At 40.4% G+C, this 234,467-nt stretch overlaps 15 protein-coding genes across 21 annotated transcripts in view; 11 read left to right on the forward strand and 4 right to left on the reverse strand.

Moving 5' to 3' along the window:
• Positions 1-9,562: 9,562 nt before the first annotated feature.
• slc2a9l2 (solute carrier family 2 member 9, like 2) lies at positions 9,563-73,255 on the reverse strand. Of its 2 annotated transcripts, none has more exons than XM_026349990.1 (13): positions 73,092-73,255; positions 69,495-69,548; positions 66,294-66,395; positions 62,410-62,570; positions 60,161-60,285; positions 59,043-59,188; positions 52,526-52,658; positions 47,760-47,947; positions 46,441-46,551; positions 40,211-40,312; positions 39,783-39,858; positions 22,811-22,938; positions 9,563-10,055 (listed from the first exon to the last, which is right to left on the reverse strand). In XM_026349990.1, the coding sequence occupies exons 2-13, from the start codon at positions 69,528-69,530 to the stop codon at positions 9,822-9,824; spliced, it is 1,542 nt and encodes a 513-aa protein (XP_026205775.1). In that variant the 5' UTR covers positions 69,531-69,548; positions 73,092-73,255; the 3' UTR covers positions 9,563-9,821. The 2 variants fall into 2 exon arrangements, with proteins under 2 accessions (XP_026205775.1, XP_026205774.1); XM_026349989.1 differs by lacking the exon at positions 73,092-73,255 and adding an exon at positions 70,581-70,610.
• A 1,074-nt stretch (positions 73,256-74,329) lies between these two features.
• On the reverse strand, positions 74,330-82,258 carry wdr1 (WD repeat domain 1). Its single transcript, XM_026348886.1, has 15 exons — positions 82,123-82,258; positions 81,206-81,327; positions 80,626-80,716; positions 80,387-80,534; positions 79,904-80,084; positions 78,923-79,000; positions 78,741-78,821; positions 78,115-78,348; positions 77,767-77,854; positions 77,158-77,314; positions 76,669-76,756; positions 76,414-76,524; positions 76,023-76,196; positions 75,755-75,899; positions 74,330-75,605 (listed from the first exon to the last, which is right to left on the reverse strand). Exons 1-15 carry the CDS (start codon positions 82,136-82,138, stop codon positions 75,499-75,501), a joined length of 1,821 nt encoding a protein of 606 aa, XP_026204671.1. The 5' UTR covers positions 82,139-82,258; the 3' UTR covers positions 74,330-75,498.
• A 1,599-nt stretch (positions 82,259-83,857) lies between these two features.
• On the forward strand, positions 83,858-91,507 carry idh3b (isocitrate dehydrogenase (NAD(+)) 3 non-catalytic subunit beta). 2 transcript variants are annotated; one of them, XM_026349071.1, is made up of 11 exons: positions 83,858-83,938; positions 85,038-85,211; positions 85,574-85,694; positions 85,849-85,909; positions 86,006-86,138; positions 87,156-87,289; positions 87,400-87,502; positions 87,675-87,821; positions 88,007-88,101; positions 88,290-88,350; positions 91,016-91,507. In XM_026349071.1, exons 1-11 carry the CDS (start codon positions 83,885-83,887, stop codon positions 91,091-91,093), a joined length of 1,161 nt encoding a protein of 386 aa, XP_026204856.1. In that variant the 5' UTR covers positions 83,858-83,884; the 3' UTR covers positions 91,094-91,507. The 2 variants fall into 2 exon arrangements, with proteins under 2 accessions (XP_026204856.1, XP_026204855.1); XM_026349070.1 differs by lacking the exon at positions 91,016-91,507 and adding an exon at positions 89,234-90,445.
• An 885-nt stretch (positions 91,508-92,392) lies between these two features.
• ptpra (protein tyrosine phosphatase receptor type A) lies at positions 92,393-116,133 on the forward strand. The gene is made up of 22 exons (XM_026348171.1): positions 92,393-92,871; positions 102,056-102,102; positions 102,379-102,460; positions 102,585-102,974; positions 106,394-106,493; positions 106,761-106,834; positions 107,278-107,414; positions 108,206-108,296; positions 108,504-108,580; positions 108,679-108,715; positions 108,837-108,934; positions 109,353-109,472; positions 109,571-109,737; positions 109,819-109,954; positions 110,044-110,193; positions 110,315-110,408; positions 110,528-110,604; positions 110,741-110,875; positions 111,144-111,269; positions 111,418-111,569; positions 111,965-112,100; positions 112,694-116,133. Exons 2-22 carry the CDS (start codon positions 102,082-102,084, stop codon positions 112,766-112,768), a joined length of 2,475 nt encoding a protein of 824 aa, XP_026203956.1. The 5' UTR covers positions 92,393-92,871; positions 102,056-102,081; the 3' UTR covers positions 112,769-116,133.
• Positions 116,134-117,681: 1,548 nt separating this feature from the next.
• Positions 117,682-118,892, forward strand: gnrh2 (gonadotropin-releasing hormone 2). The gene is made up of 4 exons (XM_026348872.1): positions 117,682-117,803; positions 118,355-118,500; positions 118,630-118,713; positions 118,844-118,892. The coding sequence occupies exons 2-4, from the start codon at positions 118,366-118,368 to the stop codon at positions 118,880-118,882; spliced, it is 258 nt and encodes an 85-aa protein (XP_026204657.1). The 5' UTR covers positions 117,682-117,803; positions 118,355-118,365; the 3' UTR covers positions 118,883-118,892.
• Positions 118,893-119,578: 686 nt separating this feature from the next.
• Positions 119,579-126,032, forward strand: zmat1 (zinc finger matrin-type 1). Its single transcript, XM_026350099.2, has 7 exons — positions 119,579-119,719; positions 122,477-122,583; positions 122,686-122,769; positions 123,079-123,214; positions 123,336-123,629; positions 124,226-124,316; positions 124,586-126,032. Exons 1-7 carry the CDS (start codon positions 119,581-119,583, stop codon positions 125,526-125,528), a joined length of 1,794 nt encoding a protein of 597 aa, XP_026205884.1. The 5' UTR covers positions 119,579-119,580; the 3' UTR covers positions 125,529-126,032.
• A 3,680-nt stretch (positions 126,033-129,712) lies between these two features.
• cd8b (cd8 beta) lies at positions 129,713-133,598 on the forward strand. The gene is made up of 6 exons (XM_026346965.1): positions 129,713-129,853; positions 131,033-131,380; positions 132,155-132,238; positions 132,406-132,495; positions 132,698-132,731; positions 132,875-133,598. Exons 1-6 carry the CDS (start codon positions 129,796-129,798, stop codon positions 132,885-132,887), a joined length of 627 nt encoding a protein of 208 aa, XP_026202750.1. The 5' UTR covers positions 129,713-129,795; the 3' UTR covers positions 132,888-133,598.
• Positions 133,599-138,251: 4,653 nt separating this feature from the next.
• Positions 138,252-141,337, forward strand: cd8a (CD8a molecule). Its single transcript, XM_026349214.1, is given in 7 exon segments — positions 138,252-138,564; positions 138,692-138,738; positions 138,741-139,014; positions 139,095-139,196; positions 139,357-139,464; positions 139,637-139,676; positions 140,335-141,337. Coding segments are annotated over 7 exon segments (672 nt in total). The 5' UTR covers positions 138,252-138,515; the 3' UTR covers positions 140,387-141,337.
• On the reverse strand, positions 141,087-165,895 carry cast (calpastatin). Of its 2 annotated transcripts, XM_026349212.1 has the most exons (31): positions 165,715-165,894; positions 153,337-153,405; positions 151,991-152,167; positions 151,589-151,672; positions 151,106-151,219; positions 150,409-150,549; positions 149,987-150,031; positions 149,806-149,901; positions 149,611-149,691; positions 149,360-149,398; positions 148,524-148,598; positions 148,356-148,421; positions 148,155-148,268; positions 147,900-147,962; positions 147,711-147,815; positions 146,288-146,404; positions 146,100-146,189; positions 145,873-145,980; positions 145,624-145,680; positions 145,344-145,448; positions 145,006-145,122; positions 144,822-144,896; positions 144,626-144,733; positions 144,419-144,523; positions 144,219-144,311; positions 143,886-143,930; positions 143,659-143,796; positions 143,221-143,301; positions 142,945-142,974; positions 142,555-142,661; positions 141,087-142,437 (listed from the first exon to the last, which is right to left on the reverse strand). In XM_026349212.1, exons 1-30 carry the CDS (start codon positions 165,787-165,789, stop codon positions 142,563-142,565), a joined length of 2,712 nt encoding a protein of 903 aa, XP_026204997.1. In that variant the 5' UTR covers positions 165,790-165,894; the 3' UTR covers positions 141,087-142,437; positions 142,555-142,562. The 2 variants fall into 2 exon arrangements, with proteins under 2 accessions (XP_026204997.1, XP_026204998.1); XM_026349213.1 differs by lacking the exons at positions 145,344-145,448; positions 145,624-145,680; positions 145,873-145,980; positions 146,100-146,189; positions 146,288-146,404 and having other exon boundaries at positions 165,715-165,895.
• An 8,944-nt stretch (positions 165,896-174,839) lies between these two features.
• pcsk1 (proprotein convertase subtilisin/kexin type 1) lies at positions 174,840-188,269 on the forward strand. The gene is made up of 14 exons (XM_026346937.1): positions 174,840-175,181; positions 176,251-176,355; positions 176,464-176,586; positions 179,487-179,633; positions 180,652-180,728; positions 181,323-181,411; positions 181,944-182,116; positions 182,313-182,525; positions 182,665-182,765; positions 182,888-183,121; positions 184,186-184,343; positions 184,433-184,566; positions 184,659-184,820; positions 185,943-188,269. The coding sequence occupies exons 1-14, from the start codon at positions 174,993-174,995 to the stop codon at positions 186,360-186,362; spliced, it is 2,325 nt and encodes a 774-aa protein (XP_026202722.1). The 5' UTR covers positions 174,840-174,992; the 3' UTR covers positions 186,363-188,269.
• Positions 188,270-189,099: 830 nt separating this feature from the next.
• Positions 189,100-192,353, forward strand: LOC113153453 (globoside alpha-1,3-N-acetylgalactosaminyltransferase 1-like). 2 transcript variants are annotated; one of them, XM_026347090.1, is made up of 5 exons: positions 189,100-189,140; positions 189,378-189,535; positions 189,666-189,710; positions 190,382-190,444; positions 190,735-192,353. In XM_026347090.1, exons 3-5 carry the CDS (start codon positions 189,677-189,679, stop codon positions 191,670-191,672), a joined length of 1,035 nt encoding a protein of 344 aa, XP_026202875.1. In that variant the 5' UTR covers positions 189,100-189,140; positions 189,378-189,535; positions 189,666-189,676; the 3' UTR covers positions 191,673-192,353. The 2 variants fall into 2 exon arrangements, with proteins under 2 accessions (XP_026202875.1, XP_026202874.1); XM_026347089.1 differs by having other exon boundaries at positions 189,378-189,710.
• Positions 192,354-195,812: 3,459 nt separating this feature from the next.
• Positions 195,813-212,082, forward strand: ell2 (elongation factor for RNA polymerase II 2). Its single transcript, XM_026347598.1, has 12 exons — positions 195,813-196,044; positions 199,047-199,094; positions 200,155-200,279; positions 200,389-200,552; positions 201,946-202,205; positions 202,664-202,788; positions 203,188-203,260; positions 203,346-204,015; positions 208,149-208,221; positions 208,490-208,661; positions 209,204-209,248; positions 209,390-212,082. The coding sequence occupies exons 1-12, from the start codon at positions 195,871-195,873 to the stop codon at positions 209,504-209,506; spliced, it is 2,046 nt and encodes a 681-aa protein (XP_026203383.1). The 5' UTR covers positions 195,813-195,870; the 3' UTR covers positions 209,507-212,082.
• Positions 212,083-212,953: 871 nt separating this feature from the next.
• On the forward strand, positions 212,954-216,409 carry glrx (glutaredoxin (thioltransferase)). Its single transcript, XM_026347610.1, has 3 exons — positions 212,954-213,232; positions 213,865-213,994; positions 216,126-216,409. The coding sequence occupies exons 1-2, from the start codon at positions 213,026-213,028 to the stop codon at positions 213,976-213,978; spliced, it is 321 nt and encodes a 106-aa protein (XP_026203395.1). The 5' UTR covers positions 212,954-213,025; the 3' UTR covers positions 213,979-213,994; positions 216,126-216,409.
• rhobtb3 (Rho related BTB domain containing 3) lies at positions 216,126-233,299 on the reverse strand. Of its 2 annotated transcripts, XM_026347600.1 has the most exons (13): positions 233,162-233,299; positions 232,660-232,891; positions 231,609-231,801; positions 229,892-230,049; positions 229,629-229,737; positions 226,436-226,631; positions 226,096-226,292; positions 222,078-222,187; positions 220,641-220,746; positions 219,780-219,953; positions 217,331-217,497; positions 216,900-216,996; positions 216,126-216,251 (listed from the first exon to the last, which is right to left on the reverse strand). In XM_026347600.1, coding segments are annotated over exons 1-13 (1,860 nt in total). In that variant the 5' UTR covers positions 233,164-233,299; the 3' UTR covers positions 216,126-216,132. The 2 variants fall into 2 exon arrangements, with proteins under 2 accessions (XP_026203385.1, XP_026203384.1); XM_026347599.1 differs by lacking the exons at positions 216,126-216,251; positions 217,331-217,497 and having other exon boundaries at positions 216,596-216,996.
• The window catches only part of nudt2 (nudix (nucleoside diphosphate linked moiety X)-type motif 2), a 14,902-nt gene continuing 13,341 nt past the window's right edge, over positions 232,907-234,467 (forward strand). Inside the window, exon 1 of one of the 2 annotated variants that reach the window (XM_026347607.1) lies at positions 232,907-233,077. The gene's annotated coding sequence lies outside the window, so the exon portion shown is untranslated. Of the gene's footprint in view, positions 233,078-233,545; positions 233,613-234,467 lie in introns of those variants that run through there. The other variant, XM_026347608.1, reaches the window with a different exon arrangement.

Below are 234,467 nucleotides of genomic sequence, written 5' to 3' on the forward strand. Positions count from 1 at the left end.
TGTTTTGCTTATACTATACTAAGCAATTAATACCAAATAAATTGCTGAGGGAATAATAGTGATAAAGCATTGAAAGAATTCAGAGGGGATTGTGACTTAACATCAGTCAGTCTGTTTGTGGACCTCAGAGGAAAGATGCACTGCAGTTCAACATTTAACTGTTGGTTTGCTGCTATCAGCAGTTGTGCAGATGCTCTATTGGCACATTGTCATTAAAACATTTCATTAAAAAGAGATGGACAGTCTCTCCCATTAGGCCACAAACAGACTGGCATGCATTTGCCTGATTCTGAGTCAGTGCAGAATTATGGTTTGTGTAACAACATTACTAACAGCAATTAAAAATGGTTCATATACACATTCTTTCTTTATAAACACAATTTTCTTATCACATAGATTGAAAAATTGCATTTAAGATGTTTATCATCAGAAAGATACTGATACTAACAGTGTCTCAAAGCTAAACGGGAATTGGATTAAGGTTTTGTTTTGCATACAAGGCTTATTTATATTATTTAGTGATTGTGAGATCTGGTGGAAAATTAATCATATTTTCTATTGTCAAATGAATGGGATTATTTTTTAAATAGGAGAACATACTGTGGGCACAATCACACTGCAAAACCTTATCAGATAACAAGATCAGTGCATAAATCAGGCCATACATAAATGTGTCACAACAGTGCTTTTGTGCAAATCATTAACAAGTTTCTGCTCTGGTCCGGGGTGATATGAGGTAAGACCAGGAAAAATGGGAGCAGTGGGCACCCCAAAAAGAAGCTCTGAAGTTATGGAACTCACGTTTTTTGACTTTTTACAAAAAGATGATTTCCCAACTGCTCGAGAGAAACCAGACAGTCTGAGTATGTTCCCGTGGAGACAGAGGAAAGATGAGGATGTCATCCAAATACACAACAACAACAAGCTTGTTCAGCAGATCCAGAAGAATGTAATTTACCAGTGTTTGGAAAACAGCAGGAGCCTTAGTTAGTCCAAAGGCACGACCAAATGTTCGTAATACTCAGTGGGCATATTAAACACCGTCTTGATGTTTGGCACAGTCGTGTTGGCACTGAGGATGCAGTGAGACTACTGGAATTGTTGTCTGTTTTAAGTCCATGTAGTCAGAGGGAGACTTGAACAGGTCTGGAAAATCAAAACTCCACTTGGATATGTGATCATAGTGTATCTGCCTGCAGATCACAAGGCAGTGGGGGCTCCTCCTCAGAAATTACATCAAAGGTTCACTCCACATGTGCATTGTGTTGATATGAGGAGCTGGGGAAGAGACAATGAAAGGTAATGACTTTGAGGTAGTTGCCTTACATGCCCAGATATTTATGGATCCCTGGTCTTGTTGAAATTATATATCCTGTAACCAGGGTTGATAGCTGGTGCTCATGAGCCTTAAGAAGTCTGCAGTTACAGGAGAGTTACAACAAATACAATAGTAGGATGAGAATAAATAAACAAATAAATTAACGCGACAAACACTCATCTAACGTCTGCAAAGCATTTAGGTCATTTAGATCATTGTTTCGATTGTTTGGAGCATAACCTAAAGATTATATGATTCAGTCTAACTCATTAACCTTTCCAGTCACAGCAGGCAGCCCCTTTTGAGCAAAATCTATCTGATAAATCCAATGTACACCACCTGCTGAGCAACAAATAGTGACATGGTGAACACATGGAGCATTCAATAACTAGAGCCAGATATTTCCCACTGCTACAGTGGAGAAATTAGAGTGGATATAACATCTACACTAGCCAGCTGGACAGAAACACTCCAAATAATTGCTACTGATGCTCCGCTACTGAAGGTATACTGTAAATATTTTTGCTAATATGATTAGCAAAATAAGCTCTGTAGCAAATGAACTTTATGGCATACACCCCTTAGATTCAATATAATAAAGAGAATACAGATAATCTTTTTAATCAATGTTTATTTTTATAGTGCGGAATAAGAGCTGTAATTTATATTTGTCCTTGATTTGCAGAATAAACTCCTGGTGTATGACTCTCGGTGTGGTTTATCGGTGTAAAGCAGGTGTTGTTGGTTTCAATAATGACAAGAATGAGTGCCCTTTTCTGTCCTCTATACCAATAACATGTGGGCTAGTTTGTTTTGAGAGGCAACACCAAGGTCAAGAAGAGTCACCGGCCCCTATCCATGTTAGAAATGAACTCCTCCACAGATCATCAGTGTTTACATAACCACGCTCGCTCAAACATTGAATCAGTTCTTCCAGTTCTTTTCTAAGTGAGTTCCATGACAGTTCCTTCAATGTCTGTTGCTTTGGAACAACACAGACATGGAAAAAGATGATCCAGTTACAGGTCCATTTCAGAGATGACATGATAGTAAACATCAAGTTTCCTCCCAAGCACCAGACAAATACAGTGTTTTAGGATACCTGGCCTAACTAAATATTGTTCATCAGACATCAGCATCAGTTTGATCTCAGCATGACAAAAAACAAATCGTTTTCATGATTACAAAATATGTTACTATCACAGGAAAAGAGAAAAATACTCTAAATACAGATATTAACCTTCCTACTTCTGCAGCTTTCCTTACACTTGCACCATCAATGTGAAATTTCCTGAGCTCTCCAAATGCCAAAGGTGTTCCCACAAGTTGGAAGTCACATTAGTTTATTGTAAACACAAAGTTATAGTGACTGTCAAACACAGCCACAGTAATTTTCTGCCCATAACAAATGTCATTCCCATCGTCCTCAGCAGTACTTAGTGCTAGTTAGCAAATGTTAACATGTTACGTTGCAGAATGATGGTATGCTGCATTTATACAGATAATATCAGCATGTTATAACACTGACTTGAGCTTTACGACTGTTCTGATCAGTATAAATAAAAATGCAATTCAGTTCATGAGAGCAGACCATATAAAGTGCACACAGTATAAAGAGTATTTATCATCAGACCACATATATGTTCACAGTAGACAACATTAAAACTGACGATGTTGTCTTTCTGTTACACTAATGCAGGGATTTCTCCAGTGACTTTGGTTACATGATTTATAAATACTTCCATTTAACATTCCTGCTGAATCAGTCGAACATTATGTGCTATGTGACGGGATTATTTATGCGATTAATAGCTCAGAGTAACTTTGACAACGCTTTAAAGTATCCACCTGCCTTTTCCTGTGCAGAATGATTGTTTCATTTCACCACTGTCAGAAGCACTACAAAAAAAGTAATTGAGACAACAGCTTGTGAGTGCAAGAGTGTTTTCTGGAGGAGGCTGCTGTCTGTTTGTTTACATGTTGTCTTTATTGTGGAATGTCTCCCATTTTCTTGACAAATTTGTTTGTGACAGTATATTTAAAGAGGTCTCTTGTGTTTTATTAGTGATGTTAAGGCATGAATGGATCGAGGAACAGATAAAACAGATATAAAAATATAGTATAATTGCTGTATCTATGGGGCATGTAGGTTTCCAGTCTGACTATCAGATATATACCTGTCAACATTGGACAATTCTGTAAAATGTCAAGTTATGTTCAGTGATAGTGTTTATCAACGCCTACATTTTTGCCAAACTGTCACTTTCTATATCAAATTGGTACATTGCAACTACAAAAAGGATACGTTCAAGGAAAGATCGAGGTTTGGGGTTGGGCAAATAAAGCATTGAAAGTTTGACATCTGGCTTATTAGCAGACTAGTGGTGTCTGCCACTAGCTGAATGTTCATCAGCAGGACTTGCTTGTTGGCATTACAATACCCCTCCCCCTCTTCCTAATACCACAGTGATGAGAGACGCTGTTTCGCAGCCTGATTCAGTTGCCTTTCCCATACTACACAAGGTCAATCTCACATGAACTGAAGCAGTAGATTCTGTCTTGCTGCCCTGGGTTGTTGTTGGGTCTACAATGGCGGTCTGTTGCCATGGACATGTATACTATCATTACTTTGTGTTCGCATCAAGGTAAGGAGTGGAGGCATCCCGCCTTCAGAGCCTCTTTAAGCCTGCAGAATTCATTAGAGTCCAAAGTCTATGTGAATCAAATCGATGATAACCTTGACTCTGTGATTGTAGGTGGGGCCTCTCATCCTTGTCAACTTGCCGTACCAGAACGTGCTGACTTGCGATGCTGCATCTGTATATAGTGTAGGGAAAAAAGACATAGTAAGTCAATTAGACCTATCAGCCACTACATTACTTGGCGGGTGTGCAGGGCACACTGACTGGTCTGCAGATACACAGCCCACCACACCAATGACTAGCGAGCAACAAATACATTTCAGTCACTTCATTTTCAATCGAGAAGCTGTGTCTTAGCAGTTGAGTGGACTTCATAACCATTTTAAAGAATGCTGAAGAAATTTGAATAGACGCCACTGAAAAGTTCCACCTCTGACAGGACGGCAGCACATAGCCAATTATTCTTCACCTTCCTCAGAATAAATACCGACATGTTGCAGCTTTCATCTGTGGTTACTTTAAAATGAGACCCTGCTGAAAACGACTGTTTACTGTACAGTACATTCACATTTGTATTTTTATGTCAGTGTTGTTCCAGACGAGCCACCACTGTGTGTTTCACACAATGCTGCTTTAAATGAGAAACATTTGTACCAAAGGGCAAGGTTTAAGGATTTAATTGGGCTGATGGATGGTAAGTCATTTATTCTCACTGTATCATACTGAGGCACATTACACCATGCACTGAAACGTGATTGCAGGGCATAAGAATTAACAGAACAGTATCAGAGCCATCACTCCACTGAAATAAGGATGTTTTAATCCAAAAGCAGATAAGTTCATTGTTGTATTAATCAGATGACAGATGCTGAGTATTTTTGTATGATTTACACAGACAAATCAAGATTTGTTCCTCTTGCTATCAAAGTGTTCTAAAATACATAGACATGTACACAGACGCATAGACACACCCATTGCTCACGTTGCTTTCTCCTAAACTAGCATATCTTTCTAAAGCACAGTGCCGTGCCAAAGGTGCAAAGGTGCACTGATTGGCTCCTCCTCTACATAATAACTTCTTCACTTCTGTGGTTACAGGAAATTATCAACTAAATAGTCTTTCAGTGGAGCAGTGGTTATAGTTCTGTCATAAATCATTTGTTTATAGTTTTATAGATTATCTAAACCCTTGGTTCAGTGCAGACCTTGATTTTTAAGCAATGGCTCAGTTTTTTTTTTTTTCACGTTGGAAAAAAATAATATCAGGGAGCTGTCAGACCCCTCGGTGTGGTAGGGTGGATGGATTGTATACAATTAGGCTCTGACTTCCAACACAGATGACCTACATTCTTTACTGTCCCTGAACACCTTACACACAATTCATCGGGGCTGCAGCTCACAGCAGCTTGTGCTAAACTTCTACTTTAGTAATGTGAAGCCCACACACTCAAAAGGCAGGTTTTAGATTGGAATTAGATTACAGATCATATTTTTATAAAATTTGCAGGTGTCAATTTGTAGTGTAATGTCTACAACAGGGTGGCTGTGTAACAATTTCCATTTAGACTAGTTGATTGTAATCAGCCAAGGAGTGCAAATCAGTGAAGCAAGGCCATCTTCTCCCTCTCCTCAGCACCTATTTTAGTGCTTTTGAATGCTCACTTGCACTTACACACACAACCAAGCTCCCAGACACATTTACTGTCTCAATATTTACCACAGGGTGTCTAAAGTTCTCAAGCGCACTTGTAAACTAGCACCAGTAAGATTGAATAAGAGAACAGCTGCTTCAGGGGCAGAGAAGGCTTTTAATGGAGCTGCCAGTTGAAGGGACCTTTAGCCGAATCACTATTTTATTAAGTGAACATGTCAACAAAAGCCTTGAAGGTTAAGCCACCACAACAAGGCTGAAATTCTTACAGAATCAAGAACCACCCCCAAACTCTCTTGCTGGGTGACAGCGTTCAGGTCATCAGTTCTCTGGTCTGTTTGCAACAGAGAACGAAAAGATAAATGTACCACAGAGACTGTAAACTGCCTTAAGATGCAGATGTGGGAGGCTGGGATGCAATAGGTCAATGTTACTTTGCTTCCAGATTTGTGACCATGAACTGAAAAGCCAGCAAAAGACTGTTTAGTTTAGCAGAAAACATGCTAGTGTCCCGATTATTGAGGAATCAAATGTGTAGTATGTGCATGTAAACATCCAGTGTTGGTTGCCTGCATGAGATTTTACCCCAGGTTTAAAAACTAGAATATGATAATTGCAATATCCAGATTCACCGTGTAACTGCTCAGACAGAAAGAGACTATTATCAAAAATGATGTCAAATGACATAATGATGATATACATTTAAATTTAGTTGTTTGGTAGACGTTTTTATCCAAAGCGACTTACAAGTTAGGAAATGTTTAAGCCAAGGAGATTTCATGGGGTAAAAAAGATTTCGTTTAAAATAAAGTTTTAGGGCAGATAAATATTTAAGTACAATGAAAGCTTCAGAAGGGTTCTGTTTTGAGCAAGGTTTTGAAAGTTGAGAGTGAGGCAGCTGAGCCTCAGAGGTGGGTAGGTTGGGCAGGTTGTTCCACCACGATGGTTCCACGAAGGTGAAAAGTTTCACCTGGGATCTTTTAAGGCGAGGTGAGGGGATCACAAGATATTGATCGTTTGCAGAGCGCAGTGGATGAGAGGGATAGTAGACCAGGATGAGGGAGTTCAGGTAAATCAGTGTTGTTGAGATTTAGAAGCCCAAGTGAGGTCTGACACTGGTAATACAGAGGATAAACTGATTATTGCTTATTGCTTTTGTTTCCATTACGGGTGATGAGACGGAAAGGCCTAATCCACCAGAGAGTGGTGGATTCAGCAGGCGGAGAGAAAGCAAAGTGGGTTAATCCTCCGCTGCTGAAGCTGCTGCAGGAACAACGGGGACTGGCAGTGATACTGAGGAGTTAAATACATGGCTGCACACACAGAATGTGTGTAATGTTCATTCATACAGGGAAATTAATGGCCAGTTCATTGCATGTTCTGAGTATAAATTATACACTGAGTATGATTAAAACCTAGATAGTAATCACACCTGGGATATCAGTTTGCATATAAATGTGCTTAATCAGTGAATCATGCAGATGATCATGAAAGATAAACTGATCTTAGCAGGCTTTTGCTTTTAAATAAATTTTGTGTAAACAACATGCAGTTTTGACAGACAGGCTGACTTTTGCCTTTTGAACAGAGCCAATACACCTGTTTGGGTGTAGTTCAAGTGCTGAGGTAGACTACAGTGGCAAGAAAAAGTAGATAATCCTGTTAAATTTGGGTTTTTTTGCATTAATTTGTCATAAAACTTTATCAAGAGTATTAACTAATATAATGTGCCTAAAATAATAACACAAAATTTTTTATCTTTTATGTCTTTATTGAGAGCAATAATAAAAACATCCTGGTGCTCATAGAAAAATTATGTGAACCCTTTGATTGACCTCAAAAAAGCTAACTGGAGTCAGGTGTGAAGATCAGATCACATTTTATGACAGATTGACGTAGAAACCACACATTTTTTAAAAGGTTCACATACTTTTTGTTGCCACTGTATATCAAGGAAAAAAGAAGCATGTACAAAATTGTGCATCCATCACTGAAGTGTTTCTTCAGCTCCAATGGCCTACTTTAGGGTCAGGCAGATTTCCTTCAGTGTATCTTCCGTCTGAAATGAAACTAACAAAACATTTGTTTAAAATAAATGTGACGAAATAGAATCTGTTTTATCTTGTGATTTTCATCATTCATTTTAAGTTGTTAACAGCTAAAAGCTGTGAGGTGTCACATAAGATACACACTGTACCCAGAAAGTATTCACAGCACTTCACTTTTTTCACATTTTGTTATGTTACAGCCTTATTCCAAAATAGATTAAATTCAGTAGTTTATATTCTCCCTTTACATGTAACCAGAATAATTACCAAGGGAATGTTAAAGGACAAAGTATAATTCATCAGTCACTGCATTACTATACATCTTGTTGAACTTACCCTTTCCATCTACAGTTTGTACAATTAGCAGTCATCTGCATCAGCTCTCTGTCAATTATCCACTAACTAACACTGCTGAGAATGTAACAGGCTAGAACAGAGCTGTGAAAACTTCCTATTATTGTTTTCACTTCCCTGCTTGTCTGCCTGGTGGATATGATCAGGAATTAAACTCAAAACGATGATGCAATGAAATTCCCCCTCCTCTTTTCTACAGTACAATTTGAATACTTGTACACCCTTTAACACATGCCTTTGTATCCCCGCCTGTGTGAGCGTATATGAGAGGGATGAGTGTTAGTCCCCCAGGCAGTGGACTTTGAAATGTTGAGTACACCCTGCTGTGGAGAAAAATGTGACTGCTATCCAATGCTACGCTTGTCTGTCTCTCTTCAGATCATCAGGTTGGATGTAGTATTGGGTTTTTCCAGATTTGGAGAAGCTCCCAAAAACTGTCCCTGTCAGCTTTACTATGCTCTTGGGATTCTCTCTGTTGTCTATATTAGGACACTTTCCAAGATATCCACAGAAGGCATAATAATCCTGTAAACTAAGAGCCTGCTTTGGTACAATGAGAAAGAAAAAATCTGACTGAGAGGAAGAGACGCAACTGCTGCTACAGCCTGGTTCACGCAGTACATATAATCATCTGCTTGACCAGCTGGTCCAGCACAACTCAGTTTCGTCCTAAAACACAGGAAATGTAGTTATTTAAAGCTGCATATAGTAAAGATTCTCATCGTAACAATGGATCAAATAACTATGTGTAATGTGACACTTGTCCCGATGAACCCACAGGTAATCATTTCTGATAATCACTCACCTTGGCAGTTCATCTAAACATAAACAAAACAGTAACTGGTAAATCAGATGGCAATATTTCTTATAATTATACTACTAATAATAATAATTCTTATACAAACATTCATCTGACTTTTGTTCTAACTAGTAACTAACTAATAAATGGTGGAGGAAATTCTTTTTGAGGACTCCTTAAACACATTCACCATAGAGTGATCTTATCAGAGAGCCATCGGTGCCATTGTACTTTGAGATACTGTGCTGGCATCATCCTTAAGCTATGCTGGTTGGAGCTTGTTTGTAATTTTACAGTTTTGATTCATCTACTCATCATCTGCAGATGCAGCTTCATCCTGTTTGAGCAAAGAGATTAGGTAAACTGTCTGAATACTATCTGCTAACAGACAGACAGTCAGCAAGTATCTGGTGGAGTCAGTGATGCATTGTTAGGAGAGAAGCTTCAGTAAGATTGGTAAATTCAGATCACACACACTGCCAATCAATTTCAATGTCATATTTAAATTAATCTTTAACCTCTCGGGCATATGGCAATATTTTTCTTGCAGCCCATATCACAGCTGAAAGGAGAGGCAATATTAGATTTAGTTTAGTCTGTTGGACACAAACACAACTCAGAAACACAACTTTAAAAAGTGTTAAATAGGCTAACGCTTTATTATGAAAAGTCATCACATCTCCCAAAAATGTATTTTATGAATGCCCCCATCCAGGGACGTTATTTCTTTTGCAATTGAATAATCTACAGTTTTGGCATTTTATGACTTTTTTTATTCTGTGTATGGATTCATTAAGTAAACATATGAACATTTGGTTCGCTTCATTGAGACGTAAACATACAAAGGCTGTAAACTGAAATACTGTTATCGTATCCCTTAATATTCCAGTCACACAAAACAGGCACAAAATTCTAAAATTACTGTTATTAAAATAAATATTTACGACAAAGAAATACTTTTTAACCCTGTTTCTCCAAAATTAGAGTAGTGCAGCAGTGCAGCATCCGTTTACAAAGAACTCTCAATCTTTGCATCTTCAACTTTTCCATTCGTATCAGACGACAGCACCAGCTCCATTTCTTGTGCAGGGGAGGGGAGGGGGATTTTGTTGATCTTGGCAAAGCTCTGACTGATGTCCATAAATGTTTTATTTTTGGTTTCAGGGAGTACAAAATAAAGGTAGATAGCTCCCAAGGTGCAGACCACCACAAACACCAGGAAGGCAAAGGACTGCAGTGCCTCCTACACAAAAAGAAAACAGGTTAGTTAGACATATGCTTTTAAAAATTTTTAAATTAAAGTTGATTAACTTTTAGCTTAAATGTAATTATGACTGATTGAAGATGATTTTGTTTTCTTATTTTAGCATTTAAACCATTTTTTAATTAGTTCTGCACCCTTCACAGACCAAAATCCTGGCATTTCACAGTCAAGTCTAAACTCTTGCCAAGAGATATGGCATCTGTTTTGTCGTCTGTGCGAAGATGGTGTGATGTCATCGCTTCTCAAAAGCTGGGTGAGGTGTGTGTGTGTGTGTGTGTGCAAATCAGAGTTTTGGATTTTGTCAACAATATTTGTGGATGTTTGCACGTTTTTATGTATTGAAATAGGTCAGAGTACCCAGCTATCAAAGCTAACTTAGTCCAGTGTGTTATGCCAATAATAGAGATTAGCAACAGATTTAAAAAAACACAGACTGATTACCAAGAGGGAGATTTAGACATGGAGTGTGTGTGTGTGTGTGTGTGGGTGTGTCTGAAACAGAGAGTCTGAGAGAGATTTCCGTGGGGAAGAGAAACTTGACTGACCCTCACCAGTGTGTCACCAGCTATAATCCCTTGCTTATGAGTGGACAGAACTCAAATGCAGCGCTGTGTACCTTGTATTAGAAATACAGCATCCAAACAACCGTGACCTCAATGAGGAACGACTTACTGCTTTGATTTCAGCGGTTATATCACTACTGCTGTTAGTCTCTGACACTGTTTCCCTCTGTTGAGTGTATTTCATAATAGCACAAAAAAAAAAAACACACAAACAGAGCATCGTGCAAAGGGCTTGACCCAGTTTTTCCATTCTGCCTCTGTGACGTAACGCTCATCTGCAAAGTTAGCAAGTTTCTCGGAAAACGCTGCTTTTCTCTCTCTATTGTCAAAGACGATGAATCCTAGTGCAACTAGGGTTATTATTGTTTGGTACAACAAAAGTAAACACAAAAATGAAATAAAAGAATTATGCCAGAAGAAAACGTAAAATTAAAACAAAACAAAACAACAACATTTAAATAAAAGAAGAAAACACAACAAATCATTCATTCTGTACATCGTTCAAAGCAAGACAACTATTATATTGTGTTACACTGGCCGACAAATTGTACAAATTATGGATGACAGGACCCCAGCAAATGACAAGACAGGATACAAAACAAAATCAGGAGCAAAGTCAATGCAACAGGATGTTTTCCTTTTTGTAGGACAGTCTGTTACAGAACTTTACAAGACAGGTGAGAGGTGCACCGGTCAACACATGGCGGCGAACAACAGGACTGGACGGACAGTAAGGAGAGCGACAGATGGGTTAGAATAACTGGACGCTGCAGTCTGTGTAAATCAGAAAACAAAAGGATTGGCCGGTGCAGGACAGTACGGACAGAACAGAAAGGGATAGGACAGCACAAAACAGTGCAAGACAGAAACGGACAGAACGGGACCAAGTGGTTTAGTGATGTGCAAAATGGTGGAGGATGGAACAAAGCGCACAGCAGGACCGGACAGGACAAGACAGTAAAGGGAAGGAGGAACAGTACAGAATGATGACTGTGCAGAGCGTCCTGGTCCAGTGACTCCAGTTGCTACATAATATATTGCCAGGTCACTGGTTTCTGGGACGGCAATGAGTCATCATCTGTAGTTGGGTATGTGAGCTGTGGACTGTGGTGGCGAGGGATTATTTGCATGTGTTTGACCTTTCATGGATTGCGTTGAATCTTCCCAAGGGGAGGCACATTCAAGGGCAGAGAGGCTGAGCTGTATGCACACTGAAAATGTCTATAAATGGGCTATTCAGAGCGTCTATGATTTACTATAAATATTAATATACCCCCGATGGGAAGACAAACAGTATTTCAGTTCCCAATTCATTAGCAACACAAACAGATGCGAAACCAGCTCACAGTATGTTCGTGAATGTGTGAATCACTCGTTTTTGCAAATCTTTATAGTGAGAGTACATCAAGTCTATGCCACGTCCGTCAAATTTAATGTTTCCAGAGAAACTAAAAAAGGTCATTAAATCACTAAATGGCTGCCAATATGTCTCCACATCAATCACTTCTTTCATAACCCACAACGGAGATTTTGGAAAAACTGCTGCATGCGCATGAACTGTACACCATCCCACAGGATTCAACAATTATTTCCTCGTTAATTTCATAAGAATATGCAAGTTTTGTTAATTAATTCAGACGACTTGAACTTGACCTGAAATGATAAAACATGAAACATGAGCAGATGAACTGCTGATACTGTAGCACACTTCAACTCCTACAAAGACACTTTTTTTGTGGTTTATACATGTCAAATTAAGTCATGGTTGCTTTTTGCACAATAATACTCTCAAGATGTCTGGTACAAAGTATGTTCACTACAGTAGCCTGCAGGTAAACTGAGTCAAGTTTCTAGACCAATGTTCAACTCAATTATGAGCAACAAACTGAATTTAATAACTCCATTTAATAACCCCTCGGGAGTTTGCAAAATCAGTATCAGCAATGGCACATTTGTCATTTAAATCTGCTTGTTCAAACTTCCATTTTGAAAAAATAGCCCATGTTGACTTAAGAAATCCTCAAAGCTTTAAAACCATGATCCAGTTGACAGCTCCTCAGCAGCAACTTCACTGAGATTCATGAATGCAGAGATCTTCTTTTTTATAGAAGTCAAACGATCCTGCAGATTCCAGTTATGTGGTTTTCACTAGTTCTTCATAATGGTAATTTGTAGTAGTATAGCTCTACAATGTGCCGCTGCTCATTACCATGCTCAGTATCTGTCTGGGTTATAGAGAGAAGGGGAGCTCCTTTGCACCATTTTAGTACTGTTGAACATTACGGTGGAATTTGCACTTGATTGCCACTGTTCTCCACTTTTGTTCTACTCCTTGTTTAAGCTCGTAAAACTTCCAGGAGTCGTGACTTGAAAACTGCAGTAAGTTTCCTATGCTGGTGTTCTTATTGTAATTCATGCACTACACACAACAATACACTCTATCCATTATTTCCAGCCTTTTTCTCCCAGACGGGCATTTGTGTCTAGAGAATGAAACAAAGAGGCAAGATAAAAAATAAGAAATGGAGAGCTAAGTAAGAAATCTCTGCAGAAATTTTAAATAAGGCTCTCAGAGTGGCAACTTGCAAATGGGTAGCAGACACTGTGTCAACTGAGCTCATGGTGCTTTATACAATATGCAGCACATCACAATGTGTCTCAGCTGAGGTTAGTTGCTGCACTGCTGCTAAATAACAATTGAAATGTGAGAAATGATGCACTGAAAACTGCAACAGTGCTTCATTCATGAATAATCAAATTACTCTAATGAAATTAACTGAATTAAAACCAATGACCTCATTGATTGTTACGGTTCTTATGGAGCTTTTACATGCTTTAATTTCAACAGTTATGTGAATGGATAATTTGCTTTTTCAAAACTGTGGCCAAGTATTTAATATTTAAATAGACAAACTGCTGCTCCTTTAATTGGAGACTGTGAAGCACGACAGCACAACAATACTCAGCAGTCCAGTAGGTAGAATTCAGATTTTGGCTTGTTAGTATCCGAACCTCTTTACGAGGAGCCTTTTAACATGTGTTGTTGGAAAATCAATGAAATGACCACACAGAGACTAAAAACATCCAGATGGACACACAACAGCAGTATAAGTGTCTAAGGAAGGCGTAAGTTTTATTCTGTAAATGCTGTAAAGGCCCCTGAAGGCCTTTTTATGGTGCTGGGCTATATAAAAATTGGACAGATTGACTTCACCTCAAAGGCCCAAATGACCACAAAGTGATGCACAACAACCAGAGAGAAACAAACCAACTACAAGGAAGAAAACTATAAAAGGTGATGTAGGAAGACCACAAAGAGACACAGAATGACTATAATGAGACACTACAAAACACTAGAAAAGGCACAAAATGACCACATCACCCCAGAACGATGGTAATTATCCACAAAGAGATGTTATATGACACCAAACTAATATAAAAAGCTGCACTTGTTGGAATGGATAATACAAAAAGAATATTCCAGCTTTTAATATTGCCATACATTTACTTCACTGAATAAACACAGTGTGGATTATGGCTTCAAATATAAGTCTTGGCAGTTTTTACTCATTTCCCAAATGTGCTCCTCTTCACCTTTCAAGGCAGGACTACAGAAGCGACACCTCAGCGGGGTCAGCGGTGGCCTGTCATGAAGGTAAGAGGATGTGACAGTGCAGCACTGTGTTTTGTGAACAGGGGTCAGAGCTGGTTTCAGGTGCCAGTCACTAACCAATGAGTCACTGCTGTGATCTGGATGTAAACGGGCCCAGCACAGCCCCAGCCAACAAAACCAACAACAGCAATATTTGTGGCACCGGCTGACTAAAAATAACTCTCTGACTCTTTCTGTCTCTCACATTTGTCTGTGTCTTCCTCGCTTTGGTCAGCCAAACCTCCTGTGCTATTCTCTTTGCCACTCCAAACTTACACAGGCCTCCTGGGGTATGGCTATCTCTTTGCTGTAAATCTGTTATCTGTCTAATTATGTATTCTGCACCGCTTCCCTTCCCACTGAGTGACATCTATTGCTGCCAATCTCATACATCCATCAAATTGAAGGATTCTTCTGTTTTATCATCACATCTCCTCTTTTCATTGCACAGCCAGGCATGTGTGCTCACACACTGATCAGGAACAACATTTATATCATGTGGTGGTTTTAAGGTGCCAAAGCTACAAAACAACAGTCATAGTGCCCGTGCTGACCCCCGTCCACCATGATATTTACTCTGCCATAGGGTTTTAATGTTGCATATGTGTGTATACAGTGGCTTCTGAACGTTTTCACACCCTTTACAACAAATACAACAATTACCATTGTTGGACTAGTCAAAGGTTTCACACCCTCGTGCGAAAGTCGGAAGGTTAAATCAATTTGCAAACATTTCTAAAATCCTGTTTTCCCTTGTCATTATATGTTAATGATCAGGTGCGAAATATGTGCAAACACTGAAGGGGTCTGAATAATTTTATAGTGACAGGCTATAAGCTGGTTCCGGTCAGACATTAGTAAATGGGATGACAGCACAGAGAGACAGTGCTGTGGTGTGTAATTAGTATCCTGTGGCTGTGCTGACACTCTACAGATGATACTCCACATGTACATTTCCCTGACAACCCCCTGTGATGGTTACAACTAACGACCACTAATAAAGTTTATGGTGTTATACTTGATATACCGAGAGACGCGTTTGTGTAAAGGTAATGAAAATGTATTCTACAAAAATGAATTCTGCAACAGAAACTATATCTTAAATGGTGTGAGGCTTAATTAGAAACAAAAGGGAAAGTAAACAATATGAGAATTAATGAATGTCATTGTATTTAAACACAATTTTACTTTCTTTTAAGTCTGATGTTAGTGTGCATATGTATAGATTTTAAATTCATCTTTGTTGTCTTAGCCATACTAGTGGTTGGTATTGTCATGTGGTCTGCTGGATTTTAACTTAAATATCTGTCATAGAATTAATGATATTAAACATTCCTGTTTCCCAGAGCACATCCACACACACACACACCCTCACACACACACACACCAAACACCTACTAACTTTGCTAACCCCGTGACAGTTACTCTAACAGCACCATGAGTTCATATTGATGATTCAATATGAGTCAAACACCTTGTGACATTTTCTACAGATCAAAGGTCTGTAGCGGATTTCAACTTGCAATAACGTAATGATCCCCTGTAGTGTAATCTAGCTCCATCATCAGGCCAATATGTCAGTTTGTCTAGTACTTAGTTTCACAACCAAATACTGTACTTTACCTGTAAAACTAAGGAACCAGGATCAGCTGTGAACACGTACCATAGTTACTGTGAACGAGTTAGCCATTACTTCAAGGTATTGTTGTATTGTACTCGAGTACGGCATCACAGAGCTGCAATGGTTGTACACTCTCAGTCTTGTTTGGATTAACACATAGAATCTCTGTTTAGGTTTATCTTTATTTAACTGTGTAAATGTAAGATAGTGCTTTCCTTAGATTTATAGACACTGGCTATTTACATTATTTACGATTCATTAGACTTATTGCAAGATTTATTTCACATGAATTTCTTTTCAAGTTCAGAACTGCATTTAACAGCTAATTCTTGTCTGGCCCCTACTAGTGAAAGCTCTTTTCTTTTGTCATTAACAACTCTAACTTTGTTTTATCTGATGCCATTAATGGGGTTTTAGTATTTTTATTCTGCACAGCAAATAGCGGTAGAAGTGTGCCTTGATGTGTGTACTTGTGTGCATGAACACAAATGAAACCTACTGTTGTGTCCACACCACAAAGCCATGTAAGTGTTCTGTAACACAAAGTAATGTAGTTTGTGTTCACCGTGTAGTTCCAGCACATTAAGTTTAATGTTTAACACAGCTGAGTAATATGTCAATAAATCTGCAAATCCTTGCTCCTGTTCTTGGAATTCAACAAGGTTATGCCTGAGACATCCCATACTAATGTCATCTCTGCTTATTCTCAGCAGACTGTGACTAGAACTGAATCCTGCTTGCAAAACTCTTAATGAAAGCCTGAATCCTGCACTGTACTGACTAGAGGTCTGACTTATTCCTGAGTTACACTGCTGTGGAAAAGAAAATCAATGCACATCTAAAAATGCAGATAATGCACCCAAACTGCTGACATGTTAGTGCCAGTGGTAATAATCATTGAAGTGACAATACAGGCAATAGATTTATGAAATGATGCATATCTAAATGAATCTAACTCAACAGTCTGTCTACAAGCCTGTGTGGCTGACTAGGTAAGCTCAGCACTAACTCACCCACGTGTATCTATAAATCTTCATCTTCTGTCAGCTCGGTACAAAAATGACACAGTTATTTATCAAGTCCAGGCATTCTGTGCACGTGTAGGTGTATTCCTATTAACTGCTCAGAGCAGCAGAGCTCTGATTATTAACTTGGATGTTTTGCACTCACTTCAAATCCGCCACCATCTTGGGAGGGTACTCCTGGACAAATGGCTGTTTGACAAAGCAATCTACTCCAATTATGTTCTCCAGATTGAAATTATAATAGGCTATGTAGTAAGGCATGCTTTAGCTTGAAGTGAATTATTAATGTACCTCGCAGGATGTTTCATAGTAATTCTTAGATGCTTCCCATCCTCTGTCTTTACATTTGTTGAATGCAAAACTCTTGTTATGCCAAACACTTTGAAATGACTACATAAGAACAAAATCTCTTTTTAATAAAATATCTCAGAAAGTTGAAAGCCTTGTCGTTTCATAGCTTTAAGTTCTATTAACCATAAGCTATGGTTTCTTTGCAGCTGAAAAAAAAGTCATTGCTTTAGCAAGAGAGAGGCCGGAATGATCTGATGAATGGGTTTAGAAACCCGTAGATTTAAAAGGAAATGAACTGCATTGGCATAAAATACATAATTAGATCCAAATGCCATTTGAATTTAATTAAAGACAAGTGGGACAATATGACCTAGGAGAACGTTTTGCTTCCATAAAAAGCAAAGCAGAACCACTGTATGTCCTCAATGCAGAGGCCTGTAATAAGGTGAACAATAGGACTCTATTCTGTGATACAAGAAAATAGATATTAAACAGAGAAGAATCTTTCATATCCACTATCGGGTACAGTATGCACAATCATTCCTATTATTATATTATTATATATATTATTACACTCATTAATTACAGTCATGATGATATTTTTTTATGCTATTTAAATTCTTTAATAGAAAAATACTGCAGAATTTGCTGATCTAGCAGAAATCGTTGAAATGCTCTGACTGGATGGAAAGGAGCGGCTCACTTAAAAATGGACCACTAGACCACTGCCAGGGTGACTCCACAGGGGGCGTCGACTGCACCTCTCCTCATTAAGATACGTTTTGGATCAAACATTTGATAAAAGGTATATACTGTAAGTGTAGCTTTCAGATCATTTTATCATCTTATCATCTATTCAAAGTAATGATAATGTTCCTCCCTTTCTGCTGAAAGCCATTTATCTGTATTGAGACAATAAAAAGACAAAAGACAAACAGACAGTGAAGGAATTGTCAGGGAACATGTTAATATTTATGGTAGCTTCAATTTGTAAAGGAGGTCAAAAGAAGAGCACAGGAACTTGACATGTATTCAGTGAATCACAGAGAGCATGACACGGACACAAAAAGAAGACAGAAGCTGCACAGGGCTGGTGCACAGACCAGATCCCTGACCATTACATTGATTTCTCCTCCCTCCAGTTCTCTGACAACCTCAATGATTTGCTATAGTAGTGTTCAGTTTTATTAGAGATAGATCGGGTGTATACTATAAGTCAACTAACGCATAAAAATGTCACATAGCAAATAGAGCGATGATTCATCATCAGTCACAGCTCTCTGTTTGTAGGTACGGGATGTGATCTGTACGAATCTTGGTCAGGATGAATGTAAAGATGCAGAGATGAAACCGATCTGTGAATCACGATTAACAGGGCTGTAAGGATGATGAATGTAGTCATTTAGGGCGTTTGTTCAGAGTACTACAAAACATCAAAGAGAGCCAGGACAGCGAGTACAAGACAGAGCTGTGTATAGTACATAATCTATATTGTGTTTGCATTTATGGTACACTTTGTGTAGCAGCTTAATTAAAACTGTCAGTATCAAGCGAATGCACATAATCAGGCTCTCCTCGTGTCTACTCATTCACACTGCAGATTGCTGGTAGTAATTAGCTCACTTTTAATTTGCTCAAAGTCCAGGGCAAATTGGTCCGGGGTCGTCTAATGGATTCATATTAAGTCACTAAAAAAGGTGTTTTAGCTTCTCTCACAAAACAGCACTCAGTGACTTTGGTCCTACATTACACCTGGCAAAGACAGTAGTGGTGCAGACAAAGTACATGTGCAATGAAACATGCCCCGCTCAGAGGAAATAACACTGAGTGTTAGAGTTCAGTCTTGCTCAAGGACACTTTGGCAAGTGGTGTGGAGGAGCTGGCGATTGAATTGCTGACCCTGCGGATGGTGGACAACCCACTCTCCCTCACCCTTTGGCTCACAGCCAACCCACAACCCTTGGATTGTTTGCAAGAGTACACATACTTGGCCACTACAGTTAATTATAATTTTGATACTGAAATATAGCATTAAGGGCTTGAAATGTAGAAAACACACTGGATACAGGATGTACAGTAGTAGCTAACAAATCTCTCCGTTCCTGTGCTCTTGCTTACAGACACAGTATTTAACGAGACAACTGAACGCATTACGATGCTGAATGGTTCTAGTTATCCCAGACTCCTTAAGGACAGGTAAGATTCTTTGATTGTGTTTTGTTCCATAGAAAAATACCAAGTTTAGAGTAGCAGATTGTTTTAAAGTGACTTTCACTTATTTTCTGTGGCCTCACACATCAGAAAGTTATGCATTGCAGTTTAAAGTAAACAAGGTCCTTGTGTTACAGCTCAGAATATGATTATAATAATAGAAAGGAGAGAAAAAAAGAAAAAGAAAACACAGACGAGATCCTGATTATGCTGCAGAGTCCCTCTAATTTAAAAAGCAAACAGTCACACTGTGGTGCTGCAATACAAGATTGAGATTGTGATCCAGATTGCAGATTTGCAGAGTTGTTTTCATTTTTTCATCTGACTATTATGCATATAAATTCAACAATAATACATATAAATTCCCCAGATTTCAGATGAAACTCAAATCCAAAAATAATGAGTACTAACAATAGGTTACATCACCCCCATAGCTGATATAATCCACCCTGACAAGCTGGCACACAGGTTAAGAGTGTGGAGCGGTGCACATCTCCTGTCAGTGCACACAACCCGAGTCCCAGGAGCCAGGAACGCGGAGGACAGACCTGTCCAGAGAGAATCCTGTAAACCCACAGGCTGTCAGCCGGGTTTGGCTCAGATATACAGTAATATGTGCAGGTCACTGTAGATAACTCCTCGCCACAAATGAACACTCAGTACCCTCAGTAGTTTCCCCCAGCACAACCAGAGTGACAGTGCAGTTTATGATTGTATGGGACAGCTCCTGTTTTAGAGACTGTGCACAAGCCTGTTGCAAGTTTGTAAATGAGGCACACAGAGGAATTTCTCAGTCAGAAAGATAAAGCCTGTGGGCCTGGACCGAGAAAGAGAGAGGTTAAATCTGGATGCTGCCACTCTACCCCCCAGCATGATGGAAACAATTCAACGTATTCTGTTTGCCGTACAAGCTGGTTCATATTTATAACTAACAGCAGGAACATTTTGCACCGATGTGTTGTTTTTCCTGCCTTCATTGAGAGACAAAGTAATGTCTTGTCCACCATGAAAGACTACCTTACAGTTGTTCTGGTCCGCCATGTGAGTTTTTATCAGTGCAGACAGTGGCCCTGCACTAGGTTCTTATCCTCTGCCGTGCTTCACAGAGACAGATCTGAGAGCTGACCTTGTTGTCGGAAACCCCTCAGTTAGCATCCTTTTGAGCATATACAGAACGTTTGCTGTTGACAGTCTTGCTACTGGCGTGTCCTTGGCTAACAAACTGCAGTCCATCTCCTTCTACCCGTGTGTCCTGGAGCCGTTCAAAGTGTGCCTGCGAGCAAACCCTGCTTTAGTGCCTGAGGTGATGAGTTCTTCCTATCTTCCTAGTCTCTCTGGTGTGCTTGCTTTCCTCTCAATGATCATGTTCTGGCTCGGGCAAAGGTAAACCCATATCTTGTGACTATACTCCCTCTAGTCTGTGAAGAGATATTGGTTTTGCTAGGTGTAAAAGAATGAATGTCCTCATGGACCACCAGTCCTAATCTACTCGGGCACAGTCATAGCACAGGCCTTGTTGAAGGGGGTGTCAGTTCAGGACATTTGTCTCCTGAGAGCAGATTACTTGGGGTACTTAATCTCTTTAGAGGTTGTCTGGCTGGATGGTCAGTTAACTTGAGAGAGCAGAAATTCAGGAGCTCGCTATCTCTTACAGACATTGAATTAACTTGAAAATTGACCTAAATTCAGCAGCAGTCCCGGTCACTTATTGACAACTTGGCTACTTTTTCTTAAGCTTGGCAGAGTAGAATATAACACAAATATATACTGTTAGCAAGGAAACAACTGACTGCAAAAAAAAGGGAGACTTCGAAAGTATGAACAGCAATAAACCAGCAGCTGATCTGGATTGTACAACAAAGGGAAAGTCCAGAAAGTCTCTTTCTGGCAGGGTTAGGGTTAGGGTTAGGGTTATACAAACCTTTACACCACATGTAAAATTTTACTCTGCCTCCCCTCCTGTCTCCTAATGTGTGTTATTTTAGGTTCAGTTTCTCCCACAGCAACATACAACCTGAAGAACCAATGTTTCTAACTATTTCCAAGGCACAATGTATGGTGTTATTAAATGTAGATTGTGGGGAAACTGAGTATACTTATGTGAAACTTGACAATTGAAGCTCATGCAAAAGTGCATAGCCAAGAAGGTTTTGCAATTTAACATAAAATAATACACTAAACTCAACTTGAACATGAAAAAAAGCACAGCTGAAACAAACTGATCAATGTACGTAAAAAGACTGCATAAGGTAAAAAAAACACCAAAGTTAAAACTAACAACCTTGAAAGAAAAACAAATTGTGAGGCCTAAGAGAGAGAGGGACAGGCACAGAGGAAAGAAACAGATGAGGTGAAGCGATAATATGAAGCCAGAAGCTGACTGACAGATTTCAGGAAACCATTACAATTTCAGACAATAATAGTCTCTTCTGTCTGAAAGGTTTTGCTTATTACTTCATTCTTAAAAAAACATGTTTATGGAGGTCATTTGTTTTCCCATATGAAACACTTTTCCTGACAAACAGGTATTATTTACTGTTATCAACATTTTAGCAATTTAATACCATTATAAGACCATAAAGGGAGACTGTAACAAAGCTAGAGTTACAGAATTGTAGATGCTGTTTTTGTGAGGGCTGCATCTAATCGAGCTATAAACAACACAACCGGGCACTGGATCCTTATTTAAACAATAATGAATATAATTCATGTTTTTGCAGACGTGTTCTATTGTTTCATTAGCAATCAATAACTACAGCTTTCGTCAAGTTTTTTCAAGTGCTCCTGCGTCTAATGCTATATATTCAGCATTCCTGTCATGTCTCACATTTCACCCCTAACATCTTGTTTCCGACAGCTGAGCAAGTGAGAAAAAGTTGCAAGTCAGAAGCACAACTGCAGCAGGCAATGTCCAAACTGAATGCCTATGAAGACAGATGGATTGTCGCACTAACAAGGGAAATAAAAGCAATGGATTTGTAAATCTAGTTTAGTAATAAGAGGGACGCCACCAGTAGCTTGGTTGTTATTCCCCACTGCTCTGCCAACAGAGGTGGTGCTCACTCTGGCTTACAATAAAAAAGTATTCTGCACCAAAGGTACGATTACCAGAGCAGCGTGAAGAAAGCTGCCTTGCAAAAGTGAGTATAATGTGTGCTTTAGATACAAATTCACTCATGCTGGAAAGTTTCAGACCCCTAAGTTTACAATGCATCCAGAAACTATTCACAGTGATTACCTTTTTAGTAGTAGGCCATACCAAACCACAGACTTAATCTAGAATCCACTCAAATCCAGGAGGGTGAGAAGCTTTCTAGAGTTATCTCTGTCAGTACATCTTAATAAAATGTGTATATAATGATGTAACTCACTTGAATGAATGGGAACAACAGGCCTACAGCAAAGTTGGACAGCCAGTTAACAACGCCAGCAATCATGAAGGCAGCAGGTCGGTAGGACTGCTCAAACAGCTCCCCGGTCAGGATAAAGGGGATGCCACCTGACAGGGAAGAGAAAAAAAAAGCAGAGAATTAGTTACAAGAAGAACCTGCACAAATAAACCAATGACTTTGCTCTCCTCACTTTATGAAATACAGTAGGTTTAAGTAACAGAATTACTTGTTTACTTGTTTAGTTCATATTCATCTCATGAGCACAAAAAATGTATTTAGATACATTGCATCCGCTTCATGTTTAAGTTGAAGGTTAAGTTGATTTTGCAACAACAAAATAATTAAGCAATTGACAATACTGTAGAAACAGTGAAGCGACATAAAACTCCCGAGATCAAAAAGATGTGGGTTGAAGCAGCTGTACAGTTTATTGCGCCTACACGTTTTACGTTCTACAATTTGCATGCTGTGAACTTGTTTAATTCTCTGGAAGAAACATTTTTGTCTGTTGAGATGAGAAAAAAACAGAGCTTGTGTACAGTACTGACAGCTTTGTTATGCAAAGACGAAGAAGAAAAATCAAGATACATTCTTGTTGTTGTGTCACCTAATTACACAACGACACTCATTTGACTGCGTGCAAAAAGAAATGCAGTATTACAGTATTTCTCCTAAACACCATGTGGATAGGATTCACACATTTCTCGCCCCCCTCAATTATGAATGCAAGAGGAATGCCACTGCTGAAAATGTAATGGATGGTGACATTTGCAACCATATTTCATCAGAGCAGAACCCTTCAGGCAGAGATTATGCAAGAAAAAGCTGTTAATGTGATCCAGTCACCTTCCACAGCTGTGAGTTGTGGGGACAGATGAAGGTGGCAAAAACATTCAGGCCTCTATTGGTGTGGGCCGACCATAGGGCCACAATATACTAATATACAACATCTGGATATTGCGCAACAGTGTAAAAATTATCATTTCTGATTATTGTTGTGTGAATCTGTGTGTTGTATTTTAAAGTTTGAATGCACACATGAACAATGTACATATTTAGGATTATTTACTTCCCAAAATCCTTTTTTGTTACTGAGAGAATATCTGCACTAAGGAGAATAGGTGTGAAAATATTAAACTGTATTACTCTACATTCCTGAAAAGTTCATTCAAAGTGAACTACAAGATCAAAGTCAGTTAATCTCTTCATTTTCTTCTCTTTGATTTGCGCACAACAAAAATCCAGTGAGGAGTAGTACAGCCAGTGCCCGGTCGGTCCCGTCCGCCTCCTGCTCCTGACGATCAATCTAATTGTTTCTCTATGACACATTTTTCTGATTCTGTTGTCAGATGCACGAAAGAGCATAAAACAGATTCGATTGTGTCGCACAAACAGCTACCTGCTCACCAATGTGATTACAATTCCTGTGATGCTACAATGAGCCTATCTGTCAAGTCACAATTTAATGCTTGTCTGGCCGATGTGTAATTGACTGTGTTGATGTGCAACATAAAGGGATCACAGAGAATGTTAATCTAACATTTCACAGTGTCTGAGCAGCTGTACAGTAGTATTTTGGAGAAGTGCAGTTTTCATTCAACACTGAATCTGTATTTAGTAGCATTTTCTGGGTAATAACATCTAATATAACTTTTCTATTTACACCTGATATTTACAAGTATTCAGTCCACCCCTGCTATGATTGGATGTCTACTGTAAATATAAATAATATAGACTTGATAGCTCCTGCTATGTCTTTTTTTTCCGGACTTGCTTTGTGTTGGTGGGTTTGAGTTACTTATCCCACATTAATATGACCTCGTGTAAAACTAAAACTTGAGGCCTGGATTTTCAGACCCACTGTATCCACTGGAGAGAGAGTTTTTGAGAATGTTCTGGTACTTGGATTTTTAAATTTTAGCTGGCTTAGCGTGCAGATACTACTTTATAGCCTGACATTTGGGATTCAACCAAAGTATAATATGCCAGCAGATAATTTAAAAAAGACATACCTCAGTTAACTGAACATAAGAGCTCCTGATGTACAAGTAGTAGTACAAATACTACTATGCTGTTTTGTGACCTCTGTGAGAAAAATAAATTGAATTCCCTTCCATATGAGCGCTCATACAAACGTTTGTATATCCTGTTTCTCTGGACTGTTAATGTAATATATTACTAATGCAAGCAAGCAAACAGAAAAAATGAATTGATTTCTTTCCTGTATGCAGTCCCAACAACTCTGATTTTATTTCTTTCATAAAAGGACTAATGTGTAGCACACTGTAGGTGAGGCAGCTGACCAACCCAGGGGCCTTTTGGGTGCTTTATTTCTTTTTACTGTATCTATTGTTAAAGGTGTTTGCCTTGTTAATGTTAGATTTAGATAACCCAGCTAGAATAACAGTGTTTCCCTTGTCGTTATATCTGTGTACAAGAGGAAGAAAGCTAAAGAGAAACTGCTTTTGTGTCAGAGCACTAATGGTACAAGTAATGTGCACAATCTACATTTCTGACTTGATTGTTTTTCTTTCAGGAAACACAATAAATCTGAGTTCTGCTGGCCCCACTCTCTGTGTTAGCTGCACATTGTATATTTCACACGTTCGCGATCTGTAACGTTGTGAGGGTATTTCCAGCCTCCCCACTTAACTGGGTTGAGTGGGTAATTGAGTGCACTTGTTGCCACAGCATGTTCCACGTCAAGCCAAATGTATTTCTGTAGCCATCACAGTTCCAGTCTCAGAAGACTGTGGCGAGCCTCGGGACTGTGCACTAATTAGGCTACGTATGTTGTTTTCCTAGCATATGTTTGTGCAGGGCCTCAGAGGAGATATTATGTGTTGAATCATGTGTCGTGAAAGTATGCGAGCTTCCCTCTCAGCTAAATACTACAGTGTATGTTCCAGCAGAGAGTAAATGTTTTTTTTTTTATAACACTTTTATAACCCATTACACCACTACACACTAAATCCTCTTTGTTGTAGTGCACTACTGTACAAACCACTCATCATGAAGACCAAAATAAATGAGGTTGTGTTTTAAGTATGTGGCCTATTTCTACTGAAGATAAAGTTCTTCCGACACACTTATACACATGGGAACACTGAAAGTGCATGTATTTCTTCTTATAGCGGAATGTAAGATTTACATTAGAATTAATTTCTGCATTATCTGCACTATCTTTGAACCGATGCCCAATGTAGATATAAAAATCCTGTAAGTCTGACTTGCAAACATGGAAGTATTTCAACATCCACACCACTAACATGTGCTATAGTGGTAAAACAGTTATCCCACATTTTGCAAACTGCAGTAGTTTCAGTTGTTTTCATTAAAGTCATCAAATATAATAATCAATAAACAGAAGTATAAATGTTAGAATAACAACTGTTAGATTAAGGGCTATTTGCTTGTTTTAAGCCACAAACTGTAATGACAGGATTAATGTGCTACTGTAGTAATTCATATTTATAATTATCATCATTACTACTGAAGACAAATTTTAAAACTCAGTTATAAAAGATCTAAATCACTTTAAGCGTGACATAGTCATAATATCAGTGAATGGTTTCTAGTTTGGATTTGTGCAAGTGCACTGGCTTCTGTTTCAGCTTGACCTCCAGAGACACATCACATTTTTCGAAGGGTCGGTCACAGTCTACCGTGGTCATGAAGCCTTGATGTGTTCTGCCTCAGGCAAAGAGCCGCAGATGACAGGACAGCGGTGAGAAGGCAGAACCAGAGGCCACAGCTTTTTAAACTCCCTGTTGGTTCAGATTGTTTTAACCAGCTCATCTGAAGACCTTGCCAACACTCACATGTGGCTATAGCAAGGTTAGGAACATACACCATGTTTTTTAATTAAAAAAAGGAAATCCTTTTTTTCCTTATTGGATTTTGATTCATCTGGCACATTATTCTAACAGCAGTAAATTATTCACACAAATTTTCGTAGCTCTAGAAGATTGTCTATCCACGCCTTTGCCCTTGTAACAACCCATGTGGTTTGCTCCACTGATTACAGATGTATGCTTGTGATATAATCTAACAACAGCTCGCACACTATAAATAAATACTAATTATATAATAGGATAATCATGCCACACTAGCAGAATACTGCTCTCCCACGCAGACACATGAAACAGATACACACATGCAGCAGAGTGAGTGGATTAACAAATGCTTGGACGCTGGGGACAACTACTGGATTCAGGTCATGGCATTCAAATGAAACTGCCCTTCAGGCCGATGGGGTCGGTCACAGCAGCATAGGCCAAGAAAATAAAACGTAGATATCAGGCAGGGTTTAATGTGATTTCTCCCCCAACTTTTGTCTCATTTAAATGAGTAATGTGAATCTTCACCAGCATGTGTATTGAACTGTTTAGAAAAGAGCTGTGTTGCTAACCTCAGACTTAAGGAAATAATCTATTCCCCTTTAAAGCAAACAGGTTTTGGCACATGCATGAATAGCACTGGCTTCCGTGTGTCTTGAGATTTTTCCGCTTTTACAATTTAAATTCTCCAAAAGCTACAGCAAGAATTAATTATAGGCTTCCTGTAGCCTGGGAATGTTTTCCTGGGGAATGAATATCTTGTGTTTGGAAATATATTAATGACTCGATTCTGCAACTGATATGGAGGATTGTGATATATAGCACGTTGCCATAGACACGCTGTCCATCAGCCCTTCACATACACCAAGCAATCAGAGCTAAATGAACACATAACAGCAGCAGCCCAGGAGGATTTCATTTTAAAAATCCTTTAAAATACATTTATCCCATCGTTGAACTATGTGTTGAGTGTAGGTTTTGAATGACTTACCATAATACTGAAACGTTTAAGCCGTGCTAGAGACGTGGCTCTATAGTGCAATCACAGACAAGGAAATCACACAATCAGTCAGTTCACTATTACGGTCCAGACAGAAGTATTTCTATTATTAACTATTCAGTGGATTGTAATGGAATTTAGTACAGACTCACGGTGTCAAAGATGCTCAAGGTGAATACTAATGCATGTGGCGATTCACTGACTTCTTCTCTAGTGACACAAGTAGGTTGAAATTTTTTCTCTTAGTAAAATATCTTGACAGTTACCGGATGATTTCACCATGAAATTGGGGAGGAGGGATGGGGGTTTAGACAGAAGGTGGCTCAGTGATGGAGAAGGCTTATCATAACCTGGCAGATACAAAAACTGGTGTAGCCATCACTACGGCTACACAGCACCACCTGACAAACTCTAGCTGCTGGAGCCAATTCACCCTCTTTTCTCCGAGGCTCATCTGACACTCACAAGGCATGATGGGACTTGTGGCGGAAAGCTGCAGGGAGTTAAGCTCAAATTCTGCCCACACCAGAAAAGCAGTGAAGAAAAAGACAGAGTCATCTCCACGTCCAGCCCATTTGCTCTTTCATCTTGGACCACAGATAGAAACCAGAGGAGAGAGTTGTTGCCATGTTGTCATCACAACGCGTTATGATTAATGAGTGGTTAATTCTGAAACTAATGGTTACTTAGGATGTGGGATGATCAGCCTCAGAGATTATGTCAGTAACAATAATGATAGTGGAATTAATTGTGCCATATTTAAAATCCGGACACATTAAGACCAGGTTTGCCTGTGGATGGGAACAGAAGGTCTGTGGAGACATTTTGAAGGGCTTATGATGACCACATGTGACACTTTTAGCCACAAAGGAATGACTGTCCCACCTCAGAGGTGTCATACATTATAACTGACTGTAGAAGGCCAAGGTTACACAGCAGAGGGGGAATGATTTAGTAGCTCCTTCATTCTTGAATGTCACTTTGTGTGAAACTTTTCCTGCTACTCAGAACTTAGATGCAGTTAAAGTTAATTTGCAGAAGAGGGTTGAAAAATCCAAAGTGTAATTTCTGCTGTAATAGAGGTTGTGACAGTATGTAGCCTTGGAGAGAGATCTGAAAAGCACTTAACTCCATCAGCTCGTGTTGATGGATTGAAATACAGGACTTCAACAATGATGGTGGCGCTACGCTTTGACAACAGAAAACTTGAACTTGAACTGATGCCTCGGTGGCTTACTGAGAGGCTGAGATGCCATACAGATTCATAACAAAAATTTTAAAACAAAATGGATGTGAAAGAAGCCAAATGGTACTCACCAAACACTCAGTAACATGATTTTGCACAAGCACAATTTAGCTTGCTAGAAATACTCCAAAATCATGATTTTGCACAAGCACAATTTAGCTTGCTAGAAATACTCCAAAATCATTTGCTAGCACATCTGAAAAGGCTGCCGTCCAGCTCCACGTGAGTAATTTTGCCACTATCAATAATGTCTTTAGTGCCCGGTGATCTCAAGGCCTCACTCTGGTGAATACAGCGGCCCCATTAAGATGTTCAATATGTGAGCACGCTAAAAGATCACAGTATTCTGAATAGAAGAAAACTCTGTCTCAGCTGGTGCTGTATTTCCTGGGAAGAATTCAGGGGTGAGTCCTAAATTAAATGTTTCAGGACTCCATGGAGAATAAATCCCCCCCTGTGGAGCGAAGGCTCTTGGCTCTTGGCAGAAGATCGATGTAACACTTGTGAAGAAAACATTGTTTCCTGCTTTTTAGTAAACACTTCTCAAGGGTCTGTGTAGATGAATGAAGTGTTATGTACAGTAAGTCATTGTTGCCGGAGACAGGAGTTATCAGCCTCACGATGTCGAGCAATTTGTTGGGCAGACTAGACAAAGAATGACAATCAGAGCTCTGCTGCTGTGGAAACCTGATCTCTATGTGGGTCACAGTCAAACCAGGGACAACTGAGACTCAGAGGAAATTATGGAGAGATTTTAGTTTGATAAATGTGCCACGGTGTACATTGAAATGAGTGATTGATGTACAGTAAATTACTATATCAGTATGGCAAGATAGAAATACTAAGTGGTAGAAAGTTCACACCTGTGTAAGATAAACAAGGTGTTAACTAAATGAGATGATGAAACACAAACATATGGCACAAACAAATAAAAAGAGACTTCCGATCTCGCTCAGTCCATCAGCCTTTAGTTCTACCTTCATTTCTTCTGCTCATCTAATTAAATCTAGCTCTAATACTGGCTGCAACACATCATTAAGTTTCACCTTGCCTTGACTTCACTCCACTCACATCGCATCTTTTCCCGTATGTCTTACTCATGGCTCCTCAAAAGCGGCAGATGCCACTCTTGTCAGGAAATGTTCACATCTCACCTCTGGTATCTCACATTACCTGCTAACTCTCACGGCAGAATGTCTTGCTGTCCTGTATATGTTTCCACTTCCCCAAGTGAAAGGTAATTCATCTTGTTCAGTGGTCCTCTGACTGCCCACTGTGCCCTGTCTGTCAACACTTTGCAACCACTGCTCTATGTTTCTTCCAGCTATGACAATGTCTCTTCCTAGGAGAATTGAATGAGTACACTATTCAGCGAAGATGAGCCCGCAGAGTCTGCCTGTCCATGCTGGCACTTGTTAAAAAAGGGGAAGTCTAATTTGCTTTATAATGCTGTGTTTACTGTGAATTACTACATATGATGGATTTATCAGCATAACACAACAATCCATATTCATCACCTTAATATTCAAACTCAGTTGCAGCACAATTGCTTTACAATTTAATTAGCATGTGTAGTTAATAGTAATTGCAGTATTGGAAAACATTTGTTACAGCTACAACACTGTTTTTTTTTTTGTTTTGTTTGTTTGTTTTTTGTTTGTTTTTTTTGCAATACAGCAGCTGTGACTTCATTTACTGCCTCTCAAAGCTCCAATAACATGCATATTAAAAATCTCTCCACCTTCATTATTGGAAAAATAAATTCAACACAGGATCTTTGATGCTTGGCCAAATGTGGCACTCATGTCATTTTTTGTGTTGTTCAATCTCAAATGAGAAAGTTAAGGAAAAACAAAAAGACAAGTACGCCACATAGAAAATGATATATTTTAAAACATTACTGAAAAATATTCTGGATCAACTGACTCCTGTTAATGTGTAAGAGATGCTAAAATACCACAAATCCCAATGCAACAGTCCAGCAAGAGTTAACTGTTATTGTAGCGTGGCACTGCAGTAATGGTGTAACTGTCTATAATTTAATATGCCTCATCCACTTGAGTTTGAACAATAATTACGTTGTGTCGTCAAGGTAGTTCTGTAGTTGTGACACTGGACAAGAACTGTAGTGACCATATACTGAAAAATTTACCTGGATGTCTAAGCTGCTGCTTGTATTATTTAATTCACAGAAACAATTAGCCCAGAGCCAATTAAGGTTTTAGTATTAGTGCACAAGTATTTAATTTGAATTCTGTGAGGAGTAAAATGAGTAAAAAGTCAGGGGAGCATTTGCATCCCACATCCTGCACAGTGTGGGCCAATCCATTTTCCTTTATGGTCGCACATTCGTACAATGAAGGGATCAGTGTACTATGACAGGGAACAACAATTATTTTACCATTATCACTAAACAATGTGTATCTATAGTGACTGCCTCAATTGCTTTTTCATATTCAACCAGGCACCTTCTCACCATAGTGCACAAAAGAATTTAATTAGCATGTTTTCTCACAAATAAATGTTAAAACGCCAGGTGGGCTTATTTGTTTGCTACTGAAGTGAGTGTCAGTTCGGATCCATAACTGAAAAGATGTCAGTGTAAATGTGGGAAAGACATTTGTGTATACTCACATTGATTTGGCAAGAAATTAACATGTGTTGTGAGCAAGGTGAAAAAGCAAAAATTAATAGAAGGTTGTGGTTGGTAAAAAAGGTTCATTTTTAAGAAGGTCAAAATGAAAATGCACATATTCTCACAGTTTGTGAGAATTATACATAATAAATAATAATAACTAAATTATCTCACAGAACGTTAAGAAATATATTAATATAGTTAGGGCTCTGTGGTAAAATTATAAAAGGAGGAGATTGTTGACAAGTTCATTTCTAACAGCCTGTTATGTATGTAAATATATCCTCTCTTCATACCTCTCCTAATGCAGTTTGGATACACGCTCATGTGTCGTATGAAAAGGTCTATGGCAGCCATGCATAACAATTTAGGGTAGGTTAAAAGAGATCAGCATATTTTAAGTACTCTTCAAAGCTAAAAGCCAGATTCACCTCTATCCAGCAGCAGGCTGCTATTTAAATTAAATTAGCATTATTCATCACTACCTTCTTCATTTGGCTGTAGGTGTGGCCCTCATGTTCACCCCCAGCCAATCAAATCTCTACCTAATGAATAATGCAAATTCTCACGCTACATCTTTAGCTCAAGTGATAACTGCTGCTGGAGACGTCTATAGCCTAATGTAGCAGTCTGCAAAGCTCAGTTTGATCAAGAATGAGTGCAGTGATTGCACAGAAGATGATCTGTACTCCTGTTCACTGTTTTCACCTCGCATCACAGCCTTGCTGGACCGGGAACCTAGAGGGCAAAAGAAGACTTTTGTCTGCTACTGTACTATCCTTGATTATAGACATAGATACAGGCCTCATCAGGGCAATCTCATTTCCTCTCCAGCTTCTAGAAAAGTGTTTGCATGGTTTGAATAATGTTGGCAAAAAGCTGTTTTTCTGTATGTTATAATATATATATTTTTTTATATTTTATGTTAACCTCTTCACACTGTCCAAAATATACTGTATCTTGTCACTACTCCTCAAGAATGCTGACTTCAGTGCCCCAGAAATTAATGGACCAACATCAGGTAGGTTGCTAATGATACCTAATCAGCATCCTTTAGCTCATTACTCTCATTAGTCATTAGCTTACCTGTTAGTTATGTTTCATTTTCAGCTCAGTGGGCAAAGGAGAGCAGTCAAAGGTTTGGTACATCCATTTCTTTTAAATACAGAATCAATTCATAATCAGACTGTGACACCATATTTCAACACTTCCCCTGCCTCCTGGACTTTGGAGACCAGTACAATAGTCACAATTTTCTGTCTCCTCTTTGGTCTGTGTACCAACACTCAGATCACAGGACCACACAGGTAGACGTAGAAACATGTTAAATAGGTATTTTTCATTTATACTAGAGGCTGTTATTGTAGGCTTCGCTCAAAAGGTTTGCTCCTGAATGTCACCGAGAACTCATAAAACAGCTGGATGAAAAGGTGTCTGCAGCAACAATTCACTGCAGTATGTGGGAGGTGGCGCAGGTCAGACACTGCAGGAGCTGTAGCAGAGAAACCCTGACTACAAATGTAATTTGATACTTAAATCTAAGATGTACCTTTTCCTCCTTTAGTTCTACTGTAATTTTTAATATTTCTTTTTTTATGTTGTAAGCATCAAGGCAAAAGTAAACTTAAGTATATTTGTTATTTTAATTTGGGACAGATTAAAAACATCAATCCTGATTAAACAAGCATCCGAGACCTTCTGATAACTGAGCTCCACAGGTTGGTATTTTATGTTTTTTAATGCACGTTCTTTGTTTTTTATTCACACTGTTGCCACCACTGTCAGTTCTTTAAAAGCACTTTATTAGCATCTTCTTTTTCAGAGATCAATGCTGTCATCAGCTCTAAGTGGAAAAGGTTCATGGTGACACGTTCTTTTTTTAGCTGTAAGAGCTTCCATTGATCCCTCAACCTTGTTCACACGCTGGGGAAGAGAAGGGCTCTATTTTTAGATCACAAACTTCATCTGGGCTTACTGAAGGAAAGGCATGAAGAAAGTGAGACAAGGAGAGGAGAAACGATGAGTTTGTACCACAGACAAAGTAATGTGAGGGAGCACACCAGCTTTTCCTATGTGCTGGGCTTATTTTACGCCCCGGCTTCTTCAATTTAGAAAACAAAATCCAACAAACCAAAATAACAACAGACTTATGTGTTAGGTTTGAAGAGGCAACATGAGTGTGAAACATCTATTTTCATCCTCAGCCACAGTCTCTCACAAGTGACAAGTGAGGCACCAGGATTAATTAATATAATTTTTCAACTGTGAAATGAGCACACACCAATAACCCATTAGGATCAGATACGAAAGTACGATACAATCGGCGCCGTGGTGTTTGCCTCATTCTGCCAGACTGTTCTCAACAATAGACATAAAAACACTGTGTGTGCAACACACTGTGTAGAATGGATCTGATAAAATCTAGGTTACAATATCAATTTGAGGCATGTCCCACTATGTGATAAATGTGTCATGTATTGCAGCCCTCCAGTGTAAATAAAAATCAGTGTATGAGAGCAGATCATCAGCTTGTGTCATCGCTCTGCATGACTTTGTGTCTTTAACAGCAAAGCGGTAACTAAGATTTTGTCGTAGTGGCAACAATTCTATGTATCCGCAGCCTGATTTTTGGTTAATCTCATTTCATCCGTCATCTTGATTTATGTAGAGTATGTGTTATTTTCCCTCCCAAAACTTTATTTAAACATGACTCTGTAATACTACATTCTGCTTCATCCCATGCCTTGTCAAATGTTTATAGTGGAAAAACCCTTTGACAGTATTAGGTAGGTGTTGCATTGCAGTGGCTTTGTGCAGATGTCCATGGTGTGTAATTCCAAATCAGTGACCTTTGACCTTTGTGAGCACAGCCTCCTGGAAGATGGATGAAAATTACTTGTTCTTCTTCCTAGAACTGTTCAATATCGAATATTCAGTGGCTACATATCAATACAAGACAATAAGGTTTGCTGGGTGAAATGTCAGCATGCATATGCAACTACTAGGTTTACTGCCAGCAACAGAAGCATTATAGCCACTGTAACATTACCGGTGTCACTGGTAACACATGAAACCAATGCACCTGCTTGCATTGTTTGAACATAGGGCTTTTCTAAAACCCAGATTCACTTCCACCCAGAGGAAAGGGCTACTTGTGTTCAAACAGCACAATAGCACATCGGTGCATGTATTGCTTCTGTTGCTTCTTCTGCTGTAACACAGAGGAAAAGGTGTTGATGTTGTTACTGACGGAACAGAAGCAACAGCCCTTTAAGTCCTACAGAAAATTATTTCCACCACAGTCTGTACTTTTAAACAGGTTAATATTTATTAACTTGGTATTGTGAATGAGATCTTTTATAAATCCAAAGCTCTAATTGTTAAAAAGTCAATCCATCCGTTTTCTAAACTACTGGAGCTGATCCTAGATGTCAGTAGGAAAAAATGGTGTACACCCTGGGGAGGTCACCAGTTTATTTCAGCACTGACATAAAGACAGACCACCTCCACAGCAAATAGGCAATTTAGAGTCACCATTTAACCTAACTGCGTGTCTTTGGACTGTGGGAGGAAACCAGAGTGCCTACAGAAAAGCCCCAACTGGCCTGGGTTAAATAGTGCTACAAAGGTTGCTGCTTGCTGTGCTGTCCTGTTATTATGTATTCAAGTTTGTTCGAAATGCCGTTTGTCATTGCATTGTCAATGAAGCATGTAGAAACAGAACCATAGTATAATGCTGTGGTATCTGGTCTTGCGTGTTACATTTGGTCTTGTTAGTAGATGGGAACCCGTGGTACAAGGCATATGAAACAGCTCAGAGTTGTTTTTCTCTGGTTTGATGAGACACACAAAATCTGACACACTTAACAGCAAAGTCAGAAAGAAAATCAACAGTTTTCCATCAAATGAGACAGTGTCAGCCTGCCAGAAGAAGAAAAACATGAAATTCTTTGAAAAGATTTCAAATCCTTCTTCTTCTTCTTCTTCTTCTTCTGCTTCTTCGTCTTGTCATAGCCCAACAAATAATTCGCTTCAAAAACCCATTCATTCCCATTTACAGCCGCCAACAGTAAACGTACCCATTTAACAATAAGGTACAGTATGTCTGCACAATGGGTGCCTCACTATAGCTCTGGTGTTTAGCAGATGGATGGATTTGCAGTATTGCGTGCCAATCTGACTGAAATAATCTGAATCAAATCTTAATACCAATTAAAAGTGATATGTGTGGTACATGCTCAAATCAAGACATATAGGAGTAGACACAGGTCAAATGATAAAAAGATGTGAGAAAAATGTACCATATAAATATGGATAAAAGTGCTTTCTTCTTCCTGAACATATTAAAAGTTTGTTTGTCTTTTGACTGAAGAGGATAATACAAAGACTCAAAAGACTATTGTACTGTATTACTGTACACAGATCATCTCAAATGGCCTGAACAAAATTAATTGGATTGCAGTTATGTTTCAGGGTTGTTTTCAATCTTAAAACCATTTATTCAGCCAATTTAAATGGAGACATGTCCTCAGCGTGCCATTCAATATTACTGTGTGTACCACAATGAATCAATCACAATGAATGAATGAAGTAGCATCAAGGTAAAAGCAAAAAGATCATCTCTACACAGCTCGATGTTTAGGTTTTATGAGAACATAGCCAACCTGGGAAAATGGAGCCCAGTTTGAATGGTGGAAAAAACAAGTACACTTTCACCAACCAAGCAGATCTCCAAGATCGATGTAAAGCAGTGTGCTGTCACACCATACGATGCTTTCTCAATTCAAGTGGGATGAAGATCACTATAAGAGGACCCAGGAAGAAGCGGCGTTTGAAAGGAAACAGTACTGTTTACTGATTCTGGGAGATGAATGACACAAAATAACATCGGCTTTATGATGTTAGAAGAAAAAAATGATGCTGTCAAAAAAGAAGAAAAAAAACACCTTCCTGATTGTGAAACGTGGAGACTCTGTTAGGTTATGAGCCTTGCCCGCTGTGTTAGTACAGGGAAAAAGGTTTGGGAAAAAAATGCACTGCTCAGCTCTGATCCTGTCACAGTTCATGACTCCTCCAGGGACAATGACCCAAATCAAGGTGGATTGGAAAGTTCTGAAGTGGGTGCTTTGAGTCCTGGTGTTAACCCACCTGAACATCTACAGGAAGAGCTGAAAAAGGTGTGAGAAGGCCCCCATCAAACCTGAGAGAACTATTTACTCAAGCTATTATATTCCTTCAGTACTAGTTACTAGTTACTAGTCAGCTAGTTTACTCTGAACCAACATTGTGACTGCATTATGATAGAGGGAAATGTCAGTGCAGTGAGTTTTCTTTGTTTTGTAAAACATTGGACTCTGGACTTGTTAATGATTTGATTTTTTTTTTTTACAAACACAGATTTATCTTAATTTTGGACTGCGGAGGAACAGTGCATAGACGTATGCTGCTGTTTTATAAAGTTTACTTCCAATATCATTTCACCTAAACTGTATCTCAGCTAGCAAGCAGTCCAGTTAATAACAAACTGCAGCCTGTAATTCAAAACATCTGTCAAGGTGAAATTGTTGCTGCAAAACCAATTTATCAAGAGTTATGGATTTCAGTAAACATTTCACCAGACCCCAGTTTTACGAGTTGTCTATTTTTCATGTGTCCTTACATCTTGTATTTTGCTGCACATTTATCTGAATGCATTTGCTGCCTTGCTTCACCATAATAACAGCTCTACCATCTCAGTGCTTTGCTCACATTTTCCAGGTTTGGAATCATTTATCATCGAGTGACAGGTGTGACCCCCTGCAAAAATTACCCTCAGTGCTCGCCCACTTTTTTTTTATTCCATGTTATTTAATACATATTATATGTGACGTATTATGAAGTATAATGATGTAGCCACAGCTAAATCAGTGATAGTGCAGTATGACCACTGAGTGCAGAAATATTTTTTACAGGTACAGGTTTTTGCATTGAAAAAAAAAAAACATAAACCCTCTGGTATCAAACCTAAGCACAGAGTGGTGCATTTTTCTTTTGCTGTAGTGGATTTAAATAAAAAACAAGCTTTCATGTGTAAGGCCTCTTACAGCTGCAAAAGGTGCAAAGGGGTACAACTCACAGTAAATACTATTTTTCAGCATTGAGATTTTAATCTAACCTATTTCACGCTAGCATGTAATCATGCTAGCATGGTCTTTACATTTACATTTAGTCATTTGGGAGATGCTTTTATCCAAAGTGACTTACAAGTGAGATTGCCTGGGAATTTTTGAGGTGAGGGGACCACAAGACATTGTATGCTGGCAGTGCAGTGGATGGGAGAGATTGTAGACCAGGATGAGAGAGTTCGGGTAGGCAGGTGCTGTTGAGTTGATCACATTTGAGGGTCAGGGCTTTGAACCTGATGCAGGCAGCTACAGGAAGCAAGAGATCTGAAGAATGGTGTAACGTGATTAAAAGCGAGATGTGCTGCTGCATTTTGAAACATCTTCAGAATTTGAGACATTAGCTGAGACATTGCAGAAGTCGAGATGAGATATGGCCAGAGCCTGCACAATGAGTTGTGTTGCATAGTCCGAAAGGTAGGGTCTGATCTTGATGGAAAAATGGGGAGGACCAGGAACAGAGCCCTGCGGCACACCAGGAGAGAGGCAGTGAGAGTTAGAAACTTGCCCAAGCCCGCAGGGATTCCACAACCTTGAGGAATGCTTTTTCTGTGACCACTCTTAAAACCAGACTGTTTGACATCAAGAAGTTCGTTCCTTGAAACAAAGTCAGTCATTTGATTGAAGACTGCTCGTTCAAGGGTCTTAGCCAGGAATGGAAGAAGAGAGACAAGTCTGTAATTCTCAACGAGGGAGGGGTCAAGAGTCGATTTCTTAAGGAGTGGGGTAATCTGGGCCTGCTTAAATGAGGTAGGAAAGGTACCTGTTGTGAAAGATGTGTTAATTATTTGTGTGATGGTCAGGATTAGTGTGGGCGCAGTTGTTTGAAGGATAGTGGAGGGGATGGAATCTCTAGAACAGGTGGTAGGATGGTTTGAGAAGAGGGGAGTCAATGCATCGTCCTCGGTCAGAGTGGCAAACAAGGTGAGTCTTGCTGTTAGATAAGGTTAGTAGGATGTCTCTACTATTCTCTCAAAGGAGAGGCCTGAGAAAGAAATTAAAACTGATGTCAAATCAGCTTTATGTCCTGTAGACATTTCTTTCTGGAATATTGCTCTTTGGGAAACTAATAAAGACCCACTGCCTTGATCTAACACCTAACATGCTTTCATAAATCACAAGCATTCATGGTCATTATTAGTGTCACACAAAAAGCACTTATCAGTTTGGTGATTATAAAAAAAAATGCTTAACTCACTAAGAGAGTTTGTTAGTTTCTCACCTTCCTAATCTTAATGTGGAGAGGTAAAATACAGTCAAAGGCTTCTGTGATTCAGCTCAACGACATTGCAGAGTTATTGCTTTCTTAAATTTTTAAACAAGGTTTAGCCCAGTGACCAATATGCTTCAGACATACTGCTATTTATATTTGTGTCACTTTGAAAAGAATTGAGAAAGAAGAGGAAATGTCTAGCCGCTAGTTTTTGTTGACTAAAGTAAAGTGTGTGTTTTGTGTGAGAACATTTCACCTTTCTCTCTTCGTAGTTTTGTTAAAGAGCATTTGTTTTAGGTACAAGAAATGCACTCTAGCATCCTGTAATGTTCTGTACACATCAGAGCAGAGTGTCCATTTTTCTAGCCTTCCAACTATTTTCATCTCCTCCTGATACAGTGAGGTACTTAGAGAGATGAATGTTCCCTGGAGATGTGTCTGTGTGTGGTGGGATTGCTGTTTGTGATGACAGCGACAGCCTCTCCTTGATACTCAAAGTCAAGCTCCAACCAGGAGAACCAGGTGTACATTCACTGTCTGCTGTTCATTTGCAGTATGCCATATACAGTATGTTGTACGGCTCCTATTTAGGACTGTATGCTAATACTGTATGTGACAGTACCTTTAACCTATAATTACTGACTATTAAATTACTACTACTATTACTAACTGAGCATTTATATTGTTTAAGTGGTCTGAGAATTTACTGTACTTTAAAAGCTTAAACTGAAGTAGAGCACAAAAGTAAATTTGTGAAACAATAGAGATAAATAGATAATAGATATTAGAGATGATCAAGAAAGAGAGAGAAGAAAAAGGAGAACATGTAAAGAAGTATTGTAGGGCAGTAGTTTTACCTGGCCCAGAGCAAAAGGATGCAATCACCACCAGTATGCATACGTAACTAAGATATGGCATCCACGTCGTTCTGTCCTGGAAAAAGAAAGAGAGAGAGATGAGAATTCACAGATTGTAATTATTTTGTCTAAGTTACAATTCAGTCCTGAGCAAGAAAATATAATGTAAGTTATGAAGTCAATGTAATCAATATATTTGTATGATAGCACAAAATGCATCATAATATGAATGGACTAAATATTTTTTTTATGTGTAGCTGGTGCAGAAATTGTATTTGGTACAGGTGATATGTTAGTAGCTAATTTTCTCTGAATGAAAATCCACATTATATAATTAGACTGCAATGCAGACCCCCCTTGTGGACCGTGACGTCTCTTCACTTAACATGTTTCTAGAATGAGGTCAGTGGTGTAAGTGACGGTGTTACCTGTAAATTGAGGCACAATGTGAGTAGGCTGAAGAATACGGCCATGGCAGAGAAACCAAATATGAGGAGGGGTCTCCTTCCAATTCGTTCTATCACCAAGCCCTGGGAAAAGCACAGAAAGAAAAAAACATGTAATTTAAGCCATGACTGTGGCACGGCTCTCTGGAGGATAGTGTCACTCTGTCAGCCAATTGGTTGGTGCCGTACTTTGGTTCACAGAGAAATCTCTACTGAATGGACTGGGATGCAATTCACTTCAGATGCTAAAGGTCTCCAGTTGATGAGAAGCATACTGACTTTGGTGATGATGTGTTGGCCAGTCAAAGGTGTGCATATTCCCAGTTATGAAAAAAATGCTGTGTTGTGTGTTGATCTGTAAAATTCTACCTTCATTAAATATAGTGTTTAAATATAAATGCTTTTCATCATTTACTAGTTTGACCAGCCATTTTGCAGTAGTTTCATGTCACAAATGACACATGAAGAATACTGCAGTATACTATTGTGACAGCGTTATAATAGTAATATTATTTTACCTGACATCTCATGACACAGAAATAAAATAACTGATTTAAAAGCAAATTTGCTTAAAGAAGAGACCAAATTTCTAATTTATTTGTGTAATGCTTCAAGTCACCAGTAATCTCTACTGAAAATGTTTCTATGTCTAATACACAATACTGTATAAAGCTCACCAGATGCTTTTTATGTTGGTTAATGGATGCAGTACAAAACATGAGATGGAGGTCTGTCTTATTCAGCGCCACCTTCAAGTCTAGATTGAGCCCCAAGGTCCAGCTACAGACTCCATCAATGCCTCAGAGCAGTAACGTATTCATGGCACAGTGCTCACAGTCGCCAGTCCAGTGGGATTTCATAAAATTGTGGAAAAGGTCAGTGGTCTTTGTGCAGTAGGTATTTCAGTACCGTGGAGCTGCTGTGTGGAGCCCAGTGGAAAATATAGCATGAGATGTTTTTCCTAGGTAGGTTTATTGCTGGTAAGGTTTGGACATCTCCACAAAAAAAACTTAGCCAACATAGATTTCTCCACAGTTACAAAGAATGTTTATAATAACCCCATGTAACATAGCAAACTGTGTATTATGTAAATAATTACAACTATGTATGTAAATGATTAATGTTCGTGCAATCAGAGGGTACAAAAGACGGAGTCAGACCACATCCAATTCCTTGCTTGTCTTGTGCAAACTTGGCCAATAAAGCTGATTCTGATTCTGATGTTTTTCCTATTATGAACTGTCTGCTTTATATTTGTTGTGCTCCCAAATTCACCGTGTGTGGGGGTTAGAGAGACAGAGTTTGAATCTCAACACATCCTAAGGTCCCTAAAGGTACAGGACTTTTCTTTCCTGTACACCAACCAGCAGCAATACCACAGCTCATTGAGGTCTCTGAAGGTGTAAGAGGTGTTGAGTCAACGAGCCTTTGTGTGTCTGAGCTTGTGTGATAACGAGCTGGAACAGAAGTGAAGTGTCTGTTGAGTGTGTGTCTATATTATTACCACAGTTTGAATATGTGCTTTAAACACTCATTGAAAATACTGTGCAACTCAAATAAATGGCTTATCTGTGCTTCAGCTAATGGTAATGTCCAGCTATTAAGGACAAACATAAATGTGTTTCCATGGCCTGTTCATTTTGTGCTGATAAATACGGTCAGAACAATAATGCAACATGATGAAAATGTGAAAATGCCCAATACACTATTTCTTGACACTCAACACAGGTCAGACTGGTGAGTTCAACACCTCATGGATGGCACGACTAAAGTGGCTGGTCATTATTCAGCACATCAAGAAGCAGGTGAGCCATTAAAGACAACTGGCCACAGCTTAAGGCTCCACTGACCCCTTCACAATCCATCAGCAGTGGCTTTGGATGAAGTCATCTGAATATTACATGAATCATGTAAAGGCACAGTGACAATGACTCTGCTATTAAAGTAGAGACAGAAGTTTAAAATAGTAAATTTGACCTTTTATCTTAACATGTCAATTGACCGTAGAGACGTGAAGAGAGGAAGGCACTGACATGAAAACAACTTTAGCATCCACCGTGAATGGAGACACATCGTACAGCATGTGGCTGCTGGAGCACCAGGAAGCAGCAGAGTCACTGTGTATTCTGTTGCTGTTTCCACTGTCAGTCAAACAATCTTCCTGTAAACAATAAAATTTGTTTGTGACCTTACTCGGTTCACAGGTGTCCATGCTGCTGAAATGTATTGTAGTTCAATTAAAAGTCTGGACTGACTCATCCAACCATCCCCCATATTTTCTACAGCCATTTATTTCATTCACTGTTGCTGCAGGCTGTGCCAGTATGCATTACCAAGGTCCCATTAAAGATTAAACAGTGGGGTGGCTAACTGTTAAGTTCATCTGTACAAGGCTTTACTTCTTTAATTTACTTAACTTGAAATTTAGTTCTATTAAAATATATGGGCAGCTCCTTCTACCAGCTTGTCTTACAATGGTAGAGTCAATCCCACAGAAGAGCTACTGAAGCACAAGTTGCTGAGAATAATCGACGTGTCAGGACACACAGTGCCATGCTATTAAGAGCCAAAAGTGTTTATAAAGCCACCACTAATGTACCAGCACGTGCTTTTTGATCTGTTCATACCAATGAAATCGGAGATGCATTGTCACCTGCCAAAGTTGCGCTAGATTTAAATCAATATTAAACACCTAAAGGCAGGGAAAAGGTGCTGAACTAAGCTTTTAAGGCTGTGTAGCCACAGATCGGTCAGACTGCCCTTGCTGACCAATGTCCATTGTGAAAGGCACCTTCAATTGGCATTTGATCTTTAGAAGGTGGGCTGCTATGATGATCACATGAACAGCTGTGTGCATTGTTTGACTAAAGAAAAGGTGACCCCAGATTCACTTTGGGGAAAAGACAGGACACCTGACGCGGTGCTAATGTTTTTGCTGGGAAAACTTGGGTCCTACATTCTTGTGGATTTTTCTTTCACTACCAATCTTATCACTGTTGCAGTCCATACACACCCCCTTATAGCAATGAAATTCCCCAATGGCAGTGGCCTCTTCAAGAGAATAACACAGCCTACAGTCGAAAAACGAATGAATGGTGTCAGGAACATGACAAAGAGTTCAGTGTGTTGCCTTGACCTCCACATTCCCCAGATTTTAATCTTGTCAAGCACCTGTGGGATAATCAATAAGTCAAATCAACAGCTTTCCTTGCCTTAAAAACTAGTACGGATTAGCCCTAATGTTCTTACAGCAAAACAGGAGAGGCAGGGCTACACCACTACCAGTGTCCAAGGAACTGATGTCCTTGAATGGGAGGTGCAAAATTGCCACAAGCAACTAAAATTCCTCTAACAAGCTGACAACAGAAAGTGATAAAATATGGCATAACACATTTGGCTGCTCTGGTTCAAGGACAATCGTTGCAGTTCAACGACGTGGCACACATTGAATTAAAGCATAAAACTTCGACCAGATAAGTGTAAAGATTTTCTTGGCTTTACGGTTTGTTTATGTGAGTCCAGTTTTGTTATGATCATGGTGCATTTAATTTCTGATTTATTATAATGTGTTCTAATTTTCACACCTTAGTCCATAAGGGACAGGTTTCTTCTTCTGTCTTGTCTGCAATTACAGAGCAAATCTTAATTTCCCTACAGAGCAATGACAGGAAAAATGGTCTTCTGATTTCACCCAGTGCCAGGATACTCCCAAAACTCATTAACACTAAACCACAGAATGCAAAAAGACAACTAATGTTTCCTCACAGGTTTTCAGTGTTTATAGTAAAGGTCAGATTTTGCAGGAGCCCCCCTCCTGTATAGCTCTAGTCGAATAAAGTTATAGCCAGTGGGGCCTGCAGTGCATTTAATTTGTCATATTAAGAAGCATTTATCATATAATTTAGTGCTTAAACATCACGTTTGAAACTGAAAAAGATGCATTTGAAATACCAGGCGTGCCACAAGCTAAATAAATATTTCCCTGTGCATATCTGACGGATTCATTTTAATAACAATTTAATATTACATCTTAAAAAAAGAAAATTATTCAGGCTGCCTTAAAAAGTCAGACGCTAAATAATAAGCTATCTCCCTCTAAGGTCAGTCTGTATTGCAATGTGAGTGTGACAGACAGATGGTCACAGCTTAAGGCGTCACAAACCATCCGGAGTGGATTAGGATGAAGACATAAAACACGTAAACGCACAGCGACAATGACTCTGCAATTGTTGTGTTGGTGGTATAGAGGCAATAAAGAAGCAGAAAATATATTTGCTTCTTTGGTGCCATAGGCTGCCACTTTACTCCACTTGAGGTGCCTGTGTGTGTGTGTGTGTGTGTGTGTGTGTGTCTGTCTGTCTGTCTGCTTGATTTTCAGATTGTCTGAAAGATGAAAAACAAATTGAAAGAAACTAGCACATGGTCTGTTCTTTGTATTCTGTTGCAATTTGTTTTACTTTAAATTGCAATAAGCCTAAATGCTACAGAGTGTGATAACACAGCCGGGTGTGTGAAATTGAATATCCACTCCATGGTTCTAGTGTGCTAGCCGGCCTTGATGACAAGTCTGCTGCAGCGAAAGGGCGATGACACTGTGGGGCACTAGAAAAGGGGGCAAGAGGTCAGTGGAGATACACTGCATCTTTTTTCCTTCTCCTCTGCCCGTGACAATTTATTTGTTAGACACAACTGATGTGTTTAATTTTGCTAATTTCCTACATGTGTATGTGTGTACGTTTCAGTTAATGGTTAATTACTACCAGCAAGAAAGAGGTGTGGTATTCAAGAGGTTTTATGAGGTGAATTTGGCTGCAGCTGATGGGTAGACGCTAGAGTGCTGAAGGGAAAGCCTATCTGCTGGTGTTTGAAGTCAGTCACCTGGCAGCTAAGTTACTCAGTGGTGTCTTCTCACTCCCACAGATCAAAGATCAGCTTAATGTTCTCAAGCTGAAAGAAATCACAGAAATAGATGCTACAAACACGGCACAGGCACGGCAATTAAAAGAGGAGAGATTAGAGAGTGTATTTCCCACTACGCTTTCTACTGTGTTCCTAGTTGAAAAGAAACACCTAATGCACAGGTTCAGCTTGACACATGGATGTGTTATTAAACTGTTAAACTATTGGTGCTTTTTGGCCAGAAAGGAGAGTTTAGCCTTTTAATTAATTGTCAATGCGTCTAACAAATACAGGTCATTAGAAGTGAAATGAACAACAAACTAAATGTTCACCTGGCTGCTCCTTGACTAATGCAACTACTGCTTATTTCCCTTTAAGTTGTCTGTATTATGCAAAATCCACTTTTTGTTCATTTTGGTACATTTCACTCTGTGGTGCATGTGGAAGTGCACCCAATCGTTTTTCTTTTACATTTTCTGGTATTACAGAAACCCGTTCTTGAATTGTCCATTCAAATTTCACACTTGAAATGAAATGAAATGACGAGTCTCAGGGAACTCTTGCGGTCCAACATTGTTTTTCCTGGCTGCAGCAGACTCACTCCGAAAAACAGCAAAACAGCAGCAGCAGAGCACAAAGCATGAACACTGCTCACCTTCTGGATATATGGACAAACTCAGAAGTCTCTTTTTTTAGTGATAATGTTGTGCTGAACTCACTGTACACTACCTGCCCAGCATCACAGATAGCAGGTAGACAACGTTAGAGACGATATGGTGAACAAAATGTGGCAGTTAAAGAGACAGATCATTATTTTCTCTGAATGGCTAGTGGATACCAAAAGGCAATTATAAGTATAAGTATATATTTGTTAGACTGCCTGAAAGATGATTAAAAAATAAATGCTAATGTTGTTCTGGATGTGTATGTAGGCACTATAACCATGTTTTGTGCATATGATGTTTTCTTTTTTTTCTTTTGTCAGTCTCAAATACATCTTTTAGACTGAGTGAATATACAAGTTGTAGCAATGTTGAGGATCTTTTGAAGTTGTAAAGCCTCTTTTTAATGATAATTTGTAGCACTGTAAATAGTCCATTACAAATCTAAATAATAGAGCTACCAGTTTTATGGAGTTACTGTACTATAACAAGGCCAAAAGGAAAAACAAAATCTGGCCTTGAAAGAAAACAGTTCAAATACCATAAAGATGCATTTAATGTCAAAAATACATGAAATCTGCATTTATAGATATACGCATTTGCCTAGAACCAGACATGTTTGAGTTTGAGATTTAAAGAAGCAATACTTACCGAGACAATGGCAGCCAAAGTCTCTATAATCCCGGTGCTGAGTGTGATGTAGGGGAGAATGTTATCAGGAAACCCCGCTTCCCGAAGGATCCCATTAGTGTAGTACCAGATCTGTGAGAAAATACATTTACGTTTTATTTCATTTCAAATTTCTGCCCATTTCATTGGTCTTAGACACTAATCTGCATGAAAACCACACAATTTCACGAAGAGCAGGTTCCATTAGAGAGAAGCTAATGTTGTTAGCTAAGGGTGTATTTATGTCAGCTGTTTACTTTGGACACAGCAGGGGGTAACGCTGCGTCTAAACGAGGGGCAGAGCCTTGTTTTTAATATTCAGGTCTACTTTCTTCCATGTTACACACATGACTCCAGTGATTGTGCTTTGGGCTCTGAGCTCTGCTGAAACACGGATGACTTACACAGTAGAACTGTGCCTGAACACATCCTGAATTAGGATCCAGTTCCAGTAAATACGAGGATTTCATGAAGCTGAATCGGTCGTTCTGAACTTTTACAAACCATGAGCCATACATAATCAAACTGACATCAAAGTGAATTGTGTTAAATGTTTAGATTTACTACTTTAAAAAACAGATGTTTGGTTGCTACTCTGAATTTTTGGTCATTTTTCTCTGCATACTTTCCTCTAACCCGTGTCCTGCACTCTTATTACCACTGGACAACTTTGACAGATAACCATAACAATACAAAACGTGTACACAACTGTCAGAAATTACAGGTTCTGACAGCCTGAAGCACTGACACTGTGGCACTGACTGCAGGAATATTTCTCAGCTGCCAAGTCTACATCAGCAGAGTTTTAAAGCAGCATAATAAGCTGCTGAAAAATCACAACATGTGTAACTCTCAGACAGAAATGCTGGAACTATCTGACTGCTCCTCTCTCATTGCGATGGGTGAGCATATACTATGTGACAATCACAATAAAGGCCTCCAGAGTGATCTAAATGACATTCCTGTCTTCTACACATGAAAATGTATGTAAATGAATTCATATCGATCACAATTTTAAAAGCTTTATCATCTATCAGTCTTCTAAATGCTAAACTGGGCTCAAATAGTAGTTAGTATTTATTATCCTGAATAGAAAGTAGAAATGCTTTTGACCATTCTGTGATTGTATTCTTCAAAAACCTTGAAACCTTTTTCAATAGTAATAGCATAACCGGGTAATTTAAGCTTGTTAAGGTGTTTTTTGTGGAATTGAAATAATGTCAAGTTGTTCTTTACTTGCGCAGCATTACCAGGTTAATCATCATATGTGCTTTTTTTATCTGAAAACAACTGCAGCTTACAGCGTTGAGGCCACAGAGCTGATAGCAGGCCATGGTGATGATGATGGTGATGAGCTGCCAGCGAACAGCTGGGTTCCTCAGCAGCTGTAACACAGAGACAGTGTGTAGGTTTTCCTGAGCCCGTGCCTCTGCGTGGACCTCTTCCAGCTCCTGGGACACATCTGTCTTCCCCAAAAACCTCTGGAAGGCTGACACACAAAAACACATGTGAACACAGTGTTGAATAAATCCACACATAAAAAGGATAAATGAACAGAAAAAACAACAATCACGCTGAGATTAAAGAACTTGAGGGTTGAAAAGAACTGGCTTTGACAAAGTTTAATTGTTTAAACACTCGGTGTGACTGATTGTCCTCTTCATGTTGTGCTATTGTGCATAATGAACCCCCATACCATCATAGATGCTGGCTTGTGCATCGTTCACCAATAACAATGTAAATGTCCTGTTTCTTCTTTGCATAGGGAACTTGAAACCAGCTGAAATGTAAATTGTCTGACCACAGAATAAGTTCTACTATTTCCACCCGTGCCCTTGGGCAGAGAGAATTCAGTGAGTTATGTGAGCGTGATGGACTGAAAGGAATTGGAGGGTGTAAGTCATTTCTTTTCTCACTTTAATCCTTCCTGCTGTAAAGGTAAATCCCTGGTGTTATGAGAGCAGGTACAGGTTGAGGACATGACCCCAAACCAGATAATGCTACACACCAAAAGGGACTGAAAGCAAGTCCTTCCAGTGTGGGAGTGCCATCCTACTCCTACATTGGAATGACCTCATAGAGCAGGAAGCACATAAAGACATGAGGACATCCAGGGTGGTATAGTGCAGTCTTTTAAATCATAAAGATTGCATGTGTATGCATATGTTGGGGCATGCACAACTGTCCAGTATGCATACGGGCTGTCACTATGCAGGGAAGAAAAGGAAAGTCCCCCCCCACACACACACACACGATTCAGCCACGAATCAGGGGTGGCGCTGGACTCTCTACAAGTTTTAGCTGAGAGGGGGATGTTGTCCAAACCCATCTCAATCCTGGAAAATCCCTCTTTCTGGAGACTGATCAACATTAAGAGTTCCACTGAATGTCACAGGAGGTCCTGTTTACCTGTGGCCATCGATCCTTACAATTGTTGTCATATATCTGTTGATCTATTTTCACACATCTTTCACATTCTGTATATACACTGAGTTTTCTGTATTGGTGTTATTCTGTACTTGTGTCGGTTTGGATCCTTTCTTGTTGTGGTTTCTTTTCTTTCTGTCTGAGTTGAGTTGAAAGCAATTTGTAACAAGCCAAACCAGTTTCCCTCTGGGATTAATAAAGTTTTTCGAGTCTTGAATCTTGAAGCGTTGATTTGCACGTGTGCTGGAGCACGAAGCTGCATTCGCAAACATAGAGTGCCATTTACAACTTAAAAAAAAAAAACTTTAAATGCTTTGCAACTTTAAAAAAAAAACAGCAGGACAAGGGAGATTATTCACAACACCATTCGCTTAAGATACACAGGTAATCTGGTTACACATGCATGCAGCCACCACCATGCTTCATCATAGTGATGGTAGTAGCCATCTTCTGAGCAGCGCCTGGTGTTTCTCTGTCATTCTTCGAATCTTGCCCAAAGGGTTAAGTCTTTGTCTCATGAGACCAGAGCATCTCTTTTTTTTCTTCTTCTTCAAATGCTGTTTGCCAAATTCAAAGCGATCCGTCATCTGCCTTCTAATCAAAGTGACTTTCATCTAGCTTGGCTTTTATCTTTGGTTGTAACTGTCACTTTAAAGACATGTAATCTTGAGAGTCAAGAGGTTTTCAATCAAAACAATTCATGTGTGAAATTATTAAGGTTTGCGCTCTGAAATCTCAGCGAATTTAAATCCTTCGCACAACCAACATTTAAAAATTTCAGAGACTTTACTGTATATGAGTAACTACAGTGGGATCTTGTTAAATTTTAAGATGCTGTGACACACGAAGAAGCAAAGGGAACGCTCAAACTGCATGTGTTAAAGAAGCATGTAGAAACAATGTGATCTTAGATGAGACTTTGATCAGAAATACTCCAAATACGGGGTGCTTTTACATGTACTGATAATGATGTCCATTCATTAGAGATAGGCACTCTCTGAAGGTTTGGTTGTGGCTGTTCTTTGTAAAATGTAATTTCCTTTTTTGTTTCTTCTGAACTCAGAGTTGTATAACAGTTTACCAAGTCCCTCAGCTTCTGAGCTTTAGATGAAGAAGGACAACTTCCTTCTGCATGGGTTTAACAAACATCTGGCTCCAAAGAGTCCCCACTAGTTCCTCTGAACTAAAAGAAATGTTGTTTTTGTGATTCAAATAATGGTGTCATCTTGGCAAAGTTATTACAAGTTTGCTTTATTTGCCAAAGCAAAAACAAATCAGCTTAAGATTAAGGACAACAGCTTTCTTACTTGCAGCTGCGCTCAGTTCCTGCTCTGAAAACTCTGTTGGACTTGACATTGTCAGGTTTGGATTAGGAGCGTTTCTTGCTATTCTAAGTTGATTCTGTTTTTTGGCAAACCCAAATTTCTTCCTGCTTTGAGACTTGTCATGGCCACACATACTGCAGCAAACCGCCTGTGTTTACTCAGAAGGTGGTGAAGTCTCTGTTTCTAGCTGAAACACAGATACACCGACCTCCTGGAGTATGTTCTTGATCTAAGTAACTGCTGTGAATGTTTTTTCTTCACCTGATGATTCTGTTATCCCCCACAGTTGTTTTCTGTCATCTTACAGGCTTTCTGATATTCCTACATTTTACCAGTGAATTTCTTTTTTTCAAGAATTTACCAATTAGTTTCAAAGCACATCTTGATTGTTTCACGTAAAACTCTTTGTAATGACAGTAAAAAAATAAAATAAAAATTGTATCACTGTCCAAATACCGTCAACTGTATAGGATGCTTGAAAGTAGTTCACTGAGGTGTAAACAGATGTTACTGTAAATGTCAGATAATATTATGAGGCACGTTGTTTTGCATGTTAGGAAGGTGTTCTCCACAGTTTGTCAGTGCTGTTTAATAATGAATGATGACTTTGTTCCATGTGCAGTGCAGTTAATGTTCACGCTTTGTTGTCATAATTAGAATTCACGGACGGCGCTTGTACCTCTCTTGATGGAGCGCTTTTATTTTTAGCTCATTTTCTCATCGTGTTTATAGCAGCTCGAGTCCTATAAATAATTCCAACCTTGAGTCTGTTCAGCAAATTGGAATCAAGAAGTTTGTTTTTCTTTCATTTTAAGTGGCACTAAAAACAAGAAAGAAGGGCCATACTAGGAATCCTTAATCATCAATTAATATTAACAATTTAAAACCATATGTGAACATATTTACTTTTATTGTTATTGTGAATTCTGAATATATTTAACTGCTGTTGCTACATGGTGTCAGTATGGTTAAAAGTGTCCTCCTGTCGTATTGTTTATGTGAGACTAGTGACAATGACTGGCTGTGAAAAACTACTTCAGGAGGAGATGAGTGAAACGACATCCTGCCCAAATTCCCCTCACACCATCTCTACAACTGCTATCCAACATTTTGCTGGCATGAATCTGAACAGTGCTGCTGATCCATGTTGTTGGCTCATGGTACAGCCCTGTGGTTGGGGGAATTGTTGTCAACGCACACAAATCTTGAGGGGTGGCCCTGTAGTGTGCTATTATCATCATCCAGTGTCAGACAGAAACAGCATGTTCTCTTGCACCCTGTCTGTTCTTGTTGTATATCTGCAGGGGTCCTGCCTTCCATTTAAAGGTTACAGAGGGTAAAGACGAAATACGTTTTTATGCTAAAAGCTGTCAGCGTGATCACAAAACTGCTCTCAGTCAATGAATACAAAGCATAAATTTACTTTTTTACCATGCTGAGAATAAAACTCTTTATTTTTTTTTAAATAAAGTCCGACCTTCGCGGCACACCACTCATAAGACATCACTTATCATAACACTTAATAACACACACTTACGTGTTTTTAAAATCTAACAATATATTGGCGAGCCCATTATAAAGAAAACCAATGGTTCTTTGCTGACACTGAGTGGAGCCCACTGTTCTCCTGTAGTGAAAATACAATATGCTGCCCCCGTGGGGACAATGCCACTGCTGCGAACCCCACCACCGTGGCATGAACATTCATTTCATGTCACCCCACTGACACAGACAGCACCAGCATGATTTTAAATAAGAGCAGTGTTCCATATTTTCTAGCAGCAGGGAGAGACAATTGGATATTCCTTCATGTGTAAAACTGTGTGATAATTATGTTGTGCCACAGCATCATGATGACCAACTTATTCTGGTAACCGAGCATCTTTTCACCATGATATTTTTCTTTTACCATTTTACTGTGTTTCTATTTACATCACTGATTGTTCCATGATGTTTATAGTAGGCATTTGACATTTTATGTTACACAATAATAGAATCAAGCTTTGCTTTCTGTTACACAAAACACTTGATGCACCGCAGCCTCTAGAATCCATTTGCCTGTGTTTGTCGTGTGATTCAGTTGTGTTTTTATTGATGCAAAGCACATTAGCTGTTGGCTAAGGGTTTCCTTTTAGGAAGTAAAACACTGAACAATCATTCATACATACATAACATGTTAGTAATATAACCCAACTCAAACTATGCAAAGGTTCAACCAGCTCCTAAAAGCTGCTTGGAAAATGTTGCAGCATTTATAAAGAGTTGTGGTTAAGTGTGAGTTTTTGCGGCGTGTGTTTCTGTTGTGTATGTGATACCTCTCTCTGCTCCAGCCTCATCCCTCCTCTCCATCAGCAAGTAGCGAGGACTCTCTGGGAGGAAGGGCAGCACACACATCTGCAACACTGCCGGCAGCGCCAGGAAGGTAAACAGGTAGTTCCACCTGGACTCCTGCAGTTCAAAACATCAACAACAGAACTACATCAAAGCTGCAGACATAGGCGGGTTAGACCGTGCACTAAGACGCTAGACAGAAGAGATGGATGTTACTGTGTTGTAGATCATATGAAGTGGAGACATGGATTCTTTCATTTAAACTTTCTGAATTTAAATTGTATTTAATAACAAGCACATGGTTTTAAGAGACACATGTCTTCATGTATTAGAAATGTCTCATGGTCGGCCAGATGCCTTCCTGTATGTCTGCGTGACCTTTCTCTGGGTACTGCTCCTTCCTCCTAAAGCTCAAAGACATGCATGTTAGGCTAACTGGCGATATTAAATTGTCCATAGATGTGAATGTTAGTGTGAATGGTTGTCTGTCTCTATGTGTCAGCCCTGCATAGCCTGATGACCTGTCCATGGTGTAACCTGCCCCTCGTCCCAATGACAGCCGGGGAATGTGGGAAAAGGGAAATGCATCAATGTAAATAAGAGTTCATAGACTATCAGACTTAAAGAGACAATTTAAGCATAAAATAAGCAACATTCACGTGCCCATTTTATTATGCCACAAGTTCCAGGAAATCATAATCTGCAGTATATGATGTTTTTAAACTTTCTTCTGAAGCCAGTTATATTGACTGCTGACAATAAAAAACTAGATTAGAGATAGAGATAAAACCCCAGACAGTCAACAAAAGGAAACCAACTGTGATCCATCTGGCAATTTGATAGATGATGAAAGTATACTCCCGTCCAAAAGTATTGGAACAGTGAGACCAGTTCCTTTTCTTTTGTTGTAGACTGAAAACATTTTACTATTAGTTAAATTTAAAGTGATTAAAGTGAATAGGACTTAATACTTAGTTGAAAATCCTTTGCTTGGATGTTTCAAGATAAAGAAAATACATTATGTATTTAAGGCCCTTGAGAGATTTTTTGTATGAAAGAAATATCTACACTGCTAACAGTGTGAATTTGTATCTAATGATTTGGACTCATTTATGTAAATAGGATAAACATTTTTTATCTTTATTTCTGACATGAGGTGGCTGATGTTGACTGCACTTCCATACTGGTTATTTTTAATCTAATAGGTGTGACTTTGCCTTAAGGAATACATATGACTTGACAATTGAAGCTGAAGAATGATAATTTGTGGGTGCAGAAACACGCTGGGTGTGCCAGGACCAGTCTCCCTGACCCATCATCTCTGGTGATAAAACAAATCACAGCTCAGAAAGCTCAGCTATGACCTGGAGTAAACTAAACAAAGCAGACAGATGGTTGATGGTTGTATTCCATTGGTTTGTTTTGTTTTGTTCAATTCAGTTATCTCATGTGAGAATGCTGAGGCTGTAGGGTAAAAATTATCGTCCTGTAGCTGAACAAAAGAAAATAATTAAACACATTTCACACACAGATTTCATGAAGGACTTTGCGAACCCCTCTCTCTGGCTTTCGGACAGAGACTCTGGTAGTATAAGGTGGACCACATCGCTGATATATCTGCTGTTTGTAGTATTTCTTTACTTGGCGAGACCATTTTCCAAGTAAAAAGTGAATCCGCTCTATAGTAATCTGTGCTAAGGCAGTAACAGATGATTGCAAATCTTTATTTCCACAGTAAGTGCAGCGATTTAATTGGCTGTCACTCAGTGCTGGTTGAGATAAACTAATGCATGAAGGATTACATGGTGTATTACCGAAAGAAACATTAGGATTTCCTGCGAGAACAATTAAGCAAAACATTTATATCAGTTCAGTAATGCATGTGGCATCCCAAATCCTGAAAGTACAACAATGGCACTCGCACGGAGTGTGTTTTGCTGAGTTGGGTGAAGGAGATTCTTCCCCTTTTAGCGTCTAGTGTGTCCCATTAGCCCACCCTATTACCTGAGGGATAAAATTGTTATTGTGTGGGCTATTGTGTCTAGATGTAGGATAAACACAGCACACTTTCTGTATTAAATTCTCCCAAAATGAAAATCTTTGTTGGCAAAAACATCACGTCACCAGTAACTCAGCCATAGGTGGAGATCTGCCAGGATCAGAAGAAAAGCCCACCATAGCTCTGCCTGTAGCTGTTTGTAATGACTGTCACCTCGCCTATAAGCCTGTTTTCCCGATACTCTGTCACAAGGGCAACCTGACAAACTGACAGGTAGACCTTGCAGTGTGCTGTCCCAGTCTTAAATTGTTGAAGCAATGCCTCTTCCTCCGCCTTCTATCGATCACGTTAAACACTTAAATCAATTACCGAAATATATTTGACCTCCTCTCAACTTTCTCTTTCTTCTGTACAGTGCATAATCTTCTCAGAGTTGTAGTAGGATAAAAGTTTGTTTGTGCAGCAGCAGAGTCAGACTTCTATAAGTCTCTTTTCATGATATCGTGTGTCTGATCAGTGACACTGATGAAATACTGCACAGCTTGTCAATACTGGCTGTTTACACTGCCACCTCGAAACTGTGAAATACTTCAAATATAAAGAGAATACAGCTCTTAACTCGCAGCAAACAGCATGACGTTAGCTTTGTTTACGCTATTGTTAACTGTGTGACGGGGCGTCGCTGCTTTTTAGAGATAACTTTCATAACGACAACAGCCATTTTTTAAATGAATTGTATTTTCAACAATCCACGTACAGATACTAAAATCAACAATGAACTGTTGAATTATTTGCACACAACGTCTGTCAGTCAATATCCTGGATTTTCTCATTGATCTGTGAACAAAAACAATTAATGATCATTTTCTTTGACTGTTAGTGTAGTTGTAAGTTGAAAATTGTGAACTCTGAACATGGACTAGTTCATTTTAATCTGTGTGAACTGAGAACCCCTTATATCCAGGTATTTATAAAGTACAAAAGCCTGTTCTTGCGTTGGTTGTTTCTTATGTACTGTATATATGTGCAGTACAGCTAAACTGCAAAGAGCTCAAATCATACGCTCCAGGCAGATATCATAGTAATTTAGAACAGCACGCCACTCTGGTTGTTTCTGTAATGTGGCCCAGTGACAACTGTACTACAGTGATCATTCCCACATATTATTGTTTTGCACATTCAGTCGGCCTTCTGAAGCATTAGACAGATAATGATTGATTGATACATAATACAGATAAGGACCTATTAAGGCCACTGAATCTAACCTTGCTGGTGCAGGCCGCGTTTGAGGCATGCTGATGAATTCGGTGTCACTGAGGATTTCAGTGACAGACTGCCTAAAAGCAAGTTCCTGCTGTAATGCTGGAATAAACTTGTCTCCCCAGTGGGCGAAGGTCAGCGGCTGAGCATGAAGGTTAGAGCAATTATCATTTGTCAAAGCTTATCACCATTTTGCACCCAACAAGTGACATCTTAGAGAAGCCTCCATTTACAGAAGCCTCCACTGAGAGGAAACCTGTTCGAGGCTCATAACCAAAGGCCAGCAAAGACCACAGCGGCATAATCATCCGATATGTCACATGTATCTCTAAAGCTCTTGTCAAATACTAAGGAAACAGGCACGCCTGAAGGATGTCACAGGAGTGATATGAATACATAACAGGAAGACAAAGAAGTGCATATGATATTTATGAAAGTGTCCTGCAGTTTGAAATGATGGATGGAACAAACCGATACTTAGAAATCAAAAATGACTGTCTGCTTTGCTAGATGCTGAGATACCACATCCTTGTGTAAATGTAGGTGAAAAGTGACGTTGGGAAAAAAAAAAAACGGTCAAATTCTCTGCAACTGCAAGACCGAGGGGATTCACAGTTCAAATGCAAACAGTATTGATGTCATCCTTCACTTCACACAGAGAAAAGTGAAAAAATTAAGTGAAGTCTAAATACAATGTGGTTAGATTTTTTTTTTTACTTTTAATTAAATATTCAGTTATTAAAGTAAAGTGGCTGAGAAAGGGGGCAGCCATCCATTCATTATTCCTAATCAGTTTTCCTTTAAAAGGGTTGCGGTAGTTCTGGATTCATCCACCTGTAGTCCATTCATTCACTGGACTACAGTGTACAGTACATGTGCTTGCTGCTCCAGAGTCATCATTGTTGAAATGAAAGTAAATGTTTGTTGCACTTACGAGCATATTACGTGTTACTGCACTAAGCGTAAGTTCCACACAAATCAGGACATGGATGCAGTCTAGCTGTTTGAGGCTTTGATGATATGCAAACACTTACACAGGCAAGTCCAGATGCTGTACAGTCCCTCTAGTCTCACAAAAGCTGTGGATCACATTTATCTGAATCTCCCCATACACACACACACACACACACACACACAGAAGAACTGAACTAGTCCATATGGAAGGTTTTTTTTTCTTACTTCACTACGCTCAAGTTTATGACAAAACATTAATAGGTGTTTCAGTCAGCAGTAATCTGTTTCACGAATCAGAAGCTACTATATACCACCTTTTTCCAGATTTAGCTTAAGATATAAGCATCCTAAAGGATAAGGTAAGTAAACTAAACTTCTTAGAGGACTTTCATTTGCAGCAGTTAGGCAGATACTGTTATATTGTCGTTATTGTATTGTTAGTTTAACATTAATTACATTACATAAAACTTGATCGTTAAAATTATAACTTAACAACAACGACGTTGTACTCCTTTAAAAAGCAGAAAAGTACTTAACTTCACACCACAACACAGTCCAATTTAAATGAAGTGTTCTCTAATAAAATGTATGAGTTAGTAATACACACAACTTTAAAAGAGCAGAATCAAAAAGTCAGCTTTAAATAAAAATCATATTTGTGCCACAGATTCTCACACGTTCTCAAACAGACACAACTGCCAAAAGGTGTCATTGCATGCTTTAATTTTGGTAAAGCAATTTCATCTTTTAAATGTTGTTTCAAAAAGTAAGCAGTGAGCTAAAATCAACCAAAACGTGCCAAAAGTGGAGAAAGCTATCATATGATTGGCTTTCTCTTCACATTACACAACAGAATTTGGCTTTTAAAACAAATGTGCCTCGGGCCAATGTCTGTTTTCAGCTGTAAAAGATAAACTGAAAATCTAGCACATGAATAATCAATTGTACAAATGATAACTGAATCGTTGCCATGAAAGTGCCTCAGCGGTAGGCTGAGTAAACATGGTTAAACTTGTGTGCAGTGGGAATTAAGGTGAGGAGCGGGAAAGTGGATAACATTTCCTCCGGAGTAAACAAAGTGTGAATGTGAATGTGAATTCCTGGTGATATCTTATTGAAACAAAGGGAAAGCCAGAACCACATACTGTGCAAAAGATGTGATTGAATTACTCGAGTGGCTGAGGAAGACATGTTGTTCTCAGCTGGCCTGCACTTACCCATAAAAAAAAAAAAAGAGATGGGAAGTCATTATACGCGAGAGGAGAGGTCTGTCTTTCTTCCTGAATGTCAAGTTGAAATGAAATTAGCTGTTGGATTGTAGCAATAGAGTTGAAAAATCCATCCAGGAGACTTCATCAGCGCTACTGACTAGTGGAAAGTCCTTGACATGAGAGTTACTGAGGTCGATAAGTTCATGTGGCAGATCTGACGCTCGCCACGGTCACAAGAATTGAAAAGGTGGGAAACCAAAGTGCTGTCAGAATCGGTACTGTGGGTACCTGAGAAGAGATTAAAGACGCCACAGATGTCCTGGGCTGTGCTGGAGAATTGCATGCATTGTCCTAAAACTGTGTCCAGACTCTGGTAGATGGACAAAAGATTGCGGATTGATGAGAAATGCCGCGGCCTGCCCCAGCAGTCTGGAAATATAATGGTCTCCTCCAAATGTTTGAAGGATTATAGGGTAATGGGCCTCTGGGCACAGACATGTAAAAGGCACCTACGATTTCTCTGCTACATGAGAGAGAGCCAGATTGAAGAGACACAAAAGAAGTAGTAACAACTAGGTTTGCTGTTATTTGCAGTGAGTGCAGTGCTTCTTTTTGCAGCTATGTGAGGGGACCGGGCCAACACATTGCCAGGATGTACTGTAAGTGTGTGGCCATATCAATGACTGAGTGACAACTTTTAAAGTGCTTCACTCAGCTCAGATGTTATCAGTCCATTACGTGGTCTGGTTGTTATCGGGGGAGATAACAGGGCCCTACTTTCCTAATTCCCTAGTCAGCTCCATAGCTCATTATCCTGAGCTGGACCATTGTTGTTACGGATAGAAACTCAATAGAGGAGTGTAGACGATGTACACACAATAACAACATGTTTAGTTTAGGCACTAAAACTACAGTACATGGTGACACTGGTTTGGGTTAAACTACTAGAAACAACCATCAGTTTGAAATGGGAAATGTTAAACGCTTCCCGACCAGTGGTTAAATACCTGAAGCAAAGCACAACCCCAAAGCAACCTTTGACTCCAGTGAAGTCAATAGTGTTCCTGAACCACTGACCTGACCCAGCAGCTCAGGCAGTCCCAGCACTTGTCCTGTGAACACTCCTAAGCAGATGAGGATGGAGTTGAACTGGCCGATGAAGCCTCTAATATGTTTTGGGGAGATCTCGCCCAGGTACATGGGGAGGGCACTGAGAGCTATACCTGTCAGGAAAAATGACACCACATTAGTTACTTTGCAGATTAGAAATGCAGTAGTTAAAAACGTAGAAAACCACCAATCGCAGCACCTACACTGTCAGAAGTCAACCTTCAGCAACACTTGAAAATACTGAACTGTCTTGAACTGTGGGGTGTTGCCATGGATACTTAAATAGACGCCTTGCGGTGATTGAAACAAGTCAATGTCTAGGGATTAAAAACAGTGAAGAAATAATTGTGCTCTGCAGTGCAAATGTACAGTGATCAGTGCATTCAGGTTTGACAAGTAAACTATCCCTGACCTCCGCCACTCTGAGCTGCGGCATCTGTTATTGCAACTTTCCCTTTTGCAATTTTCGTCTACAAAGCAAATAACATCGTCTTTACCCTCTGCATTAGACGTTCAGCTGTGAATGTCTTTCCTCAGCATTTTTAAAAAGTTGCATGTGCAACACAGGTAAATGTGTGTTCAGTCACTTTAAGGCTTCTAAATCGTTGATTGAGTTGATTGTGATCAAAGTCTAGATTGGTAAACCTGATAACCGTTTCATTTTAAACATGACTAAACACATTTGGCTTTATAGGCATGTTTTGATAACTTAATAATAAAAGTAGTATTGCAGCAGCATTGCAGTACAATAGGGGAAATTCATTTTTACACTGGGCGCAAAGAGGCAAGAGGTCTGTGTAGGGTAGAATGATGTGGAGCTATCATGTGAAAGTTGTGCATGTCAAGTTTTGTTTTATTTTACTTTACACTAAAATTCAACATGACACAGGTGTAATGCTAAATCCAGCCAACAATGAGTAAATAATTAAGGCAAGAACAAAAAGGGGTTTATTTTTCATTTAACAGCTTATGGGCATATCTGTGGGACTGGATGTGAGGGGGGCTACAGTCCTGCAGGGTAGGTTTTTGCTCCACAGTGACTTTTGAACACTGTTTTGAAAGCGGCGAGTAAAATAAACTCTTACCAGAATCCACCCCGATCACGAGCCGGCCGATGATGAGCATCTCAAATGATTTCGCCCTCTCACCCAGGGTGAGCAGCAGAGCAGCTATTAGAGCAAAGATGTTGTTCACCAGCAAGGTTCCCTTTCTAAATTCAAAGTGGAGAATATGGTTGGAAAGCGCTATAAGAGTAGAGAACGTCAGACAGATGGACACACAAATCTTACACAGATCAGCTGTAAAGCTTTTAAACTTCAATTGAATTTTCAAAATGAGTAGCTTATCCGGCTTCACCAAGGTGTTCTGGATTAAAACTAGTGGCAACAATGGACTAAAAGGCCTTCATAAAAAAAAGGTTATTATTTATTCATGGCTTCAAGATAAGTGAATGTGACTGAGCGGGTGAATATTTTGAAGAATGGTACACATTCAAAGAGCAGATAAATCAATAACTATTTTCTAAAGGAGGCCACTCATGGCCAGTCAAGCTTCGCATGGGCTTTATCTGAGGAAAACCAATTAAAGGACGATCAATTCAAAATATTTTTATGTATTTAGTCCCTAGGGTCTGCAGCGTTATGTCAACTAAATCACAGTGCATTGTCACCCTCAGCACAGTGCCTGCCTGTTGCTGGATGTGCTCAAACAGTGTAAATATGCACTGGGAAATGGGGACAAAAGTCGCGATAACCAGGTTCATAGAAGTCAGGACTTTTCACCTGAGCACACGAAGAGCTGCACTCACTCACAGTCTGGTTAACGGTAAATCAACCAATCATCAGTACAGTTGCTCTGCTGGCCGTTTTTCTTCTTACATCAGTCTTTAGTAGCTTTTATCAAGCGACTTAACGTCATACAGACAATGGTAGCAGGCAGCTGAGAGGTCTTGCCTAAACCCTACTTAGCCCAGCGGGATTGACCCAGTCCCCAGGCGGTGAGTTACACTCACTAACCAGCGCTATTTTTCCGACTACTGAAATGACTGACAACTTTACCGAACTGTTGCCGCATTTACGTGTTCTTCACACATGAAAGCCTACTCCTACGCAGTTCAGATTATCTCAAGATCAGCCTGGCTCTGCTCTGAACTAAAGGCTTCTTCACTCAGCCTCGTCTAAAGCAGCATTTAAAAACGTAATTTACAGCAGTATTAGCAGAGTCTCCATTGTTCGCTCTGTTAGAGTTCTAATCCTACTTCAGTGGAGGAAAATGACCATCCATGTTGGCAATGTTTGAACTAGTCTGACTTATTATAGATTGATTGTTATTATTCAATCACTTCATCATAAAACAATAATACTAAGTGGAAATATTCAGGACTTGATTAAAAAGCTTCTCTGGCAAACTAAGTGAACTACTTGGGCACTCTTCAGACTCTTCCAAGTGTTATTATATGCTTATGCAGTACATATTCATCGCTTCTCTCTGACATCTGAATTTCAACCTTGTGTAAAGCAAGCTGCTGGCTCACAGATGTCTAGTGGACAACATGGAAGGAGAATGAATAATGCGCTACTGCTTAATCAACACAGTGAGGACGCCACCTGAGAAATCCAAGGTGAATGTTAGGGCATCTTCATTTTCTCCAATGATTCTGAATAAAAGATTCATAAGTGACATCCTCATGACTTGTGGATAATGGATTATTTTGACCGCACATTATTTCAGAGCAGCAAAGTTTTGTGAAAACAAACAAACAACAAGTGAAACAATAAAGCTGGACTGAAACTTGAGAAAGTCATCACACTGAACTATTTGTCAAATAAGTGCCACTCAGTCTGAAGCAAATTACATTTTCTGCATCAAGCAAGATGAAGCTCTGTGAGCACATACAAAGCATATGAGATCCTGCTAAAGAGAGAGCGAGAGAGAGAGAGAGAGAGAGAGAGTGAAGAGAGAAGTGCCAACATCATACAGCACCATTGTCTCCTGAGCTGTTAAAGAGGGTATTTCCAGCCATGCAATGAAAATGTTCTGTCTGTATTTTGTGTCATATGTAGCTCAATCCTGTCATGTGATATAAGTTAAAAATTACTCAGTTATGTTTACTACCCTACGGGGTCAACACTAAACAGGCGTGAGCAATCTGCTTTTAGCGTTTCTGTCCAAACTTGCTGATGTCAGCGTTTTTATCCTAAATAAAGACCCAACTAAATTTGACACCTTGCTCCGCATAAGAGCGCCTGAAGAACGTTTTTTGTTTAACGTGATGTACCGAGCGCTGCATCCGGCGATACACACTATTTTTAAAACAACATCTGAATCAACTCACCTTCCGAGTACTTTGATGATTAAGGAGACGGACAGTGCTCCGAGAACTCCTCCAATAGCAAATATGGACACTGTGATGGACCAGAGGAGGGTGGCTGTCTCTGCTCCAATAGGCTCCCCATATCTCTCAATCCATGTCTTATTGTTGAACTCTTTAATGTACTGTGACAGGTGAAAGACATGAGAGACACACCTTCATTTATATTTATCATATTACATTTTCCATTGTATGCATTATTCTTACTTGTGTTCATTAAGAATATGCATATGTATCAAGTAAAAGCCCACGTTTTAAACTGATCACAAGGCATGTACACTCCAAAAAATAACTCACACACTTTAATATTTCGTTGGGCCGCCTTTAGCTTTAATTACAGCATGCATTCGCTGTGGCATCGTTTCGATTAGCTTCCGCTATGTCACAACATTTATTCTCGTCCAGAGTTGCGTTCATCTTTCTCCAAGATCTTGTTTTGATGATGGGAGAGTCAGACTGTCTGAAAGCCTTCTCCAGCACATCCCAAAGATTCTCAATGGGGTTAGGGTCTGGACTCTGTGGTGGCCAATCCATGTGTAAAAATAATATGCAATAATAATTAAACACATCTTTTAATGTTTGAATGTACTAATGTACACTCGATATTCTGAAAATGTGCCTTACTGAATCAAAAACGGTCATTTGTGAAGTTACAGATTTGATTACACACACTCACAATTCTTAAATGGGATCTTGAATTCCCGGAGAGCATAGTGAGCGACTGCATTAAGAACGAGAATAGACTAGAGTACATTCCACAATGAGCGAATGAATACCGGTGTTTGAATTTATTGTTGGGTATCTCAAAGCTATCACGGCTGGTGTAAAGAGCAGCAGGAGGAAGGACTCAAATACACACTGACTGGTGGGCAGGTGCAGAAAAGCGATTTCTATTCAAATGGTGATAACCGGGTGCCACAGGACGGCACACACAGAAATCCACAGCATAGACTGAATTTAAGGTCCGACAACAGAAACATAATGATTGGCCAAGAAGCTGGTGGAAATGGCTGCTTCAGGTTCTGAATGGGAACGTGGAATATTGACTGAAAGACTGAAGACTGAAAGGCCAAAATGAACAGGGCCAAGACAGGGACTGCGAGAAAAATCCCTCTCTAGCTTTGACTGTAGTATCCTTTTTGTGGATTAATGTGTCAGTTACGTTTGATGCCACTTCAACACTGAAAAGATGATAGCTCATTGCTTTATTGGGGAAAAAAAAGAAAAGGGACCACACACCAGGTTACAGTGGTTTCTACAGCGTTTTCATCACCCTTCTTCCTGTTTTCACTACATTTCAGTCAGAAAACTCACAAGAAGCAGATTAATAATTACTAATAATCTGACCTCATCACTTCCTAAAAATATGCATACCCTAAGTCCTGTTGAAAAAAATTTAACTACATATTATTAATATGTTCAAATAATTCAAGCTAAGTGTCACTGACTGCCCTCTGCTGGACAATACTGAAATACAATAGTGTTTTTGATTTTTTAATCTTTCGTAATTTAAATGCCGTTTTATGATAGTAGTTAAGATGTGCTGCTTCTTTTTTGATGAATTGATGGATGGACTAACAGATATATTAACCGTAAAAAGGCCACTTTCACACAAAGTGTGAATTTTAGATGGACTTGAAATTTAATTATTTTGGTCCCATTTTTTCTTTCTACTCATATCTTGATAAAATAAAAAAAAGGCTTTTAAACAGCAGTTTTTGCTTTCTGGGGATACATAGTCCAGAAGGAGGTGGTAACTAAAATAACCAACAGCAATTATTTTTTGTCTTCTTTTTAAGTTTTGGATGAATTAGTAAAACTTTATGTAGTATTAATTAATAACTCCATAATGTAACACAAGCACATGAATGAATCATCATGAACCTTTTTTGATGTTTTCTTTTCATCCTGCTGCATTCACAGTGACACTTTCTCTCCATAGAGTCACTTAATAATAAATAAATAATAAATATGGATTGTTCGGTCCAGGAGAAATCTAGTTAAATCAGATTTTCTATTACCCTGTCTGGATTCTAGGAGTCTACTCGACTTTTTAAGACAAGCTTGGTGTGGGAGGTAGACCTGTTGTGCTTTGGCAGAAGAGTTTATGTATTTATTGTGGTGTTTATAGATTGTTATCAAAGAGCTGAGTAAACCATTTGATTAATGCAGGAGGGATAGTCTCTGTTTAATGTTCCTTGGTGTTGTGTTAGTTTTTATTGAAATATGCTCTGGCAGATTAGTAAACCTGTCATTCATTTACAACTAGGGCGCATGAGTATAAGCTGCAACAGGCTCCATGGTGAATTTTACATTCTGGTGTAGTTGGCAAATATAAATGAGAAAAGCAGCTTGTTGATTTATTTCGGAACAAATTTGTAATAGCAGCAGAATCAATAGTGGTGCCAGGAGCCAGCTCAACGTTAATGATCAGCTTGTGTTGCTGGTGAGCAGAAAGTATAAAGCATGAGGATTTAGGTATATCTGCAGAGCAGAGCAAGCAAGACTTACTGAATTCTTGTCACCAATTAGTGATGCCTGGTTTACTCAATTAATTAAGTAGAAAAAAATGAACTGTTCTGTCACGATGCCAGTGAAGGAATGGCGAAGAGGTGGCAGACGGCATCAAAACTATGTTTTTTATCAATGATGCTTGTTTTATTTTTTACAATTTCTGGTTCCGGTTAAGCAGGTGATGCCTGAAATGTGACATCTGAGCATTCAGATCTCAACAATAAAACCTTTTTAGGAAGAAGCACAGTACAGTGACTTCTTCCTTTGATCGCCACTTGACACTGTGACCTTCCTGTTATTCTCATTCCCCTCTTACTCCTGTGCCTCATATTAGGGTTACAAACGTGGAGGAGCTGTCTGAGATACATACCAAATAGTAATGACCCCATTTCGAGTCTGCACAGGGACTGTTCCTTCTGCTATGCTTAAAAAAAATACTAGGACAAAAGTCAAAACCTGGTTTTATCTCTGGAAATACCCTTGTATACCTACTATGTTTATGGAAAATAAATGGAATCCGTGATGTATTTAGATTAAAACTACCAACTACTGTACAGTGTGAAGTTCACATAGAAACAGTGACATGAGCCCCTACTGTACTTCAGTCTCACACAGGGAAACCTGAAGTCTCCTCTCTGAGTTTCTATCATCCCTTCCTGTAATTGCGTTGGCTGCAGAAATGAGGGTTATAATGTTTGAATACTAATTAAATGACCTGTCAGGCATCTAATTAACTTTAAACAAACACGGGGCCAGATTAAAAAGCAATCTGATCCCTGTATAATGGTGTTTCTCAGTCAGGAGTGTCAGAAGAGTCCACTGGGTCGATACATAAAAGCTGCTGAAAATTGCAGTTTTAGTTTCACCAGTCAAAGGGGCTTTGCAGACTGTGATAATGTCTAAAATCCAGTTAACGCAACGTGCGCAATGTGGTGTCTTTGTGCTGATGTCTTTCTTTTACTGCGTGAAAAGTAAATCACTTCATAATTTAATTCCCTAAACAGAAAGCCAAAGATGGGATCACAGTAAAAACAGGAGTGGACCAAACACTCGAGTGTGAAGTGATGCGATCACAAACACCCTTCTGTGTTCGTTTGCATGTGGAATCACAGTCATTTCTGGACAACAAGGTATAATATTCAGCTGCAGAATGTGAGCTTGATATCTGTAACTGGGGAGTTGGTAATTTAGCTGAATTTTTGCATGTTTTATAATAGTTTACATTGTGAACAGAGTTTCTATACTCCAAGTGTAACTTGGATTTAAGTCGAAACAAATGCTTACTGATTTCCATTATTTCAAAAATCACTGTAGAATATGTCAGTTTAACTCACCAGAGCAGGAGCGTTGACCACAGAGAGGTTGTAGCCATAAAGAAAAGATGATCCCAGAGAACCGAAGAAGGCGGCGCTCAACAGACAGCCTGTGATTGGTAGCTAACGAGAGAGCACACACACACTAGTCATACCGACGTAGACACATTAGAGGCCTTGTCAGTAGCAGTCACATTGCTCTTTTTCAACATTAAGGTCAAACTAAAACCAAAGGGAATTCAGGAGAAGACATTTCACATAGCTCCCAGTATCTAGGCCAGGAAATTGTCCTTCAGCCATCACACGTGGTGCTGTGAGCGGGAGTTTGGCATGGGATGAGAACACTGGTGTAAAAATGATAAATGTATCTGTTACAGAAGGTGTTTAAATGGAGCACGAACACCATAACACCATACAGTAAATGTGCAGCATACTGTAGGTGTCATGATTTAGAACGAGTGAAGGAAATTCACTAGACTAAGGTCTGTTATTACAGTCAAAGATGACTGTGAATGAAGCAGTGTGGAGTTATTTTAATGGAATTCCTTCATCCTCTTGTGAGAGTGTGATTTTCACTGCAGTTCTTTTCCATTTGCTTTTTATATATGTTGAGGATTTGAAGTTATATGATAATGGTTAAGAGAAGATAAGTATTGCTGGTGACTAATATCCAAATTCTGTGGAGATTTTTGCCACGTTGTTGTATCTTCCCCAGATATGATCCAGCACACAGGGACAAGACACAGCACAGCAGGGGAGAGGGTAGGTTGATAATGAAAGGTGAGACAAAAGGAGGGTGAGTTGGGGCTAAGGAGAGGATTATGGGATAAAATTAAGAATTAGAGCAATATACAATATTGAGCACAGTATGTTACCTACAAAAAGATACAGTTCCTTTACAGTCTGTCTGTCTCCCCTTATTAAAATGTGCAATCTGATATTGCAGCTACCAGCGACGTGTGATTACATTTCAGAGACAAAGGACTAAATTAAGCACTTGTCTAGGAGCAGACTGGGGATGGCCTATAAAATCGGATTTGATCTATTAAATTAGTTTATGAAAAGTCCAAGTAAAAGGAATCACATGAAGGAACTGAGTTCTGGAGGTAACATTAACAAGGCCAGAGCCGGATGTGAAGCAGTAGAAACACTGCTGCTGAGAGCAGAGTGTCTATATTTACAGTCAGTCAAATTGAAAGCAATGCAAACGACGTTTCCTTCCATTTCAAATGTTATAGATCTCTGACAATGTTTTGGTTTCAGGATGTACTTTCAATACGTGTCCCTTTGGAGCTCTCCATCAGTTGAGGTTTTTCCTAGAAAAGGTGTACGCAACAGCATCTCCCCTGCTACACATGCTTTGCGGGATAATAGAGTCAAAAATGTTGGCCTGAAGTTTGATCTTCCAGAGTTTAAAAGGACATGATGTCAGGGTCAGGGCGTTAGAGCATTGCCACGAGTCAAAGGTGCACAATGGGTTGGGATGGATGGAAAAACTGCAAACACTGATAAACTGAGCACACAGGTTGGCTAACTGAGTGCAACTAATCTGAACAAACAGCTGCAGAGGTTGAACATAACACAATTATCATCAGCTAGTCAGAGTGAGTTACTTGCAACAACACTCTTCCTCACTGTAATGTCCTTTAATCCCCTGCAGGAATTTCACCTGTAAACTTTCCAATAGAGAAATGTTGAGACTAAAGTCAACATTTTCATTTTTGGTTTGATTATTGATTCATGACTCACATGCACACTTTTATAAACAGTACAAAGAGATATTGAAATACATTTTCTGTAGTTATTTCCATTAGTTTATTAATTTATGCACTCAGCCTGTGTAACTCATGCTCAGTTTAGCAGTCATCTCGCAATTCCTGCACATGGTTGAGAAATCTCGGTGCATGAATTTCCACATGGTTTCCTTCTACCATGTGGCCCTTGGGGGGGGCTCAGTACCAGAAAAGTGATTAAGGGAAGGAAAAAGTCATGTACTTGACTTGGAAACTGCAGGAAAAGACTTATTATACATAAGTATATAGTAATATATACATATTTACTGAAGCACACAGTGCTAAATGGATAGGACACACGGTTTATCATATTTCACAGGTGTCATATCATTATGTGAGATTTAAAACATGAAACGCTGTGTGGGACAGTTTTCATTCCAGTTAGATGTGCTCATTCAAATTCAGATAGGATGCAGAGTATTCCTGTTAAATCTTGAGATGAGATGGCGTATTTGAGACCCTGCTGCTTCTGAACCTCGATTAGAGAGTGAAAGTATGTCTCCCTACACCTGAATGAATCTCTGCAAGACATTTCATGATTTATTGAATTAATGAAAAATGTTTTATCTTTATTTGAGATACAGAATTTGCTAAACTTATATCTGGAAAAGATTCAGATAACAAAGAAAGTCAAAGCACTTGGTGCCACCTACACCCACAACAATGCTTTGATGTTGTTGCTGAGTCATTTTAATTGTGAGGCAAATAAAAAAGAGGCAGTCACTAAACAGGCATATGGACCGTATGGACATTTCTCTGCTGGGACCTTGTTCAGTTGGCACAGCCAAGACCTGCAGTTCAGGATCATATTTTTTGGAAGATTAGAAACCAGCTGCTTGCGTGATATCTTTGAAGAGCGATTTATTGTTTAGTGTAGGAGGCTGTCAATAAAACTGGCATTGCCTGGAGGGGATGGATCAAAGCCCGGGATCAAAACACCAGCGTTTGCATAGAGACCAGTGATGTTAGAATAGTATTACCAGAGTACACATTTTCAGGAAACGCTGCTATTTATACATATTTATAGACGCTAATAAAAGTGTGGTGTAAAAGTGGCTTTCTACTGTGATTTTCTGTGTGCAGTGTGTAAATAATTAGTAATTATATTAATATATATTTCAGAGTTGTATCTGTATTTTCCAATGTGGTCACCTATGAAAAACCAAGTCATACACTTTAAATATATCATTTTAACATTCAAACCAGATTTGCCAACGATCAGGATCCAAGCTTTACGAGGCAACAGCTGGATGTTTCAGCACAGAAACATGTGTAAACTACAAAGGTCATGCATGTTTACTCAAGTGCTGTATTCTAACAAATATAGCCTTGACAGTACCTATGGTCAATATGTCAAAGCAGTCATGATTTGGTAGCTTTGAATTCTTAAAGATAAATGCAAGATTTCAGCAAAATGAATGACACTAACCTTTCTAGCCTGGTTGTACATCTGTGGTTTTTCCATCTTAAAAGTATCAGCAACCTTAAATAAGAAACACATATAAGACATGTAGCTTATACAGAATACAGAGAGAAAAGGCAAGACATGTTTCACAACAGGAAGGGGGAAGTGGAAAGTATCATAAAAACTACAGTGTAAAAACTGTTAAAAAGGAAATGACTCTATGCGCCAACACTACAGACACAGGAACACACAGGATTATAAATCCGAACTTGGTCACATGTTAAGGATTCAGCCACAGGAAGTACTAGTCAGAGACCGGCACTATATGTGGAAAAAAGACAATACCCTCGTTTTGGGTTTCTGGTCATGTGTAATGAAACAGCAAATGAAAAGTATCATCCTGCCACCCAGTGGTGATACGAACACGGGATATGAAAATGGTCATCTCTAAATTAGTGGTGATACAAACACCGAATATGAAAATGGTCATCTCTAAATTAGTGTAAATGTATAGAATAGATCAGGGTTACGCAGCCTCAGTCCTGCTGGTCTTCCAACTAGCTCTGCTCTTCCTGTTGTTCTTTATCAAAAACAGACTAAGCTGTGTTGGGTTTCAAGGGATTCTCACAGTGTCTCTCAGTGTCTGTTTATGCTTATTATTAATTTCTTCCGCCACATGTAACAACATTCAGACAGTGTGCAGGATGTAAATGCATAATGCCCGGTTAGATTACTAGAACTAACAAACAGCAGCGTTATAAATAGCTGTGGAGTGATTTCACAGCTATATATATTTTTGACAGATCAAAACATTGTAGCCTAACCTTCACTTATTACTACTACAATATTCATCAATAAATCAAATCAATTTCTGATCAGTAACTCACATCAATAGTTTACTGTGTGATTGATGCTAAAGTTGTACTAACATACCATCAATGCATTAATAACAGTAAAGCTAAAGGAGAATTTCAGCCACTAAACTCTAAAAGCTAAGAAATAGTTTGGTACAACACCAGTACAACATGAGGATAAAGGTAAAATTAAATGCTTCCATTTCCACATTTTTTACCAGACTAAGTAAGAAGTGTCACTGTGGGGCATGCTTACCCAGGTACAGGCTGTGTATCCAGTGCACACAGGAAATTACTGAGCAAAGCCCAAAGCTATCATAACAGTGATAAGCACTCTTATAACAATCATTAATTTCGATGAGTCCCTCCCCTCTGTTATGTCATCACAACAACACAGTGGGGTCAGCAGCACGGCAGGGCAGAGAAAACTGAATGACGTGTATAATTTGATGGCACTAAAATCAAATGAGCAAAAACAAGGCTGTGACAAGAGGCACCTGAGCCGACTACTGGTCAGCCATGAGCATGTTTTATCTCGTACTTATCCTCACGGAGCCCATTGGTAGGTTTAATATCACAGGACACATAATCTTCTTCACTATCCAGTATATGGTTCACAGCCTAATCTGATTTAAACTGTGAGATTCTCTTATCTCTTACCACAAGCTGATAAGTCGCCACAGAGTATCTAAAACCAACATACTGTAAAACATACAACATGACAGGTGAGGGTAATTTAACATCTGCACTAAAGATTTGCATTTTTGATGAGCTCCAGTGGTTTCATTTCATGACTTGCTGCACTTGCGATGCACAGGTGTACATCAGGAGTAGCAGTTAGATATCCAACACTGGATCACAACTCGGATGACTCAGAGGTTAAAACAGGATTGAATTTCCATGTATCATGCAAACTACGGCCGGACAGACTATGTTTTGTTGTGATCATATTTGAATCTGTCTTTCTGCATGGCCGCAACCGCGGCTTCATGGGTCAAGAAAGCTGTGAAAACACGATTGAATGTACGCATGGAAACCCAAGGTAAATTTGTCTATTCATAACTTTATTCAAACGAGATCATCACATCTCCATTCATCAACAAAACGGACAAAACTAGAGAAAGACGGCATTATTTGTTGCACTGAATGGACAGTACAATGAAAACTTGTACTGGTTGTACGGACTGATTCCAGGAGCATCACCATTTGTCCTCAAATTTAACTTTCCAAACCAAATAGAAGCTTTTATATCAGTTCAGTTCTCCACAGTTTGAATCACACAGTGCAATATTCGCTTTTGTGGATTTAAAATCAACTTTGTATCGGCTGACATTCACCATTAACAGAGATGTTATAAACACTGAAATAGTAACATTCCTATTTGTCTAATGGAATTAGGATTAGTCATTGTGTCCACTATAATATCCTGTGAATCTCTGCTTCAGATCATCTGGCGTACGTCATAGCTCTATTGTTGGCCCTCTCCTTCACAAAATTAAGCAGTGAAAAGTACTCTCTTCTATATTTAGACTTATAATGCTTATACTGACCTATAAAGCACTAAATGGTCTCGTGCCCATTGGTACTGCATTTTAAATACATTTGACTTGGCTTTCGATTTGTTATGCTTAAAGAGTGGATACTACTCTAGAGACAAGCCTAGAATAAAGCATTTATTTGCCTTCAAAGTGAACTATGACCCTAGTCCTACATTTACCAGGGCACTGCATGATAATCAATATGTAATAGGTAGCAAAAACAAATGTAAATAAAGGTTTGGTGACACTGAGCCCTCCTCTCTTTTGATCTGGCATGTAAAGACTGCTGTCAGCATCACACTGAGGAGAAATTGTAAATCTCCTACCATAATTAACAATGGAGAATGCCCATCCAGCTTATTCATGCTTTACTGCGCTGCAACATGCATTGCCCCTCGTGTAATCACAAGAAACACCCTCCTCATCAAGGCAAATGGCCAAAGTCCAGAAAAGACGTCCCCGGATCAGATGGTCTCAGCGTAACAACAGAACTGTGCTCAACTCTAGCAGCTGCTGAGGATACCATGCCGGAGTTATCCAACAGAAACATGTGTGAAGTTAATATCCTGACAAATGAAGTGACAACGCCATTCTAGACGGGAAAAAAAAAGCTTTCTGCTGCTGGTGGAGCCATTGCAGACACGCTGCAGCTTGTTACATAAAACAAGCACAAGAGTTTGGACCTCAGTATTCCCTCAAGAAGCCCTTTCTCTCATCAATGACTCCTTTATTCTCCCTTGACTGCACATTAATTAAGCTGTTCATACTACTGCCTTGCAGCTAGCTACATTACAAACATGTGAGCCATGTTTTTGCCTTGTGAAAAAAGCACGAATAAGTACCCAGGGTTTAAAAACAATGGCCAAGAATATGACACAGCTTCTGGTTGAGATGTGCAACAAGTGGCTGGAAAACCGAGCAGCTCAAGTCTGGAATGCGGTTTGCTTTCTCGTGGAAGGAGAAGTATCTGGGTCAGAACTGTGCTGCCACAAGAAAAAGATACAGCCAAGTAATGAACCTCGGGCTTGTAAGCCGAACACCCCCTTTGAAACGCTTTTCTCCACCCTGCAGTCTAGGTAACAGAGGCATCAGGTTTCTCAGTGAGTGACTTGACCCTTTAGTGGGAACAGACTCCACAGGCAGACTGTTTCACACAACTGAAAGTAGTTTTTACAATCCCTCCAAGCATATACCACTGTCAACTGCAATGAATGTTAAGTACTACTGACCTTGTGTTATGTTTCCTTGTGTGCTGTGACAAATAGACAGTTAAAGCTCCAATATTAACTTTTCCAACATTACTAAGTACGTTCCAGAGCTCATGTCCAAGTCTTGCTTAGTCTCAGAGATCACTTTGTTTTATCGTTGTGGTCAACCATTCTTCAAACTGATGTCAACAGCTGTGTTAAACATTGACTCTGGCAGTGGCTGAGTTTCACTTACAGCTGCCACAGACAACTATTTGTACTGCTGCAACTCTCGAGAGCGAATGAATGATGATGACAGAATCTTTGTTTCTGCAAAAATGAGTATAGAAAGAAAACTCACCAACCAGCTCTTAGACTTCTCAGCATCCAAAGATTTTTTTGCAGACTCTACAACCAAAGTAACTGCAGGCAGATAATTAAAGACACCACCATCACGAGAACTAGCTAACTTAATTTACTGAAGCTCCACATGAACAGAGAGTGGTTGGAGGCACGGTGCAGGGTGCTGCTAATACAACCTAAAAAAAATAAAAATTTACATTCAGCATTTTGTCAGCAAAAGGTACATAATAAACTTCAGTTGGAAAAATAAGATATTAAATGATATGATACACCTGATTGTACGCTGACCTACTGTATCAGCTTTTACCTCACAATTTTGCTGCATCACCATTTAATTTTTGTCTATGTACATATACACAGATGTCAGTTGAAGAATTTTTGAGTCAAATCTAATATATAAAAGGGAAAATGCTATCCTAACTCTCTAATGTGTGTTTAATATTGCACTTACCTTTGATCTTTTGTTGGAGGTTGCTTTGAGAAACCTTCCTAAGCTATTATCCATCCCTACACAAAGTGGTGTGTTTCAGTCACATTGTTCAACCCTCTACTGCTCCTAACAGAAACTTTATAGAGTGAACCTTTATCAGTTTGTTTACTCTCTCTAGAAGCAAACTGTGCATGAACATTTTGGGAGAAATATGACCCCTTTGACCCTTTGGTTCAGTTATGTTATTCTGCAACCTCTTCCTCAGAGCAGCAAGAGTAGAAAGAAATCCAAAGAAGAAAACACTTCTGACCGGTTTGAAAATGTTTTGAGTAACTAAAGTAAAAAAAAATATTTTTTTACTGATTTTACTTCATTCTCCTATTTCTGCAGGAGACGTCAGAAGGTTCGTTCGACTGTTGGCCATTGCGCTCCTGGAAACAAAGCATTACAAATGGTTTTATACTCATACACTTATACTCTGGACTTTAATCATTTTTTGTTCCCCTTTATTTGCATTTGAATCGAGTTCTAGACACATCTCAAGGACAATTAAAGCAATCAAGATGCACCAGATTAGATGTGATATTCTTTTCGAAATGTGTTTTAGATTTTTAACATATTTTCAATTTTGTTGTTATTACTGGTGTAGATTTTTGTGCAAAAATGACCACATATCCATTTAAAATATGACCTGCAATCCACTATAATGCAGTGGGAAATAAAGTAAATACTTTTTCCTATAAGCAAGAGAAATTGTTGAAGGAAAGAGGCATTTCGATTTGCATTTCTCCATATTTGCACCACAGTGGCCCCTACAGGTCAACAGTCAGACTAAGTGTAAATCTTCACAAAACGAAAAATGCATAAAAGGGTTATTTTTTTTAATTATTATTAATGAATTACTTCCACTTAGGCAGTGGCTGCATAAAGACATGGGGGAAGAAATAAGTGCGACAAGCATAGTGGACCCAAACATACACAGCAACAACACAGGACCTTCAACTGAACAGACAGCCTCTCGATTGTATACATTTTTTTAGTTCCTATTATTGCTCCCCAGTCCAAAAAGAAGAGTTATGAATCACAAAAAAAAATATGAAACCCAAGACAAAGCAAGATCCCTATCCCCCCTCAAAACTTGAAAATAATAAGTGCCAGGCAACTGCAGCTGTGTTCAGTCAATTCTCATTTCAAGAAAATAATAAAAAGGTTTCATTTCTTTCAGACACAATTTTGTTCATTGAAAAGAACATTCTGCTCTTGATTTATCGTTATGTTATGGTGCATTAAGCCCAACCACAGACAGACACAGATTTCAGTTTAAACTGAGCGAAGGTTTTTACCTATGGAATGTTGAGCTTACAAACATTTTTCTGGGTCCATCACATCCACAGATATGTAAAAGCACTCAAGGTGACATTGTATATTTCAACATTTAGTCTCTGTGTAAGTTGAGGTTATCCACATCAGAGACATTGTCTTGGATCATTGTTATGGGAGCTTTATACCAGCCATGAACATTTACAAGATGTTTACAGACAGCAGAGAACATCGTTTAGAGAATGAAAATACAGTTTAAAAAAAGAAAAGAAAAGAAAGACTGAATTCTACAGTAGTCCTTGTCCCTGGAGATGTGGATGTTTGTCCGTGTGCAGCTCAATATGTGATAGTCCACTGCTTGATGCTGGCATCATGAGAGGCAGTGACTAGAGTGTGCTCATCTATCCATGCTAGGCCGCTAACATGGTGCAACCGGTGAGCATCTGCAGGTATTAAACCATAAAACAACTTACAACGTTGCCTCAACAAGAAGAAAAGTGTAAAAAAAAAATAATAATAAAGAAAAGTTTACACAAAACTTACACAACCTCCAGAAATGAGTGTATACGTGTGTGCCCTTTGTATGGCTTACCTGGGAGTTTTATCCTCTTGTCTGCATCACTAATCGTCCAGACATACACCATCATGTCCATCCCACCAGTTGCAAAGTGCTCATTATCAGGTGACCAGGCCAGTGTCACTGGTTTGGCATGGTGCCCGTAAAACTCATTTTTGACCTGGACAAAAAAAGGGGAGAAATAATTATATATGACGCACAATGATTCTCTTTTCACAAAACCCCCAGATAATGGATCTTGAATAATCCCCAAAGTGGATGAATGAAAGAGACAAATGTTTACCGAGTAGCCGTCTGCAACAGTGAAGACTGTGGCAACTTTCTTGTCATCAATGACACCTAGATAGGCACCATCATTAGAGTAGGCCATGTCTGTGATAGACCCTTTAGTCTCCAGTACTTGACCCTCAGCCTTCAGAGTATTTCCCTGAATGGAGTACAGACGGATTTTTGCATCCTGCGGAGGGAAAAAAAAAAAAAAAAAAAATAGAAGGAATGATTGAATCTCAACTTTAACATCACCACAGCATGGTACAGAGAGTGAGTGCTGGGCCTCGGAAGGCTGATTATCACACACAACAAGACTTGTTGAATTTTCCACTAAAACCCAAAGGAATCTTCAGAGACAAAGCCTTTGTTTGGCAAAAATAATGTGTCCTTAGAGATGCACTTACTGTTCCTCCCACTGCAGCAATGGTGCCGCCAGGGTGGAGAGCTCCAACCTCTGCTTCATAGCCAAGATTGTCCAGTGTGAAGATTTTTTTCTTATCTTTGAGCAAGACAATCTAGGGAAACAAGCAATGAGGGGAAAAATGAGGGACATTTGCCAAGACCCAAATTTGAAATGTTTCAATAAGGTAAATGATGCGAAGTATTGTTGCCACAATATAGTACATATGAAAACACTGAACTCAACACAAAGTCATTACCTGCCCAATGCACACAGCCAGTGTCAGCCCTCCTGGTGCTACTGACACACTTTTAGGTTGGAAATCCATCTTCACCACATCAGAGGCACTGAAAACCACCAGAAAGGTTGATTTTTTTTATTCATAGGCTATAAAAGCTTTTAGCAGCATTTGGAAATCTGAAAGCCAGTTATTCCAATGACACATCCCGACATGTCATCTAAAGATTGATAATGATGAAGGATGAAGACATTGACATGTTGTCATGATCATACTAAGTCATACACTTTGATGCAGGTCTAAAAGTGTTAGTATTCATGAAGATAGGGGGGGAATTCATGTTTTGTTTACAGAAATCTAACAAAAGTGTCAATACAATGATGAGGATTAAAAATCAACACAGAAAAAGGGGCTCAGAGGAAACATTTTCAGCACCAATAAAAAAAGGAAAACTATTACTAATTTTCTGCATGACAAATCATTACGTACATCCACATGCAGTCACCTTACCTGTACACCTTCTTGTTGATGTTGGTGTAGCGCACTGTATCATCCATGCTGCATGTCACCAGCTCATTGGCATCATCAATCTGCATCTTGCTCACCTGGTTAGTGTGGCCTTTTCCTGAGAAGCAGTCATTCTCCCCAGTGTTTGCGTCCCAGTAATGTGAGCCAAATGTTAAGGGCAGAATTAATAACAGATGGATACTTGATGTTGGAGAGGAGTAACTGAGTGGAGAAAAGCCCGGTGAGCCACAGGCAAACATGAGAGTTCAATACAGTGTTACTGAATTGTCTTGTACAGAAGAATACCTACTTGGTACTCTGTACTGTCCTGAGAAATACAACATAATAATTATTAAGTAAATTAAAAATAAAAATAAAAATAAATCATGTTGACTGCCTCACTCTACAGTTCTTTCAAGAACTGCTTAGTACTGACAGCGATTACAAAAATCATCAAGAATGAAGCCTGCACACTTCTAAGTTTTTCAATCAGATTTAACTATGTTGGTCTAAGTTTTTCCAGTTCTTCTCTTTCAGTTCTAGTAAATAAAAAAAAATAAAAAATCTACATACATCATAGAGAGCCCCTTCATATTGGTAGAGAAAGGATATTAATATGTCCATCATGACTACCTGAGTAGATGTATGGTCGCCCATCACTTTTGTGAACTGTCAGACACTGGATAGATTTGCTGTGACCCTGTAGAACACACAAATACAGGTTTTAAGGACAAACATTTCACCTGTAACGTGCAGCACATTAAGCCTGGTCTTGATATAACATAATGTTTATGCATATTTTCTAGTCCTGCTGCATTTTAAGCTACTGGTATAATTTTTACAAACATGTTTAAAAAAGTCTATTTTTTTCAGTAACATCATCTTTTTTTTTTCCAGTGTTACAGCAACACGAAAAATTAAAAGCAGAATGAGCATTCAGAACATTGTTCAGTGTCTGACCTTGACTGTGCGAATGGGCCGGTCAGGGTTGTTCTTGTCCAGGTAATTGATGTATCCTGACAAGGAGATGCTAAGGAGGTGGTCTTTCTGCCACAGGCAGCCCAGCTGCTGGTCTGTCACATCAGAGCCCATGTTGAAGGTAGTGACAGCTGTACCTGCACCAACATCCCAGAGCTTCACGGTCTTGTCCCCTGAAGCAGAGATCAGTTTGGAGCTGTCAGGGCTCCAGCTGACCTGTAAAGTAGATGGGTTTGAAAAAAAGAAGAATAAGTGATTCGTGGAGGTGTGTGGAGGCAGTGAAAGTGCCTGATGAATGTAACAGAAACACCAGTGCTACAGTATGTGAAAGAGAGAATCAGCACCTTTAGGACATAAGGAGGCTGATTTCAGAGAACATTAGTCTTAATTTGAATAGGCAAAGAAACATTCTGTGCCCACACAGTCTTGGAAGACTGCATGGCAAATCTGAAAAGATCAGATAGACCAGATTTCTAGAAACAAAACGCACACAGTGAACCAAGTAACAGGGTAAAAATAAATGACAAAAACGTTACAGTGATGATTTGGGGAGTTTCATTAGCAGAATATAGTTAATGTAGTAATAAACAAAGTAAAGACAAACTTACAGCATAGATTCCTCCTTTGTGGGCCTTCTCTCCACCCAGTGAGCCAACACGCTCACCAGTTGTTCCATCATAGATGAAAATCTATGGAAATCATATCCATTAAGACCTAAGTTCTTATATACACAGACATATAGACAAACTGTTTTCTATATAGAGTGTGCATCTGGTAATCCAATACCCACCTGGCCATCAGCACCAGCTGTAGCAAACCGACTTCCATCTGGAGAAAAACGGACACAGTTGACAAACTGGCTGTGGTCCTTTAGCATCACCAGGAAGATGGAGGGAAAGAAAAGTTAGGGAAAATTATCTGTAATAAAATCTGTGTACAGAGTTATACAAACCTTATGAATATTGTGTCTGACTGTCTTAAACTTTCAAGCTTTTACACATGACATAAGTCAAATTGCCAAGTAAACAACAACAACAACAAAAAAGTAGTATTTATCCTTTTCTGTCTCACTCATGACAGGCAGAAATTCACAGTTCGGTCTTTTTGCAACATATTGGCTGAGACAACACAAAAACTGAACTGAGAACACAGCAAAATGTCAGTACTTAAGATCAACCATAGCGTGCATAGAGGGCAGCAGAAATCCTCACATCAACTGTTAAGCGGTTACTGCTGCAGTCCCCATTTCAAAAGCTATACTGGGAAAAAAAGGATTCAGACTAAATACTGGGACATTTGTAGTCAGTGACAAACTTAAAAAGTTTGGCTCTCAAAAAAGCATTTAATGTTTCTGGTCTGAAAGCTAGCTTTAGGAATGTGACTCACACAGTCAAATCATTTCTGGAGGAAGTTGGTTATGTAATGTGGGGACAGACAAAGCAACAGTGTCAGCAACCACCAGAGTGTGACAGATGCAGGACAACTAAAAGGCATTATTATTGAGAAAGTCATTGCAAAGAGAGAATAATATCTTACTACAGACTCATATTTAATTATTACCATTTTTATTATTACTACCATTATTGATGCAAGTTGACGGTAACATTTTGTTTTTGCTTGGTAGGCTGACTTTAATTCATCTCCTTAACTGCAGAGTCAAGCAGCCAATGTTGTTTTTCTTTTTTTCCTAAGACAGGTCCAGCAAAATAAACATGGCTCTTACTACTTTGTTTAAACACAAATTCCCCAAATCTACATCACAGCAACTCACACGTAACGTGAACTTGAACTTGAAAGGAGGGCCCTCACAGAAGGAACCACAGGTATCATCACTGGCAGTGGCCAGGCGGTAGGGGCGTTTCTGCCGTATGTCCACACTGTTGATTAACTTGGAGTGGCCGGAAACTTCTCCCACAGAGGAGCCAGAGTCCCACAGGAACACTGCCCCAAACCTACAACAAGGGATGATCGCTGTTTTTGCAGGTTTGTGTCAAAATACACCTTTTAATAAAAAAATAAAGCTATCCCAAATAGAATGGAGTATATACACAAAATGTTTTACAGTCCCAAAAATTCTGTGTGTTTTCCCCCCACATACATATATAGTAATATAACTGCAACAGACTTGCCACCTTGCCATGTTAAAAATAAATAATTAATCAGTGTGACTTCTCATGAGTTATGTTAGCCACTTCCATTTCCTGAATGAGTAACCATTAGAAATACCAACAGTATGAAAACTACTGATACTCACTTCTCTCGTCCATCCCCAACAACAGCAAGCCTCTTGCTGTCCTCCGTCCATGCAATGTCCTTAATCTTCCCTGAAATAGGGGTGTACTCATACTTGAGCAGGTGCTCCTTCTGGGTGGTGTCCCAGATACGGACCTTTCCTGATGCATCTAAAGCATTTAAATACAGTGCTTATTTTATTGTACCCAAATAAGCAAGCGAGTTAATGAACACTTTCTACATCCTGTGTGGATTGTTTACCTCCAGATGCAATGTAGAATCCACTGGGGGCATACTTGGCTACAGTGACTTGGTGGGCATGTTCAGTGTAGATGTCTGCTATAGCTGGGTTCTGCAAAACACATGAAATATGAGAAGGGATTTGGACAGTTTACTTTTACAGTTACACATTTTATTTTTGCTGCAGTGTTTCAAGTGTTCCCCTTACTGCCCTTATGTGTGTTGTTACAGGTACAACGGAAGCTGTGTGTCACATGTTATGCAGTGGCATGGGTGGAAAAAGCTTTTAAGTGGTGTTCAGGTGGCAAATGAGGCAGCAGGTGTGTCACTGGATCACTATTAGCTAACAATTATGCAGCATTGAATAATGAAGATGTTTTAAGCTTTCTCGTTGAGGATAATTTGTACCATTGTTAGGCTGTAGGCTAGAAATAAGGACATGAATCATTTTTATATGCAATCAATTGATAAAGGTTTAAGTCAGTAAATTCAATCAAAACTAGTTACTGTAATTAGTGACTAAAATACTGTCATAGTTCATTAAATCAAAGTTAGTCAGTTAGAATTTGTTAATATATGCATTTTTAAATATGATAATTACATCAATGTTCCTGATGATGACACTCTTCCCATTGGTATAGACAAAGTTGTTGCCTTTCGGGTCACCACCAATCACTTTTGCAACTCCCCTCTCCATCTGCGGGAGACTGGCGAATACATGTTCTGAAAGAGAAGAGATGACAGGAAAGTTCACAGAAAGAGAGATAATGGGAAGCTTTAAGGTTTATTAAAACTTAAACCACACATACAAGCCACTGAAACAAGAACCTATATATATATATATATATATATATATATATATATATATATATATATATATATATATATATATATATATATATATATAGATAAAGTCTTACCAATACTAAATCTTACAACACAGTTTTTATAACGAATATAACAAATCACAACAGAAGTCATCTCAAGGCACTTTATAGTGTTTCAGGTTTAAGACCTTACAAAACATTACTGCATACAGGATTATATAGTCTTTATCGTGCGCTTGGACTGGGTTTGTGTGAGCTAACGTTACTTCCCCAGCAGTGATCCCAGACTGTCAGCCAGCCTCTGTCTCTCTGTCTCAACATGTCATAACAAAGCGATGTGAGCACAACTATTTCCTGACTGACTTTAGCTTGAACAGCTAACTAACTAACGCGAATTTCCACCGACACCCTTTAGCTGGCGGCATTTCGTACGAGGTTACGTTCACATTTAATTGTGAATATCACAAACACGTCCTTGCTAAAGCGATCGCCATCACTGCCCATGTCGGGATTTTGTGTTTCATATGCCAGATGAAGTGTCAAAATCAGCTATGGGCGAGGCTAGCTAGCTAGCTAGCTAGCTAGCTGAGGGCTACCTGGCACAAGCCCGAGCTGCTGAACAATGTCGCGCAAGAAAGGCGTCCCGCTGCATTTGTCGTCGCGCCTTGGCCACTAAAAATGACAGACTTACTCAGTTCATACGGCATGATCCCTGTTGGCCTCTTGTTCAACGCTACACTTCCAAATGAATGAAATAGTGGAGACAGTGAAGCTGTCCCGGCTGCGCACTCCCTGATCACACAAACACGGAAGCGGGTGTAGCTCTCGCTCGGCCTGGCTTTGCCCATATATGGTAAACTCACACACCGTCAGCCACCAGCCAGACTCGGCGGAGGACAGGGGTCACCTTCACCCTGAGCTGCGTCTTCCAGGCTGCGTCTCTGAACGCCACTGATTTTCAATTTGATAATTAATCCCACTGTGTACCTTAATGATATTGTTCCGATTGGGCTGTTTAACAACATTTCCAGAATCCCCTTTCTTTTTTATTATCTGTCCTCAAGTCCTAAACCAGATAACCAATAAGAACAGGTGATCAACAGATACAGACATCCCAGATGCAGCCTTATTGATCAGCATGTGATTACAAGTTGACAACTTTCTTTTTCTGTCGACCATCCAACCGTGTTTGAATGAGGAAATACATATTTTTTAGCAGTAGAATTACCCACTCATTGCGGATTCCGTAAATCACTTTAAAACAGAGTTAAGAGGTATCATTACAGTATAATAACTAAGGTGTAACCTGCATGGCCTGCAAGAGAACTGAGTGAGAAACACTGAACTGAACAACGCCACATATCAGAGACTCAAACTGCGTTTTTTTCTTTTTTTTTTTTAACTAACCTGCTAGTTGCACGGACATGCTGGTAATATTTCTATCTTTATCTTTTTATAGCCATGGATTGTTTTGTGTTCAGTGGCCAGTTTCAGTAATTCAAGTGGTACTGGTTCTGTGTATGTTAAAGAAAACCAGTGGTGTTTTTATCATCACTGTATAATGAATGTAATTAGATTGTAAGAAACATCGAGCCAGGGAGGAGGGATTTGATCACAGTGGAGGCACTGCCTGAAAGACTGGACTCAGGGCAAATTTGATAAATGTTTTGGACCCACTGCTTTGGCCCAACAGAAAATGATGCCATCATAATTTACCTAATTAAATACCCAACAAGGTAAAAGAGGACTGGTTAAGGAGGATGACACTGAATGTGTATTCTGATGTCACCCTGTACACCAGTGAAAAGAATCACCTGCCTGGAATAGGTGTGGGAATCCCCTGGTCTATTTAGGATCTACCCATAGCAGAGGGTGGGCTAGTACAACAGAAAATATAGCCTGGTGTTAAAACAATGTAGAATTTTAAAAAGAAGTCACAGACACCAGTATTTAAATGTATTAGCTGTACACACAAACCTGGATGCAGGCTCTGTCCCACTCTGCCCCTGAATAAGTCAAATGCATGTAAATACTATAGACTTAATGTTGCTATAATTGCTCCAATATTATTGTATAATAAATATAGTTTGTTTATTCCTTCTCATGTATGTGTTTGTATTGTACTGTAATTCTGCCATCCTCGTTTAACATTATTTTTCAACCTTATAACTACAGGGTAATGGCTGGACACTGCTCCCATTCCCATTGGCATCCGAAAGCTGTTTTCTGTGTTTTAGTCCAAAAACAACTTCCAAAAACTGGCTTCATGTGTATGATCTGACTGCCGGCTGTGTTATATGGGTTAAGTCTCCAGGTTCAAGGCCTCAATCTGCAGTTTGCCAAAGTGTCCTGAGGAGGAGCAGGAGGGAACCTCCACGTCCACCTGGGGGCACTATTGCTGTGCAGCCACACAGCTGCGGCACCACAGAAGAAGTGAGTCAAGTCGCTGCTGCATGTCTGGGACGATGGCGGCCGCCTTGAGAGGAAGCTTGGTAACATTGGTCAAGGTGAGTGCTTAGAAGGTAGTTACAAGCCTGTTTTCTTCACGTACTGGTAGAGACGAAGCTGTTATGGTTCAAGATTCATTTTGTCAAACATAAGCGGGTATTATGAACTCGGCTTAAAGAGCAAGTCCCTCCTTGCTAACTGTGAGCCTCCTCACCGTCTCTAGCTAAAAAGGTGACAGTGGTTCAGGTTGCTTTTCTTTTGCATCGTGGCTACGAGAAAGCAAATGTCAGTTAATTTTAAGTTGTCATTAGATAATCGTTATACAAGTTAGTTTAACCAGCCTCTCACTTTATGGTTGCTAAGGTAGCTAGCTAACTCAGTTAACACCGACATGGTCACCTCCCTGTCATAAGTCACCCATCAGTTACATTTACACACATATAACTAACAACAGCTCCTACATTATCAGTGCCAACCATTAGCTGTCCATCCTGCAAAGAGCAGACCAGATGAGAGGCCTCTTCAGATAACAATGTTATGTTCCTGACTTGATAATGTAGTTATTGAGTCATCAGTCCTCCTGCGCTGTCAGACAGTTGAGTGTTATTAGGAGTCGAGAGATACAACAACTTGCTTCCGTTATCTGTTGAATTGTTCACTCAAAAGTGTCATGGTTTGATGAGTTGACAGCTTCGTAGATAATAGTTGAAGGGAATTATTTATTTTAAATATCCCAAAACATTCCCGTTTGGCCCTCTGCTGACACTAATTTTTTATTTTTTTACTGATCCAGCCAACTAAATACCATGAAGAAAAAACTTAAATATCCAGTAGTGCTACAAAGCAGTACTCCTCAGAATACATTGCTCTGTGATGAGTTTTGTAAAGCTAAGAGTTCCTGAAATAAGAGTAAAAGAATGAACCCTAAAGAAAGGAAACAACCCACATACGTAGGTGCAACTATATTGACAGTCACTCTTTCAGCTGTTAAGTAAATCAACCTGTCTGTTGTTTTGTTTATAATATTGTCAGATGCCCTCAGTGTCCCAGTGCCAAAGGTAACATCTCCGGATGTTCAAATTTTTCTGAACAACTGTCACAAACCCCAAAAATATATATTTTAACCTAACCCAGCCCTAATTTTCTTTTCCATCCCAGGGCCTAAGCGGCCCCCGTTGGCAACACCTGGCCTCTCGACCACTGAGTTTATCCAGTAGTCTCTCTGGTGCAGAACCTCCCCCTGCCCGCGCAGATGCCACCTTCAAGGTCACAATGGTACCAGGTGATGGAGTCGGACCTGAACTGATGACTGCTGTCAAGGAAGTGTTTAAGGTACTGCTGAAAGTATCACTGTCTATCTCCTTTTTTGATTGCATATAAAAATCATTGACATATAGACCACAGTTTTATTTGTGTTATCCAGAAACAAATGCAGGTTTTCTTAATAATAAATAAGAGCATCTGGAAAAAACATGGTAAACATTTAACAGAGCAGATAGCTGCATGTCACCAGGTTCCACTGTTAATGTAACAGATGTAGTTTATGGATGAATTTTAACGAGCTTTAATGCCAATAATATTCTGAAATAACTACAAATCCGGGTTTGTGTATAAAGAATTTACTGTTAAAAGGATCACTCTTAAATTTTATTTGTTTTTGTTTTTTGTTTTTTGTTTTTTTTATTTCTCTTTAGGCAGGAGATGTCCCAGTAGAATTTGAGGAGTTCCACCTCAGCGAGGTACAGAACATGGCCAGTGAGGAGAAACTGGAGCAAGTGTTGACGTCTATGAAGAACAACAAAGTGGCCATTAAAGGTAGTTTTGTTTTTTTGGTAATACTCCTGTAGTTCATCTCTGCTTTGTTTATGTGAGTTATTTCAAAAGCTGCAGCAAAACACTTCAACTGAAAATGATAAAGAATTTGAAATGGACTTGAATAATTATACTTGTGGCATGCTTGATTATCCAGGAAAGATTCACACACCCATGGAGTTCAAAGGGGAACTGGCTTCATATGAGATGAGATTGAGGTAAGAAAAAAAAAAAAAATAGACACCAGTTGTGTATTTGCATGTTTGTATTTTTTTCTTTTTTTATGTAACTGTACCGTGCTTCTCAATCCCCAGGCGTAAATTGGACCTGTTTGCTAATGTGGTTCATGTGAACAGCTTGCCGGGCTACAACACTCGCCACAACAACCTGGACCTGGTCATCATCCGCGAACAGACAGAGGGCGAGTACAGCTCCCTGGAGCATGAGGTAAACAACAGTCATCCTCCTCAGTGCAGGCAGAGGATGAACAGTGGTTTTTAAACCCACATGAAGAGGAAATGGGTTCTTTCATTGAAGAGGGAGATTTTCTCTGAACACACAGAGGTTTAGCCAGGATTAAAGTGAGCAGCAAAACAAAGATGAATCATACTGACAGAGGTGCTTTAATGGTACAATGTGTTTGATTTTATGTCTAATTCACTTTTCTGTAATTATTTTTCACTGATATTGGGGGATTAAATATTGATACTACTTATTTAATTGTGACATAATAAATAAATGCTATGATTAGATGTTATTGGTTATTACATAAAATACACATTAATGATATAATGATGATATATATTTCTAACATTGGAATTATTTTACGCTACAAAATTTTATGTATGTTTTGAGAAACTTAATTTTTAAAAATTCTAAAAATAAATAGTAATAATAAAAATTGTTAAAGTTAAATTAAACTCTACTTTAACAAAAACAAATAAAAATAGTTCCCTTGGACAAACAGTAGGGAAGAATTGCAGCTCATTTGTGCCTCGTTCTGGCTGCTGCTCCCCCACACACACACACACACACACACTGAACACAGACAATAACATTCAGTGACAAATTATAACATATAATTACCCCAAGGAGGATCAACAAACTCACCTGAAGGAAACTAGTTGATATCTGTCCAAAAAGACGCTACATCTTGTGTATGACAACACACATGACCACATGTCCAAGAGCCTAAACAGAGGCTGAGTGGTCATCGCTTTAATAGGGGCGTAGATCATGGGCAAACTAGCATCCCTATTAGATTGATCATGACTCAGATTATTAAGTATGTTGGTGGTGCACCACAACACCTTTTCTTCACTTAAAGTCTAAAGAAACACTTAAGAAAATAATGCAGATAAACCATGTGTGAAATATGAACAGTTGGGTAATAGATTCTTGGTTAATTGAGTCTCCCACAGAATTGGTCATTCAAAATGCATCAACCCTTTTCTTGCTCTTCAGAGTGTGTCAGGTGTGATTGAATGTTTGAAGATCATCACCAGAGAGAAGTCACGGCGCATCGCCAAGTTTGCCTTCGATTATGCCACAAAGAAGGGGCGGAACAAGGTCACCGCTGTTCACAAAGCCAACATCATGTAGGCAAACCTTCCTCTTTTTTCTCACATGATTTTTGAAGTTATCTTCTCTCCTCTGTTAATTCTTTAAATTATGTCTATTTATGTCCTCCTCTCCTGTCTTATTACAGGAAATTAGGTGATGGCCTGTTTCTCCAGAGCTGTGCGGAGGTGGCACAGCTGTATCCCAAAATCAAATATGAGAACATAATCATTGATAACTGTTGCATGCAGGTACATAGAGTCTCACTTTAATTGGCATGCAAAATATGCAATATATTTATATGTATTTATTGTAATTCCGTAGGTTGACAAAAGCATAATCACACTTCAATTTTGCCATAGGAAATTATCATACTTCTCTATAGCATGTTTAAACTTGTTATTCCGTGTTACTCTGCTGCAGCTGGTCCAGAACCCATACCAGTTTGACGTGCTAGTGATGCCGAACCTGTATGGTAACATTATTGATAACCTGGCAGCAGGGTTGGTTGGAGGAGCAGGAGTTGTTCCCGGAGAAAGCTACAGTGCAGAGTATGCTGTGTTTGAGACTGTGAGTTTCCTTTGTTTTGATTGTTTCAGAGTTTAGCCAGCCAGATTTCTCTCTATCATGTTTTGTTTTATTATTATATTTGTTTTAAGAAATAAAACAAACCTAGAAAATTATAGTGGGCCACTGCAAAAAATTATTTTATGTACTGATGTCATATGTCAGCCTCTTGTCTTTTTTTCTCTCAGGGTGCACGCCACCCCTTTGCACAAGCTGTAGGAAGGAACATTGCCAACCCCACGGCCATGCTGCTCAGTGCTGCTAACATGCTCAGGCATCTCAAGTGAGTCGATTTCTTAGTCCTTCTAGTGACAAGTACACCATATTTTCTATCCCCTTGTTTCCTTGGTCCAGGTCTACCACACTTCCTCAATCTTTTAAAAACTGCTTTAAGTGCCTGTGTGTATGCATGTGGACATATGTGCAAGACAGTTCTGTTCAGCTCTTAATTGTCAATGTATTGTGTTGTAGTCTGGAGTACCACTCCCAAATGGTGTCTGATGCAGTCAAGAGGGTCATCAAACAGGGCAAGGTAAGTGTGTGAGTTTGTTTAACTAAACCAATCGCTGTTGGTGCATTCAGCCCATTAATGTGGAGATGACAGCCATGACATGAACATGTCAGACAAATACTAACAGCCTTAACACCAAAAGTCGAAGTTTTTCTGTGTCTACTAATAGAGTGTTAGAGCAAAAATAACAACTGGCGATTCTCATATATATAATGTGCTGATGACACTTCAGAAAAAATAAATTACACCAAAGATGTGTCCATTGTCACAAAGAGCTCTGTCACTCAAAAAAGTGCAATGGCACAAACACACTGTGTGTAATATTAGCAGTTGTTGAGCCACAAAAGCCCAGATCTAACAGTTTGGATACTGTCCTTAAGTGTGTTAGAGAGCCTTTGATTACTTACTTACAAAAATTAATTGTCTATGTATGTGTCCTAGGTGTCTCTTTATCTACTATTTCTGTTGTTAATCATTTATGCTGCTCTAATCGTACAAGATGCATGCAGTTATTACAGATACAATGGTTTTATTTTGACCTGCCTTTGCATCTGATACCACTAACACATACTGACAGAACAATTTGCATGAAGTGGGTAACCCTTTGTCCCTCAGATTGGTGCATGCAAACTACATGGACAAATCGGTTTCAATGATTTTGTAAAGAGTTTCTCAAATGTGTTGGGGTTGTGTAATCCAGAAACTGTCTGAGTGGAGGAAATCAACATTTTGAAAGAATGATTGTCAGTTTCAAGCTGAATTTGCCTGCAAGTTGTCTGAAGTTCCCTTCCTCTGCCCTGTTCCCTGTCCTTCAATTACCTCTTCTCCTTGTACCCCATTATCCTGTGTGTTTGTGTTTGTGTTTGTGTTTGTTTGTGTGTGTGTGCATGCGTACGCGTCTCAGGTACGGACGCGAGACCTTGGCGGGTACTGTACCACCGGCGACTTTGTGCACGCTATTGTGGAAAACCTGCGTCACCGGCCTATTTACTAAGATGTTTTCATCACACTCTTCAAATTCTTCTCAAAACCTGGACATTTTTCTTAACGTGAACTGGACTCATGTTAGGACCCACCCCCCTCTGACTGCCAAACAACGGTTGTGAAATAGAGTTTTGGCAAACACTGTCTGTGTCATCCTCATGTTTTCTGTTAGAATTTGTTTTATTAGTGCCTTGTGTTGCAAATGTTTTCACTTATTGGGGCACCTTTTGTTTCTCATGCTTTGACTTGTTGCTGAATTATCCTAATGTTTCAGCCACTTTGTCCATAGAAACAACAGCAACCAATGTGCCTTTACCAACAGTTTATATCTACCTTCAGGTCACAATTAAAACCAAATCAGTTTAGTTTTGTCTCATTTAGAATGTAAATGTGAAAGCTGCTGTACATGTAAATGAATATGGTAGTACTGCTGCATCGTGACTCACTAATATAACATTTCTGACCTGCTTAAATACATTTCTAATAAAACTGCTGTAAACTCAAGTAACAGCTGAAAACAATGCTGGGAGTTACTGCATAGCTATCCTAATGCAAAATTAATGTGTTCTTGCTGTGTCATTAATATTACAAGTTGGAGTACCAAATGTTTCAAAAAAAATCAGGAAAACCAAACTCTACTTGGTATCAAGATATACAGTACTTTCAGGTATTGCACCCCTGACTGTGAAATAAGTATCAGGTGTTATACCAGTATAGTAATTTTACAGTTTACCAGCCAAAGAAAATCTCTCTCGGTGAAGCGCTCAGTGTCCACAAAACTAGTCCTTTGTTCATTGTCAGTGTTGTGCATCTGGACCAAGCTGAATAATGAATATACTGTAGATTATGTGTTTAGCTTTTTATCTTGTGAAAACAAATGAACTAGGTCATTATTTTGATATTCAAACACAGTTTCCAAGGACTCGTATAAACAAGTTTGTCCTAATATGATCTTACTTATTCCCGTAAAACTGTTTGTGCCACTGATCCCATAAGAAATTAAAATGTTTTTCTGTACTGTAATTTCATTGTTTTGTTTTTTCTTTTTTTGTTTGTATTACTGTGCCACAGTTAAAGTGACGTCATATGTAGTCAGTTGGTAACCACAAATAATAAAGAATTTAATATATTAGTAACTGTAAAATTATAAATCTTATTATGGAGAATGTTTACCACCACCACCAGTGTAAACAGTGTCATATCAGCCTTTCTTTTCATGTTCAGCAGATTTTGTTTCTTCTTCAACCACAAATCTTAGATATAAATTTCTTACTCGCATATTAAATTTGATCACAAGTGTGATGTGGTGTCAAATAACATTCTTAATAGTTAGCTTTGGACTTGTATTTTGCAATTGTGGTTGAAGTAATAAAATAAGACTAGATGCATGTTTTGCAACGGCAGTGTGTTCTTTCCTATTGTTGACATTCAAAGCAATGTGGGGGTTTTTTTGTTTGTTTGACTTGTGTTGTACCTTATTTAAGTGAGACATTTGAATTCTCAGCTTTAGATAATGCTGAACATTTAAATGTGAGAAATTAAAGCAGAGACACCAACATAAGGAAATGACACAAGTGATTGATGGCGCTTTCTGTGAGTACAGTTTTGAAAGGCTCTCTAACATGCTGCCAATGAATACTATACTTGGACATGTGTTCCTGCAGCTGTGCATATAGTAACACTGTCCCTATGTTTGCAACAGGTGCGCACTGGTGACCTCGGGGGCTATGCAACAAGCGACGAGTTCACCCGGGCTGTCATTGCCAACCTGGGAGTGTAAGGATTGTATTTGCAAATCTATCAGCTGCTGAGACGCACATGCTTTTTAAATGTACTGTACCTCCAGTTGAACTGATGACTGACTGTACACATACACTTCATTCTATTCCAGCAACAGTCTACATGTATTTTCTAACTGAAACCTGCTTGTGACATGCACAGCTCTAATATCCACTAAAACCTCTGGTTTGCAGTTGATCATAACCATTAAATGTGTGTTGAACATGCAACAGTCAACACTAATCATTTTTAGTATTTATACTCTGGTACACAAGGTGGTTTGCTTTCTACTGAATGGTTTTAAGTCTGGACATTTACCAGCAGTCAAAACATCACTTATGTATGCTTGAATATTATTTATTAACCGTTAACTTTGTTGCTGCTGAAATGAATAAATAATAAATGAGATGTGGCATCTTGTGTGTGCAAAATCCTTGAGTGAATGTTAATAGACTGATGCAGTATTTAGTGTTATTAAAAGTTTATCGTGGCTGCTGATAGCTCAGTCTGCAAGCATCCCATCACAGCATGAGGAAACTCTCATCCAGACCATGATGGACTCAGTTCCTCAAAACTATGACAAAGAATAAGTGGAAGAAACCGAACAGATCCATGTTTATCTTGGTCTTTGGAGCTGCCTGCCACTCACAATTATTTTGTTACTGATTAATAATGTCTGAAGATTTAACATATTCAAATTGACTGTTTTATCCAACTAATACTCCTAACTCTAATGACATATACACTAATTTGTTATAATAAAGCAAATAAAAACAATTTGAAAAATCACAATTTCCAGTTAATCTGTCAGGTGACATCGATTCTGTGACTAACTTTAATCTTGTACCAACAATTTCAGCCCATTTCACCTACTTCAGATAAAGATTTCATGATTTATTCTTGTCCTACTTGACATTTCGATGAACCAACAATCTTGAACCACCTTCACCAAAGCTTCTGCACCAAGCATTTCCACAAAATAAAAGTGCTTTAGTCTTGAATAAGGAGTAGTACTTTTTATGCAGTGCAGAAAGCCCCTTGGCAGTAGCCTGTATTATTGTATTAGTATTAGTATTGTTTCTTTATTATTGATGCATTCCCGTGTGCATCAGTCAGTACATTTTAATATGAAAACTTGTCCTCAAAGTGAGCTGGAGGGGGAGGCTCGAAGGCTCTTTATGGACCCTCCAGCCCCTCAGTGTACTGCAACGTAGGGCTCGGCCAGCAGGTGTCGCTGCGGCTTCTGCGGGGACGAGAGCGGAGAAGAGACGGGGCCTGGCCTGGGAATTTGCTGCTCGCTTCCCATTCTTCCTATGCAGACAGACACACAACATGGCGGACTAGAATAGTCGGCCGACGCGCCCGGATACAGCGGATAAACAGTGGGATTTAACACCGAGAAAGGCCAAGAAAGTGCCCTCTGAAAGGAAGAAACGCCGGGGAGGGGTTCAGGGCTGTCGGGAGGGAGCCTTGCGTGTCTGGATTCAGCGGATAAACTGACTGCGGAGTGTGGAGCGTGTCCCAGATCGTGCTGCTCTCCTCTGCTATCAGCCAGGTCCCCCCACCACCACCACCACCACCACCCCCTACCCCGCTCACACTCTCGGTTCCTGGGGTGTGGAGACAAGGGGCCGGGGTTGAAAAACGTGGAGGAAAAAAAAAAAAAAAAAAAAAAAGGGGGGGATAAATTCCTGCTGGGCTTGGATTTTCTTTTTGTTTTGTGTTGTTTTTTATTGTGTGTCCTCCCTCCTCGGGTTTCTGGACTCTACAGGAGTTGTGGTGAGTTTTCTTGTTTTTGTCGAGTCCCACTTGTTACAATGTCGCCGTAGCAGCATGTTTCCTCTGGCTGTGACACCGAGTCGCCCACAAACAGGCACCAGCACCGCCAGCACCACCTCGTTCAGGTAGTGTGGTCGTGTTTAGCTGTGAGGGAGCGAGTGAACATTTCGCAAGTAGCTCGGAGGCAGGGAGGGATTTTGTTTTTTTGTTTGTTTTTTCTTTTGGGCGAAGGGGGGCTCTGGAGAAAAGAAGCGGGGCTTCAAGAAGCGGCCGCGACTCGGTGTCCTGTGCCGGTACAGATGGAACAAAGAGGGGGGTCCGGGTCTGCCCTGCCCCGCTGAAAGTCCACCTTATTGATCAGCGCTTTGTTATTACGCGACCGGGGGAGGGTGGGGAGCTGGCTGCCAGGCTGGCTGCCAGGCTGGCTGGCTGGGTGTTTGGAGGAGCAGAGGGGGGCTCCAGGAGACCCGCAGCAGGAACTAGGTCGCCCTAACATTAGCATGGGAGACTCTGTCAAATCACAGCGGCTGCTTTGTGCTTCCTGCACACTGTGTCCTGTTCAGTGTGCAGTGTCTGTCACAACCTCTCCCAAAGTTTGTTGTTATGATTAATATTCTCCTCTTTTTCTTCTTGGGTGTAACCAAAAATACCATTACATAGTCTTGAGTTTTTTGTTTTTTTTTAAAAGCAGTCTACTACTTTGCTTTCACTTGGGTTTTTCAGCTATGGTTTCTCACCTCATTAAAACCCTGTAAAGGCTTGTTTGTCGTGGGAAATAGTGAAACATATGAATGAACCCCACTTGCTGCTGCTGCTGCTGCTGCTGCTGCTTCACTTGAGCCAAACTGCAACTAGGAGAACAATGCAGCACAGAGAGGAGTTTGCTCAAGATCCGGAGCAGAGATAATCATCATCAGGCCGAGGAGGCATGGCAGTGTCTGGGTTGTCATATCTTGGAGGAAGAAGAAGAAAAAAGTCTCTGCTGTGTCTGCCTGGAGCTTGACTCATCACATCTGGACTGATTCACCGAACTGCAGAACACAACCGTACCTCGAGCCCAGTGCTTTTCCACAACACGCGTTCCACTTTGCTAAGGTCAACATGTCCTGTTGGGACCATCCGAAAGAGTGCAAAAGCTGTGCTGCACCTTCTGCAACGTAGTGTGTGTGTGTGTGTGTGTGTGTGTGTGTGTGCGTCTCTCTACAGTGTAACTCAACAGGCTTCCCTGACCCGTGTTTCTCAGGCCCGGACACGTCCACTTTGCATTGCTTGTTCTCAAGCAGCTCGTAAAAGTTGGTGGGGAAAGTCTGCTTTGGCCATATGACAGAGAAAGGCAGAGCTGTTATCTCGCTCACTCCGTCCATATCTTCTTCAACTATTTTAAGAAAATTGTATTTCTATTTCTGTCTTGGGAGCCTGAAAGGGTTTTAGCACAAGAGCTTGAGTGATCCTCACAGCACACTTTTCATCATTGGCCTAGTTTCTAAACTACTAAAAATAAGCATAAAGTATAGTTTGATTCCACCTCGTGGGACTTGGCGTGAAGTTTTGATAGGTGGTTCTTTAAAATTACCTACATGTTGTGAAATTTCACAATTTCAGGGTGCTGACACGGGGTTATGAGTTGGCTGTTTGGGTGGGGCAGGAGGTATATTTTTGTTTCCACCTGTAGGCCTAGATGCTTCACTGTAGAAGAGCACTGTAATTCAGCCTCTGACAGAATAAACACAGCTACATAATGAAGCCTGATTACAGCTATATGTCGTATGTCATTTGACCTTAATTCACATTTATTCCACAACACAGGAAATGAACTTGTGTGACGGCTAACGGCGTAAATCAAACATCTGGCCTTCCAGAGAAAACTTTTTTTGGGAACCCTCCAGCTTTGTTCTCTCCTTCTGTAGACGTGAAGTAGTAATTATGTAATCCCTTCAAATCATTGAGTAAATCTTTATTTTACGTCCTCCTGATGTGGCATAATTGATGTTTCTGGTTCACGACGACTGTGATGGATATGAAAAATAGTTTACTTCTTTTCAGTGGACTTCAAAAACCAGGTGTCATTTTAAATTTAAGTGAACTACTTTACATGTGAAAAGAAGTGTTTTAATTTTGTAGCTATTGTGCGATCCAGTCAAATCGGCTCTCTATCTCCTTCATTAGAATTCATTTAATACAGTGTTGTATTTTTGAGTTGTGGATGAGGTGCATGTAGGTTTGGCAGAAATCAGCAGGATCTGTAGCATTACACTAGGCTACACCTCTGTACCCTAACTAGAGGTACAGAAAGTTTTTAGTTGATATACAGTACATCTACACAGTGGAGATTCTTCTGTTTTAGTGGCAACAGCCACTGATTTATGGCCTCAAAAGCCATAGTTACAGGCAAAATGATTAATTCACTAATTTCACTCTGTTGTGTTTTGACCATTCTATGTTCTTACTAAAAACATTATTGTAAAAAATAATCCTTCACACTTGAGGTCGTTCAGATTCAGAACCAGTTGAAGGTCGTAGTTAGAAATATTTATATTTGTTTTTGGCATTGGTCTACAAGCTTGATAGACCTTTCTTACCCCGATGTGAAAAAATGACCACAAACCATGTTAACTTGTTCGAGTAGTCTTTCAGTGCACCACTTAAAATGTCCAGAGAAGAAAAATGATCTTGGAGCAGTACTGTCACGACACTGCTGTGAGGTTAAGTCCCACGGGGTTGTCTCTTCATCTTTGATGGGCTTCTTTCACAGGAGGAGAAGGGTACAAGTGTAGCAGAGTTACAAATCATTTCAGATAGAAGAAGCTGGACTTTAGGTTTTCATTGTTACTGAACCCAAATCACCAAAACAAAGATTGCAAGTGTTGAAACCTACGTGTCTTCCTGGTGCATATGTTGTTGGGCTGAATATTGTTTAAATATCTTCCTTTCAGAAGTAAATTTAGTACATCACACATTATTTGTTAATCATAATATAGTGGTTACTTTACAAATTAATATTTTATAGAAATAAAAGATATGAAGCATTACTAATCATTGTAATATGTCAGTCTAGCCAAAATTGTATGAAGCAAATGAAAAAATTTGATGCACTTCCACCAACTAGAACCACAAAATATTAGTTAATAATACAATAATTATCAGTCATTAAGAAAAACCTGACAGGATGTCAGTTTTTGTTCTGAATACTTTACAGTAATTTCAGTACGTTTTACTCATAATAGTCTCAGTTCACAGAGTTTGAATTAAATTTCAAATGGCAGAAGTGATTGTGAATCTGGTTTTCGTTGTGGCCCTTCAGCTGCCCGTTCGGCCCCACTCCACACTTCAAGGTCACAGTGGCTTCTGTGGGGAGGCCACGCTTTGCGCCTCCACATCCTCTCTGTGTCCAATGTGGGAAAGCTTGAGAGGCCCTTGGCATGCTCTGTGAGAAACCCCACAATGAGGCAGACACAGAGCCGAGCTTCTTTGACTCACCACTTTCGCTCATTGAAACAAGTGAGTTTTCTTGATCCGTCCAGCTTGATGAAACCAAATCATCATTACTGGATTAATAACAGACACCGCGGTCACTCTAGCCCATGTGATTTGCCAGAATGGTAATCCCATACTTCTCTTCTTCTTTTCATCAACTAGCCAGCTCATGAATGAAGCCAAAAGAAGCAGAAACCACACCAGCAGGGAGTAGTATCCCTCAGAAAGGGAAGTCCAGAGGATTGTGGCTGTTGTATGTGGCACTGGGGACGTATAATCTGTGGTCTGTTTTAGAGTAAAAATCCTAGCAGCCCTGAGTTAGGCCTACTTCAGTCTCCTGTGAAGACAAGCATTCACAGTATTCCTGTTGCCCTGGACCCCCCTGCCTCCCAAGACATAGAAACAGTATTAATATGCCATGAATGGACACAGACAGACGAGTATTATCTAGCACTGCAGAGACTAGTGAAGCAGGATGCTTTGCAGAAAGCCAGAGGGAAATATTCTCCACATGACTGGTGAAGATGCCTTGACCACCGCTGCCATTTCAGAGGCCTGTAGGATTTGTATGTGTTGGGTTTCCAGCTCACTCAGTTGCCTTGGCTTCTCCTCTGTGAATTATTAATGAGATTTGTTGATGTCAAGAACATAAAGGATTCACACAGTTTTTGTTAGTTTTACTTGTATTCCTTTGCCACCTTTTGGTTTTAGTCAGATCTTGTTTTGACAACATGTAATAAACTGCAGACATGGCAGCAGCTATTAAGCATTCTTGTCTCAGGCTGAAGTATTTTCTTTCCCTGTGAGATTACTTTAACAAAAAACTCCCTCAGTGTTGAGCTATTCATTAATTCATGTTCACACAGTCGGAAAAGATACTTATTACTTTACCTAAGGTCACAGGTAAATACAAAAGCATTGGTGAAATCCACAGACTTCTGTGGGAGCCCTCCATATTAAATGACTACCTTGCATTGATCTTACGTCTTGGCCTTTGGTTGTCATGGAGATGTAATTGGACTTCCTTTATATTCCACCTATAAGTGCTCTTTTCAGCGTGTGAATGAAATGGCATGGGAACAGCCCAGCCCTTTCACCACTGTGTGATTGCACTCCTATGAGGTCTGCAGTTGGCCGCAGGCACAGAGGCAACTGTCTTCATTAGTTGGTCAGGCTCAACACTTGCATGCACATTAAGGAATGGGCACCGCACAGTATAAGGACATTCTTTAACATCAATACGTTGACCTAAATCGCTACCCATGAGATTCAAATATTACTTCAGTAGAGTTATTGTGTAGATTGCCAAACTTGTTTATCTAAAACAAATGGAGTCAGATAAAATAGGTAAAAATTAAAGACTACACTTATAACCATTGACCGATGTGGGGCATATTCTCTCTGCTAGAAATAGAACTACGTGGCAGAGCAGGGAACTTGCTTAATCATAACATTAAGTTTATTTGAGATGAGCAAGTTCTGCCCAGATATGATGTTAACCTTGTGAGACTAAGGTGGCCACAGATTTTGGAGCCAGGTGCTGAAGTTGCTCTCCACCAACTGCAAAACCTCAGGGCATAACGGGAAAACACCGGATCTAATATCTGCAACCCAGTGTTTTACAAAAACATTTCCACTTATGTTTATTTTGAAATTTTTTGATTTCATTAGTCAACGTTCATTATGAAGATGCATTTCTTAACAGAAAAATGTTGTGACTGATCAGAAAAGCTGAATGCTTTCAGCCTGTAGTATGTAGTATTTTAGTTTCAAAGTAGGCGATCGAGTGACCAACACTCAAGCGAGTGTAATCTCTGCTGCCTAAAAACTCCTGTTTTCAGTCTTCTCTGTGCTTCTGTTATTTCAGACACGATTGAACTCTCTGTGACCGATCAACTCAGTCATGGACTCAGCTCTTCTGTCAAGCTGTAACAGCTAGCCTACAAATGCATAGAGCTCATGGGAAATGTTGTTCTTTAGAGGATGTGCAATGAAACTGGGTATTTAATTTGATCAAAAATGATATTAGATAATTTTTCCAAAACCGAGAGCCTGAAACGCACGTAGCAAGTTGCACAACATACTATTGAAGGACACGTTCCAAGGCGAGGAATATTTAGTTATTTGAAATTTTTGAAATCTCTTGAATGGAGTTTTCTGCAACCCAGATGTATGTCTCTGCTGTGACAAGGAGCTAATATTACAAACACTAGATTTGTATTGATGTATTGAGTATTTTCTACATATGCACGTTTTACAAAAATGTTTTAGCGTCTACAATTACTGCTTATGATCGCAGAGGATGTCACATTTTAAGGTTGGATTAGGTTCATTTCCTCACTAAGTTCACCGAAAATGCTGTGTGTAGATTAAACATTGGTGCTGTGGCACCTGTGGTTGGCATGGTTACCTTAGCCTCTTTAAAACAGTGAGTTAACGGTTTACTCTAACTTCGACCTGATACATACATATATTTACTAGACACCTACCAGTCAATCCAAAGTAATGGATCCAGTTTCTCTGTATACATATGTGTATGCCTGTTATCTACAGCTAGGTTTGAAACCTTTCACTATCAGGGACAATACCTGAATTATTGCAAAGTTAGAGATAAACAACACCTATATACAGTTTTAAACTCTTCTTCTTAATAACTTATTCCAAACAACTCAGAGCATAAGCATCAAATAAAGAATACACTATAGAGACATTTCAGTACTCAACAGGTGTTTGTTTTTTTATACCCACTGTCCTTACCCGTATGGCAGATGGATAGAGATGCATTGAATACTCTATGTAGACCATAGTCATGTTTGATTTCCATAAAAAGGAAGCCAGTGTCCTGTTTTGTGTGTTTGAGTTTATCCCCTCCAGTAAAACTATTGATTTTCTCAGTTGTTCTTGTCTCAAAAAAGCTGCAATAGTTTTGCTCTTTGCCATGGGGCAACTAAGGACTATAGTGACTAAGGGCTTTTTCTAAGTGCTATGCCTTGTCTGAAAAATATTCACATGGTTGCACAACACAAGCTCAAAGCCAAGAGAGCGTGAGTTGCATGACTACCTTTTGAGTACATTCATTCACTAATAGATGGGCATGCACATGTTTCCTCTGCAGGGAATGCTGTGATGAAACTGTTGGAAAGATATTTACTCTCCTTTTTAATTTTTGGCTATATCACAGCACAGAGCAGGAACTGAAAGAAACTAAAGACTAAAGATGAACGGCGCCTTATTATTAATCTTTTTATGAAACACGAGAAGAGATCAAATCAGAAAAAGTAGGTAGCAGATTGTTTGTTACTTTTAGATGAAGGATGTGATGTCAGCAAAGGTGTTGCAATAGGAAGCTGCTCTCATTGTAGGAGCGTTAGAGCCTGATCAGGACATTACATGATTCAGTACTCCCGTATTTCCATCTTTTGAATGTTAAAGACACCAACACACTTCCCTTTCACGTCTTTTAATAGAGACCACTGAAAGCACAAGACTCAAAGAAGCACTTGGCCAGTACCTATACTCTTAAATAAATGACATCTTCACCCAACACATAGGTCTGAAAAAAGAATCTCATGCATTTACACACACGCATGCACTGAAAGAGTGCTGCTCCTCACAAGGCCAAAACACATTAATATTCATCTCTGGGGAGATGTACTTTTGGGACTACACCGTCCCTGGATAAAGACCTTTTAGGCTCCTGCAGCATCTGTGAAGTGAAGGTTAGCAACAGGATTAACTTACATCACTTTCAACAACACAGGTGATGTCATTGTGCCTCACTAGACCGCACACATTAAACAATGAGTCACGCTTCATTAAAAAAGATTACTTAAAAAAACGCTTGTTGATGTGAGCATATCCATTAGTAACCTTTGTCTGTCACATCAGGTTTAGCCTAATGCCATGTGCTGTATAACTTTTAATTCTCTCTAAACAGTGCCAGTGGCAAAGCTTGTCCATTATAGCTGACTCACTCCGTTTAATGAGTACTCTAGGGGAAGATGGTAGAGGTAGGGGTTTACATTGTGATGTGGTTTTTGAGGTAGCAGGGGATTTGTTTTGTGTCTATGAGCAGACAGGCGAGGAAGGAAGTACCATGCGCTTTTATTAATGACTTTACAAACAAGCTGTAGGTACAGGGAGGCAGTCTATTAATAGTGTATGTTGATAATATGTTTTGGCACACAGTTACAGTTACTCATTGTTAGAATGAAAATTTCTGATGTGTCACATGAATATAATCTATAGCGCCAGGACACTGATCTGCCTGCATCACAAAGAACTGTGAAATGGACAACAGATGTAAACACTGTCTTTGCATTGACATAATTAGAGCTGCAATAATCAGACAAGAATTAAAAGCTGCATCTGTTAACTGAGAAAGTAATCATCATGTTAACCTAATAAGATAATAAAATGTTGCATCATCAAATTCAATTAGCGTTAATGTAAATAGAGCTTAATGCAAAGAAGACCCTGTCTAATTCTGAAATGTCAAGACAGATATTTTTCTGTTCTTCTCTCTTAAAAAAACGCATCCAAAAGAAACAAAATGACTGTTTTTGTACTAAAATCTTAATTACATTTTTGAATAAAGTTTTTCCCTTTTCCATTTTTGGAAACGTGTTTTCTGACTAAATGGATGCATGGGTGGAAGAGAGAGAGAGAGAGAGTGAGTGAGTGAGTGAGTAAGTGAGAGAGAGCGAGAGAGAGAGTATGCAACAATTGGATATGTAGGTTAATGGCATCCTCGATGACCACATCACTTGCTCATCACGGGCCATTTCGGGCTGCAGTAAGAGCCAAACAGTGCTGTGCTAAAACCAGAATGTAAGCGCTGCAATGAATGGGCTCAGGTTAGAATAGCAGAAGTTTGGCAATTGGCACTGTTAGAGCTTTTAGCGCCCAATTTATCCTCTTCCCACTGATGTAATAACCGGTGATGTAAGGCATCTGTTTGTGTGTGGCAGCGCTGCAGCGTTTGACTCAATGCAGTGTTCAGTGAAGTTTCTCTACAAACAGAGGCAGATGGACTGAATTATTCTAAGGTCAGGACCATGGGATTAGGTCCAGGACTTATCGCAGCTCAATCAGTGAAACAACAGCCTTGCTGGCCTCTGGGATTATACAAAAGACTGACAGTCAGCCAGACTGACCACCTCTGTCATGCTTTTTCTACGTCTGTCTGTTGTCTGGCCTCCACTCACTCATCCACATGCCAGTGTCCTAAGTGCTGATTCACTCTCACTGCTGGAATTTAAATGTGACACTAATTCTGTCGTGCTTTTGGCGACGAATGCTCAGCTACGGACAAAAGTTGTTTGGGTATTTTTGCAACTCCGTTGCAACGAGTTAACAAGCAACATGTTTTTTTTTTTTCTGCGTATTCAAGACTGTCAGTTATGATTTTTTATTATTCGATTCATCTGTTGATCAATTTCTTGATTAATCATTTATTTTATGAAACATGAGAGCTCAGAAATCTCTTTGAATGTGTCAAATTTTGTACAGTATGCTTCAAACTTGGTATGCTCTCTTCACACCTGTGCCTCGGAATAGAGGAACTATTTGTGTTTGTGTGTCATTATAATATTACTCAACCCGATACTGATCATTCAGACGCATGATTGAAGCTCACGTAGAACAATGCTACATTTTTCAGAGTAGCTTTACAACAAGAATATAATGATGTTTTCTGTTTGCTTTGTAGGATCACGCTGTGCGAATGAGTGTTTGATGCCAACTGCGCTTCTTCAGGTAAACAATATTTAACACACACACAGCCTGACATTATGCAAGTATTTCATTTTAATTTCAAATTCAAGAGTATTACCTTCCAAAAATGAGCCTGTGGGATTAGGATGGAAGATTAAAAATATATATAACCTAGTGGATTATACATCACATAAACCTTTGATCTCTGTTAAGTAAAGCATTTTATATTTACTCTCTTCATATCTTTTTTGTTATAGTTGAGGGTGTTTTGTTTTTAACTAATACATATTCATCCCTTTTTGTTGTGCTTCTATGTAGGGCAGAATGGGTGTGTGTCCCCTGCTCCTGCTTCTCTGTCTAGCCCTTGGGGCCTCAACCCAGGATCATGTCAATTCCACAAGTACGACTACTGTCCACTTAAATCAAATGCATTTCTTTTCTCACCATCTGAATTTTATAGGCTCACAGTAGAAAAAAAAAAACACAGATTACTTGACTTGACCTTTCTTGTTTCTTCATTCCAGGTCCTCCGGATGTCACTACCACCCTCAACTCCACAGTCACACAGACAACAGCCCACACAGGCCAATCTATGACACCCACCACTGCATTCATCTCAAAGATGGCAACAACAATCACCAGCATTACCACCACCACAAGCACAAGCATAGCTAGTGATGGGGGCGTACAGTCTGGTGGCACCAATGATACCCTAAATTCACCAGACTCCTCAACCACACCTCCAGCCCAAGACCCTCAGTCCCCACCGAGCGCCAATTCTACGCATCTTCCAAACCAAGCAGGGGGAGAGAACGTAACGACAACCTCAACTACAGACACCCAACCTCCAAAAACAGATGACGACGCTTATGTAGACCCCACGCAGACGTCCACGACAGAATCCATTCTACACGGTGAGTGCTGGTACATTTACAGGGCACTGTGATGATACTAGATCATAACAATAGTATTTTTAGTTTAGTGATAGTGATAGTAAAGTTGGACTCAAGAAGAGAGAAACCCCTTGGAACAAAGCAGCATTAGAAATCAGATGAAACAAGAAAAATCAGGTAATCAGTCAGATTTTCTTCAAAGAAATTGTTTAACTATACTATGTTTTTGACCGCAGCTGCACTACTAATGTGACTGTAATGTGCACAGTGCAAAGTGATGTGACCACACACTTAAAAACAGAGAAACAGAGATAATATGGTGTCATGTTTATACATGCAAATACACTATCTATATAATTAACTCACAGCCTTTTTTGTGATTAAATAATGTATATAACAAACATACTTCAACATCTTATTGATTAAAAAAGTCCACCCTAAAGAAGTATCCTCAAAGATGAGGAACAAGGATCACTTACTGACTACATTCAGTATCTGCATGTATTGCCAAACAACAAACACAGGCAAACCTGTCAGAGCAGAGGAGGCAAGGCCTCCATCCACAGTTGCCTCAGTGCAGCACAATGCCGTGAATCAACAAGATATGTTGAGTTGTGAGTCATCTTGAATGGAAAAACACCTACTTAAATCATCAGTCAGTCCTGCAGCTGAACGTGAGAAAGTGTTTCTGACATTTCTAATTCTCTCCTCTCACTGCATTTATTCAACACCATTCAAACAAGTATGTGAAATCATTAAGGTTTCGTGTGTGAAAGTGTGTTGTTCTGTGTAAAGATATTTCAGATTGCGTTGTGTTTTGCTTACATTTGATTTTATCTATAGCAAAACTAGTTTGTACTGAACAGGAAAATCAACTTGGTGACTGTAGCATCTTCGGTTCAGGTTCATACTTTTAAACCTTATATAAGTTGTTATTCACTGGCTAATCAACTGTATACATCCTGGTGTGAAAGGTCTTTCCTGCTTTAAGCATACTGTAAATATGACTGGGTGGCCCATTTTAAGTGAAGTGTGCTTATTTGTGCTTCCTGTTGACCCCATTACATTCTTAATGCCTGTATTTGTCATTCAAGAAGCATTTACATATTAATAGTAGTAGACAAAAATACTAAAAAGAATGCAGATATAACAAGAAGACCTACACTTCATTTGAATAATCCCTGGCATAAATGAACATCTCGGACCGATGTTACGTGCTATACTCAGTTGAGAGGGTCAGAGAGGGGTTTTTAGTTTTTTTTTGCAGTTCCATGTAGTTGTGTGTTATTCATGTAGGCTGGCAAAGCAGTGGGAACAGATAAAAAGAACAGGCAAGTGAGCTTTCTAGTCAAGAGTCTACCTTTAATATTTTAGATAGTTGGACCTGCTTTTAGATCCTGATTGTAGCAGAGCTAGAAATACCCTGATGTGCCATAAATGCATTTGATCAGCCATCCACAAGAATCAGAAAACCACCAAACTGGATGACAAAGACTGACACACACAAATGTGTCTGGTATTTCAATTAAAAAACAAATAGTGTCGAGTCAGGATTTTTAGACATCTGTTTCATTTCCATAAAATGCTGCTTCAAGTGTTACTGCGCTTCGTCTTTTAGCAGCTTCCAGTCTCTGTGCTGACCCTCCTAGTGATTTCCTTGTAAGTGAAACACGACTCCCCTGTCCTTCTCCTTTGCATCAATAATTCACATTAAATCACAAATTCACAAATCACTATCATATGTCACTGTTTGATTTGGAAAGACGGTTTCATTATCAAGTATAATAAAAAGTATATTCTAAATGAAAGAATTGGGGAAAAATGCTTAAGGGGCAAATTCTAGGGGAAACTGTGGATGTTCTGCCGGGCATTATATTCTCCTTGTCAATATAAGTGCAACAGATGTGCCTGCACTGCACTAAATGGTATGTCTATTATATAACATAATTACTTTGGGCTTGTTAGGTGTTACATAATTGCTCCATTGTCTCTTTCTGGACGTCTGTGGGTCTTGTGTGGAGAGCTATGAGCAGTTCTAGATGGCATTAGATCTGTCAAGGCTGTGTCAGTTCCACATGATACCCACAGCCTGTTTTGCTCCTGCTCTGTTCAATGTACACATTGTCAGAGGGAGAACACTGAAAAGTCCTGGGAACTGTGAGTGAAAATGCAACATAACTGGGCGACGTTCCAAACTATTTCCCCCAGAAAGCTCATATGGTGCATGAAGTCAAATGATGCATTCTTTGTAGCGTATTTTTGTCAGTAACATTAGGAGCATTCTTGAATTTTGAATTGATCCATTGAGCAGCTGTTTTTGTCATTGCATTGTCACCACCACTGTGTGGTTTTCTAGAAAAATCTCTATTGTTGTGGCCTAATGTGTCTTACAGAGCGGTCATCTGCACGCAAACAGCAGCTAGTTTTTTGTTTGTTTGTTTTGTTTTGTTTTTTTGTAAATCAAACTCCTGCTGTTGTTATTGTTCAAGCAAATCTCATTTTGTGTGCAACAGTGAAAAGTCACCAAGAAGGCTGTGATTGCCTTCAACCAGTAGCTCACATGCACAGTGGAAATGTACAAATTGGTCAGCCATTGCTAGAAAACTTAGTTAATGTAATGTCTAATATTTAATGTAGAGTCACCAGTGTTTAGCATTTACACAATGAATAATTCATGTAATTCACAGCAACCACCCTAAAAAAATAAAAATGGGCCACTAAGGTAAAAAAAAAAAACAGTAATAAGCATGTCAGCATCTTTTTACCATCACCTTGTTTCTGCAGCTGTTCTGGGTAAAACCAGCTATAGAAGCTGATGGTTGACCCACTCATCTTAAAATGTGATAAATCTGCTCACTCCAAAAGACAGGTTGTTGGACTCCCCCTTTGTTTTGTTTTGTTTTTCATCTGGAAGCGACTGAAATATTAACATGGGCAGCCATTAAAGAAGAAAAAGGAAAAATGCAGGCTGGTGCTCACCTTGCTACCTTTGAATCTTTTGTGTGTGTGCGCGCATGTGTATGTGTATGTGTGTGTTTGTTTGTTTGTTTTGTGAGCAATGCTGTCGTGTCAAGCATTAGATAGGGAGGAGATCATAACCACTAGTAAAAATATAACAAACCTAACCCTAATAGACAGTTTCAGAATATAAGTGAAGTCACTTACATGAATTGTATCACGGAACACTTAACACCCTGTAAGTTCTTGATTAAACATGTCACTTTTGTAAGATAAGAAAATTATAAAATATCCATTTAATATAAGCTGCCCAAAGCTTATAGTAATGATAGAATAATGAATAATGTGGTAATGGCAGTGGATTTTTGCTTTAGCTTCTTCTAACCGAAACACTGGCACATCTATGGAGTCTGGAGGCATCTTTCTATTTTTTTTAATCCAACATACTGATTATTTTCCCTTTCCTTATATCTCTGTTGCAGACAACAACCAGGCTGATGACATGCCAATCATAGCTGTCATGGTGGCCCTGTCTTCCCTGCTGGTCATCATCTTCATCATCATCATCCTCTACATGCTCCGGTTGGTGATATGCTGTTATGATGTGCTTTATATAAGTAGGAAGGCCCAAGGTGCTGCTGTTGCCATGGCATTTTGCTGTGAGACTTAAGCTGTGTGTGTGTGTGTGTGTGTGTGTGTGTGTGTGTGTGTGTGTGTGTGTGTGTGTGTGTGTGTGTGTGTGTGGTGTGTGTGTGTGTGTGTGTGTGTGGTGTGTGTGTGTGTTTGTGTGTGTCTGTGTTTAAAAAGGTGAATCTATTAATATGAACTTTGATCTTTGTCAATTGACAGGTTTAAGAAGTACAAGCAGGCAGGAAGCCATTCAAACTCCTTCAGACTAACCAACGGTAGATCTGAGGATACAGGTAAAAACCACAGATGCATTAGAGCGTATTGGATTTTTTGACCGATAAAACTTCATACGCACTGATCAATCATTTATTTGTTTTGGACGTACAACTGTACAACCAGCTTGATCAAACTTGCTACTGAGTTTTTGTTTTTTTCTGATAAGACTTGATTGATCTTGCTCCCCTAACTGATAACATTTCACTGACTGTTGCCAGGAGGCTTTTGTTCATTACCTAACAGGGCTGCAGTTGTCTCCATCATGTGCTCCAGCATTGACTCACATCGCCCTCTGGTGGGCCTCTGTAGAACAGACAGTGAATGAAGGCTTGTGTTAGTTTACAGTTCCACTCTCATACCATCTCTTACTTTGTCTCTCATGTCTTCATCTCCTTCTGTCTCACCCTCTCCCCCCTCCTCTCATCACCCCTGTCTCCACCCTGCCTCCTTGCCGGCACAGAACTCCAGAGCGTCCCGCTATTGGCCCGTTCACCCAGCACAAACAGGAAGTACCCGCCTCTTCCTGTCGACAAGTTAGAGGAAGAAATGAACCGTCGCATGGCTGATGACAACAAGCTCTTCAGGGAGGAGTTTAATGTATGGCACATTCAAGCACACATGATAATTCATTGAGTCTGACATTCACCTTTAACCAGGCCCGTAGTGTACTATAGGGGGTAAAATAAATAAATAATGATTAAATCCAAATATTTAATTCATGAGGAATAATAACCTGTCAAAAAACATTTTGTGTGGTTCAGATTCTTGTGAGACTGATAACAATAACAAGTAAACTACCTAGCACCTACCACCAATTTGAGCCGTAATACTAAACCACAGGTCACAGTTGAGAGTACATGGAAACTAGTATACAAGTAGACAATGGTTACTTTTCTTTTTTTATTATTTTTTTTTTTTGTTTTTTACAGGCACATCACACAATGTAAATATGCGAGAGTTCTTATGTTGAGTGATTTTACAATGCCTAAACGTGAAATAGAAGCAGACTAAACATTCAAATACACATTGGTAGGGCTCATTCAAAAATATAAAAGATATTACGAAAAGACATGCATATATGCAATATCAGAAATAATAATACATGTGAATACAAAGAATATAAACTGCCATATTTGCAATTAGTTAGAAGCACTGGGTAAATGGTTGATGGCTAGCTACCAGCAGGCACAGTTAAAATGATTTGCTAAAATGAATGAAATTGATGAAGCTAATCAGCCTGTTGCTACAGGCTCCATTTGAGGTGATTATTTACATTACAGGAAGCAGACACAAAGATTGAGCCAACGGGAAATAATGTGTAGGGTCACACAGTGATAACTGAAACTGATACCTGTCTTGTGTGTTTTTTTTTTCCTCTTGGTGTTTAGGCGCTGCCAGTCTGCCCAATCCAGGCATCATGTGATGCTGCTTCAAAAGAAGAAAATAAAGAAAAGAACAGATATGTCAACATCCTGCCATGTGAGTGACACTGATAGACACAGAACGTTTCTACTGATTCGGTCTTTCCAGCAGTTATCACAGTTGACATAGTTTACAAATTATCCATTTAGTGGTCAGGACAGACAATGTGTAATGTACCACTTGTATTCCAATTTCCCCTTTTCATTGTGCTTTCTTTCATCTTCATCTGCTTTTTAACTGTGTGTGTCCTGGCTTTTGTCTTAGACGATCACTCCAGGGTGCATCTCTCATCTCTGGAGGGAGTCCCCGACTCTGATTTCATCAACGCCTCCTTTATAAATGTTTGTATTAGTGCAGCATTTTTCCAAAGTAATGTTTGTGCTCTAAATACAACAGGCTGTGAAACAGCAACATCTCTTTTGACCTTTTTGTTTTGCAGGGTTACCAAGAAAAGAATAAATTTATAGCAGCTCAAGGTAAGGTTTGGGCCTGCAGTGAAGCTGAGAAGCTGCACTGTGCTGTTCACTTAAGGAACAAACAATTTCATTATTAGCTCCTCACTTATCCTCTTCACTTCTCTTCGTCGTGGGCTCTCAGGGCCGAAGGAGGAAACCGTAAATGACTTCTGGCGGATGATCTGGGAGCAGAACACAGCCACCATTGTCATGGTGACCAATCTGAAGGAGAGAAAAGAGGTAGGCGAGCTGCTGCAGGAGGGAGGTGGTTGATGCTTGCGTTTTATGTTTTGTTCCCTTAAATGCTTTTTGTATAGAATATAGATACACAGTTTAGATGGGAAAACATCTTCTATTAAACTATTAGTCCACTGCATTTATGTTTAACATGTCTGTAGTTGCATTAAGTTGCAAGTTAAATATTTAAGTTAAGTTTCAAGTTAAATTGTGTGTTTTTAAATCATCCTTATGTGTGCGCCTGTCACGACTAGCCTTCAGATCAGGACTGGACCATAAACTCTCTTTACTTGTTAACTAAACTCTATCTCAAAGATGCAGCAGTCATTGATGAGCAAATTTAATATGTCACTCTGTTTCCCTAAACTCAAATAAAACAAGGTTTTTATTCCCTTGTGTGAAACTTTTCTCTGTGTTACAGTGTAAGTGTGCCCAGTACTGGCCGGACCAGGGCTGTTGGACATACGGGAACATCCGAGTGTCTGTAGAGGACACAATGGTTCTGGTGGACTACACCATCCGCAAATTCTGCATCCAACAGGTAATATGAACCTCTTAATGGAGAGCATACCGAGCTAAAGTTGCTTTATTCTCTGTGTAATAAAATGGCTGACTAAACTAAACTTGTTTGTATCCCAGGTGGGAGATGTCTCTGGCAAGAAGCCTCAGAGGCTTGTCACCCAGTTCCACTTTACCAGCTGGCCAGACTTTGGGGTGCCCTTTACCCCTATTGGCATGCTCAAGTTCCTCAAGAAAGTCAAGACCTGCAACCCCCAGTATGCCGGGCCCATTGTGGTCCATTGTAGGTAAGTGGATCAAAGCGAACCTTCCTATTTTTGCTTCTTTGTTTCCATGCTACACACAGCTTACAACATGTTTCTTGTCAGTGCGGGCGTGGGGCGAACAGGCACCTTCATCGTGATTGATGCCATGTTGGACATGATGATTGCGGAGAGGAAGGTGGACGTGTTTGGCTTTGTCACCAGGATCAGAGCTCAGCGCTGTCAGATGGTCCAGACTGATGTAAGTCTTCTCTTCACATTATTTCAGGCTCTTCCTTCATATCATTATTAGCTGCTTTAACTTGGTCTTTTTCTCTCTCTTTCCCACAGATGCAGTACGTGTTCATCTTCCAGGCATTGTTAGAGCATTATTTGTACGGAGACACAGAGCTGGAAGTGACCTCTTTAGAGTCCCACCTGGCCAAACTCTACGCCCCCTCACCTGGAGCAGGCTGCAGTGGTCTGGAGGCTGAATTCAAGGTCCGTTAGTGTGTTGTGTTATTCTCTTGGACCCTTCATTAGTCAGAACTGTGCCTCAAAATGTGTCGCTGCTCCGGAAAACAACTGATAGCTGAAGTTTATATTTCCATATAACTTCTAGAAACTCACGTCCATCAAGATTCAGAATGACAAGATGAGGACAGGAAACCTGCCTGCCAACATGAAAAAGAACAGGGTCCTACAGATTATTCCATGTGAGTTATGAAGTTGTAGATTTGTTGTGTGGTAATTCAGTTTTTTACAATTGTGCCTGTGAACAACCCGTATCAACTCTTTCTTCAGTTGGGTTAATGCTTCTCCTTGCTTTGAACAGATGAGTTCAACAGAGTGATCATTCCAGTCAAACGAGGAGAGGAGAACACAGACTACGTCAATGCCTCTTTCATAGATGTGAGTGTAAAAGTGTCTGGATCCAAGTGGATCATTTCATTTTATTAATGTATGCAATCGATCCGGTGTTTTAAGCCTTCCTTTTCCCTTGTAACTTATATCCTCTTTCCTTTTCCTCCTTTTCATCTGGTCACAGGGCTACCGTCAGAAGGACTCATACATGGCTAGCCAGGGCCCCCTACAGCACACCACAGAGGACTTCTGGAGGATGATCTGGGAGTGGAGAAGCTGCTCCATAGTCATGCTCACTGAGCTGGAGGAGAGAGGGCAGGTGTGTATCTGTGTGCATGTGTGCAGATATAAACACAAGTGTTAGGTACAGGGTCAATAACGGGCTAAAATAGAATATTGATATTGGATCATATTGCTAACTGGATGCTATCAGTGTACCGTGCCAATAATCTGAGGAATGGAAGACGGATGTTTTGCTTATAAACAATAATTTTTGAAATGTAGAGATTTAGATTTTAGGCATTTTAGGTTTGAAAGTCTTGAAAGTGAAAGCAGTCATTTGACCACCTCCATTTTGTGTCCTGCAGGACAAGTGTGCTCAGTATTGGCCGAGCGATGGAGCCGTGGTCCATGGGGACATCTCTATTGAGATTAAAAGGGAGGAGGAGAGTGAGAGCTACACAGTGCGTGACCTCCTGGTCACCAACAACAGGGTAAGAAAACATCTAACAGCAAAACTGATTATCCTGACGTATTCTTTTTACAGCCCACAGCAGCTGATCCTAATTTTATACCCACAGCAATCTTCAGCAAGACTACCTATGCAACACATTGTAATATCTCTGCCCTTATCCTTTTCAGGAGAACAAAGCTCGAGCGGTGCGCCAGTTCCATTTCCATGGTTGGCCAGAGGTGGGAATCCCCACCGATGGGAAAGGCATGATTAATTTAATTGCTGCAGTGCAGAAACAACAGCAGCAGTCTGGTAACCACCCTATCACTGTTCACTGCAGGTAAGATACACACTCTCACTTCTCCACTCACTATGTTGCCATTAGATCTTGTGTGTACCACCTTCAGAAAAGAAACTGGGACATAATTGTATAGATTTTTTTCTTATTGTTGCACATTGTTGTTTTTGACAATCAAGTCTGCTGTTGTGTGTCTGGAGGGACTGTTGGAGCATTTAAATCCCAGGAAGAAACAGCATTGAAGAATTGTTCTCTTCTTCCTTTTTAAACTGCTCCCAGAACAGCTGCAACACTGTGCTTCTTCTCTAACATATACACTCAGAAGAATGCCTCATGTGGATGTTATTTTCATTTTTGTGTACTGCACTGTGGATATAGAAGTTTATAAAGTATCCTGTGTGTGTGTGTGTGTGTGTGTGTGTGTGTTGTTCTTGCAGTGCTGGTGCTGGCCGGACAGGGACTTTCTGTGCGTTGAGTACAGTCCTGGAGAGGGTGAAGGCAGAGGGCATCCTGGATGTCTTCCAGACGGTCAAGAGCCTCAGACTGCAGAGGCCCCACATGGTGCAGACACTGGTGAGAATTGTTGTAATGCTTAAAAAAACAACTTAATTGGTTAATATTTGAAAGGAGAATCTCTGGGAAAATGAGGCGTTTGATTTTCTCTAGATTTGCTCATAAGAACACCGAAAAAGGTGGTGGATTAAAAAGCAGTATTTTCCTCATCAAGAAACAGCTGGTTAGGATATACAGTATTTATTTTACAAAAATTCACCCCCTTTAGCAGCACCCATTATCGAATTGCTCACTAACTGACTCATTATATCTTATTTGTACATTTCGTAAAGTGTAAATGACACAATTCAACATTTCAAAGTGGGCACGTTTGCTGGACTGTTGACAGGCGATCAACAGGAAGACTACAGGAAGTTATTGGTGCATGGTATCTATAGTGTAGTGAAGAAGACGTTGCCAAAATGCACATTTCTCCCTCTGTGCTGATATGCAGCCTGGTTGTGCCAACTCACACACACTTTAGGAGAATAGACAAGATCTTATTGAATGCAGTGTTTGAAATGAAAATGGTATTCTCTAGTCACAGACATGCTGTGTGTGAATTATCAAGTAGACTTACTGTTGACTGTTAACATTGTTTCTCCCTCCTCCAGGAGCAGTATGAGTTCTGCTACAAAGTGGTCCAGGAGTATATCGATGCCTTTTCTGATTACGCCAACTTCAAGTAGGGTCCTGCCATAGATGGACGGATGGATGTCTGCATACACTTCCTGCATATGCACGCACCAGAACACACACAGATCACCACGCAGAAAACTGCATATTCCCATCGGATGATTTCTTTTTTTTTTTTTTTGTAATTCAAAGACTCATCACAACTTGATCTGTGGATGGGATGAACTGCCTGCAGGAAAAGGGAACAGAGGTCTCAGTCCAGAGGAAAGGGCAGTGCAGTCAAATAGAAAAAATAACTGGGATGCCTTCTTGAATATTTTGTAATATTGGTCTTGTTAATACAGCCCTTCACCCCGATTTGCTTCCCATCTCCTCCCCCCACATGTACATATACTTACTGTGTTGCATCTTATTACTTGGGTTTCAGACACAGTTTTGAGTTTGGCTGCATTTTTGGGTGGCACCTGTAATGTATTTTATTGGTATATATATAAATATATAAATATATATGAATATAAATCAAATGCTTTTGAGGCTAATGTAAAAATCCAGGTAATGATGTTTGGATTTTTTTTTTTTTTTACTTGTTAGGGGACGGAGACTTAAACCTTTTTTGGCTTCGCCTGAGCCGCGCTGTAGCAACGTGTGTGGTAGCAGAACCCAGGGGTTTGTACACGAACAGACAAAACCTAGATTGTTTCACTCCCAGATGTTCACACACATTCACACACACAGTCTGAGCCCTTTTTTGCTCACACAGAATTGGAGACATCTATTTTGCAAAACATTTTTCAAGGCACTTAGAATTGATAGTGATTGGAGATCAGATTCTCTGTAATGTAGCTCAAAGTCTCAGGTTGACACACTCTTAAATATTCACACTTAATACCAGGAGCCATTTGCTTTCCTCAGCATATGCATGTGAGTGTGTGTGTGTGTGTGTGTCTGTGTGAGCTGGAGCATAAGCTGGCAGAAGGCACGGTGCATTTTACATCACTGTCCTCTGTTCACCGAGTGCCAAAGTCCTTCACTCACTTGGTTGTGCAGCTCTGGAGTCTTAGAAACTCTACCAACCACGTTCAGATATTCAGTACAAGAAAGCTATTCTACTGTCCAAGGATCGGTTCCTGGACTTTAACAGGAATTTGAGAGAGTAGAAAATAAATATGAATTTCATCACAGCCCCTATACAGTAAATAATACAAGGTTTAGGCAAATTGGTCAAGTTTTTTAAATCAATAATTTTTACTATATTTTAAGATCTGTTACAGTATCAGCAGCAATGTTGGTCTTGTTGACAAGCCATAACTCCATTACTGCATTAGAAATCAACAAATGTTATAAACCCAACATATTTTTTCCTTGTTTACAGACACACTTCAGTATTTCTAGTACTTTGTATTGATAGATTGGTTTTCTGTATGGGTTTCCTTTGCCTGAATTAACTAATTTAGCTTTTTTTTTTTGTTTTGTTATATCAGCCTCACTTCACGACGCTGTAATGTCGCACTTTTAAAAAATGATTCCCTTTTTATTTCCCACCATGAACACTGATGCTGAGGAATGTTTTCTCTTTCTTTGGTTGCTTTTGCTAACGTAGTCATCCAAAATGGACACACATTTTGCTTTTAGTAGTTTTTTTTTCCCTAATGTCTGGTCTGTCCAGAGAGGACACTTGAACCACAATGTTTTTTAGATGAGGTCACAGTTGAGGCCATGCCCTTCATGATTGTAATGAAAGATGAATGATGTCAGTGAAACGTGGGGCTTCAGGTCAGTCCTAATTTCACCTTGGTCAGCTCAGGAAATGATAACCGGATTGTTTAAATTTACAAATTGAGCAAATTCAGCTTGAGTTGATTTCCAAAGCTGACTCATATTCAGGTGGTTTTAACACCCACAAGAGGAGCATTCAGAAATGATGCACCAGATAAATTTTAAAGCTGCGAAATTAAAGTTGTTTATTTTGGGAGTTTTCACTTTTAATCTATTTTTATGTATTATTTTTACCTGAAAATAAGAGCCACATACATGCATTCACATGCAAACACTGACGTAATCACTTCAAGGAAGCAGCACAATCAAATTTAATTTATTGACGGTGAATAAAATTAAAAGTACATGCTGAATTTTCAGGAAGGGTGGTTGTGTCAATGTTTTGTTGATGATTGTTTGAACACTCCTGCACTATTTGCACCAAAAGCAAAGCCCTTAAAACTACAGAAACCAAATGTGCGATGAGGTCAGAAAGATGATTTGACCCTGATATTGGGATATGGTAAGTATATTTGAACTCTCAAAGCTCCTGCAGGGGCTTAAAGCAGCAGCTATCTTTAATTGACCAGTCATTGAAACTGTTTGCTGTTTGTGCATGGTCATTTCAGGTCTTATTTCATTCCAAAGCATCACAAGTGCCCGCACTATTAGTTAGGTGCCATTTATTGTTCATTTATTGAGTTAGTGACTTATAAAGGAGGGGGTGCTTTTTTTGTTTTGTTTTGTTTTTGTTTGGCTATTCTGCTTTTTGTATATGACACGCAGTTTGCTAACAAAACTTGACACTGTGCCAACCCGTGAGACCCACTATTTTGCTTTTATAGTGAACAAAAAAAAAAGTGCCTCACTGGTAGCTTTTCATAACAAATACATTTCCCTAGTTTTATCTAGAGTATGTGATGAACCTGTTGTTATCCTGTACGCTATGCTTTCCATTTCCCCAAACACCACCTGCAGACCAGTGACAAATCTATGATGAATCAATTTAGCCAAAACCAAGACTGGGTCGGTCATCCTTCTTTTCACATTCCCTCGAGTCACATGTATGTGCTGTAAATTCATTGATTGTGCAGGTCAAACGAACATTGAAGTCACTTTTTCATAACATTCTACACTGAATAGCTTCACTCCATTCCATATCACTTCAGTGTGGGATTTCTAATGTAGAACAAAAATCCACGTAGTTCACCCACAAACTATTACAGATGCATTTTCATGCATTATCAGGGAAATCAGCTGTCCCTGTTTCGGTTCCCTTTACTCCTGAAACGTTCGAATGCCCAGGAGAACTAAAATATGCCTCCATTCCTTTTTATATGTCCTCCTTGTCTCTTATCCAGCTCCAATTACTCCTGTCCACTTGCCACTTCCTTTCCCTCCTTCACTTTGTCCTTAGACCATTTTTTTTCACTTACCACCTCCCTTATGTACATAATGTAAGGTTATTTATATTTCATTCCTGTCTGCTGCCTTGCTTGTTTTACTTTATTCTCCCCCTTCTTTGTTTTTATTATTATAATTATTGTAATTTTTTTCTAGAAAAAAAGATGTATATTGAACTGTATCGGGACCATTTTAAAATTGATTAGAGATGTTTTGTGTTGGCCATTTTCAATTTGGTATAATTGTCTTAAGCAAATACTATTTTTTAATTTGCCCGTATGTTTCTAGTGTTTTGTTATTCAACATTTGAATATATGTATATATAATTATATATATGATAAAATTATATATAATTATATAAAGCCAAATGGCCTTTCTAAGCAAGATACTGTTCAAACCTAATAAAGTGCTTGAGATTTTACCATTTGTCAGCATTTATTGACTTGGAAATATAATGTAACACATAGCAAAGCATAGTTTTTGTTTTATAAGATACTTAAATGATCAAGCTGTGATCTTGAGTGTTTTAAGGGTCTTCAGTTGTTCACCCACCATAAATATGTACTATTTGCACCTATTTATTATTGATCTCTAAATAATTTAGTTCAGTTTGAGGATCCGTATAATTTGTTTTATTTTTTAATTATACAGTTAAGAAACAAACCTTTTAATGTGACTTAAGTTTAACTGTGTGCACCAGCAAGAATTTCACAGAAATATCTTTTTTTTTTCTTAGACTAGATAAACTACACAGCCATTAAATGGCTGCTGTCACAGGTCAGAGTGAAAAACTATCTGGCAAAACACCTGATGACAAGATAATTCTTTATACTTCAAAAGTATCGTAAACTGGAAAAATATATAGTATATTAATTTGTCTTTTGATGTCTGCTGCCCAGAAATAACATCACCTTAAAGCCCTGCTACAAATTAAATTCAATGCTCTTGCTACTGGTGATGGTAACCAATTATATTAATGCCAGTAATTATACATACAAGTATTTCTATTTTATGTTTCTTTATTCAAATAAAAATATTTTACTTTTGATTATATCAGAAAGATTTTGTTACTTTACCTAAAGTTCACAGCAGTCAAACTAGCTTGTTACCACTTTAGGCATGCAGATGACCACTCGCATCGTAAACTGAATCATTCAAAAAGTCTTTTTTATTAATGACTTATTTAAGTTACATCTTGAACGCCTGAGCAGGCAGATCAACTGAATCAACAACAGCCTGTCACGTAACACGTCACTTCCTGAGTAAGAGCCCGCTTCTAAATGTAAAACTCTGAAAAAGCAAATACATGTTTTCTATGTTTGCCATGAGATGCCCCAGAGTTTCTCCTGAATGAGGGGTAAGTGGGGTCAGACATGGGTCTGATGGGTCACTGTGGTTATAACAGGTAGAAAAACAGGAGAAGCTAATGAGTTTTACCTGCACTCACAAGTCCTAAATTCTTCACTTATGAAAAGCTGCCTTTGAGAATTGATGTTTCAGTCATTTCAGTCATGAAAAAATATCCTTCAATAGCACATGCAAAACCTTTAATCTCTTATTTGAGTAGCAGTAGTTGGAAATGGATCTGAGGGATGCACACACATGTGTCAGGGCTGTTTGCAGATGGTAATTGGAAATGGATAAATGTTCTGCTCCTTTTGTCCCATAGCAGTGTTTGTTTGAACCACTGGGAACAGAGGGGACCAGGGGGTCACTGATGGGCGTGGCATACAGATAGAGATTTGTTGGGGGGGGGGGAGTATTATAAAGTGCAGGACAAAGAGGGTGATGAGAATCTCTACAGTAAAACATCTGTGAAATAGTGAGAAACTGCAACAGAACTGTAGCAAGCAGCCAACTGAAGGACAAGAAGAGTGAGCTGCTGGAGGGACGCTTTCAGACACCTCGTGTGATAAAGTTAACACTAAGGTAAGAATTATGCTTCAAGATCTCATTTACTGCACGTGAAATGTATAAATTCATTAGTGTAGGAGACCCAATTTTAACATGAAGTGATTATTACTACATACCTTTGGGTCACTCCAGGTCAACACATGCTGCATGTGTAATTTTATTTAGATTTATTTATTATATCAGCAGGAAAGTTGCAGAAAATGGTTTATTCAGGACACTGAAAGATGAAAGCTCATGTAACGATGTGAGCTTGTTACAATTTGTGCTGCGGATATATGAGAAAAAAACGTCATTAAAGTCTCACAGGTTTTAGAGTTCAGAAGACAATGTTTACACACTTAGTATTAGTGTATCTATAGTTGAATGTCTTAATATTATAGTAAAACCAAAGAGCTCTCTGATGACAAGCACCTATGCTCCTTATACAGCCGTCTGTTGAGCTTCTATTAATGAGTATTGAGTATGCGGATTTAAACATGTGCTTAAATTACCTAAAGTTAATCCCAAAGGATGAAAGACAAAACCCTCTCATAATCAGTCCTCCCTGTGTTTGTCTTGGCTTCCAGGTGGAAATATCATGTGTGTATCTCGGCTGGTTTTACTGCTGGGGCTTCTTCTATGCGTTGAGGCTCAGATGTGCAGCGCCCAGCACTGGTCCCATGGGTGGTATCCTGGTGGCAAGAGGGAGCTGGATTCATTTGGCACATCAGAGGTTAGGATGTGTGTGTGTGTGTGTCTATGTGCATAATTGTCTTATTCGCTGAGCATTTTAAAATTTCAACCTATTTACTTGTGTCTAATATCCTCTCTCTCTCTCTCTCTCTCTCTCTCTCACATACAGATTTCAGAGGAGATTAAGCTGTGTGAGGCAGGGGAATGCAGCTACCTGAGACCCCAGAGGAGAAGCATTCTCAGAAACATTCTTGTGAGTAAAGTGAGAGATTGTAGTGTAATTATAAATCAAAGATATACACATCTCTGTGTGTGACCTGACAACAGAAAGTTGTACTTTAACTTTACTGAGTGCCAGGTGTCTTAAATACCTCTTTCCACAGTTGGATGCTCTGGCCAGAGAGCTCCAGAAGAGAAAGTGATGACTTTCCAACAACAACAACACTGCTTTTCTACCTGGTGACCCTCTTCGTCAGTGCCCTTGTCTTTATCAACTTTATGTTGATGCTCTGATCCTGTCTATTTGTTATATACGTCAGTAAATGTGTATTCCAGCATTACGTGAATTGTTCCTGTGACAGTACCATGTCGAAACTACATTGTCCTAAAATAAAATATCTATTTTGATATGAACTGTTTTCATTTGCTTTTCGTTTAAAATGTTTTATGTAAGATGTGAGTAGCAAAATTAAAGTTAAAAGGTTTTTACACACCATTCAGATCAGTGGCAAAATGAGTAAGGGATACCTCTGAATAGGTGGGTTTCATGTTGTGAAAGGCAATAAATAACTAATAAAATTGACAATGGCTGAACTCTAGTTAGGTTAGTTATTTCTAATACAACCAGACATAACTTGATGTCTGCAGTAAAAATACCTATTGATATAAAATGTACATTCAAAATTAACTGAATTGGTTTATTCGTTTGCCTGTTATTAACCATTTTTCGTTTTGGTTTTTATAGGAAGGTTATAGCTTAAGAAAAGGAAAAGAAAACGTTGTAATCTGCACTTTATTACTTATCATACAACAATAAAATCTTAATTATCTATCAAAACAAACCAACGCCTTCACCACAAGGACGCCACTGCGCATGCCCAACACAGCTAGGGAAAAAAACATGGACGACAGAAGTGTCTGTACTCCGCAGTTTGCGGAATCAGACTCTCCAAATAACACTACTAGTGCCCCCAACGCGGCTTCTGTTACAGATGCTGACAAAGTAATAAACACTAAAATAGATAGTACCCAGGTTCAAGGTGAGTTCTGTCTAGAAGGTGAAAATTCAGCTTTATGGCGTCCTGCCTGCCGAGCCAACGTTAGCTTTTTAGCTAACTGGCTAATCAGCTCAACAGTCGAGTGAGCTAACTAGCTTCTTAGCTAAATACGCTAATGTCAGCTGTCTAACGTTAGTTAGATGTGACGATAAAAGTTCAGGTTTTAAATATCGCTAATGTATCGCCCTCCAAAATACTCTTTAACCCTTAGACCAGCTTCATAGTGAAATCAGAGGTAAGGGGTTAGCTACTCATTTTCCCAGGTGCGGAAATGTTTAGCCAGTTGCTAAGTGATTGCTAACTAACTATTGTCTGCAAACTTATTTCCCCAAAAACAGTTTAGATTAGCCACATATTCAGTGGATTGGGAGTGGATGGTTGTGCATCTAAAAGGTTTTGGTAGCAAAGGGCACCAAATAACTTGACTGTTAACCATAAGTTAAACCTTACTATCAGTCACAAAACAGATGTTGACTTACTTAGTACTGAGGCTGCTGAAGTAGTTGCCTACAATACAGTAAATTTGGACCCCAGCTTGTGCCAAAAGTTAGTCTAAAATAGCTAATTGGTAAAAGATATCATCAAAGGTTGGTGGTGAGTTTGAAGCATATGAAACCTCATTAGCTGAAGAGTAAAGTTTACAAAATGACCATCTGTTCCGTTCCTGGTAGCCTTGCTCACTAGTAAAATGATAAGGAAAAGCCCTGAAGGGTGAATAGAAAACGTTTTCCTCTACTCAAACATTGTAGATGTAGATACAGTGTCTACTGTCTCTGTTCTCTTGTTAACTGCTACTGTGATTACCATTTGGTAAGTACATTATTTGACATGTATCAGCAGACTTAGGTATTTTGGGGTGTGTGCATATTTTTCTACTTAAGTGAGCCATCAGTGTATTTGAGTTTTAGATATTGTTTACATAGATACACAGGGAAATGCTGTATTTGTGTGTATATTTGTCTTTTTATATTCATTAAATCATGAAGTTCAAATTCTACCAGTACACTCACCCTGTCACACTGTACTGTTACCGTAAAGACGAAGAAGATTATTTCATAGCTTTCCAGGTGATTATTAACTAATTTTCTAACCATGTCATCAAATATGTATTTTCATAAATATTATTAATATATTTCAGTCACAGTTGACCCTCATAAACATGAATAATAAATGATATTGTATTAGCAGATGAGAGACTAACATTTGTAATTGATATATAAATATGTAATATCTGATTTATTATTTCTGCTCTGCTACTAAATGTTCAGTCACCAGTCCTAAAAGCATATCAGACATACATTAGCTTAATATAACAGTTAACATCATCCAACAAACAGTATAATTGTTAAGTTATGTAAATATATTTACCTAAACAGTGGATCTACTATTAATATTACTTGTTTACTGTATTATTTAAACAGGTTACATGCTTCCCCTCGACAATGTCTTGGAGGGTAGATCACTTTAAATGTATTATGTTCTTTCTTACATATTTAACCAGTTTAAGCATTATAACAAGTATGCTTTCCTTTAGAAAATCAATCCACTAAATGTTTGTTGTTACTGTAAGTAGCAGTAAATACTTGGCAGCAAATTGGCTTATTTAAGGAAAATAAAGCATGCAGCATTCTTTCTGCATTTGTATATGTATTCCCATATTCTGTATTTAGTATTGAATAGCAGTGCACTTAAAAATAGATTGTGGTTGTTGTAGATACACTGTCGTCCCAATTTTGTCTTTATAATTGGCTGAATTATCCCTTAAAAATGTACTTTAAGTTCATTCTTTTGAGGCTACCACAGTAATTACAACGGATCCATTGAACACTGAAATGAGAAGGCTGTAAAAAAAGAAATATTTTTGTTATTGTTGCTATTCAGATTATGTGTAATATGATTTTATATGTATAGTGTTTCACTCACATTTTGAAGTTTGTTAAATTTGTCTGAAGACTATAAAAATGTTTGACTTTTCACATTGGACTATTTCATGTTTCAGATACTTCTACAATGACATGAAAGCAGTAACAGTGAAACATTAAAATGAAAGAGGCCTTGAAAAGCAGGATGAATGCAGTTGAGCATGAAATGATGGTTTTCTCAGGTGGCAGCAATGAACCTTGTGCAACACGTGTCTACATGCGTGCTGTAAAAGATTTGGTAGCATTTGGCAATAAAGCAATATACAAAATTGAAAAATGACCAGTCTAGTTTAGTGTTTTCTTAAAGAACCGCTATGGTAAATAATATATCAATTAGTATGAGATAACATTTTGCATTAAATGTAATCTTGAGTGAGTGGGTGTTGTATTTGTGCTGTTATGGAACTGAGCAAAATTTAAATATTTAAGATATCAGCACTTTTTAACAGGAAAATAAGTTATTGGAGGAAATACAGTTTTTCTGCCATTTCAGCCCATTTTCTTTTTTTCAAACACTAAATTGTCCTGAAAGAAAGTTTCAATATAGACAAAACCACCTAATGTGGAGACAGACGTAACAGTTGACCTTGTTTTTAGAGACTGAGCTTTTGTTACCGTATATATTATTTAATATGGGTTTGAATTATAAAGAAGGCAGTGAAAGTGAACTGATAAAACTATAAATCGGTTTGACAAAAGTATTTACCACATTAATGTGATAGAATTCAGTAGCGTCATTATGCTTAAATGACCTCCCACTTTATTCCCTATCTGTATTCCCTCATCTGTATTAGTGACTGTATATTGTGCTACACAGGCACCAAGATGGAAGAGGACTTAGTAAAGGGGCTCCTCACTGATGAATACTGCCATGTATGTGAGGCTGTGCTGCTGTTTGAATCTCAGCGCCTCTCCCACTATGAGGTGTGTGCAGCTCACTAAACACTAGTCATGAATCTGTGGCACAGTTATATTGATCTCAAAGACGTAAAGTCATAATAAAGTCTCTCCTATGTCCTACTATAGGGAAAGAAGCATGCTCAGAAACTAAAGGTGTACCTGCAGGCCAAAAGAGCTGAGAAGATGAACAAAGAGTCTGCAGGACCACAGGTCAGCAGTCTGACATTTTACTTTGTATACATTTAGGTGCATCAAGTGAATTGTACAGTGCCTGTCACAGAGGAATGAACACACCATAAAACGTCTCAATAAAGGCAAAAAAAAAAAATCAAAGGTTAGAGTGTTGTATGGGATATTCCAATACCAACTTCCAAACATTTATAACCTAATACAACCAGCTACAAGTAGCAGTAGAGAGTATCTTCAAAACGTAAAGTAGGACTAGGTATGGTGAAGATATTTGTTTCAGATAGCAAATATATGTGTTAAATATCCAGTCTTGTGCTTGTTTTTTGACAGCCGACCATGACTGCTGATAAGGACCGTTTCTGTGAGCTGTGTAACATGGTGTTTAGTTCCCACGTGGTGGCAAAATCACACTATGAAGGCAAAGTCCATACAAAAAACCTTCGTAAACAAGGTCTTCAGCCTCCAGGCAAGTGTTGGGTGTGGGATGGAAAAGTATTGTTGAGCTATACTTTAACATTTACATATTAATCTAGTTCTGCCTAGGTTCACAAGGTTAAACGCAAAGTAACTTAAATTGTTCTATGCAGTTGCAGACAGGTATACGGAAGTGCGTTCTTTGCCAAGTCTGACTCTGGACCGTGATAATGCTGACAAGGAATCAGCCCCAGCGGGCGGCATTGAGCATCTTGTGGACCCAGCAGCGAGCACAACTACCCCTGACACTGAAGTTGATCTGAAGGACCCTATAAAGCATTGTGCTCTGTGTGCTGCTTCCTTTAACAATCCCCAGATGGCCTTGCAGCACTACAATGGACGCAAACACCAGAGGAACCAGGCCAGACAGGAGCTGATCAAAGAGCTTGGTGACGATGTCCAACAAGGTAACACAGGGTCCTGTCTCACAGCAACAGCTGTGTAAGACAAAGGGCAACAAACCATGCAGGAATTAAATAAAAATCAGTCACACATGGTTACACATGTTCACATTAATGTGAAGAAAAGTCCAAATACATTTTTGGTCAAGTTTCCTACAATAATGCTGATATTTGAAATGGCAAAACCTCTCAGCCAGGTAGATTTCATCCAATCGGTAGTAGCATGAAGGTACGAGCATGTAAGGCTTGGTTTGATAGCTTTATTCCAATTAAGCAGTGTTAGCAAGAGCAGGCTAGTTTAATCGTGTTTATGTTAAATAAAAAGGAAGATAGCAAAGAGATTGCCTCCAGTTGTTACACAGAATCTTTTTTTCTTCCTTTGAGTTGTAAAGTATAGTTATATAAATGTGTAAGGTACACAGCACACCTCTGACTGACCGCCTGAACAATATATTGAATTTTCATGGTGGTCTGTTAAGCAAATATAATTGTATATGTGTGAGATAGGAAATAAGTATAGGAAGTGTTTTACCTGACTGCTTACAACCCTTTTAAGGTATGTAGGTTGTTTTCCCACCTCACCTGCTTTCTGTTGTCAACAGCCAGCTCCCTGATGTGTCAGATGTGTAGTATGCAATTCAACTCGGTGGAGATGTACCAGGCCCACATGCAGGGAAACAAGCACCAGATTAGGTAAAATCGAGAATTTCCCAACAAAATAACACCATGTCCACTTTAATGTGTGGTAACTTACATTTTCAATATAGTGTAGTCTTCTAGATGTCAAAGCAAATAGTTGTTTGACAAGTTAGTTTAACCTTTAACTACTATAGGTACATAGCAGTATTAAAGTACATGTAGTAGTCTTTTTTTTCTTCTTGAACTCTAGTGATTGATAATCAATTAATGCTGCTGCTCACCTGATTATTAAAAATGTATTCCTGTTCACATGCTTTTGACAGGGAGAAGAAGGTCATTGACCTGTGCAAATCCCAACAGAAGGTCTACACCACATTTGCAGATGAACTGGCAGATTACATTCAAGTTCAGAAAGCTCGTGGCATAACCATTCAAGTCCCTCCTCAAGCTGACACACAAAAGACAGATGAGGATGAGGAGGAGGAAGAACAGAAACTATTAAGCAGTGGGGCTATGATAGAAATTCACAAACCTACTGCCAAATCTAAACCCCACCCTCAGTCCCGTCCTGGTTGTTACTACCCAGTTGGAGGGTGGTGTTCTTCATATCAGGGCCCATCTTGGCCTCCGCATGGCTGGGACAACTGCCCACCTCCAGTCCCCCCAGGCTCAGCCACTTCACAGTTACCTTGTCGCTCCATAAAGAGAAGGAGGCCTAGACAGCAGTCAAGCTCCTCCTCGTGTACCGACTCATCATCTTACTCCTCATATTCTTCTTCCTACAGCAGTAACACAAGTGACAGTGATGACAGCGAGTACAGGTGCAGAGATAAGAGGGGGATTAGAAGATCCAGGCAAGAGAGGTGCAGGAGGGTAAGAGATGAGGAGCAAAACAGGCGAAAACAGCACAAGAGGGACTCAGAGGAGAGGAGACGAGAAGAATCTGGAGAGTCAGATCAAGAGAGGAGAAAGAAGCGAAAGCATAATGGTAAACAAAGACGAAAAGAAAAAAAATCCAGAGAGGCGGACCTCGAGGAGAATGAAGGGGGAAGAGTGATGGACAGTTTAAAACCAGAAAACATGATGGACAGTAACAAACAGACTGAAGCACATAGTCGCACTGAAATATGCCTTGAACAGGGGAACGGTGGTCAGGATGAACCAGCCAAGCACAAGTACAGGAAAGAGAAGAAAAAAATGAAAGACAGAGTAGACTCTAGGACGGAAGAGGAGAAGCTGTGGGACGACTCGATTCTGGGCTGTTAAACTCAGCGGCTGAACTTTTTACCAGTTGACTTTTAGACAAAACATGACTATCATGAGCATGATATTCATAATAACTACAATTACAAACAACATAAAGTTATGAAAATAATTTTGATAGCAGAAAAGTAGTTTTTACTGTTTGCTCAGATAGCCCAAAAATATTGTATATATCTTATATCTTCATAGGTGTGCTAGCCGGCTAGCAATGAAAGTGTTTGGAAGGGTTTCTCACATAACTACAATAGCTTTCTTTCACTATGACACTTAATATCTGACAGAATTAATGTGCACAGTCAGCCATACATTGTTGGCTGTAATATTTAAACTCACTTATTTCCTAAAGTCATATTGACCTTTTAACACATCAGTAATTTAAACTTGTTTCTTAATGTAACCATGCTCCTGAATGTATTAGATTGTGATCCCTGTAGCAGGCTGTGGTTGGCGCTGTTGAGCTTAATTGAGAGCATCACTAAAGCAAATAAAAGCACATACATGTTGGAAGCCTACCACTTCATTTCTTTTAAAAGACAGTATGTTTTTTACTCAGTTGCAAATAGGATGGATAGAGGCTTATTAGATATGCAGAGTTAGGTATGTACTGGATATAGCTAAATAATAAGTAACAAATTGTACACACTGCAATTCTTTAAGAAGAAGAGTGCACTGTGTGTGTGTGTGTGTGTGTGTTTATATGTGTCAGGAATATTTTTGCACATATCGTTTGGGGTCAGACAGGTGCAAAGGTTCAAATCAGCACAGCTGAGTCTGTCTGTGATGAACATAACAGCAATTCGATTGTTTTAAGTAAGAAGAGTTATAGAGAGAAGTGATTAAAAGTAATTAAATCACCTCTTTTCATATTCTATTCCAGTTTCTAATTATTCTATTTAGGAACCACTGAAGACAACATTTTATTTTGGACCTTGGTCATCTTTTGGCTTTGTTAAAGATGAGACTTGTAGCCCAGAAGATAAAATGCTTATATAAAAGTTCTGTTTTCAACAGTACTTGACAGCATAAATGTTTTGGAGGTAGAGTAAAATGTCTAGATGTGTGTTCACTTCTGTATGTACAAATATAATAGATATTCGAAATATTTAAGTGCGATCAGTCACGATGCATGATCTGTGGCTTGTTAGAATAATAGAACAAAACCTTTTATAGAAATCAAGCTGAAGGAAAGTGACAGACAGAAATGCATAAACCAGCTTGCTAGATGGCAAGGTGCCAGCATTGACATCGTCTGGCAGTTCATGCCAGATGAAAAGCTTCTGAAGAAATGCATGAACTTTAAATACTGTAGTATTTGTTCAAAACCCTGCTAATGAGATCCAAATTCATAAGTCAGTGGTACATAATATGGACGTATAAGTTGTCTGAACATACTGAACTTTCAACAAAATTGGATGATGAGGGGAGTAGAGGAATGAAATAAGAGTGAACTTCTCAGCGTGGCAGCTTTTGACTTAGAGCGTTGGAGCACAGAGACCAACAAAGGCTTTATGTCTCAGCGATGTGTAAAGAGCAGCTCTGAAGCCCCCTGAGATCTGCTGTTTTCAAAGAACCCTGTGGTCTTGTTCCCCGTGTCGCTCGAGTCGTCGACCCTCGTAGAACTATATGGCACCCACATCCTCTCACTTTAAGACCCCTGGCAGACCGTTCTCCACCCTAACCTTTCACATACTCACAAAAGAATCCACAGACATCACTTAGATGATCTAAGCCATGCAGGAATTCAGAGATCTTTGAATAACCTGGCATTTGAACATTCACTTTCTTTTGAATGGCTTCTCCAAGGTAAAGTGGAAATGCCAATCAAGGGGACGTAGTGTATTACTGCATTTTTAGTTTTGGAAAAAGTGCTGAAAAATGTTGTAGCTGCTCATAACTGCCTTATCAGTAATGTTGAATACACTACAGTGTGTTATGTCAATGTTAGTATTTGAATGCACCAAACTAATAGCATTTATTGTGAAATTTAGTGCTTAGTGATTATCAGTGAATTAAGTTTTAATATGCATTAACTGTACATCCATACTGTACGTCAACAAAAAATTTACTTTTTACTGCAGAGGATTCTCAGTTGACTTGTGCAGATAAAAATATTCTATGTTTTTAGAAAATTCAGAAAATAAATATCTCTGTCAGATCGTTTAGTAGTTTAAATATTCATGAGAGTTATTGTCGTATGTTAAAAGCAGGGGGCAGTTTCGTTAAGCTATAAATCGACCAGAACCTACCATACTCAATGACAAAATACACTGTCTGTCCGAAGAAAAAGCCACACAATATTTAGTCGGACCGCCTTTAGCTTTGCTTACGGCACACATTCACCGTAGCATTGTTTCAATAAGCTTCTGCAATGTCACAACATTTAGAGTTGCATTCATTCATTCACAACATCTTGTTTTGATGATGGGAGAGTCGGACAACTTAACAAAGTCTTCTCCAGCACACCCAAAAGATTCTCAATGTGGTTAAGGTCTGGACTCTGTGGTGGCCAATCCATGTGTTAGAAATGATGTGTCATGCTCCCTGAACCACTCTTTTACCTCTTGAGGCCGATGAATCCTGGTATTGTCATCTTGGAATATGTTCGTGTCATCAGGGAAGAAAAATATGCACTGATGTAATAACCTGGTCATTCAGTATATTCAGCTGACCTCATTCTTTGGACTCATAATGTTGCAGAACTGAACGCATCCCAGGCTGATGCTCTACCCATTGAGCTACCTGGCCACCCGTAGGCACTCAGCATGATGGGTGCATCACTTCACCTGCCTCTCTTCTTACCCTGATGCGCCCATCACTCTGGAACAGGGTAAATCTGGACTCATCAGACCACATGAACTTCTTCTACTGCTCCAGATTCCAGTCTTTATGCTCCTAGTAAACTGAAGCCTTTTATTCTGATTAGCCTAACAAATTGTTTATCTTCAGGCTGCACTGCTGTTTAGTCCCAATCCCTTAAAATACCTTCACACTGTGTGTGGAAATGCTCTTACTTTCACTATTAAACATGAGTTCTACTGTTGTTTTTTTTACAGTTTTGATTTCACCAAACATTTAAGTGATCGCTGATCACAGTCAGTGAAGATTTTTTTCACACGACATTTCTTCCTCGAAGATGAAGGTTCCCCACTATCCCCCCAGTTTTTAGTAATGCGTTGGACAGCTCTTAACCCAGTTTTAGTAGTTTCATCAATCTCCTTAGATGTTTTCTTTGCTTGATTCATGCCAATAATTTGACCCTTCAGAAACAGATGAACATCTTTTCCACAGGATGTGTCTTCAGACATGGTTGTTAAAGAAATGAGAAGCTACTCACCGCATCAGTTAGGATTAAATAACTTGTTGGCATCTGAAACATAATTATCCATACAGTAATTATCCAATGGGAGGCTCTTACCTATTTGTTTAGTTAAATCCAGGCGGTGACTTCTTTTTTGGAACGGGCAACATTATGTTTATTACGTTTGTTGAACATTCAGAATTGCAAAATTGCACGCACACGCACAAACTTTTGTTGGTTGTGTCTTCTGGGAATTTTTCTGAAAGTTCAGCAGCATTGTGGATCAGGGTTTTGTGACAGATCCTTTATTTCCATTTAATATCTGATGTTTAGGTTCTGTACATTGGTATTCCCTTTCTGTGCTCTTCACAGGAGCAAGAAGCTGCGTAAGTAGAACTGTGCCGAGCTAGGTCACGCACCTGGGCAGAGACCACAGCACTGCACGCTGCTGCTCTTTGAACACACAATTTTTATATTGCTTGATATGTGGTATCATGTCAGCTGTGATGAACATGTTTTCAGCTGTTTGTCATGTAACACATAACACTTAACACTTAGTATAAGTAGCTCAGTCTTTCTCCTTTAACAATTTGCTTTGAGGTAAAAACTATTTATCATGTTTAAGTATTATTTATGCTTTTATTTTAAGTAAACAGAGCCAAGTGTGTCAGATTGACATTTCTGTGCTGTGCTTTTAAGCAGGATTTAAGTATGATCTACCAGCTGTGTGTGAGAGTGTATGTGTGTGTGTGTGTGTTTCAGTGCCTCAGCTACTATACGGCCCACTCTGATAGGCCCTGTGTGTCACATTGGGGTGTTACCTTGACAAGTCAGGGCCCTATTAGCCTGTGTTCCTCCCATAATCTCTGACAGATACATAGCAGGAAAAGAAACCATCAGAGTCTTCTTGTAGCTACCACTCAAAATACACACGCGTACACACACACACACACACATTGGCGACTGGACAAAATGATTCTGCTACAACTAGCGTGGACTCTGTTGACAGTATTACAGTGGACGGCAGACGGTAAGCCTTCATCGTTTTCAACATCAGAACTCAGTCAGGGGCCTTTGGCGAGGAATGTGTTGATGATGTCTGTTTGTCATATACAGTCATATAACTATAGTTTGTGCTAAAATATTAAAATATTATTTTTGTTCACCACAAACCCAAACACATAACATAATGGACGGTTTTAACAGACCAAGTACAGTGGAGTAGTATATGGTTCATTTGTTTTAAATGATAATAATCAAACCATTAAAGTTACCTAACATACCATCAATTGGACCATAATACGGGTACACATTATCATTCCTGTACTATTACATTAGTATAGGGCTTATATATATTATATGTTTACAGTATGTGGTATATGATATAGCGCGTAATGATGTTTGGAGGTTAATAATACTCAACGTATTTGTGCTGTGCAGTAGGTCTACATCGTCCCAGTTTTCTCTTCACATGTTTTGTGCTCTATGAAAACATTCAAATGAATTGTATTTGTAGACAATTTTGTGCATTCTCGAATGTGATGCAATTTGTGCATTTCATAAATGTTTCCAAGAACAACATCATCATCCAGCTACGCCAGCATGGCCTAACCTTTAACACACAGGCATCCCAGATTGGCAGCTTACCTTTAGACATTTCACAAGACTAGTGATTGCAACAGGTGTGTCTATACACTGAACATGACTTGAAATCACACAGGGCAGGCGTTGGAACTGACAACATCCCCTAAACACTGCATACATGGTAAATTAATCTTCACTTAAAGCAATAAGCCAAATGTCACCCGTAAAGCGTTTCAAATGTACTGTTTACCAGTGGTTTCTTCATAGTTCAACTTCATTTCCAAACTCACGACACTTGTTGTTGTAGTGGTGTTTCTTTAGTGTCAGTTACATTTATACTCTCTTCCGATTACTTGTATGTGCTTTTACAGTGAGTCTTTATACTGTTAGTAGAAGGGGACTACACATGCATGTGGCTGAAGGTTATTCCTCAAACCTTTTTAAACATTAAAACAATGGAGAATTGACACATTAAACAAGCCTGAGTGACCCTTTTGACGATAGACGTGGTTCTTTGTGACTTTAGTTGTTAGTTCAAAGCCCTCACATTGAGTAAACTATGATGCTGAACTCTGATTGTCGAACCAGTTCAATGTCAAACTCGTCTCTGTATTTCCACTTCTAGGTTCAAGCCAGATTCTGCAAACCGAAACAGTCATCGTTTACCCTAAGATCCACAGTTCAGAGACTATGGAGTGTGAATGCATTAACATCACCTGTGACTCCGTCTACTGGTTCCGCACTATTCCAAACGAGGGGAGCGCAAAGTTTCTTGGCAGATGCAACAATGCTGAACGCGTTAGCCATGGAACTGATGTTGAACAGGCACGGTTTAAATTGAACAAGAGGGGCATGTCCTTCGTGCTACGAATAATCAATGTCACACACAAGGATGCAGGGATTTATTCCTGTCTCTTAAAGGACAAGAACAACAGAGAAATGTGGAAGCCCGGCTTTCTTCTTCAGCCCGGAGGTTTGTACGCTGACATTTCAAGTACTTCACTAGGATCAGTTAAATATCAAGCGTCGCTATGAGGGTTACATTACAACATTTTAAAAATGTGTTGTACAATGACTTCATGAAATTATATAGACACATGCAATATTCTATTGTGGACTATGTTACTGCAGCATCCCCAGTTAGAGGCCATTCAGGGAGCTTTGTTTCACATGCCCGTCTCTTCCTCTTTTTTTTCACTTTGCACTTGTTCCACATGCTGATTTGCTTCTTCCAGAGTCAATCGTTCTGTTAATGGTTCGTCGAAGCACGTTACCACAGTCTAATACAAACACATACGGTTCCTGGACACGCCGAACTGCCTGAGCATCACTCAACAGAGTGATTGTGGTAGTTGTATTTTTGAGAGATGTATATTTCAAACAGGTTTACTTAGAATGTAGCTTTTTGTGATAAGATAGTGGTGGTGATCTGAATAAAATGTTTCTAGATCATGGGACAAAAGACGCTGGAGTGTATTGAACTTTATGAATTGAGGTAATCAATGCATTAAAGTCTTTGAGCTAAAAAGAGGAAACTGATAAAAAAAAAAAACCTTGCTTAATAGAACTGCACTGGTGAGTCACACACAGACAAACATGGCGAGAATCAGTTCTTAACATGTTTATTAAAGATTGAAAACAGGTTCAAAATTGCTTGGTCTCCTTTAATCTCTCCTTAAAAGACTCCTTAAGTTCCTGTTTCACTACTTATGTTTGTCACTTATCTTTACACTTTTTTATCCAACAGGTACCCCTCCAACATTACCGCCTAAGACAAAACCCAAACCACCAGTCAAGCCTGTCTGTACCTGTAAGAACAATCCTTCTCAGGGTAAGTTTAGGATTTTCCTTGAAAGGAAAAAAGAGCACTCTATGCAAATGTGTGCGAATGCAATCGCAGGTATTATTTATATGCTATGCTATTATTTAGTGTTATTTTAGTGTTTAGTGTACCTTTAAGTAAAAGCGCTATGTGTGTATATTGTGTGTTCGCTCTAGATGGCTGTGGCTGCTTGGTTCTGTGGCCGTTAGTGGGACTTATTGCAGGCCTGGTTCTGGCTATCATCTGCACGCTCTACTATTTCAGCCGTGAGTTGCCCTAAGGTTTAATGTTCTGAGTGATGTTAAGTCAGACAGGGACAAAAGCACGCTGTTCGCACAGATCTGTGCTGAGCGATGCAGCAAACTTAGCTCACAATTGTACTTCCAACTGTTTGAAAAACTTGAAAACGGTTTTGAACTTGAATAAAGGTTTTATTGTGTGTCTTTTCTTTCCATATTTTGCTCACAGGACTACCCAAAAAATGTCGCCATCATTTTGTGAAGTAAGTAAAGAATCATAATATTATTTTTCTTTTTTAAAAAAGTCTTCCTTCTTTCCATTCCTTGGTCATTTCTTACTCTAAGAATCATATTTTCTCTTACTGTTAACATTTTAACCTCTTTGTTTTGTTTTTCTCCTTTGCAGAAGAACTAAATGACGCGTCTACGGCTTATGTCTGATGTATGTACCTTATGTGTGGAATTACGGAGATTTATATGTAAAACATTAATTGCATGTATGATAGATATCAATACATAGCAAACATGCCCATGCTTCAGTTTAGCTGTTACAGTGGCTGTAGTGACGTCCACTCGATCATGAAGTGTATGCATTACCCTGAAGAACTACTCTGCCAAGAAAAGCATATCATGTTTATTTCCAGTCAAATGAGTGAAGCATTTTATCGGTTCGACGGCAGCCATGTAACATATTGTAATATATTGACCTGTTTTTTGTTACATATTTTACAAGTCATAGAAGTCAAGCTCAACCACGTTCAGTTGTGACCCATGAGTTGTAATTTTTCATCCACCGAAGCTTTGATTCTTTTCATTAATTGGCACAATCTACTGCATCAGTATGTTTCATCAATTAGTCAGGTTTGGTGTCTGCACATTTTATTTTCGAAGGTTAAATCAATAGAGAACCGTGCAGCACCCTTTTCCTTCAGCCCACACGATATAAGAAAAAGATCTTTGGAACATTAATGAGGAAACTGAAAGCTGGATTGAATTACTCTATTTGCTCATTTTCTTTTTTGCCTTGTTGTGTATCAACTGTTCTTGTTTTTCTTTTGTATGTGTTGCATTCACACATTAGTCTTGAAGAAATCTGTTAATCGTTCAATAAAATTGTACATTTCCAGTCATTTACAGCAGGAAGCAGCTCTCTTCTTTTTGCACTATCGGTAAAAATAAATGTTGTATGAACCTTTATACGTGTTTGCTATGTCACAGTGAATATGTGACCCCTGCACATACAAATATGGGACAAAAGACAGTTGCATGCAGCTTAGTGACACTGGGGTTTGATGTCTTGCTTAAGGGAACTACAACAGCAGGAGTAGTTACAGCATGTATAAACTAGAGTTGTGTGGGTCTTTGATGAGAGTTATGACACAGAGCACAGACAGTGAATTGAACTCCCAAGTCCTATATTTCACAATGTTTCTAGTGTTGCATCGTACATCTAAAAGACCTTTGTGCATGTGTAATGAAGACACGAGAACGAGGGGTTTAGAAGTGGGTGTTGTACTTCCATTGTCAATATTGTGTTGGGCGGAAGTTGAGTAGGTGAGTGATGGGGTTTGGTTTCTTCGTTTACTTTTGATGTGTAAACTTGCATCACACTTTCTGTTGAACTGTCTCCAGTGTGTGGCAACAAGCTTTATTGTTACAATCATAGTGCTTTCATAGCAAATAGTGCATCTTTTGCTGTCTCTCTCTCACACACACATGCACAAGCAACACACACGTACACCTGCGCAGCAGAGAGGTGTAAAGAAACTACTTAGATGGTTGGTTGTTCAGGTCTCGGGGAGTGCGCGCGACCCTTTTCCTGTGTGCTGGAGAGAGACAGGAGGCAGAGCCGTGTTCACTGAGATGCTATCAACTCGCTCAGCTTTGAGCTCATCATCGAGCCTCTGAAACAAAAAGACCACAAAAATACCACAGACCGAACCACAAGCGCTGGCAGAGTCACAGAAACAGAAAGACAGAAAGAGAGCGTTGCAGTTTTGAAATGAGCATACCTGAAGACAAGAAGACAAGAAGACAAGAAGACAGTTGCAGTGTTTTCTTATATATGTATAATCAAATATGATACCACTCTGTCACCACCTGCATCCACAGTGTACTTGACTGTTAACTATGCATTTATGTGTGTGGGGGTGTTTGTCTATCACTGTAAGACCAGCATGAACTTTAACTATTGAACTAATGACATTTTTACAAAGTGAGGAGATTTTAGCCATTTCTCACAATGAGAAGGTTGTTTAAAGAGCAATGTCAGGGTAAAGACTAGGTTTTAGGGTCAGAATTAAGTTTTGCTTGAGGTAAAGTTTAGGGTGAAGCAGTTAGTTGTGATGGTTAGAGTTAGGGTAAGGCAGGCATGTGATACATTAAAAATTGAAACTGATTAGATTAGAATGGCCTAAACAGTAGAGGGCTGGGAATCGCATTATGTCAATGAGTGTCCTCACACTGACGGTCATACAAAAATGTGTGTGTGTGTCTTTGAGTATAGGTAGGACAGTGGTGGGGCAGGTATTTAATAATTAATCAGTCAAATGAATTACTATTTTAATAAATTAACATGTTTGGTGAAACGGTAAAATACAGTGTTACATAGTAAGAACAGATGACAGAGGCTAAGTTATAGTGACATTATTATCAACATGCGTCACATAAAACTTTAAAATCAATGCAAAGTAGACAGAGATTATGTTCAAATAGCAGTTTAATAGAAGCAGTTCCAAAGACAACATCCAAAAACTCCATCAAGTGGAATCAACACCTCTCTAAAGAAGATTGAAAAAAAAACTAGTAGATTGAAAAATAAACTTTATAAGACAAAGCATTTATGTGAAGTGTGATGTCGAACAACTTCAAATAAACAGGCAACTACACGTGGAGTGTGTTATAAGGATTCTGTATCAGTGTTTGGGGAAGTAACCATTTCTCTGAAAACTCGACGCTGTACACCAAAAAAAAAAAACAACACGTTGATATGTATTTTTCTATTATACCTGTTTAATGTTAAATATAGTTGTAGTCAAACTGTTACGATGATAAAATTCAAGAAACACCAGGTTATGATAACGTCTAAAATGTAATGAATACAGCCTAAAATAGTTACACTATTGTTAAAGTAAGCAAAGAATTGTAGAAAACAACAATTCTTTAACTTAAACTGTCTTCATTTCGACTAAATACTGAAACTAAACCATAGAAAAAAACAACGTAGAGACGGTTGAACCAAATTGTAGCGGACACCTGTTGCTTTTACTTCTGTTTTATAATGAATGTCTTACCAAAAGGACATTTCTCTATGTAAATGTCTACAATTTTAAAAACTTGCAAAACAATTGCTGCCTTTACGTCGAGAGAAAGTATGTACATGTTCAGGAGCATAAATATTAAACACATTAAATACATGTTAATCTGTAAAATGCATCAGTTTAAAGTTAAAGAACATTATGTTTGGATTATTTCACATAATAGTGAGGTGGTCAGGTAAATAGTTCTGATTTTACATATGTAAATGTAAAACACTGAATTTCCAATCCTACTGTACAAATACCATTCAGACAGCAGCTTTTGTAAAATGTCAGCTCATATTTTACAGGATCAATGAAATCTTCTATCGTTATCAGCTATAGAAACATGTCTGAATAAGAGTCATAGATTTCCTAAGGTCTCATGTTGCCTAACAAAATCACAAGAGAGAATCCATTGGAAAAATAATATAGACAGTATCTCCACGTAAAATGTGTAACAAAACACACATATTCAACATAACATTTCCAGTTCCTCAGAGAATTTTACTTCCATAAAGCAATTTTTTAAATGCAATTATTTTCCAAAACCCACATAAACATTCATAAGAGGAAGTGTAACATAAAAGAGATGAGCAAGCATGAAAATGTGCATTGGAAAAAAAGCATCTGCATGTGTTCAGCCATTTCTACTTACACCATTTGCAATGCTTGGTTTCCTTTTCACAAGTTTATATCCCATCGTGCCGAAACGTGCCAGCCCAGAGTCAGAGCAACGACAGGTGAGTCAAACTGGTGAAGCAGTGGTGATAGAAAAACAGGTACTGAACTCCTTTATTGTTAAGAGTGCTGCTATTTTCAGAATAGGATGTTTCTTCTGCTAGTTTTGAATGACAAGCTATTCAGTTCTACTGTAACAGGGGCACTCTCTTTGTCACTGGCTTCCCCTGGTCACCCACTACAGACACACACACACACACACACACACAGGTTTCAGGTTGGAGACCCCCTGTGTGACTAAGATAGGGAAGCCCATGCAGGTGTGTTTCCCAGTGAGTCAACAGCGAAACAGACGTATGGAAAGGTGAAGTGGGCTAACAGAACATTTTGACTGGGTCTTCCCTTTAAATCAAAGCATCAACAGAATCCCCTGTTTACTGAAAATGACTCAAAGGCTAAAATTGACATGGTTTCATTTGCAATCGATGACAAGTTTATGAAAAGCTCAACCACAGTGAAGTCAACAACAACCGTCTGCGTTTGAGGTAATACTGGTGCAGGATGGAGCAAATGCTTTTTTTGTCCTATAACTATAATGAAATAGATCCCTCTGTGTTATTTGACTCCCCCTCTCTGTTTCTTTCTCTTTGTCTGTCTCCAACCACCAATGGAACAGAGAAATCGCCCACTAAAGAGCAAAATGTCAGCACTTGTTGCCCATTACCAAATTTGTGCTTTTACTTTCCATCACTGAACAGGAAATAGGACGGGCCACGAGTTGCGCCATCGCTGCTGTACCTCTCCTTAGTTGATCTGATAGGAACTTTCATTTCCCCACAACTGTTGAAATACTATTTATCACTTGAAGTGACAGTCAACACGCTGCTTATTTGTGCTTGAGGTTATTACCCCTGATTGTGTGTGGATAAAATTCTCAAACTTATTTTTAGCTGTGGTCCTATTTTTAACACTGCTTTAATGCAGCTTTACATGGGGCACTGCATCACAAAAAAAGGAGCTAGCTCAAAGTCTAAACCAAAATGGATTCCTTGCAAATAACTCTCATGACATTAACATGATTTGTTGAAAATGAAACCTAGCAGAAAAATTTAGATAAGTGGAAACATTGCAGCCATTGGACTGCTGCATCTCTTCAGGCTCACACATCCAAACATGTTGGACATGTGGGCAAGACAAATGGCTGACGTTGGGTCAATGACCATGATGACCATTACCACAGAGCAGTCTGAAGTTTCAGCCCTCGCAGAGCAGCAGCACTGTTGTAAATTATGCTTCATGGATTTACAACTGAAGAACATACCGTGGAGATCCTGAGATCCAGAGATCCTGAGTTTGCTGCCATCTAGTGTTTAAACTTTTCCCCTGGCCGTATCAATGTAATACTGCACGATAACATCACAGCACATTTACAGTACACGTCTCTCTTTGCAGACAGAGCACGAGATCAGTGTACATTGAAATCATTCAAATGTTTTATGTCGTTTTGTAAAGGAGAGATTCCTTATGAGCAAATAGCCTTTAGTCAGATTCAAATCAGAGATGCTCTGATTGTGATGTATGAGTGTGAGACCCTTGGGCCACCATGACACCCTTGAACTCATCTTTTAACTTTGTTAAAAGTTATTACTGTCTTCAAATCTGATTTGCTATCAAGACACTTTTTGAAAAAAGGGGGGTGCTGTGCAGACCTACTGTAAAAATGTGTCGTATGTGCAGTTTTTGCACTTCCCACACTATCTTTTTCAACCCACATGCAGCCCACACTGCTAAATTTGTTTGCCAGCTGCTTGTGGATGAAGCTGTGATGTTCAATGCTTCAAACTAGAGGCAGAGTGCAGATCGGCGGGCTACACTTCAAAACATCTTGCAGACCACGACTGTGTTGCAGGAGGTCTCTGCAACGCTCCACTGCAATGATGCCATTTGACACGGCGGAGAAGAAGGTTACAGGTGGGGCGTGGTTTGATATCTTACTGAATTATCTCCTGGTAGGCTCCAACAAGCACCAGAAAGACCTGTTTGGCAGCTATTGACATCTACAAGATTAAAATGGACCAAAAGTGGATTCAGATTCTGCTGATTCTGATGTTTTATCAGAGTAAGTTTTACCTAATTATTTGCTGATGCCTGTTAACTACATTTTGACTGCTTTCTCTTTCTCTCTCTCAGTCTTTTTCTTAGTTGTTTGCTTTTGGGTACCTGAAAAACTGTTTTTTATGTTTTAGAAATTACTTCAGGAGCTGTTGAGAAAAGAGTCAACGAAGGGGAGGAAATATTGAAATCTTTTGCAATCCTCCTGAAAAAGGCAGCATAGTCACCTGGTTTCGAGTTCTGGAAAAATCTAGAATACAATTCATTGCTTCTTTCAGCAATACTGGCATGGACAAGTCATCAGGCCCCCTAGATCCATCCTTCAGTTACTCAAAGATACGAGATCAGAAGCTTATTCTGAAAAACTTCAAGAAGCATGAAGACAGTGGTGTGTACAGCTGTGCAAGTCTCAAAAGTAATGAACTGAAATTCGGTGAAGTCACTCGACTGGTTGGGGGTGAGTTTCTTCTTTGTGAATATGGTCTAATCCTGACACGGTGAATGGGTTTCAGTCAAAAGTTTGCTCTTCTGTCAAAGCTCCCGATGCAGTCACGGAGCCGGCACCACGGGCCACCTCTGCCAAACCAAAGCTGTTTACAGCCAGGCCCTGTGTTTGTAATAACCAGAGCGCCGGTGGAGGTAGGTGCATAAATCTTACATTAGAACACGGTCACATCACTTTTTGTTTTTTAATGTCGCTTTATTTAGAGGTGGTCACATACAGTGAGTGTCATTATCACGTTTACACTGACACTGTGAAGAGCAGCAGGTGATAAATATACGCACACGTGTGTTGCAGGGGACGTCAATCCTCGCTTGCATTGTTCTCTATTAATGCTGGCTCCACTGGCTGGTGCCTGTGGCCTTCTCCTTCTGCTTCTCATCATCACCATCCTCTACTGTAACAGTAAGTTCATCTGACATCTGACGCGTTAGATCTGCAACGGCCTTTATATTTCATTCCCAGTCACGTTTTGAGTGACATTGTAGTAGTTCATCAGTTGTTGTCACGCTTTACCTGATTTTAATTTTGTTTGATGTTCTGTAAACTTTTCAATGACATTTTTCATTTGCTGTAGAAATGAGGACACGGAGATGCCCCCACCATTATAAGAAGAGGTATGTTATTTATTGTAATTTTAACAGGGCCTTTCTATTTAGGGTTTTATTCTAGATTTTATACATACAAAAAACATTTTTTATTTATTGTTTATGTATTTATTGGATTATCTGTATTTTGTACAATCATTTATTAAATAAGGTTATCTTAAAAGCAATTTCTCTGAAAATCAATAATGCTCATAATATAAAGAATTAAACAGTAAATCAAAAAATCTAAATTTCTATGAGAACTTTCTCTATATTTCCCTGTAATTAGTACCAAATGACATAGGACTTTATGTTTTAGTTTAGTTATGAACAGTGTACAATTACATGTGTGTAAAATAATATGATGTCTTATTTCTCAACATGAAGTTACGTAAAGTATATTTCATGCTGGCACAGAAATGTAAATGAAAACTTTGTGGAGAAATACTAAAATCAATTAAATGTATTATCAGGTGTTGTAAATGTCACATTTGAACATAAATATAAATGAAAAAACACTGAAAGCAGACAGGCACTGCATTGTTTTGTTTTTTCTCCACAGTAGAATATAATTTTATATATAAATTGTAAAACTCATAAATACTCTTAATTTTTATTATTTTTATTATAATAGCAGTCACTGAAATAAAGTGGTTTTAATTATTAATACCTTGTTTGTTTCACACAGACCACGGACCACGGCTCCAGAAAAACACATGATGACCAACAGACATATTTAATCTAAATGGTGCACATGCAGAGATGTCCTTAAAATGCACTTATTTTGTTATTGTGGCATAAATAACTTTTTATCTTTGTGTACAGTTTGACAAATCCGTAGTGAATGAGTTTAAACTTTCTCACTGTGTGCCACACACACAATAATGTTGATTTATCCACTCGCCATGAATGTTAAAAATCCTGAGAATATGAAATTTAGTGTCATGTCAATTTTCTCTTTTTAAAATATATTTTTATTGTATATAGCCCATTTTACTAGATGTCCTTTACATTTATGTAGTGCACTCTTAAAAGCCACTTTTCCAGTTGTCCTTTTTTATCAGTCTAAAAATATTTTTAATTACAATAAATTAATTAGTGTACTTTCTTCTTCAATTTTGTAATTTAAGTAAGTTAGTCCTAAGAAAAAATAATCATCACAATTACTAACTTCACAAATTTAAATTTCATTTAAATGTAAATTGTAATTAGCTTCTTTTAAAATTCCTTAGTAGCCTACTTATTGTCGTTCAAAAGTAATGAACAAATTTACATTTTTAAAAAAAGAATATAGTAGTATAGTAGTATTTTTTTAAGTTTTGTAACTGGAGTTGTTGTAAAGATAAAATAAAATGCAATAACACACAGACAAGAACCCTTTCTTGGCTGTCGTGACTTGTATCACTCTTTATTTCTGTATTTTATTTTTTTTTCCACACGTAGCCCACTCATTTGCATCCCCATCAGTCACTTGAGCGATAAACATTTGTTTTTGCTGTGAGCCCCCCCATGTCAAGAGGAAGTGGGCTGATACAACTGTCTGCAGAGTGAAAAACCACTAAGTTAGGAGTAAAGAAAAAGACTTTCAGAGGAGATTCTGTTCCCGTTACGCACAACATTTCCCTTGCACCTGCTACAAAACAATGTTTATTCATTTTTATTCTGCAGGTTGTTTTTTTGTGCTTTTTTTTTTTTAAAAAACGCACATTAAGGCAGTTCATGGTCATCTCTGTAAATCATAGAAACCAGACTCTACATACAACAACTGGACCATTCTAAATTGTAGATTTCTTTTATTAGTATTCCCACGTTTAAAATATCTCTCTTATATTTTTGGACTCACACCCACACAAAACCTTTGGCATGGACTTTACATTTGAAAGACTTGTAAATTATACAGTGTCTTTTTTTAGAGCAAAACTCTCTATTTTTGTTTTACAGTTTACAAAGTGTGTAACCACCTTGCTTCACTAAGTGCACTTAGTGATTAGTGAGTGATTTTTGGCCAAATACATAAAAAAAAAAACGACAATTACGCTTGACAGATATTTCTCTACAGTAAGTTAAAGGCATTTTCAAGAAGCTCTTCTATACGGATTTAAGCAGAACATTTCCTGTAAATCGACCACATATTTATCAATGTAAACTATGTGCTGTCCAAAATAGAAGCAAACTACGCTGTACACTAGTGTCTTAATGGCTTCTGACCACGTCTCGATAGAAAACTTGGTTTCTCTGTGTACATCAAAATTGCACATCTTCGATACTATACACCCCCTCCGCACTCATCCCACACACACACACACACACAAGCTCACAGTCACCACCGTTCAACCAACGTCATAAACCACCAGGCTTAGATGATTGGTGGCTTGTGATATTAGTGTGTCACTGGAAAAACAGAAACTGTCAGCTGATATGTACAAGCAGGGGTCTGATGAGCGATGCCTTCCTTCCCTCTTTTTCTTCTCATCACTCTTACTACTTTACATCCATCTCATTTCATGAGGGCTTCTTTTTATTTTCTCCAAAGAAACAAAGTAAACGCTTCTCATCCTTGAACTTGAAACCGAGTAAGAAAGGCATTGCAGACAGACACGTGTGTGTGTGTGTGTGTGTGTGCCTGTGTGTGTATGTGTTTGTTTTTTGAGAAAGTATTATGGGTATGTGTACATTTGTCTTTCCTCCGGTATACATTCTTGCTGATTTAGGAAAAAGAGAATGATTATCCAGAGAGCGGCTCCATCACTGAAGCGTCCCTGTGGCTTTGAGGACAAATTGCACCTTCAACCTGCAACAACATGTGACACACGCAGCAGTCAGTGGAAAGCTACGGGTGTTTGTGATTATCACGGCGAACATGCTGCATCTTTTATCAAATGTGGCAAAGGAGAAGAATGAACTTTACCAAGTGGTCTAGCTCTTCCCTCCCTTCTTTGCGGATGTTGCCACGACATCTGAGCTTAGCTGAGCCGACGGCTGGGCAGCAGCACGGGGCTGTTCTGCGTGGGGCTTCTGACAAAACAGGATTAAAGTGATAAACATATATCTACAACGGCAAAAGAAGAAGCTTTGCTAGTGCATGCAATAATTATGATTTTTTTATTTTTAAATTATTATCTTCAGGCGAAGCAGAGAGAGGAGAGTGCATATCATGCAGCTGTGTGCACCGATGAAGATTGTCGTCTTTGGACTGTGCTCTGTGACTGATAAGTTTTACTGCACTGATTTTCTTTTTTTTCATTATTGTGCATATTCAGTGTAATTTAGATCTTCAAGCAGCAGGCAGATTTCTTACTTTAGACTTTGACTTTGACTTGCTCTTCCCCTGTAACAAAGTTGATACCTTAGTTAGGCTCAACAACCCCACAGAGCTCCAGGAGGTCATGCTCATACGGTAACTATGAGTAAACCACCTCCAGAGGGCGCCAGATAAGCGCATATGACAAGGGATCATTTAATGAAGTGCCATTAGTTAGCATAAGATGAATACCATCATCAAAGATTTGTTTTTTTACAGTGATATCCGGTAATGCAGCGATCTTACACTGTAATCTCAGACCGATCTTTTTACCTTTGCTTTGTCGGATTTGAACCCTGGGGTGTCTGGGAGCAGGGTCGTAGCCAGGGAGTCAAGAGCTGGACCAGCCATGGGCTAGAAGAGAAAAAGAAAGGTAATCGAGCTTATCAGCTTTTCTCTACTAAATTACTGCAGTAGCCTGCAGTCGTTTACCAGCTGTTACTGATTCTACCCAGAAATAATTTATGGTTATTGCTGATGAGCATCTTTTTTATAGCCATAGACATTTTGACTTGTCTTTCAGAGCAGGTTAAGCACAGGTGGATATGTTTAATGTGTACAAAGGCTAATTTCCATTAAGAGTCCCAGTAAACAAGTATGTGCAGAGGAACTGTTTCACCCTAAATAGAGTGCAGCCATATGATATAAAATAAAGGAGGGTGCTGTGGAAACCAGCTGTTTAGCAGCTTATTAAACTGTTTTCTGTGCTACCTTCTGGGGAGCTGAGTCCTGCGCAGGTGATTGTAGCTTTGTTTTTGCTGCAGATGATGCGACCGGCGGAGCGGGCTTCGCAGCAGCCGAGAAATCACCAGACAGCAGGTCCAAGGCTGTTTTATCATCCATGGTCTTCTACACGACGATAAAAGACAGGGAATTGAACTCCGCCTGCATCTTTTATCTTTGTATCATTGTATCTATGGATTATGTGAGGGACTTACCTCCTTGCGTCCTGCAGCTTCTTTTGCAATTTCTGCTTCCATTTTCTTTAAAACCAAATAAACCAAGTTAGTACTACTGCTGCCTTCTGTACCAACAGGGTCCCAATAAATGTTCCAATCAACATCCTCACATTTTTTCAGGATTCAAATTGCTGAAGCTAAACCGCATTCACATGTAGAAGAGTTAGGTCATAGAAACTTATTTAGTAATTATTTTGTTATATCTGCATAGAGAAAAAAAATCTTCCACAATTATAATAAAATATGATTAATTACAAATTTGTATCTGTAGCATGCTGCAATAATAGAGAGACTGTATTCATAACTGTTTACCTTCCGTTCTTCCTCACTGATTCGATACTCTGGCGGCAGCGTGTCATCTTTCTCTCCCATCTTAATCAACTTTTCTTCAACAACCTTTTTCTCCTGCAACAATCAAACATACCAGGATAATTAATGTGGCTCGCTGACCTATTTTTCGGACCATTCGTGAATTTGAAATGTTTCCTCCATGCTGGCTTAAAGCAGACTACCTTGACGAGGTCTTTAGCGGGAACTGGGGCGGGCTGAGGGGCAGGTGTGATGTCCTTCAAAGTATCTGACAGAGCATCCAGAGCGTTGTCTGCTTCGGCTTCCAGCTGAATGCACGAACACAAAGACACAATGGTTTGTTTGTGGCCACTGTATAAGGGGTTACAGAGTCCGGCTGAAAGCAGCTTGAGCTGTACTTGTGTGTTTACCTGTGGGGCAGATTGTGAGGGGACACAAGCGGATGCCTTCACTGTCGAAGCAGCAGTGGGGGCAACAAAGTCTCCTGCCAGTTCATCCAGAGCAAAGTCATCAGAGAGCTGAGGGAGGGACAGAAGGAAACATTTAAAATCTGAGTACAATAAATGTGACATGATTACATTATGCTTTCACAGCTCCACAGTTTACCTGTGCTGTAGGTTCTGAGGAGGTTGTGAAGTCTCCCGACAAAATGTCTAGAGCATCGTCAGTCTCCATGGTGGGCTGCATGAGGAAAGATTGAAAACGGCAAAGAGCTTCACTGTTACATGTATTCATCACTTTAAGGCGGGAAAAGTTAACTCAAACATGTTACTGCTGGAGAAAAACTCACGTCACGTTTTGGAGGAGGCATTTTTTTGTGTTCATCCTCTTTAAACCTGTAATCTGGAGGAATTGATCCAACGTTATCTCCTACACGCACACCCTTCTGCTTCTCGAGTTTGTCCTCCTATAAAAAAAAATAAGAAAAGATAAATAAACAAGGCATTAGCTGGAAGTGCATAAGTGCGCTTACACACACACACACACACACAAACTAAACACTACATACACAGAAATAAACTAAAGTCGTACTGTTGTACAAGCATGGCTGTTTATGATAATTAGCTATTACTGTAATAAATAAATAGTGATTTTGAAAATAATGGTGTTTATGTTTTAGTCCCATACCGAGACAATGTCCTCTGGTCTGAGTTTGGGGGGTTCAGGTTTTGGTTGGTCTTTTGGCAGCGTGTCGCCAAGAGCACTGAGAGCATCCAGAGACAGAGAGTCATCCTGAGTAAAAAGAACAGGAGAGACATTTAGCTAGAATAGTGTTCACAGTAGGCCTGCGTAGTTTAAATAAACTGTGGCAGATACTGAAAGAAGATAAAAAGTGGTAATAAAATATAGTCATGAGCTGTGATTTTAAAGAATAGAAATGTAGTACAAAAGAAAATAATGTGTATACCTTTTGAATCTTAGGTTTTCCCTGTTGAGCTTGTGCAGAGCCGACATCAACTGTTTTCTGCAGAAACACAAAGTGCGACACGAAGACTGAAAACAGATACAGTGTGAGAACTGTGCAGGGTGCAAGGACAAACCCTTTCCTCTTATTGCATTATATCAGTAAGATGATTTATATTATACTGTAAAAAAAAAAGACAATCTGGTTCACAGAAATGAAAACACACATATATTTAGACCTTCAGAGCTTTACCTCCGATGCCTGCTTGGTAGAAAGAGCGGCCTGAACTCCGGAAGCTTTAGTTGGAGCCACAAAATCTCCAGAAAGTGCATCCAAAGCTGACAGATTTTCTACTTTGGTCTGAAAAAACAAAACACAGTTAATTAAAATCTTTAAATAACAGACATTCAAATTAGCACTAAAATACCAAATGCTACCGTGAATGATTTATCTGTATGGAAACAGCTCCCCCCATGTACCTGTGCTGGAGCCTGGACAGCAGGAGCTGCTGAGGAGGTCGTAAAACCTTCAGACAAAATGTCCAGAGCATCATCAGTCCCTATGGTGGGCTGCAGGAGGACAGAAAGCGAGTGTCTGATTAATGTCATGCAGCTATTAATGCGTTTATTTCACATTTGCACATCATAAGATTTAAGGAAAGTCTCACCTCGGGTTCTGGAGGAGGCATTTTTTTGTGATCATCCTGTTTAAACCTGTAATCTGGAGGAAGCGTGTCATCCCTCTCTCCTACACGCACACCCTTCTCCTTCTTCAGTTTGTCCTCCTATAAAAGAAAAACATGGACATAATAATGTGTGGTGGAGAGTTTAAGCACAAAGCTACAGATACGCCACAAGCTGAATATTTTGCAGAGAAGTGTTTCAGTACCATACCGACACAATGTCCTGAGGTCTGAGTTTGGGGGGTTCAGGTTTTGGTTGGTCTTTTGGCAGCGTGTCGCCAAGAGCACTGAGAGCATCCAGAGACAGAGAGTCATCCTGAGTAAAAAGAACAGGGGAAGAAGAACGGGCTCAAGCATAACATCATTAACAGTTTACAGAAATAAAATACGCATGTCTCTCAAACACACTCTGGCAAAACAGAGCCGCTCTCACCTGATCTTTCTTAGGCTTAGAGTCGGTGCTGTCCTTTCCACCAGCGGCTTTGCTTTTCTTATCAGCAAGAGGAGCAGGATGCGCAGGAGGAGCAGGATGCGCAGGAGGAGCAGGACACACAGCCACACGGGGAACAGCAGAAGATTCAACTTTCTACAGCAGACAACACAACAGGGGACACAGTTCAAGGATGCACTGCGGTACTATGAATAACAGCTTACAATAGGAATGTTCTCTATATAACGGCTTATATTGCAATTTATTCTGTCGTGTTTTAAAGCTGCAAACCATCGTTATATCCTTTCACTAAATCTCTGTCATACTTAACACAGATTAAAGTGACGCTCAAGAGCTGTGAGTTTGCTGTACTGCACCTTTGCAGTAGAAGCTGAAAGTCCAGCCTCCAGAGAAAAATCATCTTTCTTGGCTTTCTTATCAGCGGGAGCAGCAGGAGGCACCGAGGCTTTCTACAACAACAGAAGGGAGAGGGCATTAGACGACATATTACACACATGCTGCCAGTTAAGAGTATAAATGCACATGTCACAGTGTACCTGCACAGGAGCTGCTGAGGAGGATGTGAAACCTTCAGACAAAATGTCCAGAGCGTCATCATCCTTCATGGAGGGCTGCAGGAAGACAGAGACATAATGTATATAAATATCATGCTGTTGTTGTAACTGTGTTAATATCACAGTAATACTTCAAGTTACTTTTTTTTTTCCCCACTCTCACCTCGGGTTTCGGAGCAGGCGTTTTTTTGTGTTCATCCTCTTTAAACCTGTATTCTGGAGGTATTGAGCTCTCCTTCTCTCCTACACGCTCACCTTTCTTCTTCTCGAGCTTGTCCTCCTGAAAGAAGAGGAAGTAAGACGCTAATTGACAGGAATTATTCTTGGGAGGAGGACATCGTGTCTATTTAAAGGATGTGAGTAAGCATAAGAACATGGCAGCGTGGCCGTTTGCTTCCCATACCGAGACAATGTCCTCTGGTCTGAGTTTGGGAGGTTCAGGTTTTGGTTGGTCTTTTGGCAGCGTGTCGCCAAGAGCACTGAGAGCATCCAGAGACAGAGAGTCATCCTGAGGAAAGAACAGGGGAAGACGTTAATACAGTATTTAACACAGCGGTTAGAGTCCAGCCTTTAGTGAGAAATCATCCGAGACCTTTTCCAACTTGGCCTTTTTATCCACAGGAGCCTGACACACAGCCACGGGAGGAGTCGATTTCTACAACCGCAAACAGAGACAAACACTCGTTTTGACATTACAGACCCATACACAACATAATGAAGTGAGGGCTGTAATTAAGTGAACAGCACAGCTGGTATCGAGAAGTGAAGTTTCATTCAGGATAACAGAGCACCCGCAGCACCTCATTAAGCCATCAGCACGTTTCTGTGCCATTTAAGAAAGATCTACCGTGGGGGGAGCAGAGTGTCCCGACTTCAGAGAGGAATCAGCCGGCACTTTCTCCATCTTGGCTTTCTTATCAGCAGGGGGTGCGGCAGACACAGCCGCAGGAGTTTCACCTTTCTGTAAGAGACGTGGCGTCAGAGATTCCAAACCTCTCAGTCGCACGCTCCCATAACTAATATCACACACTTAACAGATTTACGTTACCTTTACAGGCGGCGGTGCAAAGTTAGTGGGGCCAGCAGATGAGACAATGACGCTGTCAGCGTGCTCCTTCAACAGGTATTTCACAAAGAAAAACAAGCGAATGTTGTTAGACGACTAAAAAGGAAAAAGCACAGCAAACAGCTCAGTGCTACGAGCTTAAACACTGACCTTCTGTTTCGTGTCAGTAGATGTTGAGAAATCATCTAAAAGCGAGTCAAAGGCCTGGTCTGCGGTGAGTGGCTTCTGAGTGGAAAAAACAGAGCATGCATCACGACCAGTCAGAGCATAATACCCTCACTTTTTTTTTTTTTCAAACTACTCAAAAAGTCTGATTTATAACTATCATGATCCTCCTCTTAATCCCCCACTAGAGGGCATGTCTGACTAAGACAAAAGGCCAATCAGAAACTACCAAATAATGCAAACCACACTGCATGTACCAACAAGGAAAGGAAGAAACACAGCCTTCACATTCCATGGATACCCCACCCCCCCACACCTCCTCTCAAAAACCCTCTTAAAACACACTGTTCACATATAAAACGATGTTGGTTCAGCGAAAACAGATCATGACACGCAAAACCAAAAAAAGCCTCTCGCAAGATAGGATGACAAAGAGGGAGTAGGCAGTGATGCAAATGGGGGTGTGTGTGTTGAGGGTGAGTGACCTACATATGGGTGGATATCAAAGTGTCCGACAGGCGTATCAGAAAGTGTGCGGGCGCTCGCCTATGTGGCAGCGCACAGGTTTTTACGTGAGTATTTTGGGTTTGGTCGAACAAGCTCAAACAGAAAAGGTGGGTCCTGTGCTGCGACAACACCCTCCAGTGCAATGCCACATTCCCCACTGTAGAGGAACTACTGTAGTGGGTCAAACAGTACAAGGAGTGCTTCCTGTATGTTCAGTCGTCTACATATGTTGGAAAAGGTTTACCAAGAGACTGTGAACCTTTTCCCTGTACCTAACTGCGACAGCGACTTCATCAAAGTCAACTTTTACTCACAGGATCGTCTTTGGGTTTAACATCTGCGGGAACTGGAGGCTGGAAAAAAAAAAAAAGGGAGAGGAGAAATGATTGAACGTATGGAAATGGGGAGATAAATACAATTCTGGAAATTCCCCAGAGTTCACTGTTAACTGTTTTGAAGGGACTGCTTCCTACAGAGGAAAGCGTCCCTATGAAAATGCTCCGTGGGCAGATAAATTAGTGAATCAGAAGAACTGGTTTAGAGGAGTCCAGCGAGCAGAACTGACCATGTCTTTAAATCTGTAACCTGGAGGTAACGAGTCTTCTCTTTCTCCACACTTCTGACCTCTCTCGGGGGTGATCACAGGCTGCGACACATGCAACACACAGTTACTAGAGCCATGCACAACTACCGCCATGCTTCAGCTCACATCTGCTCACACACACACATTATGTAGATGCACAGTGTTGCTTAGCGGTACCTCTATGACCTCCGGGCCAGTGAATACAGGACCAGCGACAGGCTCGGTCGATGGCAGTATGTCGGCTAAAGCATCAAATGGATCTGCTGCAGGTGCCTGCGCATGCAACACAAGTCAGCACAATGGAGCAAGCGATGTGCTTTTAAAAAGCAAATCCATTTAGCTTCTTTGTTTTTTTTACCTGTTTGGCTCCTTTAGCTGCTGTGGAAGGAACCTCCGCTTGGACCTGCACAACAGACACACACCCAGAATCAGTACGCGTTAAACACAACAAACATGATCACACGCAAGCTTGGAATATTGTCCAAATCCTTCCGGGTGTTTTCAGCCTTTATTCACAGCATGCCAGGCTAAATCTCACCTTTCCTCATCCCAGGAAGAAAATGAGATTTGATTCTTAAATTGGACACAAATGAAAAATCCCAGCATGTCCTGAATGCATCTCTTAATTATATGATTGGTCTATTCAGGTGGACACAGAGAAAGAACAGGGAGCACGCTGAGAACCTCTTAAAATACAGTACCTATTAATACATAAGAGAGGACAGAGAGGTCAAAACGACGAGACAGCCTCCACCCTGACTGGCTTTACGTTTTGTCTACCTTTGTTTGTGACAGTTTAGCTTCTTCTTTCTTCCCCTGCACAGACACATTTCCAGCTGCAGCTGCGGCTGCTGGCTTTGATGCTTTAGCGGGATCAACTTTAGGCACTTCAGCTTTGACTGTTGTGGCGGCAGTGGTACTCTAAAATACAATGAATTGCAATGTATTATAGTCCAATTGCATGTAAAGTAAAAATACAGGTCCACTGAACATGCAGGAAGTCAGTGATACACCCAAATTAAAAAAATGAGAGTTCAGCAGAAGAAAGCCTCCACCAACTTGATGGCGCTTGTTAGTTTGCGTTAGTCCGTAGGCTTTTCCGCTGCATTTGTTTCTTCTGGTTGACTCAAAGCAGTGATGTATGTGTGGTGTTGCAAGTGAACAGGTGTGCACGATATGCAAATACAATAGCAAGTGTAGACATGCCGAGGAAAGGGCTGCAGAGTAAAGAACAAAAGTTCCTTATTCCTTAAGCTCATCTCCAAAGTAGCGATGAAAACGGCCAAAACAGACTCTTGAAGCAGAAAGTGTCCAAAGCAGGTGCCTGAGTGTTCATGGATAAGAACTGTAAAAAAAACAAACAAAAAAAAACAAAAGAAGACTCCGCAACATAAAGACACCAATGACTAGAAGTCCTGCCAAAAAGAAAACCCCAGCGCTGAAATGTCCCGAGAAGTCTGCAGCACTTGAGTCTAACCTTGGCTGTGTCTTTGGGCGACTCTTTAGGTTTGGTCACAGCAGCAGCAGCAGCTGTTCCAGTGTCAGGAGAAGGAGCTGTAGCTGAGGGTTTGACTTGAGAGACAGGTGCAATCTACAAATACGTAGTTAAATGATTAGTTAGGAACACAAGGACAACAGATACACAACACTGCTAAAGCTGGAGACACATATTGAGAAGCAATAAGGCACGTGAATATCTAACAGAGATCACTGGTCAGATTATGGAGAAATTATATAAGTTCATATTTTAACCCATAAGAACAAAAAATAATAAACCTGTTTAGGGATTAGCTATCAAAAAGAAAGTCTTTCAGTTCCCCTTGGTTGGAAATAAGTCTAAAAACATAAAGGAAGATGCTCAGCAGTAATGTACAAACACAGGATTTCCAGGAAAAACAAGTCTCAGTTTAAAGACAGAAAAAGCACCAGCTTGAACCCCCGGCCTAGAAGTCGTCATTACCTTCGACTCTCTCTCTTTAGTGCTGTCCCTCGTCCCTGCTGATGACATGTCAATAACCGTAGCACCTGCCAGCACAGTGTTAGTCTACGAACCAAGGAGCACGTGAAAGTGTTAATGAGGAAGTCAGTGCCACAGGTGTGATGATATCTTATTAATGCGTCACAGTAGCGTGTTCAAGACGCGTGGCCAGACGACACGCACGAAGAAGTAAGATGGTTTGCAAGATGAAGAGAAGACAAAGCCAGAGAAGAAGAGATGCGGAGAAGAACGGCCCCGTGATGAGCGTTGACACCAACAGGAGGAAGCAGTGATTCATGTCACATCACAACAAACAGCCCAAAAAATAAAAAAAAAAAAAAAAGTCCCCCTCCACTTTCATTCAGGCGTCCAGAGTCCGTCTACCTCTGGTTTGGCTTTGGGTGCCTCTTTTCCTGCTGTCCCAGCTGCAGCACTTCCTCCTGCTTTGACGCCACTTCCTGTGGCGCCGCCTGTTGCTGCGGCAACCACCCCAGGCTTTGTAGCCATGGCGGATCCTGATGATGCCTTCTGCAACGCACCAGGTGTGGAAAGGTCATCTCCCTTCATAACCACGTCGTAAGATTACAGTGTCTGCGTTTGTGTTTCTAATGTAATTACGGGTTAAATATGTGAAATGATCTTAATTATTAAATGATTATTTGAAGTTAGTGATGATTCTATTATATGTTTCTATGAATCTATTGTGTTTTGTGTACTGAGAGCGAGGGGAGCCTCTTAACATAATTCGCCCAAGTACGACTCCACAACTCACTAGAATCTCAAGAGGTGCTGTAGATGTTTAGCGTCTGTTAGTGTGAATGTTCAATATCTTTATTAATGCTTATTAAAAACCCGTTCTTTGAAATAAACCATTTTTATTGATTTAATAAATTATTAGCTGGCAGTAGGTGACAGCTTAATTTTGGGGAGGATAATAAATATTGTTTAACTTCCACTTGATACAGATCCTATTAGTCCTGCACTCTGGTTGGTGTGTAACAGCTCATATTTAAAAACCTGTAAAACGAGTGCATTTTCGAGGTCGGCAGAACATACAGAAGGAAACAGAACCAATCTTCCTGGTATTACTCTTCTCTCTTTACCGTATGTCCGTTGTCAGGCTTGTTGCAGTCACTATCACTGTCTTCCTTGTTTTTATGCACTCAAATGCAAAAGATAATAGTAATAATAACCACAAATGAGTTACTTTATTTCATATCTAATATGTGTATATACATACAGTATGTGTTGTGAGCGTGCGTTATATCTTTAATGTGGCAATTGGAATAATTACTATATTACCAACACTATGATACCATGCACCAAATCTAATCTGTGAAGTGTTCTAGCAACAGACGGCATGGTGTCATGTTAACAAGAAACAGGCTGCAAAAGTGACCTGGTGATGTGTGTTCACCGCTGTGAGGAGTTAAATGACGCTGAACATGTTACGTAATCACTTTTAACCACAGCTCATGAGCAACGTTAAGGAGTCAAACTGGGCGTTAGCTGTCGTGTACTTGAATAGGAGGAAAAGGAAAGTTTTCCTACTCTCCCTACTCTGTTCAACGTTGTAGCTATTTAAAAGAAACTTGACACTGTGCTGCAGGAAAGGAAGTAACACACAGTCCTGATAATGTGGGGGTGCTCACAGATCAGACTCTCTTTTGAACGGGGGGGAGAGGCAGGGAGAGACGAGGTTAAAAGGTTTACTCTGGAAAGCTTCATACCTCAAACTGTGCAGGCTTCACAGTGGGGACCTGAGCAGCCGGACTGGGAGTGGCCTTGCCCTGCTGCGACTGCAGGGAGAGAAAGAGACAAAGAGAACGAGGAAAGGATTGTAATTATTTCAAGATTCACACTGAGCAACGTCTCCGTTTCACAACATGGCAAAATATGTGGAAAACACAGCATTCCATGCATCTAGCTTCTCCGCAGTTCTGCACAGTATTTTCGATGTACTGACAGAGACGAAGGCAGAGAAAGAAAAAGACGGAAAGCTTTAGAACACGTGTGCAGAAAATGACAGCCATGCAAACATACAGTATCCACCTCTCGGCTTTTGATTCAAGCTGCACATTCCAGACTGAAGGGTGTAGCTGTTGTTGGACCACACGGAGCAAAGACACCAAACTATTATTGTTGGTTACCTCAGCTACTGACATCTCCTCAGCTGACGTCACAGACTAAAACTCACTTCCCAGAGATCCACCGAGGCCTTTGACTTTCACAGCTAAGCACTTCAGTGTTTCTTTCCACACTCTGATTGATTTTCATGTTGATAAAAATTTGAGCCAAAACAAAAGGTCATCGCTGCCCATGCCACAGATGCAATGCAACTTCGTGCCGACGCAAATATTAAAGCGCATAAATATGAGTCGCAGAGGTTCAAGTATAAATGTAACATGAGTAATAACAAAACATATTTTATAATATAAAGTCAGCGTGATAAATGTATAATTTGACATCAAGGACACGAGTGAACCGAAGAATTCTGGGAGTCGGTTATGTAATATTTGTTGGGACTATGCTGTGACCGAGCTCTGCTATCTTTGCTGTTGTTAACTGACACATTTCCAGTTTTTACATCGCCACATTTTTTTTATACCATCTTGTGCAATGAACCACTTTTATGACTGAGCTCCAACACTAGAGAAACGATTGCATTTAGTTTCCCAGCTAAGGCTGAACTACACAACGAGACAAACTGTGCAGCCTCCATTTGTTGTTAAGAATATCTGTTTCCTGTTCATTGTTTGCAGATTTGCCCACTTAGCAGAAACTGACAGATTATTTTAGGTAACACAACTAGGGTCCATACAAAGTCTTTCCTTTAATACAAATACAGTACTTAAGAATAATTTGTGTTATATTCAAGATGTTTTACAGTAAATGAAAGGCACTAAACAATGTGAGCTGCAGTGAGTCACACATGAAACATGAGCTGTGTGATTTAGAAAGATAACCTGCATAACCTCTGCTGCAGCAGTGGATCAGCTGGCAGAGCACTCGCACACAGTGTTGATACTGAAGTGTCCTTGAGAAAGACACTGAACCCTGAGTTGCTTATTCTGCGAGTAGCTAACACACACACACACACACACACACACACACACACACACACACACACACACACACACACACACACACACACACACACACACACACACACACACACACACACACAAGTCAGTCACTTTAGATAAAAGAACCATCCAAATGACTGACATGTAAATATTACATTGAAATGGACAGTACATGTCTCTGTGCTCTTTATTCTAGTGGATTTGAGTTGTGCATGTATCTCTGTAATTATCAGGGCTGCGCTGTAGCCGTCTACAGGTGGAGCCCAGTATGCTCCGGAGCCCAACCCTGTTTTTCCAGGTGGTGTGAATAGAGCCTCCACCCCGGTGACACTAGATCAGCATTGCAGATCTTACTTTCACATCCAACCCAGTGCATTGTTATCACCGTCCTGTGCAAATAACATGAATCAATTATTATTATCCCATGACTAAGCACCGACAGCGACAGGGCTCTGAGCGAATTAACTTGTCAGGCAAGATGTGTAGCTGGTTTTTGAGTTGAACTGAGCTGACGGGATGGAGGTTAAAGACAAACAGATAAACAACAGAGGGGAAAACACAGAAACACACAGGGCACAGCGCTGAACCATCTGCAATCTGGGACCTCTGATTTAGAAATAACTGCAGCTCAGTGCTGCCAGCGATTGCCTCACACACTTGTGCGACATTTAACACAGCTAAGGTCATAAACCAGGGGCCAATGCATGTGAGTCAGTGTTAATTATTTAAGAATTAAATATAGAAATTCAAACTCTAAACATTTATTTGAAAACCACTCCCTAACAAAAGACAGAAGAGTTTGAACCTTTGCACACAAGTGATGAATGCAGGAGGAGAAATGGAAATATTAACACTTGAACGTGTCCACTGCCTGTACGATATTGACAATGCTTTACTTTTTCCCCGTTTAGAAATAAATGTATTTATTGACTGACTGTTGGAAGACACGATTCAATGCTGCTGAGAGAGAGAGAGAGAGAAAAGCAGGAAGTGGCACAAACAAGGAAATCAGGTCACAAGCAGCCAGGGTATCCCTGTCTCAGTGGAAGTCACGTTGCTCGTGTTACTACAAATATTGATTGTTGCTCAGTTACCACAAAAAAACCTACTGAAAAAGGAAGCAGAACGTTACGGCATGCTTGGTGGTAATCTACGACGTGTTCTGTGTCAGTTAGCGTCGCACAAAGACTGGAAACAGCTAAAATATCTAGACCAGCTTTATTGAAAGGTAAATAATTAGCCTCCTAGTATAATATAGGAAAAAATATAAATGAAATCATTTGGGCTTTTAGTAGGAAGTTACTGCTCTTTGAAAAGTTATTTAGTTTTAGTTTATTAATTAAAGCTACAATTCAATAAAGCAAGTGCTGGAATGATTCTCAAAATCAATCCACTCTGCTCTGCCCAGCTCTCCCCTCCCTGCATTACTGCACTCTGCTCTTTAAGTAGTCATCTTTATGAAATTACAATAAATAAATAAAAATGCTTAATGAGCAAGCAGACATTATTCTAATTATGTAGTTAGTTAGAACAGTGGCTCTCAAACCAGGCCCTTAAGTGCCCCTGCACTGCTTGTTTTTCCACCATCTCTGTCCCACTGCTGAATACCTGGATCAGGTTTGTTCAGTCAGAGGCTGGAAGACACCAGTTCACTTTGTCTTCATCGTCGCCTAATGCAAAACTCATTTCAGATGGTTTCATCCAGTACCCCCGTCTTCAAATAGGACAGCAGGGCTTCAGGAGCAGGTTTGGCAAAAACTGGGTTAGAGGAACTTTTAACTTAACTTTTAGAGGCTAATATCTCTACACTGCTGGCAGCGTGGTTCAATGATTACCTTTAAATAAATGAGATACAAACAAAACCAGTTGAGCAGAGGTTAAAGTAATAAATATATTTTCCACAATTTAATCCAGACGGCTACCAGCTGTGGGCACAGCTCACTACACACTACTCAAATAAAACTGTGATTTTATGCCCAGGACTGAGGAGAACACTGACATAACTTTAAAAAAAATAACACACACTTCTTTTTTGTTTTTTTGCATTTACCACTACATCATGAGAAATAAAGGGTTTGCTTTTCCCTTCTTGTCTGAAATATAATCAGGTCAAGTGCACGGTTTTCTCTGCAACAAACAAATCATGACTCACTGACCAAACAAATGACATCATTATAGTACTTTCTCATCCAGAAATTGTCATAACAGCAAAAACAAAAGCTGAGACCATATTCTCACTAAATGTTGAACTTTGTGGTAAAATACAAAGTTTAAACACGTCTGACGAAATCAAAGGATGTTGACCAAGAGGATTTGGTGACTCATTTGCCGTTGATCATATGAGAACAGTCCAAAAACAAAAACTGGATGAAAACCAAGGAAGCACGAGAACAAGCACAAGAACAAGCACAAGAACAAGTACAAGAACATGCTGCTTAGTTAATCTGAGGGTAATGTGTCTCTAAACCCTCATACGTACCCTCATCTAACAGACATAGTATACATAGTGTCCAGATTGCTGTCAGTGATGAGACTAGCACACAGACACAATAATCTAACACTAAGACTGTAGAAAACACTTTAAGTCACCCCCAGCCCCGACCACGCTGTGTGTGTGTGACACATAAGTCAGGTCAAGCAGCACATTGAACTGTGCACAGTGACCCACGCAGAAATCAGGCTGACAAACCAATTCCACTATCAGTCTGTTAAGAAATAATACAAAGCACGTCATACAGGAGGGGAACTATCAAACTCAACATGTCCGCAAGGTGATTCAGTGTCGGTTCATGAACAAAAATGAGGAAAGCACAAAGGTCTCAGTGAAGAAATGTACCCTGATATAAAAGCTGATGTCATCTCAGTGACGTTGGTACATTTGGAAAATCTGAGCAGTGCTTAACATGTAATTTTCAGCCTAACGTTACAACAGAAGTTTGTTTTGTTACCACAGTGACCTCCACGCTCACCTGATACACACCCAGATGGTTTTAGAGCTTTCTATCTGTTGTGTCGCCCCCCACTGCCGCATTCCTACATTCCTCGAGCCTCCTGCAGAGCAGACTGGTCTCTTCGTAAAAATCCCAGACTGTGCACACGTGCTGGCACGTATGAAGCACCGTAAAGTGCAATATGTCTGGCACAGGTGATACCAGGGAGCACTGGGTTCAGGTGTTAATGTGCGTTCATACATGTTAAAGCCCAGCTCCTGGAGGCGGAGCCAGACTTACCGAGCGAGCTTCTGCTCTTTAACAAATCTCTTGCAGTTTTTCCTGAAAAGCTGGAAACTGCATATTCAGCAAGAACTCGATTTACTAGATTTTGATACATCAACAGTGGCAATTGTGATGTTACTCTTATGTGGCATAACAGCCCTGTTAAAAGGTTGCCTTGTGTGTGTTTAACACTGGAAATGTTATTGTTTTTATACTGGAAATGACATTATTTATATAGGCCATTAAATAGAAGCTCACTGCTCACAGTTACATTCAAAGACTGTGAGTCAGAGCAGTAACCGAGTGAAACACAACAGTTCACACAAACGACAATATTATTTATATGCAGTATATTTTCTAACAATGCCTGTGCAACCTGCGTCACCATAAATGTCAAGTCTGGTCAGGGATTCATAAGACCTACAATGCACATACTTACAAACGACCAGCACAGAGTTTCAATCACCTACAGACGAAGAACCTACTAGGTTCTAGCAGAGAACTCAAGGTTGACCATTTTTTCTGTGGTACGACACGTGACACCCACACAAACATGGGCTGTTGATGTACACACACAAAAGCACAGACCTTTTGCAAACCTGCAGCTGACAACAGGACACTCATTAAGACCATGGTCATTCTGGGAGAGCTGGGCACGCTGCCAGCTGAAGCCTAAGTGAGTGTGGCCAAAATAGACCCAGGGTTTTAGAGATGAAGTGCTTCTATCACATGGCTCGAATAACCAATGACAGCGCATCGCAGTAATGTGGATGATGGTGTTGCCATTTGTGGGTCAGGCCAGGTGCGTGGCGCATCTACCATGGGTGTGCTAACGGTGTGTGAGTGTAAAGAAGGAGGAGTGTGAAGCACTTTGAGAATCAAGGTACAAAAGCGCTTCACAGGTGCAGATGCCTGCACATTTGTTAAACATAATCTCATCCAAGACCGATGTGCAACAAGAAGCACAAGTTCTAGCATGAAGCCCACAAGTCAGAATTTATTATGTATAAAAAAACAATAGCATACATCCCAGCCTAAAGCACTAAGAGCTATTACGGCACTGGCTCTGCCTTGCTGTATAAACTGATGACTAACGATGGGCCCCACCCAGCAAACCACTGACACGCAGATGTGAATGCTGGAAAAGGCTCCTGAGGCGGCTGCTAGCAGCAGCTCCAAAACGAGAACGATAAGTTGGTGTAAATGGTCTGTAGAGATAATGTGGACCACCTCAGCTCAGAGGAGGAAATGACGAGTCACTGCAGACACTAACAGCCGGGGCCGGACCGCGAGGCAGACGTAGCAGCAAAGCGGACGGCTGCTGTGTCGGTGCAGTTTCAGTTGTGAGCTGCGTGACGATGCTGTGAGGGAAGATTTCGTGTCCACACACACAGCCCTGTAAGACCTACACCCTCAGTCAATGTGCTGCGTTTACTGACCCCGTGCCGTTAAGACAATTTTGCTGTCACATCAGAGAAGAACACAGCTCGTATGTTACGTACGTCGGTTCTCTGGCTCATTTTGGATAATGTCATATTCTCACTATTCTATTTTACTGTATCTGCCCTCAGCTGCAAGCCTGCTTAACTTAGGCCTGACTTTAGAGAGACAAAAAGATTTTAGTGGTTAACTCACACAGATTCAACTAGGGAGGAATGCAAAGTTAGGACAGTCAGAAGAATTGCTCTCGCATTTTGTATCTGCATCTGTATCTGTGACTTATCGACAACGAGCTGCACACGTAGACTTCTAGAAAACTTTGGAAGACTTAGCCTAAGTTTAGTTTTAAGCCAGTTGATACAAGATTAGTGTAGTATCCCTCGGTATAGACACACAGTTGATGTTGTTTTGTGTTTTTAACTTGATCCCCTTCATTATTAGGGCGCATAAAAGGAGCAACAACAGTAACGGGTTAGTCCTTTCGGTCCTTTGCCAACGTTTCTCAACTTGATACACAAAAGTCACAAGCTGCTGCACGCACACACAGAACATGGTAAACAAGAACAATAAGCCACCAACCGTCCGATCATAACCACTGTTCTGCCACATAACCCTGACAAAGATTTGACAGGTATCAGTCAAACAGGAAGCCCTGTCACACAGACATTTCCAAACGAGCGAGCACACTGTGCACATACATACCATAAGTTTGACTGTAAGTCGGCTTCCTTTAAATAACGCTGCTGTGTTTTACCAAGCTGCTGTCTTGAGGCCAGTTCAACTTAAAATTCCTGCTGTAGAAACTCTTAAATCCACACTGTATATCAAGAACACACACATGCACACGTAAACACACATACAGACACACACACCCAGTCGTGAAAAACTTGCTGCTCCGCCCTCCTGGAAGTAGCACAACAAGTCTGTGCTGCTCGAGCAGACGGCGGATTGGACAGTGTGGCACACAAAGACCCACCCACTGTGCACTGCTCCCTGCCTGCCAGGAAAAATTAATAAGTCAGCTCAAGGGAAACTTTAGATTGGGCTTCATGAGGAGGGATGTGACCGTTCGATAATAACGGCCTGCATCACAATGTTTGCAGGGAAAGTTATTATGGAGGCAAAGCTGAAGGATGAATAAGTTATGAGGCGGACTTACTGCAGCAGTGCTGTCTGTGTCTGGGTGTGTCCGATCGACTCACTGCTTAGGAATCTAAAATGCAGAGCAGAGTGTGTGTGTGTGTGTGTGTGTGTGTGTGTGCGCCGCATGTGGTTGGAAAGCAAAGAACAGAGGGAGGGGGCTCTCATCACATGATGTCCAAACCACACCCAAAGACGATCAGGGCAGAGAAAGAAAAAAAAAAAAAAAACTAAGCATAATAAAAGTAAAAATAAGACAGAGTTGGAAGGAACAGGCCATAAACAAGATAGTTATCCACACGAGTGGTCTGCTTAGTTGTTTTCACAGGACTTCAAAGTGGCCTGTGAACAAAGGGAAAGACAGGAAACACAGCTTCTGGGCAGCAGTCAGAGGTTATGTAAGAACTCCAGAAAAGCAGCAGCATTACTTTTCTCCGTCTCCTGCAAACCTTGTCTGCACACACACACGATGTTGTAGCACTCTTTTCAACTAACTGCTGGATTTAGTCCACAGACACAGACAGAGCGACGACGTAAGATGAAGCTTATGTTCAAAGGGGGAGGCTTTGGAGAGCAGCTCCCCCTTGTGTGAGAGAGTAGTCAGAACCACTGCAAATGAACAGAGGACTGTGTGTAAGTGTGTGCCATCGTACAGGGCTGTGTACTGTCTCTTGTTTTAGGCCACATGAGTCACTACTGTTTTGTGTTTGCTCTATATTACTGGATATGCAAACGAATGCAAAGAAAAAAGGTCTAAATAAAAATGATACAATAAAGACAAACTGGAGTCATGACATCATATATGCATGAATAGTTTTAATGTAAGTGCTAAGTTGATTTTTTCCAACTCCAAATTAGCATCTTAGCATATGCTTATACCGGGTGCAAACACCCTACTTTGTGGCCCCTGGTAACACTTCTTCTTTATCTTGACAGCTAATGAGATAAAGCAGACCAACCCGTACACTCCCACACACTCAGTTCCCTCCTGTTCGATCCCAGAGGGATCAACAAATAGGAACCGAGCAGCTGGAGGGGTGTCCAGTCCGAACCTCTGGTGCTATTTCTAGGAGTTCAAAGGAAACTCAAAGTAGGAGGCTCAAGCTTCGTTATCTGACATTTCTTAATCTCGGCCTGTGGGAAGGGACAGGACTGATGTTTGCTGCCAAGTGATCCCAGTATAAACATTTAACATGGGAAACACTAATCATGTCTGACTATCAACAGTAGTTGCATGAAGAAAAGCCTGTGCTTCGAAATCCTATAGTCAATGTGTCTGTGACTGTGTAGAAATGATAAAGCAGAGGGACACTCCTTTAAAAACAACCTGCACCCGCCACTAACACTACTGTTGCCACACGAGCATTTAGCCTCTTTCAGCTCAATGTTTCGGTTTTATTGCATAGTTAATTTTTAAACCACTACTCAACACTGCTTTCAGCAACAGCACAGAGCTGTTTTCACCAAATGAACTGCAAAACTAACTATAAGAAGCTCGGGAGGTACCACTATAAGCCACGTCAGGTTAGGTTGATGCACACAGCCAGCACGTAAGGGGAGCACCCAGCTGACCACGTACTAATGTTTAGGCAACTGCAGCTGTGCACACGAGTACATCAGGAGTGGGAGGGAGATATAGGAGGGCAGGAGAAAATGACCGAACAAAATGAAAACTCGAGCAACAGCAAGTCCCCCTGTCCTGCTGGTTTTCGAGTTATTACCTGCTGATTACCTGTATCAGGTGTGTTCACTTAATCAGATGCTGAAAGATAACTCGTTTCACTTGTCTTCTTCTACTCAAAAACTCCTCTTCCAGCTTCCGATTGACCTGCGCAACAACAACAGACCTGATAGAGCCCCCCTTCTCCAGCACCATGCCTTATAATGAATAAAAAAAGACACAGTGATATGATAAATGCAATAGCCCACTTTATTACAAAAGACATCCATAAATGTTGGATTTAAACACCTAAATCAACTTTATAATAACTTCACATCTCTGGAGTGAAAAGAAACCTTTAAGCTTGAGAGAAATAGATATTGACTGGTATGAAATAAATGATTGTGGTTAAAGACGTTTCCATATTGCCCATCCGTAGATGAATCACAGCATAACAGCATCCAATAAGCGAAAGACCTGCAAATTTCATTGAGGAGTTGGTGAAGACCAAACCAGAGCTACAAGGCGAGTGAATATTGGAGTTTATTTTTATCAGGTGGCCTGAGACTTTACCCCAACTGAAGGCTAAAATTGCTGCATGCCTGCTGAATGTGTAAATACGTAATAGTTTCCTATTACGCACGTTGACGGTGTCAGCTTTACACATCAATCAACTGTGAGAATCATGCATCTGTCTGGACTGGAAATCTCCTCCAGTGGCTTTATATTTTCAGACGTGTGTCATCTTTTGGAAAGACATTCCACTGTCAATCAATCAAGCCGTTTAGACTTGACATATTCTTTACCACTGAGTTACATACTTTACTGTTTTCCCATTCGTCTGTGCAGTGGCTCAGTCCTTTCACTGCCGTATAACAATTAACTTGCTGAGACGTGAAACTTTTGCTGAGGGTGGCAATGCATTGGAAGGCGCAGGCTTCTATAAAGGTTGTATCTTATCATATTGTGGTGTGTTCGCGTGCTGTTCAAATGCTGGGACATCTGAGATAGGAGAGTTGTGACTGATAGCTTGTGATTTAACTGGCTTTGAAATGACTGGTCCCCGGTCCCCCCCCCCACACACTCAGAGTAAACTAGAGGCGCCCTTTGCTCTGCTGCATGCTCGCGTACCTTCACGTACATACTGTGGTGCTGCTTACTTACTAAATTTAGCACTGCACTTTCCCCTCTGATTTGATGACACACACTTATCCCACTTGGAAATCTGGACCTTTTCTCTGCTTACCAACATCCTCTTCTGTCAATATACATTAGCTAAGACCTGTATCTTATATTTACAGTGTTAGATGAAAAAAAAAAAAGAAATCTAAGGAATTATAATAGCCTCAATATATAGGTGGGGCACGTTGGCAATTTTCAAAATGAGTTCATACTAATCACAAGCTTGCAAACAAGTCATCACCAGCTTTATCTTCCTCCTGCGAACATATCGCCTTTCAATTTCCAGTAAGCGTCGGGCTGCTGGGTCTTCATTACCTAGCTTCACTTGTTGGGACAAACATCACATGGCTACGAGCATCAGCTTTTCCTCAAGCGTGGCAAATGTAAACAGACAGCAGCAGCAATGCACAAAGGGAGCTTGGTGCTGAGCAATGTCGTCCAGCTGAAGCACGTTCCCAGGTGATCCCGCAGGTTTGGAAACTCTCCAACAGTCGCTTTTATATTACTGACGTGACAAAAAGCCTGAGAACAACTAGAGCATCAGCTGTGCTCGAGCCAAACTGACACCGATGTGAGAAATGTGGCGGCACAAGCCTCAACTGGGACAAACAACACACATCCCTGTCGACGGGATAAACAGCAACAGATTCAAAAGGAGGAAATTAAAGGATGGTGTTTAGGCTTGCGGGATATCTGCCAGCAAAAACACTTGTATACATGTTCGCTTCATCTTTCTGGCACACACACACACACACACACACAGCCTGAGGGTTTTTTTAACACGATGAAGCAGCTCATCAATACAGTTGTACAACCCCTCCTGCCTTTAGTCCATTTAAGATCAGCTTTGCACATGGCTCCGAATCGTGGTTACATGTAAATGGCTGTTGTTGTTTTTTTTGACGTGAATGTCAGGAATCCAGACGTGGCGTGATGTCAGTAAACTGCACACAACACAGGCTCCTGCTAACCGTCCCAGCTGGTCTGTGGCGATGTAGAACAAAGAATAACAGAGGGAATATTTTTCATTTCCTGACACCAGATGCCCATTTGAGCCACTGAGTCAGTAAATCCTCATACTGTACACTGTACACTGTACACGCGATGACAGCCAATCAAATGCAAGCTTTGAATATGATGAAGCATAGATGAAAACATAACAGTGTTACTTCTAATACTGTTTAGATCTTCTGCATTTTGAATAATACTGTAATGCATGACGGCGGTTTTAAAGAAAGCATTATAAAGCAGTGAAATAGCTCTTAACTGTATTAGTGTAAGATATTGAGACTTCCGCTCCGCCTGTAATGGATGTGTCCGCTTTAAACAGAGGAAATGTCCTGGATGTGTGTTTAAGTGTCGCACTATTGTCTTCTTATCATTCTCAACCCTTATTTGGACGGTTCTGCATGTGGAGTTAAGATATGTTTTCCCAGTGGTCATTTCCCGTCAGTCTAATAATTATGATGTGAGCTGTGGGGGGAGGCGCACCACTGCAGCCCAGAGCTGGAAATATTTGGCCCAAAACACAAGAAGACTTTAGACCCATCTACAATGTGAAGGTCCATCTGTGTGCAGTCCTCCACCCAGGACATATTTGCTATTTAACCTTTCACACATAGAGTGACTCAGAGCAAACAGCCCTGATAACAAAGTGCTGAGAAACTGAACAAGGGATAATGACACTGAGGGGATAGAGAAAGGAGAAAGGGAGAAAAGGTTCCAGCAGCACACCCAGTGCAGAACAGAAACCTTCACCCCGGATCTCTCACTAACACAGATCTGTCACCTTCCTCCTGTGTTGGCTGGTGAACTGGGAGCAAACAGTGCAGACCCAGTCCCGGACTTGGTTTCATACCTCACCGCTCCACAACACGCACCCACGCACAAAACTCCGCAGCGGCCGCAGATCTTGCGCCGGTTCGGAGCCGGTGCGCAATCTCGAACCAGTTTTTTTTTTTTTTTTTAGGCAGACAAAGAACCGGATCCCGGACAGGGAAACTGGTCCCAGAGCGGGCACCGCCAACTCTTTGCTGGCAGAGATCCAAGACCCGTTCACGTCAAGGGACCGGTTCTGGGATTAACGTGATCAACAAGAACTAAAACTTTGACGCCAAAGTACGAATCGACTTCGGAACCGAACTAGATCCGAGTTCAAGCTCGTCGAAAAAAAGAGGTGAGAGGACTGATCCGGACGGGAGGGTCTCCTCCCTGTGTGGGTTTCCCCTAATACAGTTAGTCTTTTGTTAAACTATAGGTTTTTATATTCGCACACTGACGTAAATGAACCAAACAAAACACACGTGGACACGTCTGGATTAGTTGCGCAGCGCATAACATGACACACACACACACTTAAACACACACACACGCGCGTGAACACACCTGCTCCTCCACGGCCACATCCTGCAGGGCTGGGGTGTCCCGTGGGCCTCGGATCCAGCTCAGTATTTGGCCCATGTTGCCTCAAAAATGCCTCCGAGTGTATGTGTGTGTGTGTGTGTGTGTGTGTGTCAGTCTGTGCCCTGTCTGTCGGCTTGCAGCATGTTTCCAACACGCAGGGAAAGGAATGAGAGAGAGAGAGAGAGAGAGAGAGAGAGAGAGAGAGAGAGAGAGGGAGGGCAGAGGGAGCACAGGGGGGCGTGGTTGGAGAGAAAGGGGGGGGGGGGGGGGGATAGACGCGCAAGTGGGTTTGGGCATGGCTGTGCTCTGTGAGCTGTAAAGGGAAGTGATCCGACTGTGGCACCCACCTGGTGGGGCACCACATATGAGCAGCCTCTCAGGGAAACAGATACTGCTTTAACACACACACACACACACACACACAGACACACACACACGCCTAAGCCACCCAGAGTTTTATCTAAGGCAGTATCCGAGCCACTAATCAACCAGCACACACCCAGATTTGTGATGATATCCAGGCCTTGAGTACTACATAACTAGACATGCACATACACACTCCTCGTGTGCATGCAGCAATAAATGATCACTTGTGCAATGTCCTAGCCTGCCTAATTGCCAGTGGGAATAAAAGGAGGAGTCAGACTTTAGTTTTATATTGCATGTGTGTCAACAATCTGCCAAGACGAATAAGGCTGAGCTGCCAAACATTTCCTCTATTATACTTATCTAACCTCTTAAGGATGTTAGCAGGAAAAGATATTGATTAGACCCCAGGTTGTTTCAACTTATGGTCACTCGGTCAAAATATATATAGAATAGAAATCAGTCAACAGCTAAAGGCTGAGCCAAAGAAAAAATCCTGGAGCAAACAGAGGGGATTTCGTCATGATTGTGTGCATGAAATCATCCAGGGCAACAGCAAATAATCTGAAAAGCAAGAATGTAGGGAGTGTTTATCCAGCCCTGACAGATTTAAGACATGGGCGTATGCTCTCTGAAGCATCGCCTGTGCACCTGTGTGGGAAAAAGTTGTACCAATGTACCTTTAGAGGACCTTCTGCATGAAAAGCACTCATTAATGTATGTTGCTCCCTTCACCGTCCTGTCATTTAAAGGCAACGTGAGTGCAAAGTGCAATTTCCAGTCATCGCTATGCGGTTCATTTCACCTGTGACATGGGTGTATCGTGCAACCCACTGGGCAGGTCTCGGGTGCAGTGTGCAGACAATGAGGTCTTTGTGTGAGTCACTGTGATGGAATCATGCTGATTGCCGAGCCTTTCACTTCAGATTGTTTTAGCAGCAGCACACACCTCAGCGAAATATGAAAGTAATGCACTGTGCTGCTAATGCGTTTAAACCAGCCTGACATGAAACGCCTGTTTTGGCAGTGCCCAGGTCGACTGGTCGCGAGGTCGCCGAGGCCTGTCCCTTCATGGGCTGCATGTTCTGATGTTACGTGGATCCTTTTGTGAAGAGTTCGGCGCCCACGTTACACATCATCAGAGACCCAGAGCTTTAGGTGAACGAGTTTCGGCCGGTAGCGGTTTAGTAGGTTTAACAGTGAATGAACATGAGCCTGTACTGTACGTGTGCTCTCCTGTCACAGTGCTTCAGACAATATTTGCTCATCACCAGCTCACACACTGTCTCAACTACACTGTTTCATAGAGGTCTGCAGACGCCTACATCCACCTGCTGTAGCCAGAAAACAACTCACCAGCAAATACAGATTAATTTACACGTTTTAAAAACACAGCAGGAAATGCTGAATTGTTCAGAATTAGCAAATCCTGGAATAATAGTAGTAGCAGTGTTTCTGAAAAGTTGACTAAGAGCTACTAGTAAATCTAAATGTGTCTCCCGGTGAGGGAAAAGTGAGTGCGTGCTCAGGAATTTCTGAACAGACAAAAGGAGCTCTAGAGTCGGACTGAGGAGAAATGTGTCCCAACAGCTCTGTGAGTGTACACTGATTAAACAAAGGGCCACATTGCGCAAGGTCCGCGGTGAAGCACCACCGCAGGTTCACATGCACCGTTAAGATATTTGGGGAAAGGTAAAACAACACAGAGGAGCGAACGCAGAAAATAACTAGTTCCCCTGCAGACAAAACGCTCTCTTTGAAGTGATGCTGACAAGATCAAGTGTGGCAGCACTCAACAGACACAGACTCACTTTTCATTTCCTGCCATACGGCGATCCAGTGTTTCACCTCAAAATGATTCACACCCATCTACAGGAATGCAAGAGCGTTTCAAAACTGCTCGAGCGTCTCCTGCTTGTTCTTACTTTGAATCCCCGAACTCCAGAGGGAATTGTAGGCGTTTTGTTGCAAAATCAGGATGAACTGTCTAATAACTGCTTGAGAGAAAAACAGTTCGTAGCTGCTGTGTTTCACTCCTACACTTTTCATTTTGTCTGTTCAAAGTGACCTTCACTCGTCTTAATCTGTGCACACTAGCAGATTCTTCTTCCAGGTGTTAACTTGCATCTACGAGACAGTGGAAGAAGGTGAATTGGTAAGTTGCCGTAGCAGGATCCTGGTGTGGGATAAGAAGGTGAAGACTTACTCTGCTGCACATCAGTCAGAGAGGCAGTCGCTCTCTATGCTAAACACACACACACACACACACACACACACACACACACACACACACAAAGTGCAAAGCCTTTGAATGCTGAATGCGTTTTAGGCAAAAAAAAAAAAAATGCAATGGACAGGATGCAGTGAGCTCAACCCATTGTACTGGTGCACTATTCATCTAACATCCGAAGGAAAAAAAAAAAAAAAGTTTGTCCTTGTTGTGTTTTACACGTTTATCAAAGTCTAACTCTGCTCGATTCAACCATGATCTGTCCAATAACAAGTGTTTTATCATATCTAGGTATTTGTATCAGCAACAATAACATCGAGTCATTACAATCCACCTTATAATCTTGCAAAATGAAAACATTAGGTGCAGTCTGGGACGAATCCAAAACTGTGTGAACGGGTTTTTAAGCCTATCTCAGTTTAAACAATCACACACCCTCACATATAAATACCGTGTGTGACAGATGAGGACCAAAGCCCTTTCAATCAGTGAATCCAGTGCTTCTCAGCGTTTACGAGCTTTCAGCACTGCCCTGCAGACAAGTTGCGCTGGTTCCCTGCAGTAAAAACAGGTGCCAAGCTTGACTTAAGAGTTCCTTTAATGTATTGCCTTGAGGTGTCCAAGAAGAAAGAAGTGTACTCACACGACACCAGTACGCTGCATACGCCATGAGGGAGCTGGAGGAGAAAAGACCTGGCCTGGAAGAGAGGCTCGACGCTGCACTTGGCTCTGCTCTCCTCTCCTCTCCGTCAGCTCTTTCCCCTCATGCCTTCCCGATCGGCGGGTGCCACTCCCCGTGCGCGCAGCAGGTATTTATCTCACGAAGCTGTCTGCGTCCTATTCTGACTCAGTGAGATCACAGATCAGAGACTGTCTGTCTCCCTGCTCCTCGTGCGTAACCGAAGAACAACGAGGCACTGATCCGGACGCGCTACTAATTCACTCCCACCACACACACACACGCGCGCACACACATTTCCTAAGAAGGAACTTGTAAGAGAAGTTTTGTGCTTGTTCCCAGATAAACTGCGCTGTTGCTGCTGCTGCTGCTAGGGGGGTGTTGGCCAAATAGATATGATGCTTCTGGGCAGTGAGGCATAAAAAAAAAAAAAAAAAACCCGCAATGCACGATCACTGCAGCTTTCCACTCACTGGCAAAGACTGGTCATCGATTGGCCGATGACCAGCGATGGATGCGACACTTCCCAGATGGTTTTACTGCTTAAAAACCTAAAAACTGCTTAATTATCTTCCTGCCATCATGTTTTTTTCCCCCAGTGAGCTCCCTAAATGGCTGCTGCTGTGTTTGTGCATATGATTACAACTATGAACATGCTCCTAAGTTGCGCCACATGTTCTCTCCTCAGCCATAAAAGTGAAAACTTACCTCCTTTGCCTCCTTTGTGCTTTTGCTCTGACCGCGTTTCTTCTTATGTGGCATCTTTGAAACTCTTCCACTGGATGAAACTCTTCCACTTCCCTGCGCGCCTTCGCTGCTCTGCTGGAGAGAAGACTTAAGGACGAGGCTGATCCGCACCTTGGCGCAAAGTATAAGTTCGCCCCTCCCGCTGGAGAGAAACCTTCGAGGTTGATGCTCGATCAGAGTAGTTGGAACAGACAAAATGTGTGTGTGTGTGTGTGCGCAAGATGGAGTTGTGTTTAGAGAAGTATGAAGCAGCTTCCTCTGTGTGTGGTGTCGATGCAGTGGACGGACTGGTCCTCCCACACTGAGTGACAGTCATGTTGGATCACATGCGTCAGGCCGTTTGAATGCATCTGGAGACATATAAGTAATTCATCGGATTTAAAAAGTCGTGTTTTCTAAATGAAGGACTGATAGTCTGGACTTTTGGCTTGAACAGACACACCCCACACCACTGGGAAAGTTGAGTCAGAGCTGCTGATCTTTTTCCTCTCCCAGAGATGGAGCCCTTTAGGAAGCCAGGTGCTGCCCTCTAGTGGTGGAGGGTTTGGAGACTGTCTTATGTCAACACACAAAACCACAGCAGGCCTGAAAACACAGTGTGTGAGACGTGACATTGATTCTGTCTAATGTGAAATAGGATCTGATGACATCAAATGGCGTGGCACTAAAACGCTCCTTTCAGTTCACCACAGATAAACTCAATTGTGAATGAAACATGCCCGAAACTGGAAGGGCAGCTCGCCATGAGCGAGGGAAACAAGAATTCAGCTCTCTACCAAAGGATCCTAAATAAACACATCAGCTGTTCAATCTGTTGAAACTCTAGCACCACTGATAAAACCAGGATCCCATGTGAATGACTCAGAGTCTGGAACATTAGCAAACGAGCCAGTTGATGGCAATATGTTTTTACTTTGGTGATTTAGGCCTCAAACAAGCTTTGAACATCGAAATATGTAAAAGTAAAATATACATTTTGTTTGAAGATCGGAAACAGTTTAGTATGAAATACACATAGTAAACAGATGCTGGACGTGTTCTGTGAAAAACAGACTGCTCTCTGCTTAAGACTAAAATGCTCTCAATAATATCTGGAGCTTTGTTTTATCGTAATTCATTCATGCAGTACAACGTATTTAACCCTATTTGTGGAGTGACTCTGGTCTCCACCTTTATCTTCTTCTTCTGCCAATGCAAAGATAATTCTCACAACTAAAAACACACTTACTGCTGTAGATCCCCCTGATTTTGCATAAGGAACAGTGAACATGTCTTCCACAAGAAACTGTCAGGACAACAATTCCGAAGTTAATCACATGAAAAGCCAGAGAACTGACAGCGTCCATCTCTCTAGTGCCAATCAGCAACAAAGGCCATGTGACCTTCACGCGTCCTGATAACATCAATGAACGGTTACCTCCGTCTATCAAACGCAAAGAGACGAGAAATCTGTGCAGCACGCAGCATCTTCTGATAACAGCTGACATTTGTACGATGTTGTTGAATGAGTAAATAGGATTTACATTATTTCAAATGAGTTCATTGTAGTTCAGTGTGAGCCTGAGTTAATTTCTGCTCACAGCCGTTTGAACAGACGCAGCCATCTACTACTTTATCGAGCCACACTTTTTCATGGCTATACACAGTTTTCATTCTCTCTCTCAGCGTTTGTATTTCTAAAATCGTTTATCTCCTTTGTAAAATATTTTGTAAATATCTGTATCTGTTTCAGAAATTGAAATTAATAAAATCTATTATTTGTTTTCATTTGTCTAGTTTATTGATTCTATTTCATTCTTCTGTCGCCTTGTATGTTAAACATTTTAAATTTTACTTTTACAAATTTTTTATATTCTGTTGCTGCTTGGTTACACAAAATACACAAAATTGCATGTGTTGTATCTATAATGATGCCTATGATTTATGTGTACTTGTATACATGCAGAATGTTGGATTTATTTATATGTATTATAATATTATTTATACAATTCATGCTTGGCACGAATCAGAACTTTAAAAATTGTGGATCTGACACAGATCTTATATTTCATTACAAATACTGTCAGCTGTGAGTGGAGACTGACCTCACATTTGCTCTCTGATGACCACAATGACAGTGAAGATGACAAAAGGTGGGAGGGTTGTCGTGGCAACCACACATCCTTGTTCAGCGTCACAGGATGCAGATTTGACAGACCAGGTGAGTGACGTGAAAGGACTTCAGCCCCTGGCATTCAATGGTCGTATAAAGCTTGAAAATGATGTGTCCCATAATGTGTGAATTTAATATATTTTCAATATAATCTGAATAATTTCAATAAGAATTACTTGAACATTATACTTTAACTTTCAACAACTGTGAGAGTTACCCATACAATTGTTAAATAGCCCAAAATGTTGCTGATCCATAAATGCAAGGGAAAAGACCGTGAATAAGTGCTGCTGAAGTCTTCACATCTATTTGCCACGCTTCATTTATTTTTGTGTAAACGCTGCCTTTACCTGCGTCATCCTTCAGCTAGGAGCAGGACTTTCCTTCTCTGTCTCTGTCTGGAAAAATAATTAGCTGACGACATACGATTAGACCTTTGAGGTCATTTGATGAAATCTGCGACTGTGCGGCCGGTGGGTATCGCTTGTGTGCTTGTGGTGCGTGTGTTCTCTCAGTGGAATAAGTAAGAGTGCATGAGTGATCTCAGCCCAATATATCGAGAGCCAGTAAACACAGTTCACAGATAAAGAGATGGGAGGATCACAAAGATTCAGGTGCTCTGTGATGAAACTATGATCTATTGATACCACCTGTTCCCCAAGCTCATTTCTGTGACTCTTCAGCTGTGTGCCTCAGAGATTGGTCAGAGCAAACAGATGTTGCTAGGTAAGGGTGGATTATACTGAAAATCTGGAGCAGACCGGATTGCACAAGGCCAAATGTCCACAGGTATCAGTCGTTATCAATCCTGACAAGTTGAACTTGCAGCAGACATCAAGCTCGCACAATTTAGTTTGACAAACGTTGTACATCTGAATTCAACTGACAAGCCCCTTGAAATAATTGAGCTCTCACAGTTGTGTTTGTTTGCTCTTGATTTGTACAGTTTGTCCTCCGTCAGCTGAACCTACGCAGCCTCAGCCGAGAGGAGAAAATGACATCCACTCTTACAACACCTTTATCTCTGGATCATTGTGCACGCCTGTAATCAGAGCGCGCTGAGCCCCCGCTTCCATCAGTAAACAGCTTCAACAGCATCTGAGGTAGGCAATACCATTATCATAAATAACTCCACGCAAACACTGTTTGACAGAGCGTGAACACGACAGAGGTGGTGTCGTGGCTGATCTGTTAAGTGCAAAGCGTCTGTAACAGTGTTCATTCAGAAAACTGAACGATCAAAGAATGATCATCATAATCAGGGGTTGTGATCACTAATGGTCACTACTCATGTGTATTAATGTATGTGCCATGTGTCATGTGTGCATCAAATATATTAATTTGGTCCAATTTGCCTTTGAAAATTAAGTATTACGTTATTATTATTACACTGTGTTATCATCCTGTATAAATGCACATTTGTCAGTTTCATGTGATGCCAAATTGAAACAACAGACATTAGTCCAAGCAGACATTTGACTTGTAAAACAGGAAAAGAACTGAGCTCCGTCAGGTGTAGCTTTCACAAAACATCAAGCACGTAACTGAGGCAGCTAAATGGCATTCAGCCATTAATGTTTATTAGCTGGATAGTCCCAGCTGTGCCTTTTCATACGACCATTTTTCCATTCATTATTTATTCCTGTGCTTTTTCGACTGTCACATGTCAAAATGTAGAAAATTATTTGCATTTTTTTTTGGGCAAATAATAGTTAATAATCTCACCTGCATGTGGGTGTTTGGGTCATTTATGTGACAAAAAGAATAACGAGCACGACAATGACCACAATGAACAGCATCATGTCATGACAATGGACAGAGCCACTGCAGATGTTGTCCCTGTTCATCAGTCCGGGTGTGAACACAAAAGCCAGTTGTCATAACAAAGCTTAAACAGCACCGTCTCATCGAGAGAAGGAGAAGCTTTGTTTCTACAGCACATTTAGGTACATCTGTGTAGACTTTCTATTATAACATTTCCATGATTTCCCACTTTATGCTTCTGAACAACTTTAAATAGAATTCAAATGATGGTAACTGGTTCCCCTAAAATATTTGGTTAATAAATGTATAAGAAGCAAATGATGTGATATATATTATTTGAAATACCAATCAGTAGGAATAATGAGGAATAAGGTAAAGGTAAAGCGTTGCTCCCTCTCCACCAGTTACAGGATTAAACCCTGCTCACATATTAACGCACCAGTTGTAACAATCCAATTATGAAGTCTAACAATGAAGCTCTGCTTTATTTCTGGGGCAAATCACATTGACATAAGAATGCTGCCTTCGCTGCTGTGTGTTATAACCAGTCTCCTCCCCTCACATCCCTGCGCTTGGTTTCAGTTTCCTCTCATCTCCGGATGTGAATGTGCGGCGTGAGCAGCGGAGCTGTCCGCGGTGCTGAAACGACTGTCAGCGCCCCCCCACCACCACCACCACCCTCCTCCTCCTCCTCTTTCTGCTGCTGACGTGACCACAGTCTGGGGACTGGGGGGCGAGGGGGGTGGTGGTGGTGGTGGGGGGACACAGAGAGATGTGTTATCGATCGAGAAGCAACAATCCTCTGTGGTGGGAGGCAGCGACGTTACACAGACGATCCCACGCGGATGAACAGTGAACTGTTGAAGGACGCCGCACATCACAGTGATAATAAGCATCCATCCAGGGTTTATTGGATTGTTGTGTTTCTTGTCAGTGTCTCCTCCTCCGCCGGGGACAGTGGGATATTTTTAGTCGGATCTCCCCCCTCCCCTTTAGACTTTCTCCCTCTGGGGACTTGAACTCACATCTTACCTAAGGTAGACGCCAATCTGACGTCAGAGCACCCGTAATTTGACGTGTGAACTCTACACACACACACACACACACACACACGCAGCAGCAGCCCTCCCCATCACCAGTATTTCCTCTCCTTGGCGGACCAGCAGCGCTCAGTTTCGCCTTCCCTCCATCACACGACCAGCTGTTTTCTCCAGCAGTCAACGGGAAGCGAGGAGACTTCTTTATCCCAGTTTTCTCGGGGAGCTCTCGAAGCTGCTTGTGTACAGATATTTTTTTCTCATCTGGTTGAATTTCATCTGGAGATGGAAGTGAGATGTCGTCCAGCGGTGATGTGCTGTGTCTTTGCCGTCCTCTGCTCCGTGGTGCCGCGCTCGCTGGAGTCTTCCTTGAGGGACAGACAGTACCTGAACGAGTGGGCAGTGGAGATCCCCGGAGGACTGTCAGCTGCGCAGGGGATAGCCAGAGAGCTGGGCTACCAAGTGGTGCGACAGGTAGGTACCAACGCCCCGGAGCACATCACCGCCTCAACCTGTGCTGCACGGTTACCACAGCTTGAGAAACCTCTCATCCAGAGAGGACCACTGACACGAACCGTGAGATGCTCGTTAAGCCTGCAGCCCTCAGTGCGAGCTGTGGGCTGTGTTGTAACAGCAGAGCAGGTAATAGCCGGATCAGTTAGTCTGCTTTGAATGATGAGGCCATTAGACAGGAAGCTCATTGCTTTTTATTATAGCCCAAAAGCACACAGCGCATTTTCAGCACACTGCTAAATTAAAGCAGAGGGCTTTAATCAATCCATGACTCACTGTTTACACACTTCTGATAAGCCATTACTGCGGACGCGGGTTTTCATTTCCCTCGTTCAGTGCAGCCCTATCGTTGCCACTATTTCAGACTGACTGCTGCCCATCTTCTCCAGTACAAACACATTAGACCTCGTTTGAATTGTGGAGCCAGTTCATTAATTCCAGTCAGACCTGCGGCTCTGAACAGCTCAGTCAATGATTAACTGAGCTCTCAGGTGTCATGGATACTGGGACGTGCTGGATCCAGTCTACATCCACTGTGGCAAACCAGTGAGATTCAAATGTAGTTTTTTAATGTTATGATGTGTGTGGTTCATCACATCAATTAGTAGAATTAAAGTAGAATTATTAAATAATGTGGTTTTTCTATTGGTCATCTAGATATAAGCAGACATGTGGGTTCTGTAAATTATGCTTTGTTTGTTTACAGCTGAAGCTAATAGAATAAATGTAAATGTGCGTCTGCTAGTAATCTGATTTCTAACTATTTAACCTGCCATTCAGTTGTTGTACTGCACAGCAACACAGATACATGAAAGAGCACGATATGGGCTGTAACACCAGCGGGGTGTTTTAAATTATTTACTGTCTGAGTGATGAAACTGTCGTCTTTGTTGCTCCATCCAAAACTGAATTCCTGTGCCTTTTGCGAGAGATAATGATGTTTCTTGACCTGCACAACAGGCCTCAGCGAGCAGATGGCTGGTACTGTGTCATTTCCTATCAAACAGTCAGCCTGTCTTCCTCTCTGCAGATTGGGGCCCTGGAAGACCATTTCTTGTTCAAACACCGCAATCATCCTCGCAGGATGAAACGAAGTGCCGAACACACCACCAGGCAGCTGTCGGAGGATGATCGGGTGAGTGGCGGCGTTCAGTTGTTAGCTCCTTCTGATGCGTGCAAGATCGTCTCTTCTCGTTTTAAAGCACAGAATAAACCGATTGTCATCGCCTGACTCTGTGTGTAGGTTTTGTGGGCAGAGCAGCAGTACGAGAAACGTCGCAGCAAGAGAGCGTCCCTCAGGGAGTGCAGGGACTGCCCAGCAGACAAGCTGTTTGATGATCCCATGTGGAACCAGCAGTGGTACCTGGTGAGTCCTCAGTAGTTCTCAAACATCACACACAAAACAAACAGTTCAGCTTTGCTTCCTCAGCCCTGCTTTTGGAAACGCACACGCAATTCAACAAGTAGCTCCCAGCGCCCCATAAAGCACAGATCGGAGTTGATATCCAGTCTGCTGCTCATATGTCGTGTACTTTGTGCCTGGTTGAGTCTTCTGTTTGTATCCTGCTGGTCTGTTCTCCCCTGAGGTGTACTGAAGTCCTGAGTGCTGGGCAGCTCTACACTACTTTTAATGTCCTTCTCTCAGGCCCTTCGTGCTCATGGCCGCTGGTCGTTGCGTGTAACTTGAAGCAATGCAAAAATAAGAAACAAAAAATATTGTTGCATTACCACCCTCCCAAAAATGATGACAGTGAAACAATAGCTTGCTATCAAGCAGTTCTAGCCAAAAGAGCCATTTGCTTAATTGGTAACACAGTCTGTGAGGAGACGAGAGGGATGGAGAGATTATAATCCAACAAGATGGAGTACAGTAGAGTACCACCATTAAGTCCCAATTTATTCTGAATGGGATGTTTTAGCCCATTGAGGCTAAGTAGTAGCAGACAAGAACACACACAGCTGTGCTACCAGATCCATTACTAACAACCTTTATAAAGAGCAAAGGTTTCTCACTAGTTTCTCACTTTGGGTGACATCTTTGATGATTTTGATGCTTGAGCTCAGAGTGAATTGAACCTCTGTCAGAGTGATTACAACACATATGAGGAGACAGCAGTGTTTGGATATGTTTGGCTGTATCAAACCAGATCAGACCCCCAAATGCACTTAAACTATTTTATAATTATTATATAATCAACGTGGAAATTATTATTATTATTATCTGTGCTAATTAAAATATTTAACTCTGTAAAACCCAATTAAATAGTACATTTCCATTGTGATCTCAAAAGGATAAAAGAGACTAAACACGGACATTTTCAAATGTAAAATTACATACATTGTTATTCCATTATCAAAATGGCTGCAGATTACTCTCCTGTTGTGTTTCCATCAATGGTGACCATTCCTTTTATCTGTAAAGCAAGCAAGTGAAAATGGTTTTCTTTTATTCCTGACAAAGAGGTAGTAAAATATTAATTATAAATTATATTATTATGTTCATTTGTAGATAATAAGATGTGTACCCTTATACTAGCATTTTACATCACTGGGATTAATAGAACAATCAGGTCGACCTGACTGGTTATTAAACGGATTAGGAAAAGTCAGTGAATCACCTTTAGCTCAATCACCTTCAGTTGTTTGTTCCTGCTTTACCAGAAAAAGAGGAAGTGTATGTAAAAGTACATGTGTTGCATCAGTGTTTGTGTGTGCATTAGAGCGAGCGAGAAAGAGGGGAGAAGAGATGGACACATCCTCTCAGCTACCACTTCTCCTCACCTGCACTAACCCAACATGAGTCACACGCTTGTGGGAATAAGAAAACAAATTGAGATGAATCATTTTTGCCAACGAGAAACTATGACCCTAATGGAATTGGCCATAAAGTACCACTTAGTGTATTTCCACATGAGCCTATGGCTGTGTCGCCGCAATCATGATTCACTCGCTTCAACCTTTCAGAGAGGACAAAGCCACACGGGAATAAGTAAAACAGAGGGAGATAAAAAGATTTCAGGTTTTTCAGTAATTTCAAATGAAAAAAACACTGGAAGAGAGTGATGCTGGCAAGCCTAATGATCATTTGGACAAAAGCTAATCTAATGACAGGGGGGCGGGCCTGGGCCCGAGAACAGGATGAGTGTCTTTACCTATCAAGAGTGGGTGACTGCCTGATAATTTAATCAGAGGGTGAGTCATACTTGTAGCTTCAGATTCCTTCTGCATACATGGCTGTGTGTGTGTGTGTGTGTGTGTGTATCCATTTCAGTGCCAGTGTCAGGTTGTATTAACTGTGCATCGGGGGATCTCACTCTCTGTGTCTACTGTGTGTGTTTGCTATGTACCATAAAAACGTTTGCATGACAGACCACCGTCAGCTCCCTCGGCTGCTACTCAACAAGTAGGTTATTTGCTGTTACACCAAAACAAACACGTTTAAGCGCATTGTTGTTAGAACTGGCTGTGTGAAAGTTGGAACATCTGCTGTGTATTTACATTGAGATTCGTCTGTTCACTGTCTGCTGGAGCTGATGCTGTCCCGTGTAAAAGAAGGGTAAAGGATAAAGACATTCGAGTGAGTGGAAAAAGGATTCAAAGTGGAGCCAAGGAGTGATAAAAAAAGAAAAAAAAAAAGCGATACATCACAGGGATGAGTCACATCTTGTGGTGTGGCGTTCTGCAGTGTCTGTGCATAATGAGCAAACAGCAAAGTGAGTCCTTTTTTTACTCTTAGCTGTCTCCCGCTCTGAATCATACAAGCAGGCAGGCATTGGCCCTGCTCACTCTTCCCCACTGCCTACTGATTTTTCATTTAAAACAGGCCCAGAGCCCCCCACACTGTGTAATATATAGTCTCAGAGATGGATTTCAAAATAATCCAACAGGGGAATTGAATGTGAGGCGAGCCAGAAGAACTGTGGGTTGAAATGTAGCAATGCCTCTGGGTACCTCTGGGTACTGCAAGGCATCTTGAGGGATAACACAAGAGCCTGTATTATTATGACCCTCTGGCAGCACTCTGCCTACAAGTGGCTATACAGTAGGTAGGAGTGGACTGAAGCCCTGACAATGGAAAAGCCAACAATCCAGTAATGAATTTTCGTAAAGGTCAGCGGAAGAACAAGCCGACTTAGTAAGCTAGACTTCTCTCCTTTGGCTGACCTTTTTAACATACAAGATCACTCTTAAAGATCCCAAGTGATCATTTCCATGCAATTCAGTCTGATAGACGTGTCATTTTGCAATTCTGTCCCTATCTTCCAGCAAGACACGCGGACGTCGTCCTCGCTGCCGAAGCTGGATCTGCATGTGATCCCCGTGTGGCAGAAAGGCATCACAGGGAAAGGAGTGGTCATCACCGTTCTAGATGATGGGCTGGAGTGGAACCACACAGACATCTACTCCAACTACGTAAGACACCGTTACCATGGAGACAGCCTCCGTAGTCCGGGTCTGCCGTTGTCATAGCAATGCTGCTGGTGACACCTTTCAAGGCAGTTCATAAAGACAGTAATAAATCTTCTACATGATGAAGTCTTCCGTTAAAGAGTTTTCAGGTTTTTAATCTGCAGCTGCAAAATTGAGCATTTTGCTCTAATAGTGGTTTTGATGTGTGTGATTTCTGAGTACGCTCCTTTGATTGTGCAAAATTTGGAAATATTTCTAATTCTTCAAAAATTTCTTTACAATCTGCATGTTGATGCTGATAATTAAAAGCCAATGAAAGCAAGGATGGCTGAATGGAGCTTGATGAGGTTTCAGGCTGGCGTAGTTCCTCCTAAAAGACAAACTCCGAAAAGCAACATCTGTGGTTTGGAGAGCGAGCCGTCACTGCCTCGCTAGTGAATGAGACTGAAAGAGAGGGATTGAGGGAGGGAGAGAAAGAAATGGTGTATGACAACAGGGCTGATGGAAACAACTCCCACTGTAATTAGGTTAACGCTGATTAATCAAAGACGCTTAATCAACTGAGACGCTCATCCTTCACAAACGAGGCATACGAGCGGCATATTTTCAAAATTAATAGCAGTAATTTTAAAATGACACACACAGGCATCTGATTTAAATCAGATATTACAGCTGTTGCAGAGACAGATTTTTAATAAGTACATCATCTTTGTGTTGGAATGAAAAAAAAAAGGCTTAAAGGGACCCAGTTTTGCATTTATCTCTGCAGTATGTCAACACACAACACATCCCTCAGGCCTAAACAGCATTTTCAAGTAATCTGAATGTTTCAACAGATAGCTCCTGACAAGCACTTCTTCAGTCTTTAATGTGAGTTTCTCTATGTTGTCGCATGACTCTCTCCTCTCATGTGTCTCCATGACAGCGGATGGGCCCTGACGGATTGTCACTCGTGTACATTGACGTCATCCCATGTCATCAAAAGAGATGTCTGATCATTTTCTGTCTGTTCTTTTTGAAGGATGCAGCAGCCAGCTATGATTTCAACGACAACGACCCGGACCCCTTCCCCAGATACGACTCTACTAATGAAAACAAGTACGTTAACCATTAGGATTTGACCGTGTGAGACAGACAACTTGACCTTTAATACAAATCTGCCAATTTGTTGGCAAATTTGCTATTGAAGACTATTTAATCTGTTTTTGTGAGAATGTGCCTTAAATATTTTGGTGTTTAGCATGGGTTATTACATGGTGCATGTTGTTCTAATAACACACAGAGGAGGCAAGAAATTACCAAGAAAAAATGCTGCTTTACTTCTTAAATGTTTCTCAGACCATACTAAAAGTTAATGATTGAACCTCTGCTAGCTGCCTTACACACACACACACACACACACACACACACACACACACACACACACACACAGACACAGACACACACTTCTCTCTGCACTTGGTTGTTACTGCCCAGACTATTAGAGGACCTCCATGTTGCACAAATGACATCACCATCAATACTTTCTGCAAATAATATATCCAAACAGTAAAGTGACCTCTTGTATCTGGTTTTGCATCCTCTGAAGTTATGAGGTCATGTAAAATTATTCATAATAGCCCCTCGAGAAACACAGTGCAGTATGATCCTGCCTAAAAATGTGTGTACATTCAATATTACATTTGTTCTTAGGCATGGGACCAGGTGTGCTGGGGAGATTGCTATGCAGGCAGACAACAATAAATGTGGTGTTGGAGTGGCGTATAACTCAAAAGTTGGAGGTAAGAGTTCCTACACGTGCCTGCACATGCTATCACACTGCACTATTTTGTAGTTCTGGTTGTTGGTGTTGCTGTGTACAGTTTAAAATAATATAAAAAAGTATAAATTAAATCAGTGTGTGCTACAAATAGTGTATTCTGAAGGTCTTTGTTTTGGCAGTAATAAATTATAGACTAAACAGGAACAGGGTGCACAAGAACACAGAGCACTTGTTGTTGGCACTTTAGATACCTTGACTGCACATCCCTAGATTTTTATCAACCTTATTTGCAGCCAAATACTGATTTTTACCAAGTGGTTGCGTAATGTCACTCTCCAAAATTACAGAGGGCCAATCCACCTAAACAATGGATTGCATATTAAGGCTGTTGCATATGAGAGCCTGGGGTGGCAGCTGGTTCTTGTGCCCCATAAGTCTCTGAGTCTCCTTCCCTTTAATGCTTTTTTACTTAGATCCAAGGCATAGCCATAAAATCTCTGCATATACATCAGCAGTTTGAAAACCAGTGCTAAAATTCTCCCTCTGTTCAGGCATCCGTATGTTGGATGGAATTGTGACTGATGCCATTGAGGCCAGCTCTATTGCATTCAATCCAAACCACGTGGACATCTACAGTGCCAGTTGGGGACCCAATGATGATGGCAAGACAGTGGAGGGCCCTGGTCGCTTGGCTCAGAAGGCATTTGAATACGGTATCCAGAAGGTAAATGATCGCTGGTGAGATGTCAGACTGAGTTGCTGTTATCTGTTATCTGTATCAGATGAAATGCAGACAATATAGGTGCTCCTCTACTCTGAATAAAGAATAAAGATGTGAAAAACGTGGCCAGTCAAAAGATTTGTTTAGTTTTGTTTAGTTTTTTTACATTAAAAAAAAAACGTTTTCATACTATCCGCAGGGCCGTGGTGGGAAAGGTTCAATCTTTGTCTGGGCGTCAGGCAACGGCGGCCGCCAGGGCGATAACTGTGACTGTGACGGCTACACAGACAGCATTTACACCATCTCAATCAGCAGTGCCTCCCAGCAGGGCCTGTCCCCGTGGTACGCTGAGAAGTGCTCCTCTACTCTGGCCACAGCGTACAGCAGTGGAGACTACACTGACCAGAGGATTGTTAGTAACTGGGCTTATTCCTTTAGATTATTCTTTTATGTTAGGCTTGATCTTCTCATGTTATGCTATAGATGTTACATATTACATCATGTCCTTTAATTGTGATTTTGTTGGCATGTCATCTGAATATTTCTTTCAGACGAGTGCTGATCTACACAATGAGTGCACTCAGACTCACACTGGAACATCAGCCTCTGCCCCGCTGGCTGCTGGAATATTTGCCCTGGCACTGGAACAAAAGTATGCAATACTGGAAATGACCTGCTTAGAATTTACATACAGTATAATGCCATCTGACATGTCCATATCAATATCATTCATTTCTCCCTGCTCTGCATCCTTGTCTATTTTCCGTCCCTCAGTCCAGATCTAACTTGGAGAGACCTGCAGCACATTGTGGTCTGGACCTCAGAGTTTGATCCTTTGGCCAATAACCCAGGCTGGAAGAGGAACGGAGCAGGACTGATGGTCAACAGCCGTTTTGGCTTTGGCCTTCTCAATGCCAAAGCCCTGGTGGACCTCGCTGACCCGGCCACTTGGAAGCATGTGCCTGAAAAGAAGTTGTGCATTGTCAGGGATGATTCTTTCCAGCCCAGGTATGGGAATGTCTCACAGCTTTTGTGCTGTAAGTGATTTAATCAAAACATTATTTCTGTAGCTTTTAGAGCTTCACACACAAAATAATAAACGCTGTGGTCTACACATTTCCAAATTTTCACTAAGAGGGAGAGAGTTACATTTGCTATTGTCCTGAAATTTAGTGTCCAACAAAACAAACAGATCAAACCATCTGTGTTATTAAAGACACATCTGTTGCTTTTTTTCTGAGTGGAGTCAGGACAATGACAAATCTTAAGCCTGGTGGGACATTATGTGCCATCATAATGAATCAAATTGAATTAAAAGGATTTTTTTTATGATGACAGCTGTGATAAGGAAAATTTGAGGTCAATCGGCCACTTGTAACAATTGTGGATAATTACTAATTGCTAAACAATAGGATTAAAGATCCAGATGCAAATCTGCCAACAGACAGAAAGTCAGAGGAGGCTTTTCTCCCTCTGTTGTCTCACCAGATGTTTTGTTTGCACTCCTATTTGGATTAACGTAGCCCAAAAGCTCAGCTTTTAGAATTTGTCTTTGAAACAACCTTTTGACATTACATTGTACTTTTGACAGCAGCCAGTTAACCGTCTTACTTTAAGTGTGCATTTTGGTTTGGATTATGAGACCCAATGGCACCAACACCCAGTTTCCCCATTACCTTGCTACAACTCTGTTTAATCCTGAGGATTTGGCTCTACATTTCCGCCAGTGCTTAGTGGTCTACCACCCCCTCCTGCTTTATGCCAGCTTGAACATGGAAATCCTTTCATTCATGTGTGGGAGAGATGGGGATTAACTATTTTTGCAAATGAATGACCAAAGGCAGCCAAATCTGCCTATGCATGCACATGATGTGCTGAATATTTTCCAAACTTGAGAGCGCCAATTGAACTTTCACACAATAATACGTTATGGGTGCAGGTTGCTGCTGTTGGCCAAACTTAAATACAGTAAGAAAACATCAGGGAACTAAAGTGCAGCACATATGATAGACTTCTGTTGTCATGGAGAGCTGTTTGCATCTCATTCCCTGCTATTTTAATTTATCCCACAGGGAGCTGAAAGCCGCAGGGGAGATCACTATAGAGATTCCAACCAAAGCCTGTGCAGGCCAGGACAATGCAGTCCACTCACTGGAGCATGTGCAGGTGGAGGCCAGCATTGAATACACCAGGAGAGGAGACCTGCACATCACACTCACCTCCCCAGCTGGTTAGAGAAATGCACACACACACACAAGTGCACATTTGAGTGAAAGGACAAACCTCTTAACTGATGTGTGTCTTTGGATTTTCCCACAGGCACAAATACAGTGCTGCTTGCTGAGAGAGAAAGGGACACGTCATCTAATGGCTTTAGAAACTGGGACTTTATGTCTGTCCATACATGGGGAGAAGATCCAGCCGGCACGTGGACACTGAAGATTACAGACACAGTAAGTTACACATGTGTTTGGAGCTGTAGCATCGAATTTAGTAGGCAAAAATACTAAAGAGCTGAGTTTCAATAAACACTACTCCTTCACAGTCGGGCCGTATGCAGAACGAGGGTCGGATTTTGAACTGGAAGTTGATTCTACATGGAACGTCAGAGAAACCAGAGCACATGAAGAAACCCAGAGTGTATACTCCTTATAACGCTGTGCAGAATGACAGGCGTGGTGTGGAGCATATGGATGACATGATGGAGGTCAGTGTGCTGCAGCAGAATTCAATATTATAGGCAAATAGCTTTAATGTGCTTTGAACATTACAGGTGGATGAGTGAGGGCATTAGGTCCATGACATCCTAGGTTGACTGAACTCACTAACAACACAACGTAAAGCTAACTGAATGACAGAGCTGACACAATCAGGGTATAAACTGACCCTATTTTTTCTTGTACGACTTCCCCAGTGCTACATATCGACAGAAGCCTCAAGAGAAATGTTACAGACATGTCTGTAACAAATTATTAGTACAGTGGAAACAGCGACCAAATGTCCTTCTTACACAATCTTACAAATGTATTATGTCACAGAGAGATTTGGGATGAAAATGACAATGCAATCTGTTTGAACGGCTCCAAGACTGAGTACATTTATTGGATTATGGACAATATATTACAAAGACAGAGCAGTGGTGGTATTTGCACAGTGAAAAAAATGTGTATTGTTTTGGATTCTCTAATCCACCACATTGGATTAAAAATGAAACAATGACTATGAGCTTAAAGCAGTTTAATAGTTCAACATTTAGGGAACTACACATATTCACCTTCTTGGCAAGAAGTAGATGAGACGATTGATACCGCTCTGTGCACAATCTGTGCATCACTCCTTCCAAAAATGTACAAAAAGCATTGCCCTCTGTTTATAGTCTTTATGCTAAGCTAAGAGGCGCGGTTACCAGTGGTCCTCCAGAGCCACAGTCCGGCTTGTTTTCAGCCAATCAAAAGCCGTACGTACTTGGATGGTTGGAAAACAAGCCGGACTGGGGCTCTTGAGGACCAGAGTTGGCCATCACTGGACTGCTGGCTCCAGTTACATATTGAATGAACACTTATGAGAGTGGTAGCAGTCATCTCCAACACTTGCCATTTTTATTCTTGCAGTGTTAGTAAGGTGCCAGAATACAGTGACAGTCAATGGCCTAGTATCTGAGGTCTTGATTGATATATAGATTTTACCATACTGTAAGACATAGTTTCTCTTGGAATCAAATCAAATGGGACACTAGTTGTCATCTCTGTTTAAATGCAGACTCTGAGGATCATTTCTGTTTCAGTGTGTCTGACAAACATGTTTCTACTCTGCTTCCCTCCTGACACAGGAGCCTACACAGGCCCGTCCACCTCAGAAGACAGAAATAGCTCAAGCCTCATCACCCTCCAACCCTGAGAAGGAACTTAAAAAGCCTTTGAAGTCACCCTCCCCTTCCCTGGCCTTGCTGCGTCTCCTGCAGACAGCCTTCAACAGGCAGAGCCCAATCCTGCAGCAGCCCCATGCCGCAGACAGGTCCTCCTCCACCTGGAGGAAGCCGCAGCCAGACAGAAGCCTCTCTCCTCCTGCTACAAGACTCCCCCCTCAGATGCTGTACCAGGCTCTGGATATGATCAACAAATACCAGGGCCCTGAGGACAGTTTCTACAGTGACTACAGCGATGGCTTCTACAGCACCAAGCCATACAGGCACAGAGATGACCGACTGCTGCAGGCCCTGTTTGAAATGCTAAATGCTGACAACAAGTGAAGGCCTGAAGGAGAGGAGAGGAGAGGAGAGGAGAGGAGAGGAGAGGAGAGGAGAGGAGAGGAGAGGAGAGGAGAGGAGAGGAGAGGAGAGGAGAGGAGAGAAAGATGTAGAATAAAGGAAATATGTGTGGTTATGTGTTGGTTAGGGAGCAGAGGAACAAGGCAAAGAAAGAGAGAAAGCAGAAGAATAGGATCAGGCACTGGAGGACTGGAGGCAACAAGAAGAAATAAAAGGAAATAAAACTCTTCCACTCAGTTTTATTTTCCCCCAAAATGCTGCACATCTGATCTGTTTACCTTCATTTACCGATTAACCATTAATCCGATAATTAGTTCATTATGTCGTGTGAAATTTCCACAGTCCACAGTCATTTAAAACACATTGAGAGCCTCTCTGCTACAAACTTTATCTCCATGTCGTGAAAGTGAAAAGCATTTACATCGTAAGAAAAGGAGGCCTTGTCTCCTTTTTATTGCTGCCTGCTCAAGCATGCCACCTTTAGAATATTAGTTTTGTATTAGTATCTATGTATTACCTATATATTAAACAAAGACAATGATTGTAATATGGTTATCAAAACACATCTAAACTCTTCACTTTCAAATACCCAGTTCTTTTCAAATATATTTTACACTACAATAAATCACTGTAGAGGACAAATTGATCCTCAAAAAAAAAACAAAAAAACACTGACATGAAGTCCTTAAATTAGAGTCAGCACACATTCAAAATGATTTCAATTGATCATTCACTATTTCAAGTTTTAAACTGAACTTGGCAACAAAAGATTTATTCTCAGGGTTTTAACAAAGCTCAAGAGAGTAACAGAGTTGTATTCTGGACTCTTTAAAGTATTAAGAGAAATATATTTAGTGTGAAAGATTAGTGAGCTCGGCAGGTGAGACATTGTTGTTGTATCAAAATACTATTGAGAAGCAGAAATTTAAAATAAAATACTTGACTCTGGTAATAACCAAGGACAAAAAGAGCACTGGAAAGTCTTTGAGTTGGAGTAGCGATACATTTCAAAGAAAAAAATCACAGATTGATCTTCTTGTGCAATTTGTTTAATTTTGTATAAGTACAATGCTGCATTAAATGAAATATTTTTCTAAGAATACTCATAGTTTATGAAAAAATATATATACAGTATCAAACCCTTGCACAGTTTTGTTTCGCGTGGCACAGTTCACACAGTAACTGCAAAGTTAGTGTAGTTCTCCTAACTACCAATGAACACTGCCAAAACCTTTGCTGTCAAAAAGCTTCTGTGGACGCAGTGCTCGTGCAAATGGCTAACATGTTGTTTGTTCATCATCTGTACTATGCCAGTCACTAATCTGCCAACAGTTTCTTGAATCCTAAACAGATTTTTATTTTTTATTTATTTATTTTATTTTTTTTTTGCATTAACATTTGTAACTGAGTCCCTTCTGTGGTATTATTTAGTTGGTATTAATTGACTTATCACACTCAAGAAGATGACTACAAACTCTGTAGAACAGGGGCTCTGCAACCTTCAAGCCCATTCATCTTGAACGCCTTAATATATCCTGTAATAAATGTCCATACTAAACTATATCACCTGATGTGGATCATTATGCTAGTCTAAGTGTTTATGGCATGAATAATTATGACGCCTCTATGCAGAGTCTCTATCCTCCAGCTTGGAACTGCCTGCCCTGCTTCTCTGCCAGCAAGGTGACAGGAAAAAGAAGACATTCGGGACAACACTTTACATGCACCCTGTAATTTATTCATTCTTTAGTCTAGCCCGTGCTGTTTCCCTTATGGTTTTTGTTTTTGACTGACGCTTCAGTCCAGACTTGTTTACACAAACCAACATTATTTTGCAATTTCTGTATCGATGTACAAAAAAATAATAATAAGATTTATCGTAATAAACTGCAAAGTGACCTTTTGAGTCTGTTTGAGTCTCTGGGAGTTAACATCAACTATGGCTTTCGTGGTAAAAAAGAAAAAACTAGAACTCAAAATTTTAAGTCAACTAACTTTCATGATTTTAAATTAATTCATTGACATTTTACACAATCACAACTCAGATTTTTTTCTTTTATTAACCTACTCTATATTGATATAATTCCAATCTGAGTGCTGTCTTTTATATTAACAATTAGCAATGGCAATAACCTCCTCCTTGACCATCTTGGAAAGGTTTGCTGTACTGCCAGCTGTTACTACAACCTCACTTTGACCTAATACTTAGATGGCATATGTAAGATTAGTACAAGGACATGTTTACAACGCAGGCCCTCATCAGGATTGTCATTTTTTAAATTGAGACAAAAGCTACATTTCTGAGGGACTTTGATGAAAGGCATACTGGGATTTTAATGCAAATTAGAGATCTGAGTTTATTTGTTGGTTCTAAAGCATGACAATGTGTAAATTTTATTTGTGCTAACACGTGTGAGTTGCCAGGTGTAAAGGAACCCCTTTGTGCAAGATATATGCGAGCATTTGGGGCTATAAACTTCAAATTAAGCTAAATAACTTGGACATTTGAAAAAGTAATACAATTCTTTTTGTACTATGTGTAAAATGCTGCCTTTCCTGAAGTCAGCTACACATGGTTGATTTCATTTGAAATTTTTACAACCTCTTAAAAAGATAAGGCCTCTTTCATTTCCTAATGAGTGCTGCCACTCTGTGGAAAAAAGGAGTACAACATCCTGGTGACATCTGGTTTTTAATGTAGTATTAAGTCAGTCTACTTCCTACTTGTTGCCATCTCAAGAGGATCATACAATGATTGAGGTTTGTGAACCTTCAGTTGTCCATATGGAAGATGAATATGAAGAAACTCAGCATTTATTGAGGAGTTTTTGAGTCTTGTGTATTTTCTAAAGTTTATGATCATCAAGTTGGAGAATGACGAACATGTATCCCTTAACTGCACATCCAACTTTGAGTTGAGTTTAAATCCTTTTTTTCTTGTTTATGTCCTGTTTTCCCGGATTCCCCACACATCTGGTTATTTTGGTTTTGCTCCAGACCTGAATACTGCAGAAAGCTGAGGAGCAGAGTGAGGGGTGTGTGTGTGTGTGCGAGGAGGGGGGAGTGAGAAGGAAAGTATACGAAGAAAAGGGAGTGGAAAAGAAGAATGTGAGGAAGAGGAGGCACAGAAGGCAAATAATGACTGGCGGTAAACAGTGAGTTAAACAGCGCACTTCCAGGAAGAGATAGAGTGAGCAGTGGTGAAACAGAGAGAGAGAGAGAGACTGAGATTGTTTTTGGCAAATACAGTGGCCTCATACAAGGGTTTGTGTGTTTATCCACCAGCAGGTCACAGAATGGCGCTGTTCCCGTTCTGCAAGACACCCACAGGTCAGTACAAACTCAGCCACTGTGCCACCTCTTCTGCTTTTGTCATGGCTGCTTGTTTTCCCCTCACTTGTCATTGATGTGTGACTAATCCAAGTTCAGTTGCTTTAAAAACATGAGAGAGTCAAACTGAACCAGCCGGGATGAACCTCAAAGGTTTTAAGGCTTCTCTCCGAGATTTTGCAAGAGTAGTCTGATCCTGAATCTATGTCCAGGAAGACAAGTTGAGTCCTTGATTAATTCAAGAACTCCTTGTGCATTAGTCTTAAATCTCTTGGCTGCAGAAAGAACACGCACATAAGCGGACCATGTGTGGAGAACATTGAGATAAAGATCTACATTTACTCACTTGTGCTTCTCCTTAAGTTCTATCTCATGCAACAATATGCAGCTTTTGGCTCAAACCCAAATCTCTCTTCATAAATAACAACACCCATCAGCCCAGTCTGCCTTCGACTATTCCTCTTTGGCTCAGCATCTCCAGCACTGTTTTAGGGGACATGGTTTCACCACGGTGTATCACTGTTTGAGTCAATTTTACCAAACTAAACGGGACTTTCAAGTACTTTCTTTTATGCAGAGACTCATTCTGTGGCATAAAACTGTTGCATATACTTTAGAGATTACATTATTTGACTGAGTCTGTGTGTCCATGTGTGTGTTTCTTTGCACAGGACGAGTCAGAATAACCACAATAAAACTGGTCCTGTGCTGTTTTCTCCTGTGTCTTATCATATGTAAGTGTGCAGAAGATTTTGTTCCACCCTAACATTTTGCAGCAGGACACCACTATAAATGTAAAATAGAACTTGGTTGTTTGAATTGAATTGCATGCTAAGTAGTTTGGCCCTGTCATGTTCAGAAAAGTCTATTTGTTGTCTTTTACATCTAGTCACAGACAGAAATTCAGTAAAACATTTGCTTAAATAAGGTCAGTTGTGATTAATTAATCTTGATAGATTTTCTAGATCTTTAAACTGTGTACTTCAAAGAGTTTCTCCTCAAAAATCATGTTTTCCCTTTTCAGACTTCTTCCATGGACGTAAAGGAGCTGTCAGTGTGAAGTTACCTCATCCAATTTTTTATGCCATGGGAATGGACAAAGGGAAAATAATGGCTGCCGTTCCACAAACTCCTATGGAGACACCATGGGGTGCTCCTTTAGTGTGGGGCGACAGCCACAGCTCAGCCCAGCGCAGAGCTGCATTTGCACAACACAAAGTCCATGTAGGTCTCCTGGCACTCGCGGTGGGAACCTATGGCCCGTTCGTCAGACGTTTTCTGTCTTCAGCTGAAACCTACTTTCTCCCTGGTCAGATGGTCACCTACTACATTCTCACAGATAGTCCCCATTCTCTGGATCCGCCCATCAGGTTGGGACCTGAACGACAGCTGAAGGTGGTTCCTGTTACAGAGCTGCCTGGGTGGGACAGACTGGCCCATCGTCGCATGGCCCTGCTTGCTGAAGCCATCAACGACCTGTTCAGCAGTGAGGTTGAATACATCTTCTGCGCCGATGTCGATCAGGAATTTGTGGCCTCTGTGGGAGAGGAAATCTTAGGAGACCTCGTGGCCACGTTGCACCCAGAGCTCTACGGGATGCCACGAAGTTCATTTCCTTATGAAGCTGAAGAAGTCTCGTCAGCTTGTGTGGAGGAGGATGAAGGAGACTACTACTACACCTCAGAGTTGTACGGCGGCTTGGTGTCTGAGGTGAACAAACTGGCTCGTACCTGTTCTTTGCTCATCTTGCAGGACCACGCTAACGGGGTAGTGGCCAGGGGCCTCGAGGAGAGCTACCTGAACCGCTACCTGATCGACCACAGGCCGACCTGTGTCCTTTCACCTGAGTACAACTGGTGGGACTCGGAACTGACTGCTGATGTGCCTGTGCAGAGGATAGTCTCCTTGGGAAGGCAATGCAAAGCTTACGATAAGAAGAGGAGAGAGGAGCACAAATGCTGAAGGAATGTTAAAAGGAGGGTCAGGAGGGTTTGGCTGGCTGAAGCATTGAAGCATCTCACTCACACACGAAGGACTACTGTTTCTGTTGAATTTGATCAAGATGAAGAGATTGTATGTATTCCAATCATCTTTATTTAATTCAGAATTTCCATTTAATCTTCTGCTGTATTGGACGGTAAATGCAGCCTGCAATCACTTACAGAAGTAAACTGCAGAATCTGCATTCAATTAAAGACCCATTCGTGTGAACAGTGCCTCTGCATGCCTGCTATCTCGTCCACAGCAGACAAAAAAATAAAGTGACCTGTCTCTATAAACGAAGCGCTGTCCTTTCCATTAATGTCAGCCTTGGAGATACTGCTCCAGTGGCTTTGTGGTCAGCAGCGATAAGAGTCAACAGTGTAAGTGCACACTTTCCCTGCAGTGGCCAATCATTAACTGGAACAGCTGCTGTTTCAAGGTCTTTTAATAGCAGATGGGGAAAAATGGATACAACAGGATGCTGTCTCTTCAGGCTACACGTGCATACTCGTTGCTGTGTTTGAGCTTCTGGCAAAGCTAATATAGTTTTGAAACTGATAGAACTGCATGCTTGAGGATGTATTGAAGTGATTTACCAATAAAAGTGCTGTTTCCACATCTATGAGCTGGAGAAAAAGCTGAACTCAAATGACTTTGATTGTGGTGGTTGTGTTGTCTGTCAGTGTGTTTCCCTCTTTCTCCCTACACCCACAAACACACCAACATGCTCCCACGTTCACACTCTGCTTTCTCTTCCTTGTGTGCTGTGTTTTAATGGAAGGGTTAAACAGCAGCAGATGGCTTTTTCTCACTGCCAGCAGATTCTGTCTGCAGGGCCAGATCGCCACGTAGAGAGAAGCTGTGAAGTTGGAGGTGAACTTCAGATAAACCCTTGAAATACTTTTTTTTTTTTTTTTAAACTAAAGTAAGAATTGTCACTGCTACACATGTGTTACTGTAGACTGATTTCCAGCATTCACATGTCACCCCAGCTTATTAAGTCCATTCAAATTTAACCTGAAACGCCTAGGAGGCTAATTTGTACGTTTCTATCTCAGATCACCATGGTTTCATTCAAAATCACACATAGCCAAATCTAATTAGTATCTGCAGATTCTTCTAATCATCACCATAAAGGATTTTTACATAAGTCACCCCATCCATGCTGAGTACCCACACCACAATTAAGTTTATTTAAGGTATGTAAAATATCAATCAGCTATAACAAGTAATCTATTAATAAGAACTCAAAATTAAGACATGTTGTACAATGATAGCAGTCAGTATTGAAGTGAGGGCAATGGATGCTGAGAAACCTACATGATCTGAAACAGAACAAAAACAACAACCAAACAAACAAACCTGACCAAATAAAACTGTGTTGGGTGCCAGCAAGGCACCAATGTTCCAGGAAGTAGAGAAAGGCATGCATCTTTTATGCAAACCAGTTTTTATAGACTACAAACAGATGAAGGCAATACCCCACTGAGGCAGGAGTTACCAAGGAATAAAAAACAGCGTCTGAAATAAAAAGACACAGGCTACACAGGTACTGTCGTAAAGCCCAGGAACACCACACCTGTATTAACCCAGCAATATAGTGATGATGCAAAAGCTTAAGATTCTTTAGCTTTTTCTTGTGTGAACACACTTCTGCTAAAAATAGGCTAGTCTGTGTTTGTTGGTTTAAAATAATGATGACCTGCTCAAACAAACCTCAGTGAGCTCAGTGACAAAGATTAAGTCCAGCTTTTCCTTTTCTACTTTTTTTTTTTAATTTGGTACCTGGTTTCACGTTATTAGACGGTTTTGCCATCAGCTGCCATGCTGACACTGTGAGGTTTAACCACATTAACATAAGCTTATCTACCAAAATATACAAAACATTCAAATAATCAAGATTAGCATGTGATTTAATTGCTAAATAGATTTTAAATCAATTACTTACGTTTGGGTAATGCTAATGAATGAGGCAGTAAGTAAGGCAGACAGTAAGATGGATTCCCAGCAATACAGTGGTTAAGAATGAGGTCCGTCTAATTATTACATTACTGGAATATTATAATACTATTAAAGTTGATATTGCTCATGCAGCAGGTGAGTACAAAGCAAAAGCATGTCATCATCAGTCAACTTTTGTCTGTCGACAGGACTTTCAGATAATCAACATGAGGACTAGCTCAGAACCTTCATCAAATTTCAAATTCACATGTGATTTTGTTGTTTATGTGACGCCCACATTAAGAGCCATACATTAATATTTCAACAAAACGTGTTTGGTCCACCTGTCCTTCATGTTTCTCTACTGAAGGAGGAAACTGGAAAAAATCCAGCCCAGGATGTTGCTGTGAGTCAACAGTCCTAGTTAATGAGCCACTGTGCCACTGTCATGCCTGCTTATTAGTGTCAATTATAGGCCACTTACAGGTAAGTTAAACTGCTGGAGACTTTTTAATGATGGTGCAAATACTAGGTCACAAGTTGGTGTTGATAATTAAATTCCACACTAGCTGGTGGTGAATTATATATAAGAGTTGAACTATCTTTGTTCAATCTGTACCTTTATAGCAGAAGCTGCCAATACCGTGTATATCAAGCTTTAAAACTTATATGTAAAGGTATTGAACAAAATTTTAGCTGGACATGTAGAAAACTAAGACATCTTTACCACAGTTACTGACTGTAACTGATTAATGAGTAATCCATGTAGTCATTTAGAACAGCTTGTAAGGACATACCCAGCATTGTACTAAACTGAGCATGTCCTCTAGTGTGAATAATTAATTTAGTGACATTTAAAACATAGTTGTCAGTGTCCCTGGTAAAAAAAACTGGTATCTAGTAGTTATGTTATTTTCAGTATATTTGTGTTTACCGTTCCTTGAAGAATAGGTGTGTAACTTTTATCTCCTAGGCCTCCACCAGGTTACACCTTCAGGGCTTCTGTAAACACAAAAGCTCTAAAGTTTCTTACCTCCCCCAAAGGCTTTATTTAATTGTTTGCACTGCCAGCAACCTGTCAGACAAACCAGAGCCCTCATTGAATTACAGGCCTTGGCATTTAAAAATTTCCATATTTAAGCCAAGAGGTGGTAAAATACAGGAAATGAGATGTTCTCAGAAAAGGTTGCAGGGGGAATCGTCAGGGAATAGTGTTTTACATTTAGGGCATGTATCACGATGTAAATTGACTGACTGTGTGCTGGTCAGTTTATTTTGTGGAAAAGGGAGACTAACTAATGCAAGACGTGACATCGTGCTTGTGTGTGTGTGTGTGTGTGTGTGTGTGTTTGAGTGAGAGAGAGCGACTCAACAGGGGGATGGGTGGGGTGGACAGCTATGGTAATCTGCTAGATTCACACAGGCCTTTCCCCACCCTGCCCTCATCAAAACATACTGGCCTAATTATCAGGTCAAGGGGACTGACATGGCAAGATAGTGGAAGTGCAGCGAGGGGGGGAGGGATGCAAACACACAGACACACACAAACACACACACACACTTGTACCCATTGTGCTGATGTCACAATATACCACATATCATTTAAAGTTTTAACATGAGATTATTCTGCCATATAGTGTGAGATTAGTGACCATGGGTGTAAATAGCTCCAAAAGTAAAATACCAAAGTGAGAGCATACTTCTGTGTGTGTGTTTTAAGAGAATATGAGCAAAAACGTTTGAATTTCTGAGGCAGCACAGGGAAAGTGTTTCACCAAACTGCATGTGAACAAAACGCTGCAGCTACCTTTAACTGTTTGACCGGGCTGGGATTAGTTTTACAATGTCAGCAAAAAAAAGCAGGCAGAGGCACTTTTGCCAAGAGGTATTTGCATATACAGTATGTGTCTGAGAGAGGTTATAGGCTGAGGGGAATCTAACGAGTTACTAGAAATGTTTCCCTGTGTTAACATGCAAAGAACAAATGCCACGATGCAGTAATGCTTTTTTAGATGCATAGATGCACAACTCCTTTGCAGGAGGAATCCTGCAAGTTACTACGCTTCTTAATCAGAACAATATCTCGTAAGCTAATGTATTATGCCGTGACTTGGCTGTGGGTGGAAAGTGAAAAACGAAGCTAGCAAGTGACAATCAATCTCCTCCTGTCAGCCTGCAGGCAGCAGCTGTAGTCCCTCCCCGGGCCGGACTGAGCACAGGGAGCCGGGGCTGCTAAATGCTCCAGCCTCAGAGGGACGATGGTGGCAGGCTGGTAAAGATGGCGGCGCTCTCTGAGGATGGGAGGTACGGATTAAATTGTGGCCAAGAGAGCGCAGGCAGATTCACCGTACTGCACGTCAAATTGACCGAGACGGCACTCAGGGCGATAGAGAGCTACCAAAAGTGTGTGGTGAGTGAAACAGCCTTTTATTTCCGTGTAAATTTCCGCGTCGGACCGTGGGTCTGACACAGCTAGTCTCTGCTGGGAAGCCCAACTGCCACGCACAGGAAAAGCTACAAAGTTAGCAGGGTTGTTGACACAGCTAGCTTGTGCCTTCTTGTAAATTTTATTAGTCTCGTATCATGAAAACAATCAACTGAATGCGATAAACGAGGCTTCGGACTCCACGTCTGGCCGTGTTTTGCGAGCTGACAAACATGATTTGATGAACAAAATGTGTTGGCAAAGTTAGGCAGCGGTTAGCCTACGTTAGCTCGACGTTAGTCTGAACTCACCGTGCTGTGCTGGCCAAGTCAGTTTTTCTTGCCAAACTAATGACAAACTTTGCCCAAATAAAGAAATAGGTAATTTCAGATCGACACATGTACTACTCCCTACACTAGACAATTAAAAATATTGAACGTAAAAGCTCAGATAGCCAACGCGAACTTTAGTTAGCTAGCTTATTCGTTAATAACGTTTATTCGACGAGGTGTGTGAGTCAGGGGCAGGGTGAAAAGACAACACTACGGATGAATTTACATTAAGGAAAGTAAAAATAACTTCCATATACTGAGGTGTATCTCACTTATGTCCGTGACAGGCCAGCATACCATGCGGTCACAAGTTTAACATATTTAGAAAATCTAACATCACAGCCTGGCAGGGACACGAAGCTCGTAGTCAGCCTCGTCACTTCATAGCTAACGTTGACTCGACAGCTATTTCTTCACCTAACGCTAATTATAGAAAGTTCATACAAGGTTATATAGAAATATATGCAGAATGTAATCTGAATTATATAAGAAATTGAGTTTAATGTATGCATGAGATAAAAAATTACGTCAAACTCTATGATAGGAGTATGACATCTGGTAGCAACTAAACCTCATATTATTTCTTAGTACGTATTCACACCGACAGCACAGTGAAATATATGAATGTACTCTATAGCTATCAACATACTGCATTTTGAATGTGCTCCATTTCACCCTAGAGCTTGAAGCCACCGTTTTTTTGTTTAAAAGCTGAGTGCTCCAAGAGGACACTGCATACCTGTGCAGATTAAATATAACTTCTCAAACTCGAGCTGCACAAATTGTGTAATCTTGTTGAGGTGCTGCACAGGTGAACTAATCTGGAGATATCTCTCCCGTCTTGAGTTGCGGAGGCCCAAAGGCAAGTTACCTGACTTAAACTCTGCAAACAATGCTGTTACATAACAGTGACTGGGCCCAGGTCTCCACTCAGGGCTGATGTGGTGTTCAGAGGTCTCTGCAACAGCTTTTTATGGCTCACGGCGTCTCTGTATGTAGGCTATACCTCTGTTTGCTCACCGTCAGCTCTGTTTAATACAGAGATCTCCTCTAGCGAACACCATGTTTGAAATGTGGATATAAAGCCCAATTTAAAATGACCATTTGGTCAGTTTCTGACCGCTGTCTGGCAATCCGAGTCATCCCCAAGTTGAAAGAATTCTTTTGTGACAGCCCGTGCTACAACCTTATTGGATGTGGTAATGTTGGTCTGTAGCTGCATTGAACGGCAGCCTGCCATCTCTTGCTGAGTGAGCAGCCAAAACTGCCTGCTTTTTGTTTCTCGCTCCCTCTCAGTAACATTGAACTATGGAAGCTGGCTATCTTTGTCTTTCTGTGGTGATGTGAAATGTGATCAGAACTGTGTGTGTGTGTGTGTGTGTGTGTGAGTGTCAGTGAGTGTATGGGTAGTGGGGGAGGGAAATCAGTCAGTTTCTTGGAGCTTAGCTTAACTCTAACTGTATCCTAGCTTTAACTACCATACATTTTATGCTGTATTATTTCTGTCTTGTTTCATGTGTGAGTTTGCAAGCATGTTTTAATTTCCAGGAATGCAGTGAAGCTGTTGTTAATAAAGTGCACATTCCACTCAAACCAGCTGACTCAACATTTCAGAGGTCTATGATCTATCTAACTGGTTACTCTCTGTTGGCTTCAGCTGTGTGAAGAAGCTGGAAGTCCTTTGCTTTCCTAACCTAACCTGTACTGCAACAGAGTAGCCACTGCATATTTGTGGCTGTCACGTCCATTTCAAGTATCCACCTACACGAACCTGCAAACCTACATAAAACAAATGTGTTACAGAAATACCCTCTCTAAAATATCTGCAGTGTTTGCTGTGTTAGAGTCCAAGTTGTGTTGAGATAAAAAGCAAACAATTTTACCTGCCACCTACCTCTTAACCACTTGAAAAGAAATTACTGGTGAAGTTGACTCACGTGGCCTCTTTGTAGATTTAAACTTAAGGGCTCAAAGACACTGAGCCATATGTTGAGTTCCAGTGAACTGTCATCAAGTATTTGTGGCTGACAGTCGACTCTGGTTTCTGCAGTATCACTGGTCTCACACTGTTTGACTCTCATTGAATGTGATTTTCTTGACTATTTAGAAGAATCCGTATTATTTCTAGCTTAATCAAAAATGAAGACAATGCCTTTGCAGACCTGCAATAGGCATATTTTTGTTTTATATTCTTGGTTCAGTCGCAAATGAAACTCTTGCAAATGAAAATGAGAGCAATTGTCTTTCTGCAGTGCTGGCTTTTCAGGTCCTCTCTTTTGCATTTGGAATACAGATTGCTGCCCAGTCGTTTTCTCTGGCACAGACACAGAAGACTCGCTGTCAGCTAGCTGTCCTCTTTACACTATATTTAAGTGAAACTCTTAACAGAATATGTAAGTGGAGTGTTTGCTCAGGCAGCCTTTGTCAGTGCTTGTTACAAGGTATGCTTGGCGTGATAGGACCCCAAGGCTCTGCTGTTCCTATAACCAAATGATGTGAGTTGTTAGTCAAATAGTGTAACATGTTCTGCAGGTTCTGTACTACACTACTGCTACTAGTGCCACTGCCACTACTGAACTTAACTAGATTTATTCAAATAATTATTTAATCCTATCATTATTATAAATGTAAATTGTTGTATATGTTCACTTTCAGAATGTACCTTCTCGGCGGCCATCGATACAATTCAAGGGACTCCAAGGAGTGAGTACTTTTTTTCTTTCTTGAGGTTTAGATTAGATAAATAATCACATCCCAAACTGTGACAATTGAGATGTGTACATTCTACTGTGGAATAAATTAAACCGTATTTAATTTAGTTTGCCTTGAAGTCTTTAAATGCTATATTCTGCTGTTGAAGTTCAAGCTTTGCATCAGGTAACAGTTTTTATTTTAATGTGGTGAGTTGCATTTTTTTATTCATTGTGATGTTCCTACGCACCCACAGACCCGTTATGGCTCAGTCAAGTTAATCAGCTACTTAAACACTGCTCACTTTAGACTTATCTAAGCCACCAGTATTGGCACGTTATAGCATGATCACAAAATGTATTGGTTGTTTACATATTGAGAGATAGATTATACATTTAACATGGTGTAAGAATACAGTGCACAAGAACCACCCTAATTTTTACAATTATCGGCTTATTCAGAAACAGAACTTATTTATCATATGTAAACAGATAAAGAATGGTGTATAAGATTATGGACTGTAAAATATGTTGGTATTTATCCAATACTTTATGTAGAATTTCATTTAAATTGATAAAAAACCAAGAGTTTTCACCTGTTGGGGCATACTACAGTTTTACTTAAACTATATAAATGCTTGTTTCAAAGTAGTAATTAATTTAGGATTGGTAACCAGAACTGTGTCTTTGAAAATTGCTGAACTATTCATGGAGGCACAAACTGATTTCACACCCATCTGAAGACTATAACCACTGTTTTCCACTGCTGTAGTCCACGAGGCACATGACTCACATACAGCCTCCTTCCCTTCGTCCTCCATGTTGTTGACTTTTACCCAGATGTTAAATGTAGACACTGCTTCTGCACACACTTTACATAAACACACATCATTATAAGATGTAAACCCAGGTGAGATTTAAATGTGTTTAGCATATGGTAGTTTTATAATCACATGTTAACCTTGTGTTTTTTATTTTCCATCTCTCCTCAGATAATTGTCTCAGACACTGGGATATGCATTGTTCTGTATTTCCTATGTGATTTTATTTATTTATTTATTTATTTATTGCAGCACATTAAAATTCCCAAGACCAATTCCTCCTCAGACACCTTCCATGATTTCGATTTTTACCTGTCTAATGTGGTCAAGGACAACCCTCAGGGAAGCTTTGAGTGCATCAATCAGTATGTGTCGAGGTAATAGTAATCACTGGTCAGCAGAATCAACTGTTGCTGTCTCACTAGATATTGTTAAAAGATAATCCCTCCCTGCCTGACATTTCTTTCTCATACTTCTCCTTTGTAGCTCAGGGGCTTCACACCTGGCATTATTGGCAACAGTACAGAACAAGATCACTGTGTGTGCCACTAATGACTCCTACCAGGTGACCCGGGAACGCATGACCCAGGCTGTGGAGGACACACGTGAACGTGGGACCAAAGTCATCAAGCCTGGAGGCCAGTACAGAGGTAAGGCCCTGACTTATCTGCCACAGTCAGATGCCAGGTTTCATCCAGCATGCTAGAATGGCTTGACATCCTTGCAACACCTCTTCTCTCTAGTTGGACTCTTGATCGACTGAACCAGTGAAAGCTAAAAGCCTGACTTCATTCAAAGCCATTATTGCGACTGACAAACCGAATTAATTTGCTGTCTCAGTCTTTTCCAGTAGTTGGATTTATAAGGGCCAAAGGTGACATAAAACCTTTTCTTTTTTAAAAACTATTTACATTTTTTATTCTTTTTTGCTAAAGTGATACGGAAAACAAACTGCTGTATATGGGTGTCTCCAAACAAATCATCTTCGTAGTTAAAACTAGTTTGTAAGATAGAATTCCTTATCAACTGTGTACTTCGTTGTTGAAATGAGAATATAGCTCAGCTTACAAAATGTTCAACCAGAACTAAACTCTCCTCAGGACGGTTTTTCTGGGCCCTGGGGATACATTTGCATACACTGGCCCAGATAGAAACTGGGAAACGAGAGGAGCAACAGAGAAATGGTAGCACAAGAGCTTGTAGCAGCTGGTTTGAAGTGAGAACCCTACTTACTAATGCAAAAGGAGCCTTTAGTTTCTGGTTTTCACTGGCTTTTAATTTCAGGTAACGATCCGCGACTTGTATTTTTATCTTTGTCTGTAACCTGTATCTTTTTAAGCGCTGCACAGCCATTTTTATTTGAACCAAATTACATTTAATGTTTTGTTTATACGTTCACTAGTACAGGATAATTATTTCAGATAGGGAGAACTTCATTATGTAAGCGTTTCACCCATGATTGGCCTGATAACATAAAATATGTGAACTTGCACCTCGTCACAGTGCTCCCATTCTCAGCTTTTTGATAAGGATAAAGGCGGAATGTTTCCGTTCTCTTCCTCTCTCTAACCTTAATCTCTTAAAGAGCTTTAAAATTTCATAATGACCGTGAAGCAGTATAGAGAAATGTGCAGGCATGTTGACTAGGCACATGGCTCAGCAAGACACAACAGAGACATCTTATGTTCTAACCAACTAGACACTTCTACATTTCATGAAGTAAAGTTAACAACACAGAGTGCTAACATATTTTATTTATGCATATTTCCAAACTGAAATCAAACTCCCAAGCTAATCTAGCTCATACAGAAACACATAGTCAAGTGTTTAGTGTAGTTTAAAGCTCACATTTTTATTTTGGTTGCACAGCCGTAATATTTGTAAGTTCATGCGAGACTGGCTTCATTTAGGAAGTTAGTAAGTGAAAGGGTAGCAGTGTAAGAGAGCTGTTCGGTGAAGTGAGGTCATTACTTGCCAAAATTACATCTATGGTTTAATTTTCCTGAAGGGAAGAGATGTTAATATTGTACATTTTGTCTCTAGGAAAGCAAGTCCATATACGCAAGCCTGCACTATCAGCCCCAGAGGTGGCCCCAGAACGCAAGCGCTCCACACCTATCAACCCAGCCAACACCATTCGTAAGTGCCTTTCCAACAACCCCGTGTCCCAGCGGCCATTCCGTGACCGCATCATTCACCTGCTGGCACTGAGGTGCTACAAGAAGCTGGAAGTGCTTGCTCGTTTACAGCGGGATGGTATTAATCAGAAGGACCGAAACTCGTTAGGGACCACCCTGCAACAGGTACCAAAAGGCATCTGTTTTTAATGACTTTTTTAAATGTCATAATATGGTTTATGTTAATTGAGAGAGCAACATGAGATGGAAGTGAGAAAATAAACAAAAAAAAAAGAGACAAATAATCTACAAAATAATCTAAGTAATTGTTTCATGTACCTGTGTTCTTTGTCTAATTTGATTTGGTATGAAAGATATAGGTATAAGCACACAAACCTGCCTGTGAAAATTAGCTTCACAGTAAGTTTCAAAGTAGGCTTCATTTTCTTTGAATGAAATGAGCCACATAATCGTTAAATAATATTTGCATGGCACAGATGTTTGGCCAGCACAGGAAATGTGAAGTTTCTATACATGTTGTGTACATCTCATGTTTTTACAGGATTTACTTGAAACTTTGTGTGTGTGTGTGTGTGTGTGTGTGTGTGTGTGTGTGTGTGTGTGTGTGTGTGTGTGTCAAACAGGTGGCAAATCTGAATCCCAAAGACAACACATACTCATTGAAGGACTTTATTTATCGTGATGTCCAGCGAGACTGGCCTGGCTACACTGAAGATGAGAAGTCCCAGGTTGACCGCATACTGGCTCGGTATGGAAATGGCCAGTTAGGCTTTTTAATAACACTTGTCACTTGATGAACTAAGCAATTGCACTTTATGGGTTGGGTGTGTTTCTAACTTGTCATGCCAATTTGGAATTTTTTTCTATTGTACTGTTCCATACACTGCCAGCTAAGGTGGATGTTGCTGAAGTTGGTAAATGCAGAACACAACTATTATTATATTGTACAGTAATAATAATAAATAATGGGTCCTAACAACTGTAATGTGAAATGTAAAAAGTGTAAAGTGCTTGAATATAAAGAGGACTGTTCATGATTTCAAAGTCTAGCTGATGGCTAGACTAGAATGATGGCTAAGAAATGACTCCTAACATGTCGTATATATTACACTTATCACCTGAAACCACTCTATCCCTTCTTCAACAGCAAATTAGGTCTCCCTACTGAAACACCCTCATCAAACATTTCTCCCAAAGATAGTGTCCCCACATCCCCTCAGGTATCTACACAGATTAACACTTATACAAACTCTCACTGTGTATGCCAGGATGCAGTTTTGCTAAATTTGCGGTGTTTCCTTACAGAAGCGCCAACCAGACTTTGACTTCATTGATCCCTTGGCGCCCAAGAAAGCCCGCATCTCCCACCTCAGCAGTCGAGGGCCAGCCGTATCTTCCTCTTCCTCTGACCGTCGGGAGGACGAGGGAAGCCCCAGCTCTAAACACTTGTCTTTACCCTCCACCACCTCAGGCCCTCCTACCCATCTCCCCATATCGTCTCACCCTCCTGCACCATCTCACCAGCAACCCAGCCCAGCTTCTAACTCCAACTCACCGAGCACCCCAGAAGGTTGTGGCACCCAGGACCTGCCTATAGACCAGAGTTCGTCCTGTAGAGATCCATCACCCACTGACTTCTCCTCCGATAGAACCCTGCAGGACCATTATCGGCACCCTATCACAGTCCCCAGACCAACCTCATCCCACAGCCCTTCTCCTCGCACCTCACTCACAGTTACCTCCACTGTCATTACCAGCCCTAATTTGACTAGTAGTACCAACAAGTTCAAAAAGAAATCCAAGAAGCACAAAGACAAGGATCGAGAGAGGGAGAAAGGGAAATGGACAGAAAGAGCCAGCAGTAGTCCTCCATGTGTAGCAGAGCAAGCCGTGGAGAGTCGCAAAGCCAAAAAGAGGCGCAGTGCTGAGCAAGTAAATAATGACGTCATCAACAAGAATCCTTTCGAAGATCAAGGTGTGTTTCTTTACTTTATCTATTTATTGTTCACATATAGAGAGATGGATAGATCTATATATTTATCTATCATCAAAACCGTGTTTTGATGATAGATCTATATTTATATATATATAGATAGATATAGATATATAGATATATAGATATATAGATATAGATATATAGATATAGATAGATATAAATTTCACACACATTTTTAGCAGCAACAACTGTTCATTAGCAGAAACGTTCTGATAAACGCATATGCCACTTGCCCATCGAATAGCAGCAACTTGCATTTGGATGAGAGTCAATCATCCAGCTGCTGGTTCTAGATATTTTCTCAGGAGTTGGGGGAGGTAGGTAGATTAAAACCAAATCAGCTTTTGAGTTGGCTAAAAATACAATGCTGATAGGCTTTTTGCATTGATAAAATTTTTGACCTATCAAAATAGGAAAGACACTGCTATTTTTAATAAAATAGCAATTTTCTATTGAGCTGCTTTGGTTTCAGGCTCCAGGTACTTTCCATCCTCTTCATGTCTTGAATAGAACAAAATCGTTGTTATTGTTAAGTAAGACCAGGTGTTTTACCAGAAATGTGAATGTCTTCAGAATGATACAGCAGTGTGTTAAAATGAATATGCCGCAGACACTTATAGGGTCTAATGCTATGCAGCATACTTGAAGTTGAACTTGAGAGCATTTGAATCCAGCTCAAATCCAACTTTCCGCTACATGTATGTTTTTTTTTTCTACATAAACTTTACTTGTCTTGTGACTAACGTGCCTCCTGTGTCCAAGTATCTCTGCAGTTTATCTTCCAGACTTTGGATTGTTGCTCACTTTGTTTTACTGTGTCTGGCAGCTCACGTCCACATACAGTTTGAACTTTGAGTACGCTGATGCTGTGGACTTTGCCTGAACATATTTAGGCATTGACCTGAGTCTTTCTTTGCTCTGTGATCTTTAGTTCTGATAGATGTGATATTGTGGTTGTTGTCTGTCTGGCAGATTTTCTGTTTTGATCAACTGACTACTTATATATTGGCAGTTTATTTTGCTATTGACACACTAAAACTGCAACATTTACTAGGTGTCAACAGTATATTTGCCTTCAGTGTCTACTATAACAAATATTCAGTAGAAAAAGAAATTACCTTTTTTTTGTGAGTGTAAAAACATAATAAAATCAAATTGTATTAATATTAGGCAGATGAACAAAAGCATACAACTTTATTCTCTATGTCATTACTTAACAAAAAGAAGCCAAAAAAACACAAGGGCATTACCAGGTACCCACATGATTCAGTAGTTTGTAGATCCTTACTTTTAATTTCAATTCAGTTCATTTTAATTTTATTTGTATAGTGCCAAATAACAACAGAAGCCACTTCAAGGCACTTCACAGTGTAAGGTTTAAGACCTTACAAAATCTAACTAACCAGGTAAACCTGCTTGTAAAATATGGAACTATGAGCTCTTTTTAAGATAAGATGGAGCTTGATTATTAAGTGATTTATATGTGAGGAGAAGTGTTTTGAACTCATTTTTGGATCTTACAGGGCGCCAATGGAGAGAAGCTAATGTAGGAGAAATGTGATCTCTCTTGCTTTTTCTAGTCCGAACTCTGGCTGCAGCATTTTGGATTAATTGGAGGTTTTTAAGTAGTTATTGGGACATGCTATTAATAATGAATTACAATAGTCCAGTCTGAAAGTAACAAAACACATGGAATAGTTTTTCAGCATCACTTTGGGACAGGATGCTTCTAATTTTACCAATATTCCTTAGGTAGAAGAAGGCAATTTTAGAGATTTATTTCATGCATGATGTAAAGGAGACATCCTGGTCAAAGATGACTCTAAGATTCCTCACAGTATTACTTGAGGCCAAAGCTGTGTCATCTGAGGTTACAGTATGATTAGTCATCATGTCTGAGGTGTTTAGGACCAAACAAACTGTCTTGTCTGTATCAGGGGTAGAAAATTAAAGGACATCCAGGCCTTAATGTCTTTTAAGCATGCTTCAAGTTTGACTAATTGATTTGTTTCTTCTGATTTTATAGATAAATATAGCTGGGCATTATCTGCATAACAATGGAAATTTATAGAATGCTTTATAATAATATTGCATAAGGGGACCTATATACAGTAAAAAGAATCTGTCTACAGTGTCGAATGCAGCACTAAGTGCAGCACTGAGTATAGAGGGAAGTCTGTTGTCTGATGCTAAGAGAAGATCATAAGTGACCTGTAAGAGTGCTGTTTCTGTACTATGATATACTCTAAATCTAAACTGAATATCTTCATATAGGTTATTTCTGCCAGGTGGTCACATAATTGCTTTGAAACTACTTTTTCAAGGATTTTAGAGATAAAAAGGCAGAATGAATATTGGTCTATAATTTACTAAAACCCCAGAGTACAGAGTAGCTGTTTTTTTTTTTTTTATTTTTTTTTTTTTTTTATTTTTTTGTGGGAGTAGACGTTTGACTGCAGCAACCTTAATAGCCTGTGGTACTTAGCTTTTTGGATCCGATCAATCTATCTTTACTAATATGGACGTGCTAAGTAAAACATCATTGAGCAGTTTAGTGGGTATAGGGTCTAAGAGACATGTTGACATGTTGGTGTAGATGAATTAGTTACTGAAATTAACTCTGCATGATTTATGGGGTAGAAGCAGTCTAAGAACGAGGGAGGTCTTACAAATAGTCTAGAGCTGTTTTTTCTTTAATAGTTATTAGTTTTATTTGTAAAGAAATTCATTCAATTCATTTGATTTGTTTTCTCTTTATTTAGTTCTCTCCTCTTGTGTTTTGTTTTTTTATTTTAGGTGTTCAGGGAGCACACACTGTCTCTATAGGGTCTCTGCGTCCTGGGCTCCACTCTGAGATGTCAGGGTTTAGGTTGTCTTATAAATTCTGCCATATTTCTAGATAGTAGAGACGCACCACCTAAAATGGGATGGATGCCCCAGGTTTTCTCAAAACATTTTCCAGTTATCTATGTAGCTGTTTGCAGGACACCATCTAGACAGCCAGCAGTTAAATGACAATATGTGGCTAAACATGTCATCACTGCCTAGGAGCAGTAACTTGACGTTTCCTGTATGCTTTTACAAGTCTCTCACATAGTTGTGGAGAAATTTTTGGCCAATTCGTCTTTACAACATCACTTTAGTTCCGAGGTGTTTGGACATCTGTTTATGCGCAGTTATCAGTTGGTTGAGGTCTGGACTTTGACTAGGTCATTCCAAAACCTTATTTTTTTTATTTCAGATTGATTTTATTATGACTTTATTTAATCAATCTGATGTAGATTTACTTCAGATCATTTTCCCGTTGCATGACCCAATTTTGACCAAGCTCTAGCTGTCAGACGCCGTTACATTAGCCTCTAGAATACTGTGGTTTAGAGAAATGATCATGGTCGACTCAATGACTGTAAGGTGCCCAGGTCCTGTGGCTGCAATACAAGTCCCTCTACCACTGTACTTGATGGTGGGTTTGAGATGTTTCTGCTGAGATGCTGTTTGTTTTACAGCATTACAGCCACTCCACTTTGGTCTCATCTGTTCATAGGACATTGTTCCAGACGTCTTGTGGTCTTTTCAGATGCAATTTTGTGAACCTCAGTCATGCTTTTATGTATTTTTTTTCTTCTAGACAGTAAAGTCTTTCTCACAGCAGAATCTAAAAAAAAAAAATCTTACTTTTTCAGTTGTCTTGTAGTTGTGCTATTGTGGGCTCAGCAAGGCTTGTGGGGTCTATATTACATATATATATATATATATATATACATATATACATATATATATATATATATATATATATATATATATATATATATATATATATATATATATATATATATATATATATATATATATCATATATCATATATCATATATCATATATCATATAAAGGTGTATCCCTCTAAAAATCCACTGCCACTGACTTTATTAAACTGTTTTCTTATTTATCAAACTACTGTATTTGTTCCATTTTTGTGACACATAATGAGTAAAACGGTACATTTCCCTGTTAGATTCTGACTGTTATCTATGCAGTTAAATACAAAAGTGTTGATTCCTTGTCTTATGAGTTACAAGTGCAGTATTCACATTTTGTGTTTCTTTTTATTTTCAGACTCTTCAGACAAAGCCAAGCCAGTCCAGTCCTCTGAATTTTCTTCCACAACCGAGATACCTGACTATGCAGTGTAAGTAACTTTCAAGTGTCTATACTCGCATAGTATGACCTCTTTACCCTTCAGTGCTTTTGTTTCTTCTCAGGAAAAAACAAAAACACAGTTTATACTGTCATTAAACAGACACAAGATTGAGAACTAGGACAGAGTTAATGCATCAATACTTGTGCACTCTGGTATTCTTCTTTCACTTATTACTGTACTATGACTGGTTTGTACATCGTCTATCAGTGATGTTTTTACTCTGTGTTTAGTTTAATTTTCTTTTCTGTGTCTACAGGAAGTACATGCCGTTGGTGTCCATAGACCAGCGACAAAGATATAAGGATGACTTTAATGCAGAGTATGATGAGTACCGCCTGTTGCATGCCCGTGTGGAGAGCATCACTCGTCACTTTACCCAACTGGATTCTCAGTGCCGAAAGCTGGCACCTGGCACCAAAGAGTACCAGGTTAATGCAACATTTAGCTTAAATATACTGCACAGCATCACATTTGCGGTGCCTTTGTCATCGTGGGATAACATGTTCTGTCATTGCGATGAACTTGCACATTAGGTAGCTGTTGGTCTGATAATTCTGTCCATTTCTGGCACATAGATAATAATATTACATAGTACAATAGTGACTTTTTCATATTTAGTATTCATAATTGAATCAGTGTTGTAGTTGATTCCAGCAGAATGTAATGTAGCATTTGACTTGAAAGCTTTGAGAACTGTGTTAGTACACTCACGTGGAGTTACACACACAGGAGGCAGGAATAAAAGAGTGTTTAATGATCAGCATCAAACTAGGTTGTTACTCTTTCTGTTGCTTGATCCATTGAGACACAAGACCACAACAGGTTAAGTTATTAGTCAAAGCTTTAAAGTGTGTAAAACTAAACACAGCATTCCCTGCATTTTCAGTCATATTAACTCAGTGTCTTGTGTTAAAAGGTTTCTTATGTGAATTTGCTTTAATTGTGACTATTTTTATTTAAAATTTTACAGAAAGTGCAAGAAGAAGTTTTGAGAGAGTACAAAAAGATAAAACGAGTAAGTACTTCATTGACATGTGTGGGGTTATTTAAATATTACTAACTTTACAGTTGCCATTAGGTTCTCTTTATGAAGACAGCAGGAGCTGCTGTTGCTGAGAAGACTGGAGCCTGACATTATGTACTGTTTGTTTTACAGCATAGTCCCAACTACCATGAGGAGAAACAGCGATGTGAGTACCTGCACAACAAGCTGGCCCACATCAAGCGGCTAATAGCTGATTTTGACCAGCGCAGAGCCAAGGCCTGGTGCTGAGAGCACTGCACACAGCATCTTCACTAATCAGTATTGAAACTGGAGTGTCAAACCAGGAGGGGGTGTCCAACTGGCAATTATTTATTAACACCCCTTCAGTTACGGCCTCCACAACAGCCCCCATCCTTTCTCCCCTTCCTCCCCTTCCTCCTTCATTCCTTCTCTTTTTTTTTTTTTTTTTTTTTTTTTTTTCCAATCTTTGATTCCACTGGCTTCATTGTTGCCTGCAATCTTAAAAGTCTCACTCTTTCCCATTTTTCTTTTTTCTTTTTTTGTTCTCTTGTGGAATTATGTACCACTGGACCAGTGGAAGGAGCTGCCTGCATGTGTAAAAGGGTTTGAGGAAAATCTTCAACTCTTCAAACGTTTTGCAGGACTTTATCTTAACGCAGAAAAAAGAACAAAAATATTTTTGAGCATCAGTGAAAATATTAACCTGTATTTAAGTAAAAAACAAAAAAAAGAGGGAGATCTATTTATTTTGGCACTCTTGGTGCAAAAGAAGAGTCCGCATATGATATATTGTTTAACTTTTCTTGAAAACAATGCAAAAAAAAAAAAAAAAAAGTACCGCAGGCCTTATGTGTTTGACTTTGTGAAGCCATTTTGCACGCAAGATCCATTATGTCATCACATCTCGTGCAAAGCTTTCTCCACTGCCTCACTTCCTCTCTTTTCATGCAAAACTGTATTGGATAACCTTGCTTTGGAAAATTGCTGTTGACGCTGACATTGAAACTGAAAAGGAAGGAATTGAGACGGGAAGGAGAAATGATTTGAGCCGACAACAGTATGTGTGCATGGATTATAAATTTAGTTGTAACGGCCACGTGGTATGGTGAGGGGGGGGGTATATTAAAGGAGTATGATCCCTGACAGCCAGGGGAAATATTCCCTGCACCAAGTGTTTAGTGTTCATGGTGCATTATGGGTGCCTTATGGGTGTTTACACTCAAATATGTTGAGTTGGGCTAACCCCTGGGAGCCACAGGCTATTCTAAAGAACTACAACTACTGCCTGGGAACAGGTTGTGTGTGTGTGTGTGTGTGCATGTTTGTGTGTGTGCGTTAGCGTATGTAAGTCTGAGTGGTAGAGAAAAAGTAATATCAAGTCTGGAAGGAGTGATACTAAATTGTGTGAGTGTGTGGTTGTATGGGTGTGCATTATGTGGAGTGAAGGGAGAAAAAGAAAAATGTGGGGCAGGAAGTGAGAAACATGAAAAACAAACAAAAAAAAAAGCTGCTAGTGTTTAACCAGTCAGAGCACTCGGGATCAATCTGGCTGGAGTAACAGTATCTGATCTTAATTGAAGAGATATAGAAGATCCTTATTTTCCAGAGTGGTTCATGTCCAAAACCCTGGAAAGGACTGTGCCCACCTCTTCAGCTTTATCCTGCGGCAAACACTGTGTTTGTGTTTTAGAAAGAAGCGAAACATGTCATCCACCAGAGCACTAATCTGTACGATGATGTCAAATGTATTTGATTCTTAGTTTGATTTCTGCAGAGCAATGAAAATATTTCAGAGTAGCTTTTTGGTTTTTTTTTTTCTTCTTCCCAACATTGATATCGATTCAGTTCAATGGATGGATGAGAAGCTTCTTCATAAAGACTTCATTTCAGCAAGGGAAATATTGTTTACAAACCTGTGTTAGAATGTTTGCCAAAAATTAAACACATTCTGGTACTGCATCCACGGAGTAAACGTCGTAATTGGGGCTTAATTTTAGGAGACATTAATACTGGAATATGTAAAACAGCATTACTTTTGGAGCTGTGAAGAGGACTTTAGTCACTGTGCACCTAGAAGGATCCACCATCTTCACAGTATTCCAGTATAAATACATTCAGCTGGTGTGGACATGCAAGAGTGAATCCTGTACTGGGGGGGAAAAAAGTGTTCTTCCTCAAAATAGAGATTTAAGTAAATACTGGCCAGGTCTATTTCACATGTATTTTGGTTGTGGCATCCTGTCAAATAGTCAGTCTCTGCAGTAGACTGACTGTTTTGGTCGGCTGTCAGAATCAACTTAGCATAATTACAAACTAGGCTTCACTTTCTTGTTGTCAAGTTATTTTGGTCAAAATCAGCACTTGTATTTTGGAGGTGTCACAACAGCAGATAAAAAATGTCCACGGGTGTTTGGGCTCAAGTCAAGATTTACACTTACTATTTCTCTGGGCTACAGAGTCAGTGTTTTGGTTCATTGTTCCTGTTTTTGTCACAAAGGGCCACTCAAACAGCCTGTAGAAGCCAGGCTTTTACAAACTGTCAGTCACCTCCTCTCAGCCTTCAAAACATTGTTGTTTTTTTTTTTTCTTTTCTCCTTCTCATCAGAAACCGATTTACTTATGAGGAACAACACAAATTAACCTAAAGTGACTTGTAGCAGTGAATGCAAGGGGAGAACAGGGTTGATCAAGAGTCTTAAAGAGGAAGTAACAAAGTTGAAAATGCCTGGCAGTGTTTGGATATGAAAAACCACTGAAAATGTGAATTTTGAGTGAAATCTGATCCTGCCCAACTGAAAATGTACAAGACATTTTAATAAAGCCAACTTAGTTTTACCTTGAAATTGTGTCTCCTCTCTTTTGTGTTACTGGTGGCTTCATCTCCAGTGTAACTTGATAAGAAAAAACAAAAAACAAGGTTGGATGTTGTTTTTCTAATGTCAGGACACCAGAAGCTGTCAGAGCTGTCTCACAAAATAAAGCAAAGATTTGAAAGTGTCTAGAGTAGTGAAAAGGCGCAGCAGGTTTTTAATTGTCCTCATCTGTGAGCTGGATCAAGCATTTGCTATTAATAGTTTCACTTAACTTCCAATGAATCTATAATATTGAGAGTTTGATTTTTGAATTAAATTACAAAAAAAGTCATAATGTAATTGTTTAGAATTTGCAGGTACATCTCAAATGTTTGTAAAATATGTCTGCCTGATTTTTCTTGGTACCACCAGCCACATGTGAACTTTAAAATGTTGAAAGTGGCCTGATACGGCTTTGTGTTACAGGATTCATATGACCCATTGATCCAAAGCCTTCCATAGGTAATCCCACAGCTGTTTATATAATATGCATTCAGGATCCATTTAGTTTTTTGGCTGAAAAACTGGGGTGACTGGTTGTAAATGGGAGACAAATGACTTTGCATATTGTTGTGTGCATCGCTTTTTTAGATGAATTAGGTCATTTTCTTAGTTGCCTCCTGCAACTATAACAGTTCACGATACATATGCATATGTACTGTCTGTATCTTTAGGTAGTATTTTGTAGTACTTGAGTATTTCTGTGTACAAACCTCTACTTCAGCACATTTGGGATGCAGATGTGTTCTGGTCAGCCTCCATCTGAAGCTGCAGCCCTGTGAACGTGTCAGCTGTTCTGACTGCAGTGAGTGTGCGTGTCTCTTTAAGAGAGCCCGGCCCCGCCCCTTACAGTAAGTAGTAAACATCTGCGCTTCACTTCTCTCTTTTCCTTTTTCTCTTCTGTCTCCTCCACACGATCACTTGTTTCACCGACATGGCGCAGCAGTTTGTCAAGGCGAAACTCAAAGGAGACAGGGTGGTGCTGTTCATTAAGCCGTCGTGTCCTTACTGCACTATGGCCGAAAACGTTTTGTCCAAGTACAAGTTCAAACCGGGACATTTGGAGAGCGTCGATATAAGTGGACGCAGCGACATGGACAGTCTGCAAGACTATTTCCAGGAACTGACCGGATCCCGCACGGTAAACGCGACAGGAGTGTCAACTAATCACTTTGAGTGGCATGAAAAGTCTGAAGAGTTTGTGTGAAGTATCCGTGAAATGATATCTTCCTTAAAGAACCAAAAGAAAACCAAACAAAGGCGCAGTGTCATGGTTTTCATTAACTTCCGGGTCACGGTCACATTAAAGAGCACGAAAGAAATCAGCAGCGATGTGTTGCACTGTTCAGTTAAAGGTTGCACAACTCGTATGATGTGTGTTTAGTGTGGATGTTGGACCGTCTCCACTCCTCCTGTCTCTGAACACTGAGAGGTCCTGCCAGTGGGTTGTTTCGGGGTCCTTGAGGCTCCTGCTGCAGGATCAGTTTGGGACCAATCCCACGTCTTCCCAACGTGGTAGATAAGAAACAAAAGGTGTCTGCACAGCTGATGTAGTGAAGTTTATGAAAATGTGTTGTGGGCAAATTATTAAATTAAATAGTGCATTGATTTGCAATGCAGCCGATGATGATCTGATGGAGACATTGTTAATCAGATGTTTAACAACATGCATTATCACATTGCCTACCCTTGCGTATCCTTGGTATTTAAAAACAGTAGTTTCATATTTACCACCTGCTTCATGTGCTTTTTCTTGTGTTGATGTGATCGCAGGTCCCTCGTGTGTTCATTGGTGAGGAGTGTGTTGGAGGTGGCAGCGACGTGTCGGCGCTTCACAACAGTGGTGAACTGGAGGGCATGCTGCAGTCTATTGGAGCCCTGCAGTGACCTGCTCCAGAAAAAGGTACAGGACGCTGCACAGACACACACACACACACACACACACACACAGTGCATCTTTCATACACTTTGTCTCACACACATTCATATAAAGTGAAAGCCTCACAGGCGTCAGGATGTGCCGTGAGTGTGACCCTCTGTGACTATAACAAGCTAATCTTCCTTTTATTAAACTGTGATAGTCACTTAATGAACCTGTAGCACAATGTCCGAACACAGCACACATGCATGGAGTCTGTGGTATATTAATTCTAAAACACATCTTTATTTAAAGTCAGACTCGGGGTTATCTACACTCCGCACACCACTCGCCCTAGTGGAGGCTCCTTTGTGTTTTCACATACTGGGTGTAGATGCAGCACTGGGGTCCACTTAGTTTCACAGTCGAGAGTTTCAGCTGCTATTTTCCTCATGTAAGATCAGACTGGAGTGTATGAGAAGACTTCTTACTAGACGCAGGTTTTCACTGCTGTGATGCAGCATCGGGTAAATATAGTAATATAGTTGTACCTCTACTTGTAGCGATATCGCCTGTACACTGTTGAAATCTTGTGAGTACTTGAACCTGCTGTTCTTCTTCTGCCACAACTACATATAAATAAATGTACATACTGCTGGTTGATTATTATTGACTGATAAAACAAAATGGCCAGAGTAGAATGTCACTATTGATCTTTGATTGAGCTTTCCTTTCATTAAAGGTTTGACAAATGAAGTTGAAGTCTTCCTGCACCTTTTTTTTTTTTTTTTAAATAGTGATTTATTACACCTTTTAAAGTAAACAGCAGTGAAACATTAGACTGTCAAACTATACGGCCCGGTTATCTCCATTCTGAAAAGACAAAAAAAAAAAAAAAAATCATAATGTCCACATACTGTTTAGTTTACAAAAATAAGTGCAGCACCAATAAATCATAATCTCATTATGATTAAAAACAACTTCTCAAAATAAAAAAATAAAATAAAAATTGTGTATCCAGCCAGAGGCATTTTGGTTTTTAGTGTACCAACTTATCGTCATGATATGCATGTTTTTTTTCCCAACTTCTGCACATGTAAATGCTACAAAGGGCTTTTGCTTTTTTGTGAGACAGAGACAGACCATTACTGTTGTTATTGCAAATATATAAGTAATAGTTTCAACATTATTTCATATTAACCTGCAAAGGAAAATAGTAAAAAGTCCATCTTACATGTTTTAAATGAAGGTTAAAAATCCACTGATTATTGATTATTGTACTCTGGTGCACAGAGCACTTGGATTGGATGCGGGCTATGAGTAGTTTGAGATTTTATTTTCAATCCATGTCTCAGTGAAAGTGAGATGGCCTCATCTGACACAATCTATGACCAAAATGTATTCCACCTCACATGGTAATGAAATCACTCCGGCTCTGAGACCCTCACTAATGTTGAATTATAGATCTGAAAGAATTGATATTATTAATTAAACTGATCCTGCTTGAATGCTGAACACAGTTTGTTAGATTACAGATGAAAACAAGAAAGACTGTGCTACCAGCAGCGTCACCCGTCGCTTTCTCACTCTGCGCTCGGTGGTAATGTAGGTCACCACTCAACTGAAAAACTCACTGAGCTACTGAGGAGTTAGAAGCTCAAAGGTTCTTTCAGCTTAAGAGATGCTGCTTGTCTACATGGCCTTACTCTTTAGATCTGACAGGGCAGCATGTGCATCAGTGGTGAGATGGAGCAGCCGTGTGTCCAGCAGTTTCCTTCCTGTGTATTCAGCCTGAAGCCGCCTGACTGCAGTTTGACATGGTCGGTGCTTGATCCTGGTTTCCAACAGATGTGTGGTCATTTGTTATATCTCTACTTACAATGCAACCATTTTGAGTCCTCTTCAAAATCCACCATTTTCCATCAGCTAGTAGAAATAGTCCTCGACAGAGCCTCTAGCTACTGGACAGACAGTCATTTGATATTCATACTGGGTTTAAAGGATCAGTCGTTCTGTATTGCCAGTGTTTGAATAGTCATTATGCAGAGGACACACATTATTTCTTAAGCGGCAGAGACCTGCTCACCAATGCAGTCCTGTTGGTTACAGTCTTTCAACCTTGTCCCTCAGAGTCAGCCCCATCATTGTTTCTTCCTCTTCTACTCTATTCTCACAGGTGTAGGTCACATGACTACGCAGCGGGACTTGCGTAGTTTGCGTCGCCGCTGCTGGTACTCGCTGAGCTCCTGCAAGTAGCCCCGGGACGGCCAGCGAAGCCTCTCCACTTGCTCGCGCTCCTCATCTGGAATCAAATAAACGCAAAGATGTAACACAAACACGGACAGTGAAAATGTATCGCAATGTTTACATGAACGCAATGAAAGGCCTTCAGTACCCGTCCAATGAGTCTTGTGTGTATGACAATAAATTGTGCTGATTCTGAAAAAATGTTGCTGTTAATGAATCTGTCTTCAGCTGCTTTCACTACACTACTGATACCAATTAGAAGAACTGTAGCTCCGTTGGTAGAGCAGTGAGTTATGAACCTGAGGGTCACATGTCTGACCCCTAGCTCCTGAGCTTTAAGGCAGGACAGTATAAAATACAGAGTGTCTATAACCATGCTTGAGCCCCACACCTATAAAGTGATCGACTCACAAGGTGGTTGATAATGTTTCATGTATAATTCACGATTCATTAGTGTACACTGTTAGTACACTTCGTGTATTCTGTGCAGTGTTGGTCTTTGGGGAGAGAAACAAGAAGCCTGACACTCAGCGTTTATCTGAAACAGATGCCGCCTAACCTACATATCTGAAACTCCCTCCACAGCAGAACCCAGTTACATTTTGCTATGAGTGATCAGCCATTTTAGTTTGCATAACCATCATTTAGCCATTAAGGCCCATTTAAAATGGTCAGACATTTGTTTCAAAATTCACACACTGACCTGAGAGCTCCAGGAAGTCAGGCTTGTGACTGAAGATTAGGTAGTTGTTGGCAATGAAGTGGAGGAGCCAGATATACAGCTGCTCTGCATTGTGACACTGTCAATCAAGTGAAACACACAAAACATGCCGCATTACATTATCTACTGAGAACTCGTGCTTTTCAGCAGATTGTCATCTCGTGCACATCGAGTGGTGCAGCAAGCTGAAAGATCAATATCAAGAGAAATGTTAGTCTGTGTATTTCATACTAAGCATTTGTATTTTGTCAGCGGATGGAGGTGTCATGTAGCAGAGCAGTGCATGGTTCATCTCGTTCATCTTCATCTTCTCTATTAACCTTTATCTTTTTAAATGACTTCAAGTGAAAGGGTTTGTTTGGTTTCATAATAGTAATAATTTTGGCTTTAACTGTATGTAACGTTGCACTGACCTTTGCTCTGCGGAGTAGCCGCACAACGCTGATACCTGTGGATGCCAGCTCTCTACTGGGCATGCTCTGAAGGTAAGCGCACACACAGACCTCACACAGGTGCTGCAGTCGTTTCACCTGGTACATCTCAGCACAGACAAGCACGGCCATGGCCTGCAGAACACTAGCTGGATACACAAACACACACAAGGCTGTGTGACATCCTGTACGTGCACTGTGTGTTGAACATACATCACTACTGCAAAACAATAAAAGGTTTCCAACTGTTCCCTGAAGGTGAGAAAGTGTGTGGGGTTTTTCTTTAATGGAATTGGAACATAGGCACCCTGAAGCTTGAAACAAACATATAACATTTTGTGTTTCTGTTTCACACAAAGAATTGAAGACTACTACTGAAGCACTAAGCTCCCTCTTGGCCTGACACTTGCTGTATGAATAAATTATGCTTGCATTGCCTTACATCAGTCACATAAAGTATAAGGTAACACAACCTGTAGCTGCACAAACATAGTAAAGGGTACGCAGATCTGGTTGAACGCTGGACCTTCAATGAAAAAAAAGTCAGGATTTAGCTAAATAAAAACTTGTTAAACTCGAGTTGGTGGAGATCAAAACAGAACAGAAACATGATCCCATGTAAATGCAGATGGAAAGACTCGACTAAAGCTCGAGAGCCGAACCTCTTTAAGAAAGCAAAGCATTTTGCTCAATCCAAGCTCTCGAATTGCATTTTCACGGAGTACTGTCAGTCTTATTATGTAATGTGAAAATGTCAGAAAAACACTGCACCTGATGTAACCTGACTGCTGTCACTTATATCAGTCAAACGCCACCTTCAGCATCCTTCACTGTCTCTTCTGAACACTGATTCTCTAACTCCGTCAGCTGAGCAGCTGTCGTTCTGTTTGGTTGCACAATCGCCCAAAAACATACAAATGAGTCTTCTACTATCACGTGCAGCAGTATGTCCGTCACAAAGTAGTTATTGGAGTGATATATCCTGATTGTGTGATATCCCTTTTGATTGCGTTGCTCTTGTTCAAGTTACCTTGCTGTGACCTTGAGTGTTGAGGTGTTACGTAACGGTGCAGCGGCTGCAGCCTCTGGAGCTGTTTCATGGCTTTCGTTTTAAATTTCCATGGCTCTACCTGAAGCTGTAGCTCTGAAAACAGCTTATTTAGCCCTCTTCGCAGGTTTTCCTGGTTTACATTTTTTTTTAATCAGAATATCACATGCCACAGAATAAGGGGATCATCAGCTGCAGAGATCTGCTTATTCATAAGACTGTTCTGAAGCTTTACATTGTCTATTCAGCAGTTCATTATGTAACAATACTGGAAAGGATGATGACAGCCAATGTTATAATTAATGCAGTAATTCCGTAACTATAATTTAGAGTAATATGGCTATATCTAATAATTAAGGAAAAACAGCAGATTTTAGTGCTTTCTGAATATGTAATTATCTACTAATCCAAGCAGCTTTTCCTTTCTGCTGTCATTCAAACTGCTTTATGTCTTTTTCCACTAAGGGGTAGAAAAAGATTTAGTCCACAACCCCCTCAAAATATATTTTACATGATATGTATGAAATCTGCACAGAGCTGCATCCGTCCGTGAAGCTTTCATTTTTCAGGCACAGTTAACTGTTTGAGTGTTCAAATAAAAATGATGCAGCTTTAAGTCTGTGTGAGGTGCTGAACTGATCAGTCCCATGACCAGAGAGAATTAGCAGCGTGTCACAGCACAGTGTCTAAGTCAGTGAAAGAGGAAAACAACAACAACAACAACAACAACAACAACAACATGTCTGGGGGCGTGTTTGGCACCATTAAAAGCAGACGAAGCGGTGATGCCACGGGTTGATTTTGTCATCACCAAATCTAATTTAATTTTAAGCTCAGTGCTGTTCATCGCACGCCTCCTGAGACTGACACTGGCAGCATGTTACAGTCACACAGATGGTTGATGGGACTTGTCATCTGTGCTTTTGTTTTGGGCAGCGCTTACTGAGTAAGGCCTAGAGAACTCCCTACTGTACCACTCTCAAGTGTTTTCTGATTTGGGATAGCTGCTAATTTCCACGATAAATCACAATTACATCAAAGGTGCATTGTTTTTCAATAGGTCGTCTTTTTATTAGTCAGATGCATGGGATGAAAAGCAACTTTTATCTCAACTAACCTTCTGTTTCAAGCTCTTGTCTCCAAGCTTGTCTCTAATTACAGGCAATTGAGTGCGTATACTGAGTTTCCCAGTGAAATCAATCACACCACCATACAAAACCTGCTACAGGATTTAATGGGTCCTTCGATAAAGAGGAGGGGATGGCCTTCACTACTATATACTATGCTAATCCTGTGTTTGGTCCTCTTACAGAAGATGTGTTCTCTGTTTAAAGTATAATCTGCTGTAGAGGTATATGTCTGGGTTGTGTGCAGTAAACTCACCAGGACAGCAGGAGTCAGTGTAGAGGTACTCCAGAAAAGACAAGAAGGTATCTGAGGAGACTCCGTGGATGGGCACCACTCGACTCCGGGCCTCCGCGTACTTCCCACTGAACATGGCCGCCATGACGTCACAGCGTGCCACCAGCACCGCCCTATGGGCTGGCAATACACTCCCTAGGACAGACAGACATTAACCTCTAGGTTTAGAATTTCACAGTGGCGCCTGGGAAAGTCCCAAAGATGTGAGAAATTACAATGACAGAGAGAATTAAAAAAACATAACTAATGTAGGCTCCTATATGTCAAACAATGATTTGACTGATCATTGAAGTATTGGTTACAAGTGATAATCCGTCATAATAGGCCTTACAAATTACGAGGTAGCAAGTACAGCCTGGGCACAAGATATAATTAAGTATAATGTATAAATAAGTGCCACTGTTAGCCAATGACAGCTCCCACCACACTCCAGAGATGCACAGAATACTCTTCTCTGTGACCTTCAAGACTTGAACTCACAGCTCAGATGTTCAAGGACAAGAAAATCTCATTGCACTGACATAAATATTGATAAGCAGAGGATTTGGGCATTATTCTGGATTTCCCTGTTTTATCCTTTAATAGAGAAAGAGCTAAATACGGCGAATGGAAATGCTTTTTGGCAAGATGAAACATGACAGGAACGGAAGGTAGTGCATCACGCTGACCATTTTATCTTATTTTGTCTTCAAATGGATGACCGTGCCCGGGACTGAGATCATAATTTAATCACAGCTAATAAAATGTGACCGTCTGCTGCTGTGGGGTAGTGCATGCATTTGCGAGTATGTACGTATGCCTAACAAATCAGCATGAACCCACCTTGCACCATAAAGATGACGTCCGAGTAAAGCGGAGAATTGAAGAGGTTGACAAGAGTCTGGGGGCCGAGCTGGGCTGCACGCACGCTTGGGGTGTCCCTGAGGCCCTGCACAGACACAGACACACACACACAGAAACAGGAAACAGGTGGGGAAGAAACCACAGATTCAGACACAGAGTTAAGACTCCTCTGCAGAATGTCAGGTACAAGTTTCCAGCACAATTGCCATTCTGCGCATCCATCCCACCACCCCTGTGGAATACAAATGGCTCTCTGCCAGTCTTGCTTAGCACTACCCAAACATACTTGATCTGCAATGCCAAGAACAACATGATGGAACTGGCTAACACAGAGAACAGACTGAGAACCAGAGGGCCGTCCAAACTGTCTGTTTATTAACACATTCCTGCTCATTTAAGCCGTTTCCTGACGCATACTACGGTGCATGTACACAGTATGTCCAGTATACTGCGAAGTATCCCAAGTGGAATTAGTTGCATAGAAAAGGCTGTCAGTCTCCTTTTAGAGTGAATGTGCACGTGTTGCTGTGTTAAGTCCACAAATGAGTGTCATCAAAGCATCCCATTACCACTGCATGACCTTTCTCGGTCAACTGAAGCACAAAGAACTCCATATTCTCACACTGCTCTGCTGCAGAGGGAGCAATCAGCAAACACAGGGTCTTCAGTGGAGACAGCAACAGAATAAAGCCTCTTTGATTTTGTAAATCAATGCAAAGCTTATGGAAAATAAAATTCTGCAGGTCTCACATAGTGAGACAGCCCAGAGGTGTTTGCAGAGGACGAGATCAACTCATGACGGGACATTAGGGTGTCTCATCCTGTTAAAGTGGCCCAGCCGTCGTGTCAGCTTGTCTCAACAGCGCCTTAGGTAGAAGACCTAGTTGTATCCACATGGGTTGGTAGACCAGGCACACTGCCAAGGGCTTGTCAGACGCAGCCATGTCATATCTGCTGATCTCTCTCTAAATGTTAAAGTCTGCTGCCTATTACATGGGGCCACCTCACGTTCTCTAAATAGATATAACATATCACAGATGTGGCAGTGCAGGTTTTGTCATCGTGTTGGATTTCATGGTTGACGTCCATCATGAAATATTCACATATGTTGTGTTGCACGTCTGCTTCTTTGAGAGCATCCCTTGTTTTTTTTCGCGTTAACTCCCACAGTATGTGAGAGGTGACTGTGGGGAGTAATTATGTAAATATGCTAATTATAGCCACATTATTACTGTGCTGTTTCTAAACAAGCTCTTGTAAATTAGGCCGCTGTTAAGTCTGCAACTACAAAAACACGTGTTTTTACTTTCAAAGAACAAGAAAGTAGATATTTTGTGTGTATATATATATATATATATATATATATATATATATACACAAAATGTGTATTAAAGAAAGAAACACTAAAGACCTCACCCTGTCTCTGCCGATGAGAGATCGTATGCGATCCATAAGCTGAGCAACAGCCAGCGAATTCTTCAGCTTCTCCTCAAGAGCCTCCTGGAGGTGCTCCCACTCCCACGCTCCTACAAAACATCCACAAAAACACTGAGTCTATGGACCCACAACAGTGGGGCTTACAGAAACACAGAGGCAAACTCTTTTGTAGCTGGCGCAGTGATCTGACCACCCACGTACCTTACACCAAACATTCAGTTCCCGTTTCTGACAAAGGTGGCTTGTTCTAAAATTTGTCTGCTTATATAATGTAAGGCGGCCATGGGTGGGACGCCCAGTGCGAGCCTGTGAGGCTGTACTTCAGCTAAATGCTAATTAGACTGGTAACATGCTCACAGTGATACAGTGCCTATGAAAAGTATTCGCCCCTGTGGATGTTTTATCCTTTTAATTGACATTATAAATCAATCCTGCTCAATAAAAGTTGGAGACTTTGACAAAAACATTTCAAGTTTCAACAAAGTAATGTCAGCGAAATACAAATAATAATAAAATATGTAAGGTGAAATCAGTGTTTGCACTACAAGGGAACTAAGGGCATCACGTTTTGAAATACAAACAACAAACAGGACAAAAGGAATTTAGGCTGTGACACAAAGTTGATGTCAGAAATGATGTGAAATAGAAACATTCAATATGCAGCACTGCTAGAAAACACTGTTAGTGCTTTAATTCACTTTAGAAAGCCCACACAGCCCTAAAGCTTGATTGGTGTAGAGCAGTGCGTCTTACCGGGACATTAAAAATGCTGTGGAGGAAAGAAGGGAGCTAGACGGGACAGGATTTAGTTCATCATTAGTTCATAATGACTGTATTTCGGCAGATAGAGGGATTACCTCAACACCCAGTGCCGGATAATGGCACACAGCACAGACACCTCATAGGCAGTGTGAGAGATTAGCTCAGGAGCTTAGTGCTGACACATGATGTAGCCAGACACCAAAAACCAGCCATCGCTGAACCTAACTTATGCCAAACGCTAACAAACACAAAAACCAGTAAAGAAATAAGGTCTGGATGACCACAAACACACACAGATTTATTACATGTGCTAAACATGCATATAAACACACAAAAGCAAAGCGGTGACAAATTCAGCAGTATTTTACACAAGGAGACGGAGTCTCACCGTGTTAACATCACGCGGGCAGAGTCACAGCCTCTGCGACTGTCCACACACACACTCAAGTGACAAAAAACCCCAAGCGAGGAATAATCCACGAGAGTGCCGCTGTGCGTTTACACAGACATGATATTGTTATGGAAATGTGTTCTGCTTAGCCACAATAAAAATGAGCTGCAACTGACAAATCACTGGAAGTGCTCTGTGAGCAGAGGATGTTTGTCCTGTCAAACACTGGCATAATTTACTCACAATGTTTCTGTGGGCAGAAAGGGCACGTAACCACGTAGTGTGAGCCAATAAAAAAACACAACAACATATTAATACAGTATGCACACGTATGAGAAGGGTTAGGGTTAGGACGCACTACGTTGAAGATTACCATTAGTCATTTTTTTCCACAAGACTTAACTGTGTCTCCCTGCAGTGTTTTACGGAAACGTGACATTCGTATTCAACTCGGCACGTGCACACAAGTTCCTCTTCCCGCTGCTCTCAACTAAACACACACACACACTAACAGTGTGCTTTAGTGCCCATCTCACCCAAACGCTCTCTCTCCATCACGTTATCTCACAAAAATACAGAAAAGCAGCACCTTGCACTCCACCCCCTCTCTCACCCTCACGTCCCACCACTCTTGTTTTTCACCCTAGTCACAATTTTCCACTCGTTGATTCCCCCATCTTTCTCATCTCTTACTCTAAGAGCAAAAAAAATAATAAAAAAAAGGTCCACACGGGGACTTGTAGATGCATGTGAAAATATACGCTGCTTTGTCCGTGTTATTCTTATTCATACAGTCACTCACAGAGATTCAGTCTAACCCTATAATCTTCCTTCCTTCTCCGCTCACCCTTCACCAGTGCCTGTGTTTGTGTGTCTGCCTCTGGTGATAATGTGTGTATGTGAGTGTGTGTTTACATGTCTGTTCATTCAGTCTGTCAGCGCTGCTCACATACATGTTAAGAGGCAGCCATGAATCACATGTTAGTCCAGCTTTTTGCCGTGAGGACTCCTGCATGTCCAGCAGCCTGTGATGAAGCGCTGGCATGCCCTGGCGCTGTGATCTAACATGCAGCAAGCACAGCACTGCAGACTCTAAGCCACGGACTCAGAAGATTTTCATTGCGGCATTCAAGTCACAGAGTGTATCAAAAGTCTGTTCAAGTTAAGGGGGAACATTTTGGATAGAAGCTTCACAATTTACAACATCTGCAAATGTTTTGGCTTCTGTTTTCATGCCTGCATAGGCTTGTATTCATGTTATTATAGGACTAAAATGATTTTAGATGACAGTTTTACCACATTTAAATACAAGGCCACTGTAATAGGCCTCAGAGACAGATTCCACCAGCTAATCCCATTAGCCATCAAAATGATAGACGTTCAGTTTCTGCAAAGACGTTGCTCAGTGTACCAATTCGTCCTGGCTGATGTCCATGATGTTTACCAGAAGTGAGCTGGATAAAAGAGATAAGTGGCCTGAGGCATCGAGTACAAATGTGGGTTAAGAAAACAGTGCAAGATCACACTGCTAAACAATGAATGATCAGGTCCCAGATTAAAATATTACAGTTGCTTACTATCAAGCACTTTCAGTTTGATTTCTGTTCCCCAGGGTAATGGAACATTGGACGAGACCCAATCAGAGGCAAACTGTCTTCTGCTGCCAGGAGACATTAATCATCCCATCTAAATCATTCGGAAAAAAGTCAGTGCTGTTGGGGAGTGGAGTTCCCACACTGTGGTTGTCAATCCAGCTCTGTTATCTGTATTTAAACCCCAGTCATAAAGTGCACCAAGTGTCAAAGTTAATAACAAACAGGAAACATCAATCAAAACTACAGTGAAAATTCACATCATTTCACAGAAGTCATGTAGTGTGCTGGGAGTACAGAGGCATCCTAGCTGAGTCCAGATTCTGAGTGTTGGCCGCTGTTTTGGACACACTTTATATCCAACTCTCCACTTGCTATTTGGCACTTTCTGTGCAACTGATGCCAGTTTCTGGTGGCACAAAACAAGTTTGGGCAACCTCACTCTAGTGAAATCACAAGGTTTAAATTAGTAGGGTTAGTTGTCCTGTTGTTGTGATTTAGGTTTGTGCAACTTTTAATGCAGAAGTAATTTAGCAGCTTTTACCTACTGAGCTTGTATGTTTGGGGTCATGAGCAGATCCTGTCTTTCTCCAAACTTTAGCCTTTCCATCACTTTGATAAAGGTTCATCTTTGTCTCACCAATCAATAAAACTTTGTCTCCAATTTTTGAGGCTCATTTCTGTACTTTTTGCCAAACGCCAGCCTGGCCTTCCTGTTCTTCTTGCTAATGAGTAGTTTGCATCTTCTGGTGTCATCTGTACTTTTGTTCATGAATTTTTCTGCGAACAGTAGATTGTGATACCTTCACTCCTGCTCTCTGGAGGATGTTGTTGATATCACTAACAGTTGTTTTAGAGTTTTAGGATTTTTCTTTACAGCTCTCACAAGGTTTTTGTCATCAACTGCTGTTGTCTTTCTCAGTCCAACTGTTACGTCTGTTACTTCGTTCACCAGTGGTTTCTTTCTTCTTCAGGGCATTTCATGTAGTTGTACTGGCTATGATAAATGTTTGTGCAATGGCTCTGATTAATTTTCCATCCTCTCTCAGCTTCACTATTTCCTGTTTTTCACCCATAGACAGCTCTCTGGTTTTCATGGGAACTATGTGACATTTTTAACTAGTTTCTGGCATTTTGGTCATAATTTGCCACGAATTGCATCTGCAATTTTACTAAAGGAACAGTGGGTGTGGAAAAAGTTAAATTAACTACATATTTAAACACTTTTCCCAGTTGTATGTGTGTTTCTTACCTCTGTAAATGAACATAAGAGTCTCCCACAAGCACATACATAGGAGGGGGTCCTTCACTACCAGGCGAGAAAGACGTCCCGTCAGATGTCCCTCTGATCGTGGCATGTCATCAATAATCCCCCCATCCCAGGTGGAGAGCAGCGAGTGGGGGCCGCCATCTCGCTCTCTGCAAACACAGCGAGACTGTGGACGTTCCCTATGCAGCAGAGATCAAAGTTAGAACAAAATGCTATACAGTGGCAAGAAGACAGGAAGAGCTGAGCTCCCTCTGGCTACAGGCTCAGGTGGCGAAACAGCTCATTAAGCTCCATCCTGTAAGTGAGCTGATATCTCTCCTACCTGGTCTTAGGCCCAAGAAGCAGCTGTCTGAAATATGGGCTGACAGCACACAGCACAGCCGCATGCGCCCACCCCAGTTCCTTCCCAGACTCCCCGGCGTAGAAAGCCACATCGGCGAACTGCACGCCACGCTCCAACAACCACTGCATGTCCTGGGAGAAGCTGGACTCCTCCACTCGAATAGGTGGAAGACGAGCTGAATGGAGGAAGGACAAGGTAGCAAAAAGGGTGAAAAGGAGCACAGTAATGGTTCGCTATGTTCAAAGTACCCCAGGACTCTTGTAACTTATTTTTCCATTTACTTCTACTTGTGATTTCCCCTTTTTCTGACCCCCAGGTATATGGATAGAGTGATGTTGGCAGAAACAGTGTAATAAGGCCTTTTAGTCATGAAGACAGAGTAAAGGGAGACCAAGGTCACGTTATGCCCTGCCATGTTTCTCCAGTTAGAAAAAGTGCTTCTAGACATGTTTGTCTTTCCACTAAAGACAGACCTGAAAAGACAGAACCTGAGGCTGTGGCACTGGATTGTGGTCTAGTGAAGAAACAGACAAGACCCTTGTTTTAACCTTGAGCACTTCATACCAAAAACTGAGACTTTACAGCAGTTACTGTATGTTATATATGTATGTTTGTTAAATCCAATTTACAGAAAAGAGCCTTTTCTAAAAAACTTTTTCTAAAAACTTAAATGTATGAATTATTAATTGGTTTTAATGCTTATTTATCTGATAAAAGTACAAAGAAAACGTTTACACTATTGTCACTCACTAATCTAATAGTTTTTTGTTAATGTCTGCCACACATTAAAAAATGTTACTGTGGGAAAAAGGGTTATGAAAATATATGATATATTAACTAAAATATACACAGTTTTAAATGATTCCATAATTAGCAGGTTAACTTGTAACCGCTGAGGGCATAATGATTGACTATAAAGAGAGCTTCCAACAAATCCTCAGTCTGTGCAAGGGTCGTGGCTCAACACTTTGTGCCAAACTTTGGGGGGACCATCCATTTAAATGAATATTTCTCACAAGATTGCAAAGAATTTAGTTTTTCCATCTCCTACACTACATAATATTATTTTAAAAATTCAGCGACTGGCAGGAAGTCATGCGTAAAGGCCAAGGGTGGAAACTACTGTTAAAGGTGCGTAAACTTTGAAACCCCAGGTGTTGTTGTCAGACACTACTGTCAGATAAAGACAGCGCAGACAGAAACAAAGTGCAGCATGTGTGATGGTATCATTTAGAGAGCGAATTTTTTGATGCTGGCATGTAGGCTTCATTGTGCATGTGCTACAACAGGGTGGCTTTGTAAACACGGAGTGTGTTTGCTTGGTTGGCCCCGCAGCACATGGACAACGGTGACTACGGACTGTGGAGCAGCTGGATGATTGATTTGAAGTACTCCACTTGCAAAAACTGCAACAATCAGTTTCCTCAGTACTCAAACTGAGTTAGTTTTTCTTTTTTGTCTATGCAAAACTCTAACTATTGTTTTCATTGATTCGGATATGCTGCCTAAATGTCTCCTATGTCACAAATCATTGTCCTATTTCATTGTTGCTATTATTGTGGCTTTGTGGCATTGTGCTTAACACACACTGCATCTAATCACCGCCATAATCACCCTATTCTACTTTTTTATGGCAACTCAGATTGGCCAGGAAAATAGTGCTGCTTTTGAATCAGTGGGTGTCATATTTAATGCAAGCTGCACCATACGTAGAGGTATGTCAAGCTGGACAGGCACCAATAAATCCTCCATCACTACTGCCTTTTTCTGGCAGGACTAAAATCTGTCACTGCCTAAGATTTAGACACACAGCAGCAAAGTGGTCAGATCAATATTTAACACTAGTTTAACAAGGTCGTTTGTGTTAAATATGATCAGATGCTTCCCAGATAAAAACATGGGAAAATGGCATACTGAAATAGGAAGAAAGCATCAGGAGCATAGCTGTTAATCCCTTCTCACTGGACTCACTTTTCCAACATTAAATGATGCTCCTTGATCTTTCTGTGTTGTGGGAGTCGGGCTTTCAGCCAAATTAACTTTAATTATGTAATTTCAACACACAAAAAGCTTTCAGCTTATAGCAATATCCATCAATTAGGTTTGGCAGATTTAATCATGCTGTCTTTTAGACAATTAGTAGAAAGTGTTCCACAGTCTAAAAACGTGGAACATTAAGACACAGGACCAGTGCAGTCTATTACAAAGCATGTGAGGTATGTTTCTTTCACATTTAGTTCAAATTTTGTGTTTCAGTGAGCTTTAGTTTGTTTAGATCATGATCAGCATGCTCATTTATCCCTCCCCTCATAATTAGCACTTTGTGTTCGCAGAAGCTGATTGGTTTCTGCAATAAATCTTCATTCTTGGTGCTAGTAGAAGATACAAACTTTTAACATGAGTTCAATCTTGTTTTGAACCTTAATTCGACTTAAATAGTCTCTAATTAACTGACAAAGGTTTGATTATCAATTCACCTCTTGAGTAATGTTTTTTTTTCAGTAAACCATCTCCGTTTCCATGTGGAAAAGAGAAAAGAGTTGTGAAAACATCTTTGTTTAAATAGAAAACTACATATGCTTGAGTTTTGGACAGCTGATCAGACAGAACCACAAAGGTCACCTTGAGCTGTGAATACTGGAATGCCCTGAAATCTGAAAACAGTCTGTGATCTGAAATCAATTAATTATTTTGACATTAACTTTTTACACATTAATAAATGATGATAATTATTTGTTGCAGCCCTAAACTAAAATGAGCACAATAATGACATTCACTAAACTGAACTCAGTTGTTGCTGTGTGTGACGCTGAAGAGAGCTCAGTCTAAAATTGATTCAAACGTCAGTGAATAAAAGTAGTCTACCTAGCTCTTTGTCTCTCCTCTCTTTTCCACTTTGGAGCAGAGAATATTGATCCAGATAAAACCTTTGTGCTCAGCTCTTTTTATGGCTATAGACTCAAGAAGAAACAATCCAGTCAGACTGAATGTTTACTGTAAACTGCACAGTATGTGAGCAACTCTAATTGGTATTTATCATAAATTTAAAATGACATTCGCCATTAAATAAAAACCATTTAAAATTTTATGAAGTTAAATATTCTGTTTTGTCTGAACCAACAGAAAATAACTAAATTTCATTCAGAATAAAATATAGTAGTACGCCTCTGACCTGGTTGCTCTAAGTGAGGGGGACGAAGCTCGTTCACTTTATTTCCTCGTCTCTTCTCTGGCCTCTCCTTAGCTTTGTGTTTCAGACACTGAATCATGAAGTACTCCAGCTGAACAACAGAAAAAGAGAAGTGAATAATAAGAATGAAAGAAAAAAAATCACCACAATGTGCTCCAACCACAGGAACAGCAAACGTTTGACTCCACCGCTGTCATTAAAGTTGTTTGATGATGGTTTGATTCCTGTATGGTGTCACCACTCACCACGCTGCCAAAGTAGCGTCCCACAAACACGTGGTTGAGCGAGGGCAACTCCAGGTAGGTGGCCCCCAGGTCCCGGGACAGCTGCAGACCTTCGCTGTGAGGCACACAGCTGCTCCAGTCGGACGCACACAACGGACACGTACAGGGAGGGCCTTCATCTACACACACAGATGATAATTAAACTCTGAAGTGCATGAACACAACAGAGCAGAACAAGTAATGTACTTTAGCTGGACTTAAACACACCCGGGACTTTTGAGGAGCTCAAAACTAAACGAAAATCAGATCCCACAGCCACCGGCGGTTTTGTGGTGTAGACATGTCGTGGAAACGAATTCATCCAGTCTATCTATGAGTAGACAGCCAGTAAAGGTTCATCAAGCATATAAAATATTGCTGTTTTCTGTTTTGTTGTGACTGATGACGCTGGCTCCTGAAATGAGGAATATGCAACATAAATACTCTTCGTGAGATGAAATGTGTAAAATCTAGAGTGGCACTTGTACTGGGACCTGTCATACTGTGGCATGTGAGCATGCGGACAGACAGAAAATTAGAGGGATTAGCTTGAAGGACAAAAAAAACTCTCCAGAAAGACAGGAAGAAGGAGGAGAGAGCCACGTAGAATGAGAGGGACATACGGCTAAGTGCTGAGGCATGTGATAAAATATACTGTTAGCATCCAACATTCATGACACAGAGAAGGAGGTACAGTGTGTGTGTGTGTGTTGTGAGAGGCAGAAGAAAAAGGAGTGTGTGAGCATCTGACAGGCAGTGACTTGGCATATCAGTGTTATGTGTGTGCGCGAGCGTACGTGCACTTGGATTAATCTGCCTGTGCTGCTGCGTTCAGCGCGGGTTTAATGGCTGCGTTAATGCACGTACGGCAGCGCTCTCTCTGTCACAGCTGTGCCTTAGGTGGTCTAAAGTCGAGCAGCAGGAAGTGCTCCGAGCACAGCCGTCATTCTCTGCAGTCAGGAGGGGATAATATGAAAATACTCACGGCAGCCACAAACAAAAACACAAACAAAGGCTCCAGTTCGCAGCTACTCACTCCCTCTCTCTACCTCCCTCTCCCAGCGAAGACTTGACTTCGACTGTGATCATGCTGCAGCAGAGCTCTGACAGGATCTCAGGCGAGCTAAAAATACAACTTGGTACATTTGATAGACTTGTTTACAGAGTCTGGATTCGACGAGGGTCAGTGTGTCTGCAAAATGGTATGCACACTCACTGAGCTGTAGGTATGCATGTGAGCTAATGCCTAATGTGTTAACCAGCCTCCGGTAATGCTTGCTACACCCAAGTGCCCCGGTCCTACTTAAGGGATAAACTATTATTATAGTGCACTTTGGTGTGTACACTTGCTCTGTGAGCTGTGAAAATGTTCAAAAAATATGCTGTTTGGTGCGTTTCTGGCAGGGAAGGGTGTGAGCTGACAGCCTGAAGGCAGCCAAGAGGAGATTTAGTCATGAGCATCCTCCTCATTGCTACAAGGACACACTAGAGGACACAAAAATCAAAACAATTGAGGCAACAGGAAATGAACCCTAAACTCCCAAGTATCAAGATCAGTGGCTGAGGGTGTTTGTTGCCTCTCAAACTCCACTGTTCACATACAACACGTTGTCAGACGAGCCATCAGTTGTCGAGGCGCTGTTGGCAAAGCTACGCTCACTCCGGATCTAACAAAAACAAAAGACAAAAGTGTCCTCACCATTCAGCCGTGCTCCGACAGCAACCAGGATGACAGGTACACCCCAGTGCCTCAGGAGCGGGCGGAGTCTTGGAGCATAGCCGTTTCTGACCTGCTGAAAGGCCAGCTTGTCAGTGACTGAATATTTAATGACCAGGATGTCTGCCTGCTCGAGAACTTTCCGTACGCTGGCCCAGTCGCTGTCCAACAAGTCCTGGAAAGGCATGAAGAAAGACAACAACAACAAACAGTAACAGGTCAGAGGGGGACACACGTATGAGAAACAACGTGCCAAGCTGTGCCACGAATCTCACCTCACGTAACCCTCCTCCTCTGAGTCTCCCTAAGTGTACAGTAAATACCTCAGTATGGCTCATGAGACTTTAGCCCCAAGGAAGTGTGTGAGGCTAGCAGCTCTAAAAGAAGCCCGATTCATACTATTAGACAGGAAAAAACACTTCAAAGAGTGTTGAGCAATTTGAATAAAAAGACAAAAAGACGTGAAATTAGACTGACAGACATTCCCCAGCTCCACCCCTGACAGAGCTAGACAGCCCCATTATGAGACGCATACAATGCTGCTCCAAAACCATAACAGCGCTCTCACTTCAAATTCCTGTGCTATTAAGAACAAAAGTTCTTTCATCGGTTCTTTGTTCAGTGCATGTTAAAATAGCATCCTCCGAAGAACAGACATCCTTTATGCCTGCAATCAGTGCAGGAAGGCAAGTGGCCTTGGAATTTGAAATGTTGTACAGCTGAGGAACAGAAGCGGAGTTGGAAGTGAACAGCATATCAGTGACACTCTTTCTCAGTCACAATCATCAGAGTGACACCACTTTTTTTTTTTATTATGACCTGTTTTTGCCACGTTTGTCTGCAAATCAAGTCTCATTTGCTCACACCAGCAGGGAGGACTCTAAGGATCACTTCCAATGTGCCCAGTGGACACATGGGTGAGGAAAATGTGTCAAACTAAATATTGGTATGAATCTGTGACACACACTCTCTGGTTTCCCCACTCTGTCTCACACACACACACACACACACACCACCACCACCACTCTCTTACCCAACTGGGACAGTCCCGAACCACCACAGTAACGTCTCCAAACACACGCGAGGTGTACTCCATGAAGGCCGGGTTGTGCAGGCTGCTCTCCAGGTCGCAGGGTCCCACCATCGCTCCGTGACCCAGGTAGCTCCACAGCAGGCCTCCCTGCAGCTGTCCCTGCCCCATGATCTCCTCCCCGGGCCCGACTCCTCCGGGGCACTCGCTGCCCAGAGCCACGATGTGGATGGACCTGTAAGCCAAACAACTTGTGGTTGAGAGTGAATGGAGGCATCGCAAGGCCAGATGGAGATCCAGGGGTAACACTGAGGGGAAGCCGGTCTTCGCTCTGGTCCTTATTATTCATGTCTATCACGGAGACGGTGCATCACCGCTATGTCACTGAAAATGACTGAGAGGAAGCCTTTCCTACACCTGGGTGGGTATAATATTTATATTTATCAAGTAGAAACACTGTGGAAAAAGAAAGCATGCACCCGGAGCAGGGTCCAGAGGAACTTACATTGTGCTGTTGTTCCGCTGCTCTACGCTGTGGAGCCCGTTCCCCTCCCGGTGCGTGTCCGCGCCAGTCTGCAGTCAGACTCGGCTTTTTCCGCAACGAGCCGCGGCTCCGCTCCGTCGTTAATCCCTCTCATCGGTGGCTGGGCCCCCGGGAGCCCGACAGCTGGGGAGGTTCGCAGTCGCTCGCATTTCCCCCGTTTCTCGCTACTCATTCATAAAAGCGGAGCCATGCCGATACCCGTCCCGAACCGACCGCAGAGGCGCACGACGACCCGGCCGGACCGGCGGAGCAGCGGAGTGTGTCAACAGCAGCGCCCATGGACGGTGAACGGACGGTGAACGGACGGTGAATGGACGGCGGGAGGCAAACAAGTTGTCAGTCAGTCGGTGGAGAGGAGAGGGTCGAGCCTCGGTCCACAGCAAAGGAATGACGTCGACACAAAGAAGAAAGTGTCAGTGGTAAAAAAAATAACAACCGGACAGAGAGAGAGAGAGGGGGGCTGGGTGACAACAGTGTCTGAGTGACAATGTCTGAGTAACAACATTGTCTAAGTAACAACAGTGTCCTTATTGCATTTAACACAGAAGGTGAAAAGTAGAGAAGACAACAGTGTCTGGGTGACAACAGTGTCTGAGTAACAACAGTGTCTGAGTGACAGTGTCTGAGTGACAGTGTCTGAGTGACAACAGTGTCTGAGTGACAACAGTGTCTGAGTATCAACAGTGTCTAAGTGACAGTGTCTGAGTAACAACAGTGTCTGAGTGACAGTGTCTAGTAAACAGTGTCGGAGTGACAACAGTGTCTAGGACAACAGTGTCTGAGTGACAAGTGTCTAGTTAACAACAGTGTCTGAGTGACAACAGTGTCTGAGTAACAACAGTGTCGGGTACAACAGTGTCTGAAGTATCAACAGTGTCTGAGTACAACAGGTCTGAGTGCGAGTGCTGAGTGACAGTGCTGATGACAGGGTCTGATGACAGTGTCTGAGTAACAACAGTGTCTGAGTGAACAACAGTGTCTGAGTAAGCAACAGTGTCTGAGACAGTGTCTCGGAGTAACAACAGTGTCTGAGTACAACAGTCTGAGTACACAGTGTCTGAGTGACAGTGTTCCTGAGTACAACAGTGGTCGGAGTGACCGTGCGAGTAACAGGGTCTGATTAACAACAGTGCGGTGAGTGACAACAGTGTCTGAGGACAACAGTGTCTGAGTAACACAGTGTCTGAGTAAACAACAGTGTCGGGAGTGACAACAGTGGGTCTGAGTAACAACAGTGTCTGAGTGACAGGTGCGTGTGTCGTGGTGG

The sequence above is a fragment of the Anabas testudineus genome, chromosome 5 (assembly GCF_900324465.2).
Source record: "Anabas testudineus chromosome 5, fAnaTes1.2, whole genome shotgun sequence".
In the NCBI taxonomy this organism is placed as follows: domain Eukaryota; kingdom Metazoa; phylum Chordata; class Actinopteri; order Anabantiformes; family Anabantidae; genus Anabas; species Anabas testudineus.

Coding starts and splice junctions, on each gene's coding strand:
- glrx (XM_026347610.1), top strand. CDS start 213,026: ATGGCGCAGCAGTTTGTCAAGGCGAAACTCAAAGGAGACAGGGTGGTG. Junction 213,233..213,864: donor AACTGACCGGATCCCGCACG/GTAAACGCGACA, acceptor ATGTGATCGCAG/GTCCCTCGTGTGTTCATTGG.
- cd8b (XM_026346965.1), top strand. CDS start 129,796: ATGATTCTGCTACAACTAGCGTGGACTCTGTTGACAGTATTACAGTGG. Junction 129,854..131,032: donor ATTACAGTGGACGGCAGACG/GTAAGCCTTCAT, acceptor TTCCACTTCTAG/GTTCAAGCCAGATTCTGCAA. Junction 132,239..132,405: donor TAAGAACAATCCTTCTCAGG/GTAAGTTTAGGA, acceptor TGTTCGCTCTAG/ATGGCTGTGGCTGCTTGGTT.
- wdr1 (XM_026348886.1), bottom strand. Junction 80,085..80,386: donor GTTGGGGATGGACGAGAGAA/GTGAGTATCAGT, acceptor CCCTTGTTGTAG/GTTTGGGGCAGTGTTCCTGT. Junction 76,757..77,157: donor ATCAACAAGAAGGTGTACAG/GTAAGGTGACTG, acceptor GGTGGTTTTCAG/TGCCTCTGATGTGGTGAAGA.
- cast (XM_026349212.1), bottom strand. CDS start 165,789: ATGGGCCAAATACTGAGCTGGATCCGAGGCCCACGGGACACCCCAGCC. Junction 153,406..165,714: donor ATGTGGCCGTGGAGGAGCAG/GTGTGTTCACGC, acceptor CTCTCCCTGCAG/TCGCAGCAGGGCAAGGCCAC. Junction 142,662..142,944: donor AGTCAAAGTCAAAGTCTAAA/GTAAGAAATCTG, acceptor CTGTTTTGTCAG/AAGCCCCACGCAGAACAGCC.
- pcsk1 (XM_026346937.1), top strand. CDS start 174,993: ATGGAAGTGAGATGTCGTCCAGCGGTGATGTGCTGTGTCTTTGCCGTC. Junction 176,356..176,463: donor AGCTGTCGGAGGATGATCGG/GTGAGTGGCGGC, acceptor CTCTGTGTGTAG/GTTTTGTGGGCAGAGCAGCA. Junction 184,344..184,432: donor CACACTCACCTCCCCAGCTG/GTTAGAGAAATG, acceptor ATTTTCCCACAG/GCACAAATACAGTGCTGCTT.
- slc2a9l2 (XM_026349990.1), bottom strand. CDS start 69,530: ATGGAAAAACCACAGATGTACAACCAGGCTAGAAAG. Junction 66,396..69,494: donor TGTACAACCAGGCTAGAAAG/GTTAGTGTCATT, acceptor CTCTCTCGTTAG/CTACCAATCACAGGCTGTCT. Junction 60,286..62,409: donor ATCATCAAAGTACTCGGAAG/GTGAGTTGATTC, acceptor CTTTGAATTTAG/AAAGGGAACCTTGCTGGTGA.
- ptpra (XM_026348171.1), top strand. CDS start 102,082: ATGCCAACTGCGCTTCTTCAG. Junction 106,835..107,277: donor CGGTAGATCTGAGGATACAG/GTAAAAACCACA, acceptor TTGCCGGCACAG/AACTCCAGAGCGTCCCGCTA. Junction 110,194..110,314: donor GTCTGGAGGCTGAATTCAAG/GTCCGTTAGTGT, acceptor TATAACTTCTAG/AAACTCACGTCCATCAAGAT.
- ell2 (XM_026347598.1), top strand. CDS start 195,871: ATGCTCCAGCCTCAGAGGGACGATGGTGGCAGGCTGGTAAAGATGGCG. Junction 208,222..208,489: donor GAGATACCTGACTATGCAGT/GTAAGTAACTTT, acceptor CTGTGTCTACAG/GAAGTACATGCCGTTGGTGT. Junction 209,249..209,389: donor AGTACAAAAAGATAAAACGA/GTAAGTACTTCA, acceptor TTTGTTTTACAG/CATAGTCCCAACTACCATGA.
- idh3b (XM_026349070.1), top strand. CDS start 83,885: ATGTCTGGGACGATGGCGGCCGCCTTGAGAGGAAGCTTGGTAACATTG. Junction 86,139..87,155: donor ACAGCTCCCTGGAGCATGAG/GTAAACAACAGT, acceptor CTTGCTCTTCAG/AGTGTGTCAGGTGTGATTGA. Junction 87,822..88,006: donor AGTATGCTGTGTTTGAGACT/GTGAGTTTCCTT, acceptor TTTTTCTCTCAG/GGTGCACGCCACCCCTTTGC.
- gnrh2 (XM_026348872.1), top strand. CDS start 118,366: ATGTGTGTATCTCGGCTGGTTTTACTGCTGGGGCTTCTTCTATGCGTT. Junction 118,501..118,629: donor ATTCATTTGGCACATCAGAG/GTTAGGATGTGT, acceptor TCTCACATACAG/ATTTCAGAGGAGATTAAGCT. Junction 118,714..118,843: donor GCATTCTCAGAAACATTCTT/GTGAGTAAAGTG, acceptor CTCTTTCCACAG/TTGGATGCTCTGGCCAGAGA.
- zmat1 (XM_026350099.2), top strand. CDS start 119,581: ATGGACGACAGAAGTGTCTGTACTCCGCAGTTTGCGGAATCAGACTCT. Junction 122,770..123,078: donor AAGAGTCTGCAGGACCACAG/GTCAGCAGTCTG, acceptor GTTTTTTGACAG/CCGACCATGACTGCTGATAA. Junction 124,317..124,585: donor GGAAACAAGCACCAGATTAG/GTAAAATCGAGA, acceptor TGCTTTTGACAG/GGAGAAGAAGGTCATTGACC.
- LOC113153453 (XM_026347089.1), top strand. CDS start 189,677: ATGGCGCTGTTCCCGTTCTGCAAGACACCCACAG. Junction 189,711..190,381: donor GTTCTGCAAGACACCCACAG/GTCAGTACAAAC, acceptor TTCTTTGCACAG/GACGAGTCAGAATAACCACA. Junction 190,445..190,734: donor TCTCCTGTGTCTTATCATAT/GTAAGTGTGCAG, acceptor TTCCCTTTTCAG/ACTTCTTCCATGGACGTAAA.
- rhobtb3 (XM_026347600.1), bottom strand. Junction 222,188..226,095: donor TCTTATGTTCATTTACAGAG/GTAAGAAACACA, acceptor GATGTTTTGTAG/GAGCGTGGGAGTGGGAGCAC. Junction 219,954..220,640: donor CGTCATCTTTATGGTGCAAG/GTGGGTTCATGC, acceptor TGTCTGTCCTAG/GGAGTGTATTGCCAGCCCAT.